Source organism: Hypanus sabinus, chromosome 5 (genome assembly GCF_030144855.1).
Source record: "Hypanus sabinus isolate sHypSab1 chromosome 5, sHypSab1.hap1, whole genome shotgun sequence".
NCBI classification, from domain to species: Eukaryota; Metazoa; Chordata; class Chondrichthyes; order Myliobatiformes; family Dasyatidae; genus Hypanus; species Hypanus sabinus.
Window position 1 is genome coordinate 160,754,149 of NC_082710.1, and position 252,535 is coordinate 161,006,683.

At 42.3% G+C, this 252,535-nt stretch overlaps 1 protein-coding gene across 3 annotated transcripts; it reads left to right on the plus strand.

Annotated features, from left to right (window-relative positions):
- The first annotated feature begins 26,019 nt into the window (after positions 1-26,019).
- On the plus strand, positions 26,020-197,900 carry LOC132394514 (uncharacterized). 3 transcript variants are annotated; one of them, XM_059970780.1, is made up of 18 exons: positions 26,020-26,242; positions 82,225-82,539; positions 88,736-89,026; positions 106,015-106,131; positions 108,954-109,055; positions 112,101-112,220; positions 121,481-121,582; positions 134,958-135,062; positions 137,575-137,616; positions 141,311-141,421; positions 146,766-146,840; positions 152,548-152,652; positions 164,808-164,900; positions 166,139-166,246; positions 171,426-171,509; positions 189,607-189,702; positions 196,609-196,655; positions 197,164-197,900. In XM_059970780.1, the coding sequence occupies exons 1-18, from the start codon at positions 26,194-26,196 to the stop codon at positions 197,215-197,217; spliced, it is 2,016 nt and encodes a 671-aa protein (XP_059826763.1). In that variant the 5' UTR covers positions 26,020-26,193; the 3' UTR covers positions 197,218-197,900. The 3 variants fall into 3 exon arrangements, with proteins under 3 accessions (XP_059826763.1, XP_059826764.1, XP_059826765.1); XM_059970781.1 differs by lacking the exon at positions 189,607-189,702; XM_059970782.1 differs by lacking the exons at positions 26,020-26,242; positions 82,225-82,539; positions 88,736-89,026 and adding an exon at positions 90,204-90,902.
- The last annotated feature ends 54,635 nt before the right edge of the window (positions 197,901-252,535 follow it).

Genomic DNA, 252,535 nt, shown 5'->3' on the forward strand with positions numbered 1-252,535 from the left:
CCATTATCATTTAACAAAGGAGAGACTATTTAAAATATTTCCTAGTATAGACAACAATTGTGATAGATGTAAAACTGAAGTAGCTACTTTGTCACTTATGTTCTGGTCATGTTCTTCATTAAAATCATTTTGGAAATCTTTATTTTCTACAGTTTCTAGAGCTTTGAAAATTAATTTACAACCTAATAGATTGACTGTTCGATTTGGAATAATTCCACATCATATTCAGGGTATCTCATCTTCAGATCAACGTGTAATTGCATTTGTTACACTACTGGCAAGAAGGGCTATCTGTTAAAATGGAACGATATTTCTTCTCCTACATTAATTGAATGGTTTTCTCAAGTGATGTTTTGTCTTAGTTTGGAAAAAATTAGAAGTAGAACTTTAGATCCTCGATTTGATTTTGAGAGAAGATGGGGTTCTTTGGCCAAATATCATTTAATTTGAATTAAGTTATATGGTTTCCTTCCAATTTTATCTTTTAATAAATATGAATTGGTGGTTGATGACTCTTTTTAATATATTTAAATGATGGTCAAATGTATTGCTCTGGGGGATTGATTCCTAATGGTTTTTTTGGTAGTTAGTGGTATTTTTTTTTCCTAGTTAGATGGGGTTCTTTTTCTTCCCTTTTTCCTTTATGATCAGTTTTTTCTTTAGCTTTATTAATTGTATACATATTAATCTGTTGGTTTTGTATCATTTTATAGCTGTTGAAGATTACATACCAATAAAAAGGTTCTAAAAATGAAATAATGGTTGTAGATTGATTTTAATTAATGCTACTTACAGGATGAAAATTTATTGACTATGTTGAATAGTAAAGTTACTATAAACTGTAGGCCAATGCAATATGAATAAAAATATAGCCTAAGACTCAATTGTATAGAAGACTTTGAAAATACATTTTCTTACTAAGTGACATGATCAGGCACAAATATAGGCCTAGCATGTGAAACCTGTGCTTGTTTTTTGCTGCACAAATACTCAGTTCTGGGTCAAACTTGAGATAAGCACACACAGATTTCACCTTCAACTGAAATGAAACGATCTCTATTCTTGATCATGTTGCTTTTTAAACAAGAAAAATCTCGCTGACACATGTAAGAAGTTGAAAACTGCAGCGAAATGTTCATTGCTTTCCTATGAACAGCAGGATACTCCTCTCTCATGGAAATCCAGAACTTGTCCAGAACTTGTCAGTAAATCCCATCTTGCGTGTACAATCAGACGGCATCTCACTAAGTTCCTCCTCTTCTCTCAAAGTCAAGTTCTCAGGCTGAGCAGAAGATTCAGAGAAAGGGTCCCTCACCCAGTCATACACTTGTGTTGAAAGGGAGAAAAAGCACTGTTCAGTTTTGTTCTGCAGTTATTCCGGGGGTTTTCAATAAGACTCAAAACTTTCTGATCCTTGCTCACTCTCAAGCCCAAGCAGCACTGGAAACATTTCAGGATTTCCTTTTGCAACATGATTTTTCCAAAATTCAGTTCCTTATAAATCCAGGAATTTTCTCACTTAAGGTGAAAACGTTTTCTCCAGCACCTTGTAGAGATTTACTAAACTGGTTCATATGATGATAAATGTCTGCTAAGTAGGCTAGCTTCTGCAGATATTCTTCATTGTCAAAGCACTCAGCAAACCCTGGCCTACTATTTTCTTGCAAGTACTCCTGTAATTTCCCTTCCAGCTCAGACACCCTGTTGAGAACTCTTCCTCTGCTCAGTCCCCGGATTTCTGTATGTGGAGGAGATCGGTGTGCTCCTTGTCCAGGTTTTCACACTTTTTTTAAGCACACTCAACTGCACTGGTCTTTGTTTAATAAAGTCAACCATTTTTGAAGCATCATCCAGAACTTTTTCATTTCATCTCCAAGAGTTTTTGACATCAGCACCTCTCTGTGAAGAAAGCAGTGTGTTGTGACATCAGGTTTTTCTTTCTTTCACAAGAGAAATTAAACCTCTCATGAAGCCAATATGATTCTAAATCTTTGTTCATTCCTCTTGACTAATCATTTTTTTAAATAAAGATTAGATTTATTTGTCACATGTACATCAAATGGATGATGAAATGAATCGTTTGTGTCAAATTAAATCAGCAAGGATTATGCTGGGCACCCACATGTGCCACCACCCCACTGGCCCACAACTCTCCCTAAACTGTATGTGCTTGGAGTGTAGGAGAAAACCAGAGCACCTGAAAGAAACCCCCACAGTCATGAGAACGGACAAACTCCTCACAGATAGCAATGGCAATTAACCTAACCTTACAACTCTCACAATGTTCTGCTGATTGCAATGCCATTGCACCACTCTTTTACCTTAACTCTTACATTTTGACCATGCAAGGATGGGATAGCTGTACTTGAGCATTCTTGGAATTCATTACAGAAATAAAAAGCAGGATAGACAAAGGAGTATCTGTAGATGTTGTGTATTTGGATTTTCAGAAGGCTATTGGCAAGGTGCCACACATGAAGCTGCTTTTAACATGAGCCCGTGGTACGACAGGAAATATTCTCGCACAGATAAAGCAGAGGCTGATTATCAGGAGGCAGAGAGTGGGAGTAAAGGGAACCTTTTCTGGCTGACTGCCTGATGTTCCACAGTGGTCTGTATTGGGCCAATTCTTTTACATAATATCTCAATGATTTGGACGATGGCATTGATGGCTTTATTGCAATATTTAGATAGGTGGAGGGGCAGGAAGTTTTGAGGAAGTAGAGAGGCTACAGAAGTATTTTGACAGATTAGGAGAATGGGCAAAGAAGTGCCTGATGGAATATGTCAGGAAGTGTATGGTCATGCACTTTGGTAGAAGAAATGAAAGGGTAGACTATTTTCCAAATGGAGAGAAGATAAAAACTGAGGTGCAAAGAGATTTGGGAGTCCTTGTGTAGTATTCCCTAAAGGCTAACTTGTAGGTTGAGTCTGTGGTAAGGAAGGCAAATACAATGTTAGCTTTCATTTCAAGAAGATTGGAAGATAAAAGCAGGGATGTAATATTGAGACTTTATAAAGCACTGGTGAGGCCTCACTTGGAGTACTTGGAAAGGTTTAGACCCCTTATCTTAGAAAGGGTGTGCTGAAACTGAAGAGGGTTCAAAGCATGTTCACGAAAATGAGTCCAGGATTAAACAGCTTCGCATGAAGAGCGCTTGATGGTTCTAGGCCTGTATCACTATAATTTGGAAGAATGAGTGGTGAACCTAGTGAACCTAGTGAACGGTGAAAAGGCCTCGAGAGAGTGTATGTGGAGAGGATGTTTCCTATGGTGGGAGAGTCTAAGACCAGAGAACACAGTGGTAAAATAGACGGGTATCCTTTCAGAATGGAGATGAGGAATTTATTTGCTAGAGGGTGGAATACTTTGCCATAGGCAGCTGTGGAGGCCAAGTCTTTATGTATATTTAAAGCTGAGGTTGATAGATTTTTGATTGATCAGGTCTTGAAAGGATAAGGGGGGGGGGGGGAAGGCAGGAGATTGGCGCTAATTTGATGGCCTAATTCTCCTACTCTATCTTGTGGTCTTGTAGTGGAACATGCTTTTCATACATCCGATTGGTGTCACATCTCTGATGACATTATAGGTACCCACAGCTTATTATCAGTCTACGTGTTTCTCAAGCCATCAGCTTTACGCTGTCAGTTCTGTTAGTTCATAATGCTATAGCAGGCTTAATTTAGTAGGTGGGTGGCTGGGCTCCTCCCCTCTGCTAGCCTGTAGGTCACCCTTGTGCAAGGTGTAGCACCTACTTGGCACCCTCACCCCAGATCAGGGTCATGTGAAGCCATGGGAGCAGGTGGTGGATGGTCATATGAGCAGCTGGTGCATGTCACAAGTCCTGGTTCTACGACCACTGACACCAAGCAGACAATCTCCAAAGAGTATTGATACTGGTTGGGGTCACCCATCTTGTAAAGACACTGCACAGAAGAAGAAGAGAATGACAAACCACTTATGTAGAAACTTACCAAGAATATTCATGGCCGTAGAAATACCATGATCACCCACATCATCCGACGCAGCTTATAAAGACCAACTGAATGCAGCAGGATGCCCTGAGTACCTTTCAGAAACTCTAACAAAAACAGTTGGTCACTGAGCTTTGTAAAAACCTTAGTGAGGGACCAAATGGTTGCTGAAATGTCCAAAAGAGAGAAAGATGAGGGAGAAAATTCCAGACTCCTGGGGAATAGTCAGGAATGGTAGAAGGTAGCATGTCAGGATTGTACTAAAGGGTGGAGTGGAGGAAGTCGGCGAGCTCTGGGTCTGGAGGATGTTCCATAGAAAGGTGGGGGGGGGGAACATCCTGGAAAATTTGGGATTAAGATGGAGAATTGAGAATGTCAAAGCCATTGTTATGCTAGGGCCGGAGGTAGTGTAGTGTGGTCAGAGAGTGCCAGGACTTTTGCTTGTTCATTTGTGACGTCCTAGTCAGGTTTTCTGATGAGGTTGAGGCCAGGCAAGAGCATTTTCACAGCAAAAAAAGTGGAAGGAAAGAGTTTGTCAGAAACGTATAAATGGGCTTCTGTGACTTTTAGAACATTGCACTCTGGGGTGGATATTGAGGCCTCCAATGTTGCAACCACCTTCAATAATAAGGTATCAACTAGGAACTCGATGGAGTCCTTGGTAATAAGGTCAAATACCCACACTTGGTGGATTAAAGCAGTCCAGACCTTAAAGAACTTGAGCACATTTCTCAACCATTACTTACCTTTGGAGAGTGAAGGTCCTGTCATATTTCGTAGAGAAGAGTGGGGACAGTCCCCTGTTTTCCTGTCCCTGTTCTTCTCTCTGCCTTGAAACCACATTAACAGTGATCCAACAATTCCTCTTGATACATGGCTGAGGGCAAATCCCTGCAGTTGCCACACACCCCCTCACAGGTCTGACCATGAGCTCACTGGTGTGAACTTGTTGTGATGTGCAGTCACTTCAATTTTTTAATTTATTCATTTGCAGGATGTGAGTGTCTTCAGCTAAGCCAGCATTTATTGTCCATCCCTAGTTGCCCATGAGAGGGTTATGATGAGCTGCTGCCTTGAACCACTGTAGTCCCTGAGGTGTAGGTGCATCCAAGGTGCAGTTAGGGAGGGAATTCCATGATGTTGACCCAGCAACAATGAAGGAATGGTGATATATTTACAAGTCAGGATGGTGAGTGACTTGGAATGGGATTTCCAAGTAGTGGTGTTCCCAGGAATCTGCTGTCCTCTTCCTCCTAGATAATGGTGGTTGTGGGTCTGGAAGGTGCTGCCTTGTTGTTGCAGAGTGTTGATCTTTCCTTTGTGTTTGGTGTGGTGCCGGGTGGTAAGTTTTCATTGGAATTGTTCACCATTCATTAACCACACTCTCCCCTTTAGGTCCTCTGTCAGAGGATCTGATCGTCATCAATACCATCTTCATCGGTTCCACCATCCTGCTCACCTGTAAGGTGGATGGGGATCCTCTTGAGTATCAGTGGTGGAAAAATGGAGTCCAAGTCTGCTGTAATGACCAGATGAGAGATGGCAACAGGACTCTCCTGATCCAGAATGATGCATGGCACGAGAGTTCTACATACGTGTGTGTGGCACACAATCTAGTCAGCTCCGTCAGGAAGGATTACATCCTGACAAAACCTGGTAAGCTAGGTTTTCTGAGGGTACCTTTTCATCACCATTTAGGGAATAGGAAGGGTGCAATCACTCTGATGGGATTGAACCACAGAGCCCCTAATAGCCACCGGGACATTGAGGAACAGTTATGTAATCATGTTAAGGAAATACTTCAAAATGATGGGGTTGTTTTCATGGGGAATTTCAACTTCCCTAATATACTGTAAACTAGGACCTTGGTGTAAGAGGTTTGCATTGCATTCGCCTTCTTTACCCCAGACTCAGATTCAGATTCCATTTATTGTCATTTAAAAACCACAAATGCAATGCAGTTAAAAAATGAGACAATGTTCCTCCAGAATGATATCAAAAAAGCACATGACAAAACAGACTACACTAGAAAATCTACATAACTTTTGGCAACCCCAATCCAGAGTCCGGAGAGGCTGCTGCGTATTAATATCGCGCTACCGTCTAGCGCGTTCCCAAGAAAGGAGCTCCAAACCCACCAGAGAAAAACAAGACCAAAAACTAAAGCTACAAGACCTGCACAAAACCACATAATTACAACATATAATTACAAAAGTGCAAACAATAGCATAATTGATAAAAAAACAGACTATAGGCACAGGAAAAATAGTCCAAAGATGTTAAAGGACTGTAAGTTCAAAAGAAATCACCACAGTTTCTATAAGTCCCCAGGGTCCCAACAGACTCGCCATCCCACGCCAGCGGCAGAAGGAAATACCCTCGCTATGGACTTCCACGGCGCTGCCTGACTCAGCCTCGCAGATGCAGCACACAATGGAAGCTCTGTCGAAACCAGCCTCGCAGACGCAGCAGACATCGAAAGCGACCTGAGTCCGTCGAAAGGAGTCCTAGTCCGTCGAACCTACGAGCTGACGAGCATTCCCTCCGGCACAGCTTTTCCGAGCACCATCCTCTGCCGAGCACATTAAGACGGCCCCGCCAACGGCTTTCGGCAACGCGACCCCAAGGACTGGGGGCCTGTTCTTCCCAGCAGCAGCAACGAAGAAGGTCTTGCTGGAATTTCCCGATGTTTCTCCCTGCTTCCACGTCTGTTTTCAATTGATTATGATTGCACAAATAACAGATAATCAGTTCCGGAGTGGCTGCTGCAAGCTGCGTTGCACTGCCATCTTGGACATGTAACTTAACTCAGCCTGTAAATTAACCTTTTGGGAGTTTTGCATGAGGACACCTAACTCCCTCTACACCAAAACTTTTCCCCATTTAGCTAATAGTCTGCACGATTGCTCCTTTTACCAAAATGCATGATCATACATTTCCCAACACTGTATTCCATTTGCCACTTTTTTGCCCATACTTTGAATCTGTCTAAGTCCTGCTGCAATCACATTGCTTCCTGAGCTCTACCTGCCTCTCTACCCATCTTCGTATCATCTACAAACTTTGCCACAGAGACATTAACTTTGCTATCTAAATCATGGACAAACAATATGAAAAGCATCCCCAATACAGACCCCCAAGGAATACCATGAGTCATCGACAGCCAACCAGAAAGGGCCTCTTTTCTTCCCAGTCACCGCCTCCGCCTGTCAGCCATTCCACTATCCATGCCTGTATCTTTCCTGTCATGCCATAGGATTTTATCTTGTTAAGTGGCCTCATGTGGCACCTTATCAAATGCTTTCTGAAAATCCAAGTAAGTGACATCCACTGCATCTCCTTTGTCCCATCCTGCTTGTTACTTCCTTGAAGAACTCTAACAGATTTTTCAAACAAGATTTCCCTTTACAGAAACCATGTTGACTTTGATTTACTTTATCATTGGTCTCCATGTACCTCAAAACCTCATCCTTAATAAAAAACTCCAACACTTTTCCAACCACTGAGATTAAGCTAATTGACCTATAATTTCCTTTCTTTTGCCGTCCTCTCTTCTTAGAGTGGAGTGACTCATGCAATCTTCCAGTCCCCTGGGACCATGCCAGAATCAAGTGATTCTGGAAAGATCATGACCAATTTAGAAACCTAGAAAACCTACCGCACAATACAGGCCCTTCAGCCCACAAAGCTGTGCAGAACATGTCCTTACCTTAGAACTACCTAGGCTTACCCATAGCCCTCCATTTTGTTGAGCTCCATGTACCCACCTAGGAGTCTCTTAAAAGACCCACCTCTACTGCCGCTGCTAGCAGCTCATTCCACACACTCACCACTCCGCGTTTTTTAAAATAAAAAACAACTCGCCCATGACATCTCCTCTGTACCTACTTACAAGAACTTAAAACTATACCCTCTCGTGCTAGCCTTTTCAGCCTGGGAAAAAGCCTCTGACTATCCACATGATCAATGCCTCTCATCATCTGAAACACAAGATGACTGCATCATCTTATGCAGACCTTAACTTCCTTTGTCAACCATGGTTGCCTACTGCTGCCATTTGAGAACCTCTTCCTCTGTGGAACATGTCTATCCTGCGCCTTGTGAACTATTGCCTCGGTGCTGTGAACTGCAATGTTTCCATATGACATCCCCCATCTAATCTGTGCCAGATCACAGGACAGCCCCACATCCCTGCTAATTTCCCCTCTAATCTATTCTTCCACCTTTTTCTATCCACCCTGGAAGTAATTTACAGTCATCAATTTGCATCCCAACCTTACCGCCTGTGGAATGTGGGAGGAAAATGTGTTAATGGGGAAATCCTCCTCATTCCCAGGAGGAGTATGCAAACTCCACATAACAGCCCGAGGCCAGGATTGAACCCAAGCTGTTGAACTACGAGGAAGCATCTCATTTAGCATAGCACACACTTAGGGGGTCTGTCGTACAATCCCGTCAGTGTGATTACACCCTTCCCATTCCTGAGTTCACTTTTATTCAATTTGGGGTGAATAAATTGACCTGGGATTTTCAATGTCTTGCAATGTCCTTGTTGCCTTTGTGGGTTATTGCTTCATCAGGACACTGAGTGGTCTGATTGGTCCTGAATTCTTGTGTGGTCCAGGGTGTATTTCAGGGAGGCATGCCAACCACTCTTCGTGGATCCTTGTCCAGTGAAAATCCGACCTCTAGCATGTTGGCCTTGAGCAGTGATGCAGCCTGTAAGAGATGGAACATTGTTGTACAAGACACTCGTGAGGCTGCATTTGCAGTGTATTACGAGGGCATTAGACAGGAATTAAAAGGCTCCAGCTCTACGCTGGGCACTAGCCTCCATAATATCTACAACATCTTCAGGGAGTGGTGCCTCAGAACGGTGATGTCCATTATTGATGACCCCTCCCCCCAACCAACCCAGGACATGCCCTCTTCTCATTGTTACCATCGGGAAGGAGGTACTGAAGCCTGAAGGCACACACTCAGCAATTCAGGAATAGCTTCTTCTCCTCTGCCATACAATTCCTAAATGGGTATTGAACCTATGAATACTACCTCACTTTCTTTTTCTTTTTAAAATTATTATTTAATATTATTTCTTCCTTTATTATCACGTATTGCACTGTGCTGCTGCTGCTAAGTTAACCAATTTCACAACCCTTGCCAGTAACAGTAAACGTGATTGTGATTCTAATTGTCCATATCAGACATGTGGAGAGTGTTTAAAGATCTATTGCTGAAAGTACAGGAAACGCGAGTTCCTGTTAAAAGGAAGGACGTGGTTGGAAAGATGAGAGAAACTCAGATATCCAGAGAGGTGATGAATGTATTCAAGAAGAAAAAGGAAAAGTATGTAAAGCTTCAGATATTAGTATCAAACAAAGCATGAGCATTATAAACAAGCCAAGAAAGAACTAAAGAAGGGAATTAGCAAAGCCAGGAGGGGCCAGGGAAAGTCCTTGGCAAGTAGGATTGAGGCAAATTCCAAGGCATTCTATACACACATCAGAGTAAAAATGGATAATGAGGGAGGGGATGGGATCACTCAAGCTTAAAGGGAGGAAACATTTGCTTGGATGCAGAGAATGTTAGGTACCTAATGAGTACTTTGCTTCAGTATTTATCAAGGAAAATGATGTGGAGGAGCAGGAGATCAAAACTGAGTGCATAGGTATGCCGGTGTTTAGAAATCAAGGGGGAAGAAGTGCTGGGTCTCGAAGTGAGCATTAAGGTGGATAAGTCCCCAGGGCCTGATGGGATTTACTCAGGTTATTGACGGAGGCAAAGGGCAAGATTCCTTGCCCTTTGACCAGTATCTTTGTGTCCTCTCTAGCCACAGTTGAGGTCCTGGAGGTCTGGCGAGTAGCTAGTGTTATATCTCTATTTAAGAAGGGAAAATCCTGGGAAAAATAAACCAATGTGTCTCATGTCAGTTATAAGGAAATTACTGGGGAAAATTCCTGGGAGTCAGATATATGAGCATTTGGCCTAATTAGGGAGTGCCAGCACAGCTTTGTGCAGGGCAAGTTGTGCCTTACCAATGATTGAGTTTTTTTGACAAGGGGTTTGAAGATTGGGCAGTAGATGTCTACATGGGTTTTAGTAAGGTGTTTTACAAAGTTCCTCATGGGAAGCTAATCCAGAAGATTAAGATGCATGGGTTCTGCAACAAATAGACTGTTTGAGTTCAGAACTAGCTAAGAAGACAGAAGGAAGTGATTGAAGGAATTTGTTAGAGCTGGAGGTCTGTAATTAGTGGAATTCCACAGGGTTCCGTGCTGTTTGTAATGTATGTAAATGACCTGGATGAAAATGTAGATGGGTCTTTTAGTTAATTTGTGGATGTTAAGTTCTGGACTGTGTAGAAGACTGGCAAAGAATACAGCGCAACTGAGATCAGTCACAGAGGTGGGCTGAGAAACGGCCAATGGAGTTTAACCCAGATAAATGTGTACTGTGTATGCTAAACAAAATGGCTTCTTTGTTTGCTAAAAGTGAAAATGCTTCTTTGTTAAGCTAACTGGTGAGAGATTGCTTTTTCTTGCAGAGCAGTCTCGAAGCTTGTTTGGGTTATAGTTACTGATAACAAGAATTGTATTCATTTGTTAACCAATCGGGATAGTTGTTATTCTCTCTTGTGGGTCTGTGAGCTGTTATTGCGTGGACTTTTGGGGAGTCAGCAAGGAGACCGCAAGGAAAGCGGGCGGGTGCTGGAGGCACTAATGGTTGATCACCGAGGATGGTCCCAGGTGCGTAGGTCGTGGAGGTCGGAGAAGATCTCAGAGTGGACGGAAGACTCGATGGTTGAGCTCCAACAATGTGCACTAATTGTCTGAACCCTGATAAGTTCTGGTGCCTTTTTCTTTACTTTCTTTTTCTGGTGAACTAAATATACCTGTCTGGACGTGCCCCCCCCCCCCTCCCGCTGACTGCTCCTGTGGCTCCTCCCACTGACTGTGGCTCCTCCCACAGACCCCGGTATAAAGGCGATTGAGGCCTGAACCCTGCCCGCAGTCTCCAGGATGTAGCATGGTGGTCAATTACTGCTTGTTCTTTCTTCCAGAAAATAAAAGCCTATATCTCGCCTCACGTCTCAGAGAGTTATTAATGGTGCATCAATTTTATTGACTGGAAGTTTTAAAACATGTAAAGTATTTTACGTCCGGAAAAATTAGACCTGGACCCTCAACACTCAGGAGCAGCTCTTGCCTTTGAACTCTGGCTTGCATGCTTCCAATCATACTTGGAGGAGATTCGTGCAACTGAGCCCGCTATTATGCACAGAATTCTCCTTTCGAGGGTTTACTCACTTATCAGGGACCTGCCGACCTACCAAGGGGCACTGGACACCCTCAAAAGACAGTACCTGCGGCCGGTGAACACCGTCTACGCAAGACATTGCTTAGCGACGCGGCGACAGTGACCTGACGAGACGAGCGCCGAGTTTCTTTGAGCCCTGCAGACACTCGAGCGAACTTGCAACTGCAAAGGTCTGACAGCAGAACAACATGCGGAGCTGCTAGTACGAGATGCCTTCGTTACAGTGATCAGGTCAGTGTACGTGCGCCAGCGGCTGCTGGAAAATGCCGATCTTACCTTATGCTCAGTGATCGAGACGGCCGACACGCTGGATGCTGCTCTGCACAACGCTGATGCTGTCCAGCCGCGCGATCCGCCGCTGGTCCCGTGGACACCTCAGACCCTGCCACTCGTGAGCAAATTCACCGCCGCTGCCAGTCACAAGTCCACGAACTCCCCGAAACCGACCACAGCTGCTGCCAGTCGCAAGTTTGCGCAGTGTTACTTCTGCGGACTCGAAAAGCACCCCCGAAAACGCTGCCCGGCCCGAGAAGCGACCTGCTCCAGCTGCAGGAAGAAGGGCCATTTCACCAAGGTCTGTAAGTCTGAACCACGAGCGGGGTCGGGCAGCGCTGCGTGTGAGGCATGGCAGCCGCCATCTTGGTCGCTGCCATCTTGCCTGCCTGCCTCGTGCGAGGCATGGGGGCCGCCATCTTGCCTGCCCGGATGGGGGCGGCCATCTTTGTCGGCGCCACCTCGCCCCGCGTCCGACCCACAGGTGCTTACTGGGCACCAGGACGGCGATTCAACTCTGGCCTCCGTAACCCTCGACCAAAGCGCCCCACACCAGTTTGCAAGGTCAATGATGGACATCCTGGTGGAGGGGCAAAGAACTAGCTGCCTGTTTGACATGGGCAGCACTGAGAGTTTTATTGACCCGGACACGGTGCAACACTGTGGACTCGTGACACGGCCGGTAAGCCAGAGAGTCACCATGGCTTCTGGGTCGCATTCCACAGACATCCGGGTGGGTTGTGTAGCGACATTGGTGGTGCAGGGCACAGAATATCGGAGCTTTGCGCTACTGGTTATGCCTCAACTATGCGCACCTGTGCTATTGGGGCTGGACTTCCACAGCCACCTCGAAAGTGTGACTATGGCATATGACGGGCCCCTCCCACCAATCACTGTCAGAAATCCTCAGTTTTGTGGGACTTCGTCATATACCGCGCTACTGACCACACACACACACACACACACACACACACACTGACCCACACATCCCTCCCAGCACCATGCCGACAGCTGCGCTACTGACAGCACTTGCAGCCTCTCCACCCTCAAGATCCCTCCCCCACCGCTGTTTGCCAACCTGACCCCCGACTGTAAACCTGTGGCAACTAAAAGCAGGAGGTACAGTGTGGGGGACAGGGCCTTCATTCAGTCAGAGGTGCAGTGGCTGCTCAGGGAGGGGATCATTGAGCCAAGCACAAGTCCTTGGAGGGCCCAGGTGGTTGTTGTTCAGACCGGGCAGAAAAATAGGATGGTCGTGGACTATAGCCAGACCATCAATAGGTTCACGCAGCTTGACACGTACCCCCTACCCCACATCACGGATATGGTCAACCAGATAGCTCAGTACAAGGTGTACTCGACAAAAGATCTGAAATCCGCTTACCACCAGTTCCCCATCCGCCCAGAGGACTGCCCCTACACAGCCTTCAAGGCAGACGGCAGGCTCTATCACTTCCTGCGCGTCCCCTTCAGTGTCACAAGTGGTGTCTCTGTCTTCCAGTGGGAAATGGACTGGATGGTGGACCAGTGCCAACTGAAGGCCACATTTCCCTATCTGGATAATATCACCATCTGTGGTCACGACTGGTCGGATCACAACGCCAACCTCCAACGATTTTTCCAAGTGGCCAAAGCCCTGAACCTTAACCTTACTTATAACAGGGACAAGTGTGTGTTCCGAACCACCCGACTCGCTATCCTTGGAAAACGGGCTCATTGGCCCTGATCCCGACCGTATGCGCCCCCTGTTAGAACTCCCTCTTCCCACCACCCTCAAAGCCGTCAGATGGTGCCTGGGCTTCTTTTTCTATTACGCCCAATGGGTCCCCCATTACGCAGACAAGGCCCACCCCCTGGTCAAGTCTACAACATTTACTCTCTTTGCCGAGGCCCGCGTGGCCTTCAGCTGCATTAAAGGGAACATGACCAAAGCAATGATGCATGCGGTGGACGAGACCATTCCCTTCCAAGTAGAGAGTGACACCTCCGATTTCGCGCTGGCTGCTACTCTCAATCAGGCAGGCAGGCCAGTATCGTTCTTTTCTCGTACCCTTCAAGGCCCTGAAATTCGGCACTCCGCGTTGGAGAAAGAATCCCAGGCTATAGAGGGTTCACCTTCTACATGCGAACACCAGTATGCCTACGTGGTCTTACCTGATGGGCAGGAGGACACGGTCTCCGTCTGTGACTGGAGCCTGCAGGAGCACCTGACCCCGACCCCGAACACTCCACGGTAACTATGAACCCTGTACCCGAGGTGACACCGCACACACTGAGCCCTGCACAAACTCCTCACGACACTCCTATACCGGGCGTCTCGCTCGCGCATGAGGGATCACTGACACCTACTGGGCTGACACCTCCAGTTAGGCCAGAACCAGCACAACCACCGTCTCTGGTGCAATCACCACCAGCACCTGTGCAATCACAGCTGGTGCTATGTAGATCACAGCGACAGATTCGACCACCTGATAGACTTAACCTGTAAATATAAGAAACTAAGTAACTTCGCCCCATGGGGACTCTCTTTTAAAACAAAGGGGGGGTTGAACGTGGTGAACTGCATATACCTGTCTGGACATACCCCCCCCTCCACCGCTGACTGCTCCTGTGGCTCCTCCCCCTGACCGTGGCTCCTCCCACAGACCCCGGTATAAAGGCGATTGAGGCCTGAGCCCTGCCCTTAGTCTCCAGGATGTAGCATGGTGGTCAATTGCTGCTAGTTCTTTCTCCCAGTCAATAAAAGCCTATATCTCACCTCACGTCTCAGAGCTTTATTGATAGTGCATCACTTTTCTTTCAGATATATTGTATCGTTATTAATCACTTAGTTCTAGTAAGATTTATAAAGGGTATTCTGAAAACGTACATGGTGTGCGCTTGACATTGTGTGTGCGAGTTTGTATTAGTGTGCATTTCACAGCATCCACGTATATGGGAGGCGTGGTTTGGCGTGTGGACAAATCTTCGCCTAGACATATGCCAGCGGTTGGTGTAAGTGTTACATTTGTGGGGTGCTCGTCTCAGGATTGAATTTTCGGTAAGCTGTGTAAATTGCGCACTTTCAGTAGTGTGGAGACAGATAGAGATAAGATTGTAAACTGGTGTGAGTTAGAGGACATACCAGTGAATCATGCGTGTGTGTTAAGTGAGGTGGGTTTCCGCATTTCGGAAGGTGCATTATTGTGGAGGTTGAGCTTGGTCAAAGGTATGAGGCTGACAGAACTTGTGGCACGTTGGTGCAGTAAGGTGATGGAGGCTAGCTGGGTGTTGGTTCATACGAGTGCTGACATCAGGACGTTGGGACTGCCAGTGATGGTCAGAGTCCAGGGGGAGGTGGGGCCTCCACACCCTCCCAGAGGACGAAGGTGAGGAGACACTGGAGGAGGAGCTAGATGTGACACCGGGGGAGGTGCCAGTAACCAGTAAAGGAGGGTTGGAGCGTGAAAGTTTAGCCAGGCCCCGGCCCCCAGATAGAGTGGGGACCTCCGAGCTGGCAGCCACCCTTAACTCCCTGGTGGGAGTGGCCGTGAGGCCATGGCCGAAGCTGCGAGTTTTCTCAGGAGCCACGCCTACTCCGGACGGGGAGTTTCTCTATGAGACCTGGATCGAATACACGTCCCTGTTGTTAGAGGAGTGGCCAGGCTCAGATGAGGAGAAGAGACAGCGATTAGTGGGAAGTATGAGGGGCACGGCAGCCAAAGTAGTCCGGGAGCTGAAAATCCCGTGGCTTCATTGGAGGAGTATTTAGAAGTTTTGGAGGGAGCTTTTGGGTTGTCAGGGAATCCCTGGCTGCTTTTAGCAGAGTTTCAACACATGGAGCAAGGGAGGCGGGAGAAGATCTCGGAATAGATACTTTGGCTGCAGGGGATGCTTACGGGTTTGTGGCGCCGGGGGTAGTGAAGGCGGACGAAGTGGCGAGGTTGAGGATGAGTAAAATATTCCCTAGTTCCCTGGAGGAGGACAAGGCGGCGTGGAGCCTCCAGCAGTCTTATGAAAAGGGACCCCTCTATCATTCGGGCAGCTGATTAGAGAGGTGCGGGAGGAAGAGAGAGCGTTGGGCTGGAAAAAGGGCTCAGGCCTCCGGGAGCGATCCTCATCGATACAAGAAGTGGTGTCCGGGTGGGAGGACTGAGAAACCCATGGGATCCCAGAGTAGGGACCCCCCCTGTTTGAGGGGAAGGACAGGGAGAGTACACCCTCCAGGGGACGACCCGCGCATTGGGCTGGGAGTGGCGGGCAACCCGGGACAGGAGGGGCGGCGGGTAGCATGTGCTTTATCTGTGGATAAGAGGGGCATTTCCAGCGGGACTGTGAGCGGCCAAGGGTGTGCTACAGCTGTGGGGGGGAGGGACACTTTCGGTGGGATTGTGAGAGACAAGATGTCCCCCGGCAACTAAGAAGAGAGAGGTGTCGAGAAACTTAGGAGAGACTCAGTGAGGGAATGGACTGGAGTCCCTGGAGGAACACGTTCCCAGAAGTCAGCCAGGGGATCACCGAAAGCCCAAGCCTTTATTCCGGATGGGCTGGTAGGACTCAGCTAAAAGCTGTCGACCTCTTTTCAAAGACTGGCCCCCAACACGATTCAAGCTGTGAGACCTTGAATTGAATTGACTTTATTATTTGCGTCCTTCACGTACATGAGGACTAAAAATCTTTGTTATGTCTCCATCTGAATGTGTAATGTGCAATCACAGTAATTTATAATAATTATAACAGTCAATGTAACTTGGAAATACACTCAAATCAGTGTGAGTTAGCCAGTCTGATGGCTTGGTGCAAGAAGCTGTCCCGGAGCCTGTTGGTCCTGGCTTTTATGCTGCGGTACTGTTTCCTGGATGGTAGTAAATGGAATAGATTGTGGTTGGGGTGATGGGTCCCCAATGATCTTTCAGGCCCTTTTTTCACACCTATCTTTGTAAATGTCCTGAATCACGAGAAATTCACAACTACAGATGTGCTGGGCTGTCCACACCATTCTCTGCAGAATCCTGTGATTGAAGGAAGTACAGTTCCCATACCAGGCAGTGATGCAGCCAGTCAGGATGTTCTCTGTTGTACTGCTATAGGAAGTTCTTAGAATTTAGTGGTCCATACCAAACTTCTTCAACCATCTGAGATGAAAGAGGCGCTGTTATGCCTTTTTCACCACACAGCTGGTGTGCACAGACCATGTGAGATCCTCGGTGATGTGGACGCTGAGGAACTCAAAGCTGTTCACCCTCTCAACCCCAGATCCATTGATGTCAATATGGGTTAGCCTGTCTCCATTCCTCCTGTAATGCTGCACGAGCTGTTTGATTTTTTTGTTCACAGAGATAACATTATTGACAACATTTGTAAATACACATAATAAAAAACATTAAAATCTCACCAATTCTAGTATTCGACACTTTATTGCATTTGCTATGACACCTGAGAACCAAAAAAAAACTGAGCCAAAAAGTGTTAAACTTTGTGATTGCATCAACCCTGCTCACTGGAAAACACTGAAAGAACTTTATTTCACTGTTTTATTGCTTACTCTAATCATATCTGCATTTTGAACTTTAAACATAGAACAGTACAGCACAGGAACAGGCCATTCAGCCCGCAATGGTGTGCAAATCCAGGTAAAAAGCAATCGAAAACATCCAAACACTATGTTGCAAACCACTTTTTTAAAATATTACTTTTTATAAGGTTTGAACTTTTTAACAATTTTATGTATTTTTCTCACTCACTGGCATAAAGCGGTATAGCAGCTAAACTAATGGTTTATTACCTTATTCACTTTTCATTGGCTAAGTATTATCCATGTGATGTACTTGTTTTAATTATATAGCCTATTAACTAATTTATCACTGTCTAAGGTATTTTCTTTATTTTGAGATAGATTTTTCAGAAACACCATCTTTATTCCCTTGTCTTACATCCTTAACATTAATTCCCCTCCTAGCATCATTTCTCAGCTCCTTATATAGTTTGTTTTGTATTTGTATGTTCGCTTGTACTCTAAAATAAACTGAAATCTTAAAATTCAGGCTGTTCGCCATTCTTGACTCCTGGAAGAACTCTTAAGATCAGAAATTAAACAGAGATCCAACAACTAATCCTTCTGACCAAAGATAGTTAGAGGGGTAGGTAGTGCTGAGGAAGTAATGTGATTGCAGCAGGACTTAGACAAACTGGAAGAATCGGCAAAAAAGTGGTAGATGGAATACAGTGTTGGGAAAGGTTGACAAGGTACCACATGGTCAACTTATTCAGAACGTTAGAAGGCATGGGATCCAGGGAAGTTTGGCCAGGTGGATTCGGAATTAGCTTGGCTGCAGAAAGCAGAGGGTCGTGGTGGAGGGAATACATTCAGATTGGAGGGTTCTGACTAGTGGTGTCCCACAGGGATCGGTTCCGGAACCTCTACTTTTTGTGATTTTTATAAACGACCTGGATGTGGGGGGTAGAAGGGTGCAGACGACACAAAGGTTGGTGGTGTTGTGGGTAGTATAGAGGATTGTCGATGATTGCAGAGAGACATTGATAGGATGCAGAAGAGGGCTGAGAAGTGGCAGATGGAGTTCAATCCGGAGAAGTGTGAGGTGGTACCCTTTGGAAGGATAAACTCCAAGGCAGAGTACAAAGTAAATGGCAGGATACTTGGGAGTGTGGTGGAGCAGAGGGATCTGGGGGTAAATGTACACAGATCCCTGAAAGTTGCCTCACAGGTAGATAGGGTAATTAAGAAAGCTTATGGAGTGTTAGCTTTCAAAAGTCAAGGGATAGAGTTTATGAGTCGCGGGGTAATGGTGCAGATCTATAAAACTCTGGTTAGGCCACACTTGGAGTACTGTGTCCAGTTCTGGTCGCCTCACTATAGGAAGGATGTGGAAGCATTGGAAAGGGTAGAGGAGATTTACCAGGATGCTGCCTGGTTTAGAGAGTATGCATTATGATCAGAGATTACGGGAGCTTACTCTCTGGAGAGAGGGAGGATGAGAGGAGACATGATAGAGGTATACAAGATATTAAGAGGAATATATAAGGGTGGACAGCCAGCACCTCTTCCCCAGGGCACCACTGCTCATTACAAGAGGACATGGCTTTAAGGTAAGGGGCGGAAAGTTCAAGGGGGATATTAAAGGAAGCTTTTTTACTCAGAGTGGTTGGAGCGTGGAATGCACTGCCTGAGTCAGTGGTGGAGGCAGATACATTAGTGAAATTTAAGAGACTACTAGACGGGTATATGGAGGAATTTAAGATATGGAGGGTTATATGGGGGGGCAGGGCTTAAGGGTTGGCACAACATTGTGGGCCGAAGGGCCTGTACTGTGCTGTATTGTTCTATGTTCTAAAATAGAGGAGGGTCTGTATAAACCCCAGAAGCAGTACCGTATAAAAACTGACACAACTGAACTGGCCTCTACTACTTCTACAGAAAGCTCATTCAACACAGCTATCACTCTCTGAGTAAAGAAATACCCCCTCGTGTTTCCCTTAAACTTCTGCCCCCTAACTCTCAAATCATGTCCTCTCGTTTGAATCTCCCCTACTCTCAATGGAAACTGCCTGTTCACGTCAACTTTATCTATCCCTCTCAAAATTTTAAATACCTCGATCAAATCCCCCCTCAACCTTCTACGCTCCAATGAATAGAGACCTATCTTGTTCAACCTTTCTCTGTAACTTAAGTGCTGAAACCCAGGTAACATCCTAGTAAATTGTCTCAGCACTCTCTCTAATTGATGATATCTTTCCTATAATTCGGTGACCAGAATTGTACACAAAGTTCCAAATTTGGCCTTACCAATGCCTTGTACAATTTTAACATTACATCCCAACTTCTGTACTCAATGCTTTGATTTATAAAGGCCAGCGTTCCAAAAGCCTTCTTCACCACCCTATCTACATGAGACTCCACCTTCAGGGAATTATTCTTAGATCTCTCTGTTCCTCTGCATTCCTCAATGCCCTACCATTTACACTGTAAGTTCTATTTGGATTATTCCTGCCAAAATGTAGGACCTCACACTTCTCAGCATTAAACTCCATCTGCCAACATTCAGCCCATTCTTCTAACCGGCATAAATCTCCCTGCAAGCTTCAAAACCTCACCTCATTATCCACAACACCTCCTACCTTAGTATCATTGGCATACTTACTAATCCAATTTACCACCCCATCATCCAGATCATTTATGTATATTACAAACAACATTGGGCCCAAAACAGATCCCTGAGGCACCCCGCTAGTCACCGGCCTCCATCCCGATAAACAATTATCCACCACTACTCTCTGGCATCTCCCATCTAGCCACTGTTGAATCCATTTTATTACTCCAGCATTAATACCTAACGACTGAACTTTCTTAACTAACCTTCCATGTGGAACTTTGTCAAAGGCTTTGCTGAAGTCCATATAGACTACATCCACTGCCTTACCCTCGTCAATATTCCTCGTAACTTCTTCAAAAAATTCAATAAGGTTTGTCAAACATGACCTTCCACGCACAAATCCATGCTGGCTACTCCTAATCAGATCCTGTCTATCCAGATAATTATTAATACTATCTTTAAGAATACTTTCCATTAATTTACCCACCACTGATGTCAAACTGACAGGTCTATAATTGCTAGGCTTACTTCTAGAACCCTTTTTAAACAATGGAACCACATGAGCAATACACCAATCCTCCGGCACAATCCCCGTTTCTAATGACATCTTAAAGATCTCCATCAGAGCTCCTGCTACTTCTACACAAACTTCTCTCAAGGTCCTGGGGAATATCCTGTCAGGACCTGGAGATTTATCCACTTTTAAATTTCTTAAAAGTGCCAGTACTTCCACCTCTTTAATTGTCATAGGTTCCAAAACTTCCTTACTTGTTTCCCACACCTTACACAATTCAATATCCTTCTCCTTAGTGAATACCGAAGAGAAGAAATCGTTCAAAATCTCTTCCATCTCCCTCGGCTCCACACATAGCTGACCACTCTGATTCTCTAAGGGGCCAATTTTATCCCTCACTATCCTCTTGCTTTTAATATAACTGTAGAAACCTTTCGGATTTACTTTCACCTTATTTGCCAAACCAACCTCGTATCTTCTTTTAGCTTTTCTAATCTCGTTCTTAAGATTCCTTTTACATTCTTTATATTCCTCGAGCAATTCCTTTACTCCATGCTGCCTATATCTATTGTAGACATCCCTCTTTTTCAGAACAAAATTTCTAATATCCCTTGAAAACCATGGTGCTTTCAAACCTTTAACCTTTCCTTTCAACCTAACAGGAACATAAAGAGTCTGTACCCTCATAATTTCACCCTTAAGTGACCTCCATTTCTCTATTACATCCTTCCCATAAAACAACTTGACCCAATCCACTCTCTCTAAATCCCTTCGCATCTCCTCAAAGTTAGCCTTTCTCCAATCAAAAATCTCAACTCTAGGTCCTGTCCTGTCCTTCTCCATAATTATATTGAAGCTAATGCTATTGTGATCACTGGACCCGAAGTGCTCCCCAACACATACATCTGTCAGCTGACCTATCGCATTCCCTAACAGGAGATCCAACACTGCCCCATCTCTAGTCGGTACTTCTATGTATTGTTGCAAAAAACTATCCTGCACACATTTCACAAACTCTAAACCATCCAGCCCTTTTACAGAATGAGCTTCCCAGTCTACGTGTGGAAAATTAAAATCTCCCACAGTCACCACCTTGTGTTTACTACAAATATCTGCTATCTCCTTACACATTTGCTCTTCCAACTCACGCTCCCCATTAGGTGGCCTATAATACACTCCTATCAGTGTTACTACACCCTTCCCATTCCTCAATTCCACCCAAATGGCCTCCCTAGAGGAGCTCTCTAATCTATCCTTCCAAAGCACCACCATAAGATTTTCTCGGACAAGCAATGCAACACCTCCTCCTCTGGCCCCTCCTACTCTATCACACCTGAAGCAACTTAATCCAGGAATATTTAGTTGCCAATCACACCCTTCCTGCAACCATGTTTCACTAATAGCTACAACTTTCTTTCTCTTTTATTTCCCATAATTCTCCACCTTCCCCCTAGCCCATTTCCCTCCAGCCTATCACTTCCTAGCTTGCTACTTTATCCCTCCCCCCACTTCTTATCCCCCCTCGACCATTCCATGTTACCTCACTCCTGATGAAGGGTTTCGGCCTGAAACGTCATTATTACCTCCTCCCATAGATGCTGTCTGGCCTGCTGAGTTCTGCCAGCATTTTGTGTTTTTTATAATACTAAATCATCCATTTTAATCGTTGTCTCTCTCACTCCCATCTGCAACAGGATGACTCCCCCCTCTTCATCTCTCTCTCCTTAGCATCATAGTGTACAGGGGGTCAACTGTGGACCCCATCTCCAACTGGTTTTCTCATGACACATAACAAAAGGAACAATAGTGCAGAGTACTATCTAAATGGGGAGAAGGTTCAAACATCAGAAGTGCAGACTGACTCTGGAATCCTAGTGCAAGACTCCCAGAAGGTGAATTTACAGGTTGAGTGTGGTAAAGAAGACAAATGCAATGTTGGTATTTATTTGAAGGGGTATAGAACATAAAAGCAAGTGTATATTTTAGGCAGAAGTTAACAGTTTCATGATTGGTCAGGGTACGTAGTACATGGTGAGAAGGCAGGTGCATGGGGTTGAGTGGGATCCGGGATCAGCCATGATGGAATGGTGAAGTAGACTTGATGGGCTGAATGGCCCAATTCTACTCCTATGTCTTTTGGTAAAATTTTCATTCTGAATGAAGGATATAGTTATAAGGGAACAGCACGATATCATAGAGGTTAGCACAACGGTTTGTGTACCAGCAACATGGGTTCAATTGTGATGAGGAGTTTGTATGTTCTCCTTGTGACTGCGTGGGTTTCCTCTGGGTGCTCTGGAGTCTCCCACAGTCCACTGAGGACTTTCAAGGAGCAAGTAGTTAATTTTTTTGAAAGATCTCAGAACTTATGGTGATGTAAAACTGTCAAGGAAGCGGGACCACATCAATCATACTGAATGGTGGGGCAGATTTGATGGGCCGAAGGACTGACTCCTGCTCATTTTTTCTTGTTACTCATCAACTTGAAAATTCGACAGAGCCACTCTCCCTGGAGATCACATGCTGGGTAACGCAATTACAGCTTGGAGCATGGGAGTTCTCAGGTCAGTTCTGTTATCATCTATAAAGGGTTAATACGTCCACATGGAATGAGTGGGTTTTCCCTGGGTGCTGCAATTACCTCCCACAGTCCAAAGACATACGGGTAGGGTAATTGGTCATTGTAAGTTGTCTCATGATCAGGTTACGGTTAAATTGGAGTTGTCAGGGGTTGCTGGAGTAGTGAGGCTTGAAGGGTCTATTCTGTGCTGCGTCACTGAATAAATAAATCTCTCGAATGTTTCTCAAATTTACGACACTCTGACTCAGAGATGAGTGTGCTGCTCAGTGAGCCACAGGTAACCGGAGCCCCATCTGGTCTGCATTACTGAGGGAAGAAAGGGTCTTGATTTGCTGTTGATATTGTTGCTGGTGTTAGACATAGAACACTACAGCACAGAAACAGGCCCTTCAGCCCATCTAGTCCATGCAAAATCATTAATCTGACTAGTCCCATCGATCTGCTCCCAGACCAGAGCTCTCCATACCCCTTCTATCAAGATACCTATCCAAGTTTCTCTTAACTGTTGAAATTGAACCTACATCCACCACTTGTGGTGGCAGCTCATTCCATACTCTCACTATCCTGAGAGCAGAAGATCCCCCTCCTGCTCCTCTTAAACATTTCATCTTTCACCCTTAACCTATGACCTCTAGCTGTAGTCTCATCAAGCCCAAGTTGCAAAACCCTGCTTGTATTCACCCTACCTAAAATCCTAACCTAATCAACCTCTCCCTATAACTCAGGTCCCAGGAATGTCTTTTTGTAAATTTTTTCTGTATTCTTTCAATCTTATTCACATCTTTCCTATAGGTAGGTATCTGAAACTGCACATAATACTTCAGATTAGGCCTCACCGATGTTTTAAACAATTTCATCATAACCAGAGTTCCTCCAGCATTGGATGTGTTACTTGGATTTCCGGCATCTGCAGATTTTCTCTTGTTTGTGATCCCAACTCTTGTACTCATTACATTGATTTATGAAGGTCATATGCCAAAAACTTTCTTTATGACCCTGTCTACATGTGCAACCACTTTCAAGGAATTATGGATCTGTATTCATAGAAGCTTGTTCGAGTGTACTCCTCAGAGCCCTACCATTCACCGTGCAGGTCCTGGATGGTCCTCACAAAGTGCAACACCTCCTCCTTGTCTACATTAAATTCCATTTGGCATTTTTTGGCCAATTTTCCAGCTGGTCCAGATCTAGCTGCACGTTCTGATAGTCTTCCATACAGTCCACTACACCCCCAATCTTTGTGTCATCCACAAAATTGCTGATCCAGTTAACCACATTATCATCCAGATCATTGATGTAGATGACAAACAACAACGGATTCAGCTCCAATCCCTGCGGCTCACTACCAGTCACTGTCAGAGAAGCAACCATCTCCTGGCACTCACTGGCTTCTCCCATGACGCAAATATCTAATCTGATTTCCTCCCTCATCTTGGATGCCAAGTGACAATCTTCTTGACCAACTTCCCATGGGGGTCCTTGTCAAATCCACAACCGAGAGGAGATGTGAGCCTGCACATCAACTCAGAATAAGGCAGAGATTGATTTATTTCTGGCCTGGATATTTTACTTTGGAATGCTATCACTGAAGTCAAGAAAGTGGTTGGAGGATGTCTCTTTACGGCACATATAAGGTACCTTGAAAGGTCCAATAGCTGGCTGTCCTTCAGAGACGTGGGAAGCCGGGACTCGGGACGGTTCATAGAAACATGGGAAACCGAGATTCAGGGATGATTCCTTAATCCAGTGCTCGGAACCGTTAGCATCGGCAAACCTGGCACAGTGCACATGCTCCAGACCGTGCCAGTCCCGGGTCTGGGGGACACAAAGTGCTGGGCATCTGAAGGAGAGTCTCAGCCATGAGGGACTGGCTGTGAATGGAGTGGGGATGTTGGAGAATAGACCCGGTTCAAGAAAAAGGGTTCAGTGAGGGCAGTTTGGTGGTAGGAGGTCAGAATGAAGTTGAATTTAGATCTGGAAAAGGGAAAAAAGAAACATAATATTGGAATGATTTCAAATGGTGGAGAGGAAAGGCGGGATATTTTGGAAAATAAAGACTTCAGGGTATTGTTTGATCCAGAACAGCCTTCTTATTTTACTTCCGGTGTGGATTGTATATACTGTATTTCCTCCGTCATGCCATATGAGTGACCAACCTGTAAGCCTCTGAATGGAAATACCAGTTTGTCGTTCCAGATAAAGTTGTTCCTTTGGGCATGGAGTTGTCAAGAGGTCCTTTTTCAAAGTAGAAGTTACCACAAAAGGGAACTGAACCATGGGTACATCAGACATGCTTGAACTGAATGACAGAGCAGGGTTGAGATCTTATTTTTCTCTATCACGAATATACTGCACGTTGTCCCAATAAGACTGAATTTAGCATTTCAGTTTCAAATTTCATGTGAACCATACCATGAGTTTAACATTCACCATTTCCTGTGTTACGGTTCAGCAACAATGAATATCAAATTGAAACAGGTTTTTATAAACAAATAAAACATTTATTAAACACTGCTCAAAAAAACCCAAAAGTAAACAAACAACTAAGTTAACTGGAAGTGGACAGCTATACGGCAGCTAAAACAGTTCTTAAAATAAGAAATGCGAACTTAGTTCTTTAAAGTAGTAGATGCAAAAGTCCAAATAATTTACATTTCCTTGAAGTAATAAATTCTCTTACATGACCTTACTGCTGATCCCAGCCAAAGTATGCCCCGCCCGAATGATTTACGATGAAGGAAATAAAACGGCTTAAAGGCACTGACATTTACCTTTTGGCAAATAACTCACTGCCCCAGTCCTTTCTGCTCTTACAGCAGGGACTAACATGGGTGCTGATTACTAATTCCTTCCGAACAAGGATCAAATAAGGTAGAACCTGTTTTACCACCGACAACACCAACTTTTCTCGATTTTTCAGGTTTTCCAAATTTCAATAATTCTTCACTCTCCGACTGGACTTTTAACCGGCAGTGATTTTCAGAACTGCCGGCACACCAATTCTTACACTAGAGACTAAAACTCCACTTTTAAAACAAAACTGCGTCATAAAATCAAATACACAGCAGAACAGAATCACTGACAAATTAAACCACAAACTGACCTGCCTCACAGGGAGGAGGTTCTCCTTTTATACTCTGTTGAAAAACCATCATATGACCTCTCACTGGCGGGAAAATTACATCACTGCACCATCAGAAGACCATTACATCATACCCAGTAGAGTCTCAATTACATCATGGTCATGTGACAGTTACGAGATACGCACGGGTACGTAACACCTGTTGTTGTTGATTCCTGTCAGCTCGATCTCTGTCAGTCGGTGTCCCGGTCCTGGAGGGTTGAGGATCCCGGCGTGTTCGAGGTACCGGTCGGAGGAACCTGAGACTCTGGAAACGTCCCTCAATCCACCGGGAGTTTCGGCTCCTGCTCGGCACTCGGACATGTTGTTACTCCTTCTCCAGTTCGTGCTCGTTGTGGTGAACGCGGAAGGTGAGGAGCCGGGACTCGGGACGGTTCATAGAAACATGGGAAACCGGGATTCAGGGACGGTTCATAGGAACATGGGAAACTGGAACTCGGGACGGTTCATGGGAAACCGGGATTCAGGGACGATTCATAGGAACATGGGAAACCGGGACTCGGGACGGTTCACAGAAACATGGGAAACCGGGATTCAGGGACGATTCCTTGATCCAGCGCTCGGAACCGTTAGCTTCAGCGAACCCGGCGCAGTGCGCATGCTCCAGACCGCGCCAGTTCCGGGTCTGCGGGACACAAACAAAGTCTCGGCCATGTGGGACTGTCTGTGAATGGAGTGGGGATGTTGGGGAAGAGAGTCGGTTCAGGTAGTGGGGATGTTGGGGAATAGAGTCGGTTCAGGTAGTGGGGATGTTGGGGAATAGAGTCGGTTCAGGTAGTGGGGATGTTGGGGAATAGAGTCGGTTCAGGTAGTGGGGATGTTGGGGAATAGAGTCGGTTCAGGTAGTGGGGATGTTGGGAATAGAGTCGGTTCAGGTAGTGGGGATGTTGGGGAATAGAGTCGGTTCAGGTAGTGGGGATGTTGGGAATAGAGTCGATTCAGGTAGTGGGGATGTTGGGGAATAGAGTCGGTTCAGGTAGTGGGGATGTTGGGGAATAGAGTCGGTTCAGGTAGTGGGGATGTTGGGGAATAGAGTCGGTTCAGGTAGTGGGGATGTTGGGGAATAGAGTCGGTTCAGGTAGTGGGGATGTTGGGGAATAGAGTCGGTTCAGGTAGTGGGGGTGTTGGGGAATAGAGTCGGTTCAGGTAGTGGGGATGTTGGGGAATAGAGTCGGTTCAGATCGTGGGGATGTTGGGGAAGAGAGTCGGTTCAGGTAGTGGGGATGTTGGGGAATAGAGTCGGTTCAGGTAGTGGGGATGTTGGGGAATAGAGTCGGTTCAGGTAGTGGGGATGTTGGGGAATAGAGTCGGTTCAGGTAGTGGGGATGTTGGGGAATAGAGTCGGTTCAGGTAGTGGGGATGTTGGGGAATAGAGTTGGTTCAGGTAGTGGGGAGGATAGGGAAAAGGAATCGGAAATGGAGAGTTTGGTGAGGGAGGGTTGGTGGCAGAAGGTCGGAATGAAATTGAATTTAGATCTGGAAAACGGAAAAAAGAAACATAATATTGGAATGATTTCAAATGGTGGAGAGGAAGGGCGGGATATTTTGGAAAATAAAGAAGACTTCAGGGCATTGTTTAAATTTCACCCGGAATAGCCTTCTATCAATCCCATTACATTTAACTAAAAAGTTAACACAAAATACTCTGCGGATGCTGGGATCAAAGCAACACGCTGGAGGTCGGGCAGCATCCGTGGAAACGAACAGTCAACGTTTCGGGCTGAGACCCTTCGTCAGGACTGAAGAGGGAGGGCAGCAGCCCTATAAAGAAGGTGGGGGAGGGTGGGATGGAGAAGGCTGGTAGGTTTCCCGGTGAAAAACCAATAAGGGGAAAGATAAAGGAATGGGGGAGGGGAAGCAGGGAGGAAAGGTGAAGAAGGAATGTAAGGAGAAAGTACTATGTGTAGTAGAAGGAGGTGGAACCATGGGGGAGATGATAGACAGCTGGAGGAAGAGGCAGAGTGAAACTGGGATGGTGGAAGAGAGGGGGAGTGAATTACCGTAAGTTGGAGAAATCAATGTTCCTGCCAAAGCACATGATGAGGCCAAACTCGCGATGGAGGAGCAACACCTCATATACTATCTGGGTGGTCTCCAGCCCCTTGGCATGAACATTGAATTCTCCAACTTCCGGTACTTCCCTCCCCATCCCTGTTCGGGTTATGCTTCCCCCTGGAACTTTAGAATATAGAATTTTGTAAAACACTTCAAAAGTTTCCTGAATTTCACTTAGCTTATTTTTTAAATCTCTTTTGTTCCTGAATCCCTAATTTTGTGAATTATATTTTTTGCTATTTTTTGTCAGTTTCCATGCCAGTATTTTCATAGATTCAGATCCACTTTCATAGTGTCTCTGTTTCAAAAACATTAGATTTTTCCTGAGTTGTGTAGCCAAAGTTTAATTTTGTTCCTAATTTTTAAAATTTCCTCTAATGTATCCAGCACCAAACTCAATTTCATGTTTTTTTTCTAGTTCCCTTCAGCTTGTTTTGTAATTCCTCTAATGTTTTATTCCTTATCTTTTTCTTATATGAAGATATTGCCATAATTTTCCCCCTCAGGACAGCCTTCAGAGTATCCCATAGAATGGGAGGTGAAACCTCTCCATTATCATTGAATTCTAAGTAAAGACCAATTTGTTTTTTAATTTGTTCCTTAAAATAGAGATCATTAAGTCAACTTGAATTTAGTTTCCATATAGTTTCCATTTAGTTGCAGGTCAAAATCAACAGATAAATATATAGGTGCATGGTTACTTAAATCTACTGTCCCAATTCCACAGGTGTTTATTTTGTCTTTATCTTTTCCAAACATTATGAAGTAGTCTATTTTTGTATGTAAAGAATGGGGGGCAGAATAATGAGTGTAATCCCTTCTGTTGGGGAAAAGGTCTCCATATATCAATTAGACCAACATCCTCAAAAAGTGTGTTAACTTTCTTATGTAAGGACTTTGTTTCATGGGTTTTTCTACTGGAAGAGTCTAACTTTGGTTGTAATTGTACATTTAAATCCCCCATATCAAGAGACCTTCTGTTTCTGTTACCATAATATTAGTGATCTTCTGGAAGAAACTCAGTACTTTCTGGGGCTGCTTATATATTCAATAGACTAACTGAATTCCAGTCTGTATTCCCCCTTACTAGAATATATCTGCCCTCCTTATCTCCCATTTAAAATACTTTTTCAAAATTTAGCTTGCTTGAGATGAGAATAGCAGCTCCTCTCCTATGTCATGATTAATATAAGGAGAAAAAACAAATTAGTGAAGTCCATTCTCTTTAGTTTTCCATGGTCATTATCATTTAAATGAATTTCCTGTAAATATACTACATAGGCTTGTTCTTTCTTCATTTTAGATAGAATTTTACTGAGTTTGATTGGATTCAACAGCCCATTGACATTAAAAGAAATGAATTTTACTTTGTCATTAGCCATGTGTATTTATCTGTCAGTGTATAATTGAAATTAGCAGAATAGAATTTAGGAGATCTACTCCCTAAACAAGTAAGAGCAAAGAAACACAAATGGGGAAAAAAAGGTGTGATTCCAAGTCTGAGGTCTGTAGTAGATGACCCTGGGCTGAGCTAGTGGAAACGTCTAGCTGTGAGCAATAGCCTCTCCTACCTGTGGGCTGAGGGCCCCCACTGCAGCACCCATAAAAGTAAGTGAAAAAGTCCTTGTCCATTACACAGAAAGGACTTCGCTGTGTATTCCTCCCATGTATATGTTCTTGGTTAGGTGGGGAGAAAGGAGTGAATGAATGAATAAAAAAATAGAGTAATAGAAAATCCACATTGTAATATGTATTTCTTGAACTAAATATAGCATAGTCTATTTTGGCTTCTGTTTAGCTTATCAACACTTTTGAGATCAGTCAGACATTATAGCTCTTCTGGAGGGGGTGAGAGCTGTCTTCTGAAAACTCGCAGTCTCTCCCTGATATTTTTCTTTCGCTCTTCTCCTTTCCCCTGCTTTCTCAGTCCTCCCACCATTTCCCAGGCGGAGCAGGATAGCTGTTCAGCCAGGCTTTCCCTTGGTGTGATCACATTGACGGATGGTCCTCTGTTCTCCATGTCTGCAGTTGCCTCTTCCACTGTCTGGTACAGCCACATCCAGTCCTCAAAGAACACTCATAGTTTAGCAGAGTACAGAGTCTGGAAGCTAATCTTTCTCTGCTTTAACACTCGCTTTGCTTCAGAATATTCCTTATGTTTCTGCAGGGCCGCATCTTGATAAGTGTATTAATCTCTCGTTCAAAAATGCCTTTTTTTCCCAGGCCTTGTGCAGAATCTCTGCTTTGGTTTTGTAGTGGAGGAATCTGATTATTATTGACCTTAGCTTGTCTTCCCTATCCCGGGAGGGCCTCGGGGCGAGCGCCCGGTGTGCTCTCTCGATGTCAAGCTCCATAGTTGGGGGAATCTCCAGCGTGTCCCATGGTAACTTTTCCACAAAATCCACCATAGACAACCCCTCCATTCCTTTGGGGACATTACATATCCTTATACAGTATTCTTAAGTCAAGACCTCCCTTCATTAGGACCTCCCTCAAGTATTTTTTCTTGTTGATTCATCACTTTTATCATCTTGCTTAGCACCTGTTCCATGTTTAGAATGCCAATCTTCCATCTTTTCATTTTGTGTCTCTGCCTCTGCTATTTTTTGATTAATGTTGGTGAGCTCAGACTTAATATCATTTAGTTGTTCTCTTATGTATGCAACAACTCTCAAGATAACATTAAAAATTAATGAATCACATTTGCAATTTAGGCCATCTTCCCTCCTCATGGAAAATGGCAGGAATACCGATTCTAAAACCTGGAAAACTCCTGCTAGATCCTTTAGTTATAGACCAATACCATTTACATCCAATTTGTATAAACTTATGGAACGTATAGTAATATATTTTGGAAAAAAGGTGGTACTGTGGCGATCCACTTCCTAGCGCACTCGAACCGGCTCACAAATAGCCAGTGCGCCGGCATAAAGGCCAGTCCCAATAGTGCGCCAAGTCTGTTTCACCAGCAAGGGGAAAAGCCCGCGCGTGGGACTGGACTGTGAATACGTGCCCCATACAGCATCCCCGCCTGGGGAGGGAGTGATCAGGAAGGCTTTAAAGCGAGGCCCCGAATTTCGAATAAAATCTCTTTTGTAACTGCAGTTCATCGACTACGTGTCGTTATTTCAGCGCTGCGTGTAGCACACCGCTACAGTACTGCATTTTGTCAGAGCAAATTTCGGAATGGTAGAATGACATTGGATTCAGTTTTATGTTTGGAAGATGATATTAGGAAAGCACAGGTGAATAAAGAAGTTGTGATAATATTTTTGGTGTAGAAAAAGCATATGATATGTTATGGAGGGGATGGCATTTTAATTAGATTATGGAAATCAGGAGAGAGAGGAAGGCTATAATTTTTTGAGTTTTTTATTTGGACAGTCTATGCAGGTAAGGGTAGGAAAATGTAATGTTGATTTAGTTTAGTGGGTCCAGCAAGTGAGACAGGAAATGCACTGATTTTGAATAGGTATATTAATCATTTATTTACAAACTGTAAAAATTCAACCAAACATTCATGTTCCCCAGGTTACAGACACTGCAAACCTGAGTACTCAACAAACATATTTAAGTGAATGTTCGCGTAGAGTATACCTTCTCAATCATCATGTGCAACTTTGCTGAAAACAAAGGAAGCAGAGGGAAAGTCCCTTTCACGTGCCCAGGATATTTGAAACTGGACACCAGGCATCCAATGGGAAAAGCAGCTTCTGAACTAACCAATCACAACGGAAGCAACTTTTGTCAATCAGACTGAGATGCACCACCACAGGACACTCCACCCCTCGAAAGTTGCAAACGTGATGATCCAATCCTCAGACTAGTAATACTCTCTCAATCTCACAACTAAGTTATACATAAAACACAAGAGTAAAATACTCAGTACTGTAAACCAAGTAATCACCTCCCAGTGTACCATCATCATCCACCAGCTCCCTGTGCTGCAAAAGGCCACCAGCCCCACCCTGGGGTGTAATAGCCAATGAGCTGCTCCCCCACTTAATTTAACACACTGACTCTGAGATACGACCACCCAGATGAGCGATGTTCAGCCAATCCGGAATGTAGGTGTCGCATTCTTCACCAGTAATGGTGCAAGTGGCACCCTCCTTTGTGAGCACGTAATCCAAGTCATCAGTTCCCTGGACAGTCTAGCTGTACTATGCTGAGAAATGCTCTCATTCAGAACATCCTTCCTTTGTAATAGCCCTCTTACAAACTAGCATGGGCAAGGCACATCCAGATCATACATACAGCACCACCCTGTGGGAACAATGGCTAGGCCTAGGAACTGTATATCCAGTGAGTGCCATTCAACATCCAACAAGTGTGCAGCTTCACAACACCAGTTGGCATGGACACAGCCATCCCAGGATGCTGCTCCTGCTCACACCTGCCATCCACCTTGCACATGGTAGCTGTACGCAACACACCACCTGCACCAACACTCCCTGTCTGCTGGGAAAATCCCTTTCAGAGTCAGGAAATTCCAATTATAGAAATAGTACTTGTATTTGTAGCCGATTGTTGTTTAATATTATGATTAATGATATTTTGTCTGAGATAGGCACTGGGGTGGGTAAATCACTTTCTGCAGATTATGGTGTTTTATGGATCAGAGGTATAAATTTCAATTTAACTGTATATAGGATGCAACTAATGATTAATAAGGTCAAACACTGGGCAGAAAGATGTGGTTTTAAGCTTTCTGTAGCTAAAACACAAGTTATGTTTTATGAAGAGGATCAATATACCTGCACTTAATTTGAAATCATATGGTCAGACTCTGGAAGAAGCGTCAGTGGTGAGGTTTCTTGGCATGTGGCTGGATAATAAGCTGACATGGAAGCACCATATCAGTAAAATAATTTACAAATGTAAAGGGGCAATAAATATCTTTGGGCATCTATGTGGGTATTCTTGGGATGCTACATGAAAATCTCTGTTGACTATTCATATCTGTTTAATTAGATCAGCACTTGATTATGGCTGTGTGGCTTCTGGATCAGATAAATGGATGACCATCAGGAGAGGGGAGGGAGAACATCAGATAGTGGAGAGAACCCCTGTGGACGTCCCCCTCAACAAGGTACTCTATTTTGAGTACATTGGGGGGGGGGAGATGACCTACCTGGGGGAAGCAACGGCAGACACTGGCACTGAGTCTGGCCTGAGGCTCAGCAGGGTAGGGAACTGAAGAGGATGGCAGCAGTAATAGGGGACTATAGTCAGCTGGACTGATAGGTGATTCTGCGGACACAAAAGAAAGCATGGATTATAGTTTGCCCCCTGGGTGCCAGGTCCAAGATGTTTCTGTACGTGTCCAAAATATCTGAAAAGGGAAGTTGACCAGCCAGATGTCATGGTACTTATTGATACCAATGACAGAGGAAGAAAAAGGAAGGGGGTTGTGAAAAAAGAATGTAGGGAGTTGGGAAGGAAGCTGAGAAGCAGGACCACAAGGATAATAATCTCGGGATTGCTGCCTGATCAACACAACAGTGAGGATAGGAGCAGAATGAGCTGACAGATAAAAGCATGGCTGAAGATTTGCACTAGGGGATTCAGATTTCTGGATAATTGACACTTCTTCTGAGGCAGGTGGGACCTGTATAAAAGTGACAGGTTGCACTTCAGTCTGAGGGGAACCAATACTTTTGCAGGCAGATTTACCAGAGCTGCTGGGAGTAGGTTAAACTAATAAGACAGGGTGATGGAAACCAGGATGATAGAGCTGAGGAGGAATCAGCAGATTTACAAGTAGATGACAGGGTGTAACATGAATGTAAGGAAAGACAAGCCAATGATTGGGTACAAATGCAAACAGCAAAGAGTTCAATTGTACCACAGGGGCAAAATTCAAAAGGGTTAAGAACGCAGGACTGAAGGTGTTGTATTTAAATGGACATAGCATTCGGAATAAGGTGGACAAACTCGTGGCACAATTGGAGATTGGTCGGTATGACATTGTGAACATCACTGGGTTGCGGTTGAAAGAAGGCCATAGTTGGGAGCTCAACATCAAAGAGCAGGCAAGATGGCATAGCTGGTGGTGTGGTTCTGTTGATAAGAGATGGAATTATATCTTCAGAAAGAGGTGAGATAGAGTCAGAGATTGTCAAATCTTTGTGGGTCGAGTTAAGAAACTGTAAGAGTAAAAACAATTATGGAAATCATATAGAGACCTCCAAATAGTAGACAAGATGTGGGGTTGAGGTTGCAAAGGGAGTTGGAAAACACATATAATGCCACAATTGTCATGGGCGACTTCAATAGCCAAGGGGATTGGGAAAATCAGGTTGGTGACAGATCGCAAGAGGGGGAGTTTGTTGAATGCCTACAAGATGGCTTCTCAGAGCAGCTAGTGCTTGAGCCTATTTGGGAAAAGGCCATCTTAGATTGGGTGTTGTGTAATAACCCAGAGGGAGCTTAATGTAAATGAAACTTTAGGAGGGAGTGCTCATAATAAGATTAATCATTAATAATCATTAGAAAGAGATGAGATAGGATTGGAAGGTGTAGGGTCTCTATGGGTTGAGTTAAGAAATGGCAAGGGAAAAAGGACCCTAATGGCAGTTGTATACAGATCTCCAAACAGCAGCCAGGATGTGGATTACAAATTACAGCAGGAGATAGAAAAGGGATGTCAGAAAGGCAATGTCATGATAATTGCTGTGGATTTAACAATAACAGATATTGCTGTTAGACACTCTAACTCTCCGGATTATGAATAGCTGGTGCAGCCCCTGTAGGATTCTGGACAGTCCAGCTAATTGGTATTCATGCTTTGGGCGCCAAGAACTGAGAATCTATAGAGCACCAGAACTGATTTTAGTGCTCAATTGTATGTCTGCAGGTGATATCACCTAGCATTTGTTTTGCCCTCAGTTCTCAATCCAATTTGATACCATGTCTCACTCCTTGCTTTGGATACTCCAGCATTTGGGTCCAAGCAATCCTTATCAAGGACTCTCATCACAGTACAACTGAATGAAAATGGATCCAGCAGGGTTTCAGAGTCTCCAGACAAAACCTGGAGATACATGACCGTCAGGCCGCGGTATACCAGCTATCGCAAGGAGGATGCCAGAGTTGCGTAGGTGAGGCCGTCGGTCATTCTATGGAGCCTTGGCCACTCTGTATCACCACCGGCTCTGCGATGAACTGCAGGATGCTTTCACTTTGGGAGAGCCAACAGGAGACTTAGAGGTCCTCATCGACCAGTGCATCAGCCTTGAAATCGTCTGGCAGAGTGTAAGAGGAACTATACCGCTATGACAGTTGAGCCAGTACACATCCACAACTGTCTTGGATGGCCACCTGTTGGTTCTGGACAGGTCCAACAACAGACTGTTGGTTTTGCAGATGAGGTCAGGGCATCATGTGGAAGACATTAGTTTCTACGTCATTGACTCAGCACTCATACACCTGATTCGTGGTTACTCTTGTCTTTCACAGCGTAACTCAACCAGGGACAGAAGGGAGAGGAAAATCAGTCTGGCTACTATAATAAGCTATGTTTGCAGCATGGTGTTCCAACCCCCAGACTCTCCCATCACAGAGTCTGTTCCGAGTGGTGCAAAAACTATCTGTAACTCCTTGTTGCCACCATCTGTGGATACAACAAAAGTCTAATGAACTAGGGAGGAGACTTGGAAATCAGTAAAGCCACCCCTGTCAACTAAGAAACCTCAGAAGTTGTCCTTGAAGAAGTGTTCAGAAAAACTTTCAGCACCCCAGCTGGTTGAAGTTCCTTCCGTACACAAGGATCTGGAAGAGGTCTTCAGCAAGGGAAAGGCCTCAACTCTTCCACCACACCGACCCTACCATTGTGCTCTAGACCTTCTGCCTGGTACTTGTCCTCAGCGTGATCAATTATATGTGCTCTCATGTCCAAAGAGAAGCACAATGGAAGAATACGTAAAGGAAGTTCTTGCTTTGGGATTCATTCAGCCCTCCTTATCACCAGTTTGTATGGGCTTCTTCGTACAAAAGAAGATGTGAGCCTGTGGCCATGTATTGATTATGGAGGATTAAACCGCATAACAGTCAAGAATCGTTACCCCCTTCCTCTTCTGAATATTGCCCTTGAGATTCCCAAGGGCAAGAGTATTTGCTGTGCTGGACCTACAGATTGCGTATAATCTGGTCTGTATAAGGGAAGGTGATGAGTAGAAGACTACATTCACTACACCAACAGGGCACTACAAGTACCTGGTTATGCCCTTCAGCCTTGCAAACACTCCGGCAGTTTTTCGGGTCTTTATAAATGATGTGCTCCAGGATACTCTCTGTAAGTATGCCTTTGTCTACTTGGATAATATCCTAATCCTCCTGAAGTCCAGGGAGGAGTATGCCAGTCACGACAAGGACATTTCAAAAGGGCTTCTGGACCATAAGCTTTATGTCAGGTTGTAGAAGTCCAAATTTCATATGACGATTATCTCATTGTTAGGATTCATAATCTCCACATGCAATATCAAGATGGACCTTATGAAGACCCAGGGAGTCAGAAATTGGCCACAACCACCCGGTGTCAAACAAGTACAACAAATCCAGGGGCTTACAAACTTCAGCTGGAAGTTCGTCAGGACTCGGTGGTAGCTCTGCTGCTGGAGCTGACTAAGAAATCCATGGGCCATTTTGTCTGGACTACCAAAGCAGAGACTGCTTTTGCAGGACTCAAACAGAGGCTCACATCAATTCCCATCTTGGTTTCTCCTAACCTTGATCTTCCCTTCATAGTGCAGGTGGGTGCTTCAGGCATCAGACTGGGTACTTTGTTGTCTCAACGATCACCTACAGATGGCGAACTGTATCTGTATGTATTCTTCTCCAGGTGGCCATCCCCAGCAGAGAGAAACTATGACATTGGGAGCTTCTTGCAGTTAAGTTAGCCTTGGAGGAATGGTGTCACTGGTAAGAGGAGGCCAATAACTCTTTTATCATTTGGAAAGACCAGAACAACCTGTCTTATATTCAGGAGGCCAACAGACTGAACTCCAGGAAGGCCAGCTGGTCTTTGTTCTCTCCCTGCTATAATTTCACCATGACCTATTAACCAGGGTCAAAGAACCAGAAGCCGGATTCCGTGTTCCATCAGTTTTTTGTTTACTTATTCATTTATGGGATGTGAGCATCACCAGCTGAGTCAGCATTTATTTCCTATCCATAGTTGCCCGTTAGAAGGTGGTGATAAGCTGCCTACTTGAATCGCTGCAGTCCCTGAGGTGTAGGTACACCCACAGTGCTGTTAGGGAGGGAATTCCATTTTTTTGACCCAGTGACAAAGAAGGAGCAGTGATATGTTTCCAAGTCAGGATGGTGTGACTTGGAGGGGGATTTCCAAGTGGTGGTGTTCCCAGGTATCTGCTGTTCTCATGGTAGTGGTCATGGGTCTGGAAGGTGCTGCCTTCAGAACTTTGGTGTGTTGTTGTAGTGAATCGTGCATTTAGTTCACACTGCTGCAACTTTTCATCGATGATGGAAAGTCTGGATGCTTGCGGAAGGGATACCACTGAAGTGGGCTGCCTTGTACTGTATGGTGTCAAGCTTCTTGAGTGTTGATGGAGTTGTATCACCCCATTGCACTCCTAACCTAAGCCTTTTAAATGATGGACAGGCATTGGGGAGTCAGGAAGTGAGTTACACACTGCAGGATTCCTAGACTTTGACCTGCTCTGATAGTCACTGTGTTTATATGGCTAGACCAGTTCAGTTTCCAGTCAATGGTAACCCAGAGGATGTTGACAGTAGGAGATTCAGTGATGGTGATAGCACTGAATGTCAAGGGATGATGGTTAGAGCCTCTCTTGTTGGAGATGGTCATTGTCATTGCCTGACACTTGCATGGCTCAAATGTTACTTGCCACTTGTCAGCCCAAGTCTGGATATTGTCCTGGTCCTGCTGCATTTGAGTATGAACTGCTTCACTATCTGAGGAGTCATGAATAGTGTAGAACATTGTGCAGTCATCTGCGAACATCTCCACTTCTGACCTTGTGATGGAAGGAAGATCATTGATGAAGCAGCTAAAGACGGTTGGTCCTAGGACACTTCCTTGTGGAACTCCTGCAGTGATGTCCCGAGGATGAGATGATTGACCTCCAGCCATTACAACCAGCTTTCTTTGTGTCAGGCATGATTTCAACCAGAGGAGGGTTTCCCTCCTTATTCCCACTGACTCCATTTTAGCTTGGGCACCTTGATGCCATACTCGGTCAAATGCTGCCTTGACATCAAGGGCTATAATTCTCAGTTCACCTCTGATATTTAGACCACATTTGGACCAAGGAGGTGATGAGGTCAGGAGCTGAGTGGCTTTGTCGGAACCCAAGTAGTTGCTGCATGACAGCACTGTTGATGACCACTTCCATTACCTTGCTGATGATTGACAGTAGGCTGACAAGGTGGTAATTGGCTGGGTCGCACTTGTCCTGTTTCTTGTGTACTGGACATACCTGGGCATTTTTCTACATTGCCAGGTAAATGCCAGTGTTGTAGCTGTATCTGAACACTTTGGCTAGTGACGCGCCAAGTTCTGGAGCTCAAGTCTTCAGGATAATTACTGAGATTTTTTTCTGGGCCCATAGCCTTTGCAGTATCCAGTGCTTTCATCCATTTCTTGATAACGTGGAGTGAGTCTGATTGGCTGCATACTGACATCAGGGATGATGGGGATTTATGGAGGAGGGTGAGCTGGAACATCTACTGGGCACTTCTGACTGAAGATTATTGCAAATGTCTGCCATCAGGCAAACATTGCAGGAGCATCAAAACAAAAACCACAAAGCTATCAAACAGCTTCCTCCTACAGGCAGTCAGACTGCTAAATAGCTGCTCTACCTGACTTTACTTTGGACACATAACTTAATTTTAACCAACATGTGGCTGTTGTGTTTTACTATTTATTGTTGTGTTTATTATTTAGTGTTGTGTTTGTTATGTTATGATTGCACTTGCCCCTGGGAAACACTGTCTCATTCTGCCCTGCAGAGCTGATGTACGGTTAGAATGACAATAAAGTTTTTGAACCTTGAATCTTGAAAATGCCTCAGCCTTATCCTTTGCACAGGTGTGCTGGGTTCCTCTATTATTGAGAATGGGAATATTTGTGGCTCCTCCTCCTCCAGTGAGTTGCTTGATTGTATACCACCATTCATGGCTGGATGTGCCAGGACTACAGAACTTAGATCTGATCCTTTGGTCGTAGGACCACTTAGCTCTGTCTATTACTCACTGCTTATGGTGTTTGGCAGGCAAGTAGTCCTGTATTGTGACCTCACAGGGTGATGACTCATATTGACGTATGCCTTGTGTTCTTCTCAGCATGCCTTCCTGCACTCTTCATTGAACCAGGGTTGATCCCCTGGCCTGGTGGTAATGTTAGGGTGGAGGATACGCTGGACTGTGAAGTTACAGATTGATGGCCCATAGTGCCTCATAGTTGCCCAGTCTTGGGCTGCTGGATCTGTTCAAAGTCTATCCCATTTAGCACGGTGGTAGTGCCACATAACATGGTGGAGGGATTCTTCAGTGGGGAATTAGTCTCCATAAATACTGTGCTGTAGTCACTTCTACCAATGCTGTCGTGGACAGTTGCTTCCACGGCAGGCATATTGCTGAGAATGAGATTGTGTGTTTTGCCCTCTTGTTGCTTCCATCAGCACCTGCTGTAATCCCAGTATAGTAGCTACGTCTAGTCTGTGGTGGTACTACCGAGCCACTTTTGGTGATGGACATTGAAGTCTCCCACCGAGTACATTCTGTGCCCTTGCCACCTTCAATGCCTCCTCCAAGTGCACCAAGTGATGAACCATAATGAGAGGAGCAGGAACCGCCATTTTGCCCTAAGCCAAGGTGGCAGCACCAATTCACTGAGGAATCAACGCTCTTATCTGCAAGGCCCAAGCGCAAAGGCAGATTCCTCAGAACAGTCCTCTGGGTCTGCTGTTCATCCCAAGTTCCATCGGTCCGAGGTGCTCATGTGGGGACATTCATTGATAATAACTGCTCACCCACAGATCGCCAGGACTCTCGCGTTTATCTAGAGGAAGTAATGGTTATCAGAATGATGAAAGAGATTTGGCAGTTCATGCAGGCATGTGAGTTGTGTGCCCAGAGCAAGGAGTCCTGTAGCTATCCTCAAGGGCTCCTGCAGCCCCTATCTTTTCTGGAAAGGTGCTTGGTGCATATCCCCCTGGACTTTGTCACATGTCTTCCACTGTCCAGGGGGAAGACTGTCACCTTGTTAATTGTTGATTTGGTTTCAAAAACCTGTAAGTTCATTGCCTTGGAGAAGCTACCGTCTGTGGCAGAGATGGCCAAAGTTGTCCTGGACCAGATCTTCAGGATCCACAGATTCCCTGTGGACATTGTCATGGATCGTGGTCCACAGTTTGTATCACATTTTTTGGAGGGCATTCTGTAAGCCGATTGGGGCAACAGCAAGTCTTTCCACTGACTTTCACCCACAGTCCAGTGCACCAACCAAGATATAGAACTTACCCTAAGATGCCTGGCGTCAGAAGACCGGATGCGTGGTGTGACCATTTGATATGGGCAGAGGTCGCACACAACCCCTCACAGCTTTCAGCGCATGGGATGTTACCAGTTGTGTGCCAGTTTGGTTATCCTCCTCTCTCTCAGGAACAGAAGACTGAGGTTCGGGTCCCTGCAGCCAAAGATTTCATCCAATGCTGCAAGCAAAAATGGAGTAGGGGAAGAGAGATTTTTCTGGGCTCTACCTGGAAGGCATAAATCAAGGAAAACCAGGGCCCCACTTTGCAGCCTGGACAACAGGTCTGGCTGTCCACTCAAGATTTGCCTCTCGGTGGAATCTATATACTAGTTGCTGTAATTTTCTTTATCAATTATTATATATCGTAATGTACTTCTGCCGTATAACATCAAATTTCATGACATATGCTAGTGATATTAAACCTGATTCAGATTCTGATAAATCACTCGGGCATGATCAACTGTTCCCTATAACATTGTGGGAAGCCAGGGAAGAAATTCCAGGGTCCCTGGCAGAAATGTTTGCATCAGTTTTTGCCGTGGGTAAGGTACGGGAAGACTAAGGATGGCAGATGTTGTGCCTTTATTTCCAAAAGGGTTCCAGATCAAACTTCGGAACAATAGGCCAGTGAGTCAAATATCAGTGGAAGTTATTGGAGGAGATTTTGAAGAGTGGAAACTACCAGCATTTAGAAAGACAAGGATGGATGTGGAATAGCTCTCATGGCTGTGTGTGAGGAAAATAGTATCTCACAAATTTGATTGTGTTTTTTGAAGAGGTAAAAACAATTGATGGTTGGGCAGTAAGCGTTGTCTGTGTAAATATTAATGAGACCTACATGTTTGGCTGGCCTGGATCAGGATTGTTTAACGAGGTAGTGGAAAATTTGGACCATATGAGATTCAGGATGAACTATTCACTAGAATATAAAATTTGCTTAGTGTAAAGGAGGCAGAAGGGGGTAGTGAAGAGTTGTTATTCAGTTTGGAGGCCTGTGACCTGTGGTATACTGCGAGGATCAGCCCTGAATTCACTGTACATGGTTTACTGCTTCATGGATTCCTGTCATTGGAGATGGGATATGCAGCATCTGGTCAAATGTAGAGGGTGTAGCCCAGAGGAGAGGTCTTGCGTGCTCTCCAGTTTCATATTGGTTCCGTCGTTCATGGATGATTCCACTGGACCTGTTGGATGTTCCTGGGCCATTGGGTGTCGGCTGTAGGGGAGGTATCCTGTCAGGACTGCACAGATGGGCAGCTCCCTGTTTCAATCTAGTTAATAGGAGTCACTGGCCACTCGTTTCCAACTCATCACCTGCAGCCCATTTAAACCCAGCTCTCATCCACAAGCATTGTTCACACATACAATCCATCCAGCCTCAACCAGTTACTCCTAGCCTCTGTTACCTTGTTATGTTGAGTTTCAGTTGTCTCTTGTTCTGTGGGCCCTTGTGTATTGTTATTTTGCAATTTATTATTAAAATGATCACTCCTTACTACGTCGTCTCAGCTGCTCTGTGTTTGGGTTAGTTTGCTGACAGTCTGGGGCTTTGTGGTAACATTCTTGGGAAGTTGCATAATTACAATTTGAGTGTGTCTCTGCAGAGAGGGAAAGTGAAGGTCAAGTGAAGGTGAAGGTGAAGATGGTTGGGGAAGACCTACCAGGGGGGCCACGGAGACTGGGTCTCTGGAACTGAGTCTAGTGCTGTGGCTCAGAAGAGCAGAGAGATGAAGAGGACTACAGTACTGACAAGGAGGTTCCTTAGTCAAAGGAACAGAAATGAGGTTCTGTGGGTACGATAGAGACACCTAGACGGTACGTTGCCTCCCTGGTGCAAGGATCAGGGATGTCTCAGATCATGTCCATAACATTCTCAAGGGCGAGAGTGGGCAGCCAGAAGTCTTGGTATATATTGGCACCAATGACATGAGCAGACAAGGTGAGGAACCCTTGAGTACAGATTTTAGAGAGCTAGCTGAGAAACAGGAACTCCACGGTACTAATCTCTGGATTGATGCCTGTGCCATGTGCCAGTGAGGGTAAGAATATGATGATTTGGCAGATGAATGTGTGGTTGATGGTGTAGGGGGCAGGGGGTCAGATTTATGGATCATTGGAATCTCTTCTGGGGAACATCAGACCTGAAACTGAACCTGAACCTGAACCTGAACCTGACAGGGTCTACTATCATAGCAGGCGGGTTGGCTGGAATTGTTCAGGTGGGTTTAAACCAATTTGGTAGGGGAATGGGAACTGGAGAGATAGTGCTGAAGAAGAGCTAGTTGGTTTACAAACAGAGGTAATGTGTAGTGAGATCCCAGCAAGGGAGGCTGAAGGTATGCCAAAATTGCAGTCAAAACAATGAGTTGCAACGTAAAAAGCAATCAAACTCAAAAAAGGTGAATACACGACTGAAGGAGTTATATCTGATTGTATGTAGTATATGAAATATGGTCATTGAGCTTGTCATAAAGTTCCAGATTGGCAAGTATGACATAGGCATCACTGAATCATTGATGAAAAAAGATTATAGCTGGGAGCTTAATATCCAAGGACAAACATTGTACAAAGGAATATGTACAACAATGGAATGAGGTATAAAGCGTTCCAGTTCCCCAGGAAGTTCAGTGCAAGCAGACTGTGAGGTGAAAGGGCATGATGAGGTCAATTGTGAGGTCAGGTTTCCACGTTATAGTACTAGGGAACCATTCGAGGATCTCGGAGGAAATCTAATAGCCATTAATATTGACACGTGTTGGGAATTTGCTGTAAACAGAAGCGTCCTAATGAAGGGTGTTGGCCCAAAATGTTGACTGTTTATTCATTTCCACAGAGACTGCCTGACCTGCTGAGTTCCTCCAGTGTTTTGTGTGTGTTGCTAGGAATTTGCTGTTGGTGTGCTGGTGTGATATGCAATTAAATATTTAATAACTATAAAGAATTATATAAAATAAATTTAGAAGTTAATGTTTGGAGACAGAAGAAAATATGTATAAATACACAAATACCAGCATCTATTCAGAATGTAAACAGCATTCAAAAACGCAGTTCAAATTCTTTACAATGCAGTATTGAGGTAATAGATGGAGTTGGGGCTAATTAAAATGATTCATCAGATTAACTACTGGGAGAAGGAACTTTTAAAATGGTGTGAAGTTTTTGTTTCAATCATCTCAAACCAGTGGGCAAATTGAAATGACTTTATTTCTTACATCCTTCATATACATGAGGAGTAAAAATCTTTATTTTACATCTCTGTCTAAGTGTGCAATTTGTAGTAATTTATAAGAAACAGTATGTACAACAGGACAGTCAGTTTAACATAGAAGTACAACTGTATCTGCATGAATTAATCAGACTGATAGCCTGGTGGCAGAAGCTGTCCTGGACCCTGTTGGTCCTGGCTTTAATGCTGTGATACCATTTCCCAGATGGTAGCAGCTAGGATAGTTTGTGGTTGGGGAGATTCAGGTCTCCAATGATCCCTCGGGCCCTTTTTACACACCTGTCTTTGTAAGTGTCCTGAATACTGGGATGTTCACTTCTACAGATGCGCTGGGCTGTCCACACCACTCTCTGCAGAGTCCTGCAATTGAGGGAAGTACAGTTTCCAACCCAGGCAGTGATGCAGCCAGTCAGGAAGCTGTCATTTGTGCCCCTTTAGAAATTTCCTAGTATTTGTGGGACCATACCGAACTTCCTCAACCGTCTGAGGTGAAAGAGGCACCGTTGTGCTTTTTTTTTTAACCATATAGCCTGTATGTATAAACCACATGAGATCATCGGTGATGTGGATGCCAAGAAACTTAAAGCTGTTCACCCTCTCAACCCCAGATCCATTGATGTCAATATGGGTTAGCCTGTCTCCATTCCTATTGTAGTCCACAGCCAGCACCTTTCTTTTTGTGACATGGAGGGAGAAGTTGTTTTCTTGACACCACTGTGTCGGTGATGTTTTTTTCTCTGCAGGCTGCCTTATTATTATTTGAGATTAGGCCAATCAGTGTGGTATTGTCAGCAAATTTAATTAGCAGAATGGAACTGTGCGGACACAGTCATGGGTATACAGAGAGTAAAGGAGGGGGTTTAGTACACAGCCCTGAGGGCTCCTATGTTGAGTGTCAGAGGGGCAAGGTGAGGGAGCCCACTCTTACCACCTGCTGGTGTTCTGACAGGAAATCCAGGATCCAGAGACATGAGGCAGGGTGAAGGCAGAGTTCTCTGAGCTTCTTGTTGAGCCTGGAGGGAATTATGGTGTTGAATGCTGAACTGTAGTCCAAGAACAGCATTCTCACATAAGCATTCCTCTTCTCCAGATGCGTAAGGACAGTGTGTTGGTCTGTGTCTATTGGGTTGTCTGTTGATCGGTTGTGTCGGTAGCTGAATTGTAGTGGGTGCATTGTGGGTGGTAGTATCCTGTAGGAGTAGTCCTTGACCAGCCTCTCAAAGCGTTTGCTTATTAATGAGGGTTGAAGTTTTTCTTGAGCCCGGTGGGATGTGCTTTCAGGCTTTTGTATCTACTGCCCAATGGGAGAGGGGAGAGGAGAGAATATCTGGGGTAGATGACTCATTGGTTTGGCTGGCTGCTTTCCAGAGGCAGTGAGGAGTGTAAACAAAATTCAGAAACTGTTGTTGAACATTGAGGTGTCGTTCTCTGGGCTCCTGTACCTCCTCCCTGATGAGGGCTTGGCTGGGACTGTCGGTGTCCTTGATGATGGAATTCCCAGAAGTTTCATTTTGACTTTTATATACCGTACTGTGCAGAAGCCTCAGGCATATTTATATCACTAGAATGCCTTTGAGTTTTGGACAGTCCGGGAGTGATATGAATTGCATTGTACTACTGATGAAAACAATAACAATTTTGTGGCATTTGTGAGTGATGATAAACCTGATTCTGATATGGGTCTCTTTAGCTGACTGAGAGTGGGATGAGGGCAGGGAGAGGGAAGGGAGTGGAAGCCCCTGAGAGATATTCTGTAACGATCAGTGAACCAATTGTTTGGAATGAAATGCCCTTGCCTGGTGTCTGAGGGCTGGGTGCGTATGTAACTGTGCCATCCCTGCCCCCAGCAGGCCTTCTCTGCCGCCTGTTCCATACCCTTCCTGTGGTGCTCTACCCTATTGTAAGCAAATCTCATGGAAAAAAAAACAGAATGTAGTCCTAATTCATATATTTATAGATCAATATATATTTAATCTAAGAAAAAGACTAAACCCCTATTGAATAGATCTGGGATTGAGGTGGTGAACAGCTTTAAGTTGCATGGCTTACACATCACTGAGGATCTCACGTAGTCTGTACATATCGGCTGTGTGGTTAAAAAAGCACAACACTGCCTCTTTCACCTGTTACGTATCCCGTAACTGGATAACTTACCAGCAAAGATAGAGAGGTCCGTTGGAGTCTGATGGCACTATTTTCAAACGTTTTTATTCATAAAGGGGGGCACAACAGTAAGGTTAATACAAACATTCAGAACATATACATCTGCAAAACTCAATCTAAAGCGCAGGTATAGCAATAATCATCATTAAGAAATAATCTCAACTGTTGGCTAGGGGATAATATATTGTCCGTTGGAAATATAAAAGTCACTCAGAAGCCTGCAGGCTTCAGTCTTTTTGGGGAATCGCTGGGTTTCACGTGTTTTAGAGAGATTGAGGAGAAACGGAAAAACTTGCCCGGGCCTTTGATGAAGCAACTCCATTGAATCAGGGGAGCATTGTTTCCCTGTTATTAGTTCGAAGTCCTCAGTATTATCATCCACCCACTCCCCAGGCAAAGCACGTGGCTTTCGAATGGCTTCCAGCTATTACGGGAGCGCTGAGCGATGGAGTTCTTCTGGTGCATCGCTGGGGTACCACCTTCTGCAGTCCCCTTTTATCTTGACTTGCAGAGTTGTAGATGTCCATCAGCGTAGGGTGATACAATCCCCACCTCCACATTGCCCAAGGGTGTCCATATCCGTGGTAGCTGTCACGTAGCAGGGTCATGCCCTTCGCTCAGGTGTCTCTAAGAGCAATGGCCAAAACCGTTACATTGTCTCTCATTTTCCTGGGTCCAAGACCCAAATTAATAGTGCTCTTGCGATTCTCCGGAAGGAGGGGGCTGCTCCCGCCCCTTTGGCCCCTCAGAGCTGTGGTACATTCATAACACACCTTAGAATGTAGAGGAAGTTTGGTATGGGCCCCCAAATCCTACGATCTTTTTGACAGGGGCACAATTGAGAGCATCCTGACTGGCTGCATCTCTGCCTGGTATGGGAACTGTACTTCCCTCAATCTCAGGTCTCTGCAGAGAGTGGTGCAGACAGCCCAGCACATCTGTAGATGTGAACTTACCACTATTCAGGACATTTCCAGAGACTGGTGTATAAAAAGTGCCGTAAGGATCACTGGGGCCCTGAGTCATCCCAACCACAAACTCTACCAGCTGCAACCATCCAGGAAACAGCACCACAGCATAAAAGCCAGCACTAACAGTCTCCAGGACAGCTTCTTCCAGCAGGCCATCAGACTGATTAATTCACATGCTGATACGATTGTATTTCTATGTTATATTGACTGTTCTGTTTACATACAATTTATTACAAATAACTATAAATTGCAAATTGCACATTTCAATGGAGATGTACCACATATAGATTTTTACTCCAGATGTATGTGAAGGATGTAAGTAATAAAGTCAATTCAATTCAATTCAATTCTATTCTATTCAATTCAATTTTGTACGAAAGATGTCCGGTAAAACTTTGACAATCAGGCACACCCAGGACATTGGTGCTGGACTGTCAGAATCAGAATCAGTTTTAATATAATTGGTATATGTCATGTAATTTGTTGTTCTGTGGCAGCAGTTCATTGCAGTACATAGTGATGGATCTGATGGTGGAGCTGAAGATTACCAGATCTTCAGGAGTATTGGGTGTGATTCACTGTTAATGCCCCAACAGACTTTTTATTTGAGATAAGACAAGTATTATAAATTTTCCCGGAAATCTGTTAAGTGTCAGGGAAGAGTGAAACCTGTATATCCCCTGAACTATGATGGAGGGATCCAGGAAGGGAAGAGATGGACCAAGGGAAGATGAAGGAATGGTAGAACTTGGCAACAAACGTGATGGAACTTCTGAGTTGACTAAGTGCAGGAAGCAGCCCCAACAGATTTGTCAATGTACCAGAGAAGGTGTTGTGGGAGTGAGATACTGATGTTCCAAACATCACATCAGAGGATGATGAATGTTTTGGCCCAAGTGAGTGTCTGTAATGAGGCCTTTTGTATGGGGAATGTAGATGAAGGAGAAAGTGTTCAATGTTTGGATGAATCTAATCATCAGACCCTCCAGCTCTGAGACATCAGTGCAGATGCATTGCACATCTATGGTGAAGATAAACTGACTGGGAACATGGAATTGTCAATATTCTGATAAAATTCAAATATCAAAGTACATTTTTACTTTGCTGATGCTCAGTTTATATTTACTTTCAAGTTGATTTGCTTATTCAGTGATACAGTGCAGGGTAGGCCCTTCCTGCGCTTTGAGGTACATCACCCCAGCAACCCCCAGAAACCAGATTAGTCCTAACTTAATCACTGAACAATTTACAATGACCAGTGAAACTACCCGGTAGGTCTTTGGACTGTGGGAGGAAACTGGAGAACGTCCAGTCCTGTAGCCATGTCATGTCTTTGCCTAGCTCTGGAGTCTAAGCCTGAATCAAGACCCAGGTTCTGGGTCCCTGCCCAGTCTCTGGCTCAGAGTCCATACCCAAGTCTTGTCTAGTCCTGCAGCCAAGCCTCGAAGAACCCAAGGCCCATCTAGTCCTGTAGCCAAGCCTCGAAGAACCCAAGCCATGTCTAGTCCTTTAGCCACGTCATGTCCTTGCCTAGTTCTGGGGTCCAAGCCCTAGTCAAGACTCAGGTTCTGGGTCCTTGTACAGTCTCTGGCTTGGAGTCCAAGCTCAGGCTCCTAGTTCCCAGTTCCTTGTCTTGGTCCCGCTTTCCCAGCCAAAGTCCTAGTCCATGTCTGTGTTCCTGTCCCAGTTCCTAGTCTGTGTCCTGTTCCATCCCTAACTCTAGTCCAGTCCAGTTTCCAGTGTTTCAGTGTCTGTGTCTTGCATTTGGGTCAATTCCCAGTGCCCGCCATTATGACAGTGAAAGAGAAACCCGGATGGTCTGCTGCCTCCCAGATCCCAGGGTTAGAGGTGTCTTGGATCGAGTCCATGGCATTCTAAAGGAGAGGGTGAACTGCTGTCAGCTATGGCTCGTATTGGTACCAACAACACTGGTAGGAAAAGGGAGGAGCTTCAGAAATGAGAATCTAGGGAGTTAGGCAGTAAGCTGAAAAGCTAGACCATCAGGGTAGTAATCACTGGATTATTACCTGTACCACGTGCCAGTGAGGGTAAGAATTGGATGATCTGGCAGATGAATGTGCAGCAGAGGAATTGGTGCGGGGGGCAGGTTTTCAGATTTCTGGATCATTGGGATCTCTTCTGGGGAAGGAACCACCTGTACAAAAGGACAGGTTACACCTGAACCTGAGGGGTCCAGTATTCTTGCAGGCATATTTGCTAGAGTTGCTGGGGAGGGTAAAGTAATTTGGCAGCAGGATGGGAACTGAAGTGATAGGGCTATGGTTGGGCAGTTGGTATACAACTAGTTGCAGTGTGCAGTGAGGCTGTGAGGACAGACAGGCAAACGATAGGGCAAAATTGCGGGCAGTGGGATGTGTTAAAGTGTAACGGGGCCAGAAACAAAAAGGGTGATGAAGATGTTATATTTCAATGTACACAGTAGATGGAATAAGGCAGTTAATCCTATTGTGCAGTTAGAGATTGGCAGGTATGATGTTGTGGGCATCTGAGTTGTGGCTGAAAGAAGATTAGAGTTGGGAGCTTAATATCCAAGTATACACATTGTATCAAAAAGATAGGCAGGTTGGCAGAGGGGTTGGGGTGGCTCTATTGGTAAAAATTAAATTAAATCCATGGAAAGAGATCTATATCAGAACATGTAGAAACCTTGTGGGTAGAGTTAAGAAACTGCATGGTGATGGGAATTATATTCAGGCCTCCAAACAGTAGCCAGAATGTGGTCTACAAATTACAAAGGGAGATAGAAAAAGGTAATGTTGTGATAATCATGGGGGATTTAAATATGCAGGGAGGTTGGGAAAATCTTATTGCAAGTTAGGTTTGAACAGAGTGGCCATTGTGTGAGTGGGCCAGTGTTAGAGTGGAATTTGAGACTTTGGCTCATCGAGGCTTAGGGAAGTATTAGTCAGTAGGTAGACTTTTCTTTGCTATTTATTCTTTCATTCTTTCTTTTAGAGCAGTGGAGCTGTCAGACAGGGCAGTGGAAAGCTCTTCTTGCAGGGTATAGGAAGGCAGGGAGGCCTTCAGTGTCCCTGATGACAAAACCTACAAGAAGTGCATCCAGCTGCAGCTTCTAATAGACTGTGTGAAGGAGTTGGAGCTGGAACTGGATGAACTCTGGATCATTCAGGAGGCTGAGATCATTTGATAGTCAGCACACACAGTCAGGTAGTTCCACAGACTGTGCAGGACACGGGTCAATGGGTGACTGTCAGGTAGAGAAGGTGAGAGGCAGTGTTATGTACCCCGTAAAGGGTTAAAAAGAACCAGCAGAAATGGACACACCTGGAGTCTGAGTCTCCCATTATAAACACTATTTTCTTAGTAACTATGTGATAAAGTAACATAAAACAAGATAAGGTAAACAAGTTAGCCAAGTATATGCATATATAAATGAGTAAATAATGTTCCAATCTTCTCCCAGCTCAGGAGATTAGATGATACAATCTTATGATGGTATGTTAAGTAGTCAGTTCAGTTCTGGAATTTGAATTGAGTAGAGTTGGAGAGAGAGAGAGGGAGAGAGAGAGAGAGTGAGAGAATTGTTTTGTCCTCCCAGTGCCGATGCCGAAGAACCTCCACATTGTTCTCCTGCTCTGGAAACTTATCAAAGTCAGCGACTTGTGACCACAAAAAGAAGAATGCCAGTTTTCCACAGTAAGCTATCAACCCCAGCGAAGGTTAAACACACCGATAGCTCCCAACCGGTCACTCCTTTGTCCACACTCTGAGTAAAGTCCCCACCCTTGTCGTGGGTGCACAAAGCTCAACCAGTGTCATCCTTGGTGTCTGGTGTGTCTTGTGTGTCTGATTACAAAATCAGTTGACCTTGTATATATATCACAAGTGCGGAACATGGGCTGTCCATCATATAGCTCCACCTTTCAGTTTCCCAGGCAACTCACAGATTTTCTGTTGCACTCTCTCTCCCTGAAACAGCACACATGCTGTTTGTTCCCACTCACTCTCTTTTTAAAGGAACAGTCCACGTTAGAATAATCCTTCAGATCTCATTACACCTCCCTCCTTTTAAGAAAAATTTTGAAAGAACAGTAAATTTTTTGTCTTAACTATCGATTATGCATCTTAAAACAATACTTTTGTAATTATCAGATAACTTAGCAAAGCAATACAAACTTTAAATTTAACATATAGACAAACAGTCTGCTATAATATTGTCAGTACCTTTCACGTGCTTTATTTCCATGTCAGACTCTTGCAAGATCAGACTCCCATTAAGTAACCTTCTATTTTTATCCTTCATTTTACTCAGAAACACTGATGGATTATGGTCCATGTAAACCACAGGTGGTTTCTGCACAGGACATATGTAGATATTGAAATGTTGCAATGCTAAAATGAGTGCTAGCAGCTGTTGTTCAACAGTGGAGTAATTCTTCTGATGCACATTAAATTTCTTTGAGAAATAAGCTATTGGATGTTCAATTTCATCATCATCCTTTTGTAACAATACTGCCCCAGCAGCTTCATCACTAGCGTCTACCACGATCGGAAATGGTTTATTGAAATCAGGTGCTTTGAGCACAGGTTGATAACACAGAATGGTTTTCAGGTGGTCAAATGCCTCTTGGCACAGGTCATTCCACAAAAAACTTTCACTCTTCCCTAGGAGTTTTGTTAAGGGGAGAGTGATGTCTGTGAAGTTCTTACAAAACTTACTGTAATACCCAACCATTCCTAAAACCCTTCTTAATGCTTTCTTGCCCATTGCAACAGGAACCTCAGCAATAGCCTGAAGCTTGGCCTGCACAGGAGCCAGTTGGCCCTGGCCTACTACATAGCCAAGATGTGTTACAGTGGTGTGGCCAAAATCACTTTTAGAAAGGTTTACAGTGAGATTTGCCTTGGACAACCTTTTAAACAGTTTCTCTGCTGCTGAGATATGCTCTTCTCAAGTGTCATTCCATACAACCAAGTCATCAATATAAGTCCCTCTATTTTCTAAACCTTGAATCACTGAATTCATCATCCTGTGGAATGTCCATGGAGCACTTTTCATCCCACAGGGTAAAACATTGTACTCATACAGTCCGGATGGTGTCACAAATGTAGCTATATCTTTAGCACTTTCTGTTAAAGGAACACACCAGTAACCTTTCAGTAGGTCAATCTTTGTAAGGTATTTAGCCTTCCCCACTCTGTCAATACAGTCATCCACTCTTGGGATGGGATAAGCATCTGTCTTAGTTACTGCATTAACTTTCCTGAAGTCAGTACAGAATCTCAGGCTCCCATCCGGCTTAGGGACAATCACACAAGGTGATGCCCAGTCTAAAGTGGATAGCCTAATTATGCTTGCTGGTATCATGTATTCAATTTCTTGTTCAACCATTTTATTTTTGTCTTGACTCATTCGGCAAGAGTGTTGATTAATGGGATCAACTTTATCTACAATTACATCATACCACAACTGTGCGTGGTCTTGGAATGCCAGGGAATAACTCTTTATACTTTTTAATTAAGCTCTTTAGTTGTTTTTGCTGCCTTGACTGCAAATGATGAATCTTTCTGTCAATATTTTTCAAGTCATCAGAATTTCTGAGTCTTGTGGAAACTACATTGAGCTCATTAAAATTATCTGATATCCCAGTACCAGATGCCACAATTTCCTCTGTTGTTATAACAGTACTAAAGGTCTGTTTCTGGGTCATGATCATATTTACATTTACGACCTGTGTTGCCTTCCTCCGGTCAGGAGTTCTAAGAAAATAATTCAAAGAAACAATTTTCATAATTATTTCATATGGTCCACTAAATCTCGCTTGAAGGGGGTTGGTAAGGAGGGGGAACAGCACCAAGACCCTTTGTCCAACATGATATCTCCACTCCCTTGCTTTCCTGTCATAGCACTGTTCCATGTTTATCTGAGAGTGCTATAAATACGGCTTTGCAAGGTCACAAGCCTTGTTGTCTGTCTCTGAGTTCCAAAACATAACTAAGCATGTTCATACTCACATTGCTCTCTGAGTAGGGTCAAAGGTCCCCTAGCTTTGTGACTACAAGCAAGTCCAAATGGGCTGAACCCCAAAGACTCTGGGTGATATGTAGATGACACAATGTGGTTAGCCCCCAACTCTTTAACTATCCCCTGGAATGTTTTTGAAGTAAAGTTACTACCCTGGTCAGATTGGATTTCTTTAGGTAGACCTATCAGTGTGAAAAACTTGATAAGTGCTTTTACCACAGTCTTGGCCCTGATATTTCTGAGAGGCACCCTTTCAGTGAACCTCGATGCAGCACACATGATGGTTAACAAATACTCAGAGCCATCTGCAGTCTTTGGCAATGGACCAACACAATCCACTATGACCCTGGAAAAAGGTTCACCAGAAGCAGGTATTGGTTTAAGTGGTACTACTGAAATCACCTGGTTGGGTTTTTCCCCAACCTGACAGGTATGGAACTCTTGCAAAAGTTCACAACATCCTTTCTTAAATTAGGCCAGTAGAATTCCTTAATAATCCTGTTCACTGTCTTTCTCACTCCAAAATGTCCACCTAAAGGCATACTATGAGCCATGTTTAAAATCTCAGCCCTGTAAATCTTTGGGACCACAACTTGATGTTCAATGGCCCAATCCTCACTTGCAGGCACAGTAGGTGGTCTCCACTTCCTCATTAACACCCCATCCTTAAAATAATATCCTACTGACTCTCCCTGAATCTCCTCTTCTATGAGAGCTGTCTCCTTTAACGCAGCAATTTCAGAATCTCGACTTTGTTCCGCTATAAATTCACCCCAGACAAGAACAAACCTTTTTCATCCTCTTTACTACCCAAATCCTTATGTGAAATGGAAGGTAGAAAAATCTCTGACAAATTCACATATTTTGAACCCCTGTTTTTGCTATCATGTGTCTAAGAATTCTCCTGCCCCGAACTAGCTGTATCAGCAGCCTTTTTAGACATGCTTCGGGTCACTGTGCATGTGGGGTACACATCATTATCTGTGTATGGGTCATCAGCCACAGGGTTGCTTGTTAGCTGTACTGCTGAAGAAATTTCACCCTGGATAGGTGCTAACCTATCCCCAATATTTAACAAACTCAGTACCATCACTAGACATGCGAAGACCATGTGTACATTATAAAAATTTCCAAACAATCCATTAATCCTATTCCTATGACCTTTAGCTCAAGTTGTCTCCATAGTAACCCAGACAGATGGCCTCTCAAAACTAAAACTATCCTTTTCCTCCACATCACAATTGTGAAAAACAGCTCCATAACCTTGAAGGTGTTTACATCCAAATGCTAAAACAAAATTCAACAGAGAGTCACATATTTCCTTAACAGGCCATTGCTCTGAAAGCAGGGTCAAAGATCGCGAAACCAGTCCAAACATCACAAGTTCTTTACTCAAAAATCCAGAAATAACATCCTTCTCAATATTTTCAGTAACATTTAACTCAACAGCTTTTAGAGCACCATCCAAAACAAGGGACCAAGAATCCTCAATTTCCACTGGTACCAAGGCTAGCCCTTTATTCACTGAACCCAGTACATCTGACACAAAAGGACGGCTTTCCTTTTCAACCAAGTCAAACAACTCAGACCTTAACTGAGTTTCTACACAAGGTTCAGCACCCTGGGATATCACAGGTGCTTCCACAACCTGAACACAGGCAGTTGGACAGATGCCTTTTCAAGGCTTTCAATACCAGTCCCAGTTTCAAGTTCCAGGTTACCCTGATCCTCCCAGCTATTCTCTGGGAAACTCTCCGCTGGAGTAAACTCGACCTTGTTCATTAAAGCAACCTCATCTGCTAACCTAGCAGACTCCCACAAGGTAGCAGTATCCTTTTCATCTCGCTATGCTCTTACATAATTGGGAACACATTTCTTAAAGTCTTCAGTCAAGACCTGCTCTTTCAAGCTGTCCAAACCCTCACTTACCCCTACTGAGGTATACCAGCAATTGAAGTATTTAAATTTCTTCCTCTCAAACTGTCTCTGTTTTTCAGCCTCCCTAGCTTCCTGTATCCTCCGCTTTTCTGCTTCATCAGCTTCGAGCTGTTTTAACTGCAATTCATGCTCTCTCTTCAGTTTTGCTAACTGAAGCTGAATCTCAGCCTCGGTAAACACTTTACCTTCAGTAAACATTTCCAACACATCCTCTTTATATTTCCCCTCTGCTACATAATGCTGTGCTATTAACAGCTTCTTCGTTTGAATAGTTGCCTTAACTTTTAACTTATGAGCAGTTCCCAACAGCACATCCCTCTTAGCATCATCCAGCGCCTCTGGGGTTGGTTCTGCCACAAACTTACTAGCCTCAAACTTCATTTCTGCTGATAATCCAGGCACAAAAATGAAAGGGAATTTCCCCAATCTAATCAACTAGTCAATCAAACCCCCAACAAGTTTTAGAATGGCTTCCACCAAATTTTTTTTGTTCACATCCCGGATGAGCCCCCAATTTTGTTATGTACCCTGCAATGGGTTAAAAAGAACCAGCAGAAATGGACACACCTGAAGTCTGAGTCTTCCATTATGAACTCTATTTTATTAGTAACTATGTGATAGAGTAATACAAAACAAGATAATTTAAACAGGTTAGCAAAGTATATGCATATATAAGTGAGTGAATAAATTTCCCAAGCTTCTCCCAGCTCAGGTGATTAGATGACAGTCTTACAATGGTACAGCAAGTAGTCCATTCAGTTCTGGAATTTAAATTGAGTAGAGTTGGAGAGAGAGAGAAAGAGAGAGTTGTTTTGTCCTCCCAGTGCCAATGCCGATGAACCTCCACATTGTTCTCCAGCTCCAGAAACTTATCAAAGTCACCAATTTGTGACCACAAAAAGAGGAATGCCAGTTTTCCACAGTAAGCTATCAACCCCAGCGAAGGTTAAACACACTGATAGCTCCCAAACGGTCACTCCTTTGTCCACACTGTGAGCAAAAACCCCACCCTTGTCGTGGGCACACAAAGCTCAACCAGTGCCTTCCTTGGTGTCTGCCATGTTTCATGTGTCTGATTACAAAGTCAGTTGACTTTGTGTATATATATCACAAGTGCGGAACACAAGCTGTCCATCATATAGCTCCGCCTTTCAGTTTTCAAGGCAACTCACAGACTTTCTGTTGCTCTCCCTGAAATAGCACACACATGGTTTGCTCCCTCTCTCTTTTTTTAAAGGAACAGTCCATGTTAGAATAATCCTTCAGCTCTCCTCACAGGCAGCCAGTGCAGATTACCCGTTTCCCATTCTGATATGTCTATCCATGGCCTCCTCTACTGTCAAGATAAAGCCACACTCAGGTTGGAGGAACAATACCTTATATAATGGCTGGGTAGCCTCCAACCTGATGGCATGACATTGACTTCTCTAACTTCCTTTAATGACCCTCCTCCCCTTCTTACCCCATCCATGATATATCTAGTTTTTTTCCCTCTCTTTGCCCATCACTCTGCCTGTTTTCCATCTCCCTCTAGTGCTCCCCTCTCCCTTTCTTTCTCCCTAGGTCTCCCGTCCCATGATCCTTTCCCTTCTCCAGCTCTGTATACCTTTTGCCAATCACCTTTCTGGCTCTCAGCTTCACCCCACCCCTTCCGGTCTTCTCCTATCATTTTGTATTTAACCCTCCCCCTCCTACTTTCAAATCTCTTACTATCTTTCCTTTCAGTTAGTCCCGACGAAGGGTCTCGGCCCAAAACTTCGACAGTTCTTCTCCCTATGGATGCTGCCTGACCTGCTGTGTTCCACCAGCATTTTGAGTGTGTTGCTTGAATTTCCAGCATCTGCAGATTTCCTCGTCTTTGTAGGGTACCCCGTGGCCTTTCTCCTCAAAAGAAGGTAGGATGTGTTCAATACAGTTGAAGTGGAATATCATCCAGCAGAGGAAAGCCAAAGAAGTCAGGTATCTGGTACTGAGGCTGGCTCTGTGCTTCAGAAGGGAAGAGGGAGAAAAGGCAAGCTGCAGTGATAGGGGATTCAAATTGATTAGGGTAACAGAATGGAGCTTCTGTGGCTGAGAGTGAGATTCCCAGATATTATGTTGCCTCCTGGGTCCCAGGATCAGGGACATCTCATATGAAGTCCACAGTACTTTTAAGTGGGTGGGTAAGCGTCCAGAGGCCATGGCCTACGTCAATACCAATGACATGGGTAGGAGGGTGATGAGATCCAGCAAAGTGAGTCCAGGGAATTAAGTGCTCAGTTAAAGGACAGGATTTCTGGGCTGTGATCTCAGGATTGGTACACATACCATGTGCTAGTGAGGCCAGAAATAGGAAGATCATACAGTTTAACATATGGCTGAGGAGATGGTGCAGGATGGAGGGTTTCAGATTTGTTGATCATTGTGCTTTCTTTCTGGAAAGTGACACTTGCACAGAAGGTATGGTTTGCACCCGAGCTGAGGGACTAATATCCTAGTGGGAAGGTTCATTACTGCTGCACAGGTGTGGAGGTGGTGGTTGAATGGTGGTGGAGTTTAAACTCGAGTTGCAGGGGGATGTGAACCAGAGTACCCAAAGAGATCATGGAGTCTTTGTAGAGAAAGGTGTTGGTAAGCACATGTACAAAGTCAGGTAATCAAAAGATTGAGCGTAGTGTGGCAAATGTCCTGAGCTGTGTATGTTTCAATGTAAGGAGTATTGTAGGAGAGGTGGATGAGCTTAGGGCATGGATCAGCCTGTGGAATATGACACTGTAGCCATTACTGAGATTTGTTTGCCAGAGGGAGGACTGGCAGCTCAATGTTCTGGGGTTCTGTTGTTTTAGACGTGATGGAGCAGGAGGGGTGTCATTACCAGTAAGGAAAAATGTCATGGCCGTGCTCAGTTAGGACAGATGGGAGAGCTCATCTTGTGAGGCTTTTTGGGCAGAACTGAGGAATGAGAAAGGTATGGCCATGTTAATGGGATAATATCATAGACCATCAGCAGTCCACGGGATTTAGAGAAGCAAATTTGCAGAGAGACTGCAGACAGTAACAAAATGTCAAGGTTGTGATAATAGTTGATTTTACCTTTCCACATATTGACAGGGACTCCCATACTGTAAAAGAGGTGGATGGGAAAAAGTTTGTCAAATGTGTTCAGTAAAGTTTCCATAATCTCAACTAGAGATTTTGATACTGCATCTCCTATTAGGAAATGAGACAGGGCAGGTGATAAATGTATGTGATCAAAATGCCATTAGTTTCATGGTAATTATGGAAAAGGGTAGATGTGGTCGGGTTAAGATGCTAACTTGCAGAAAGGATAAATTTGACGGAAAGGATATGGCAAATGTGGATTGGGACAGATTGTTTTCTTGGAAAGGTATACTTGGGAAGTGGGAGGCCTTCAAAAGCGAACTTTAGAGAATACAGAATGTGTATATTCTTGTCAGTATTTAATAAAAGTATAATAGCTTTTTGTAATCTTGATCTTCTAGAGATATTGTGCCCTGGTTTAAGTAGAAGGAGATGCATAACAGTATGGGCAGGTAGGAACAAATGAGATACTTGAGCAGTATAAGAAATGGAAGAGAACAACGAAGAAGAAAATCAGGAGGGCTAAAAGAAGACATGGCTTTGTGCATGGTAAGTCATATCTAACCATTGTTACTGTACTTTTGAAGGAAGTTACCAGTGAAATACCCTGGTTAAGATTTCTAGTGCTATGTTGTAGGTTTTTCATTTTAGCAAAAGCATCGTGTCCTGCTGGTAGAATGTTTTTGTTTTGGCTAAGACAAGAAGCCCTGCTGTTCAACTTAGGAATGTTGTATCAGCCAATCAGGATGGTGGGATCTGGAGAAAGTTCTCGAGAGAGTACAGGGGATGGAGTTTCGTGATGAACAGTAGTCTAGTTTGGTGTCTTTTTAGCAGGAGCTGTGGAGCGGGACAGAAGGGAAGATACCACAGAATGCTGTGGGAAGGAGAGTCCCCATTGCAAGAGCTGCTTTGTGCAGATGAATATCTCCAAGGATGAGTGTCAATACTCATGAGAGAAAGCCAGTTTGTTGAAGATTGTCTTCAAGGGAAGTTGGGACTGTGGTGGCTGCTTTCAGTCAAACTGTGGTTTCAGCAATGTGACTAACAGTTATATCCAGCTTTGGAAATGTTGAGCTCCAATATTCAGACAGGTTTAACTGTAATACACCCTTTTTCTTCTTTTTTTCTTTTAATTAGAGTTTGATAAAGCTGAAATTGGTAAATATACTTATTTTATAATTTTATGTGGTGTCCAATCTGATATTTCTTGCCAGTTGATAATTGGAATTGGGCAATAGTTCCAAAGCATTCACTCAAATTGAGATTTTTTAATCAGAACATCATGATATTCCCGTTTGGTTTGAACCCTAAGTCATACTGACCCTAGATGTATATTGTTTATGAAAGGTGGCCTTCTCACCGCTGAGTCACGTGGCTGTTGTTGCACTAGGAACGTTGAAGGCAAAGCGAGGATGTTGTTAACATAGACTTTAGCAAGGCCTTTGAAATGGTCCCAAATGGGAGGGTGCTCAAGAAGGTTCAGTTGCTTGACAGTCAAAATGAGGTAGTAATTTGGATTGGACATTGGCTTCACAGGAGAAGGGAGAAAACAAAGAGTGGTAATTGATAGTTACCTCTCTGACTGAAGAGCCATGATTAATGGTGTGCCACAGGGATCACTTCTGGGTCCTTCAGTTATTTGTCATCTAGATCAATGATCTGGATGATAATGTCATAGTCTTGATCAGCAAATTTGTGGATAAAACCAAGATTAGTGTCTGGTGGATAGTGAGGAACACCTTTAAAGCTTGCAGAAGCTGTAAAAATGGGCTCAAAAATGGCAGATGGAAATTAGTATAGACAAGTGTGAGGTGTTGCATTTGGCAGGATCATCCAGGCTAGGGCTTGTTTTACAGATGATTGTTTGTAGAACAGAGGGATCTGGGAATGCAGAATCATGAGTCCATGAATATGGCATGACATGTAGATATGGTCGTAAAGAAAGGTTTTGGCACATTTTGTGCACAGGAATTGAGTTGCTTTTTTGAAATTGTATAACCATCAGTGGTCATAATTTGGAGTATCGTGCCCAGTGTTTGTCATTCCCATAAGACTATTAGACCAGATGATATAGGAGCAGAATTTGGCCCATCAAGTCTCCTTCACCATTTCATCATGGCTGTTCTAATTTTCCTCTCAGCTCCAATCTCTGGCCTTCTCCCCATATCACTTCATACTCAGATCAATCAAGACTCTATCAACTTCTTCCTTAAGTATACTGTACATAAATACTTGGCCTAAAGGGCATCATACAAACAAAGAAACTTAGAAAACCTACAGCACCATACAGGCACTTTGGCCCACAATGCTGTGCCTAACATGTCGTTATTTTAGAAATCACCCAGAGTTACCCATAGCCCTCTAATCCCCATGCACCGATACAGTGGTCTCTTAAAATTCCCTTTTGTATCTGCCTCCACCACCATCTTTTCAAATCTTTTTATTATTATTATTCAAAAATGGCACAAGTACATTGAAGTAACAACACTTACAATGCCTCATAAAAGAGGAAATTATCTTTGGATTGAAAATTTTGTCGGGGTCTCAAGATGGCACTTATGGAGTGAAGTGGTTTTAGGCTTTGCTCCAAACCTTTCACTTTTTTTGAACCTACAAACACCCCCTAATTGATCTTTTTATACCTATTCTAAAGGGGTTTAAACTTATGAAATTTTTTTCAACTGTTTGAATCATTTTCAACTCGCTGAAATGTCTAAAGCAAAGGAATCGAAACAGACAAAAGAACCAGTAACTTTAGAAGCAATTGCGAATCTTATGGACGACAGACTTGGAAAACTGGAGAGTAAATTAACCGCAAAGCTTTCTACATTTGATGAAATTTTAAAGGCATTTGACACACAACTTCAAGCACTTACACTGGAGTCACAAAAACAACAAGCAAGTATTTTAGTTCTTGAAGAAGCCACTCATAAGAGAGATCATATAATTGAAACTTTGCAATAACAGCAAACTTTGACTTCTCAACAGATGGATCGTTATAAGTCTAAAATTACTGATCTTGAAAACCGCTCTCGAAGACAAAATCTTCGGTTAATCGGGATTCTGGAAAAATTTGAAAATGGCGATCTCACTGTTTTTTTTCTCCAAATTTTTAATGGATGTCTTTGGCTCAGAAGTACTGGATTCCCCTCTAATAATCAACCGTGCACATCGCATTTCTCGTTTTCATTCAGATTCAAGTTTGAAACCGCGACAAGTAATTCTCCGGATCCTTTATCCTCATACCAAAGAACGTCTGATTCGGGCTGCACCGACAAAGGGTATGATCAGCTTTCAAGATTTTGAATTCCGTATTCTGGAAGACTACAGTCCTGAAGTTTTAAGGGCAAGAATGGCTTTTAACTCGGTCATGTCGGAAATTCATCAGAAAGGCTACAAGCAAGCTCTGTTATTTCCAGCACATTTGAGAGTTTCTCTCAACGATGGAACTTATCGGCTGTTTAAATCTCCAGCGGATGCTCAAAGTTTTCTGGAAGAATAACATTTTATCGGGTTGACTACTTTAATAATTAGTTTTTAAGATTTGGATCTTTTATAAAATGATTTTTTTATGTATGGCTTACATATATTTTCTGTACATGGTAAAAGTTTGTTTTTGGTTTATTCTGAGTGTTATTTTTTCATATTATTAATCTGTTAGTTTTGAAAATAATTTATTAGGGTTTTCTTTTAAGTTGTATACACTTTTTTATATTTTTAACACTTAAATATTAAGATTTTTAAAAAAATAAAATGTTGTTTCTTCTTCCCAAAAGGCTTTAGTGCTTGGAACGTCATATTCATTTTGATGTGTTTGAATAAGTTTCAAACTTTCTTTTAAAATACTAATTCAGTATTATTCATTTATGGATTTTATAATTTTAATTTTTTTTTTAATCCTTTGTTTTATATATATAATACTAATTTTATATTTTAATTTTTGTTATACCAACCCTTTCTTATAATATGGGTGGTTTGTATCTTTTATTCAATTTTTTTTGTTTGAGTTGCCATCTTGAGACATGGGGGTAATTTTAGTGTTAGATTGTTTGCTTGCCTCTTTTTGGCTTTTTTCCTGGGGTTTTGAGGGTGGAGGGAGGGGAATTTTTCTTCTTTCTTTTCTTTTTGCTTGCTTTATGCTTAGTTTTATTTCATGGGCTCATATGAAACTACAAAAATGGTTGCAGTGCCGTGACTTCAGGTTTCTCCTTGAACTTACTTCCCTCTTCTGGATTCATGAGTTCATCCTTTTTTTAACCTTATGTGTTAATTGTAATAAATATTGTCAATATGGATAGGGTTATTTATTTTGTTTCTTGGAATACTAATGGTTTAAATCATCCGATTAAATGGAATAAAATATTCAAAGTATTCCATAGAATGAATGCTAATGTTATCTTTGTACAAGAGACTCATGTAAGAAAGCTGGATAGTCAATGCTTTTTTAGGTTTTGGTAGGGCCAACAATATCTCTCGAATTCTCAAGCCAAAGTAAGAGGCATTTCCATTTTTATAGATTCTTCATCCTCCTTTATACATCATGAAACAATTTCAGACCCACAAGGTAGATTTTTGCTTATTACTGGTCTACTTTCTATTCAAAAAGTTGTTTTAGTTAATGTTTATGCTCCAAACACTGATTGTCCTGAATTTTTTAAGTGTCTATTTACATCCTTTCCCAATTTGAATCAGTACAGACCCATAATGGGTGGGGACTTTAACTGTTGTTTAAACCCTTCGATGGATAGATCCAAGCCCACCCAAGTTCTTCCAAATAAATCGGCCTCTCTTATCAAGTCCTTTATGACCGATTCATCAATTTTCGAAATTTGGTGTTTTTTACACCCCAATGACAAAGGGTTTTCATACTTTTCTCATGTTTATCACAATTATTCAAGAATTGATTACTTTTTCATTGATCACTGTTTACTTACAGATGTTATTGATTGTAAATATGACTCTATTACCATTTCTGATAACTTTGAAGTTATCTATTAAGATAACAAATTCAACTATTAATGCTAAATTTTGGAGGTTCAACTCTATTTTATTGCAGGACTTAGACTTTGCCAATTTTATTAAACAACAAATTGATTTGTTTTTCTCAACAAATTCTACAGCAGAGATCTCCAGTGGAATTTTATGGGATACTTTTAAAGCATTTATTCGTGGACAGATTATTTCATACTCGGCTGAATTTAGGAAACAAACTAATTCTAAAATATTATCATTGGTTGATAAAATCAAAGCAATTGATAAGATTTATTCAGTGACCCCCAGCAAAGAACTCTATAAAGAAAGAGTGGAACTTCAAATGGAGCATAGTTTGTTATTATCCTCTTCGACTGAAAATCAGTTATTTAAATCTAAAACCCAGTTTTATGTATATGGAGATAAGTCTGGTAAATTATTGGCTAATCAATTGAAAACTGCTTTGGCTAAACAACAGATTACTAGGATTCATAAACAAGATGGCACTTTGACAATCGACCATAAAGAGATAAATAAAGCCTTTCAAGATTTTTTATAATTCTTTATATCAATCAGAGTTTTCTGAGGATTCTTCTATAATAAATGAATTTTTAAGGAAATTGAATATTCCAAAATTAACAGTAGTGGATAGTGTATTCTTAGATACACCTATCATGGAAACTGAAATAAAAAAGGCTATTTTTTCAATGAATTCCGCTAAAGCTTCTGGTCCAGATGGTTATTCTGCAGAATTTTTAAAATCTTTTTCTTCTATACTTTCTCCTTGGTTTTGTAAAATTGTTAAAGATGCGTTAGTTGTAGGCAAATTGCCACAATCTTTTTATGAAGCTTCTATTTCTTTAATTCTTAAAAAAAAATAAAGACCCTATTGAATGTGCATCCTATCGGCCTATACCCTTGCTGAATATGGATTTTAAGATTCTTAGTAAACTTTTGGCTACTAGATTAGAAAATATATTACCTTGAATCATTTCTGAAGATCAAACTGGATTTATTAAAAATCGCTAGTCATCTTTTAACATTAGAAAATTAATTAATATTACTTATACACCTTCACCCAAAATACCAGAATGTGTCATTTGTTTAGATGCTGAAAAAGCATTTGATAGAGTTGAATGGCCATATTTATTTAATATGTTGCAGCATTTTAATTTTAGTTCAAAATTTATATCATGGATTAAATTAATATACCATAAACCCTTGGCTTCGCTTTTTCCCAATAATCAAAGATCTCCTTTTTTTCAGTTATTCCGTGGTACAAGGCAAGGTTGTCCTTTAAGTCATTTACTATTTGACATCGCTTTAGAACCTTTGGCTATAGCCATTCGTGAATCACCTAATATTTTTGGTATTACTCGTGGGGAGGTGACGTATAAGTTATTATTATATGCTGATGATTTGTTACTGTACATATCTGACCCTGAAAGATCTATTCCTGCTATTTCATCCTTGCTTGCTCAGTTTAGTAACTTTTTTGGTTATAAATTGAATTTTAATAAGAGCGAATTATTTCCATTAAATATGCAAGTTCCAATTTATAATCATTTACCATTTAAGGTTGTTACAGATTATTTTACTTATTTAGGTATTAAAATTACTAAAATAAATTTATTTAAAGCTAACTTTTTACCCTTAATTGACCAGATTCAGCAACTTGCTATCAGGTGGTCTCCACTATCTTTGTCATTGGTTGGTAGAATTAATGCTATTAAGATGATGGTATTACCCAAATTCTTATATTTATTTCAAGCATTACCAATTTTTATTCCTAAATCTTTTTTTGATATTATTGACTCCAAAATATCTTATCTATGGCAGAATAAAAATCCTAGACTAGACAAAAATATTTACAGAAGCCTAAGAAGGAGGGTGGTTTGGCTTTGCCAAACTTGAGATTTTACTATTGGGCAGTTAATATATGATATTTAATATTTTGGACACAAGAATTGATTACAGCTGCTTGCCCACAATGGGTAAATTTGGAATGTAAATCTGTACGAGTCTTTTCATTGTTATCAATCTTAGGATTTTCACTTCCTTTTTCTTTATCTAAATTGAATAAACAAATAACTAATCCTATAGTCAAATACACATGGCGGATTTGGTTTCAATTTCATAAATTTTTTGGTTTGAATAAGTTTATGCCCTATAATATCTAAGTATTTCTTTTGGCTCTCTTTTATGGATCAAACTTTTCATTTATGGAAAACAAAAACAAAACATGTTTTCGTGATTTGTTTTTGCACGATAGTGTTATGTCCTTTGAACAGCTATCTAATAAATATAATTTACCTAAAACCCATTTTTTTAAATATTTGCAATTTAGAAATTGTTTGTATAATGAGTTACAGTCTTTTCTGAAACTATGTCCTTTGGACATTACGGAAAGAATTTTAGCTCTGAATCCTTGTCAAAAGGATTTAGTAGCTGTCATTTATAATATGATCATGAAAATACAGCCAGATGTATCAGAAAAAATTAAGAAGGAATGGGAAGAAGAACTTCGTTGTCTTATATCCACTGAGCAGTGGGAGAAAATATTACTATTAGTCAATTCGTCCTCTATTTGTGCTAAACATGCTCTAATACAATTTAAGGTTGTACATAGAGCTCATATGTCTAAGGATAAACTTGCTCGATTTTATTCTCATGTTAATCCAACCTGTGACAGATGTCATTCTGATGTTGCCTCATTGACCCATATGTTTTGGTCTTGCCCTTGTTCACAAAATTACTGGAAAAATATTTTCAGTATTATTTCAAGAGTTCTGAATATCAATTTCCAACCGCATCCTTTTACTGCAATTTTTGGTTTACCAATGGTGGATAATAGTCGTTTATCCTCTTGATCTCGATGAATGATTGCATTTGTTACATTAATGGCTAGAAGATCTATTTTATTAAGTTGGATAGAAATTAATCCTCCAACTATATTTCAGTGGTTTTTCAAACTATCTCTTGTTTGAGCTTAGAAAAAATTTAGAAGCATTGTTTTTGATCCTTCAGTTAAATTTGAAGAAACTTGGAGACCATTTATTCAACATTTTCATATGAGTTAAATTGTCTTTTCCTAAACCTTACTTTTATTATCCTTAATTATTTGGATGGAGGTTCAGAGTTATTGGCACTGTTGTATGTATTTAACATTATGCAATGACCCATGTTGGTTAGTGTTTATTTTTTCTTCTCTTTTTTTTTGTTTTTTTTCTTTTTGTTCCTTTTGTTCATAAATACTATGAGTTTGGGAGGCTATATATATTTATTATTATATATATGAATATTTACTTGAACTATCAATTATGTACTCTCAAACACTTTGTATTCATGTTTCATTTATGTTTGTTTAAAAATTAATAAAAAGTTTTAAAAAGAAAGAAAAGAAAATTTTGTGAATAAAAAAAGCCCTACTAAGCACGAAAAGTGAGGGAAAAAAATGAAACCCATTGGATGTACAACCCCAGAGCCATGTGTCATACAAAAAGCATCTAAATATAAATATCAAACAACCAACAAGAAAAAAAGATTTTAAAAAATTATGTTTAGATCATGGAGGAAATCTATCAGTTAACTGAAATGATAATAATGAGCAAATGAGTCCCATCTCTTCTCAAAATCAAATAAAGTTTCAAGGGTTCAACTTCTAATTTTCTCCAAACTAAGACACAGCATCACTTGAGAGAACCATTGTGACAAAATAGGAGCTGATATATCCTTCCATTTCAACAAGATGGCCCTCCTAGCTATCAATGTAACAAACACAATAACTTGTTGGTCAGATAAAGAAATACAATGGATGTTTTGAGGAATTATTCTAAAAAGCACAGTCAATTTATTAGGTTGTAAATTGATTCTGAGTGCTTTAGAAATTGTCGAAAAGACTAACTTCCAAAACTGTTTTAAGATAGAACATGACCAGAACATATGTGTCAGTGTAGCTATCTCAGTTTTACATCTATCACAATACTTGTCAACATTGGGAAATATTTTAGACAGTCTCTCCTTTGTCAAATGGTAATGATGTACAATTGTAAATTGAATCAGTGAATGACTAGCACAGATTGAAGAAGAGTTAACCAGCTTCAGAATCCGTGTCCAATCCTCCCATATAAAAGTCTGTTGAGTTCCTTCTCCCAGTCCTGTTTAATCTTAAGTAAAGGACACTTATCCTATTGTAATAATAAATTATAATTTCTTCCAATAGAACCTTTCAGTGAAGGGTTCATATTCATAATAGTATCTAACAAGTCAGCCTCCAAAATGTAAGGAAAATTACTTAAAATATTTTTGTAAAAATGTCTAACTTGAAGATATTGTTACATACCCTGTAACTGGGTGTCTTACCAGCAAAGATAGAAGTATCCGTTGGAGTCTGGTGATACTATTTTCAACAATATTTATTAACAAAATATACAAAATAATATCAATGCAAATATACAGAGAATATACGTTAGCAATACTAAACCTAAAAGTGCGGGTATAATAATAATCACTAATGAAACAAGCTCTATCATTGTCTAGGGGATAATGAATTGTCAGATGGAAGTATAATGTTCAGTTCAGTTCATGCAGGCTGCGGTAGTTGTTGGTCGCGGTGTTTCAATTGTTGGAGAGAGAGAGAGAGAGAGAAAATGTGTGAACAATAACAGCTATTATCTTGCCAACCTTCCTTTATGATTTTGATCCGTTGATGCGTTGTTGTTGTGGCCATTCACGTATGACCCCTCCGTCCATTAGCTAGACCGTTCTACCATGGTGGACTTCTCACCCAGGCAAGGGTGGACACACACACACAAGCCCCCACCGGTCTCACTACAAAACACTGTGATTTAAAATTTACTGACCCTTCGTTTGGTCTCCAATCTCCCACCCTGTCTCGTGGGGGTTCTGATGCTCACTAGCGTTTCTCCTGGTGTGTCTGAGGGGTGTTACCCCAGACCTCACTTTTATCCCCACTCATGGGGTCTCAGGTGTCAATCAGGTTGGGATGATGTAACCCATCAACCAGCCCACTCTGGTTGCCCCCTGAGGGGTTTCAATGAATAGAACAGTACCAAGTAAACAATCCTTCTGCAAAAGACAATAGCAGTAAATCAATGGCTTTTGTCAGTAGGAGACTTTCCACCTTGTGTGTCTCAGAGCTGTGTCTCTCTCTCTCATTAACTTTCATAAGCTGTTATCGATAACAACTGCCCTGGCAGCATTCACGTGTCTCTCTTATGTCCTTGATAACAGCATCAAAATAGTAGCGATTTGCGATTCTCCAAAAGGGGGAGGGGGTTATTGGCGACTCTGCACCCTTCTGCCCATCAGAGTTGTTCATCCTTCGTAACACCCCCATCCTTCTAAGAATTTTCACCAAAGGGGAAAATTACCTAATAGAGTCTTACAGAATTACAGAATCTAACACAATACAAAAGAGTTTTTTTAACTACAGAGTATTACAGATATACATTCAACTTAGCATCTAAACAGTTAGTGATTACATTGTCACTTCCTTTAATATCTTAATATCTTGCACCTTAATAAATTCCTGTAGCATCAGACTCCAATTTAATAACCATCTATGTTTATTCCTTTTCTTCAGCAAAACAAAACTAAAGAGTTGTGATCTTAGCTTAAGTGTATATTACAAAATGTGAACCAATACGTGTGATTATTCTGTAGTGCATTACAAAAGTTTATGCAAATACTAATCTTTATTTTACTTTTAAACTCAACAGTCTATCTTCCATGGTGTCTTTATTATTTACATGCTTTGTCGAAATCCCTCAAAACCAGATCCTGTTATTTAAAGTGATATTTTGTCAACCTTTGCCTCTTTTCCATTTAACTCTCATGTGGTTAGCTTGCTCACCAGTGTGGAATAGGCCTTCACATACTCCTTTCATAGGAGTTGTCTTATCAACAATGTTTTCCAAACTTAGCCCATCTTCTGAACTTCCACACAATTCTTTATTTTTAAGCAAGTCATTAGTTTTATCTTCTGGACCCTTCATTCTATTAGTTTTCAGTTTAACATCTGCAAGTTGTTTACCTTTAAATTCCAAAACAAACTGTAATTGATTCACAGGCACTTTGTTAACAAGCCATTGTTCCTTTAGCCTGGTTACTGCTTCTGAAACCAATCCAGACTTTAAATTTTCATTACTCAATTTAAGAACTACACTTTTCCCTTCTCCTTCAATAATAATATTCACATCACCAGCTCCCATCTTCTCACTAACTTTTAACACACCTTCTAACACAAACAACTGAGAATTCTCACTTCCCACTGGTACCAAGGTTAACCCTTTCTTCACTGAACCAAGTCCATCTGACCCAAAAGGACTGCATTCCTTTTCAACTAAATCAGATACCTCAGACTTTTCCTGAGTTTCATTACTAGGTTCAGTACCATGTGCATCCACATCTTGAACATACTCAAATGGGACATCTGCCTGTTCCAGGCTTTCAATACCCATCCCCTTTTCAAATTCTAAATTCCCCTGATCCTCCCAGTTACTCTCTGGGCAACTCCCATCCGGAGTAAACTCAACCCTGCGGGTTAAAACAATTTCATCTGCTAACCCAGCAGACTCCTTCAAGGTAACAGCATCCTTTTCATCTAGGACTGCCCTTATATCATTATCGGGAACACATTTAAATTTTTCAACTTCTTCAAACAGTTCGGTCAAGCCAGACAGATCATCCATGTCCATTCCTGGACCTTCTAACTGACTTATCTGTTTCTCATCTTTACTCCGTACCTCTATACATTTCCTCCTGGCTAAGGGTAGGTCTACCTCCTCTCCTTTACTCTCTTTCACCTCCATATTTCTCCGTCTTACCATCCCCTAACCCCTCTTGGTACAGGGTCGGTACAGACATGTCAGCCAAATCAGCACAGAACTAATTTAAACTGGTCTCTTTCTCAGGTGCCTTTCTCGACATGCTGCGAGTGGTTGTGCATGCGGGATAGATCTTGGAATCTAGGGGCAGGTCCTCAGCCTTCACAGGCTTGCTCGTCAGCTTCATGGCTGAACACACCTCACCCCCTTCTAAATCATTACCAAGAAGGACGTCCACGCCGTCTCTCGGTAATTCTGACCGTACCCCTATTTCAACTGGTCCAGATACCAGGCCACAATTTATAATAATCCCATGCAAAGGTACAGCTTCTGTCCCTTTTCCTATGCTCAAAACTATCTCTCCAGTCTCAGGACCAATATCTAGTACCATACTGAGGATCAATGACTGCTCAGCTCCAGTATCTCTCCAGATCCTCACTGGAACTGGGGTTTCTCCCTCTTTCACAGACACAGTCCCTTCTGAAATAAATTTCTCACGCCCCTCTCATATTTTATCTACCTGGGCCTTTCTCGTCGATTTGCTGATCATCACAATACACCCTGTAGGGACTGCTGCTTTCCCTTTTCCTGTCTCCTTCCTCGGAGCAAGGCACTTAGATGCCATATGACCATCCTTTCCACAATTAAAACAGGTCAAGTCAGGAACCCTCCTGCCAGCCTGCCTTTCTTCCTCCTTACATTTTCCACTAGCTTCCAGCTTAGTTTCTACCTCAGCTGACGGGCTTTCTCTACCATTCCTATGGTCTTTCTGATAACTCTTACTCAAGGAAAACTTTGTCTTGTGGGTTAGGGCATATTTATCTGCGAACCTGGCAAATTCTGATATAGACTTATTCGACTTCTCGTTCAAATACATCCAGATATCATCCGAAACACAACCTTTAAATTCCTCAATCAGAATTAATTCTCTGAAATGATGGAAATCCTCCTCCACCCTTTCTGCCGCACACCAGAAATCCAAGAGCACACCCTTCTCATAGGCAAACTCTGCTTACGTCTGATTCCACACTTGCTTTAAATCTTTGAACTTTTGTCTATAAGCTTCAGGAATTAACTCATAGGTCCAAAGAATGGCCTGTTTTATTTCCTCATAATCCTCAGACTGCTCCACAGACAACACCGCATATGCCCGTTGTGCCTTGCCTTTTAACACACTTTGTAACAATGCCACCCACTGATCTCTGGGCCACTTCTGATTCACTGCCACCTTTTCAAAATGCAAGAAATAACTATCAATATCTGTCTCCTGGAACGGAAGTACTAACCTAAACTCCCTACTAACATTAAACCTCTCCTCTCGGTCTGCCCCGGGACTCTTCCCTGTTGCTTTAACTTCTCCATGTCCAGCTCATGCCGCCTCTGTTTTTCAGCTCTTTCCTTCTCCCTTTTCACCTCTACCTCCTTTAACTGGAGCTCATACTCCCTTTTCTTCTGTTCCACGCCCAGCCTCAATTTTTCCAACTCTACCTGAGCCGTCCCAATAGCTGGTACCTTTTCAGGGATATGTTCCAATACCTCAGCCAAAAACACATCCTTCTTAATATAATACTGAGTTATGGCCCTCCACATCTCCCACTTTTTCATTGATGACTTCACCTCTGTGAGATTTAATCCTTTCGCAATATTTACCAAGTCCGTCTTTGTGGCATCCTCTAGCGCCTTCAAAGTCGGGTTTTGTGTAAATTCATCTACGTCCATCTTTGCTGATTTCCCATCTGTTTACCCACGCAACCGGATCCAAGCCTTGACTTATGGCCTGATTCACTGGCCCTCCAATTTAGTATCAAATCCCAGATGAGCCCCCGATTTGTTAGTACCCCTTAACTGGGTGTCTTCCCAGCAAAGATAGAAGTGTCCATTGGAGTCTGGTGATACTATTTTCAACAATATTTATTAGCAAAAATATACAAAATAATATCAATGCGAATATACAGAGAATATACGTTAGCAATACTAAACCTAAAAGTGCAGGTATAATAATAATCACCAATGAAACAAGCTCTATCGTTGTCTAGGGGATAATGAATTGTCAGATGGAAATATAAAGTTCAGTTCAGTTCATGCAGGCTGCGGTAGTTGTTGGTCCTGGTGTTTCAATTGTCGGAGAGAGAGAGAGAGAGAGAGAAAGAAAAAATGTGCGAACAATAACAGCTATTATCTTGCCAACCTTCCTTTACGATTTTGATCCGTCGATGCGTTGTTGTTGTGGCCATTCAAGTATGACCCCTCTGTCCTTTAGCTAGACAGTTCTTCCGTGGTTGACTCGTCACCCAGGCAAGGGTGGACACACACACAAGCCCCCACCAGTCTCACTACAAAACACTGTGAGTTAAAATATACCAACCCTTCGTTCGGTCTCCAATCTCCCACCCTGTCTAGTGGGGGTTCTGATGCTCACTAGTGTTTCTCCTGGTACGTCTGAGGGGTGTTACCCCAGACCTCACTTTTATCCCCACTCACGGGGTCTCAGGTGTCAATCAGGTTGGGATGATGTAACCCATCAAACCAGCCCACTCTGGTTGTCCCCTGAGGGGTTTCAATGAATAGAACAGTACCAAGTAAACAATCCTTCTCCAAAAGACAATAGCAGTAAATCAATGGCTTTTGTCAGTAGGAGACATTCCACCTTGTGTGTCTCAGAGCTGTGTCTCTCTCTCATTAACTTTCATGAGCTGTTATCAATAACAACTGCCCTGGCAGCATTCCTTTGTCTCTCTTACTTCCTTGATAACAGCATCGAAATAGTAGCAATTTGCGATTCTCCAAAAGGGGGTGGGGGGGGGGCGTTACTGGCGTCTCTGCACCCTTCTGCCCATCAGAGTTGTTCATCCTTCATAACAATATTGTAAAAAGTGTGAATATAAGAGAGAATACTTATCAACCAATTGTTCAAAAGACATCAATCTGCCTTCTTTAAATAAATCTAAAAAAGAATTAATACCTTTATTTTTCCAAAGTAAAAAAAAATGGATCACTCCAAGAAGGTTTAAAAAGGTAATTATGATAAATTATACTACAAAATTTAAATGTTTTAAGATTAAAAAAATACAGAACTGGATCCAAATTTGTAAAGAGTGCTTAACCACAGGATATAGGTTTAAATTAGCAACTTTAGCTAATTGTATAGGTAGAGCAACTCCTAATAATGAAGTTAAATAAAACTGTTTCACAGCTGTCAGTTCCAGGTCTACCCAAACTGGCCGATCATTCCTATCACCCCAGTATAACCAAAAGGACATATACCACAAATTAACAGCCCAATAATACATTCTTAGATTAGGCAAAGTGAGACCTTCATCCTTTTTCAACTTTTGCATATGATATTTACCAATTCTTGGTCTTTTATTATCCCGAATAAAAGATGGAATAATAGAATCAATCTGATCAAAAAAACTTCTTAGTCAAAAAAAAACAGGAATATTCTGAAATAAATATAAAAATTTTGGTAAAATCATCAGTTTAACTACATGAATATGACCAATAAGTGAAAATGTAAGTGGGCTCCATCTACTAAAGGAATACGTCATAGAGTCCACTAATGGAGGAAAATTGGCTTTATAAAGATCCTTATTTTTTTTTTAGTAATTATAGCACCTAAATATCTAAAAAAATCCATAACTTTAAAAGAAATATTATCATATATAAAGATAGATTCATTTAAAGGAAGTAATTCACTTTTACTAAAATTTATTTTATATCCAGAAAAGTCTCCAAATTTATCAAATAATTTTATCAAAGCAGGAATAGATTCTTCAGGCTTAGATATATGTACTAATAAATCATCAGCGGAAAGAGAGATCTTGTGCATGGTCTCCTTCACAAAAATCCCATGAATGTTTTCAGCTTCACAAAGAGCAATAGCAAGGGGTTCTAACATTAAGTTAAATAACAAAGGACTTAATGGACAACCTTGTATTGTCCCCCATGATAGCTGAAAAAAGGAGACCTACAGTTATTAGTGACAACAGTAGCAATAGGAGCTTTATATATAATTTTAATCCAATTATAAATAATAATACCAAAACCAAATTTTTCTAAAACATTAAATAAATATTTCCATTTGACTCAATCAAATGCTTTTTCAGTATCCAAAGATATAACACATTATGGAGTTTTAGAAGAAGGCTAATCATAATGTTAAATAATCTCAGAACATTTGAGAAAGAATAATGACCCTTTATAAAGCCTGTTTGAACTTTAAAAATTATTTCACCCAAAACACTCTCCAACCGATTGGCCATTATTTTTGAGAGAATCTTAGCATCAACATTCAATAATGAAATACGTCTGTATGAGGCACAATCAGTAAGATCTTTATCTTTTTTGAGAATTAAAGAAATAGTAGCTTCATAAAAAGTAGAGGGTAAATCACTTTTCACAAAATATTTTTTTAAACATCTCTGACATATATGGATAAAGCAATTTTCCAAATTTTTTATAAAATTCTGTAGAATAACATCAGGTCCTGGGGCCTTACCAGATTGCACTGAAAAAAATAGCTTTATGAATTTCAGTTTCAGTAATTTGAGCATCGAGTTTTTTGATCCTCAGCAGAAATTTTAGGTAAAACTATCTTTCATTAAGAAAAGCATTCATTTCAGAAGAGTCTACTGGACATTGAGATCAATAAAGTTCAGTATAAAAATCTTGAAAAATCTTATTAATTTCTTCATAATCCCGAGCCAGGGTACAATCTTTTCTACGAATTTTCAAATTTTGCCTCTTGGCTTCAGCTGATTTTAATTGAGATGCAAGTAGTTTATTATTTTTTTCTCCAAATATATAAAATTGGCTCTTTAACTTATGTAGATAACCTTCAATGGGATGTGTAAGTAATAGGTTATATTGTGATTGAAGTTCCACCCTTTTTTAAAATAAGTCAATATTAGGGGAAGTTGCATAGATATTATCTAAATCTTGAACTTGTTTTGAAATTTTATCTATTTCTGCTTTAGTCTGTTTTTTAGGTTTAGTTGAATAAGAAATAATCTGACCACGTAAAAATGCTTTGAATGTATCCCATATAATCAATTTAGACATACCTCCTATATCATTAAAAAGATAAAAATTATTTTATCTGGCTTTCGATAAAACTGATAAAGTCAGAGTTTTGCAACAAAGTCTGCGACATGCGCCATGGTGGACAGCCAAAAATGACATTGTCAAATTCAAAGGACAAACACAAAGGCGCATGATCAGATATAGCAATAGCATCATATTCACAGTTTTTAACATTAGGCAAAAGACAGGGATCAACTATAATATAATCAATCCTTGAATATTTTTTATAAGCATGTGAAAAAAAGAATAATCACTGTTATCAGGGTGTAAATACATTCATAATTTGATCAACCCAAAGTCAGTCAAAAAGGAGTTAATAACTGATGCAGAACAATTTGGAAGTCATTGATTAGTTGAGCTCTTATCAATCATAGGATTTAAACAACAGTTAAAATCCCCTCCCATTATCAACATATACTCATTTAAATCTGGCAGTAAAGCAAATATGTTTTTTAAAAAAGAGGGATCATCTAAATTAGGACCATACAAATTAACCAAAACAACCTTTCTATTACAAATCACTCCTTTAACAATTAAACATCTACCATTAGAATCTGATTCAATATCCTCTTGAGTAAATACATTAGATTTAATAAAGATAGACACACCCTTAGTTTTGCTCTGAGAAGTAGCCTGGAGTTGTATTCCATTCCACCAGTGAGAAAATCTATTTTGATCTCCTGCCTTGATATGCATCTCCTGAGCAAAAATTATATCAGGTTGAATCGATTAATAATTTTAAAAGTCTTTTTCATTTAATAGGATAAACCCAATCACGTACATTCCAATTTATTACATTAATCCATTTAACTGCCATACTATAATTTTATTCCAATTTACTTTATGCATGCGCAGAACACATACCAATATGGGATTATCAAAGATGGTGGTGATGAAGAAGACAGCCATATAGAAAGCACACATGCTCCGGAACCAGCCAATGGGAAAAAAACTCCTAACTCCAAACCCACCCACCCACCCTCCCAAAAGCCCAAAAAGAAGGCAAGCGAAATAAGATAGATGCGAAGCCATGGGCTGCTCTGTCTGTCTTGTCTCTCCTTCCCCCAAGCCAGTACATAAACAAAAATAAAATGACCTTGCAAGTAAGACAGTAACATCTTGACAAAGGAGAGTGTTTGCATTCCATCTTTTATTAAACAGAAAAAGAACCAAAATAATATAATCTTTTAGAGAGAAAAACCAGCACCATCTTAAGTTTAGCTTTAAATCCCTAAGAAAACTTTAAATTCGGTTATAGGGCACTATAATAAAACAGATAAAAAAGGTTATTAGTATATTTAACTGAACTAAATTTATGAAAATATTAATTAGTAACATCGTAGTAACTAAACCCTTCCAGATATAAATAAAAAGAAACCCTATTGGTAGAAAAAAAAACAACCAGTTAGTAATTTAAGAAACAACAAAAAAACAAACCAAATATTAGATAAAAGGAACAAATCCTTTAATCCTCTTTTCTCAGTCAAATATGTAATTAACCATTTAAACAGTCAAACTTGAACTGTAAATCTTATTTCCAAAAAAAAAAATCCAAAAGAATGTAATGATGAGCAGGTTTTCTTTCCTTTTATTAATCTGTCAATGAAATATACAAATAACCTTATCTTCTTTTTGAAATGTGAGTATTATACAGATAATCAAACTGCTTTTCAGATAGTTCATTCAGTATTAATGTCAGTGGCGGTGACAGGTATAGCCTGGACAAAATCCAGTGCAACTTTTGGGTCAAAGAAAGTACGTGGGGAAGAATTAGGAGGGAAAACTTTCATTGTTGTCGGGTAAATCAAAGAGGGAAATAGTTTCGTATCATATGCTTGTTTCATTGTCAAAGCAAATCTTGCTCTTTGTTCCATTACTTCTTTTGGATAATCTTCATAAAAACGGAGCTCAGACTCATTGAATCTGAAAACTCTCTGTTTTCTTACCTGTCGCATTATTTGGTCTTTAATTTTAAAGTGGTGAAAACAAACCAAAATAAATCTTGGTCTAGTTGAGTGTTTAAATTTCGAAGTGGACAGCCTGTATGCTCTTTCAATAGCAGGCGGCTGTGATAAAATAGTCGGAAATAGATCATGAAAGAGCTTACCAAAGTAAACCGTTAAGTCCCCATTTTCAGCTCCTTCTTGCAATTCAATGATTCGCATGTTGTATCGGCGAGACCTAGTTTCCAAATCAATAATCTTATTATGATATTTTTCCAAGTGGGTTGTAGTTTCAGACAGTTTTTTTTAGTTGACTTCAATTCCTCTTCCTGTTTAGTAACTTGAGTTTGCACATCTTTACATTTTCCCAGAAATAACTTCATTTCATTGTTATTCTTTTCCAGTTGGTCTTTAACTGCCTTACTCTGATCTTGAATTGATTTCAGTGTATGAACAATATCTTCAGCCCATGCTGGCATTTCATCAGATCTTTCCTTTGGCATCTTTCCTTTTCCATTTCCTTTGTCAGTAGGTTCATGCGGATTCTTCCCACTTCTCGTAGACATAGACATATTACTCCCCTTCAAGAATCAGCAATTAAAAAATTTAAATTCAAAATTTAAGCTGGGGGAGGGAGAGAAAACTAAGAGCAGCACAGAGTTAGTGCTACTCCGTCAACAGACAGAGGCAGTCTCTCTGCACCACCATCGCCGGCAGCCCATTCCATGCACTCAACACTCTCTGCCTAAAAAAAAAAATACCCCTGACATCTTCCCTGTACCTACTTCCAGAAAAATTAAATCTGTGCCCTCTCACGTTAGCCATTTCAGCCCTGGGAAAAAGCCTCTGACTATTCACATGATCAATGCCTCTCATCATCTTGTACACATCTATCAGGTCACCTCTCATCCTCTGTCACTCCAAGAAGGAAAGGTCAAGTTCACTGAACCTATTCTCATAAAGCATGCTCTAGATCCAGGCAACATCCTTGTAAATCTATTCTTCACCCTTTCTATAGTTTCCATATCCTTCCTGTAGTGAGCTGACCAGAAGTGAGCACAATACTCTAATTGGGATCTGACCAAGGTCCGATGTAGCTGTAACATTACCTCTTGGCTCTTGAACTCAGTTTCCCAGTTGATGAAGGCCAATGTACAATATGCTTTCTTAATGACACAGTCAACCTGTGCAGCAGCTTTGAGTGTCTTATGGACTCAGACCCGAATATCCTCTGATCCTCCATGCTACCAACAGTCTCATCATTAATACTATATTCTGCAATCATATTTGACTTACCAAAATGAACCACCTCACACTTATCTGGGTTGACACCATCTGCCACTTCTCAGCCCAGTTCTGCATCGTATCATTGTCCTGCTGTAATCTCTGACAGCCCTCCACACTATCCACAACACCCCCAAACTTTGTGTCATCAGCAGATTTACTAACCCACCCTCCGCTTCATCACCCAGGTCATTTATAAAAATCACAAAGAGAAGGGGTCCCAGAACAGATCCCAGAGGCACTCCACTGGTCACTGATTTCCATGCAAAATCTGATGCATCTACAGCCACTCTTTGCCTTCTGTATGCCAGCCAGTTCTGGATCCACAAAGTGATGCCCCTTTACATTCCATGCCTCCTTACTTTCTCAATAAGCCTTGCATGGGGTAACTTATCAAATACCTTGTTGAAATCAATATACACTACATCTACCACTCTACCTTCATCAACGTGTTTCGTCACATCCGCAAGAAATTCAATCAGGCTTGTAAGGCATGACTGCCTTTGACAAAGCAGTGCTGACTATTCCTAACATTATTATGCCTCTCCAAATGTTCATAAATCCTGCCTCTCAGGATCTTCTCCATCAACTTACCAACCACTGAAGTAAGACTCACTGGTCTATAATTTCCTGGGTTATCTCTACTCCCTTACTTGAATTAGAGAACAACATCTGCAACCCTCCAATCCTCTGGAACCTCTCCTGTCCCCACTGATGATGCAAAGATTAACACCAGAAGCTCAGCAATCTCCTCCCACCATACCCTGGGGTATATCTTGTCCAGTCCCTTTGACTTATCTAACTTGATGCTTTCCAAAAGCTCAACACATCCTCTTTCTTAATGTCTATATGCTCAAGTTTTTCAGTTCACTGTAAGTCATCCCTACAATTACCAATGTCCTTTTCCGCAGTGAATACTGAAGCAAAGTATACATTAAGAACCTCCGTTACTCCACCGGTTCCATACAAACTTTTTCACTGTTACGCTTAATTGGTCCTGTTCACTCACGTCTTATCCTCTTATTCTTCACATACTTGTAGAATGCCATGGTCTTTTACTTAATCCTGTTCACCAAGGCCTTCTCATGGCCCCTTCCAGCTCTCATAATGTCATTCTTAAGCTCCTTCCTGCTAGCCTTATAATCTTCTAGATCTCTATCATTACCTATTTTTTTGAACTTTTCATAAGCTTCTCTTCTTGACAAGATTTTAAACTGCCTTTGTTCCTGTACCCTACTATCCTTTCCCTGTCTCATTGGAACGTACCTATACAGTACGCCACGGAAATATCCCCTGAACATTTGCTGCATTATTGCCATATATTTCCCTGAAAACATCTGAGTCCAATTTATGCTTCCAAGATCCTGCCTGATAGCTTCATATTTTTCCCTTACTCCATTTAAACACTTTCCTAACTTGTCTGTGTCACGGTCCTGACTGCTGATTCCTCATATTCTCCTACCTCACTTTTCCCCATGTTTCTACCGGGCTCCTTGATTGTGGCACACCTGATTCTTATCTCAACCTACAGCATAAATACCCTGGCTTTGTATCGACTCATCACCAGGTTATTGTTTCAGCCAGCATGGTAATTAATGTACTCGGCCGCTTAGGATTGTGCATCCTAAGTTTTGTTTCAGCACTGTGGTTTGCCTGTGTTAACTCTGTCTCTCCATGTCAAGATAAGTATTGCCTGCCGCCTGCCTTTCCATTCATCCTGTTTGCCATTCAGCTTCAGCCACTCCATGTCAAGAGAAACATTGTCTGCTGCCTGCCTTTCCATTCATCCTTCAGTTTGCTGCTCATCTCCAGCCATGCTCTTGTCCTCGTTTGCATCCCAACACTATCTCTGTGCCAGTATCCTGTGTTTGGGTTCATCCGTTCTCCACAACAGTCTGTTCCTGTCCCTCTCCAATGCTATGGTAAAGGAGATAGATTTGTGATCACTATCTCCAAACTGCTCTCCCACTGAGAGACCTGACCCCTAACCAGGTTCATTTTCCAAAGCCAGATCAAGTAAACTGCACCTCTTTTCAGCTGAACACACCTAACAAACTCCACCTCATCTAAGCTCTTTGCTCTAGGAAGAAGCTATATCAATATTTGGTAAATTAAAATCTCCCATCATGACAACCCTGTTAGACCATAAGATATAGGAGAGAAGTAGGCCATTTGGTCCAATGAGTCTGCTCTGCCATTCATTCATGGGCTGATCCAATTCTTCTAGTCATCTCCACTTCCCCCGCATTTTCCTCATACCCCTTGATGCCCTGGCTAATCAAGAACCTTAAATGCATCCAGTGACTTGGCCTCCACAGCCACTCATGGCAACAAAATTCCACATATTTACCACCCTCCGACTAAAGTAATTTCTCCGCATCTGTGTTCTAAGTGGACGTTCTTCACCCTGAAGTCATGTCCTAGACTCCCCTACCATGGGAAATAAATTTGCCATATCTGATTTGTTCAGGACTTTTAACATTCGAAAAAGTTATTACTGGATCGTTCCAGAATCTGTCTTCCTATCAGCTCTCCGATGTCACTGTTACTATTGGGTGGTCGATAAATAACACCCAGGAGATTATTCACCCCTTCATATTTCTAAATTCCACCCATAACATCCTCCTTTTCTGCAGCTGTAACACTATCTCTGATCAGCAGTGCAACACCCCTACCTCTTTCGCCTCCGTCCCTGTTCTTTCTGAAACATCTAAAGCCTGCCACTCTAATTAGCCATTCCTGACCCTGAGCCATCTAAGTCTCTGTAATGGCCACAACATCGTAGCTTCAAGTACTAATCCACGATTGAAGTTCATCTACTTTATTTATAGAACTCCTTGCATTAAAGTTAACACATCTCAAATCATCATTCTGAGCGCATCACTTCTCTATCACCTGCCTATCCTCCCTCTCACACTACCTACAAGTTTTCCCTATTTCTGAGCCGCTGCTGCTTCCTCCGTCTCTTCAGTTCAGTTCCCACCCCCCAGCAATTCTAGCTTAAACTCTCCCCAATAGCCTTAGCAAACCTCCCAGCCAGGATATTGATCTCCTTCAGATTCAAGTGCAACCCATCCTTTTGTACAGGTCACACCTGCCCCAAAAGAGGTCCCAATGATCCAGAAATCTGAATCCCTGTAGCCTGCTCCAATCCCTCAGCCTCAATCTCCACCTCAATCTGTTACTATACTCACTGTTGCGTGGCACAGGCAGTAATCCTGAGATTACTACCCTTGTGGTCCTGCTTTTCAGCTTCTTTCTTAAATCCCTGTCGTCTGTATTCAGGACCTCCTCCCTTTTCCTACCTATGTCGTTGATACAAATCTGTACCACAACCTCTGACTGTTCACCTTCTCACTTCAGGATATCATGGATGCGATCAGAAACATCCGGACCCTGGCACCTGGGAGGCAAACTAACATTTTTTTTCCCTGCATCTTGTGGCAAATAATTCCATGGATTCACCACGCTCTGGGTAAAGAAATTCCTCCTCATCTTTCTTCAATCCATGGTTGAAGAAGTTTGGTATGGATCTCAAAAACCTAAGAACTTTCTACAGGGGCACAATTGAGAGCATCCTGACTGGCTACATCACTGCCTGGTATGGGAACTGTACTCCTCTCAATCGCCAGAGTGATTGGTGCGGACAGCCTGGCGCATCTGTAGATGTGGAGGGCAGGCAATTTTTTGAGGAAATGGGGAGGCTACAGAAGGACTTAGACAGGTTCAGGAAATGGGCAAAGAAATGGCAGATGGAATGTGGTGTCAGGAAGTGTTTGGTCATGCTCTTTGGTAAAGAAATAAAAGGATGGACAATTTTCTAAACAGAGATAAAATGCAAAAAAACTGAGGCACTACAGGGATTTGAGAGACCTTGTGCAGGATTCCATAAAGCTTAATTTGCAGGTTGAGTCTGTGGTGAGGAAGGCAAATGTGATGTTAGCATTCATTTTGAGAGGACTAGAATATAAAAGCAAGGTTGTAATGCTTCCAATCAGAACTGTGGGAATGATTGTATTAAACACTGAGCTGAGGCCAATAAACAACATCCTGACGTAAGTATTAGTATTGTCCAGGTGACCAAGGCTACAGATCAAGTCGCCCTACACAGCTTGGTCCTGAAACTGCAGTAAAATGTCCAATAACATCTGTTCATGTAATATCACTCCTGTGCTGTAGTTGTCTCACTCTCACCTGTTCTACAGTTTAAATAATTATATTTTCCTTTTATTCTAATCAGCTGAAAGGGAAGTTCAGCTTCCCTTAGTTGGTGTCCTTGGTTCATCAGTTTTACTGGATCCTGAAATCACCGTTGGTTCCAGCAAGAGTGAAATCCTTTGGACTTTCAAAGGCAGCAACAAAAGCCATGATGTTATTTTGGATCACATCCCAGGTGTCGCCACATCGGAACCAAGTGAACAGTTCAAGGACCGTTTACAATTCAACGCTTTGAGTGGTGCACTGACGATAAGCAGATTAAATGCCAGTGACCAAGGAGATTACACCTTCACTGTTGATGGGAAAGAGTTGAAAATAATGGAGTTGCTTGTCATTGGTAAGAAGTTTCAGATATTTGTGATGTACTGTGTGATTTATTAATGGCAGAATCTGCTATAGAAACTATAATCTGTGATTTTTATTTCCATCAAAGTCTAAGCAGGAGAACCTCTGCTGTGACTCATCAACTGAGTCATTGGAGAGACATTGAAGCTGGTGATATAAAAACAGCAGAATTTCTGCAGAATCTGATTCTCCTCTCATTACACACAGTCTTACATTTTTTAAACACAAATAAAGTGATAAACGAATAAACACAATTTCAGTCACTATAATTACCTACCAACCTCTAACATTTTGAATATTTGTATATTTACATATTTACAATAGTCATACATCCCAGCTAGTAGAATCCTTTTGAAAGCTTCAGAGCACAAACTCCAAACACCCAAAATACATCTCTTTTGTGAAAGTGCTGAAGGATGGCTCTCTGAATACAGAACTGGCCGGAATATTAACTATGTATTGCACTGAACTGCTGCTGCTAAGTTAACAAATTTCACATTGCATGTTGGTGATAAACCTGATTCGAATTCTGATGAAACAGACCTGTCCAATTGTGACAGGAATACACGTTGACATTGTGCTAATGTAGACAATGTCCACTTAACGACTTCCCTGATCACACCCTGAGGATTTAAATGACCACCAGTCAGCATGAACCTTGGTGTGTTTTCTTCCCCTGAGGCTGAATCAGAGTGACCCAAAAGCTTCAAAACTTGGGCCTCTGGATATTGAATTGTGTAAGGTGTGGGAAACAAGTAAGGAAGTTATGGAACCTATGACAATTAAAGAGGTGGAAGTACTGGCGCTTTTAAGAAATTTAAAAGTGGATAAATCTCCAGGTCCTGACAGGATATTCCCCAGGACCTTGAGTGGAGTTTGTGTAGAGATAGCAGGAGCTCTGACGGAGATCTTTAAGATGTCATTAGAAACGGGGATTGTGCCGGAGGATTGGCGTATTGCTCATGTTGTTGCATTGTTTAAAAAGGGTTCTAGAAGTAAGCCTAGCAATTATAGACCTGTCAGTTTGACATCAGTGGTGGGTAAATTAATGGAAAGTATTCTTAGAGATAGTATTAATAATTATTTGGATAGACAGGATCTGATTAGGAGTAGCCAGCATGGATTTGTGCGTGGAAGGTCATGTTTGACAATCCTTATTGAATTTTTTGAAGAAGTTACGAGGAATGTTGACGAGGGTAAGGCAGGGGATGTAGTCTATATGGACTTCAGCAAAGCCTTTGACAAAGTTCCACATGGAAGGTTAGTTAAGAAGGTTCAGTCATTAGGTATTAATACTGGAGTAATAAAATGGAATCAGCAGTGGCTAGATGGGAGATGCCAGAGAGTAGTGGTGGATAATTGTTTATCGGGATGGAGGCCGGTGACTAGCGGGGTGCCTCAGGGATCTGTTTTGGGCCCAATGTTGTTTGTAATATACATAAATGATCTGGATGATGGGGTGGTAAATTGGATTAGTAAGTATGCCGATGATACTAAGGTAGGAGGTGTTGTGGATAATGAGGTGGGTTTTCAAAGCTTGCAGGGAGATTTATGCTGGTTAGAAGAATGAGCTGAATGTTGGCAGATGGAGTTTAATGCTGAGAAGTGTGAGGTTCTACATTTTGGCAGGAATAATCCAAATAGAACATACAGGGTAAATGGTAGGGCGTTGAGGAATGCAGTGGAACAGAGAAATCTAGGAATAACAGTGCATAGTTCCCTGAAGGTGGAGTCTCATGTAGATAGGGTGGTGAAGAAGGCTTTTGGAACGCTGGCCTTTATAAATCAAAGCATTGAGTACAGAAGTTGGGATGTAATGTTAAAATTGGTAAGGCCAAATTTGGAATATTTTGTACAGTTCTGGTCACCGAATTATAGGAAAGATATCAATAAATTAGAGAGAGTGCAGAGACGATTTACTAGGATGTTACCTGGGTTTCAGCACTTAAGTTACAGAGAAAGGTTGAACAAGTTAGGTCTCTATTCATTGGAGCGTAGAAGGTTGAGGGGGGATTTGATCGAGGTATTTAAAATTTTGAGAGGGATAGATAAAGTTGACGTGAATAGGCTGTTTCCATTGAGAGTAGGGGAGATTCAAACAAGGGGACATGATTTGAAAGTTAGGGGGCAGAAGTTTAAGGGAAACACGAGGGGGTATTTCTTTATTCAGAGAGTGATAGCTGTGTGGAATGAGCTTCCTGTAGAAGTAGTAGAGGCCAGTTCAGTTGTGTCACTTAAGGTAAAATTGGATAGGTATATGGACAGGTATATGGAGTGGAGAGTTATGGGCTGAGTGCGGGTAGGTGGGACTAGGTGAGATTAAGAGGGCCGAGATGGCCTGTTTCCGTGCTGTGATTGTTATATGGTTATATGGACCTCCCTTCTTGACTTCCTCACTGGGAGACTAGTCAGAGCGGATCAGAAATAGCATCTCCACCTTGCTGACAGTCAACACTGGAACACATCTGGGATGAATGCTGAGCCCACTGTTGGTGATAAGGGGGCATATAAGAGTGAGGTAGATCAGCTGCCTGAATGATGTGACAACAACAACCTTACACTCAACATAAGTAAGGCTAAGGAATTGATTGTGGACTTCAGGAAGACAAACTCAATAGAGAATACTGACCAAACCTGTGCTGCACTGTACCTGGCTGGAAGATCTCCTCCACAATCTCCATCAGCACAGGAGCACCACAGGATTTGTGTGCTTCGTCCCCTGCTCTATTCGCTTTACACTGATGACTATGTGGCTACGCACAGCTCCAATGTCAGTTTCAAGTTTGCTGACAACATCACTGTCATAGGCTGAATAAATTGTGGTGATAAATCAACCTCAACTTCTTTAGGAGCCAGCAAAGATTTGGCATGACATCAAAAACTCTGACAAACCTCTATGGATGAGTGATGGAGAGTATATTGACTGTTTGTGTCACAGCCTGGTATGGAAACACCTATGCCATTGAATGGAAAATTCTGCAAAGTGTATCGGATATGGTCCAGTCCATCATCAAGGAAAGCCTTCCCAATCAATGAGCACATCTACACAGAGTGCTGTTACAGGAAATTAGCATTCATCATCAGGGATGCCCACCACCCAGGTTGTGCCCTCTGCTCACTGTTGTCATCCGGAACAATTACAGGAGCCTCAGGATTCACATCACCAGGTTTAGGAACAGTTATTACCTCTCAACCAATCAGGCTCTTGAACCGAAGGGGATAACTTCACTCAACTTCACTTGCCCCATCATTGAAATGTTCCCACAACCAACAGACTCGGTTTCAAAGACTGTTCATCTCATGTTCTCCTTATTTATTGCTTGTTTATTACTATTATTATTTCTTATTTTTTGTTTTGTATTTGCAGTTTGTTGTCATTTGCACACTGGATGGGGAAATCATTCTTTGATTCTGATGTGTTTCTTGTATTGCTAACAAAGAATCTTAGTGTTACATGTACTTTGTAGTTGCATACTTGTACTTTGATAATGAATTTACTTTGCACTTTGAAGAATTGTCTGGAGTGGAGTGAGAAGGTGAGAAGATGCTCTCAGGGCTACAGTACTTGGTGAAAGTGTTGCCCATCTCCTGCTCCTCCAGCTTAGGAATCACCTGAACTGCTTCCAGATTTACCTGGGGATCCAACATAGAGTGAGTCAGACAGATCACAGTGTACATATCCCTGGATAATGGAAATAAAAAAAAGTATCCATTGTCACACTTACCCTGATGACCACCTTCATGTGTGGCTGCATCAGGCTGTGTGTGGAACCCAAAAACGTGGGCACTAGGTACAACTATGTGCTGAGGTTCTGCTGTTGCTGTTGTTGCTAAGGATGGGTTTGGCCCCTTTGGCTGTGATGTACCAGTCAGCTGGTCAATGCTGCACTATCTATCCATCATGGAAAAGTTCTTCTGGGTCAACAATACCATCAGCCAGTGGACAGCCCAGAACATACTGCAGTCACAGCAGGAGAGGGACTTGATGGACACAGTGACATTGTTTCCAGAGCAGACTGTCCAGACCTTCTGGTAGAATGCCTTATTGCCAGACCTAACCTACAGCCACCCACACCTTGTTTGGTTGATGGTGAGAGAGGCCCTCGCAGTCAGATCCTTCCTGCTTACACAGAGCATCAGGCCCACAACCCTCTGACTGTGGAATGAGTGTTGTGGGGAACAGACTGTTGCTCACCTCTTTGTGGACTGTGAGTTTGTGAAGCGGATGTGGAGAAAGATGAAAGGGCCTGTGTTGTGCTTCATCCTGATTAGATGTGTGATGGATCTACAGGCTCATCCAAGTGACACACACGGAGACAAACATCACGTGCTGCTGGCAGATCATCAACTCAGTGAAAGGCACTCTTTGGTTTGCCCAAAAGTAGCTGTTTATCATCTCAACCCCAGATCCATTGACGTCGATAGGAGTTAGCCCGTCTCTATTCCTCCTGTAATCCACAACCAGCTCCTTTGTTTTTGCGTCATTGAGGGAGAGGTTGTTTTCTTGACATCATTGTGTCAGAGAGATGACTTCTTCCCTGTAGGCCACATTGTTATTGTTTGAAATAAGGCCAATTAATGTAGTGTCGTTGGCAAATTGAATTAGCAGATTAGAGCCGTGGGTGGTGACACAGTCATGGGTATACAGGGAGAAAAGGAGGGACTCAGTACACAGCCCTGAAGGGCTCCTGTATTGAGAGCCAGAGGGTTGGAGGTGAGGGGGCCCACTCTTACAACCTGTTGGCAATCTGACAGGAAGGGCAGGATCCAGCTGCACAAGGCAGAGTCAAGGCCAAGGTCTCTGAGCTTCTAGTTGAGCCTGAATGGAACTATGATGTTGAATGCTGAACTGTAATCCAAGAACAGCATTCTCACATGAGCATCCTTCTTCTCCAGATGTGTAAGGATGATATGTAGATCAGTGGCTATTGCATCACCTGTCGATAGGTTGTATCAGTAAGCGAATAGTAAGGGGTCCAGTTTGGGTGGCAGCAATCTGCAGATGTAATCCTTGACCAGCCTCTCAAAGCATTTGCTTATTATTGATGAGTGGACAGGACTCCAGTCATTCAGGCATGTTACCTTGGTCTTTTTTGGTACAGGGACTGTGCTGGATAATTTGAAGCAGGAGGGCCCTCTGCACTGGGAGAGGGAGAGATTAAAAATGTCAGTAAATGCACTTGTGCTGTGCACATCCTAAGTACTCACCCTGGGATGCCATCTGTTCCATCAGCCTTACGACTGTCCACTCATTGGAAAAAATCTGCACACCTCAGCCTCAGAGACAACCAGGTTGCAAGTTGTAGTGGTGGCTTTCCTCCGAGGCTCAGAGTTAGCGACATTGAACTGAGCATAAAATCGATGGAGCTCAACTGGGAGAGAGGCCATGATGTTGGCGGCACCGCAAAGTTTGTCTTTGAAGTCTGCGATGGTATGCAGCCCTCCCCACAAGTCACATGTGTTCTTCATTGTGAATCTTAACTCAATCTTGCCCCTATGTTGTTGTTTTACAGCCTTGATACCTTTGCACAGATTGTTGTTTCAGTTCTTGAGCTCTAGTTGATCGCCAGTATGGAAAGCATTGACAATAAATGTAGAGAATGAAAAGGCATTGTACATTTTTTTTCTTGTAAATATATATTTTAATGAATAAGGTTTAAATTGTTTATAGGAATATTACAGTGGAGTTCAGGGAGAGAATTCCAGAGCTTGACGGTGCAGGTTACAATGGCAGGAAATAGAAAAATGGGGTTGTTCTAGAGGTCAGAAGCTGAGGGTGTTGAATCTGAGGGATGTCCAGAAAAAGGGATGAATGAACCCCAGAGTAATGTGAAGATTCAGAAATTGAACTTTCTGGAAGATGTAAAATTGAGAACTTTGAAGTCAGTAAATTGCCAGTTTTGGAGCCAGTGTAGATCAGAAGCACTGGGATCTGGCTTGAACAGGTATAGTGTGAGAGTCTTGGATCAGCCAAAGTTGATGAGGGGTTTGAGGTGGAAGGCTGGGCCAGTAAGAATTTTCACAACAATCTAGTCCAAAAGACAAGTTCCTGTAACTCCAGTAAAGAGTGGCACAATATCTGTTATGTAGTATATTTTCATTTGCTGTGGTTCTCTGTTTAAGCACTTCACATACACCACATTTTAAATTATTTTAAATGTTGAATGTACGGTTATTTTTATTAACAGATAATGTTAAAGAAGAGGTTGGTCTCCTTAGCTCATCAGTTTTACTGGATCCTGAACTCAAAGTTGATCCCAGCAAGAGTGAAATAGTTCGGAACTTCAGCAGCAGGGACATTTTGCGTCATGTCCCAGGTCACAGCTTAGTGGAACTGAGAGACCAGTTCAAGTTTCGTCTGCACTTTAATACTTCTAATGGTGCTCTGACTGTGAATGGAGCAGAACATGGTGACCAAGAAGATGACACCTTCTTTGTGGATGGACAAATGCTGAGGAGAACAGAACAGCGCCACTTTGGTAGGTAGCTTTATGTTTCATAGAACAGTACAACACAGTTCAGGCCATTTGGCCCACAATGTTATGTTGACCTTTTAACCTATTCCAAGATAAATCTAACCCTACACCCAAGGGACTGCAGCAGTTCAAGAAGGCAGCTCATCACCAACTTCTCAAGGACAACTAGAGATGGGCAATAAATGTTGGCTTAGCCTGCAATGCCCACATCCCGTAAATGAATAAATTAAAAGAAAAACCTGAATAACTGGGTTCTGCAGGTGAGCAAATTCAGCTGCACAAGGAGGTCTTCAGGCCCAGGTCTTGGCTTATTGATTAGCTTTGAAGGGATGATGGTGTACAATACTGAGCTGTAGTCAATGAAGAGCATCCTGATGTATCTATCTTTAATGTCCAGATGTTCCAGGGTGGAGTAAGGAGCCAATGAAATGGAATCTGCAATTGACCTGCTGTGATGGCAGGCAAATTGGAGCGAATCCAAGTCACTCCTCAAACAGGATTTGATTGCAGCAAAATAAGATCCAAAGGCATAGGAGTAGACTTAGGCCACTCGGCCCATCGAATCTTCATTGTATCATGGCTGATTTATTATCTCTCTCAAGCCATACTACTTCTTTCTCCCTGTAACCATTAACACTTTGAGTAACCAAGATCCTGTCAAAGAAGAAGAAGGAGAATAGCCCTTAACTTGGCAGTGGAGTTATCGGGGTTTCCGTAGCAAGCTATTCTTGTTTTAACAAGGCCGAGTTGCTAGCTCAATGCTCAACCCAACTTTGGATTCGAACTTGGGAACCTTCACTCTGGAGTCCGGCGCTGATATTATTGCACCACCAAGCGGGACTAAGAACCTGTCAACCACTGCTTTAAATATACTCAGCAAGTTGGTCTACACAGCTGTCTTTGGCAATGAAGTCTACAGATTCACCACCCTCTGAGTAAAGAAATTCCTTTTTTTCTGTTCTAAATGGACATCTATATTCTGAGGCTGTGCCCTCTGGTCCTAGATCCACCCTATATAGGAAACATCCTCTGTACATCCACTCTATATAGTCCTTTCAATATACTAGAGGTTTCAGTGAGGACCCCCTCATTCTTCTAAGCTCCAGTGAGTACAGGCCCAGAACCATCAAATGCATCTCATATATTAACTTGTTCATTCCTGGAATCATTTTCGTGAACCTCCTCTAGTCCCTCTGGTCAACGCCAGCATATTGTTTATTAGATAAAGGCCCAAAACTGCTCACAATACTCAAGTGTATTCTGACCAATACCTTGCAAAGCCTCAGCATCACATCCTTGCTCTTGTATTCTAGTCCTCTTGAAATAAATGCTAACATTGCACTTGCCTTCCTTACCACCAACTCAACCTGCAAGATATCATTTAGGGAATCCTGCACAAGGACTTCCAAGTCCCTTTACACCTCTGATTTTTGAATTTTCTCAACATTTAGAAAATAGTTTACACCTTTATTCCTTCTATAAAAATGCATGACCACGCACTTCCCTGCATTAAATTCCATCTGCCCCTTTGCCCATTCTCCCAATCAGTCCAAGTCCTTAAGCAAACCCCTTGCTGATGCAACACCACCAGCCCCTCTACCTATCTTTGTGTTGTGAGCAAACTTGGCCACAAGGCCATCAATTTCATCATCCAAATTGTTGACATAAAACATGAAAAGAAGAGCTCCTGATATCAGCCTCTATGGAACACCATTTGTCCCTGGCAGCCATCCAGAATAGGCCTTTATCCAGCTTTTTCCATCATGCCAATCAGTCAATCTTCTATCCATCTTCTAGCATCTTTCTTGTAATACCATGGGCTCTTATTTTGTTCAGCAGCCTCCTGAATACCTTTGTCAAAGGCCTTCTGAAAATCCAGGTAAGCAACATTCACTGATTCTCCTTTGTCTATCTTGCCTGTTATTTTCTCAAAGAATTCCAACAGATTTGTGAGGCAAGTTTTCCCCTTAAGGGAACAATGCTGATTTTGGCCGACTTTATCATGTGCCTCCAAGTAAGCTGAAAAGTCATTCTTAGTAATGGACTACAACATCTTCCCAACCTCTGAGGTCAGGCTAACTGGCATATAATTTCCTTCTCTCTCCCTTTGTTCATAAAAAGTGGAGTGACATTTGCAATTTTCCACTCCACCAGAACTATTCCAGGATCCAGTGATTCTCTTTTTTAAAATATATTTTTATTGGAGGAATGACACAATATAGAATACATAATTGATCACATTTTCCTCCATTTTGCTTTTATATCTTACCTCTAAACAAACCTCCCCTCACCTGCCCTCCCCGAACATACCATGGCAGCTAATATATTTACAATATAACAATTCACAAGTACAAGTATGGGCATTTCACAGCCATATCCCCACATTCCTTCAAGACAGAGGCCCACATACATCCACAACATGTCAGATGATCCAAAATACACTCATATTGTAATTCATCAACCACCCTGTGAGGCAAACCATATGCATGTTAAAAGACAGGCAACTTCCCAAGTACAATCAAATGCCCTCAACTAATATGTAATTCCTTAAGACTCCCAAAATATGACAAGAAAGGTCCCCATTTCGAATAGAACTTTTTCACAGACCCCGTCAAAGTGAATTTAATCTTTTCTAATTTCAGAAAAAAACATTATGTCCTCTACCCAAGCAGCAGCAGATGGGGAAATGGCAGATTTCCAGACCAGCAAGATTCTCCTGCGAGCCAATAGCGATGTAAATGCAATGATATTTGACTGGTTTGCACTTAAACCCAAAACATCATCTGCCACACCAAATACAGCCATAAACCGGCAAGGTCTCAGTGTCACCCCCAAAACCTCACCGATAATTTTAAAAATCAGTGCCCAATAGCCATCAAGCTGAGGGCAAGTCCAAAATGCATGCACTAAACCAGCCGGAAAGAAGGAACACCCATCACAGCCAGCGTCTGTCCCGGGATAGATGTCAGCAAGCCTGGCTTTACTTAAATGTACTCTGTGTAAACCTTTAAATTGTATGAGCCCCAATCTAGCATATGATAATGAGGAATGAACCCTATTCAAAGCTTTTGCCCAATATTCCTCTGCCAGATCCATACCAAGGTCATCCTCCCACCTAGTCCTAGTTTTGTATAGATCTTGAACTCCCAAAGACATCAGCTGAGAGTATAGTACAGAGATCAGCCCTTTATTATTAAAGATAAGAGTGAGTTTTTCCCACAACGTAGCAGGTGGTAGATCAGGCAAAGAGGGAAATTTTTTCCTTGACAATGTGGCAAATCTGCAGGTATTTTAAAAAATGATTATGCAGAAGGCCATATTTACTGCACAGGTTATCAAAACTATCAAATATGTTATCAGTGTACAAATCCTTAATGCACATTAGACTGTTCAAACCCCATTGTCTAAAACCTGAATCGAGTGTGGAGGGAAGAAATAGATGGCTTCTATGAATGGGACCCAAAAGTGAAGCTGATGTGAACTTATAGTGGCAGGAAAATTGATTAAAAATTTTGAGGGTGAAGAGCACAACCAGGTTAGATGTGAATTGAGAGGATTTTAATGGCTTATCCAGGTCCAAAATAGATTGTAATAACACTTACATTTCCTTCCTACACTCTTCATTGGCATGTGAAGTAGAAGATATTATTTGACCCCTCAAGTAAGCTTTTAAAGTTTCCCAAAGTAAAGAGTACGATACTGACTCAGTTTTGTAAGTCTCGAAGAATATGTCAATGTTAGCTGATATATAACCGCAAAATTTCTCATTGAAAAGCAAAAGGGGATTAAGTCTCCACAGAGGCCATTCTCTAATGTTTAAAGGAAAATATAGGTCTAGTTTCTTGGGCGAGTGATCAGGTCTAACCATAGCTGTGTACTCAATTTGTCTAATCATTGGTATCAAGGAGCTATCTATAAAGAAATAGTCCAGCCTGGAATAGGAGTGGTGAACATGAGAAAAGAAAGATAATTGCCTAACTGATGGATTTGAAAATCTTTATTTTTTGATGAAATTATTATTTTGTTGTATAAACATCGAGAAGGCCTTTGCCATACCAGAAGATGTTCCCCTAGAGCTAGACGTATCAAGCAGTGGGTCAATAGCACAGTTCAAATCTCTTGAAAAGATTAGCTGGTATGTATTCAGGTTAGGTATTAATGACAAAACCTTATTTGCGAAGTGGACGTTGTCCCAATTAGGGGCATAAACATTTACCAAAATGACAGGTATCTGAAAGAGAGATCTGGAGACTATAATAAAGCCACCATTAGGGTCACTGATTACATCAGATGGTGTAAACTGCATTCTTTTGGCAATTAATATTTTCCACCCCTCCAGACCTACTATTAAATCTGGAATGAAAAACCTGACTAATCCATGCTTTACAGAGTCTATTATGGTCTTCCACTCTTAAATGTGTTTCTTGTAGAAATAGTATATCTGCTTTTAATTGTTTCAGATGAGAGAAAACTTTAGCTCTTTTAATAGGACCATTGAGCCCCTTTACATTCCAAGAAATAAACCTCACAGAGTGGCCTCCATCAACAGCACTCATGTCAAAAGACACACAGGGCCCACAGTCCAAAACGGTGCGAGGGCACAAGTTGCACACAGTAACGCACAATGAAAAGAAAGTCTGGCCAATCCATAACACACAAAAGAATAAGATGCCATGGTAATCCCCCCAAAACACTCCCCCCACCCCTTTACAAAAACAAAAAAAAAGACCCAATTAATCCCTGAAACCTAGATCTACCTCCCCAAATGAGGATGATTGCAGGCATTACCAAACAAAAAATTTCCACAGCGTTCTGCAGTCAACCAAACTTTCAATCTAATCTAGGGTGGCTCCCCTCCTTAAAATTTATACCATCACTTATTCTACCTTTAATATATATAGGCTAAAGATAACACAGATCAAGCAAAGCATTTTAAAACCAAAAAAAAACTAGGAAACTAAATGGTAGAGATACAAATCCCAAATATTTATATTTTGCTCGTTGAAAGTTTTTGTTAATCAGATTCCACTGCATAGCAGTTCAACCTGATCACGTTCCACAAACTAAACTGGAAAAAATGAACAAAGAAGTGAATTGTGAAAATTAACAGTTTGCCTCGGCAAGAGGTCCCTTCAATGCTGCATGTTTAACCTAAAAAAAAGTCATTGCTCTTCTCGTTCTTGTTCTCCCCAGCGTGAATAGTAAAACTCTGGCTGTCTCTGGTGTATCGAAATAATGCTTTTTACCTGCATACATGACATGGAGCCTGGCAGGATACAAGAGGCTGAAACTGACCCCTTTCCCGTAAAGCAGGGATTTCAGCTCCTTAAAAACTGCTCGTTTTTTCCCCAGCTCTGTGCTAAAATCTTAATGAAAAAATCCCGATGCCTGTGGAAATATAGCTCCTGCTTTCATCTATTGATGATACGTTGCTTACCTTGAAAGAAGTGAAAGAGAACAAGGATCATTCTTGGTCTCGTTTGCTTGGTTTCAGACACACCAGATGGTTTAGGCCCGACTCGGTGAGCACGCGAAAGTACGAGAGGCCTTGGGAAGAAATTTGTCCCCAGCACTTCATCAACAAAACTCATCTTAAGTTTTCAGGAACGCTGACCACTCTCATATTGGATCTCCACGGTCGATTTTCGAGGTCATTTAGCTTCCCTTTCAAAAATGTGTTTTCACTCTGCACCACTGCAATGGCAGCTTTGGCGCTCGCCAGTCGGTCACTATAATCATTCAGGCCATCTTTAACCTCACGAATGCGTTTGTCGTATGACTCATAATAAGACATAATTTGTTCCATGGTAGCATTCACTGGTGACAAAGCATCTTCAAGTTCTCTTCTTAGGGCAGAATGCACCGCCTGCGTTATGTCAGTAAGAAGTACTAAATGAAGCCTCTCCAAGTCCAGGAGCATGTAACGGTGCCATTACTGTAACATCAGCTTTCTTCCTCGAGGCTTCACTATCTTTTCCCCCAGTTTTGCTTCAAAGGTGCATTTTATTTGTCATTTCAGTGTCCAGAAACATCCCAGTTTGTTCACAAAGTTAAATATTGAGTTATCTCGAGCATACAGCAAAGATAAACAGGTAGATTATCAATAAAATTCAGGAGCCACACTCACATTCACATACTCACTCAATGCTCAACCTGGAAGTCCGAATCTAGTGATTCTTGAAGAAGCAATACCAATACCTCCATAATCTCTTCAATTACCTCTTTCAGAACTCAGGGGTAAAATCCATCTGGTCCAGGTGACTTATCAAACAAGACATTTCAGCTTCCCACATACCACACTCACTTCTGCTCCCTAACACTCCCTAAATTCTGGCATACTGCTAGTGTCTTCCACAGTGAATACTTATAAGTTCATCCGCCATTTTTGTCCCCTTTTATTCCCTCTCTAGCATCACTTTCCAGCAAACCAATAATGACTCTCACTTCTCATTTACTCTTTTATGCTTGACAAAAACTTTGGTTTCTTTTTTGATATTTTGGCTAGCTTACCTTCATCTTTCATCTGTTCTTTTTAGTTGTCTTCTGTTGTTGTTTTTAAAGCTTCCCAGGCCTCTAACTTTCCATTAATTTTTGCAATATTATTTCCCTCACTTTTGCTTTTATTCTGTGGTGGCCTTATCCTCCCTTTAGAATGCTTCTTCATCTTTGGGAAGTATCTATCCTGCACCATCCAAGTTACCCGCAGAAACACCAGCCATTGCTGTTTTGCCATCATCTGAGATAGTGTCCCCTTCCAATCAACTTTGTCCAGCTCCTCTTTCATGCCTCTGCAATTCTCTTTGCTCCACTGAAATATTGATTTGTTTTCCTTTTAGATAGCAGGTTGAATTTTGTCATATCATCTTCACTGTTTCCCTATGGTTCCTTGAACTTAGGCTCCCTAATAAAATCAGGTTCATACCTTTCCCCATCTAGGATCAAACACAAGCTGCTCTCAAGAGGCATTCTACAAATTCACTCTCTTGGGATCCAGCACCAAACTGATTTTCCAATCTACCTACATATTGGAACACAAATAGTCTGGGGTAACTGCATGTCTGTGTCTTTTTTGTTATTAATTTTTTATGAGTTTCTACAATGTGACAATACAAAAAAACAATTAAAAAGAAGTTTAGACAGAGCAAAACAAATATATCAAATGTACAGTTCATAACAATTAAGAAAATACACCCATAGTAGAATCGTATAAAGTTAGTTACCACCCCACCCTCCCACTACCCAACTCCAAACCAACCTTATGAAAAATAAAAGTTAATCAGAACTTTTATCACCATAGAGCTGTATTTATAAAAACAAGATATACTGCCTACTACCTGAACTATAATATGTTTACACATCAAAAAAATGTAAATTTTAACTGTAAGAAGCTGGAAATATGGGATTAAATGCAAAAGAAGAAAAGGGAGGGATGCACCCTTATTCTAAACAGGAATTATGAACATATTCAAGAAAAGGTCCCCACACCTTTTGGAAATTTATGTCCGAATTGAGAACTGAATAATGAATCTTTTCAAGGTCTGAACAGGACATAATGTCTCTGAGCCATTGAATATGAGTGGGTGGGGCAGCATCTCTCCACCTAAGAAGGACTGCACTTCTGACCAAAAGAGATACAAAAAACAATGTATTACATTTAGTCAGAGAAAGATGCACGTCAACTTCTCCCGAATACAGAAAAGAGCAATCAGAGGGTTAGGTTCCAAGTAGCAATTAAGTATTTGAGATAAAGTTAAAAATAATCTCTCCAGAATTTCTCCAAGCTAAGACAAGCCCTTTACACTTATTGCAACAGGGTCCAATATCAAGATAGAACCACTATAATTTAGTTTTAGACATATGAGTCGTGTGTACAACCTTGAACTGTAAAAGGCAGTGGCGAGCACATAGACAGGTTGTATTAACTGACTTGAGAATTCCCAAACCTCATCGGACAAAGGAAAACTTAAATCATGCTCCCAGGCAGTTTCAATTTTGTCAAAGGGGGCTTGCCTCAACATGGCTAACATATCTTAAATAGTAGAAATTAAACCTTTACCCAATGGGTTTATATGAAGAAATAAATCCACAATAGTTTTATTGGGTGTCTCAGGAAAGTTTCATATTAAAGGTTTGATAAAATGTCTAATTTGGAGATATTTAAAGAAATGTGTGTTAGGTAGGCCAAACTTTAGACAGTTGTTTAAAAGTTGCAAAGTGCTTATCTATGAAAAGATCTTCAAAGCATCTAATGCCCTTTCTGTGCCAACCTAGAAATGTTAAATCCTGCATAAAAGGCTGAAAAAGATGATTATGTTGAATAGGAGTAGAGAGAGAAAAACATGAAGCTCATTATATTTTCTGAACTGACCCCATATTCTCAGATTGTGTCTGATAACTGGATTAACAATTGATTTAGGCAAATGGCAAGAAGTGTGGATCCCAGAAGTGCGGAGATGGAGAGATTCTTATTAGAGTTTAACTCCATTGCCACCCATATTGGGCAGTCAGACTGACTATAAAATTTAAGAAGGATATACATTTTAACAACATTAATTTGACCTATCAGAGACATGGATAAGGGTGACCACTGAGCTAAACTCTGTTTTGTATGATTTAAAAGATTAGTGAAATTTTCTCCAAAAAATGCTTATAATTTCTTTTTACTGTAATGCCAAGGTAAGCAAATTGATTATTTACTACTTTAAAAGGGAGGTTATGAAATTCTAATAATTGTGCTTCTCCATTTATTGGAAAGAATCTGCTCATATGTAAATTATTTTGTATCTGGAAAGCTGGCTAAATTTGTTAAGGAGTGAAAACATTGGGGATAAGGAGGTAGTCAGGTTTGATATAAAAAGTAAAAGATCATCAGCATAAAGAGAGACTTTGTGCTCAACAAACCCCCTTCAAATCCCCATCAACTCAGCACAACTACGAAATGTAATCATCAATGGCTCTGTGGCCAGATTGAAAAGTAAGGGACTTAATGGGCACCCTTGCCAGGAGCCACATTTAAGATTGAAAGGTTGGGATTGCTGAGAATTAGTCAAGAAAGAAGCAGTGGGGTGTGAATATAACAGATTAATCCACATAATAAAACGTTGTCCAAAATCAAATTTTTCTAAAACCACAAAGAGATAATTCCACCCCACACAATGAAATGCTTTTTCCACATCTAGAGAAATGACACATTCAGGAATCCCAGCTGAAGGTGAGTATAAAATATTAAATAGACACTGTATATTAAAAAAAAAGGAAAACGATTTTTAATAAAATCAGTTTGGTCTTCAGAAATAATTCAGGGTTTAATTCTCCAATCTACAGACCAAAACTTTAGCGAAAATTTTAACATCAACATTTAGCAAAGAAATCGGCCTGTACGAGGAATACTCTATTGGATCTTTGCCTTTTTTTGCTAAAAGAATGGTACATGCCTCATTAAATGATGCTGGCAATTTACCATGTTCAAATGAGTCAGTTAAAACTAACATTAGTTGAGGCGAATGCAGTGAGGAAAATGATTTCTAAAATTCTGCAGAGAACCCATCAGGTCCAGGAGATTTCCCAGACTGCAGTACAGAAATAGCTGATGATATTTCCTCTACTGATAATGGTTCATTCAATTTTGCTTTAAGATCAGGGGAAAGCATAGGAATATGTAAACTATTTAAGAAATGGTCAACAGAAATATTATCATTTAGAGCTTCAGAAGTCTAGAGTCGAGAATAGTAATACTGGAATGTGTCATTAATTTCAGAATGATTTATGGTAATATTCTCATTTTCCATTTGAATTTTTGTAATATGTTGTTTAACTTTAGAGCGTCTTAGTTGATTGACTAAAAATTTACCGGATTTAGCATTGTAGATATAAATTGGCTCTTACTTTCCAAAAATTGGTGTTCAATTGGGTGAGTCAAAATAAGGTCAAATTTAGTTTGAAGTTCCACACGTTTCTTATACAGCTCCTGATTTTTAGTCTGGGCAAATAGTTGGACTGTTGCTTTAATTTGATTGACCAGACATAATCACTCTTTATGGGTCTTTCTATTCAAATTCAGAGTATATGAAATTATTTGACCCCTTAGGTATCCTTTCATAGTGACCCAAACAACCTGACTTGAGGTTTCAGATGATGTGCTAGCGTTTAGAAAAGAAGTTATCTGGTCCTCCTTAAATTTTACAAAATCATTATCCGACAACAAGGTCAGATTATAACACCCATGTTTATTCATTTGGGGGAAACCAGGAATAGTTGTAGACAGGGTGACTGGGTCATGATCAGAAATCAATATACTCCGATAATCATAAGATCAAAGAGATGAAATCAACTGATTATTAATTAAAAAATAATCAATTCTAGTGAATGTCTGATGGACATATGAAGAAAAGAATAATCTCTCACATTTGGATGGAGAAAATGCCATACATTGGAGATACCATAATTAGAAAGGAAAAACTGAATTGATAAAGCAGATTTACTTGGTAATCTAGGAATAGAGGACGGTTGATCCAAAACTGGATCTAATCAACAATTAAAGCACCACCCAATATAAGAGAATATGAACTCCTCTCAGGCAATAAAGAGAATAAACGATCAAAAAACTCTGCATCATCCGAATTGGGAGCATATAAATTAGTCAAGACTACCAGTGTGTTGTATAATTTTCCCGAGACAATAATAATAGACTATTTGTATCAGATGCTTTGTTATGAAGCTCAAAGGGAACATCTTGATTTATAGCAATTGAAACCCCCCAGCTTCCGCCTGAAAAGTAGGATGGAGGTGCTGTTCCACCCATCTTGACATAAGACGAGAGTTATCAGAACTACAAATGTGTGTTTCTTGCAAAAAAAAAACAATTGCTGTGTTAAGCTGTTTAAGATGTGAAAATACCTTCCTTCTTTTAACAGGATGGTTCAATCCCTTAACATTCCAGCTTACAAAGTTCAACAGACTAACCATTGTCCTTTTTTTTAAAAAAAGGTAGAGGATAGTGGGCATAAGTATTGTCAGAAATTCAAGTTAACAGCTTTGGGGCAAAAGTATGAAACAAGAGAAACAGGACAGAAATACGTCCTGAATAATACAAATATCTAAAGGTTCTATGAATAATATTTGCGTTAGAGTTCCATCCCTCCATATCCTACAAAAATAAAGCTACCAAAAAACAGCAGAAAGCTCTTCAAAAAAACAATCACCCCATAATCCCACTTCCTGTTTCTGAACATCATCATCATTAAAAAAAAGAAAACTTTTAGCACTACAGGCTAAAGTTACACATAATAAAAAGAAAAACCATTCCACCAAAATTTGTTAATTTTAACTCAAGGTAATAATCCCAAAAGAAAGAATTGATCTAGTGTTTAAGAAAAATATAAAAACAAGTAAACAAATTTTACCCAATAACCGACCCGTGAGAAACTTTAAAAAAATTTACTGACTTAAGAAAGAAAGGTCAGGAAGAAAACACAGAGAAAAAAAAGTACTTCACCAATATAAGTAATCAGATCGAACCAGACGGAGTTGAAGCCATAGGGAGGTCATCGATAAATTTCTAGGCTTCTGAAGCTGAGTTAAACCACTTTTCGCCTTCACTGGTAAGAATTACTCGGAGGTACATTGGAAATCAAAGGGACGGCCTGAATCCACAATTATGTAATTCTTTCATGACTTCATTAAGCTCGGCTCACAGACTCAGAACTTGGGGAGCATAGCCCTTGACAACACGAATTGGTTGACTCTTATATTCCAAATTCCCTCTCCGATGGGCTTCCCTAATGAGATCTTTAGTCTAGTAGTGATGGAAACAAACAATTATTGGATGTAACCTGTGTCCCAACTCCGGGATTGGCCCTAAAGTGTGATGAGAGGGGTTTGGAGGGATATGAGCCAGGTGCAGGTCAGTCGGACTAGGCAGAAAAATGGTTCAGCACAGCCAAGAAGGGCCAAAAGGCCTGTTTCTGTGCTGTAATGTTCTACGGTTCTATGGAGCTCTGTCTATCTCAGGGGAGGTTGAAAGTGTATCAGTCCCAAAAATCTCACATAGAGAAAAGTTTGACGGGAGATCCATGTTCGATAAGCTCTGGAAAGCCGAAAGTATGTAGATTTTGACGTCAGCCCCGACTTTCTAAATCAGTGACTTTGGATAATAGCTTGCTGTTATGATCTGTCAAATCGGAACAAACACTTTCCAGTTCTTTAAAATGGCAGTCAAATATATCCGTGGCAGACTCGAGACGTGATAAGCGTCTATGGACTTAATTTGATCCAATTTCAAATTTACCAAACTGATAGAAGACTATTATCTCCTGATGGAGCTGCTCCAAAATCAAAATAATATTTTCGCCCAAGGGGCCAGTGGCAGGAACATCTTTCTTCCCTGATTTGGTGGTCTTTGAAGCCATGGTCAATCAGGTGTATTCGCAGGCAGAAGGGGGAATAAATAGTTTAACAGATTGGAGTGAAAAGAAAGGGAAAGAAGGAGTGCAGAGATAAGAATTAAAACAGAGCAATTGCTTTTAGCAACTAAACCATCACCATCTTGACCAGAATCCTCTGTGTCTTTACTGTAGATTTGCTCATGCTTGAGTGTTTGGTGGTTGTGCTGATGCACTTTTTTTTTGCCAGTGGGGGAGGGGGATTGTTGTTGGCTGCCGCTTGCACGCGGGAGGGAGGGGACATGGGGGGCGGACTTTGGGGTTCTAACATTTAACTAGCATTCATTCTTCGGGACGCTAGTCTGTTTTTGTGGATGTTTGTGAAGAAAAAAACATTTCAGAATGTATATTGTATACATTTCTCTGACATTAAATTGGACAGTTGAACCTTTGAAACTTTGATATTGCAATTGCCCATGACAATCTTAAAATTGGTATGATTACATGATTATTTTAAGATGGTGCTGCGCATGATGGCCAGGTTGCAAGCTCCATTCCAACTTTACAGTATACTGCAAATTTCTGCAATTTCCTGCACATTTCTTGTTCAAGCAGCTGATAGTCGCATCAGATAAATACACTGACTCTTCTGAACATTGGAAAGATGGCATTTACCCACTACATGTTGCCTTTTCTACACTGGGAACCCCTGCTTGTGCGGTCCATGGGATCCACAGCCACTACCTCGTTAGAAGCACCGGAGGTGAGGGAGAAGGGCCGGCGTCTTGGTGAGGTTGACACAGCGTGCTAATCGGCCGCCACTCCCTAGCATACTCCTAGCTAACATTCATTCCCTGGAAAATAAGCTGGGTGAACTGAGAGCCAGAATTTGCTATCAGCAGGAAACAAAGGAATGTAATGTTTTGTGCCTCAAGGAGACCTGTCTGATGGAGGAGATGCCAGATCATGCCATCGAGCCCTTTGTGTTCTTGCTGATCTGGGCAGACAGGTGTAAAAACCTCTCTGGAAAGAGTAAGGGAGGAGGGCTACACTTCATGGTCAATAATGTTTGGTGCGAGCCCCCGGAACTTGCATGCTCTCAAATCCTTTTGTTCCCCAGATCTGGAGTACCTTGTGCTGCTGTGTAGACCTTTCTGGCTGCTTAGGGAATTACAGCTGGGATTATCACAGCTGTGTATATTCTGCTGCAGACTGATACTGATCTGACTCTCATTGAACTGTATGAAACCATCAGCACCCTGGAGACTGCACACCCAGAGGCTGCCTTCATTGTCGCCAGTGATTAGAGCATCGCTGTTTAAAGTCTATCCTAAGTTTTATCAGCACATTCAGGTGGGTACACGGGGAGATAGCATACTTGACCACTGCTACTCTCCCTTCCACAATGCTTACAAAGCACCCCTCTGCCTGCTATTTGAAAAGTCTTCCATCTTGCTTCTGTTGATGTACAGGCAGTAGCTGAATCAAGAGGTGGCCATTTTTTAAACCATCCAATATTGGTCTGACCAGTTGGTCTCATGCTACTGGACTGCTTTGATGACGCCATCTGGAATGTCATTCATGATGATAACGTCTCCGAGTTCACGGAAGGGGTCACAGCTTATCCAGAACTGCATCAGGACAGTGTCCTAAGCTCCCTACTTTACTCTCTGTATATGCATGTCTGTGTCACCACCCACAGCTCCAACCTGCTAATTAAATTTGCTGATGACACTACACTGGTTGAACTAATCTCAAATAATCATGAGGCAGCCTACAGAGAAGAAGTCATCACCCTGACACAGTGGTGTCAAGAAAACAACCTCTCCCTCAATGTTGCAAAAACAAAGGAGCTGGTTGTGGAATGCAGGAGGAATGGAGACGGACTAACCCCTATTGACATCAATGGATCTGGGGTTGAGAGGTGAACAGCTTCAAGTTCCTCAGCATCCTCATCACCGAGGATCTCACGTGGTCTGTACATACCGGCTATGTGGTGAAAAAAGATGTGAACTTCCCACTATTCAGGACATTTACAAAGACAGGTATGGAAAAAGGGCCTGAAGGATCGCTGGGGACCTGATTCACCCCAACCACAAACTGTTCCAGTTGCTACCATCTGGGAAACAATACCGCAGCATAAAAACCAAGACCAACGGGCTCCAGGACAGCTTCTTCCACCAGACCATCAAGCTGATTAATTCACACTGAATTAAATACAATTCACAATTGTATTTCTATGTTATATTTATTGTCCTGTTGTATGTACTATTTATTACAAATTACTATAAATTGCACATTGCACATTTAGGTGGAGACATAGCATAAAAATGTTTACTCCTTGTGGATGTGAAGGATGTAAGTAATCAATTCTATTCAATTTTTCTATTTCCCTTTGAAGATTAAATCTCGCAAGCTGTCTAGTGTATGGAAGCATGTGCAAGGCCCATCAGGGTCTTTTTACCCTTGCAGTTTTTACACTCTACTCATAAGGATTTGCACCTTCCAATCCACTGTCACCTCTTTCTAATGATTTGATTCCAATTTTTACCAACAGGGCCACCCCAGCCTCTCTGCCTGCCTGCCTGTCTCTGCAAAACAAAGCTAACCTCTTAACTATGATCTTCATTCATCCACATTTCAGTGATGCTCACATCATCATATCTAACCGCATGACAAGATCATTTGCTTCATTCCGTACATTGAGCGTATTCAAATCATCATCAGTCCTGTGTTCAACACCCTGATCGATTTTATCCTTCCCCCTCCCCCTTCCGGATGGTACACTTCACCTCATCCCACTGGCTACAATTTTGCCCCATCATCTGCCTCTCTTTCCTGACAGTTTCACTCACACTGCATCCAGTTGTATACCAACTGTCGACTGAGTCTAGACTCTCCCCAACAGTTTGAGCAAACCTGACCACAAGGATATTGGTCCCCCTCAGGTTCAGGTGTAATTGGTCCTTTTTGTGCTGATTTTACCATCCTCAGAAAAGATTCCAATGATCCAGAAATCTGAAACTCTGTCCCCTACACCAGCTCCTGAGCACTCATTCATCTGTACCATCATCCGATTCCTGCTCTGACTGGCACGACTATGAACTAACAAATGAACATCTAAAGCAGAGATGAAACAGTTTTGGGTCTTTGCTTCCACAGCTCTGAAGAAGATGGTTTGGAATCTTTGAATATTTTTGAGGCAGAGGTAGATGGATAGTGCATAAGCAGAGAGGTGAACTGTTATAATGGGTAGTTGGGAACAGTGACCAGTAGTTTAGCTGTGATCTTGTACAATTGCAGAGCAGGGTTGAAGGGTTAAATGGCTTTTATTTCCATTGTTGTGTATATATCTGGTGTGTTGAACTGACTGTACTATCATACCTTTGTTCATATCTGGTGCAATGTCACATGGTAAGATTGCATTCTACATCAAGATAGGAGTATATGGTTTAGTATTCTGTCCTTTAGATGAGCTATCAGAAGGTTCCATATTGATCAACATTGAAACACTGGGTTTCACTGTCATGCTCACCTGTAATGTCATTGGAGATTCTAATGTGTATCAGTGGCAAAAGGATGGAGGGGAAATCTCTCAGCATGACCAACTAACAGATAAAAACAAAATGGGTGAGGCCCGTCTAGCTCAAGAATTAGAGCACTGGTCTTGTCAAACCACGAGTTCGTGAGTTCAAGCCCGACTGGAGCCTCAATGTTTTTAGCGGTGCAGACTCGAGGGGCCGAATGGTCTACTTCTGCACCTATTGTCTATTGTCTACCTATTGTCTACTTGTTATCCCAAGACCTTCATCTGACGACTGTAGAGTGTACACCTGCATCACAACCAATCTTGTCAGCTCCATCCAGACAAACTACACCTTAATGTTATAAGCTGCGCTTCATTTATGAATGACATTTTGCAGTTAACATTTGTGACCACCTACTATTGGTGCGCTATTTAATGCAGCTAAAGCAAAACAGTACTGGAGCAGAGGAGCAAAAGCTGAATTAATTGGGTTCAAAAAAACCCAGAATAATTATAACAGGGAAGGAAGCCATTCAACTTTTTAAGAATGGATTAGTTCTATCACTGAGCAAACCACTGAGTCTTAATGTCTGTGTTCTCCTCACAGCTGTAAATTCTTTCTTTCGGATAATTATCCATGCCTCCTTTGAAATTATATTTGAATATCCCTTCTCTATTCCTGATGATTCCCATCTAGCTACTCTGCATAAAAGTTCCTCAGTCACCTTCATTCCCACTCAAGACTGGTTTTAGGAAGCTTCACCATGACTTGCTTTCTCTCTGTGCCTCTATTCAAGACAAAGATTCTGTCTGCTTTTAACTTCCTTAACCCCTTCTTGTATCCCTTTTAGAATTGTTTCCTTGAGTTTATATACTCTTCTCATTCTGCCAACTCTTAGGATGGATCAATAGGCAGAAAATGCACTTCACTGATCAATTCTCACATGTGCATCTGGTATAGCAGACGTGTTGTGGTTGGAATACTCCCTTTCTGGAAGGAAGTTATGGAACATTATGGTTGTTGCATCATTTCTCGTCCACTGCCTGTGAGATGTTTAATGATTTGAATTTATTTTTAATTTCAGGGCTTTCTTTCAAGGAAATTATAGTGAGTGCTGCATCAACTGCAGGACAGGTGATTTCTGTATCACCTCTTCATTCAGCCATGTTGCCAGACCAGTGGAGGTGGAAAACCCTCGGAGGTATCTGTCATTGATTAATTTGCTCTTACATGAACTTTCAGAAACCACCCAGTAAACCTGAATGAACTTTAACATAAACAAGGGAAAATGTGGGAAATCAATTCACCACCAACCCCCTCCCCCACTTCTCCTCTGACCCTGTGACCTCTGGGATACAATTGCCCATTTTTCCCAGTTTTGAGGTGCTTTGCAGTGACACGGAATACCTGAAACAGTCGTGGGGTCACTTCTGTCCAAACTGCAGAAGATAATTGGGAGAAGCGGCCACTTCATTCACTCATTTTTGCTGCATTGAATTGTCCCATCTCACTGTGTCATGAAATCTGTTTAGAGGTGGGACTGAGGGAAAGATGTCCTCTAATCCTGATGGTGGCTGTGAATTTGTACACAGAGGCCTTGTTCACATATATGTCAGAGGTGTGAAAGGAGTTCTACTCCCCATCTAATGTCAGGGGGTTTGAGCATTTGTCTTTCAGACCTGCTGGTGAGCGTACAGTACATATAGGTCTTTCTTTCAGACTTGATGGCAGTTTATCATGGGTGTTTGCAAAAGTTTATTTTTAAAGAACCTCTTTCCAATGCAGTTTTCCACAAAGGACACTCCTGTCTCCCAGAACCAAAGAAGATGCAACACCTGCTTTATTACCTCTTCCCTTTCCCCATTCCTGCCACACATATAACCCCTCCAGGGAAAGCAGTGAGTGATTTGTACTTCCAATTCTGTGTCCTCACAGCAGTTTCCTGCACATTGGAGAAACCATGACAGGTTCTGTGACCACTTTGCAGAACACCGAGGGTAACAGTGAGCTTCCAGTTGCCCATCACTTTAGTTTCTTCTCAGATTTTCCCATCTTTAACCTCTTCCCCAGTTCCAGCAAAGCCCATTGAGGAGCAGCATCCCTTATTCCACATTGAGTCCAGAGAGCTGCAATAATTAACTCATCAATTTCAGATAACCAGCCATTCCAGTTTATGTTAGAACTGACTGTTTTGTATCCAAGATCAGTATGCGTAACTATAACTCTGTTTTTCACTCTCCAAAGATATAGAAATGGAAATCTTGAATTCTTTTTTATTCCAGATTTCCAGCAACTGTTTTTCTTTCTCCCTTTTATTTCTCAGGATTTCTCACACTCTTCTATGTGACTAGAAACAGAAAATCTCCGCACAAATGCTGTTTGTACAGCTGAGTATCTCCAGCATTTTCTATGATACACTCAGTGACCAATTTATCATCTACCTGCTGTACCTAATAAAGTGGCCACTGAGTGTGTGTTCACAGTCTTCTTCTGCTGTAGCCCATCCACTTCAAGGTTCAATTTGTTGTCTGACAAAGATGTTCTGCTGCACACCACTGTTGTAACACATAGTTATTTCAGTTACTGTCATCTTCCTGTCAGCTTGATGTAGTCTGGCCAATCTCCTCTGACCTCTTCTCATTAACAAAACATTTTCTGCCACAGAACTGTTACTCACCGGATGTTTTCTTTTTGCTTTTAGTGAACTCTAGAGGTTTCAAAAGATCAGTAACTTTTTGAGATACTCATCCACTCTGTCACCAACAATCATTTCATGGTTAAAGTCACTTAGATCACATTTTTTTCCCATTCTAATGTTGAGTCTGAACAACATTTGAACCTCTTGACACTGTCCACATGCCTTTATGCATTGAGTTGCTGCCACATGATTGGCTAATTAGATAGTCACATCAATGCGCAGGTGTACAGGTGTACCTAATAAAGTGGCCACTGAGTGTATTTCAGATTCTCAACATGTGGGGTTTTCCAGTCACTGTATTGTTTTGGACACATTGTGTTCAGCTCCAGTCACCAGGCAACCGGATGGATTTGAATGACCAGACAGTGATGTTGCCATGGCTGAGCTGCAGGATTTTGCTTTTATTTAAATGCAGAGAGGTGACGATGGGAGATTTCAAAGTAGGAGGATCAATATCTGAAGAGAAGGAACCATTAACAATGTCAGTTAACATTTGCCCTGGAACAGAAGTTGCCAGTGAAGAGGATCAATTGAACAAGAAGGGGCAGGATTAGAATGGGGATGGTACATCAAAGTACAAAGTACATTTATTATCAAAGTATTACAGGAAGGCACAAAACAAAGACACACAATAGAACCCATTAAGAAAGAAGACTGTCACCACCTGATGGGTAGGAAAAAAATACAAACAATAAAATTAAACAGATAACATTCTGAACTGAAGTTGATGAAAGTGAGTCCACAGACACGAAGCCTGACACAGACACACGGTGGCTTTGTAGATGAACTGAAATTAGAACTGAGATGGGATAGAATCCAGTGAGAGAGAGATGCAATTTCAACACCAGGGCAACAGGAACATTTGGGAACACTGATCCAGTGGGCAAAGGGATAGGAGGGAACCACAGAGACAGGTGGTCAGTCTCAGTCACATCCATCAATGGGCATCTAACATATTGTTGGAGCGAAATTACACAGACAAGAGCAAATCAGGGATTATTCTTGCACTTCAGGTTAAACTTTAAACAAATACTTCAGTGATGGGGAGGAAAACTGATGATGCTGAATCAGGTGCAGCTGGATCTGATGGTTTATAACAGTTCTCACCAAGGACATTTACCATTATGTTGTTTTCATTTGGGGGAGATGAGATGGAGAATTTTCCATTGGTAACAACTGGGGTGAGAGAGTAACTGTTAAAGTGGGGTCAAGGGTGGGATTGAGATTGTGCCCTGGGGAGCTAGCATTGATTGATGCCTCCTTCAGTATCATAAACAGTCTGCATAGATTGTTATGGGTTTTCATATTCTTCTTTGTCTCCACAGGAACTCTGGGAAACACATTTTATATTTCAATCCTATGTATCTGTAATTCTTTATTGCTTATTACCATGTACATTATGCCACTTTATTGGACTATGGATGGAGGTACGTGCACCAACTCTTCTGATTTACGATTGATTAATTCAAGATCATTTAATTTCATTTCCTTGTATACATGTGTAAAGGAGAACAAAATAATTGATATTCTGTATACCGTTCAGCACAAAAGAACAGAAAAGCTGAAGAACACAACAATAATATAAAAAAAGAAATACAATAATATAAATACATAGAATATCTTCTATACATGGATTGATTTTATAAAGTGGCACTAGGCTATACACAAAGTGACTGGCAATTAAATAATAAGTAGGCTGGGATTGTTTTCCCTGGAGCACAGGGGTCTGAACCGTGACCTTAAAGAGGTTTATAAAATCTTGATGTGCAGAGTTAAAGTAGGTTATCAGGTTAAGGGAGTCTGAAACTAGAGGTACAGGTTCAAAGGGTTAAAGGAGAGAGAAAAGGGGTTCCGAGGGGTTAATCTCTCATACAGAAGATAATAGAAATGTGGAATGAGCTCAGAGGAAGTGGTAGAGGCAGTAACAATTACAACATTTAAAAGTTATTTAGACAGGTATGTGGATGAGGTTTATGGGCAAATGCAGGTAAATGGGACAGCTTAGGGAAGCACCTTGGTTAAGACGGACGAGTTGATCTTAATGAGAAGTTTTTCTTCTTGACTGTTGAAGGGTGTTCTGACATCACAAACTCCTTTTTCACTGGAGTCATTCACTGTGGCTGCCATTCATGGAATTTGTCTGAATTGTTCAATCTATGTGCATCAGTGAATAGATATGTAGAGTCAAAGTAGCTGTCAGAAACACTCCTGTTTCCTTCCTCTGTTCACCATCTGACTTTCCAACACAAACATCTGGAGTGATGGAGCTGGTGACAGTGACTGACGTGTCTGAGTGTTCGATGAATGCCATGTACAGCTTTTTCTCTCTGATGGACTGTTGACCACATCATGAAATGAGGGAAATGAGGCTGCAATCACATTGAATACAGCCAGTGAGGAATTTCCATCAGTGAAGAATTGGCATCGAGCCCCAGTTATGAACAGCAGACGCTGTGGAAACTGGTCAGAATTATAGATAGATAGAGAAATAAATAGATGCTTTATTTATCTCAAAGGAAAGTACAATGTCACAGTAGCAGTACAAGTGCACAACAATACAATTATTAGAGCAGAAGTAAGAAAGAATAAATATAAGTTACCTCAAACAGTCAAACAGGAGAGGGGCAGCACTTCCCCGGCTATAGGTTGACTCATTATAGAGTCTAATTGCCAATGGTAAGAATAATTCTATAGAGTGCTCTCTGGGGCAGCACAGTTGTCTTATTCTATTGCTGAAAGTGATCCCCTGTTCAGCCAGGGTGGCATGCAGAGGGTGAGAGACATTGTCCAAGATTGCCAGGATTTTCCCAAGAGTCCTTTGTTCTACCACAACTTACAGTATGTTCAGTATGGCCAGCATTTCCTGTCAGTTTATTGAGCCTGTTGGCATCACCCATGTTGATGCCATTGCTCCAGCACACCACTGCATAGGAGATTGTACTGGCGACAACAGACTGGTTGAACACGTGAAGGAGAGGTCTGCATACTTCAAAGGACCTCACTCTCCTCAGGAACTAGAGGTGACTCTGGCTTCTGTGTTGGTTCTCCATTAAATTCTGTCATCTAGGTGCACCCCCAGGTACTTGGAGGTCCTCACCACATCCACATCCTCACCGTCAACATCAACAGGGAAAGGATTAGGCTTAGTCTTCCTTAAGTCCATCACCATCTCCTTTGTCTCGCTGATGTTGAGCTGCAGATGATTCAACTTGTACCATTTGATAAATTTATCAACCAGGGTTCTGTATTCATCCTCCTGTCCTTCCTTTATACACCCAGCTATTGCTGAGTCATCAGAGAATTTCTGCAGATGACATGACTCAGTGTTATATCTAAAGTCCGAGGTACACAGGGTAAATAAGAAGGGAGTCGATACAGACCTCTGTGGAGCCCCAGTGCTGCTTATAGCCATGTCTAACACACAGCTCTTAAGCAACACAAACTGTTCTCTGCCATTCAGGTAGTCCATTATCCAGGATACAATGGAAGTGCTAATTTGCATTGAATGGAGCTTTCTCCCAGAAATGAGGACTGCATGGTATTGAAGGCACTTGAGAAATCAAAATACATGATCCTCACAGTGCTGCCCTGCTTATCCAAATGGGAGTAGTCTCTGTTCAGCAGGTAGATGACAGCATAATCGACTCCAGTCTACTCCTGCAGGGGATCAAGGGCTGATCTGTCCAGGGGTCGGACATGAGCCAGGATCAGCCTCTCTAGGGTATTTATAATGTGTGATGTCAAGGCCACTGGATGGTAGTCATTCAAGACTTTTAGTTGACCCTTCTTGGATACTGGAACCACACATGATGTTTTCCACATAATCAGACCTGTTCCAGGCTGAGACTCAGATTGAAAATGCACTGGAGAATTCCACACAGCTGCTCAGCATGCTCCTTCAGGGCCCTGGGGTTCACACCATCTGGTCCCAATGCTTTGCTGTGTCTGAGCTTCCTCAAAGCCCTTCTCACCTGCTCAGTCATGAAGGTGAGTCTATGATGGATGGGGGAGGTGAAGATTGGGATGATAGTAGTTGGTATGTGGAGGCATGAATAGTAGGTGCAGGTGCAATTTATAGAGTTCTCCATAATCAACTGTTGTGGATGTTGGGAGAAAGGAACTATAGACCTTAATGAACTCCTTAAGGTTTGGCCATTGGAACCAGAAGGAGCAGCCAGTGGAAAAATTGGCAGCAGGTGACATGTAAAGACTGAGCTGGAGACCCATGTGGAAAATGGAGTGGACACCGTGAATTATTCATTCTTGCCTAACATTGCAGTTCAGTGTCTTGTTAATCTACTACAGGTCTGCTGTTGCAGGTCTGGGTCACAGGTTGTCATATTGGGTGGGAATTAACATTTTCCCTTCACTGGGACATCAGCGTAAGAGTTTGGTTGTTGCAACCACTGGAAGTTTTCATTGACATTTCTCTGGAGCTTTGTTACATGTTTGCTTATTTGATTTATTTTTAGTTTCAGGCTTTTTAACAATGCACTTTGTGCTGATTGTTGTGATGATCGCAGGACAAGGGCTTTCTTCACTTTTTATCACAGTTCTTCTGGATGTGACCAGGAATTCGAAAATTCTTGAAGGTATCTGTCATTATTCAATACACACTTGGATATAAATTTGAAAGCAAGTGAATTGTGCCATATTTTCAAAAAGAACAAAATTAAATCATATCTGAATTATCAACATCTTCTCCCAATCCTTCCAGTCCTCTACATTTGGCTGAAGTTGTCCTGTTCATTCCAGTTATGAGCTGATGCTTTGAAGTGACACAAAATGCCTGGAGATATTTGTGAATTGTCTCTGAACTGACTCCGGATGGATCTTTAATAGAAAGGACCCTGAGAGGAGCTGACTCAATTCATTTGTGTTTCACATTGTGCTGATCTTCAGTATTACCCAAAATAAGTTTGGAGCTGAGGACGGAGGGAAAGATTCCCACCCAATCCTGATAGTGGCAAGGTTAGGAAGGAGTAGGACTGTCTCCCTTGTGTCACTCCCTGGCATTTGTGGTGGAGAGATGAAGATCAGGAGTTCACAAGAGAAGAGTGTTGGAGACATGCAGAAATTTTAATTGCATCTGGACTAAACCATTGCAGAACTAGGTCAGCGAAAATGAGGTAGAAAGATTTATCAGGTTCTGAGAGCACAGATGAGATTTTAATATTGAGCTGCTGCTTGAGTGGTATTCAGTGCAGGTCAGAAAATCTGGGAAATTGCATTCACAAGGCAAAAAGTACTGATCAAATTGTTGGAGCTGTGACCTGGCTTGCCCCAGGATCTGAGAACCTTAAAAATGGTGATGATGGTTGCAGTTCATGCATTGGTTTTAATTTCCCAAAAATCGCCACACTAAGAAAAGTTTCTATTAGATTGGAAAATGGTAAATGTTACTGCTTCATTTAAAGCAGGAAACTGCAGGCTGTTTCCTGAATGTCTGTTGTAGGGAAAATATTTGAAGCTATTATTTAAAGCATTTTGACTGGACACCTAAGACAAACATCCCTGAATCAGTGAAGGTGAACATGGTTTTGTGAGAAGGATATCATGTTTGACCTATCTAATGGCCCTTTTTCACCGTGATAATGTGCTGTGGGTAAAGGTGGATCGACTGTGTTTAGATTTCCAGTGAGCATTTATGATGGTGTCATATCAAAGCTTATTGTGGAAAATGTAAAGTTATGGTGAAGGGGGTTCACTGACAAACAGAAAGAAGACAGTCAGCATAAATGGATCTTTTCTGGTTGTCAGGATGTAAAATTGGATGTTGCTGTGTTTGGTTCTGGGAACGCAGCTTGTCATAATTTTCTGTCATGTTCTTGCTAAGGGAGATGAAGTTACCAATGATATGGTGGTTACATTTGACTCCAGCATAAAGAGGAAATTAAATTATGATAAGTACATGTGCAGGGTCTAGAGGAATAGATTTATGAGAATGGGCAAATCATCTGACAAATGGAGTATAAGGTGGCAGAATATGGATAAAAACGCAAAATGCTGGCAGAACTCAGCAGGCCAGACAGCATCTATGCGAGGAGGTAGTGACGACGTTTCGGGCTGAAACCCTTCATCAGGAATTTGGAATTGTTCGTTTTGTCAGGGAAAACAAAGGAGTGTATTATTGAAATGGGAAGAGGCTGCAGATGCAGAGGGAGCTGGGTTCACTGGGCATCATTAGCAACTGGCTCAACTTCAGCTTCAGCAAGTAATTAGAGAAGGTAACAGAATGTCACATTTATTGTTGAGTGAATTGACTATACAAGATTTAAAATTATCTTCAGATAAATAGGACACAAGTTAAAGTTTATTGCCATCTGACTACAAATACAACCAAATGAAACAGAATTCCTCCAGACCAGAGCACCCATGAAATGCAGATCACTCACAACACAGAGAACAAAATATTACCACAAAAGTGTTAATAAAATATCACTCAGAGCACATGTAGTGTGCAGCACAGGTAAACAGTAAACAGCTTGCTGAGGGGGAGCAGTTACAAGTTGCTGGGTGTCAATATCTCCAAGGATCTATCCTTGGCCCAATATCTTGATACAATTACAAAGAAGGCACAACAGCTGCTATATTTCCTGAGGAATTTGAGGACAGCTGGGATGTCACCAAAAACACTAACAGCTTTCTACGGATGTAGTGTGACTGGTTGCTTCAGTGTCTGATATGAGGGCCACTGTACAGGATCAGAATAAGCTGCAGAAAGTTGTAAACTCAGTCAGCTCCATCATGGGTACCAGCCTTCTCAGCATCCAGGACATATACAAAAGGCAATACTCAGAAAAGGGGCGTCCATCATTAAATTCCTTAATCACCCAGGGCATTCCCTCTTATTATTACTACCATCGAGGAAGAGGTAGAGGAGCCTGAAGACACACACTCAATGTTTCAGTAACAGCTTCTTGCCCTCTGCCCTGAGATATCTGAGTGGACAATGAACCCATGAACACTTCCTCAGTATATTTTTGCACTACTTAATGAATTTATTTTGTATATATACTTGTTGTAATTTATAGTTTTTAATACCATGTATTGCAATGTACTGCTGTCACAAAACAACAAATTTCATGCCAAAGAGTGTTCCAGTGATATTAAACCTGATTCTGATTCTGATTCTGATTCCTAGTGATGAGACCTCCGTGGAGGCAGGGTATTAGTTAGTTTCACAGCCTGAGGGAAGAAGCTGTTACACAGTCTAGCAGTCCTCATGCTGATGCTCCTGTACTTCATTCCTGATGGTAGTGGGTAAAGGAGACTGTGGGATGGATGGAAGGGAACCTCAACAACGTTTTTGGCCCTTCATATCCAATTGCCCCGTCAAGTGTCACAAATAGGGGGAGGGAGTCCTCAGTGATCCTCTTGGTGGTTTTTACTATCCTTTGTAGGTCTTGTGATCCAAAGCCTTGCAGCTTCTGTGCGACACAATGATGCCACAGTTTCAATGGTGCTCCTATAGAAAGATGCTAGAATGGGGGCGGGGAGCCTTGCACACCTCAGTCTCTTCAGAATGTGTAGATGCTGCTGTGCCTTCTTGACTAATGAGTAGGTGTTGGGGGTCCAGGTTAGTCTGTCTATTGTCCGCACACCAAGGATCTTTGTGTCTTCACTGTCCCCTTGGCAAGACATTGATGTACAATGGAGAGTGGTCGACCTGCAACTTCCTGAAGTCTACAATAACCTCTTTTGTTATGTTGATGTTGAGACTCGGGTGTTGTTTCCACTGAAGTTGGAAGGTGGAATTTCATACGTTCCATTACCTGCTGCTCAAAACATTTCATGATTGTTGAGGTTAATGCCAGTGGACAATAATCATTTAGGCCAATTGGACCATAACTTCATCAGGTATAGGAGCAGAATTAGGCTATTTGGCCGATCATTTCTACTCATTTTGTCATTTTGTCAACCGGATCCAATTTTCTTCTCAGCCCAATCCCTGCCTTCTCCCTGTATCCCTTCATGCCCTGAACAATCAAGAATCTATCAACCTCTGCCTTAAATATACATAAAGACTTGGCATCTGCCTGTGGCAAAGAATTCCACAGAGTCACCACACTCTGGCTAAAGATATTCCTCCTTATCTCCATTCTAAAAGGACACCCCTCTATTCTGAGGCCGTGTCCTCTGGTCTTAGACTCTCCCACCATAGGAAACATCCTCTCCATATCCACTGAAGGCCTTCCACCATTCAATAGGTTTCCATGAGGTCAGTCCTCATTCTTCTGAATTCTAGTAAACACAGGCCCAGAGCCATCAAACACTCTTCATATGATAAGCCATTCAATTGTGAATCCTGTTTGTGAAACTCCTTTGAACCTTCTCCAGTTTCAGTAATCCTTTCTAAGATAAGGGGCCCAGACCTGCTCAAAATACTCCAAGTGAGGCCTCACCAGTGCCTTATAAAGTCTCAATATTACATGCTTTTAAATTCTAGTCCTCTGGAAATGAATGCAAACAATGCATTTGCCTTCCTCACCACAGACTCAACATTTAAATTAACCTTTAAAGAATCTTGCACAAGGACTCCCAAGTCACTTTTCACCTCAGTTTTTTTGTATTTCTCCCCATTTAGAAAATAGTTAACTCTTTTATCTCCTCTTCCAAAGTGCATGACTGACACTGTATTCCATCTGCCATTTTTTTGCCCCTTCTACTAATCTGTCTGAGTCCTTCTTTAGTCTCTCTGCTTCCTCAAAACGACCTGCACCTCCATCTATCTTCATATTGCCTGCATCCTTTGCAATAAAGCCATCAATTCCATCATCCAAATCATTCACAGACAATTACCGTATCTCTTGGGCACCAAAATCATGGTGGCTGCCTTGAAGCCAGCAAGGACAGTGGACTGTTTCTGAGAGATAATAAAGATGTCCATTAAGACCTGTGTTAGCTGTGCCAGACTCTGCATTCCTGCACGATCTGTTGTCTGGTCCTGCAGCTTTGTCAGGGTCATGAGAAGCCACATCTACATTATTGCCATCTACAATGGTCTCCTCATTGTATTAATGTATTAGAAATGGTTCAGTCCATGACAAAAAGGGCACAGACAGCACAGCCTCCCAGAATTTCCTGTCCTCAGAGGTCTTAGATGACAGCAGGCAGGATGAGCTGACGTCCCTGGAGGAACTGACTGCCTCCACCTCTTCCTTTGCTGAAGTAAAGTTCCCAGAAGTGAGAGGTTACCGGCTCAGTTGAACTCGGCTCTGTGGGACTGGATGTGTACAACGTTTTGGTTCTGGCTTGCAACAGGTCAGAATGCATGAGGAAGAGCGTCGTTATCCTCATTAACAGGCAGAAAGGGGAGAGGGTGAAGATCAGGATTTGGAGACCACCTTCACTGTTGAATATAGATCCTTTTCAAAGCCTTCACTAACTGGGTAAAATTCACCCAGACCAAACCTGTTCTGTACCTGGCAGGAATGTCTTTGACAGTCTTGTGCTGCTCAGGGATACCATTGACAATGTGGGACAGATGGGTGGGTGTCTGCATGGTCAGCTTGGAGCAGAAGTATACCTTTAATAATATATCACACATGTGCATGATGGACATGCTCTCGAAAGAGGGTTTGGGGAAGGAATCAAAAATGTTATCCATCTGCTCTACATGGATATCACAATGCAGTCCAAGTCAGTGTTGAGAAATTGATTGTTCGCGCACTCTCCCTTGTCTGTGTGCTGCATAAAAAAGCTTTGTTAAATCTATCAGGAGGAAGGAAAGGGTATAAGACGGATGGTTTTGTCAGGTGTTGAAAGGATAAATGTACAAGGATTATCTTCTGCTCAGATTCATGATCAGATTGCAGATCGATCATCTGCAACTAATCTGAGTTGGCCTCGGGGACTAGTGTCAATCACAGTAAGATTAAGGCCATGCTGGCCCAACAATTCCAATATCCTCTTCATGTCAGGTCTTGCTACCTGAAGATTCTGGGTATCCAGTTTGGAGGGGCCAAAACATCTAACTAAAATTAGCTGGAAAATTAGGATAGGTCAAACAAAAATTGTTTGTGGAAATGTCATATTTTCTTGATAACTTTGAAGAACTTGGTCATCGGGTGTAATGTTCTTCTGGACATGCCGTACCTGGCACAGGTGTGGCCTGTTCCCCTAATCCTCCACTTTGGTAACTACCTTCCAGTTCATCTGGGCATCCAAAATAGAATGAGCCTGAGTCACAGTCAACATGTCCCGAGAGAATGGGAGTAAGATTGGACCCAACATTGCCCTCAATCTGAGGTCCATCTGCATCTGTCTGTGTGCAGAAGCAAAGTACATGGGTAGCATGTGTTACTTCATGCTGAGGTTCTACCTGATCAGAGGATGCGGCTGGCACTCATTACTTTGGAATATCTCAGTCAGCTAGACGTACCTGTCTACCTGCCCATCGTGGAAGAGCTGTTCACAACAAACACCTTTGACTACAAGGCAATGGTCAGCACTGAACATCATGCAGATACTGCATGACAGGGACTTAGGGGCAGTTCCCTGAGTGAATTATTCAAATCATCGGGTAGAATACCTCATCAACAGATGTTACTAGCAAACACCAAGAGGATGGATGGTGGAGATTGGTGCATTTCCAATCAGGAACTTCCTGCACAGGGAAAATATCATCCTTAGCACACTGCTGTTAGGGTGGCTGCAGTGGGAAGAGATGGTCACGCCCTCCTGAAGAGCATTAAGATGGTTAAGTCCCAGGGCCTGATAGAATCTATCCCAAGTTATTGAGAGAGGTAAAGGAGGAGACTTCTGGGGCCTTGACATAATTTCATGTAACCTCTTTAGCCAGAGGTAAGGTCCTGGGGAGGACAGGAATATAGACACTGTTGTTCCTTTGTTTAAGAAGGGAAATAGAGTTAATTCATGGAATTATACACTGGTATGTGCTAATTAGAGAAAGTCCTCATGGCTTTGTGTGGGCAGTTATTGCCTTATAAATGATTAATTTTTTTGAGAAGGTGATAAATGTGATTGATGAGGCTGATGTATAAATAGATGTTAGTGAGGCATTTGATTGATTCCCTCATGACTCATACAAAAGATTAAGATGCAACAAATCCACAGTAATTTAGTAGTTTGGATACAAAGAGTCTGGGTGGGGGTCTGTGACTAGTGGTGTTTTGTAGGTATCTGTGTTGAGACCTCTGTTGTTTGTAATGTAGAAATGGCTTGGATGGAAATGTAGATGGTAACTTTTCTGATGACAAAATATTGGCAGAGTTGCAAACGTTATACAGATATTGTGTGCAGTTTTATTTGCCCAGTTGTAGGAAGGACATGAAGGTTTTGGAGAGAGTTTAGTAAACCTTTACCAAGATGTTGCCTGGATTAGAGGGTATGAGTTATAAAGAGAGGTTGGGCAAACTTTCCTTGTTTTATCTGGAATGTCAGAGGCTGGGGGTGGGGGGGGGGGAAATACCTGACAGAAGTTTATAGAATTATGAGAGGAGTAGATAGTGTAGACAGTCAGTCTTTTTCCCAGGGTGGAAATGTCAAAAACTAGAGGCTGTAGCTTGAAGGTCAATGGGTAAAAGTTTAAAGGAGATGTCCAGGGCAAATTATTTTACAGAGTGCCAAGTGTCTGGAGTGGGCTGCCAGGGGTGGGGGTGGTATTTAAAAGGCATTCAGACAGGCAGAAGGGTCTGCAGGGAATGGAGGAATTTGGATCATGTTCAGGCAGAAGGGATGAGTTTGATTTGGTATCATGTTCAGTACAGACACTCTGAGCCTAAAGGCCTGTTTCTGTGTTGTACTGTTTTCTGTGAACATCACAATGGTCTCAACAGAGTAGATGTCAATTTGATGTCTCACTTTCTAAGAGAACATAGAACTGAAGGGTCACTGTGAGGCATCACCCACTCAAGTTGCATGAGGCAATAATTTCAATCTGAGATTTGTAAATCTTTGGCTCGTAGGGCAGTTTACCGGAGTTGAGGTTGCAATCTGACTGCCCTTGCTCCTTTTGAATGGTGAGTTAATAGAGAGATTTCATCAGCTACAGGGGTAATCTAGTTTCCTTACCTTTGGTAATGTAGCCAAGAGGCAATATACAAATAAGAAATGTGGGTCTGAGGGTAAAAGCTTCAAAGAATTAAGGAGTGGGAGGGAAAAAGATCACATGGGGATTCTCCATGTACAATTTGAAAAATAGGGCCAGAGTCAAGCAAGAGCAGCCTCATCCAGCAGGAGAACAAAGGTGACCCAAATCATTCAAACATTTCAAATGGAGATCAGGGCATTCATTCTTATCAAATCATGTTCACTCTGATGAATGTTTTCTTTCAATAAACAATTACTTCATGCAACTTTTTTCTTTCTTTCATTAACTTCTCTTCATTACATGTGAGGTCAGTTCTCAGCATTATCTGTGATACATAGAGACCTGAACATCACCTTGGAACCTTCCCAGCACCTTGTGGAATTTTCGGAGAAAAGAATTTGGATTTCAGAATTTTACTGATTTTGGAATTTCAGAGAAAGAGTACTCAACCTGTACTAACCACTAACTGGGTGAAAATATTGTCCCTCAGTTTCCTATTAAATTTCTCACTTTAATCTTATATCCTCTAAGTGCTTGATTCCTCAACCCTGGGAAATAGACTGTGGACATTCACCCTATCTATTTCCGTCATTATTTCAATCACTCTATAAGACATCACTCATTCTCCCATACTTCAATGAAAAGTGTCCCAGCTCATGAATCTCTTTCCATAACTCAGTGCCCCAGGACTTGGCAGAATCCTCATAAGTCTCCTGTGTACTATTTCCACCTAATGGCATCTTTCCTAGAGGAGAGCGACCAAAACTTCTTCAGTACTGTAACAGAACTGGGAAACCAGACATTCAAACTTCGAATTTCCCACTGATCTAGGAGATGCTCACAATGATTTTTGAATCACAAAGATCGGCTGGTGATGGGGGAACTAAATTACAACGACAGTGGAAATCTTAAAGCTGTGGGGCAGGTTGATCTATAAGTGGGGTAATGTAGGAGGTTTAATAGTCAGAAGATCAGTCCAGTCAAGTTTGTTCACATTCAGTGCTGGAAGGGAAATTGCAAATGAATGGAAGGTTTGCTTCATGGGTAAGTTTAACATGGGGAGGTAGTGGGATAAAATCCAGACTGAAATAAAATTCCATGGTGGGCAACAAGGACAAAGAGAAAGGAGAGAGGCTGATGAATAGTCTGAACTACAAGTCTCCATGGAGAGAGCAGACTGTTGATACTGGGATCAGGAACAGAAAACAATCCTGTATCCTTGAGCTGTTTAGTTTCAATGTTGGAATAAGCCACTGCCTGATGCTGTGAGCAGCTGTTCCAGTCCTCGGCATCAGAACAGGATTCACAGTCAAACAGTGTTACAGCTGGGGTTGGTTTTTGTTAACACTGGCAACTTGATGTCAGTCTCAGCCCTTGAGATCATGAGGGAATACATCAGAGAATATCAACAGTGGCTGTTGCCTTATCTGTTGGACATGTCCAGAGGGAAGCTGCAGTCTATCTGTTTCCGCATGCACAGTCAATGGCTGAGGGTTTATCTAAGTTATCAAATGTAAAACAAATCCTGGTAGCAGCCACAAACTGTGTTTTGTGTCTCTCTGAGCTCCCCATTTGCTGCAGTGGTGAGTGAACTCCTGAACCTCCTTCAATCCAAAGCTCTGACATCTGATCCATTTCAGAGTTGTTTGGGTTGCTTGATGTTTAGGACATGCAATATCATCACCAATCGAAACAACCTGAGTCAAGCTCTGTTACCTGGGACATTTATATGCATGTGTTAAATCATTTACATTCTTTGGTTTCAAATATTTTAAATTTCTTTTTATTTTTGAAAAGGTTCTCAATCAATCAGAATTTGGTTGAAGTTGAAAGCCGTCTGTGATATTGTCCTCAAGGATTGTTTCATCATTTTCTGTTTCATTTTCATTCCGATGTATGGTAAGTGATCAAATAAACTTGTATGAAAATGATGAACTCAGTTCTCTGCTGGGTGGTTGGAATGCATTGAGTATCTCAGTCAGTACATTGTAAGATGCTTTATCAGGACCACCAGCATCTGCAGTCCTCAGCCCCACAACTGGGTGCAGGGAAATCTGCTGGAGGTTCAGACAGTGATGGCCAAACATCAACAGTTCAGAACCACCAGAAACACAGCACAGGTCAGTTGAACACATACAGGTCAGATATATCACTGGAGGGCACACAGGTAAACCAGTCTAAGTGATGGAACTTCTGGAAAACATTTAATAAAATCCTGATATTTCATATCATATATCAATCCCTGATATCATAAAATCCCATGGAAGGGAAGGTATGGGGACAATTTGTGGATGCTGGAATTGGTTGGAGGTGACCAATGGCATCCACAAGGATCTGTGTTGAAGCTGCAGCTTTGCAACAAGTTCACGCAGTTAACAGGATTAAGAAACATACAATCAAGTTTCCCAGTGACACAGAGGGAGATGACAATACAAACAAAATAATAACAGCATCAAACCAGAGAGAAAAATAATAAATGCTGTGAATGAACAAATCTCTGGCAAATAGATTTATTTTCAGCCAAATAAATCATTTGTATTGGACCTAAAACAGACAGAGCAGTATAGTTGCTAAATGATTAATTGTTAGAAGCCGTGGAGGTCCAATAACCTTGTTGTCTGGTTATTAAAATGTCACAAATGGGCACAGACAATCATCAATACAATTAATGGAATGCTAGCCTTTGAATCCAAAGCACTGGAATACATGGGGTAGGAGTTAATCTCCAGCCAGGCAAAGCCCTGGTTAGACCACAGCAGGAGGGTGGAGAGCATTTTTATGCCCCGCACCACTGGAAGGATGCATTGGCTTTCAAAGTGAAAAATTACAGTAGTGTTAAATTACAAAGAGTTTATAGAAACTGGAGTTTGTTCCTTGGAAATTAGCAGCTAAGGAGAGATATGTTCTCTCAGGGAAACATACAGAAGAAATGTGGCAAAGGTTCAGAGGATATTTGCATGGGGTTGTGCGTAGGAACGTTCTAATGAGACGGAAAGGATGGTAGTGTACGAGAACCAAGGTGTACAAAGTCTGTTATAAATCTAGTCAAGAAGAAAAGAAGAGCTTATGAAAGGTTCAAAAAACTAGGTAATGATAGAGATCTAGAAGATTATAAGGCTAGCAGGAGGGAGTACAAGAATGAAATTAGGAAAGCCAGAAGGGCCATGAGAAAGCCTAGGCAGACAGGATTAAGGAAAACCCCAAGGCATTCTACAAGTATGTGAAGAGCAAGAGGATAAGACATGAGAGAATAGGACCAATCAAGTGTGACAATGGAAAAGTGTGGATGGAATCTGAGGAGATAGTAGAGGTACTTAATGAATACTTTGCTTCAGTATTCACAATGGAAAAGAATCTTGGCAATTCTAGGGATGACTTGCAGTGGACTGAAAAGCTTGAGCATGTAGATATTAGTAAAGAAGATGTGCTGGAGATTTTGGAAAGCATCAAGTTGGATATGTCACCAGGACCGGGTGGGACGTACCCCAGGCTACTGAGGAGAGTGAGGGACTAGATAGCTGAGCCTCTAGCAATGATCTTTGCATCATCAATGAGGATGGCAGAGGTTCCAGCGGCTTGAAGGGTTGTGGATGTTACTCCCTTGTTCAAGAAGGGAAGTAGAGATAGCCCATATAGACCAGTGAGTCTTACTTCAGTGGTTGGTAAATTGATGGAGAAGATCCTGAGAATAAGGATTTATGAACATTTGGATAGGTATAATATGATTAGGAATAGTCAACATGGATTTTTCAAAGGCAGGTCATGCCTTATGAGGATGGTACTTAACATATTGATGAAGGTAGAGCTGTAGATGTCGTGTATATAGATTTCAAAAAGGCATTTGCAAGGAACCCCATGCAAGGCCTATTGAGAAAGTAAGGAGGCATGGGATCTATGGAACATTGTTTTGTGTACCCAGAACTGGCTTGCTCAAAGAAAGCAAAGAGTGGTTGTAGACAGGTCATATTCTGCATGGAGGTCGGTGACCAGCGGTGTGCCTCAGGGATCTGTTCTGGGACCCCTACTCTTTGTGATTTTTATAAATGACCTGGATGAGGAAGTGGAGGGATGGGTTAGTAAATTTGCTGATGACACAAAGGTTGGGGGTGTTGTGGATAGTGTGGAGGGCTGTCAGAGTTTACAGCAAGACATTGATAGGATGCAAAAGTGTGCTGAGAAGTGGCAGATGGAGTTCAACCCAGATAACTGTGAGGTGGTTCATTTTGGTAGGTCAAATATGATGGCAGAATATAGCATTAATGGTAAGACTCTTTGCAGTGTGGAGGATCAGAGAGATCTTGGCGTCTGAGTCCATAGGACACTCAAAGCTGCTGTGCAGGTTGACTCTGTGGTTAAGAAGGTGTATGGTGTATTGGCCTTCATCAATTATGGAATTGAGTTTATGAGCCAAGAGGTAACGTTGTAGCTATATAGGACACTGGTCAGATCGCACTTGGAGTACTGTGCTCAATTCTGGTTGCCTCACTCCAGGAATGATGTGGAAGCCATGGAAAGGGTGCAGTGGATATTTACAAGGATGTTTCCTGGATTTGGAGCATACCTTATGAGACTAGCTTGAGTGAACTCCGCCTTTACTCTTTGGAGTGATGGAGGATAAGAGGTTGTCAGATAGAGGTGTACTAGATGATGAGAGGGATTGATTGTGTAGATAGTCAGAGGCTTTTTCTCAGGGCTGAAATGGCCAGCACAAGAGGGCATAGTTTTCAGGTGCTCGGAAATAGGTGCAGAGGAGATGTCAGGGTTAAGTTTTTCTCAGCCCTGTCGAAGGGTCTCAGCCCAAAACTTCGACTATACTTCTTCCTATAGATGCTGCCTGGCCTGCTGTGTTCCACCAGCATTTTATGTGTGTTGCTTGAATTTCCAGCATCTGCAGATTTCCTCATGTTTGCATTTTGGAAGTCACAGTACCTCTGTCTCTGCACTGAGTCCACCTCTTCTTCTGCCTTCTCTACTGAGAAGGCAGGAGAAGAGGCACAGTGTGGTGATAGGGGGTTTGTTAGGGGAATGCACAGGAGGTTCAGTGGGAGAGAATGAGATTCCCAGATGATATGTTGTCTCCCAGGTGCCAGGCTCTAGTATATCTCAGATCAAGTGCTCAGTATTCCTAAGTAGGAGGGTGAACAGCCCGAATTTGTGGTCCATATAGGTACCAATAACATGGATAGGACGAATGATGAAGTTCAGCATAAGGAATTCAGGGAGTTTGGTACTACTTTAAAGGGCTGGAGTTCCAGGGTTGTGTTCTCAAAATTGCTACTGAAATGCTTCAGTGTATAGAGATTAAGGAAGAGGATGTGCTGTAGTTAGGTAAGTCACTGAGACCAAATGAGATATAACCCAGGACACTGTGGGAAGGAGGAGATTGCTGAGCTGCTGGTGATGATCTTGTTATCATCAGTAGGGACGGGAGAAGTACCAGAGGACTAGAAGGTTGCAAACATTGTCCCCTTGTTCATGAAAGAGAGCAGAGATGACTCAGGAAATTATTGGCCAGTGAGTCTTACTTCACTGGTGGGTAAGTTGTTGGAGAAGATCCTGAGAGGCAGGATTTATGAGCATTTGGAGAGACGTAATCTGATAAGGGATAGTCAGCTTGGCTTTGTCAAGGTTAGGTCATGCCTCATAAACCTGATTGAATTCTTTAAGGATGTAACAAAAGACATTGATGAAAGTGGAACAGTGGATATAGTGTTTTTGGATTTCAGTGAGGCATTTGATAAAGTTTCCCATGTGAGGCTCATTCAGAAAATAATGAAGCATAGGATCCAAGGAGATCTTGCTTTGTGGGCCCAGAATTAGCTTGACCACAGAAGGAAAAGGGTGGTAGTGGATGGTTTGTATTCTGCATGGAGGACAGTGACCAGTGGTGTTCCACAGTGATCTGTTCTGGGATCCCACCTGTTCGTGATTTTTATAAATGACCTGGTTGAGGACGTTGAAAGGTAGGTTAGTAAGTTTACTGATGATACAGAAGTTGGGGGTCACGCAAAGCTGCTGTGTGGGTTGACAGTGTTGTTAACAAGGTGAATGGTCTGTTGATCTTTATCAACCATTGGATTGAATTCAAGAGCCACGAGGTAATGTTACAGCTATACAAGACCTTGGAGTACTGTGTTCAATTCTGGTCACCTCATTACAGGAAGGATATGGATTCTTTTGAGAGAGCACAGAGTGGATTTACAAGGATGTTGCCTGAATTGGGGAGTATGCCTTATGAGACTGATAGAAGTGTATACACTGATGAGAGCCATTGATTGGGTGGATAGCCAGAGGCTTTTTCATGGAGCTGAAATGGCTAACATGAGAGGGCATAGTTTTAAGGTGCTTCGAAGTAAGTATAAGGGGGATATCAGAGAGAAGTTTTCACTCTGAGGGTGGTGGGTGCATGGAATGCACTGCCAGAGAAGGTGCTGGAGGCGGATCCAGTGGCATCTTTTAAGAGATTCTAAGTTAGGTACATGGAGCTTAGAAAAATAGAGGGGTCTACAGTAGGGAAATTCTCAGCAGCTTCTAGAGAGAGTCGCATGGTTGGCAAAAAATTATGGGTCAAAGGGCATCTAATGTGCTGTGGATTAATGTGCTGTGGATTAATGTGGATTAAAGGGCATCTAATGTTTCTATGCTTCTACGTGCCATGTGCTAGTGAGGCAAGAACTCAGAGGAATATACAGTTTAATACTTGGCTAAGAAGTTTGTGTAGGAGGGAGGGCGTAAGCTTTCTGGATCATTGGGCTCTCTTCCAGGGAATCCTGGATGTTTACAGAAGGGACAGTTTGCATCTGAACTGCAGGGGGACTGATATCCTCGTGGGCGGGTTTGTTAATGCTGCATGTTGGGGTTTAAACTAGAGTTGCAAGGCGATGGGGACCAGAGTGGGGGAACAGTTAAAGGTTGTGAAGGAAGACCTTAGTAAGACCTCAGACAAAGTTCAGAATCAAAAGGTTGAGTACGTTGCGACTAGTGTCCTGAGCTGCCTATATTTCAATCTGAGACGCATCGTAGGAAAGGCAGATAATAGTGCTGAAGATCCAGTAACAGGTGTACAAACAGAGGCAATGTGTAGTGAGGAGAAGATGTTGACAGGGAAAAATTGCAGTCAACAGGATGAGCTGTAATGTAAAAGGTGGACAGAATCAAAAAGAGTGAATACAGGACTGAAGGTGTTGTATTTCGATGTGGACAATATACACAATAAGGTAGATGAACTTGCAGCACAGTTGCATATTGGTAAGTATGATGTAGACATCAGTGAATCATGGCTGAAAGATTATAGCTGGAAGCTTAATGTCCAAGCATACACATTGTGTCTAAAGGACAGGCAGGATGGTAGAGGGGGAGGCATTGCTCTTCTCGTAAAAAACAAAAGCAAGTTATTAGAAAGAGGTGGCAGAGTGTGGTGAGACACTGTGGATAGAGCTAAGAAACTGCAAGAGTGAAAAGACCCTGATGGGAGTTGTATACAGACCCCCAAACAGTAGTTAGGGTGTGGCTGACAAATTGCAACAGCAGATAGAAAACACATGCCAAAAGGGCCATGTTACAATAGTCATGGGGGACTTTGACATGCAAGTAGTTTGGGAAAATCAGGTTGGTGCTGCATTACAGGAGTGGGAATTTATAGAGTGCTATGAGATGGCTTTTTAGAGCATCTTGTGGTTAAGTCCACTAGAGGATCAGCTATTCTGGACTGGGTGTTGTGCAATTGATTACAGAGTTTCAGGTAAAAGATCCCTCGAGGGTGAGTGATCATAAAGAGAGCAAATTCAACTTGAAATATGAAGAGAAGCTAAAGTCGGATGTATTTCCGTAATAGGCCGTAAGACATAGGAGCAGAAATAGGTTGTCTGGCCTCTTGAGCCCGCTCCACCATTCACTCATGGCTGATCATTTTTTCTCCTCCTCAGTTCCACTCCCAGGACTTCTACCCTTGACCTTTGATTCTGTGTTCAATCAAGAACCTATCAATTTCTGCCTTAAATGCACCCAACAACCTGGCTCCCACAGCTGCCTGTGTTAAAAAATTCCACAAATTCACCGCCCTCTGGCTAAAGAAATTGCTCCACATCTCTGTTTTGAGCAGACACATCTCTATTCTGAGGCTGTGCCCTCTTGTCCTAGACTCTCCCACCTTGGGAAACATTTTTTACACATCTACTCTGTCTAGACATTTTAATATTAGAAAGATTTCAATGAGATCCCCCCTCATCTTTCTAAATTCCGTCGAATACAGACCCAGAGCCATCAAACATTCCTCGTATGATAACACTTTCATTCCTGGAATCATCCTTGTGAACCTAGTCTGAACCCTGTCCATTGCCAGCAAAGCCTCTTTTCTTAGATGAGGAGCCCAAAACTGTTCACGCTCAATGTGAGGCCTCACCAGTGCCTTATAAAGCCTCAGCATCACATTCCTGCTCTTGTATTCTAGACTTCTTGAAATGAATGCTAACATGGCCTTTGCCATCCGCATCACCAACTCAACCTGCAAGCTAACCTTTAGGGTGTTCTGCACAAGGACTCCCAAGTCCTTTTGCATCTCAGATTTTGGATTTTCTTCCCTTTTAGAAAGTAGTTTGCACATTTATTTATACTGCCAAAGTGCATGGCCATGCATTCTCCAACATTGTATTTCATTTGCCACTTTCCTCCCCATTCTCCTAATCTGCTGAATTCTTTCTTCTGTTTCCTGAACACTACCTGCAAAGCCAACTTTTCCATCATCTTAATCATTTATATACAGCATAAAAAGAAATGGTCCCAACACCGACCCCTGCGGAACACCACTAGTCACTGGCAGCCAACTAGAAAAGGATCCTTTTAATCCCACTCGCTGCCTTCTTCCAATCAGCCAATGCTCTAAACATGTTAGTAATTTTCCCATAATACCATGTGTGGCACCTTGTCAAAAGCCTTTTGAAAGTCCAACTATACAACATCTACTGCATCCCCTTTATCTATCCTCCTTGGAATCTCCTCAAAGAATTCCAATAGGTTCTTCAGGCAAGAATTTCCCTTAAGGAAATCACACTGACTTTTTCCTATCTTGTCCTGTGTTACCAAATACCCCATAACCTCATCCTTAACATCCTAACATCTTCCCAACCACTGAGGTCAAGCTAACTGGTCTATAGTTTTCTTTCTGCTGCTTTCCTCCTTTTTTAAATAGTGTAGTGACACTTGCAGTTTTCCAGTTCTCTGGCACCATGCCAGAGTCCAATGATTTTGAAAGATCATTGCTAATGCTTCCAAAATCTCTAACATGATCTCTTTCAGAACCTCAGGGTGCAGTTCATCTGGTCTTTATGATACTTATGTATCCTTAAGTCTTTCAGCTTTTTGAACACCTTCTCCCTTGTAACTGCAATCACTTCTCATCCTTCACACCCTTCAACATCTGCCACACTGCTAGTGTCTTTGACAGTGAAAGCTAATGCAAAATAAAATGGAGTAAAGGGAATTAAGAGGCATGAGAGAGAAGTTGGCCAGAAAGAACACTGGCAGAGATGACTGCAGAGCAACAATGGCTTGAATTTCTGGAAGAATGGTATATACATCCCAGAGAGAAAGACGTGTTCTAAAGGGAAAATTTCACAAGCATGGCTAATAAGAGAATTGAAAGCCAAAAAAAAATCCAAAGAGAGAGCATATAATAGAGCAAAAATTAGTGGGAAGTTTTTAAAAACCAACAGAAGGCAACTAAAAAAGTCATTAAGAAGGTAAAGATGGAATACAAAAGTAAGCTAGCCAATGTTATTAAAGATGATACCAAGATTTTCTTCAGATACATAAGGTACAAAAGAGAGGCAAAGTGGATATCGGACCACTGGAAATTGATGCTGGAGAGGTAGTAATGGGGGGCAAGGAAATGGCGGATGAACTGAATAATTATTTTGCATCAATCTTCACAATGGAAGACACTTGCAGTACGTCAGAAGTTCCAGGTGTCAGGAGCATGAATTGTGTTAAGTTACCATATCTGGAGAGAAGGTTCTTGGGAAACTGAAAGGTCTGAAATTAAATAAGTCACCTGGACCAGATCATGTACACCCCAGAGTTCTGAAAGACATGGCTGAAGAGATCATCTTCCAAGAATCACAAGATTCTGGAATAGCTCCAGGAGACTGGAAAATTGCGAATGTCACTCCACACTTCAAGAAGGGAGAGAGGCAGAAGAAAAGAAACTATAGGCCTGTTGGTCTGACCTCAGTAGTTGGGAAGACGTTGGAATTGATTGAGTATGAGTTATCAGGGTTCTTGGAGTCACACGATAAAACAGGCTATAATCCACATGGTTTCCTCAATGGAAAACCTTGCCTGACAAACCTGTTGGAATTCTTTGAAGAAATAACAGGTGGGATTAACAAAGGAGAATTGGTTGATGTTGTGTACTTGGATTTTCAGAAGGCTTTTGATAAGTTGCCACAAGCTGCTTAACAAGGTATGAGCCCATTGTATTACAGGAAAGATTCTAGCATGCATAAAGCAGTGGCTAATAGGCAGGGACAAAGAGTGAGAATAAAATGAGCCTTTTCTGCTTGGCTGCAGGTGACTAGTCATGTTCCACAGCTCTCAGTGTTGGGATTGATACATATTACATTATATGTCAGTGATTTGGGTTATGGAATTGATGGCTTTGTTGCAAAGTTGGCAGACGAGATGAAGACAGGTGGAAGAAGTAGAGAGGCTACAGAAGGACATATACAGAATGGACCGAGAAATGACAGATGGAAGACAGTGTAGGGAAGTGTCTGGTCATGAACGTTGTTATGTAAATGAAAGGGTAAAAAAATGTAAATGAAAGGGTTCACTGTTTTCTAAATGGAGAGAAAATACTAAAAACTGACTAAGAGACAAAGACAACAAGACTAAGGAGTCCTTGTGCAGGAGTCCTTGTGCAGGATTCCTTAAAAGCTATTTTGCAGATTGAGTAAGCGCTGAGGAAGGCAAATGCAATGTTTGCATCCATTTCAAAAAGACCAGAATATAAAAGCAAGGATGTAATATTGAAACTATAAGGAGCACTCATGAGTATTGTGATCCAGTTTTGGCCCCTTATCTTAGAGAGGGTGTGATGACACTGGGGAGGGTTCCAAGGAGTTTCACAAAAATGGTTCCTGGATTGAATGGCCGGTTAGATGAAGAGTGTTTGATGGCCTGTATTCACTAGAATTCTGAAAAAATGAGGTTTGATCTCATTGAAACCTATTGATAAAAGCCTTGATAAAGTGGATGTGGAGATGATGTCTCCTATGGCAAGACAGTCTAAGACCAGAGGGCATGACCTTAGAATAGAGGGGAGTTCTTTTAGAACAGAGATCAGGAGGAATTTATTTAGCTAGACTGTGGTGAACCTGTGGAACTCTTTACCATTTACAGCTGTGGAGTCCAACTTTTTATGTATACTTAAGGCAGAGGTTGATAGTTTCTTGATTGGTTAAGGTATGAAGGGATAATGGGAGAATTGGGGCTGAGAGGAAAATTGGATCAGCCACAAGAAAATGATGGTGCAGACACGATGGACCAAATGGCCTACTTCTGCTCCTGTATCTTATTGTCTTATTCTCTTATATCTCATCTGTCCCTGATGATTTTTTTCGACTTTGAAACTCTTCAAAGGATCCATCATCCCTCCTTCCAGATCTTAAAATGCCTTGTACATTGGCATGCCCAAACTGTTCTCACTATGTTCCCTATCCTTCTCACTGGTGATTATGATGCAACGTATTCATTCTGTTCTCACCCACATCCTCTGACTCCAAGCACAAATACACTAATCTTGAGTGGTTGCATGCACTCCCTCATTTCTGTATTTTAATGTAAGTATAAAAGGTCTCAGGTCTCTTTATTCCTACTTGCCAATGACATTTCATGGTCTCTTTTGGTCTTCCTGATCCCATGCTGAGTTCTCTCTTGCTACCTCTATTCTTAGAGTCCCAGTCTGGCTTTAGCTTCCTAAATTGGTCCTTTCCAGATGAGAAAGGTTTGTTACAGGTTGATTATTGGCCATGTTCCTGTGCCTGAGAGAGTATTAAAGCAGCAGGGCCCAGGTTCAAGAGAGAGGAACAACTTGCTGTTTTGGCTGATTTAAGCATGGGCTAGATTGAAAAGATCAAAGTACTGAGGCCAGAGGAAAGGGACAGCCCAGTGTTCAGCTCATTGCTCCGTGAGCTTCGAATGTTATTTGCTCACTTTTATTGTTTTTGTGATTTATTTTGTTTTCTGTACATTGGGTGTTTGATGGTCTTTTTTTAATGTGTTTTGTTGGGTTTCTTTGTTTTGTGACTGCCTGTAAGGAGACAATCTCAAAGTTGCATATTCCATACATATTTTGAAAATAAATGTACTTTGAACTTTAGAAATATTAACTAAGCTTATTTTCTTTTTGACTGAACTCATAATGCTCTGTCATCCAGGGTTCCATAACCCTGCCATCCTTGTCCTTTCTACTGACCTGAACGTGCCAGTCCTGAGCTCTGATCATCTGGTCTTTAAACAACTCCCACGTCAGATGTGGACTTGTCCAATAACAGCTGCTCGCAATTAACTTCCCCTAGCTCCTGTCCAATAATGTCAGAATTTGCCCGCATCTAAGTTTATACTTTCCCACAAGGTCCAGACTCATAACACTGGACAACAAATGTTTTCAAAAGTGTTGCTTCCTCAGAATTTTTTTTTGTTTAAGATAGACTGCTTGAAGATAAAGACAAATATAATTTCAGACTATTTGTATCGCTTAGGAATCTGGAGAAACAGCAAATTAACTTTTATTGAATATAATGTGTTTAATTGCATAATGGTGCTGATGCTTTAATAGTTCAACTAAGTTAAAAATATTTTGTTAATGACTTTCATTTGTACTCAGTGTCTGAGGCTTCTCAGTTAAGCATCCCACAATAGTCTGCCAGCATTGATGATCCCAGTTGCCATGATACCACTTGTCCTTGGTCGCAATGTCCTCGTGAAACCTTTCACCATATTCATCACTGACTGCACCAAGATCAGCAGGGAAGAAGTCCAAGTGTGAATGCAGAAAATGAATTTTCAATGACATGTTACACTTCATGTTTTTGTATGCTTTAAGCATGTTGTCAAGCAGCTCAGTGTAGTTTGGTACTTAGTGACAGCAAACCCCATCCTTCCAATCTTGAACCAAGTAGCTCTGCTTCAGATTTTGACAAATCTGAGTCCCCAACCAGGTCATTTAATTCTGGCTGTTTTTATCAGATGAGGATAACCAGGCATGAATAACACTCACTATGCTATTGCTTGAAGAACATGTGCATCAACATGTGTCCAAACAGCACCTGTAAATGTGAACAGCTTTGATAGCCTGTCCTCCAGCATCTAACCTGACTAAGCATGCCCAGGCATGCCGAAAACAACATTTGCATAGCACCTACACTGAGGTGTAGGTGTAGGCCAGGCATGCTTGGACTGAGCAAATCAGCTTGCTTTGTGGGCATTATACTAGAAGATTTAAAATATGATGGGAAATCATAAAAACTATGTTATATCTACAAAATGGATTGTGATAGGAAAATTCTACGGTGATTTTCATGATCAGCAGCCCAAAGTCCATAAAATACACCCAAAAGTGTTCAGGAAGCAAAATCTTTGTTGTCCAGTGCAATTATTTATAACTTAAAATGTAAATAGTTGTGATCGCAAATGCCAAAATAGTCTCCTATAAAATACCGGTCACCTGTCTGGACTCATGTCCCAAGACAGCGTTCAGTATGGTCCCTCCTCTACTGGGGTAAGTCACGAACTGTTTCAAGAAACCCTCCTGAATTCAGTGAAAAAACACAGTGATCTCTGTGAGTCTCAATGTCCATCATTTAATGACAGCATTATAATGGCTCAGATACATTGACATCACAATGGCGTCACAGTGTCAGCTCACATATGAGGCAGAAGTTTATTGTTACTGGATTCACATCCTCAAGCCTCAACCCAGCATCATCATGAGAATAGGAGGGGTTTCAGTGAGAGGCTCACCATCACCCTGTGAGGGCAGGCAGATGAGGAATAACAGTGCCTTTACCAGGACCTAGTGCTGAGCAACTCTGAAAGCTCACTCTCAGAGACCTCCACTTTTGGTTGAGACATTAAGCCAAGGTCCCTTTTATGCTTATCGGGAAGATAGAAGTGATCCCTTGGTGTTATTTCCATAAGAGAAAAGGAGTTCTTGTCAGTTTTGGAAGAATTAATTCTGTGAACCAGCATCACTAAAACAGCCTGTCTGGTTTCCATCCCATACTGTTTGTTCAGTCTTTCTCAGTTCAGACTGGATATCTCATTCCCTCTAGCACCGACTGCACTGAAAGTACTTCACTGTTTGAGACTTGCTCCTGGACCAGAGTGGGGTGAAAGGTTCAGGGATACTGGAAGTTCTAGTTGAAAAATAAATCACTGTGCCCCCCCCCAATGAATAAACTGAATTTTAGATATTTTTGTGCGGCATCATTGAACAGATATTAAGGACAAGAGACACAGTCTGAAATGCAGCAATTTGCAACTTAAGTCTCTGATATCAGACAAAAAGCAACTGGTGACATTGAGCATTATGTATGCATCAGATGACCACATGAGCATCAATGTTCCCTCCAAGAAAAAGCATTGTTTCCTCGAATGTACCCCATCACAACATTGATATCAGCTATAACTCCCTCTTGCGAAAGTAATGGGAAAAATTACTTGACAAAGTGTGGAATGGAGCTAGTAACCAATTGCACCCACCCAGCCCTGTGAGGGCTAACTTCTGGACCCAATTATCAGTGGTAGATGAGGCAGAGACAGAATAGACTGTAGTTGGGTGATTCAGTGAGTTTCCAGTGAAATTTTTGGACAGCTCCATAACCAGTTGTCATGGATATCGAGAATCAAACCATGGACCATGTGGGATGTCTGGCTGCAGTGTCGTGCACTCCTCAAGGTGTGGCCATTGGAACACCAGAAGATGCAGCCAGTGCAGAATATTGACAGCAAGTGTCCAGGATAGATTAGACTGCAGGGAATAATTCAGGTCTGGAATAACAGGTCAGCATGTTGTTATCTCACATCGGAGGCCATGCAGTGTCGGTTGGTTCAGTCACGTAGACAAGTTAGCAAGTCTGGGCAGAGGGTGGTACATTTCCTGCCCTCTGGAGATAAGTGGAATAGTTTGCTTGTTTGTAAAAACAGGTAGCTGTTATGGTCATTTATCTGATTAATTGTTGCATGTTTACACATTTAAATTTACTTTTAATTGCAGGCCTTTCCAAAACGGCAATTGTTAGTATCGCCTTGTCAATCGTGCTGCCATTTGTGATCATTTTAATTCTGATGTATTGGTTCCTAAAGAAGAGTTTGGATAAAGGTATCTGTCAAATGTATTTTTACACTTGTGTATCAACTTCAGTCACATCTCCAAGAAATTTTAGACTCACTTTAACAAAAACAAGATGTAAATGGAAAAAAATGGATGTTGCAATCGAGCTTACATGCACCATTTGCACTGGCAGCTCATTCCACACTCTTGTGACCCGCTGAGTGAAAAAGTTTCTCATCATGTTCCCCTTAAACATTTCACCTTTCACCCTTAACCCATGACCTCTGGTTGTAGTCCCACCCAACCTCTGTGGAAAAAGTCTGCTTCCATTTACCCTCTCTATACCCCTTATAATTTTGTAAACCTCTATCAAATCTCCTCTCAATCTTCCACATTCCAAGGAATAAAGTCCTAACCTATTCAATCTTTCCTTATATTTTAAGTCCTACAGACCTGGCAACATCCTTGTAAATTATCTCCGTACTCTTTCAACCTTATTTATATCTTTCCTGTAGGTAGGAGACCAAAACTGCCTACAATACTCCAAATTAGTCCTCACCAATGTCTTATACAACTTCAATATAACGTCCCTTCTCCTATACTCTGATTTATGAAGGCCGAAGTGTCAAATGGTTTATTTCCAACCTTATCTACATGTGACATCACTTTCAATGAATGTTTGACCTGTATTCCCAGATCCCTTTCCTCTAAAGCACTCTTCAGTGGCCTGCAATTCATTGTGTAACACCTACCCTGGTTGGTCCTTCCGAATTGCAACACCTCACACTTGACTACAATAAGTTCCATCTGCCATTTTTCAGCCCATTTTTCCAATTGGTCCAGGTCCTGCTGCAAGCTTTGGTCATCTTTCTTGCTGCCCACTCCACACACAATCTTGGGTATCTGCAAATTTGCTGGTCCGGTTAACTACACGATCATCCAGATCATTGATATTGATGGCAAGCAACAATGGATCCTGCAGCACTCCACCAGTTACAGGTCTTCAGTCTTAGAGGCAACCCTCTACTACCACTCTCTGCCTTTTCCCACAAAGCCATTGTCTAATCCAATTTACTACCTCATCTTGAATGCCAGGCAACTGAGTCATTATGACTAAACTCCCATATGAGACCTTGTCAAGTGCCCTGCCAAAGTCCATTATTGACAACATCCACTGCCTTGCCTTCATCAGCTTTCCTGGCAACTTCCTCAAAAACTCCATAAGATTCATTAGACATGACCTACCATGCACAAAGACATTCTGACTATCTCTAATCAGTCACTGTCTTTCCAAATACTTGTATATCCAATCCCTTAAAATACCTTCCAATAACTTTCCCACAACTGCCACAAGACTCAATGGCCTAAGATTTTGTGGTTTATTTTTAGATCTTTTCTTGAACAGCAGAAAAACATTGGCAATCCTCCAATCCTCTGATACCTCACCTGATGCTAAGGATGATTTAAATATCTCTGCTAGGCCGCCAGCAATTTTTGCACTTGCCTCCTACAGGGTCCGAAGAAAGACATTGTCAGGCCCTGGGGATTTATACATCCTGACTGTTTCAAGATAGCAGACACCTCCTCCTCTGTTATCAGTATAGGTCCTTGACTTCATCACTGTATTGCTTCATGTGTATAGATTCTGCGTCTGTCTCCTGAGTAAGTAGAATGTAAAGAAATTCATTTTAAAATCAACCCATCTCTTTTGGCTCGAAGCATAGATTACCATACTGGTCTTCCAGAGGACCAAATTTTGTCCCCAGTAATCCTTTTGCAAGAAAGCTTGTGGACTGCAGAACATGGGGAGGTGAAATATAAAGTCAGAGTGTTCTGAAAGAACAGATGGGCAATTTAATATTGAGCCATTGTGCGTGAGTTAATGTGGGTAACATTTTGGATGAGCAGGTGAGGGCATTAGATACAAGGCATGATAGGAGAGAATGTAAATGGTCAGATCAGAGATAACAAATGGAAGACTGTTTAACTTTCCGGTTGAGGAACTGCAGTGGTAATATGGCCATGTGGTTCTGGGAGTTCCTGATGTTGGGTCAGTCACAAAACCATTGGGTTTTACTGTCACAGCTCTGAACTTGCATAGTGCTGCTAACAATTACTGACCCTCATCTTTCAGGGATCTCAACTGCCCCAACAGCATCCACTGATTCTGCTGGTGCTGATTTTTCTTTCGTCCCCCTCCCCCCACACCCTCTGTTGAATCAACTGACCCTCTGTTTTAGTTTTGTCATTTAAGTGAGTGTGGCGTAGATTTCCCAGACTTGTATGTGGACCCTGGGATGATCTGGTGGCAATCTCCACCAGTACGATGGGGAATATGGAGCTATGCCATGGGTTAAACAGGACCCATTGAATGTCCTGAGGAGCTAAATGTCAACTCCCGTGCCAACGTTCTGCATTGCTGTAATAAAAACTGACTGAGCTGGGATGTTCTCCAGGTCAGGCAGCATCTATGGAGGGCAGTGTTTCTAATTGATAAGCTTTAGTAATTGATAAGTTTAAACTTGGAAATTTTAAAAATAAGAAAATGTTTTCATTGCAGGAGAAGGTGAGAGGAACCAACGGAATGAAAGGAAAGTGCGTGGTAAGTGGAGATCAAAAGAATATTTGTGTGTTGGTCAAATAACAGTTGGTAATTGTAGCCCCAGTAACAGAGTGTCATCTGTGACTCTCAGAGTTCATCATTTAATTACAATATTATAATGGTCCATACACAGAGATGCCACAGTGTCTGCTCATGGATATGCCAACAGTTTATTGTCACTGGGTTAGTATCTAGGAATCCTGTCCAGCATCACCATGAGAACAACAGAGGTTTCAGTGGGAGGCTTACTAACCATAAGACCGTAAGATATAGGAGCAGAAGTAGGCTATTCAGCCCATCGAGTCTGCTCCACCATTCAATCATGGGCTGATCCAATACTTCCAGTCATTCCACTCCCCTGCCTTCACCCCATGTCCTCTGATGCCCTGGCTAATCAAGAACCTATCTATCTCTGCCTTAAATGCACCCAATGACTTGACTTCCATAGCCACTTGTGGCAACAAATACCACAGATTTACCATCCTCTGACTAAAGTAATTTCTCTGCATCTCAGTTCTAAATGGATGTTCTTCAATCCTGAAGTTGCGCATAATTGTCCTAGAATCCCGTACCATGGGGAGTAACTTTCCCATATCTAATCTGTTCAGGCCTTTGAACATTTGAAATGTTTCTATGAGATCCCCCCCTCATTCTCCTGAACTCCAGGGAATACAGTTCAAGAGCTGCCAGATATCCCTCATACAGTTACATTCTCATTCCTGGAATCATTCTCGTGAATCTTCTCTGAACCGTCTCCAATGTCAATATATCCTTTCTAAAATAAGGAGTCCAAAACTGCACACAATACTCCAAGTGTGGTCTCACGAGTGTCTTATAGAGCCTCAACATCACATCTCTACTCTTATATTCTTTACCTCTAGAAATGAATGCCAACATTGCATTCACCTTCTTCACCACCGACTCAACCTGGGGTTAACCTTTAGGGTATCTTGCACAAGGACTCCCAAGTCCCTTTGCATCTCTGCATTTTGAACTCTCTTTCCATGTAAATAATAGTCTGCCCATTTATTTCTTCCACCAAAATGCATGACCATAAACTTTCCAACATTGTATTTCATTTGCCACTTCTTTGCCCATTCCCCAAAACTATCTAAATCTTTCTGCAACTTCTCTGTCTCCTCAACACTACCAGCTCCTGCACCTATCTTTCTATCATAGGCAAATCTAGCCACAGATCTATTAATACTGTAGTCCAAATCATTGACATACATCGTAAAGAGCAGCAGCCCGAACACCACCCTCTGTGGAGCTCTACTGATAACTGGTAACCAGCCAGAATAGGATCCTTTTATTCCCACTCTCTGTTTTCTGCTGACCAGCCAATTCTCCACACACGCTAGTAACTTCTCTGTGATTCCATGGGCTCTTAACTTGCTAAGCAGCCTTATGTGCAGCACCTTGTCAAAGGCCTTCTGAAAATCCAAGTATATTATGTCTACTGCATTTCATTTGTCTACTCTGCTTATAATTTCCTCAAAGAAATGTAGTAGGTTTGTCAGGCAGGATTTTCCTTTCAGGAAACCATGCTGGCTTTGGACTGTCTTGTCATGTGCTTCAAGGTACTCCATAATCTCATCCCTAACAATCGACTCCAACAACTTCCCAACTACTGATGTCAGGCTTAACAGGTCTATAGTTTCCTTTCTGCTGCCTCGCACCCTTCTTAAATAGCGGAGTAACATTTGCAATTTTCTAGTCATCCGGTAGAATGCCAGAATCTATTGATTCTTGAAAGATCATCGTTAATGCCTCTGCAATCTCTCCAGCTACTTCCTTCAGAACTCAAAGGTGCATTCCATCAGGTCCAGGAGATTTATCCACCCTCGGACCATTAAGCTTCCTGAGCACTTTCTCAGTCGTAATTTTCATGGCACAAACTTCAGTTCCCCGGCACCTTTGAAAGTCCAGTATACCACAGCCATCCTCCACTGTGAAGACTGATGAAAACTACACATTCATTTCCTCTGCCATCTGTGCATCTCTCGTTACAAATTCTTCAGCATCATTTTGTATTGGTCCTGTATCTTACTTCGACACTCATTTATACTTTATTTACTTAAAAAATCTTTTAGTATCTTCCAGCTGGTAGCGTAGTGACATCAGCACTGGACTGCGGAGTGGAAGTTTCAAAGTTCAAAACCAGCCGTCTCCCCCCACTCTTTCCATCCATTCAGGGTTAAGAACTGGTGATCTCTTTGGAAAAAAACAATCACCCAGCAGAAAGCAATGGCAAACCACTGCTGTAACTTTCCTCGTAGGCGAATTCCAACTACTTCAGTAAAGCGGCATGGGAGAAAGTTTTTCCACTAACCGGAAAAATTCTGGATGCGACCTACATTATGATTATTATCTTTTTTCATATTAGTCACCAGCTTCCTCTCATGGTTCATCTTTTCCTTCTGAATGACTTTCTTAATTTCCTTCTGCAAGTACTTAAATGCTCTTCAATCCTTTATCTTCCTACTAACTCTGTCTTCCTTGTATGCCCTCTCTTTTGCACTTACTTTGGCTCTGACTTCACTTGTCAGCCACCGTAATGTCCTTCTTCCCTTTGAAATTTACTCTTATTTGGAATATATCTGTCTTGCAATTCCCTCATTTTTCACTGAAACTCCAGCCATTGCTGCTCTCCTGTCCTTCCTGCAAATGTCCCTTTCTAGTCAACTTCGGCCAGTTCCCCTCTCACGCCATTGTAATTTCCTTTATTCCACTGAAATCACTCACATTCTCAAAACCAGTGTGGAGGAAGTGTAGCACATTGAGAGATCTCCACTTTTGGATGAGACATTAAACCAGTGACGTAGGTTCTGTTTCTCACATGGAGATCTTCACTGAGCCCCCTGCTGAATGGAGTTGGCTGAATTTTTCAGTTCCTGTGTGACATCACTGAAAGGATATGAATAATGTAAAGAGCTGTCAGACACACTCCTGTTCCTGGTACGATGCAACATCAGACCCTGATATCTGAAATAAAGTAACTGGTGACAATAAGTCTGATGTGCAGGTGTCAGTCAGCTGTCTGGGCATCAACCTGCCCTTCACAAGGAGAATTTCTCTCCTCGAATGTGTCCCTGACCAGATTGTGGATATCAACCAGAGCTCCTCTAGCTAAGTGCATGGGAGAACTTTTGTAACAAAGTGCGGAATGGTTCTAATAAGCATTTACCCCCATTGAGGGGTTAATGTCTAACCCCATTTGGTAACTGTGCAGAGGCTGATGTGATTGAGATTGAGAGCTTCAGTGAATTTCCTGTGAAATTGTGAGGACAACTCCATAACCAATTGTGGATGTTGGGAGAGTCAAATCCCGGATCATGTGGGTGCAGGTCACAGTGTAGTGACTCCTAAAGGAGTGGCCATTGAAACACCAGAATGAGCAGCTGGTGCAGAATATTGGCAGGACGACACCTGGAAAGATTGGACTGGAGATTTCTGAAGACAACTGATCAGGCCTCGTGAAATGTCTATTGCAGGTTGGAATAACAGTTAAACATCTTGTTTACTCACTTAGAGGACATGCAGTCAATCGATTTAAAGTCAGTAAGACAGGGCAGAGGTTGGCACATGCCCGTCCCTGCAGGATGAAAGTGGAAAAGTTTGGGTGTTTGCAACATTGTGCAGCTGTTATTGTCATTTCTCTGGTGAATTGTTACATCTTTTTTTTTCCTTGCAGGATGTTCCTTCAAGGCCATTTTAATTGCTGCCTTGTGGTTTGTTTTCCTGATGTTGCCACTTACAAATGTTATACGTGTGCTGTACGTAATCTGCAGGAATCCTAATGAAGGTATGTGATTTTGTGTGATTTACGTTAGTGTAAAAGCTCCAGTCATCTCTCTTTTTATAACAATTTTTAACAAATACATTAATGAACTAAAAAACTTAAAAATCAACCCCCTTCCCCCACAGACCCCACCCACCCCTCTGACACACTGTGACCTGCGGGATGAAACTGCATCATTTTTCACCCAGTTGTGAAGTGTTGGTCACAGTGCTACCGTCTCTTACCTGACCCCAGAGGGATCTTTAGAAGAAGATGGCTTGAGATGAAGCGGTCTCAGCTGACTGGTGTTTGACACATGGTGTTGTTCAACTTCAAAATCCTGCCTGATGAACCTATTGGAATTCTTTGAGGAGATTACAAGTAGGATGGATAAAAGAGATGCAGTGGATGTTGTATGTTTGGACTTTCAGAAGGTCTTTGACAAGGTGCAACACATGAGGTTGTTTCTGAAGTTAAGAGCCCATGGTATTACAGGGAAGTTAATAACATGGTCAGTGTATTGTCTGATTGGTAGGAGACAGAGAGTGGGAATAAAAGGATCCTTTTATGGTTGGCTGCCAGTGACTAGTGGTGTTCTGCAGGGACTGGTGTTGGGACCACTTCTTTATATGCTGTATATAAATGATTTAGATGAAGGAAAAGTTGGCTTTGTTGCCAAGGTTGCAGAAGATACGAAGATTGGTGGAGGGGCAGGTAGTGTTGAGGAAACAGGTAGGATGCAGAAGGACTTGGACTGATTAGGAGAATGGGCAAGAAAGTGGCAAATGAAACACAATGTTGGAAAATGCATGGTCATGTACTTTGGTGGTAGAAATAAATGTGTGGACTATTTTATAAAAAAGGAGAAAATGCAAAAACCTGAGATACAAAGGGACTCGGGAGTTCTTGTGCAGAACACCCTAATGGTTAACTTGCAGGTTGAGTCAGTGGTGAGGAAGGTGAGGAATGTTAGCAGTCACTTCAAGAGGTCCAGAATACAAGAGCAGAGATGTGATACTGAGGCTTTATAAGGCACTAGTGAGACCTTGAGTGTTGTGAACAGTTTTCGGCTCTTCATCTTAGAAAAGGTGTGCTGGCATTTGAGAGGTTCCAGAGGAGGTTCACAAGGATGATTCCAGGAATGAAAGGGTTATCATACGAGGAATGTTTGATGGCTCTGGGTCTATACTCGCTGGAATTCAGAATGATGGGGAGATCTCATTGAAACCTTTTGAATATTGAAAGGCCTAGACAGAGTAGAGGTGGAAAGGATGTTCCCCATGGTGGGAGGGTCTGGAACAAGAGGGCACAGCCTCAGAATAGAGGGGTGCCCTTTCTAAACAGAAATGTGGAGAAATTTCTTCAGCCAGAGGGTGGTGAATTTGTGGAATTTGTTGCAGCTGTGGAGGTCAAGTCATTGAGTGTATTTACAGCAGAGATTGATAGGTTCTTGATTGGATATGGCATCAAAGGTTACAGGGAGAAGGCCGGGAACTGGGGTTGAGGAGGAGAAAAAAAAGATCAGCCATGACTCAATGGGCCATATGGCCTAATTCTGCTCCTATGTGTTATGGTTCATGGTTTTATGGTCTAAAATAAAATCAGCTGAGGAATGAGGGAAAGAATCCCCTTTGTCTCAGTAATGGTGACGTATTTGCATGGTAGGTATCCCTCTAATCATTAATAGAAATCAGTATCAGGACAACTATCGGTGAGATTGCCTAGAGATTTGCAATATTTTTGTTTTCAATGGAACTTTCCAGTTAGTCAGCACAAGGGAACATATTCTCCTTCTTCCTCTCCAAGTTGTAAACTATCCAGGGTTCAAACTATTGACATAAAATTGCTGAAAGCACAAAGATAAAACTTGTTGAGGAAGAGAGGTTTACAGCATAAATATAAAGGTTTATAGACTACAGAGAGGAAGGGGGAAGTGAGTAGTAAAGTCAAAGAAGTTTCTGAAAGTATTGATGAGCTTTGAGCTGTAATCAGAGTGAGAACCAGTATTGGGCAACAAATCTGAGAAAATTACGATCGGGGAAGAAATACTCAGTCAATTTCTGGAGCTGCCATCTCACAAGTTGCATATCCAGATGGACTTCATCCTGGGGTCTAAAAGAGACAGCCAATGACATACTTCATGCAGCAATTTAAATGTTCTCCCATTCTGAAAAGTTGCCATTAAATTGGACAACAGCAAATGAGATTGCTGTATACAAAGGAAACAAAAAAAGACAGGAGAGTATGGGCAAGGGTGATGTGTGGGAGCATCTGTGGATGTCAGACTTGGCAAGGAGATGAGGTAGAATATAGAGACAGATGAATCGAGAGACAGATACACTTTTCAGTACCGGAGTGATGGGTAACATTTCGAAGGGTTGATCCAGTGGGTAGTCTGAAGGAGGGAAGCTGTAGAGACAGATGTATAATATCGATCACAACCTTCATGGCATCCTGATAAGTTGCTGCAAAAGTTAAAGGCTGGAGCTGAGGCATCATTTTTATATTCACGATAATCTTTCAACAGGCAATTTGGTTGAGATTAGAACCTAGAGTGATGTTAAGTTGAAAACAGGCAGATCTGTTGATTGTTGGTACAGCCAATTTTTCAAGCAGGACCAGAGCTCTCAGGCTTGAGTGAGTGGAGCTGGAAGATGTGAAAATGGGGAAAGACTTGGGTGAGAGATATTTGAACAGGGTGGGAATATGGGACGGGTGCAAAACAAGAGGTCAACTCAGCACCACTTTCTCAAGAGCAACTGAACATGAACAATAAATACTGGACCCAGCAGCAACACCTGAATGAATCACAATTAGGTTTACTATCACTGACATATCGAGTGAAATTTGTCGATTTGTGGCAGCAGTACAGGACAAGACATAAAAATTGCTCTGAGTTACAAAATTAATAAACAATGGCAAATGAATTAAAGGAGATGCTGGATGAAGGAAAGGAATCCCAAGGATCCAAACCAATAGACAGTAGGTGCAGGAGTAGGCCATTCGGCCTTTCTTGCCAGCACCGCCATTCACTATGATCATGGCTGACCATGCACAATCAGTACCCCGTTCCTGCCCTCTCCCCATATCCCTTGACCCCATTATCTGTAAGAGCTCTATCTAACTCTCTCTTGAAAGCATCCTGAGATTTGGCCTCCGCTGCCTTCTGGGGCAGAGCATTCTCATTAATACACCACTCTATGGGTGAAAAAGGTTTTCTGCATCTCTGTTCTAAATGGCCTACCCCTTATTCTTAAGCTGTGGCCTCTACTTCTGGACTCGCCCATCAGCGGGAACATGCTTCCTGCCTCTAGCGTGTCCAATCCCTTAATAATCTTATATGTTTCAATCAGATCCACTCTCATCCTTCTAAATTCCATTGTATACAAGCCCAGTCGCTCCAATCTTTCAACATATGACAGTTCTGCCATTCCGGGAATTAACCTTGTGAACCTACGCTGCACTCCCTCAATAGCAAGAATGTCCTTCCTCAAATTTGGAGACCAAAACTGCACACAATACTCCAGGTGGGGTCTCACCAGGGCTCTGTACAGCTGCAGAAAGACCTCTTTACTCCTATACTCAATTCCTCTTGTTATAAAGGCCAGCATGCATTAGCTTTCTTCACTGCCTGCTGTACCTGCATGCTTGCTTTCATTGACTGATGTACAAGAACACCCAGATCTCGATGTACTTCCCCTTTTCCTAACTTGACTCCATTTAGATAGTAATCTGCCTTCCTGTTCCTGCCACCAAAGTGGATAACTTCACATTTATCCACATTAAACTGCATCTGCCATACATTTGCCCACTCACCTGGCCTGTCCAAGTCACCCTGCATTCTCATAACATCCTCCTGATATTTCACACTGACACCCAGCTTTGTGTCATCGGCAAATTTGCTAATGTTACTTTTAATCCCTTCATCTAAATCATTAATGTGTATTGTAAACAGCTGCGGTCCCAGCACCAAACCTTGCAATACCCCACTGGTCACAGCCTGCCATTCCGAAAGGGACCCATTAATTGCTACTCTTTTTTTCCTGTCAGCCAGCCAATTTTGAATCCATGTCAGAACTCTGCCCCCAATACCACGTGCCTGAATTTTGCCCACTAATCTCCTATGTGGGACTTTATCAAAGGCTCTCTGAAAGTCCAGGTACACTACATCCACTGGCTTTCCCTTGTCTATCTTCATAGTTACATCCTCAAAAAACTCCAGAAGATTAGTCAATCATGAATTTCCCTTCGTAAATCCATGCTGACTTGGACTGATCCTTCTACTGCTATCCAAATCTGTCGTAATTTCCTCTTTTATAATTGACTCCAGCATCTTTCCCACCATTGACGTCAGGCTAACCGGTCCATAATTCCCTGTTTTCTCTCTCCCTCCTTTCCTGAAAAGTGGGATAACACTAGCCACCCTCCAATTCGCAGGAACTGATCACCAATTAACAGTGAAACTCCCCGGCATCCTCTGCCCACGCCTACATAAAATGTTCCAGCATGTGGACTGTTCAGCCTGCACGCTCATGGAGTTCAGTTTTCAATTTGAACCAGAACGCAGTTCGATGCCATTGAACAGCTGGAAACAGTGATGTTGTGATTCTCTGCATCAGAACAGGCTGTACTGTCAGACATGGAACTCAGTCACTGGCAAAATGTTTAATTGCAGTCCTCCTGGTCACTGGGATAATTCAGCAGAACTGATTTACAGTGGCCTGATATCCCATCCACTGGATGTACACACGGACAAACTACAGAGTACCTGTCATTTCCACATGTGATGCCTGTGGGTCAGTAAGTTATCAAATGTAGTGTTTCCAGAGGGAACCAGAAGATGCTTTTGGTCCCTCCCTGGTCTCTCCACTTGTTGCCAGTGTGTGAGAGCTCTCTGAACCTCCTTCAGTCCAATGCTTGAATGTCTGGTCCAGTTCTGAGCTGGTTGATTGCCTCATGTTAGGACACTGAATATCACAATGAACCTGACCAAGCCCGGGTTCATCTCTGTTCACTGCAGCACTTCATTGATGCAAGTTTTGAATAAGTTGTGTAGATTGTAACTCAGGGGGATTACTACCATCAGGGAGGAGGCACAGGAGCCTGAAGACACACATTCAATGATATAAGAACAGCTTCTTCCCCTCTGTCATCAGATTTCTGAATGCTCCATGAATCCATGAAGATGTCCTCGCTATTGTTACTCTCTTTTTACATGACTGTATCTCTCATTGTAGTTCATAGTATATTTTATTTATTGCACTATGCAGTTGCCACAAAAAAACAAATTTTACAACAATGTCAGTGACAATAAACCTGATTCTGAATTCTGATTCTGACGATTTCAAATGTTTTTGATTTTTTTTAGAATTGGTGTTCTTCGAAACTGGTATCTTTAACCTGATATCCTTAATGACCATTACTGTCCTTACTTTGATTCCAGGTAAGTGTTTGAACATAATTCTGTATTTACATGAAATGGTCTACTTGGTACTGAGCAGAGGGATAGAATAAAGTGTCTCTGTCAGAACATTGTGAGCTGCTTCATCTGGACCACAAACACATACAGCCCTTAGCTCCACAGCTGAGGACTCAGAAAACTGTGGTGAATATGTGGAATTTGTTCCCACATGTAGCTGTGGAGGCTAGGTCATTGGGTATGTTTAAGGCAGAGATTGATAGGTTCTAGACTGAACATAGCATGGAAGGTTATGGGGAGAAGACTGGGAACTGGGGTTTAGGAGGAGAAAAGAAAGGACCAGCCATGATTGAATGGCACAGCAGAGTCGATGGGCCAAATGGCCTAATTCTGCTCCTAGGTCTTATGATGTTATGGTTTAAGATATCTAAATATCCATTTTAGTTTCAATGTGTGTTCAATTTAGCTGGCCACATAGAATTTTGAGAAATTATAGACAAGTTATGGAAAGCCAGATTGTTTTTCTGGACTTCCAGAAGGGATTTAGTAAAACAGGTTGAATCTCATGGAATGGAATGTATGTTACAGTACAGTGTAGGGATGATTTGCGGTGTCTCAAGTTCACAAGATTGGATGAAAAGAAGAATTGCATTGTAGCATCACAATTTCCACAACTTGAAAAAGATTCCACCACCAGGTTCAACATTTTGAAGGGATTGCTGTCTTCACATTTTCCTGACCTGCTCTTCAGTCCCTCCCATTCCCACTCTTTTTCAGACATGTTCCTATGCAACCAGAGGAAGTACAAACTTTGCCCTTTCACCTCTTCCCTTCCCACCAATCAGGGACCCAGACAGTCCTTCCAAGTGAAGTAGTGATTTATTTGCACTTCTAATTAACAGGACTGAATTTAGTGTTCACACTGTGATCTCCTCTATATCAGAGAATCCAAATGCAAATTTGATAATCTGTTTGCAATGCACATGTGTTCAGGCCGAAGGAACAACCCTGAGCTCCCTCTTGTCTGTGATTTTAATTCTTCATCACTTTCTCACTCTTACCCTTCTGTCTGTGGCCTCCTGCAATGTTACAATCCCAATGTAAGGTTTGAGGAATTTAATTTCAGGGCACGTCACAGCTTTCTGGACTCGATATTGAATTCACTACTTTCAGGTAACTGGCTTTCTCTGTTTATCTTTGTCAGAGCTAGTTATTTCTACCAGTCAACTATCCGACATTACCTCATGTTTTTTTTTTCCTCTCTCTATTAACAGGACATGTCCTACAGCCCTGTTATTTGTGATGTGTGACACTGACAAAGAAGCTTGTGCTTCCAATTACAACAATAACAGCCAATCAGAGATTTTCTCCTTGACCCACCCACCCCTGCACCACATTCTCTGTTATAAGGTTATGTTGAGGTACAGCACACACAGCATTTAAACTGCCTACTTGCATTGACCTGCACTGTGACCATATCCCTCCAAACCCCTACCATTCATGTACCTATCCAAACTTTGGTTTAAAGGCTAAAATAGAGCTTACACTGGCAGCACATTTCACATTCTCATGATCCTTTGAGTGAAGAACTTTCCCTTCATGTTACCCTTAATCTTTTCATCTTTCATAATTAACCCATGATCTCCATTTGAAATTCCACCCAACTTCAGTTGATAAAGCTTGTTTACGTTTACCCCATCTATACCCCTCAAAATTTTGCAAATCTGTATCAATTCTCCTCTCAATCTTCTATGTTCCAAGGATAGAGACTGAATGTATTAAATCTTCCAATATAACTCAGGCCCTCCAGACCCAGCAACATGCTTGTAAATCTTCTCTGTATTCCTTCAAACTTGTTTATATCTTTCCTGTAGGTAGGTGACCAAAACTGCACAAACTAACCTAAATTAGGTCTCACTAATGTCTGCTACAACTTCAACATAACATTTTGTCTCCTGTATTCAATAACTTGATTTATGAAGGCCAATGTGCCAGAAACTTTCTTTATGACATATCAACCTTCGACACCATGTTCAGTGATTTATGGACCTGTATTCCCAAATCCCTTCATTCTACTGCACTCTTTAGTACTGTACCATTCACTGTGTAAGGCCTACCCTGGTTGAACCTATTGAAGTGGAATACCTCATACTTGTCTGCATTAAATTCCATCTGCCATTTTTCAGTCCATTTATACACCTGGTCCAGATCCTCCTATAAGCTATGATGGTCCTCCTCGATGTCCACTACACCCCCAATTCTCAGTATCATGCTCAAATTTGCTGGTCCAGTTAACAATATTATCATTCAGATCGTTGATATACATGGCAAACACCAACAGACCCAGCACCAATCCCTGCAGCACTCCACTCATCACAAGCCTCCAGTCAGAGAGGCAACTCTCTGGCTTCTCCTACAAAGCCAGAGTCTAATCCCATTTATGACCTCATCTTGAATGCTAAGTAACTAAACCTTCTTAACCACCATTCCATGCGGGGCTTTCCAAAGGCCTAACTGAAATCCATGTAGACAAGATCTACTGGTAACTTCCTCATAAACTCCATAAGAAATCCTGAATTGGTCCAATCCATCCTCCTGCAACTCTAGTTTAAATCCCTCCCCAAATCCCTACCCCCACCCCATGCAGCACTAGCAAACCTTGCTGCAAGGATAGAACTCACTTTGCAGACCCTCATCATTCCTGGGACTTACATGGACCATGACTTCTGGCTGTTCACCCTCCCACTTAAGATTGCTGAGGACTTTATCTGTGATATCCTGGACCCTGGCACTCTGGAGGCAACATACCAACTGGTGCTTCCATTCTCATCCACAGAACCTCCTTTCTGTTCCCTAACTAATGAATCCCCTTACAGCACAGCTCACCTCTTTTCCCACTGTCCCTTCTGAATCACAGAGACAGAGACCTGATTGCTGTGACTTTCCTCTGCTAGTTCATTCGCCCAACAGTATCCGAAGTGGTATACCTGTTGTTGAGGAGCATTGCCACAGCCATACTCTGCACTGGCTCTTTAACCTTGTTTCCCTCTTGTCTGTCACCCGGTGTAACTAATTCTTGATATGTCCTGTCTGTCACACTCTCAGCCTCCCGAATGACAGAGAGCTAATCCAGTTCTAGCTCCAGCTACTGTTCCTAAATATGCAACTATACAGAAGGAAAAACAATAAACATTGCAGGAAAAAGTCTATCTGCAGCTTTTTTTTGCCTTCTCTGATGAAAAGCTATCCTTGCTGAAGCCTCGAAGATCTAAGGCCTCAAAATCTCCACTCTAACTCTGACCACTCCAACAGTGTCCGTGTGGACAATGGCCACTCTGCTTACCTCATCTTACTTTAATTTGTTCTTGTCAATCAATCCAAACACTGATTGGGTGCTGCTCAAAGCTCCAAGTTGTAGTAAGTCACTGCCTATTCTACTCAATCATCCAATGGGAGTGAACTATGTTTTCTCAGGCTTCCGATCTCTCTGTCTGTGTGCTGCTCAGTGACAATCAAAAAGTCTGATAGTGTCTGGAATATGTAACATCAACTCTGTTTCACCTTCCACAGATGCATTCAACTGCTGTATGCTTCCAACATTTTCATTTTCTATTAAAGCCAGAGCTGACAGATTCTAAATAGTGAAAATCCAAGAGCACCAGTGATCCGATCCCCGTGGGAAAGCAGAGTTACTAATTATTGATTAAGATAATGTCATAAACGAGAATTGAAATTCATCAAAACTGGAGGAAAAGCAAGTTCCAATGAGGAAATTCAGACTGTACAATAGAATTTCGATTGAGTCAATGAGTGGGTGATAACTCAGCACTTGGAGTTTAAAACAGGAGAGTGTGAGGTGAAGCCCTTGAGGAAGAGGAATCAGACTGTTATGTTAATAGGAGGAATTGTAAATGAGTGAATTGCAGAGGGATCAAGATAAAAGATTCACAAACGATCTGATGCAGCAAGTAATTAGGAACTGGAGTGACATATTAGCCTTAACTGCAAGGGATTTGGAGTTTAGAAATGAGGATGTACTGTTACAGTTGAGCAGAGTGTTGGAGACCCACTTGGTACTATGCACAGTCCTTGTTTAAGAACAATTAAGGACTGCAGGCAGTCCGGAAGTGATCCATAAGGGTACCTCTTGGGATCACTGGCTTTTCCCACTACAAGCAGTTCGGAGGTATTTAAAGAAGTGTTGGATAATTTTTTAAAAAGATTTGCAAATTCAGGATTGTGTGGAAGTGAAACAAAAGAAGAGATGGGGCCTGGGGCAGATTAGCTCCAATTGTATTGAATGGTGGGTCAGGTTTAAGGAGCTGAGTGACCGACTCCCCTCTTATTTTCTTGTGTTTATTAATTTATTGCAAAAGAACAATGGATTGTGGTCCTTGCAGCGTAGATTCACTAGGTTGATTCCTGGGATGGCAGGGCTGTCTTACGCAGAGAGATTGGAGAGATTGGGCTTGTACGCACTGGAATTGAGGAGATTGAGAGGGGATCTGATTGAAACGTTTAAGATAATTAAAGGATTTGATAGGATTGAGGCAGGAAATATGTTCCAGATGTTGGGAGAGTCCAGTACCAGAGGGCATGGATTGAGAATAAGAGGTCAGTTATTTAAAACAGAGTTGAGGAAGAGCTTCTTCTCCCAGAGAGTTGTGGAGGTGTGGAATGCACTGCCTCGGAAGACGGTGGAGGCCAATTCTCTGGATGCTTTCAAGAAGGAGCTAGATAGATAGCTGATGTATAGGGGAATCAAGGGATATGGGGACAAGGCAGGGACTGGGTATTGATAGTGAATGATCAGCCATGATCTCAGAATGGCGGTGCAGACTCGAGGGGCCGAATGGTCTACTTCTGCACCTATTGTCTATTGTCTATTAACACAAGAGATTCTGCAGATACTGGAAATCCAGAGAAACACACACAAAATGCTTGAGGAACTTAGCATCTATGGAAATGAATAAAGAGTTGATGTTTCGGCTAACCCTTCATCAGGGCCAGAAAGAAAATGGAAACAGCCAGAATAAGAAAGTGGGGGGAGGGAGGGTGTACCAGTTAGAAGGTGATAGGTGAAGCCACGTAAGGGGGAAAGTAGCTGGGTGGGGGAAGGGTTGAAGTGAGAAGCTGGGAAACTGGGTGTCGGTGGAAAAGGCAAATGGCTAACAAAGGAGTTGAATTGGAGGGGAGAGTGGTCCATAAGAGGAAAGGAAGGAGGAGGAGCACCAGAGGAAAGTGATAGACATCTAAGGAGAAGAGCTGAGAGGGAAGCCAGAATAGAGAATCAAAGAAGAAGAAAGAAGGGGGGGGGATGGAGAAATTACCAGAAGCTAGAGAAATCGATGTTCATACCATCAGGTTGGAGACAGTATGAATATTAATTTCTCCAGCTTCTGACAGTGTGCTCATCAAGATTTGGCCGTCTCAACACCAGAAGGAGAACCCAGTGCAGAATATTGGCAGCAAGTAACAGGGAAATACTGACTGAGGAAGAGTGAGTGAGTGAATCTACTTTCGGCCGGTGTGACAATTCAGAGGCTTAATCACCCAGCACAGCAGGTAGAGTCAGTTGGTGCAGACCAGGAGCCACAGACAAGACTGGGCAGTGTTTAGTACATCCCTTCCCTGCTGGAGTTAAGGGGAACAAACTGGTTTTGGCAACAGCTGATAGTTCTCTTGGTCACTTTTCTGATGCACTGTCTCACACTTTCTCGTTTGAATTTAGTTATATTTGCAGGTTTTTACTACCCTGTAATGCTTGCTGCATCAATCATAGTGGACGTGTTGTTCCTGATGCTTTTTATTGCATTGGTGATCTTTTGGTACAGAGGTAAGTGTTATTGTCTACAGTTGTGTTTAAACCAAGGAAATTGAATTAATTTGAAAAAACACCCAATACTCTGGGTCCCTGAGACATGAGGGATGAAATTACCCTGTATTTTTGCCCAGTTGTGGAGTGGTGTTTCACAGTGACACCACTGCTGGAACGATTCCGGACTCACCTCTGACCTGGCGTCAGAGATGGTACTTGAGGGTAAAATGTCTCAACTGAATTGTGTTACACACATCATGTTGTCAAAGGTGCTGTGACTCGTGATGTAGAGGTGAGGAGTGAGGGACCACTCCTCACTGCACACATGTGGCTCCTCCATGGGGTCAGTCAAGAGCACCAAGTTTCTGAGAGTGTAAGTAACAGATGCTATTACCTGGTCCCTCAACACCACCTCTTTTGTCAAGAAAAGACAGCTGTATCTCTACTTCCTGGAGAGATTGAGGTGAGTGAGGCTACCCCTCCCCATCCCCCATGATAACCAATTTTTACAGGAGCATAGTCAAGAGTGTCCTGATCAGCTCCATCTATAAGACCATAAGACAATAAGAAATAGGAGCAGAGGTAGGCCATTTAGCCCATTGAGGCTGCTCCGCCATTCAATCATGGGCTTATATTAATTCTTCCAGTCATCCCCACTCCCCTGCTTTCACCCCATACCCTTTGATGCCCTGCCTAATCAAGAACCTATCTATCTCTGCCTTAATTACACCCAATGACTTCACCTCCATACCGGTTGTGGCAGCAAATTCCACAGATTTACAACCCTCTGATTAAAGTAATTTCTCCACATCTCAGTTCTAAAAGGATGTCCTTCAAACCTGCCCTCTTGTCCTTGAATCACCTACCCCTACCTACCATCTCTGTCTGGTACGGGAATTGCAAAGCATCTGATTGCAAGTCCCTATCAAGGATTACTGAGTGGATCATCAGGGTATCTCTTTCACCCATTAGAGATATTTATCAGGTGTGTTGTGTGCACAGGGTTCTTAACATTGCCAGTGATCTCTTCCATCTGTCCATTAATCTCTTTGATCCCCTTCATTAGACAGGAAGTATCGTAGCATTAGGACAAAAACTGTTAGGATGGGAAACAGCTTCTTTCCCCCCCCCCCCATGCCATTGAACTATTGAACTTCCTGCCACCACCCAGGTCTGATCATGTACGAAACACCAGTAGTGTTATCCTGTTTACTTTTCACTTGTATGTGCACCTTGTTATTTGTTAATTTATTTCTTGTAATATTACGGATATGAGTTATATGTACTGTGTTGCGCACCTTAGTCCAGTGGAAAGATGTTTCATTTGCCATTATACATGTATCTGGCTGAATGACAATATATTTAATCGTGAACTTGAACTTGAAAGTTGCTCCTTAATCCTGATCAAGGTAAGGTGAGAGAGTGGTAGAGCTCCACATCATGACATGGATTTTAGCAAATTTTTGTTAAAGTCCCTTATGCATCTTCTTATTTGTAATTTCTTTGTACTAATATTACTTTGTGTTATGCATGTGATTTACTGTACTGAGGTGTACTGTATTGTGCACCTTACTCCAGGGGACAATTGTCTTGTTTTGCAGTATACATGTATCTGGTTGAATAACAATGAACTTGAACTTGAAAGTTGCCTCTTAACAGGTGAGATGAGAGTGTGTTAAAGCCTCTTCTCCTGACATGAGTCTTAGCAAGGTTTTGTTAACGTTCCTCATGGCATACCCAAGAAACTAAATGTCTATGGGATCCAAGAAAAGATGGTGTTGGAATAAAAATTTGTTCAAGAGGGAAAAAGTAAACAGTGAGGATCAATGGGAGTTTCAGTGTCTGGAGGGCCATGTGTGGTGAGTTAAGCAGGGCTCAGAAATAGGTCCCTTGTTCATGTCAATGATTTGAACTTGAATTGAGGAACAGGATCAGGAAGTTTCTGATGGACTTTGTATCGTGGCTACGGGCCCGGCCGTCAACCTCTGCTGCCCCAGCAACCCAGGGCATATTCAAAACCCAGACTCCAGCACCATCAATGCATGCTCCAATGACAATGGACAGCTTCAAAGCGATTGCACAACCACTGACTGCGACTCCAGCCTTGCACTCTAGGCTGGGTTTTCACATGCTGTGATTGTGACTCCCATCTCCCCTTCCCCCACCACCACTCTGCAATCCCCTCTCCCTCAGATCCCATCGTCAGCTCCTGGGCCCTCAGAGGCACCATCTTCCTCTCACCCCAACCCTCCGTGCTCCACTGACACCACCAGGCTCCCACCCCCCTTTGATCCCATCTCTCATCCATGCCGGGTCTTTACCATTCCCTCCGACTTTCAACTCTGAGGCAAAGCGCTCTGTCCTCAGTAAGGGCCTCACCTTTGTCCCCCCTCACCCATACCTCAGCGAGTTCTGCGTACGTGATGATGCTGAACACTTCTTCCGTCTGCTCCGTCTTCGAGCTTACTTCTTTGGCAAGGACTCTCCTACACCCACCGATGACCCCTTCTCCCATCTTCAACCCTCCTCCTCTTCATGGACACCCCAATCTGGTCTTCTGCCTGCTCTGGATCTCTTTATTGCTAATTGCCAACAGGACATCAACCATCTCGACTTCACCACACCTTGTTCCAATTCCAACCTCATCTCCTTCCGAACGCTCTACTCCCCACTCCCTCCGCACCAATCCCAACCTCACTATAAAACCCACTGATAAGGGGGGAGCTGTTGTTGTCTGGCGTACTGACTTCTACCTGGCCGAGGCACAGTGACAACTCTCTGATACCTCCTCTTATTTACCCCTTGATCATGATCCCACTAAGGAACACCAGTCCATTGTCTCCTATACCATCACCAACCTTATCAGCTCTGTCGATCTCCCATTCACTGCCACCAACCTCATAGTTCCCACACCCCACACTTCCTGTTTCTACCTCCTACCCAAGATCCACAAACCTGCCTGTCCAGGTAGACCCATTGTTTCAGCTTGCTCCTGCCCCACTGAAATCATTTCTGCATACCTTGACACTGTTTTATCCCCCCTTGTTCAATCCCTTCCCATCTATGTTTGTGACACTTCTCACGCTTTGAATTTTTTCAATGCTTTTAAGTTCCCTGGCCCCCACCACCTTATTTTCACCATGGATGTCCAGTCCCTATATACCTCCATTCCCCACCAGGAAGGTCTCAAAGCTCTCCGCTTCTTTTTGGATTCCAGACCTAACCAATTCCTCTCTAACACCACTCTCCTCAATCTAGCAGAATTAGTTCTTACTCTCAGTATGAAAAGTCCCAACGAAGGGTCTCGGCCCGAAACTTTGACAGCGCTTCTTCCTATAGATTCTGTCTGACCTGCTGCATTCCACCAGCATTTTGTGTGTGTTGCAGGAAGTTTCCAGTTGATCACAATATCAGCAGTTTGGTTGACAGTGAAGAAGAAAGGTCTGGGTCACAGGAAGATATCACCGGTCTCCTTGGATACACAAAATAGGAAATGGAATTCAGTCTGGAAATGCTTACAGCAGTGCTTTTGGAGAGGGCAAACTAGGCAAAGGAACAAACAGTAAACAGAAGACTAAGGCATGGGGAGGACCTGACAACTCTCAATGTTCATGAGCACAGATCCCAGAAGGGAGCAAGTTGGGTGGAAAAAGTAAAGAAGCCTCACTGTTTACTCTCGTTGGCCAGTGTAGAATGCAAAAGTATGTCCATGTAGCAGAACCATATGAAGTTTGTTAATTAGGCCACATCTGGAGCAATGCATTCATTTCTGTTCACCACTCTACAGAAACAAGGTACAGAGGAGAGTTATGACAATGTTACCAGGGCTGGAGAACTCTAGGTATGAGGAGAGACTGTCTAGGGAAGCAAATGAGACTGAAATGAATGAACGTGTAACAGCTTTTGACAGATTTGGAGTACTATGTGCAATAATGGTCTTCCTGATATTGGAAGGATGTCATGAAACTGGAGGGTGCGCAATAATGTTTCTGATGATATTATGGGGACTGGAGGTTTGGGTTGTAAGGAGAGGCTGGACAGGCTAGGTGTCATAGGGCTGGACCCAAATGCAGGCCACAGACACTGAAGTACTAGGAACAGGGAAGACAAAACTAAAGGATGGGACAGGTCACAGCCTGTGGTGTTCATGGAGATCTTGGAGGTCAGGGAGGCCTGGGGTTCTTAGAGGTTAGGGTTGGGGCCAGGCTCTTGGGTTCATGAAGCTAACCTCCTGGGCAGGACACAGGACACAACCTGACAGAGGCAAGGAACCAGAAGGGACAAAACCAACCACAGGGCAACAGCAACAGGCCTGCTTACCCGATGGAGGCAAGAGTCAGGAAGGGACAGTAGCAGATAGTGTCTTGGGTTCTTGGATCCAGCCTCCTTTTTGGGCCGCAGAACTCCTGGGCAGAACGTGGGAGTCCTGGGCAGGACCCAACAGAGGTGAGGAATGGGAATGGACAGAACCAACTGCAGGGCAACACCAACCAGCCTGACTTACCCAACAGAGGCTAGGGACAGGAAGGGGCTCGTCTGGGGTTACCTCAAGACTCGAGGTGGCCGGTTACCTCGGCAGGCTACGGAACAGCCAAATCCATAACCCACTTGAAGGAACTCACCTTCCTCCTGTGGGTTCCTCCAAACAAAGACTGATGGGAAAACCCCCCAACTGCCCTCAATTCCAGAGCCACTTATATTCCCAGCCAACAAGATGAGCACCAGGCGCAAATGCTTGTGTCCAAGCCAGAAGAAGGGAGAGTCGGAGGACCCAGAGTCCGGGGCGGGAGCATGGTGCCGAGGCAGGTCACTTGTGCTGGCGGCAGATAAACCGAGCACACCATTCTGGATTAGCCCGTTAGCTGGGAGTTGGACCATAATGGCTGAGTTGGCTGGAGGCTGGTGCGTGTGTGAATGTGGTTTGGAACTTGTTGAGGGAAAGAGAGTGGGGAAGGAGTGGGAATTGCTGGGAGCGGGTCGTCCGGGTCTGGTAATGGCAGTCAAGGTGAGTGGGGGGGGGGGGGGGGGTTTGAGGGAAAGAGAGTGGAGAAGGAGCGGGTTAGGGAGTTGGGATCAGAGGTAGGCAGCTGGGGAGAAATGGATTATTGTGAAGGGAGAAATAAAGGGAATGAGGAGATAGTGAGGGAATGGATGAATGAAAACTGAGACAAAGGGAATAAAAAAATAAGAAATGACAGTGGAGAGAGCTCTGAAAGTGAGGAAGATGAACAAGTTCAGAGAGAAGGTGTTGTCATAATAATGAGAAGGCTCAAGGACACATGAAGAAAATTAACCTGTTTGTGCTAACAACAACTCTGGCAAATAAGATAGGGGAAATAGTATTTGCAAAAGTCCTTAATGATGGCAACCTACTGGTAAGATGTGCGAATAAGGAACAACTTGAGAAAGTGCTCAAGCTAAAAGAGATAGGAAAATGCAAGGTGGAGTATACAGGGAGCGTGGGAGCACAAAATGGTGGTTTTAAAGGAGTGATCATGGGTGTACCAATGAGTATAAACATGGAGGAGTTAAAGAGGAATATCAAAGGGGGAAAATTAATTAATGTTCTAAGACTGAAAACAACAAAGGAGGGAATGAAAAAGGAAAGTGAAACAGTATTGATTGAATTTGAGGAAGAAAGAGTGCCAAGGAAAGTGTTCCTGGGTTTCATGAGTTACCCAGTAAGGGTGTATGTGCCAAAACCATTGAGGTGCTGTAATTGTCAAAGGTTTGGCATAGCTAAAAACTGTAAAAGACAGAGTAGATGTGGGGGTGATCATGAATGTGGAAAGTACGGAACAGGAGTGCAACCAAAATGCTGCAATTATGGAGGAGCTCATAATGCGGCATATATTGGGTGTAAGGTTATGAGTCGGGAGAATAAAATTCAAGAAATAAGAGTGAAAAGAAAAATCACTTATGCAGAAGCTGTAAGAATGTCAAGAGGACAGAATAGTGCTCCCAATGAACAGGGAGCAATAGGGATGCAAGAGATGCAGCAAAGAACAAATGACAGGATTTATGTAGAAAAAAAACCTCTAGTAACATTCATTGCAGAAGTGATTAATAGTACGGCTGAGGTAAAGTGAAAAAGTGACAAAATTCAGCTGGTGGTCAAAGCAGCAGTAAACCATTTAGGGTTAGTAGGACTGACATGGGAAGAAGTGAGGGAGAACCTCACTAATCAGTCAAGCCAGGAAGTGTCATGGGTTGGTTAATACTCATTATGGTGATTCTTTTGCAATGGAATGCAAGGAGCTTGCTGGCCAATGGCCAGGGATTCAAGCACTTTATTAAGGACATGGTTGTAAAACCAGATGTAGTGTGTATCCAGGAAACTTGGTTGAAACCGGCTTTAGACTTCATGGTATATGGGTATACAATGATAAGGAAAGATAGAAATCTGGGAGGGGGGGGGAGTTGTGCTATGTTAATCAAGCAAGGTATACCTTATAGGGTACTGGAAAAAAGGGATGATCAGGAATACATAGTGGTGGAAATGTGGGAGAGAGAGGAGGGTGTGGTTATAATTAACTACTACAATCCATGTAAAAAGTTGGATTTGGACAGCCTATTAAGGATACAAGGACAAAACAGACATAAAGTAGTGTGGTGTGCAGATTTCAATGCTCACAGCATAATATGGGGGAATCTGATGACAGATTCAAATGTAAAGGTAATTGAAGATTTGATGGAAGAAAGGGGTTTGGTATGTATGAATGATGGTAGAGGAACAAGGATAAACATAACAACAGGAACTGAGTTGGTATTAGATATTACGTTGGTGTCTAATGTCTTGGCTGGCATTAGTAACTGGGGAGTTTGGACTGCTTCAACAGTAGGCAGTGATCACTACCCAGTTTTATGTTCAGTGGGTGAAAGAATTGAAGTAAGATCAGGTGGTGGAATCCCAAAGTAGGTGTTTGGAAAAGTAAATTGGGGTAAGTTCCAGAAGTTAATTGAAGAAGCATTGACAAAGATTGACATTTCTGGAAATATAGATGAATTAAACAGTCAGGTGACTTCAGCAATTATTATGGCAGCAAAAGGATCTATACCCAGGAGTAAAAATAGGATGAAAAGAAAACTGGTACCATGGTGGACAGAGGAATGTTGTCAGGCTGTAAAAAACAGAAATAGAGCATTCAGGCTAGTTAAAAGAACCCATAATATGCAGCATTTAATTCAATATAAGAAAACACAGGCAGTGGTGAGAAGAACTATACGTCAAGCTAAAAGGGCAAGTTGGAGGAGTTTTTGCAACAAAATAGGAAGAACAATGCCTTTGGGAGAGGTATGGGGAATTATTAAGAGGATGGGGAGAGATAGAAGGAAATGGGAATATCCAGTAATGATATCTGAGGAGGAAACAGCAGTCTCCAGCAGGGATAAGGCTGAGATCATGGCCAAGTCATTTGTAAAGATACAGAGTTCAGAAAATTTGTCTGAAGAAGGGAGAAGGAGAAGGGAAAGAACAACGAGTCAATACCCAGGTGTGTTAAACAGGAGGGAAGAAACAGATGATATAATTGATGATCCATTTTCTTCGGCAGAACTGGTGAGAGCAATAAAGAGATCGAGACCAACCACCCCAGGGAAAGATTTAATATGCTATGTTATAATATGTATCTAATATGCTAAAAAATCTAGGAGAAGGAGTGCTCTTGAAATTACTGTATCTTTATAACAGAGTGTGGGAGGAGGGAAGATTACCAAGTGTATGGAAAGAAGCAGTAGTAATTCCAATAAGGAAACCTGGCAAGGATCCGTCAAAACCCACTAGCTATGGGCCAATAGCACTAACATCAAGTATATGTAAGATAATGGAAAGGATGGTAACAGACAGGTTATCGTCTGATCTTGAGAAGAGAGGAATGCTGGCAAGTTATCAGTGTGGTTTTAGGAAGGGAAGGAATTCCATGGACTCAGTGATAAGGTTAGAGACTGAAATAAGAAAGGCCCAGGAAAATAAAGAATCAGTAGCTGCAGTGTTTTTTGACATTGAAAAAGCCTATGATATGATGTGGAAGGAAGGATTATTAATTAAACTGCACAAAATGGGGGTTGGGGGGAGAGTTTTTAATTGGATTAAAGATTTTTTGGTAGAAAAATTCAAGTTTGGATTGGATCAGAATTATCAAGTCAGTACATAGTGGAAATGGCACACCTCAGGGTAGTGTGATTAGCCCATTACTTTTCATCATTATGATCAATGGTGTCTTCACAAAGGTACCAGTGGATATAGGTAGGTCATTGTTTGCAGATGATGGGGCCTTGTGGAAAAGAGGCAGGAACATGGAGCATATTATCAGGAAACTACAAGGAGCAATTGATGAAGTGGTGGAGTGGGGTTATGACTGGGGATGTAGATTTTTAGTAGAAAAAGCTCAAACTGTATTTTTCACCAGGAAAAGAATTGAGTTAGTGAAGAAGTTAAGGATGTATGGGATTGAATTAGAAAGAGTTGGATCATTTAAATTTCTGAGAGTTATATTTGATTCACGATTAACTTGAGCAGACCATATCAGGAAAGTTGAGGGGAAATGTAAAAAAATAACAAATGTGATGAGATGTTTGACTGGTAGGGAATGGGGAGCAAGTTGTTCAGCATTAAAGAGAATGTATGTGGCTTTAGTAAGATCTGTGTTGGATTATGGAAGTGTAGCATATGGATCACCAGCTAGGTCTCTTATAAGGAAACTGGATGTGATTCAGGCTCAGGTTTTGAGAGTGTGCAGTGGGGCTTTTAAAACATCACCAGTGTTAGCCCTGCAGGTAGAAATGGGAGTAATGCCTTTGGAATTAAAAAGGACACAATTGATGGCAAACTACTGGGTTAATTTGCAGGGGCACAATGATTCTCACCCTGATAAAGGAGTGTAGCAGGAGTCCTGGGAAAATGGGAGGTTTCAGAGGGAAAACTTTAGTCGTTAGGGAATGATATTGCTAGATCATGTGGAGTGTTTGATCTAAGGATAAGTCCTTCAGTAGTTTATCCGGTTGTAGCTCCATGGAAGCTTGTATGGCCTGATGTAGACTGGCATTTGTTAGAGGTAAAAAAGAAAGGAAAATATAAAACTGATTTGGTAAGTGCATTAAATTGTCATGTGATGGAAAAGTATTGTGATTATACTCGGTTCTATACAGATGGTGCTAAGGAACCTGAGACAGGAGTGACAGGGTTTGGGGTGGCTATACCAGCAAAAGCAATTGCAGTCAGCAGAAGAACATCTGATAAATTAACGGTATATACAGTGGAGATGATGGCAGTGTTAATTGTGTTGCAGTGGATGGAGAAAGCTAGACTAGTCAAGGTGTTGATATGCTCAGATTCATCTTCAGTTCTAGCAAGTTTAAGGTCTTCTCACTCAAACAGCTGGCAAGATGGACTTCATGAAGTCCTTCAGTCAGTCACAAGAGTTGCAAATCAGGGAGGTCAGGTAAAATTTCTATGGGTTCCAGCTCATGTAGGGGTGAAGGGGAATGAGAGGCATTTATATCAAATACAAAAAAGTGTTGCAGGTACTAGGGTAGTTAGTAGATACAGAAGAGAGGAAATTGTGTGGACTAGGTTAAGGCTGGAGCACTAAACCAAACACTGAAATTGATAGGGAAACACCAGACAGGACTGTGTGAGGAATGTCAGGAAGAGGAGTCAGTAGAACATGTAGTTCTGAGTTGCAGGAAGTATGGGATACTGAGAGAGATGATGAGAATTGGCCCACAATGGGTAAATTTGGAATGTAAATCTGTACAAGACTCTTCATTGTTTTCAATTCTAGGGTTTTCACTTCCTTTTTCTTTATCTAAATTGAATAAACAAATAGCTAATCTTATAATCAAATATACATTGCAAATTTGGTTTCAATTTCTTAAATTTTTTGGTTTGAGTAAATTCATTTTATCAAGCCCTATAATATCTAACTTTTTTTTCGGTCCTCTTTTATAGATCAAACTTTTCTTTTATGGAAAACAAAAAGTATAACGTGTTTTCATGATTTGTTTTTGGATGATAGCTTTATGTCCTTTGAACAGATATCTAATAAATATAATTTACCTAAAACTCATTTTTTTGATATTTGCAAGTTAGAAATTTTTTGTATAATGAGTTACAGTGTTTTCCGAAACTATGTCCATTGGACATTACGGAAAGAATTTTAGCTCTGAATCCTTGTCAAAAGAGTTTAGTAGCTGTCATTTATAATATGATCATGAAAATACAGCCAGACGTATCAGAACAAATTAAGAAGGAATGGGAAAAAGAACTTCATTGTCTTATATCCACTGAGCAGTGGGAGAAAATTTTACTATTAGTCAATTCGTCTTCTATTTGTGCTAAACATGCCCTAACACAATTTAAGGTTGTACATAGAGCTCATTTGTCTAAGGATAAACTTGCTCGATTTTACTCTTGTGTTAATCCAACCTGTGACAGATGTAATTCTGATGTTGCTTCATTGACCCATATGTTTTGGTCTTGCCCTTGTTTGCAAAATTATTGGAAAGATATTTTCAGTATTATTTCAATAGTTCTGAATATCAATTTCCAACCGCATCCTATTACTGCAATTTTTGGTTTACCAGTGGTGGATAATAGTCACTTATCCTCCTCATCTTGACGAATGATTGCATTTGTTATATTAATGGCTAGGAGATCTATTTTATTGAATTGGAAAGAAATTAATCCTCCAACTATATTTCAGTGGTTTTCTCAAACTATCTCGTTTGAGCTTAGAAAAAATTAGAAGGAATTGATCCTTCAGTTAAATTTGAAGGAACTTGGAGATCATTTATTCAACATTTTCATATGAGTCTTTTCCTAAACCTCACCTTTATTATCCTTAATTATTTGGATGGAGGTTCGGAGTTATTGGCTCTACTGTATATATATCTGATATTGTGCAATGGCCCATGTTGGTTAGTATTTTTTTTCTTTTTTTTTGGGTTTTTTCTTTTTGTTTCTTTTGTTCATAAATATTATGAGTTTGGGAGGTTATATATATTGATTATTATATATTTGAATGTCTACTTAAACTATTAACTATGTACTCTCAAACTCTTTGTATTCATGTTTCATTTATGTTTGCTTAAAAATTAATAAAAAGATTTAAAAAGAAAGAAAGAAAGAGAATTAAGAGGACCTGGAGTCTGGAGTCCACGGACCAGACTGTGACTCTAGGATATTTATCCCTGCAATGTAGAGGCTGAGGGATGAGAGAGGCTAGAGGTTTATAAATTCACAAGGGGTGCAGTTAATTGCCAAAACCATTTCCTCAGGATAAAAGAGCCCAGTACTAGAGGGCATAGGTTTAAAGAGAGAGGAGAAAGATTTAAAAGTGCCCTGATGGACAACTTGTTTTACACAGACATGACAATGAACTGCCAGAGATAAGTGGTTCAGGGAGATATGGAAGTTACAATGCTTAAAAGGCATTTGAACAATTACATGGACAGGAAAGGTTTAGAGAGATGTGGACCAAACATGGGTGAGTTCACTTAGAGAACTCATTGGGATGAAGGACCATTTTCCATAGCTGAGTAGCTCTCTGACTCTGTTTTAATTGGCAGAAGGACCAGAGAAGAATTGAAATGTTTTTGACACATTGCTATGAGACCTGGAGGTGGAAGCATAAGCCACAAGGAAAGGTCAGGAGCACAATTATCGAGCCAGTGTCTCACAGCTCCAGTGACCTGGGTTCATTCCTGTCCTTCAGTGCTCAACAACAGAACAGGCTTCATAGTGTAAGTTCAGTGCTGGGGCTGGGTATTGTCACCACAGGCAAGACCACATCAACTGAAACCTTCACCATCTCTAGAAAAGCTGATTTGCAGTAGATTGTTACCTCATCTGCTGGATATGTACCCAGAGTGACTGCAGTGTATCTGCCAATTCCGCATGTGCAGACACTCAATAAGGGAGTACAGAAGTTATCAAATATGTGTTTGTGTGTATTTTTCTGTTGCTTATTGGATCCGCTGCTTTCTGCCAGTGTGAGAGATCCCCGGACTTTCTTCAGTCTGATTTCTGCTCCATTTCTGAACAGTTTGGGTTTCCCTGTGTTTATGAAGCCTGAATAACTCAGGGTCCATCTTCATTACCAAAAACACATTGTAAATTGATGCTTATGTGAAATAATTGGCTTTCAAACAGATTAATTTTCATTTATCCAAAGGCTTTCACAGACTGAGAAGATGGACGTCTGTCTATAATGTTCATTTTCTCACTGTCATCAACATTGCTACAATTTTCTGGATGGTGTTTGATGGTATGTGCTGAAATATTATTCTGTATTTTCATGTAAAAGATGAACTCTGTTCTCTGGAGTTTGGTTGGAATGAAGTGAGTATCTCAGTCAGGATGTTGTGAACTGCTTTACCAGGACCACCAGCACCTGAAGTCCTCAGTCCCACAGCTGAAGTCCTTTCCCACAGGGGGATCTGCTGGAGGTTTAGACTTTAATGGCATTTCACTGATGCTCATGGAACTGAAGGCAAAATGTTGACCTGAGCAGACAGTTGCCTCAATGGGACAAGGCAGAGTGTGGGGATAACTTGCAGGAGATTACGTGTCTCATGTTGAGAGATTGTGACTAATGGTGTCCTGCAAGGATTTGTGTTTGGGTTACAAATTGTCTCAGATTGACGGAGGGGTGACAGGTTAAAAGGTTGCATGACCACATTTCCCAATGAAGCAAGGAGAAGTGGGAGCTTTGTGGTTAGCAACAGAAAATCATCAACAGGGATTAATAGATGGGAATGAGCCTGAACACCCCAACATCATCCATTTATTCTACTGGTGCTGATTTTCTTTCCCCCTCCCTCCATTCCTTCCCGTGACAGCCTATTCTCTCAGTTTTAGTTTTGCCATTTGAGTGAGTGCGGTGTAGGTTTCCCAGATCTCTACCTGGATCCCGGGGGTTCTGGTCTCAGACCCCATCCCCATGAAGCCTCCATAACACTGGCCGTGCGGAGCTGGGTCATTTGTCAGTGATGAACAGTTCAAGGGACTAAATCACCTGCTCCTGGAATTAAAAACTGAATCTGCTGGGAATCCTCAGCAAGTAGCAGGTGAAGCATGGACAAGAAATAGGTTGCAGGGAAATAAGGGGGTGGTTGGGACTGGGGATGATGAGATTTGCTCTGAGAACTGACAAAGTGTCAGTGACGTCCCTCTGTATCATGAGGAAATATGAAACCAGCATCACTCATCAGCTTGTCGGTTTCTGTCACACTGCTTTTTGTTCAGCCTTGCTCAGTATAAACCACGTTCCACATCCCCTCCCACACTGACTGCACGAGATCATTGGCAGAGATCTGCTCTTGAACAGAGTGTGATGAAAGGTGTGTGAAATTGGAGAAGGTCACTGCTGTCCCTCTTCACAGGAAATTAGCTGAGTTTTTCAGTTCATGTGGGCATCAGCCTTCTGTTCAAGGGGCAGCATTCTCTCCTCTTATCACCTTGATTTGGTTACAGATACAGTTATTCAACTGTTTTTAATTGCAGGCCTCAGACCAGAGGATGTCGGAGTTGCCATTGCATCGATGGTGGGACTGGCTTTTTCTACAGCATATGCTATTATATTCATGTGCTGGTCATGGAAAGGATTTCCAGGTACCTGTAAATGTCAAATTTCTATTTAAGCAGAAACACCAAGTGACTCATGTTGGCAAAATAAACTCCTTTCACACCCCCCACCCCCATCCCCACAGAGTCTCTAGATTCCTGTTGTACCCAGAATGCAATTGTCCTACATGACTGACATGTTGAGATATGAAGTGGTGACACAGAATGTCTGGAGTTGTTCTGGAGTCAACTCTGACCCGACTGCAGAGGAGGTTTTGGGAGAAGTGACCCTGAGGAGGGATTGTCAATTCATTCATGATTGACATGTCATGCTGTCAAATATTGACATAACAGCAAGTTAGCTTCGAGGGAGGATCAAATCAAATCAGATTTGTTTCTTCAGTAGATAATTCTGACAAGCGCTTTCAACACAGAGTTAATATCTGAGAACTCCAACACTTCCCAGTCCTGAACAGGTTATAAACTGTCCGTTTCCAGATATTGTTGTTCTTTCTTTGTTACTTCATACAGGGACTTTCTGGCTGTTCATTCTCAGAATAACTTTACCGTACAATCTAATAGCTACAATTACCATCACCTGTGTAATAAGAAGTCGCATGGTACTGACAGACAAGTTATCAAATAAACTTTGTCAGCAAGTCACAGTAAACAACAAGAGCCCAGGTGGCGCTAGTCTCGGACAAAGAGCTTGGATTCAGGGAGCAGCATAAAGCAGGAGAGGGGGTGGAGAGGTTTAAAGGGGAAATTCAGAATTTCAGATAGAAGCTGCTCAAGATTCACCAACATTTGCTGGAGCGATTATATCAGGAGTTTCCTGGAGGAGGACACAAGTCAGTTGCAGCAATTTAGAAGCCCTTTAGACTAGGAAATTGCAGAGCTGGGTCTGGGGAAATGAGGTGTGCGCTCAGAGAAATGCAGGGATGAGCATTTTAATATTGATCTGCTGTGCGTGAGAGACAACAAACCTTGGGGGTAATGAGTGAGCAAGATCAACACAGGCAATAGGTGAGGGCACAAGAGATTTTACAGAAACTGAGCAACACACATGAAATGAAGGAATGCAGCAGGTCATGCAAGTTCCATAGAGGGGAATAAATAAGACAATGTTTCAATAGACAATAGATGATAGACAATACATAGTAGGTGCAGGATTAGGCCGTTTGGCCCTGCTAAGCAGCACCGCCATTCACTGCGATCATGGCTGATCATGCAAAATCAGTACCCATTCCTGCCCTCTCCCCATATCCCTTGACCCCGCTATCTATAAGAGCTCTATCTCTCTCTTGAATGCATCCAGAGACTTGGCCTCCACTGCCTTCTGCAGCAGAGCATTCCACATATCCACCACTCTCTGGGTGAAAAAGTTTTTCCGCATCTCTGTTCTAAATGGCCTACCCCTTAATCTTAAACTGTGGCCTCTAGTTTTGGACTCATCCATCAGTGGGAATATGCTTCCTGCCTCCAGTGTGTCCAATCCCTTAATAATCTTATATGTATCAATCAGATCCCCTCTCATCCTTCTAAATTCCAGTGTATACAAGCCCAGTCACTCCAATCTTTCAACGTATGAAAGTCCCACCATTTCGGGAATTAACCTTGTGAACCTACGCTGCACTCCCTCAATAGCAAGAATGTCCTTCCTCAAATTTGGAGACTAAAACTGCACACAGTACTCCAGGTGGGGTCTCACCAGGCCCCTGTACAGCTGCAAAAGGACCTCTACTCCTATTCTCAATTCCTCTTGTTATAAATGTCAGCATGCCATTAGCTTTATTCACTGCCTGCTGTACCTCCATGCTTGCTTTCATTGACTGATGTACAAGAACACCTAGATCTCATTGTACTTCCCCTTTTCCGAACTTGAATCCATTTAGATAGTAATCTGCCTTCCTGTTCTTGCCACCAAAGTGGATAACCTCACATTTATCCACATTAAACTGCATCTGCCATACATTTGCCCACTCACACAACCTGTTCAAGTTGCTCTGTATTCTAATAACATCCTCCTGACATTTCACACTGCCACCCAGCTTTGTGTATTGGCAAATTTGCTAATGTTACTTTTGGTTTCAAACCAAGACATTTCATCAGGACTGGAAAAGAAAAGACAAAAGCCAGAATAAGAAGGTGGAGGGAGGACAAGGAGTACAATCTTTCAGGTAATAGATGAGATCAGGTGAGGAGGGACGTGTGGATAGGGGAAGGAGATGCCCCCACCCTGTGTATTTATATTGAGGAGACCTTGATGGAGTGGATAGTGGTCACCTGTATCACAGTGTCTCTGATGAGTTTAGGAGGAGCAGGTTATTTACAGACATAGTCACATAATTATTTGTAACCTGATGTGCTCTGCTTTAGTTCTCCAGTGGGGCTGAATATAACAAACTAAAGCCTCAGATTGAGGGGAAGTTGGCCAAGGAATTTGGAGAGATCAAAGTGTTCAGTGACTTGGAGGTGGAAGAGTTGTTGGTGCTGGGGTCATAATGTCATTGAATGATGGTTTTCTTTGTCCAAAGAAGACTAATTAGTGGTGGAAAATTGAGAGAGATAAAGTTTCAATGCCAGGACAGCAAGGAGCATTCAGTAAGGTTGGCGTCATGGACAAAGTGAAGGGAGGGAAGCTACAGAGTCAGATGAACAGGTTCAATAACAACCATCAATGGGTTCCGTGCATATTGTTGGAAAACCTCAAGAGGGTGGAATACAGAGATGATGGTGAATTTGGGATAAATGCACCAGGATATTGGTTGAATAATCAATCTATATGATGGACAGCCAGACTGTGGTGGAGCTGGATTTGATAATGTTGGGTTAAATGTTTGTTTCATCAGGGACCTGGAGTCTTGCTCCTGAAGGAGTTGAGCTGGTGGGTGAACCATGCAGAGTGACTGAGGAAGCAGTTAGATTGAGTCAGGAAATTTAGAGATGTTGCAGAAGATGTGATTCAGCAGCTGAGTAACCACTGAATTATTTTACAGTGGGAAGAAATGTGAGATGGAGTCTGTTCTGGGGTGGGTTTTCAGAGAGTGGGAATAGGTTTGGGGAGCAAAGCCATGGGCTATATCACAACCATCTTGAGAGAAACTGTAAATGAACACTAAGTGGTGTTCCCAAGAGTAACATTGAATGAAGAAAGACAACTGGATGAATTGAAGAAAGACAACTGGTGAAGGAAAGGTATCCCTTGGATCTGGTGATGAACTTCCTGATCAGCCTCTACCTTCATGTACCATTAAACACCTAATCATTCATGCAGATGTGCCTTTCCCCATATTGTCACATTTTCACCTTGGATTAGAACATCACCTGTCACCACCGACACCTTTGAGCATTGAGGTGCCGTAATGTTCCAATATTCACCATGGGGACAGGGTTCCCAGTCAAACAGTGTAACTCCATTGCTGAAGCTGGGACTGGTTATTATCACCACTGGCAAGACCATGTCAATTGCAGCACTTGATCACTGGGGTAATACGACTGAGCTTATTTACAGTGGGGTCTTGTCTCATTTGCTCAGTGTGTATACAGAGAGACTGCAGTCTTCCTGCCATTTCCATCTTCACAACCGGTGGATAATGGATTATCAGAATCAGTTTTATTATCATCGGCATCTACTGTGAAATTTGTTATCTTAGGAGCAGCAGTCAAATGCAGTAAATGATAGCATAGAAAGAAAATATAGAACAACAAATATGTAAATAAATGACAGTAAGTATATAAATGTATATTGAATACATTCAAAATAGTGCAAAAACAGAAATACTATCTATTGAAAAATGTTCATGGCACAGTGGTGTCAAGAAAACAACCTCTCCCTCAGTTGCAAAAACAAAAGAGCTGGTTGTGGACAACAGGAGGAATGGAGACAGGCTAGCCCCTATTGACATCAATGGCTCTGTGGTTGAGAGGGTGAACAGCTTTAAGTTCCTCAGCATAAACATCACCAAGGATCTCACGTGGTCTGTACACACCAGCTGTGTGGTGAAAAAGGCGCTACAGCACCTCTTTCACCTCAGATGGTTGATGAAGTTGGGTATGGGTCCCCAAGTCCTAAGAACTTTCTACAGGGGCACAATTGAGAGCATCCTGACTGGCTGCATCACTGCCTGGTACGGAAACTGTACTTCCCTCAATTGCAAGACTCTGCAGAGAGTGGTGCGGACAGCCAAGCACATTTGTAGATGTGTTCTTCCCGCTATTCAGGACATTTACAAAGATAGGTGTGCAAAAAGGGCCCAAAGGATCATTGGGGTCCCAAGTCACACCAACCACAAACTGTTTCAGCTGCCATCATCTGGGAAACTGTACCACAGCATAAAATCCAGGACAGCTTCTTCCACTGGACCATCAGACGACTTAATTCATGCTGATATAACTGTAGTATTGACTGTACTGTTATATTGACTACTGTTATATATACCATTTATTATAAACTCCTGTAAGTTGCACATTGCACATTTAGATGGAGACGTGATGTAAAGATCTTTACTCCTCATGTATATGAAGGATATAAGTAATAAAGTCAATTGAATTTAATGGCCATATAGGAAATGTAGAGCAGAGGGGAACAAGTTGTTCCTGAATAACTGACTGTGTGCTTTCAGTCTTCTGTACCTCATTGTTGACAGCAACAATGAGAAAAGCACATTCCCTGGGTGATGAGGGTCCTCAATAATGGACGATATCTTTCTGAGGCACTGCTCCTTGAAGATGTCTTTGATACTACAGAGATCCAAGATGGAGCTGAATAATTTTACAACTTACTGTAACATCTTTCAGTCCTGTGCAGTATCCCCACCGCCCCCATGCCAGACAGTAATGCAACCTGTCAGAATGCTCTCTATGGTACATCTGTAGAAGTTTTGAGTGTTTTTTTTTGACAAAGTTGGTTACCCAGGTTTCCAGTATATTTCCAGAACCAACCACAATGTCTTTAGTCTCTCCAGGGATCTCCACACACTGACAGTGGAGTGAACTCTCTGACCCTCCCTCACTGCATTGCTCTGACACCTGGTCCTTTTCCAACCTGGTGGGATTGTCTCATGTTTAGGACGTTCATTATCACAGCCAACCTGACCAATCCCAGTCTGTGTCTGTTATCTGGAACACTTGTCCACTGAAACATATGTAGAACTGTTTGTGTTGATCAGTTTTGAAACAGTTTGAAACAGTTCTAATGTTGTTCATTTCTCCCTTTGGACTCTAGAAGACAAGCAGTGGTGGTGGTGCCTGAATATTAGTAACATTGTGTCTCTTGTCTCCATCCTCATTGCCCTCATTTGCTGGACTGGTAAGTGCACAAATATTTTTAAATTACATTAAAATGGTCGCTATGTTACTCAGTGCACGAATGGAATGAGTATCTCAGTCAGTACATTGTGAACTGCTTTATATGAACACCAGCACCTGCAGTCCTCAGTCCCACAGTCTACAGCTGGGGACTGGGAGACCTGCTGGAGGTCTGACCCAATATAGACACTGTGTATCTGGGTGTATCTGGACTTCCAGAAGCTGCTTGATAAACTCCCAAAGTTGAACCTGATGGAACTGAGAGCATACGACTGACCAGAGTGGAGAATTGATGGTGGCAAATCTGTTGTGAGTCCAGTGATGGGATTTTAAACAGTCACAAACAAGTTTCCATTGATATTGTAACAGGCCAACAATAAATCACATAAATCTGGTGCAAATGGGGAAGAATTATGTCAATAGGTTTTAACACAGGTGAATACAACGTCTTTCTTTTTGGATTTAAAAAGAACAGATCAGTTTCGAAATGGTGATCCATTAACCCTATGTGGTCTGTGTTCATCAGACAATAACATGTCATGGATCTGTACACAGTGTCAGCAATGCAGCCAGTGGAATGTGGGTCTTTTGACCCAGAGTACCGGAGTAGAGGGAAATAGGAGTTGTCCTACAGACATCAAAGCTCTGGTGAAACCACGTCTGCAGATCTGGGCCACACGTCACAGGAAGGACGTATTGGTCTTTACGGAGGGCTTTCCTTACTGCTGATCCAACCTGGTGGTTAACTTTTAGGGTATCCTGAACTAGGACCCTCAAGTCTCTTTGCTCTTCTGATTTTTGAATTTTCTCCCCATCTAAATAATAATCTGCCTGATTGTTTCTTCTTCCAAAATGTACAACAGTACATTTCTCAACATTGTATCTCATCCGCCATTTCTTTGCCCACTCTCCTAAACTGACCGAGTCCCTCTACAACCTTTCCATTTCCTCAACACTCCCTGCTCCTCCACCTACCTTTGTGTCATCCACAAACTTAGCCACAAAATCATTTAATCCATAATCTAAATCATCGATATACAGTATAAAAAGTAGAGGCTCCAACACCGTCCCCTGCGGAACACCACTAGTAACTGAAAACCAACTAGAATAGGATCCCTGTATTCCCACTCTTTGCTTTCTGCCTATCAGCCAATGCTCCACCCATTCCAATATCCTTCCTGTAATTCCATGGGCAGCCTCTTATGTGGCACCTTTTCAAAGGCCTTTTGTAAATCCAAATACACAACATTCACAGCCTCTCCCTTGTCAATCTTATTTGAGATTACCTCAAAAAATTCCAATAGGTTGGTGAGGCAGGATCTTCCCTTCATGAAACCATGTTGGCTTGGGCCTATTTTGTCATGCACCTCAAGGTAATTCATAATCTCATCCTTGAGGATCGACCTCAATAACTTTCCAACTACCAATGTCATACTAATAGGTCTGTAATTTTCTTTTTGCTGCCTCCCCCCTTTCTTAAACAACGGAACTACATTTGCGACTTTCCAGTCCTCTGGAGCCGTGCCAGAATCTACTGATTCCTGGGAGATTATTTCCAATGCTTCCACAATCTCCAAAGCCTCCTCCTTCAGAACCCATGGATGCACTTCATCCGGTCTGGGAGATTTATCTATCCTTAGTCCATTTAGCTTCTCAAGCACTTTCTCTCTAGTAATCTTGACTCTACCTAATTCTACTCCGAGACCTCTGGCTATCAGGTATGTTGCTAATGTCTTCCACTGTGAAGACTGATGCAAAATACTCATTTAGTTCCTCTGCCATCTCTTTGTTACCCATTATAATTTCTCCAGCATCCTTTTCAATAGGTCCTATATCTACCTGTGTCACTCTTTTACTCATCATGTATTTAAAAAATATTCATAATTCACACCGCCTGTCCTGCTTGTTGCTGTTACTGAGTGAATCATTCTTCACAAATTAGACCAACTGTACATCGCTGCCATCCCAGTTAGATTCAGCAGTACTACTGCAACACTGTCAATCCCAGAATGGGACTGTGAAGTCTCAACTCGCTTCTTCCATGTATTCAGTGTGGAGCAGCACTGAGACATCATCTGAGCGAGGGTAATCAGGTCTCCCTGTCGGTATCTGACCTGATCTGAGAATATCTTGGTCTGGAGTCAATAACGAGGAACCAGGGCAGTGGACACCACTGAGTTACCAATCAATTCAAAGAGAGAAAAAAGCTTCACACACATCGGGTACAAGAGTTAAAAAAGGAGTGTTTTGCAGGGATCAGTGTATTAGCGGTGGACCAATCGATTTGCAATTCATTAGCAGGAGCAAATAAAAGGAAAGCAGGGTCAAATCAGATTGACCACTGTGTGAGGGGAACAGTGTAGGGACTTGTTGGCATGTGGCCAAGTGGCTAAGGCATTGGTCTACTGATCTGAAGGTTGCTAGTTCGAGCCTCAGCTGAGGGAGCGTGTTGTCTCCCTGAGCAAAGAACTTATCCACCCGTTGCTCTGCGACGGCACTGGTGCCAAGCTGTATCGGCTTAGGCCCTTCCCTTTGGCAACATCGGTAGCATGGAGATGTGAGACGTACAGCATGGGCAACCGCCGGTCTTCCATACAACCTTGCCCAGGCCTCAGTCTACATCAAAATAGATGGACAGCCAAAGAAGAAGAAATAGGAACTAGAGGCTTTGGCGAGGAGGCACAGGTAAGTAGCTAGTAAGGCTTTTGTGTTGTTTGAATAAAAAGTTGTTATATTACAGCTAATTAAATAAAGGAATAAATAAAGGTGATGTGGTGTAGCAGCATGATGTGGGAGCTGGTGATCCTATTGTCGTTCCTGCTGACCACATCTGCAGCAAGTATTGGCTGCTCGAGGAACTCAGGCTCAATGTTGATGACCTGGAATCTGAGCTCAAACATTGTGGCACATCAGGGAGGGGAGAGTTACCTGGATTCAGGAGGTAGTCACACCTATTTGAGTGTGAGTGTGTGTGTGTGTCTGTGTGCGCACATGCACGCGCACCCTTAACTCCTGATGGAGTCGCCAGGGCTCCGTCATGACAAGCTTTTTGCACCAATTATTTTGGTGATTTCTCATCATGCGATGTGTCTCAGGCATCTGAAACCTGGCAGAGCCCATCCCTCTCCAGGTTTAATTGACCTATTTGAGTAGCTGCCACAAATTTGGTTTGTGGTCAGGGACAAGAGGGTTTGACTGTGAATGAGGCAGGTATTGGGATCCAAGAGACAGTGCTGGAGGAGCCTCAGCCTTTGAGCTTGTCCAACTGGTCTGAGATTCTTGCTCCCTGAGTGTGGGGCTGTAGGAAGGGTGAGCAACCTAACTGTGGCAGCATAGTAGTTCAGGGAGCCATTCAGGAGGGGGGAGAGAAGAGAAATATAGTGGTAATTGGGGATAGTATATTCAGGGGAATAGACAGAGTTCTCTTTCATGAGAATAGAGCACCCCGAAGGCTGCATTACCTGCCTGGTGGCCAGGTACGGGACATCTTATCTGACCTGCAGAGGAATTTGCAGTGGGAGGGGAAAGATCCAGTTGTCATTGTCCATGTTGGTACCAATGACATAGGTAGAAAGAGGAAAGAGTTTCTGCTGAAGGAATTTGAGCAGCTAGGGACTAAATTAAAAAGCAGAACCAAAAAGGTGGTAATCTCTGGATTACTGCCTGAGCCAAGTGCAAATTGCACAGGGTCAAGAAGATTAAGGAGTTCAGTGCGTGGCTCCAGGATTGGTTTGGGGCAATTGGGTTTGAATTCGTCGGAAATGGAACAAGGCTCCACCTGGACTGTGTTGGGACCTGGATCCTAGTGAATTGCAATACCAGGGCAGTTAATGGAACTTTAAACTAAATAGTAGGGGGTGGGTTCAAAGAATTGGAAAAGTATGGATAAAGTAAAAAAGAAAAAATGTTAATAAAAGTAAAGACAAAACAAAAGAAAAAAAAGAAAAAAGAGTGAAGAAAAGTCAAGTTCAAAAGAGTAAAAGATTACAAGATTTTGAAAGCACAATGTGTGTAAGGACACTTTATTTGAATGCCCATAGTATTCGAAACAAGGTCAGTAAGCATGTGGCACAAATCAGTATAGAGGGTATGACTTATTGGCCATTAAAGAGATTTGGTTGCAGGGTGGAGAGGATTAGGAATTAAATATTCAATGATATCAGGTAATATGGAAGGATAGATAGGAGGGTAAGGGGTGGGGTAGCACTCTTAATTAAGGATGAGATCAGAGTGATCGTGAGAGACGATATGAGATCTAAGGAGCAGAATGCTGAATCTATTGGAGCAGAGATTAGGAATAGTAAAGGGAAAAAAAACACAGGTGGCAGTTGTCCATCGGCCACCCAATAATAACATGACAGTGGCACAGGCAATAAACAGAGAAATATCTGAGGCATGTAAGAATGGAACTGCAGCTATCATGGGGCCCTTTAACTTGCACATTGATTGGATGAATCAAGTTGGCTGAGGCAGTCCTGAGGACAACTTGGAAAGAGTGATCATGGAATAATTGAGTTTCTCATCCAAATGGAAGGTGCAATAGTTTGATGTAAAACCAGTGTATTATGCTGAAACAATGGAGACTACAAGGGGACCAGGAGAATCTGGCTAGTGTAGACTGGGATCATAGGCTAAATGGTGGGACAGTTGAGGAACAGTGGAAAACTTTCAAAGAGATTTTTCACAGTGCTCAACAAAAGTATATTCCAGTTAAAAGCAAGGACAGTAAGGATGGGGAGAGCCAGCCTTGGATAACTAGGGAAATAAAAGAAGACATCAAACTAAAAGCTGCCAGGTGTATTGGAGAAATGGAATATTGAGAAATCTTTAAAAAGCAACAAAATACCACAAAGTGAAAAATAAAGAAAGGGAAGCTAGTTTATGAAAACAAACTGGCACAAAATTTAAAAACGTATAGTAAATGTTGTTACAATTATATAAAGCGGTGGGTAAAGTGAATGTTGGTCACTTGGAGGATGAGAAGGGGGAAGCGATATTGGGTATTGAGGAAATGGCAGAGGCTTTGAATGAGTACTTTGTCTTCACTGTGGAGGACACATCTAACATGCCAAAGAGAGAAGATGTTGTGGATGTGAAAGGAGGTGAGAACCTTGATACAATAGCTATCACTGAAGAGTAAACCTGTGGGCCTGAAGGTAGTTAAGTTCCCTGGTCCTGATGGAATGCATCTCAGTGTAGAGAAAGAAATGGCAGAAATTATAGTAGAGCCTTTGGTGATGATTAAAAAATATATATTTATTAAGTGCGATCCTGAACAATAGCCAGATCAGAAATGCTGATCAAGTTAACTAGTTCCCAAAGAGAACTCTGATAAGCCAATCAGATGGTTCACTGCTGCTCAGCGACAGAACACACAAAAAAAATCACATGTACAATTAAGAAACAGTAACAAATAGCAGAAATACTGGAGTCATGATGAAGTCTGCTGGAGAGAGACATTTATACACATGCTGCCCTCAATAATTCAGAGAGATTGAAGGATCAGGTTGCAGGGTGACAAAATATGGCAGGAGCACTTGGAACTAAAAACCACTCCCTACCGGGAGAAAACAACACCTGTTCTTTCCGCACTGTTCTCCAGCAGTTTAAGGACTAAGTCCAGCCAGAACATAACTCACAAGTGCTCTTTAAAGTCAGGTATTAACCCTACCTGCCAACAACCAAGCATTGCCATCCTGGTCCCCTTCACAATAGCTTATGAAGAAGTATGTGACTTCCCTCCCAGAGATGATAGGTGTTTGTGCACTCGACTCTTGAAGACTTGGACTCCATCATCACGGATGTTTCCAACCACAGCATCTGGAACAAATTCTGATGGCACAGTGGAGGAAGCTTCTATCCAATGTGTAGGTTCTTGCATCAGGCATAGAAACAGCATGAGCAGTTAAACTTGATTGTGTGGTACGCCGTCTCTCATAAGATGAAGGAAGCATGGTGCGAAGGTCTGCAGGGCTGTGACTGGTGTGCATTTTGTATAGCACAGTAGCTGCTGCAACCTGTCGTCTGTGGTATAAGCCACTGATGGCTGGCTTCTCATGATCCATGGCTTCATCTGCACCTATAATCCTGAGAGCCTTTCTTTGAATGGAATCAAGCTGGCTGAGGACACTCTGTGAGGCATTCATCCATGATAAGCAGGCCTACTCCATGATACTTCATACCTGGGCTTTGTAAACCGTGGCTCTGCCCTCTTTGTCTAGTTTGGTTGCTACTTTCCACAGAGCTCCAAGCCTTTGTCCAGCCTTGTTTGAAACAGTGGAAAGGTGTTTATCCCACACCAAGTTGCTGTCAATATTAACACCAAGGATTACTAGCTCCTCCTTTAAATCCAGTTTGCAGTTCCCAAAATACAGGTTGGGTGTAGATGGATTCCTCTTTCTAGACATCACCATCACCTTGCACTTCGTAGGCTCAGGGGTGTCATTCCAGTAGCCTGCCTGGGCTTTCATCCTGCCAAGATCCCTACTCAGGCCTGCTGCCACTGTATTACTCTCTACTGCTCTAATTGGTGTAAATAGTGTGGAGTCATCAGCGTACAGGTATAGCTCGTTACCGCATGCGTCAACCAAGTCGTCCATAAAGATGGAAAACAGAAGTGGCCCAAGTATTGAGCCCTGTGGTACAGATGCATTGATGGTTGAAGAATCAGAAGCCTAACCAGAGATAACATCTTTGATGGTCCATCCATGAAGGTAGCTCTGTAGCCATCTAAGCAGCATTCCAGATATTCATTTGGATCTCACCTTAACACAGAGTCCATTATGCTAGACCTTGTCAAATGCTCCTTTGATATCCAGGGCTATGACACACACTTCTCCTCCATTGTCTAAGAAGGTGTTCCACGTTTGCAATAAGGTGGTGAGGAAATCGGCTGTAGCGTGATCAGGTCTAAATCCATACTGCCTACTTGAAATTAATTTGTTACGGAGTAGGTAGTTCTGAACTTCTGGACTGTTGCTTCCGTTACCTTGCTTATGACACTGAATAAGGATATGGGGCGGTAATTTGTAGGATCAGCTCTGGAATCCCACTTCTGTACTGGTGTTATTGATGCTATTTTCTATTGTTTTAGGAATACACCACTCGAGCAACATAGAAACATAGAAGCATAGAAAATAGATGCAGGAGTAGCCCATTCGGCCCTTTGAGCCCACACCGCCATTCAGTATGATCATGGCTGATCATCCAACTCAGAACCCTGTACCTGCTTTCTCTCCATACCCCCGATCCCTTTAGCCACAAGGGCCATATCGAACTCCCTCTTAAACATAGCCAATGAACTGTCCTCAACTGTTTCCTGTGGCAGAGAATTCCACGGATTCATCACTCTCTGTGTGTAGAAGTTTTTCCTCATTAGGTCCTAAAAGGCTTCCCCTTTATCCTTAAACTGTGACCCCTCGTTCTGGACTTCCCCAACATCGGAAACAATCTTCCTGCATCTAGCCTGTCCAATCCCTTTAGAACTTTATACATTTCAATAAGATCCCCCCCTCAATCTTCTAAATTTCAGTGAGTATAAGCTTAGTCGATCCAGTCTTTCTTCATATGAAAGTCCTGCCATCCCAGGAATCAATCTGGTGAACCTTCTTTGTACTCCCTCTATGGCAAGGATATCTTTCCTCAGATTAGCGGACCAAAACTGCACACAATACTCTAGGTGTGGTCTCACCAAGGCCTTGTACAACTGCAGTAGAACCTCCCTGCTCCTGTACTCAAATCCTTTTGCTATGAATGCCAACATACCATTTGCTTTTTTCACTGCCTGCTGTACCTGCATGCCCACCTTCAATGACTGGTGTACAATGACACCCAGGTCTCGTTGCATCTTCCCTTTTCCTAATCAGCCGCCATTCAGATAATAATCTATTTTCCTGTTCTTGCAACCAAAGTGGACAACCTCACATTTATCCACATTAAATTGCATCTGCCATGAATTTGCCCACTCACTTAACCTATCCAAGACACCCTGCATCCTCTTAGCATCCTCCTCACAACTAACACCGCCACCCAGCTTCGTGTCATCCACAAACTTGGAGATGCTGCATTTAATTCCCCCATCCAAATTAATATGTATTGTAAACAACTGGGGTCCCAGTACTGAGCCTTGCGGTATCCCACTAGTCTCTGCCTGCCATTCTGAAAAGGTCCTGTTTATTCCCACTCTTTACTTCCTGTCTGCCAAGCAATTCTCTATCCACATCAATACCATACCCCCAATACTATGTTCTTTAAGTTTGCACACTAATCTGTGTGGGACCTTGTCAAAAGCCTTTTGAAAATCCAAATATACCATATCCACTGGTTCTCCCCTATCCACTCTACTAGTTACATCTTCAAAAAATTCTATAAGATTCATCAGACATGATTTTCCTTTCACAGATCCATGCTGACTTTGTCCAATGATTTCACCTCTTTCCAAATGTGCTGTTATCACATCTTTGATAACCGACTCTAGCATTTTCCCCACCACCGATGTCAGGCTAACCGGTCTATAATTCCCCAGTTTCTCTCTCCCTCCTTTTTTAAAAAGTGGGGTTATGTTAGCCATCCTCCAATCCTTGGGAACTAATCCAGGATCTAAGGAGTTTGGAAAATTTATCACTAATGCATCCACTGTTTCTTGGGCTACTTCCTTAAGCATTCTGGGATGCAGACCAACTGGCCCTGGGGATCTATCTGCCTTTAATTACTTCAATTTACCTAACACCACTTCCCTACTAACATGTATTTTCCTCAGTTCCTCCATCTCACTAGACCCTCGGTCCCCTACTATTTCCAGAAGATAATTTATGTCCTTCTTAGTGAAGACAGGACCAAAGTAGTTATTCAATTGGTCTGCCATGTCCTTGTTCCCCATGATCAATTCACCTGTTTCTAACTGTAAGTGACCTGCATTTATCTTAACCAATCTTTTTCTTTTCACTTATCTATAAAAGCTTTTACAATCAGTTTTTATGTTCCCTGCCAGCTTTCTCTCATAATCTTTTTTCCTTTTCCTAATTAAGCCCTTTGTCCTCCTCTGCTGGACTCTGAATTTCTCCCAGTCCTCAGGTATGCCGCTTTTTCTGGCTAATTTGTATGTTTCTTCTTTGGACTTGATACTATCCCTAATTTTCCTTGTCAGCCATGGGTGCACTACCCTCCCTGGTTTATTCTTTTGCCAAACTGGGATGAACAATTGTTGTAGTTCATCCATGCGATCTTTAAATGCTTGCCATTGCATATCCACTGTCAACCCTTTAAGCATCATTTGCCAGTCTATCTTAGCTAATTCACGTCTCATACCTTCAAAGTTACCCTTCTTTAAGTTCAGAACCTTTGCTTCTGAATTAACTATGTCACTCTCCATCTTAATGAAGAATTCCACCATATTATGGTCACTCTTACCCAAGGGGCCTCACACGACAAGATTGCTAACTAACCCTTCCTCATTGCTCAATACCCAGTCTAGCTCTCTAATTAGAATGGCCTGCTCTCTAGTTGGTTCCTCGACATGTTGGTTCAGAAGACCATCCCACATACATTCCAAGAAATCCTCTACCTCAGCACCCTTACCAATTTGGTTCATCCAATCTATATGTAGATTGAAGTCACCCATTATAACTACTGTTCCTTTATTGCATGCATTTCTAATTTCCTGTTTAATGCCATCCCCAACTTCACTACTACTGTTTGGTGGCCTGTACACAACTCCCACCAGCGTTTTCTGCCCCTTGGTGTTATGCAGCTCTACCCATATTGATTCCACATCCTCCAGGCTAATGTCCTTCCGTTTTATTGCATTAGTCTCCTCTCTAACCAGCAACGGTACCCCACCTGCTTTTCTTTCCTGTCTATCCCTCCTGAATATTGAACATCCCTAGATGTTGAGCTCCTATCCTTGGTCACCCTGGAGCCATGTCTCTGTGATCCCAACTAGATCATATTCATTAATAACTATCTGCACATTCAATTCATCCACCTTGTTACGAATGCTCCTCGCATTGACACACAAAGCCTTCAGGCTTGCTTTTACAACACTCTTAGCACTTATACAATTATGTTGAAAAGTGGTCCTTTTTGATTTTTGCCCTGGATTTGCCTGCCTGCCGCTTTTACTTTTCACCTTACTACTTTTTGCTTCTACCCTCATTTTACACCCCTCTGTCTCTCTGCACTTGTTCCCATCCCCCTGCCACATTAGTTTAAATCCTCCTGAACAGCAGTAAGAAACGCTCCCCCTAGGACATTGGTTCCAGTCCAGAGAAGCATAGCTGGAAGAGGCAGTAGAGGGGACTTGCAAGTATTTACCAAAATTCTCTGGGCTTTGGGCAGGTCTCAGCAGATTGGAAGATGGTGAATGTCACACCACATTTCAAAAAAGGTTGTAGGCAAAGGTCAAGTAACTATAGGCCAGTTAGTTTAACATCTGTAGTTGGGAAAATTCTTGAAGCTATCATTAAAGAAGAAATAGCGAGGCATCTGGAAAGAAATGGATCCATCAGACAGATGCAGCATGGATTCAGCAAAGGCAGGTCTTGCTTGACAAACTTACTGGAGATCTTTGAGGATATAATGAATACAGTGAATAGAGGGGAACAGATGGACATTATTTACTTGGATTTCCAGAAGGCATTCAATAAGGTGCCACATAACAGACATCCATATGATAAGGATTCATAGAGTTGGGTGTGATGTATTAGCATGGATCGAGAATTGGTTAGCTAATAGAAAGCGGAGAGTTGGGATACACGAGTGTTACTCCGGTTGGCAATGAGTGGTGAATGATGTGTCACAGTGGTCGGGGCTGGGCCCGGAACTGTTCATGATATATCTTAAAGATCTGGAAGAGTGGACTGAGTGTAATGTATCTAAGTTTGCTGATGATACTACATTGAGTGCAAAAGCAAATTGTGCAGAAGATATAGAGTCTGGAGGGAGATATAGATAAGTTAAATGAGTGGGGATGGGTCTTGCAGTTGGATACAATGTTGGTAAATTCAAGGTCAACCACTTTAGAAGGAAAAATGGAAGGACAGAGTATTATTTAAACCATAAAAATATTGCAATATGCTGCTGTACAGAGGGACTTGGGAGTACTTCTGCATGAATCACAAAAGGTTGGTAGGTAGGTGCAGCAGGCTATCAAGAAGGTAAATGGAATGTTGGTTTTCATTGCTAGAGGGATTGAATTTAAGAGCAGGGAGGTTATGCTGCAACTGTACAGGGTACTGGTGAGGCCGCACCTGGAGTACTGCGTGCAGTCCTGGTCTCCTTACTCTAAGAATGATATACTGGCATTGGAGGCAGTGCAGAGGAGGTTCACCAGGTTGATTCCAGAGATGAGGAGGTTAGACTATGCAGAGAGATTGAGTCGCCTGAATTCAGAAGAATGAGAGGAGATCTTATGGAAACTTATAAGGATAAGTTAGAGGCAGGAAAGTTGTTTCCACTGGTAGGTGAGACAAGAACTATTGGACATAGCCTTAAGAATTGAGGGAGTAGATTTACATAGAACATAGAAACCTAGAGCACATCACCGGCCCGTCGGCCCACAAAGTTGTGTCGACCATGTAACCTACTCTAGAAACTGCCTGGAATTTCCCTAGCGCATAGCCCTCTATGTTTCTAAGCTCTATGTGTCTATCTAAGAGGCTCTTAAAAGACCCTGTTGTATCCACCTCCACCAACACCGCTGGCAGTGCATTCCACACACCCACCACCCTCTGTGGGGAAAACTTGCTCCTGACATCCCCTCGGTACCTGCTTCCAATCACCTTGAAACTATGCCCCCTCGTGTTAGCCATTTCAGTCCTGGCAAAAAGCCTCTGATCATCCACACGATTAATGTCCTTCATCATCTTATACACCTTTATCAGGTCATGTCTCGCTCCAAGGGGAAAAGGGCAAGTGCACTCAACCTATTCTCATACGGTACACCCTCCAATCCAGGTACCATCCTTGTAAATCTCCTCTGCACTCTCTCTACAGTATCCACATCCTTCTTGTGGTGAGGTGACCAGAAATGTACACAGTACTCCAAGTGGGGTCTGACAAAGGTCTTGTATAGCCGTAACATTACTTGACGGCTTTTAAATTCAATCCCACGGTGATGACTTCCAACACACCATTCGCCTTCTTAACAACACTGTCGACCTGCGCAGAAGCTTTCAGTGTCCTATGGACACGGACCTCAAGATTTGTCAGATCCTCCACACTGCCAAGAGTCTTACCATTAATATAATATTCTGTCTTCAAATTTGACAACACTCCAGACTATCCACAACACCCCCAACTTCTGTATCATCAGCAAACTTACTAACCCATCCTCCTACTTCTTCATCCAGGTCCTTTATAGAAATCACAAAGAGAACAGAACAGATCCCTGCAGAACGCCACTGGTCACCAAACCCAATGCAGAATACGAACCATCTACAATGACCATTTGCCTTCTGAGGCAAGCCAGTTCTGGTCTCCACAAAGCAAGGTCCCCTTGGATCCCATGCCTCCTTTCTTTCTGAAGGATCCTTGCATGTGGAACATTATTAAATACTGAACTGAAATCCATATACACTACATCCACTGCTCTATCTTCATCAATGTGTTTGTTAAATGCTCAAAGCATTCAATCAGGCTCGTAAGACACAACCTGCCCTTGATAAAGCCATGCTGACTGTCCTTTATCAGATTATGTCTCTTCAAAGACTCACAAATCCTGCCTCTCAGGATCTTCTCCAACAACTTGCCCACCACTGAATTGAGACTCACTGGTCTATAATTTCTTGGGTTACCTCTACTCACTTTCTTGAACAAGGGAAAAACATTTGTAAACATCCAGTCCTCTGATACATCTTACATCCCTATTAATGATACAATGATCATCGCAACAGGCTCAGCAATCTCCTCCCTCACTACCCACAGTAGCCTGGGGTATACCTGATCTGGTCCTGGTGACTTATCTAACTTAATGCTTTACAAAAGCTCCGGCACATCCTCTTTCTTAAAGAAAATATGCTCAAACGTTTCAGTCCACTGTAAATCATCCCCATAATTGCCAGGGTATTTTTACCCTTGAAAACTGAAGCGAAGATGGAGATGAGGAGGAAGACTTTTCCCAGAGAGTGGTAAATCTGTGGAATTCCTTGCCAACGAAGCAGTGGAGGCTACCTCAGTAAATTTATTTAAGTCAACATTAGATAGACTTTTACATATTAGGGGAATTAAGGGTTAAGGGGAAAAGTCAGGCAGGTGGAGATGAATCCACGGCCAGATCAGTGGTGATCTTATCAAGTGACGGAGAAAGCTCGACAGGCCAGATGGCCTACGCCTCCTCCTATTTCATATGTTCTTATGTTCTCATTCTCTTTGGTGGGGCTATATGACACAGAAGGGTGAGGTCTCACCCAACACATACAAGATGCTGGAGAAACTCAGAGGTTCTCAGAGCATCTTGCAGGGAATGGACAATTGCTATTTTAAGTCGATACTTCTCAAATGGTCTGAAGTATAGAATATAGCCAGTACCAGAGGGATGGAGATAGTGTGTGTGTGATGGACAGATAGAGGAGTGGGAGAGGGGAACCAGTCGGGGTGGTAAGTATGTGTGATGGACAGTTGGAGGAGTGGGAGAGGGGAACCAGTCGTGGTGTGTGTGTGTGTGTGATGGACAGATGGAGGAGTGGGAGAGGGGAACAAGTCGGGGTGGTGTGTGCGTGTGATGACAGATGGAGGAGTGGGAGAGGGGAACCAGTCGGGGTGGTGTGTGTGTTTGTGTGTGATGGACAGATGGAGGAGTGCGAGAGGGGGACCAGTCGGGTAGTGTGTGTGTGTGTGTGTGTGTGTGTGTGTGTGTGTGATGGACAGATGGAGGAGTGGGAGAGGGGAACCAGTCGGGGTGGTGTGTGTGTGTGTGTGTGTGATGGACAGATGGAGGAGTGGGAGAGGTGAACCAGTCGGGGTGGTGTGTGTGTGTGATGGACAGATGGATGATTGGGAGAGGGGAACCAGTCGGGGTGGTGTGTGTGTGTGATGGACAGATGGATGATTGGGAGAGGGGAACCAGTCGGGGTGGTGTGTGTGTGTGTGTGTGTGTGATGGACAGATGGAGGAGTGGGAGAGGTGTACCAGTTGGGGTGGTGTGTGTGTGTGTGTGTGATGGACAGATGGAGGAGTGGGAGAGGGGAACCAGTCGGGGTGGTGTGTGTGTGTGATGGACAGATGGAGGAGTGGGAGCGGGGAACCAGTCGGGGTGGTGTGTGTGTGTGTGTGTGTGTGTGTGTGTGATGGACAGATGGAGGAGTGGGAGAGGTGTACCAGTTGGGGTGGTGTGTGTGTGTGTGTGTGTGTGTGTGTGTGTGATGGACAGATAGAGGGGTTTTCATTGGAGAAGGTCCAGAGGAGGTTCACAAGGACGATTGCAGGAATGAATATGTTTTCATACGAGGAACGTTTGATTGCTCTTGGTCTGTTCTCACTGGAATTCAATAGGATGAGGCAGGATCTTATTGAAGCCTTTCGAATGTTGAAATGGCTAGACTGTGCAGATAAGGAATGAATGTGTCCCATGGTTTGAGAGTCTAGGACAAGAGAGCACAGCCTCAAGATAGAGAGGAGCGCTTTCAAAACAAAGATGCAGAGAAACTTCTTCCATCTGTGGAAGAAATTTGTGGAATATGTTGCCACATGCAGCTAAGGAGGCCAGTTCATTGGGTGTCTTTAAGGCAGGGCTGGATCGGTTCTTGGTTGGACATGGATCAAAGGTCACGCTGTGAAGGACTGAAATTGGGGCTGAGGAAGTGAAAAAGGATCATCCATGATCGGAATGGCAGAGCAGTCTTGATGGGCCAAATGGCCAAATTCTGTCTGAATTTAATAAATTATAAACATTCAAATCTTTTTCTCAGCCAGTTGACAAATAAGCACCTTATTTGTGGGAGAGAATGAAAATCAAAAATAAAATTTGCAGATGCTGGCATCTGAAAATGCTGGAAACATTCATCAGGTCAGGCGGTGTTTGTGGACAGAGTTCTGAGGAAGGGTCTTTGACCTGAAATGTTGCTCTTTCCTCAGATGTTACTGACCTGCTTATTCGTGGCCCATGCATGGTTGGTTGGGTAGTGAGCAGGAACTGTGGACATGACAATCACTACTGCAGGGAGTTTCTCCTGTATTTGGAGTTGCTGTATGTATAAATACTGGAGGCTTTTGTCAATGGAATAATCAGAATGGAGTCTAGTTTCATTGAGTCCAAAACTCAATGGTTACGATGTTTTTGTCCATGGGACTTAAAGTGAAACTATAAAATAATGTACTGTAATTGTCTTTTAGATAACAGGTCAGTGACAGCTGGTGAATATTGTAGTGTCTTTCCCATTGAAGCTAAGAAACTATAAACTACTGTTTTAAATTTTTTGTTTAACTTGTTTAACAGCGTCTTTACATAATTAACTCAGAGTGCAAGCTAAGATATGGCACTATGGTTGTAACCCGACTGCCGTGTGTGGGAGTCCTGTACAGTACGGCAGTTCTGAGCAGGAGGTGTCTCCACTCAGACAACTCCGGCTGATAGTGAGCTGTGTGGTAGATATTTGTAACGGGTCAAGGAGAAAATCTGTACTGACTGCTCTCTTTCAGCAAGTAAAGTGCATTGAATACCTGAGAGGATAAGGAAAAAAGGCTACAGAATGGAAGCCATGATCTGTAGCCAAATAGAACTTGTCATAGTTTCTGGGTGCTCTTCAGTTCATGGTAGATGTGTCCTTAACAGAAAATCAGAAACCCGAAGGGTGTGTTGTCTATCCTGTGCAAAGGGCAGGCAAATCTCATGGTAACTGGAGAAGGATGGGAAGGGAGGGAGTAAATCTGGCTGTTGTGGTTCATGTTGCAGCAAGTGATCAGAACAGGGAGTTAGCCACCAAGTGGAAAGCACGAATTTGAGCTTTTAACCCATGCCGTTTGTAAATTGGCAGAGAAGCAGACAGGCCAGAAGAATTGGGAAAAAGGACACCGGCACCAATACTTGGTCGGCAAGAACTGTGTCAATAAGTTACAGTTCACCTGGGATCAGGCCTCCGTTGAAATGGAAAGGGTGGGGTTGGTCAACTGGGAGTTGGCAAAGGCTATAAGTAGTAAGAAGAGGGGAGGGATCTACAAGAAACTAAGTATTCTGAAGAGAAACAAAGCAGATGTGAAAGGATGATTAACAATAAAATGAGAGGAAATCCTGTTGAAACTGAGTCAAACATTCTGTCCAGCAATGCAGTGCCTGGGGAAATTTTACACTGGGAGAAACCAGAGATGGTAGTAAAGGGAAGGGGACTGGGAATTGAACTTTGCATAGTATAGCAAGGGTAGAGAAGGTGAAGAGGTAGAGTGGTGTTGTTTATCAAGAACAGAATGAAGGAAAGATGTAAAGTGATGTTGGTGTTGGTGATGAGTCCAATTCCTCCCTCTTCAGCATACAGTCCCCTCAACAGTAGATGGGACTGGAGCTGGAAGGGACGTCTCCATCTCCTGCAGTGGTGGATATTGGAAGATGTCTGGGTCCAGTTGGTGCTTTCTCTGGTTCTGTCCATTGAATTCTGTAGGGCGGTGTGAAGGATTGGGGAGGGGGAGCGGTCTGATGGCATGGAGAGTATTTCCATACTTCGTCACGTAGTAACAAATTGCAAGTGGACAATGTTATTGGGGACCTAGGTTATATAACAATTGTCTCTGCAATTAATAGCACAATCTTATTGGTGATAAATTGAGAGCCTGAAGTGTATTCTCACATTTGAAGTGGGAATTTCAGATCAAACTTAAATCACTGAAGGAAGCTTGACAAGTAGAAAATCTGCAGACGTTGGGAATCCAAAGCAATATGCACAAAATGCTGGAGGAGCTCAGCAGGTCAGGCAGCAGCTATGGAAAAGAGTAAACAGTTGACATTTCAAGCCCTAACTCTTCATCAGGACCCATCAACTGTTTGCCCTTTGCCATAGATGCTGCATGGCCAGGATGCTTGAGAGCTGTGACAGATCTTAGAGGCCATCATCTCCTACAAAGCAAAACCAAGCAACATAAATGACCGTAAGGCGACTCTGCTCACTTTGACCAACAGTCACCTTCACAAGATCCCACAGCCTCTGACAACCCTGTGAGTTTAGTCTCTGTTGCCATCGTGAGAGCACCTTCACAAGGGTGAACCCACGGAAAACATCTGGCCCAGTCTGTACCTGTCCGAGTGCAGAAGACCTGTTCTGATCAACAGGCAGGAGTGTTTACTGACATCTTCAACCTCTTGCTTCAGCAGTCTGAAGTACCCACGTTTTTCAAACATGCTTCAATCACACCAGTGCCCAAAAAGAATGTAGTGACCTGCATCAATGACTATCATCCAGTAGCACTTATATCCACTGTGATGGCGTGCTTTGAGAGGCTGGTTGTGAAACATACCAACTGAGAAGTCTGGAAAAAAGTCATGGGCACAGCCTGGTCCGTCACAGACAAAGCCCTCTATACCATTGTGCATAGCTAGGAGCGCTGCCACAAGAAAGCAGCATCAATCACCTAGAGCCCCCACCATCCATCACCTAGAACCCCACCATCCATCACCTATAACCCCCACCATCCATCACCTAGAACCCTCACCATCAAGGCCATACTCTTTTCTCACTGCTGCCATTGAGTAGGAAGTACAGGAACCTTAGATCCCACATGACCAGCTTCAGGAAAGGTTATTACCACTCAACCATCAGGCTCCTGAACCAGCATGGATAACTTCACTCACCTCGGTTCCAAACTGATGCCACAAACTATGGACTCTGCAACTGGTGCTTATTTTGAATTGGCTGCTTGTCTGTCTTTGTGTAGTTATTCACTGATCCTATTGTATTTCTCTGTTCTGCTGTGAATGCCTGCAAGTAAGTGAATCTTAGGTTAGTAAATGGTGACATATACAAACTTTGATAATAAATTTACTTAGTTTTGATAAACTTGTTGCTTTGTCTCATAAATACCATTGGACATATGACGGTGTTAAATGTACTTTTAAACAGGGAGTGGGTGTGGAGAATCAGTGTGAATTTACTCAGTGGGCTCACTTCTGTACATTTCAGAAAAAAACTTCAAGACCAGCATTTCAATGTGGATCATATTCACTCTATCAGCAGTCACAGTTGTGACAACATTATCCAGATACTTTCCAGTTTGCAGTAAGTATCAAAATCAAAGCATTTTCTAAAGAACTCAATCACTGTGAAAATTTTCCCCTGGTCACACCATCACTTCAGCTTCTAAAAGGAACAGTTGTGGGGAATCTCCAGAACGTTATCAACTCTGTCCCAACTGGCTACTGTCAATTGGAACAGATCTGGCCCAGGTTTTGCTGCATTCTGTTGGAAGCTCACAGAGATGTTGGACTATCAAAAAAGGTGAGCTGAAGGGGTTTGAGACTCCTGCTGGAGTGTGCAAGTCCAGAGTCTCTGCGTGAGTTCAGATGATTTCTTTCTGTGCCTGCAGGGAAATCATTGGAGAGAATTTTCAGTCATGGGAGTTGAGTATAATTGGAAATGTGGGAATCTGATTGTGGATTGTCTGTAAGGCCTGGAGTCAGGGAAACCCAATCTCTCTAATCTGGGGAGACAGCAAAAAAGATTGATGAAGGCAATATGAAAGATGTTCTCCATGTGGACTTTAGTAAGTCATTGGACATGGTCCCACATGAGAGGCTGATCCAGAAGCCTAACACACCTGGGATCCAAGGTGATCCAGCTAAATGGATCCAAACTCAGCTTGGTGACAGAAGGCAGAGGTCGTGTTGGAAGAATGTTTTTTTTTTCTGATTTGAAGTCTGCATCTATTTCTGTACAGTAGTGAGTGGTTCTAGGACTTCTGCACTTTGTGATATGTATTAATGACTTAGTTGTGAGTGTAGGAGATATGACTGATAAGTTTACAGATGACATGAGAATTAGTGGTGTTGTGGTATGTTATCCAGGTCTGTATTTGAATATGGATCAGATGGAAAGTTGGATAGAGCATTAGCAAATGGAACTTAATTCTGACAAGTACAAGGTCGTGCATTTTGTAGAGTTGAAATTGGGGTTGGGCATCTGCAGTCATCATCATCATCATCATCATCATCAGGTGCCGTTCCCAGATTGAGCTTTGACGGCCATGGCCCACATACTCCTGTTTCTGGTCAAGTGGATCAATTCTTTGGTATTCATTTCCATTTCTCTGACTGCTGTCTCCATCATCTTTTGTCTTTGCCTTCCTCTTGCTTTCTTCCCTTCAATCTTTCCCATAATTACTGTGCATTCTAACTCCTCTTTCCTAATCACATGTCCAATGAACTTGCGTTGCTTTTTCATGATCTTATACATTAATTCTCTTTTTGTATGCTCTGTTCATGACATTCTCATTAGATATTCATTTTCGCATTGATATTCTTTGTATCCTCCTCAAAATCCGCATCTCTGCTGCTTCAATTCATTTCCTCATGTTACTAGACGTTGATCGTGTGGATAGTCAGAGACTTTTTCCCAGGGCTGAAATGGCTAGCATGAGAGGGCATAGTTTTAAAGTGCTTGTAAGTAGGTACAGAGGAGATGTCAGGGGTATGTTTTTTACACAGAGAGTGGTGAATGTGTGGAATGGATTTTGGCGGCAGTGGTGGAAATGGAAATGATAGGGTCTTTTAAGAGACTGCTGGATAGATTCATGAAGCTTAGAAAAATAGAGGGATGTGGGTAAGCCTGGATGATTTCTGAGGTAAGGACATGTTCGGCACAGCTTTGTGGGCTGAAGTGTATGTATTGTGCTGTAGGTTACCTGTGTTTTGTTTTCTATGAAAACATTACATAAATTGTCGATGACAATAGGACAGTTGATCCTGTCTCCTTGACCTTTGCAAAGCCTTCAAAGTCCCACATTGTAGGCACATCAGGAAGGTGAGTGCCATGGAATCCAGAGAGAACTATCTGGGTGAATTCAAAATCTGTTCAGAGGTAGGAATCAGAGAGTCATCTCCTCTTACTTACCCCTGGAACAGGATCCCACAACGGAACACCAGGCCATTGTCTCCCACACCATCACCAACCTTATTGATGCTGGGGATCTACCCACTGACACCAATGTCATAGTTCCCACACCCCGCAGCTCCCGTTTCAAACTCCTACCTAAAATCCACAAACCTGCTTGTCCATGTAGACCCATTGTTTCAACCAACACACACAAAATGCTGGTGGAACACAGCAGGCCAGGCAGCATCTATAGGAGGAGGAACTGTCGACGCTTCGGGCTGAGACCTTTTGTCAGGTCTAACTGAAAGGAAAGATAGTAAGAGATTTGAAAGTAGGAGGGGGAGGGGGAAATGCAAAATGATAGGAGAAGACCGGAGGGGGTGGAATGAAGCTAAGAGCTGGAAAGGAGATTGGCGAAAGTGATACAGAGCTGGAGAAGGGAAAGGATCATGGAATGGGAGGCCTAGAGAGAAAGGGGGAAGGGAGCACCAAAGGGAGATGTAGAACAGGCAGAGTGATGGGCAGAGAGAGAGAAAAAAACAAACAACTAGATATATCAGGGATGGGGTAAGAAGGGGAGGAGGGGCATTTGTTATTTGGTATTTACAGAATGATTTAGATGTGAGTACATGAGACTTGATCAGCAAGTATCAAGGTGACACAGAATGAGGAGATGTTGATGGTAGTGAAGAAGGTTATCGTTGATTACACAGTGATCCTAATCCTAAGTGGGCTGAGATGTGGCAAATAGACTTCCATAGAGACAATAAGACCATGAGATATAGGAGCCAAAGTAGGCCATTTGGCCCATCGAGTCTGCTCCACCACTTAATCATGGGCTGATCCAATTCATCCAGTCATCCCCACTCCCTTGCTCTCAATCCATACTCTTTGATGCCCTGGCTAATCAAGAACCTATCTATCTCAGCTTTAAATAACACAATGACACACAGCTGCTCATGGCAACAAATTCCACAGGTTTACCACCCTCTGACTAAAGTAACTTTTCTGCTCTCATTTCTAAAAGGACGTCGTTCAATCCTGAAGTCATGCCCTCTTGTCCTAGAATCTGCTACCATGGGAAACACCTTCACCATATCTAATCTGTTCAGGCCTTTAGACATTCAGAATGTTTCTATGAGACCCCCCTCCTTCTTCTGAACTCCAGGGAAGACAGCCCAAGAGCTGCCAAATTTTGCTCATACGGTTATCCTTTCATTCCTGAAATCATTCTCGTGAATCTTCTCTGAACCCTCTCCAATGTCAGTATATCTCTGTAAAATAGGGAGTAAAATAAGCTGTTCTAAAAACACCACATCCACTGCATCTCCTTTGTCTACCCTGCTTGTTATTTCCTCAAAGAATTGCAGTAGGTTTGTCAGGCGGGATTTTCCTTTCAGGAAACCATGCTGGCTTTGGCCTATGTTGTCATGTGCCTCAAGGTACTCCATTATCTCATCCCTAACAATCGATTCCAACAACTTCCCAACCATTGATGTCAGGCTAACAGGTCTATGGTTTCCTCTTCGCTGCCTCCCACCCTTCTTAAATAGCGGAGTAACATCTGCAATTTTCCAGACATCCAGTACAATGCCAGAATCTATCAATTCTTGAAAGATCATCATTAGTGCCTCCACAATCTCTCCAGCAACTTCCCTCAGAGCCCAAGGGTGCATTCCATCAGGTCCAGGAGATTTATCTACCTCCAGATCATTAAGCTTCCTGAGCACCTTCTCAGTCATAATTTCCACTGCACAAACTTCACTTCCCTGATGGTCTTGAATGTGTGGTATACAGCAGACATTTTTCACTGTGAAGACTGATGCAAAATACACATTTAGTTCCTCTGCCATCTCTGCATCTCTCATTACAATATCTCCAGCATCATTTTGTATTAATCCTATATCTACCCTTGACTCTTTTACTCTTTATATACTTAAAAAAACTTTTAGTATCTTCTTTGATATTAGTCACCAGCTTCCTCTCATAATTTATCCTTCTGAACAACCCTCTTAGTTTCCTTCTGCAAGTTTTTAAAAGCTCCCCAATCCTTTAACTTCCCACTAGCTCTGACTTCACTTGTCAGCCAAGGTAGTGTCCTTCTTCCCTTTGAAACTTTCCTCTTATTTGGAATACATCTGCCTTGCACTTCCCTCATTTTTTGCAGAATCTCCAGCCATTGCTGCTCTGATGTCCTTCCTGCAAATGTCCCATTCCAGTCAACCTCAGACAGTTCCCCTCTCATGCCATTCTAATTTCTTTATTCCACTGAAATATTGGATTTTATTTTCCACTGTCAAATTTCATTGGGGACTCAATCATATTTTGATCACTGTCCCCTAAGGGTTTCTTAACCCTAAGCTTTCCTATCACCTCTGGGTCATTGCACAGCACCCAATCCAGCACAGCTGTTTCCCCAGTGGGCTCACAACAAGCTGTTCTAAAAAGCCTTCCCTCAGACCTTCTGCAAATTCTCTCTCTTGAATAAGGTATTGGATGCATTTTGGAAAGTCAAACCAGTGTGGGACTTGTACTCTGAATGGTCGGGTACCAGGGAGTGTAATGGAACAGAGAGACCTCGGAGTACAAGTACATTGTTCACTGAAAGTGATGTCACAGGTAGACAGGGTGGTGAAAGGGGCATTTAGCATGCTGACCATCTTCAGTCAGGGCATTGAGTAGAGGATTTGGACATTATGCTGCAGTTGTATAAGTCATTGGTAAGGCCACACTTGGAGTACTGTGTACAGTTCTGTTCAGCCTGTTATAGGAAAGATGTAATTAAACTAAAATGTGCAGTAAAGATTTACGAGGATATTACCAAAACTAGAGTTATAGGGAAAGGTTGGCCAGGCTAAGACTTAATGGATTGGAACATGGGGGAATGAGGCCTTGTAGAAATGTTTAAAATAATGAGAAACAAAGATAAGGTGGATGGAATCAGCTTTCCCCATGGAGGGCAGAGATTTCGGGTGAGAGGGGAAAGATTTAACAGGGATCTGAGGAGAAACATTTTCACACAGAGGTTGGTGAGTAGATGGAATGAACTGCCAGAGGAAGTGGTTCTGGGAAGTACAATCTTTTCATCTGGGAAATACTTGGATCAGTACATTCAGGGACAGTGCTTGGAGGGATATGGGACAAATACAGTAAATTGTTACGAGCTGGGAGAACAATGTGGTCAGCATGGACTGGTTGGGCTGAAGGGCCTGTACCCGTGCTGTATTTTCTATGATTCTACATTGCAACTTTACAAAACACTGGATAGGCCACACTGGGAGTACTAAACCATAGAACATAGAACCATAGAACACTACAGCACAGTACAGGCCCTTCAGCCCTCCATGTCGTGCTGACCCATATACTCCTTAAAATGTACAAAACCCACACTACCCCATAACCCTCCATTTTTCTTTCATCCATATGCATGTCCAAGAGGTTCTTAAATACCCCTGATGTTTTAGCTTCCACCACCATTCCTGGCAAGTCATTCCAGGCACTCACAGCCCTTTGTATAAAAAACTTACCCCTGATGTCTCCCCTAAACTTCCCTCCCGTAATTTTGTACATATGCCCTCTGGTGTTTGTTATTGGTGCCCTGGAAAACAGGTACTGACTATCCACCCTGTCTATGCCTCTCATAATCTTGTAGACCTCTATTAAGTCCCCACTCATTCTTCTACGCTCCAAAGAGAAAAGTCCCAGCTCTGCTAACTTGCTTCATATGACTTGTTCTCCAAACCAGGCAACATCCTGCTAAATCTCCTCTGCAACATCTCCATAGCTTCCACATGCTTCCTATAATGAGGTGACCAGAATTGAACACAATACAATTAAACACAAGGGCAGTCTCACAAGAGATTTGTCGACTTGCAACATGACCTCTCTACTCTTGAACTCAATCCCCCATTAACGAAGCCTAGCATCCCATAGGCCTTCTTAACTACCCTATCGACTATACTAGTCACCGACCTCCAGGCAGAATACTTCCCTTCCACAACTACCCTCTGCGTTCTTCCTTTAAGCCAATTTTTTATCCAAACAGCCAAGCTTCCAATTATCCCATGCCTCATGAGTTTCTGGATGAGCCTCTCATGAGGGACCCTGTCAAATGCTTTGCTAAAGTCCATGTAGACCATATCCACTGCCCTACCCTCATCAATTTCATTGTTACCTCTTCAAAACACTCAATCAGGGTCATGAGGCATGATCTTCCCTTCATAAAGCCATGTTGACTATCCATGAGTAGACTCTACTTCTCCAAATGCTAGTAGATCCTATCCTTAAGAATCCTTTCCAATAGTTTGCAGACCACTGATGTAAGACTCACCGGTCTATAGTTCTCAGGTTTCTCCCTATTACATTTTTTTAAACAAGGGAACTACATTTGCCATTCTCCAGTCCTCCAGCATTTCCCCTGTAGCCAAAGAGGATTCGAAGATCATAGCTAATGCTCTTGCGATCTCTTCTCAGAACTGTGTGTAGTTCTGGTCACAACACTACGGGAAAGATGTGGTTGCACTGGAGAGAGTGCAGAGGAGATTCGCCAGGATGTTGCTGGATTGGAGGAGTTTGGTTCTGGGGAGAGATTGCATCGGCTGGGCTTGGTTTCCCTGGAGTGAAGGCAGCTGAGGAGTGACCTTTATAAGTATACAATGTTGTGAAAGGCATAGATGGGGTAGAGAGTGAAAATCATTTCCCATGGTATGGCAGGGGTATCAAAAACAACTTTTGGGTTTAAACTGAGAGGAAGGAGTTTTGAAGGAGATGTGTGGGATTTTTAAACAAAGAATGATTGACATCTGTAACATATTGACAGAGGAGGACATGTTATGTTTAATATCACAAGAACGATTTAAAAAGGCATTTAAATAGACATAGTTTAGAACGGTATGGACCTCATGTGGACAAATGGGATTAGTGTCAATGGGCAAAATACACAGCAAGATGAGATGGGCCAAAGGGCCTGTTTCTGTGCTGTACAAATCTGTGACTCAGCCGTGAATAAATGGTAGGTCAAAATAGCAACAAATAAGCTTCAACAATGTATATCATTCATCTAGAATTTATAAGCAATTATTTCATTCATTACAGGCAGAAACAAAGGAACTAATGGAAACAACCGTGCTGAAATGGAACAGGTATTTTGTTAATATAAATTCCTGCAGTTTTCTTGTGTTTAAATAATTTGTAAATTCACTGTTATTTCTCCCTCTCTCAATTCACACATGTATAAACTCACTGGAATCTTCCTGCTGTATTTATAATGCCACTCTCTCTCAATTATTGACACATGGGTCAGTGGGAATCATGACCTCTGTTACTGTCGATAATATCTGGTTAAATTTAATTTAATGGGCAGTATCCCTTAGCGTTTCATGACATTCTTGTTTGGACACGATTATGGATATTTACCATTTCCCCCAGTCTGTGTCTGGTTCTGCAGAAAGTGGTTGTCTCTGTCTGACCCCTTTGTAACATCAGTTATGTCCAATTAGTCACCTCTGCCTCTCCCTCGACCCACTCCCCTCCCCTGCCTTGTCTGACACCCCTCCCCCCACCCTGCCTGTCACTCTGTCCCATCTTTATCTCAGTGAACAAAGTGAAGATTTGTCATCATCTATAATAAACACATTCTGTCCATTTTAGGATCATGGAGAAATGCAAGAATTACAAACTCTCAGCCCAGGTCATGAAGCTTAACCAGAAAATCATCCGGTCAGTTAGAAGGGACACGGCAGCCTTCAGTTCCAGAGGTGACTGTGTCCCTGCTGTAGACTGGAGCCTGGAAAATCCTTCCCTCTGACAGTGGGAACATGGTGCTCTTCAGCTGTAACTTTTTGTAGTAGTTGGTTCATTCCCACTCATTGGCAGATTGTGACATGTCATCTAAACTAGCGATTTATCACCTTTTTCTGTTCTCTTTGACTAAGTATTAGCACATTAAATATGTAGCCTATTAATCAGTTTAACCCTTTGTAAAGGATTTATTAGCTTATCAATGAAGGTGATGGATTTTTCAGAGGCACAATTTTTGATAGCTGTATTCTTGGCCAATCAGAAATTAAACAGAGATCCATCTCCATTTTCTGCAAGTATTAAAACTGCTCTGGCTGCTACACTAATGCTGTCATCAGAAATCCCGTAAAGATTGTGATTTTCCCCAGTACCAATACCAGGTAGAGCATTTCCTCACAAAATCCCTCCCATTTCTGTACAGTGAGCAGTGAAACTGCAATAAAACTCTGTAGGAGTTTGAGTGTTGTATTGGAGGGTGATTTGGGGATATTTTAATCCTATACTCTATATACAAGTATACATTTGTATTTTAAACATGTTAACTGATGCCTCTTTATATGCCATTGTTGATTAAATAATCATTGCTGATTAAATTCTGTTTTGCTGTTGGTGATAATTCTTTATTGGGATCAGCTGCTCATCCAGACTGGTGATGTCACAGCGAGTGGATCTGGGATCTTGCTGAGCCATCGTCTGATAGCAATGGCCGTGGCCCGAGAGCAGCTCACTTGTATCTGAGTCAGGAGTTTGTGGGTTCAGGTCCCCCACACACAGAGAACCAGAAAGAAAGTGGGGCTGAGCCACCGAGTGAGAACCTTCCCTCTGTCTCCACGAGGCAGGAGACAAATGCAGCAGCGGTGAAGGAGGGATAAAATAAACTAGCTCAGGAAGATCTGTTTCACCCTCCTCCTGAGATCCCAGAATCAGAACCGAGTCTTTAGCCAGTTCCTCTCCCTGCCTGTGACGTCAGGATGCGTTGGATACAGTGAATGCCCTGAGATCTGAGCACATCGAGTGACAGTAATGAAGACTTGAACCACACAACTGTCAGTGTCTGTAGCCAAGCTGTTCCACTGCAGTTACAGCACTGAAATCCAGCCAGCAGTATGACTGGGATTCCCCAGTTCACTGAAAGTAGGACCGATCCATTCTGATCGATGAACACCCATTGGTCCACTCGCACTCCGGAGTAAAGAGTCAATGTCAGTGTGATCATTTATTTATTGAAAATTGACCTTTCCAGCCATTCGAACCACGCTACCTAGCAACCCCCAGTTTAGCCTAACTATGGGACAATTTACAGTGGCCAATTAACCTGCCAACTGTTGCTGAGTGTTAGACTGAGGTCAGGGACAGAGTTATATTTCAGGTTGAGACCTTTCATCTGATGAGTATGTACAACATTTCTGTTTTAGATTTCCAGTGCCTGTGGTTTTGTTTTTAACACAAGAGAAGATGCTAGAAATCCAGAGCAACACACACAAAATGCTGGAGGAACTCAGCAGATCGGGCAGCATCTATGAAAATGAACAAAACACCCTGAGGAGCAGTCTTGGCCCAAAACATGGACAGTTTGTGCATTTCCATAGATTCTGCTAAGTTCCTCCAGCAGTTTTTATTTTAATTATATTTATATTTCAATTTATTGAGATATGGTGTGGAACAATCTGTTCTGGCCCTTGGAGCATTGACAAACGTCAACTCCCCAGTTTAACCCTTGCCTTATCACAGGACAATTTACAATGGCTAATTAACCTACCAACCAGTAAGTCTTTGGACAGTGGGAGGATTCTGGAGCATCCAGAGGAAACCCACGCGGTCACGGGTGAAGGTACAAATGCCTTACACATAGCAGTGGGTGTGTGTTGCTATGGCTTTATTAATTGATTTCCTCAAACAAAACTTGTTCACTGCCTCTGATCAATGGTTTGAGAGTCAGAGGTTGGAGTGGAGGAGGGTCTGTCAGAAAAGAGCATAAGAACATATATTGGAGGAGAATTAGGCCATTTGGCCAATCGGGACTGCTCTACCATTTTATCCTGGCTGATCTATTTTTCCTCAGCCCCAATCTCCTGCCTTCTCCCCGTATCCCTTCTTGACCTGACCTATCGGGAATCTATTAACCTCTGTCTTAAATATACATAAAGTGTTGGCCTCCACAGCTGTCTTTGGCGCCAAATTCCACAGATGTACCACTCTTTGGCTCAAGAAATTCCTCCTCACCTCCATTCCAAAAGGATACCCCTCTATTCTGAGGCTATGTCCTCTGATCTTAGACTCCCCCAACGAAGAAAACAACTTCACATCATCCACTTTATCAAGGCCTTTCACCATTTGGTAGGTTTCAATAAGGTCACCCCTCATTCTTCTGAATTCTCATGAATAGTGGCCCGGCTCCATCAAATGCTCTTCATGTGAAAAGCCATTCAATCCCGGAATCATTTCCGTGGACCTCCTTTGAACCCTCTCCAGTTTCAGCACATCCTTTCTAAGATAAGGGGGTGAAAACTGCTCACAAAACTCCAAGTGAGTCCTCATCAATGCTCTATAAAGTTTCAACATTTCATCATTTCTTTTGTGTTCTAGTCCTCTTGAAATGAATGTTAACATCGCATTAGCCTTCTTCACCACAGACTCAACCTGCAAAGTAACCTTTAGGGACTCCTGCACAAGGACTTCCAAGTCCATTTCTGCCTCAGTTTTTCTTATTTTTTTTTCTCCAGTTAGAAAATACAGAACCCTTTCATTTCTTCTACCAAAGTGCATGACCATACACTTCCTGACACTGCATTCCACTGCACTTCTTTGCTCATTCTCCTAGTGTGTCTCAGTCCTCTGTAGCCTCTCTACTTCCTCAAGTGCCCATACTGCCCCAACTTCCCCTACTGCCCCTGTCATCGTGGTTCGGATGAGGCCCAGGTGCAGAGTTAGAGACATTGAACAGGTTAATAGAACAGAGTTAAAGGGAAATGAAAATAATGAATGCTTGGTCAAATGGGGCCGTTAACTAAAACTCTCAAGTGGAAAACAAAGCCTGCACTGCAGCTGAAAAGAACAACTAAGAATGAAATGAATACCACTCGTCTTCAGAGACAGCTCACTCGACAGTCCAATTTCTCAGGCAAGGTGGAATACAGGCAGTGAAGCGTTGCTTTGTCCAAGTCTCAACAAATACTGTGACGGAATGAATGTAGTTAAATACTATCACAATAAAATGATAATTAGCTGACATATGCAATTGACGAATTTGCTGCGCTGCCAAATCTGTGGTTGTTACAGCCCCTCCAGCGAGCTTCATATCATCTCCAAACTTTGCAACAAAGCCATAATTCCATTATCCAGATCACTGTCATATAATGTAAATAGAATCTATCCCAACACAGCCCGTATGGAAAGCTACTAGTCGCTGGCAGCCAAACAGAAAAGGTTCCCTTTATTCCTAAACTTTGCCTCCAGTAAATCACCCACTGCTTTATCCATGTTGAAATCTTTTCTGTGATACCATAGGCTCATAGCTTGTTAAACAGCCTCATGTGTGACACCTTATCAAAGGCTTTCTGAAAATCCAAATACACAACACTAACCAATTCTCCTTTGTCTAGCCTGATTTTTATTTCTTCAAAGAATTCCAACAGATTTGTCAGGCAAGTGATTCCTGAAAGGTCATTACTAATACCTCCACAATCTCTTCAGCCACCACTTTCAGAACACTGGGGTGTATGCCAACCGGCCCAGGTGAACTTATTTACCTTCAGACCATTCAGCTTCCCAAGAATCTTCTCTATAGTAACGGTAACTTCACACAATTCATGACCCATCACACCTGGAACTTCCACCATGCTGCTCGTGCCTTCCCCAGTGACGGAGAATACTTATTCAGGTTGTCCATTTCGTAGACCCAATTACTACCAACACAGCAACGTTTTCCAGTGGTCTGATATCCACTCTTGACTCTCTTTTACACTTCCTTTATCTGAAAAAACTTTTGGTATCCCCTTTATTGTTATTGGCCAGCTTACTTTGGTGTTCTATCTTTACATTCTTCTCCTTCTTCTTGTTTTACAGCGGTTGGCACCCAGCTTAATGGTACATTACCGCCAGCTTCTGCTCCAGGGTGTAGATCAGACGATACACTTACATTCTAAAATCCCTTCACCCATTCACACGCAAACACACACATGCACTTTATCCTTCCTTCTTTGGCCATCCTAGTACACTATTCCTGCTTATGCATCATATCCTGTAAAAAAAAACCCTGTGTCCCTTAAGAAATCTAGAAGTACTCTGACCTGTGCTCTCTCACCCATGCCCAGGAACCCATTTAATGTGTTCCTGCACCCCCAATTCCCTTAGATTAATTCTCATCATCTCTCAGGTACTAGGGTAGGCAGTAGATACAGAAGAGAGTAACCTGTGTGGACTAGGTTAAGGCTGGGGCACTCTGCATTAAACAAAACATTGAAAATGATAGGGAAATTCCAGGCAGGATCGTGTGAGGAATGTCAGGATGAGGAGTCAGTAGAACATGTAGTTCTGAGTTGCAGGAAGTATGGGATACAGAGAGAGATGATGAGAATTAATCTTTACATTCTTAATGACTTTTTTAGTTGCATTCTGTTGTTTTGTAAAATTTAGAGGACTAATTTTTGCTCTATTATATGCCCTCCCTTCTGCTTTTATTTTGACTTTTTGACTTTGACTTCTCTTATTAGCTAAGATGTGTCACCTTGCCTTTAGAATACTTCTTCCTTTTTGCAATGTTTATATCCTGTGCCTTGCTAATTGCTTCCAGGAATTCCAGTCATTGCTGCTTTTCTGTTATCCTTGCCAGGGTTCTTCTCCAATCAAATTTGGCCATCTCCTCTCTCATACCTCTGCAATTCCCTTTACTCCACTGTTACACTGATACATCTGACTTTAGCTTCTCCTTCTCAAATTTCAGAGTGAATTCGATCATATTACGATCACTTTCCCTGAGGGTTCTTTTACCTTAAAGTGTCTAATTAATTCTGGTTCATTGCACAACACCCCATCCAGAATAACCGATCAAACCCCCAGTGGGCTCAAACACATGCAGCTCTAAAAAGCCATCTCATAGGTATTCTAGAAACTCCTGTAGGAATACAGCACAAACCTAATTTTCCCAGTCTAGCTGCATATTGAAATCCCCCATGACATTGCCTTTTTGGCATGCATTTTCAATCTCCCACTGTAATTTTTAGATCACATCCTTACTACAGTTTGAGGGTCTGTATACACTTCCCATCAGTGACTTTTTACCTTTGCAGTTTCTTAGCTCTATCTACAAAGATTCAACTTGTTCTGAGCCTATGTAACCGCTTTCTAATGATTTGCTTTCATTTTTTACCAGCTGAGCAACAGCACCCCCTTTGCCTTCCTTCCTGTCCTTTCAATACAATGTGTGACCTTGGACATTAAGCTTCAAGCTATAACCTTTTTCAGCCATGATTTAGTGATGTCTATATCACACATGCCAATCTGTAAAGGTAAGACATGTGTGTTCCAGCAGTTACCAGGAGAGGGAGCCCTGGGGCAATATGGACTCGTTACTCATAATGGAGACATGCAATGGCAGATGCTGGAATCTGAACTTTAAATCAGATTCAGGTTCTGATTCAGTTTATTGTCATTTAGAAACCACAAATGCAATGCAGTTAAAAAATGAGACAACGTTCCTCCAGAATGATATCACAAAAGCAAATGACAAAACAGACTACACCAGAAAATCCATATATCGTTTGGCAATCCCTAAGCCAGAGTCCGGAGAGGCTGCTGCATTTTAATATCGTGCTACTGTCTTAGCACGTTCCCCGGAAAGGAGCTCCAAATCCACCAGACAAACAAGACCAAAAACTAAAGCTACAAGACCTGCACAAAACCACATAGTTACAACAGTGCAAACAAAAGCATAATTGATAAAAACAGATCATGGACACAGTAAAAATAGTCCAAAGATGTTAAAGGACTATAAGTTCAAAAGAAATGACCACACAGTTTCCACAAGTCCCCAGACAGACTCTCCATCTCACACTGGCGGCAGAAGGGAATACTCCCGCTATGGACTTCCACGGTGCCGCCCGACTCAGCCTCGCAGACGCAGCACACACCGAAAGCAAACTGACCGCAGCGGAGTCCAAGTCCATCGAACTTCCGGGCCTACGACCATCACCTCCGGCACAGCTTCTCCGAGCACCATCCTCTGCCGAGTGTAGTAAGACGGCCCCGCCAATGGCCATCGGCAACGCGACCCCGAGGACTGAGGGCCTGTTCTTCCCAGCAGAGTCCCGGACCTCACAGCAGCAGCAGGAATGAAGAAGGTCTTCCTGGACCCTTCTTCTCTTCCTACATCTGGTTCCCTCTGCCCATTGGCCCCACCTCTTCTGGTCCATCTCCTATCTGCCAGCCCATGTCTCTTCACTCCCTTTCAACATTTTGCTCAATCTTCCCTCCACGCTCTCTGTCCTGATGCAAGGTCATGGTCAGGAACTTCAAACATTCCTTTGCCTCCACAAATTCTGCTTCCTCTGGAAGTCTTTTTTAATATTGACACCCCCCACACACCCCACCCACAATGTTTCTAAGGGTTGTTTGCTCATCTCATTCACCAGAATCCACCTGAATTCAATTCAAAGTTCAAGGTAAAATTCTGTGTTGTAGAATGCTGGGACGTTGGAGTTCGGGTATGTGGATCCCTAAAAGTGGAATCACAGATAGACAAGATGGTAAAGAAGGCAAAGTGCTGTGAGGTGACACATTGCAGAGAGAGCCTGGCCACTAACAGGGAGAATCCCGGACAGTGCTGAACCAACCCTGCCCAATGGGTTGTATGAGATGCAGGAGAGGCTGCATTTGGAGTTTTCTGTTCTATTTTGGCTGCTGTAATGATTTTGAAAAATCATTATTAAACTGGATGGATCAGAGAAAATATCTACAAGGATATTTTGAGGGATTGAGTTAGAAGATAGGACTTTATTCCTTGGAGTGTATGAGACTTGAGCGATGATCATATAGATGCAGAGAAAGCAAAGACAGGCATAGAAAGGGTAAATGTCCTTAGTCCTTTTCCCAGGGTTTAGTTATCAAGGTGAGAGAGAAAGATTTAATAGGAACTTGAGGGAGAATGTTTTATATAATGGGTGGTCTGTCAGTGGAATGAGCTGCCTGAGGAAGTGGTTGAGGCAGGTATAATAACAGCTTTTAAAAGACAATTGGACCATTACACGGATTGGAAGGTGTGGAAGGTTATGGGTCAGAAGCTGGCAAAGGGGAAGAGCTTGCAGGGGGCACGGGAGTCAGCGTGGACCATTGGGGGGTTGGGGAGGGAATGAGGTGAACAGAAAACACACACTGTCAAGTAAAGCTGCAGGTCACAATGCTCGTTCACTCATACAACCAGCCAGTCTCTGGATGAACTCAGCAGGTCGGGCAGCATCCGTTGACTGCTCATTTCAATGGATGCTGCCCAACCTGCTGAGTTCATCTGGCTTTTGTACGTGTTGATTTGACCACAGCATCTGCAGTATACATTGCGTTTACCAGCCAGTCTCTACTAGTTACTCCTCTCCTTCAGTTCCCTCATTGCCTTGTGGTCAATGGTCCCTCTGACTAGTAATGACCCGAGCACAAAGATCCTGAGGTGTGTGATTTTTTGACCAGTGACAACAACGTGTACGTAATGAAATTTTATGTGGAAGTAAACTGGAAGCTATTCGAAAGATAATAAAATACCAAGTCCAGTTTGTTGTTCAATATTTACAAGAAATTAAAAATAAAATAACTGTCAACACACACAAAATTCTGGAGGGACTCAGCAAGCCAGGCAGCATCTATGAAAAAGAGTACAGTCGACGTTTCGGGCCAAAACCCTTCGGCGAGGCCTGCTCAGATTTCCAGCCTCTGTAGCTTTTCTCTTGTTTGTGGTTTAAATAACAGTCAAGAGCTTTGATATCCTCTGGGTTTTCTCCTTCATCCATCTTTACTCTCACAAAACATATAGTATCTATCAAGCCTGGAGCGGGTTTTGAAGGATTTTATCACCAGACATTTGCACACAGTCCTATGTGACTTGCTTGCTAAATGGTGCTTTAAAAAGTCAAGTTTCCAAATATCACTCCACTTTTTCCCACTTGGGAATTCTCCAGCATCTTTACATCACAACAATACACGTAGCTGCCCGTGGATCGGCCTCCCCATCTTAAACAAAGTCACACACAGGCGTTCTCCATGATGGGAGTTAACCCTAATATCCCGGAGACGACCCCTCAGGAGAACATCATGTTCAAAGTTCAAAGTAGATGATTTATCAAAGTACACATCTGTCATCATAAACAATCCTCAGATTCATTTCATTGCAGACACTGACAGTGAATAGAACGAAACACAATAGAATCGATGAAAATTCACGCACAGCAAAGACAGACAAACAACCAGTGTGCAAAAGACAACTAATAGTGCAAATACAAAACATAGAAAAAACTAAATAATAATAATAATAATAATAATACTAAATAATAAATACCAATACCATGGGTTAAAAAGTTCTTGAAAGTGAGTCCATAGGTTATGGGAATAGTGTTGGGGGAGTGAAGTTGCATGAAATTATCCCATCTGTTTCACAAGCCTGATTGTTGAGTGGTAATAACTGTTCCTCATCCTGGTAATATGGGACCTGGGGCTGCTTTACCTCCCTCCTGATGGCAGCAGAGAGAAGAGTATGTGGCCTTTCCCTTCAACCTGATGGCATGAATATTGATTTCTACTTCCGGTAAACTAATCCCCCCATTCCTATATTCCCCTATCTGACCTTTAACCTCTTATCACCCTCCTATTACTTGCCCCCGGGTTCCCTCCTCCTTCTCTTTCGCCTATGGTCCACTCTCCTCTGCTATCAGATTCCTACATATCCGGCCCTTGACCTTTCCTGCCCACCTGGTTTCACCTATCACCTTCCAGCCAGACTCCTTCCCCTCCTCCCAACTTTTACTTCCGGCATCTTCTCCCTTCCTTCTCAGTCCTGAAGAACAATCTTGGCCCAAAACATGGACAGTTTAATAATTTCCATAGATACTGTTTGACCTGTTGAGTTCCTGCAGCATCTTGTGTGCGTTGCTGGTTAATGGAAGCTGCTTTCCTGCGACAGGCGGAATTGCGAAGCCCCGTACATTTTACTCTTGGGGAAAGCTATAGCCTGAGTTGTAACAAATGGTTTTAGTTTCAACAAACCTGAGCACGTCTGTCCCACACTGACCCCGTCAGCTGTTCTCTCGGCACCTATTCAGTGAATGACGGGAACAAGGGACACTGCAGAGTCTCAGCCTTTTCCAACGATGCCGGATCATAGTAGACGGGGCCAAGGGGAAACACAAGAGATTGTGCAGATGCTGGAAATCCAGAGTAACGCAGACAAAATGCTGGAGGAACTTGGCAGGTCAGGCAGCATTCATGGAGAGGAATAAGGAGTCGACATTTCGGGCAGACTTTTTAGTTGGAAGGCTCTGAGCCTGTACTCACTGGAGTTTAGAAGAACGAGGGGAGATCTCATTGAAACGTGGGGAATGTAAAAAGGGCTGGATAGTGTGAATATCGAGAGAATGTTTCCTGTAGACTCCCCCATCATAGAACACATCCTTTCCAGAATCACTCCATCTATGCCTTATTTACCATAAGTGGAATAATTTCTATTTTTGGCTTTAACAAAAGTATCTATAAAAGCTGCAGCAAAGCAAGGGTTAAGATAAGGTGCTGACAGAACAATGTGCAGACATGGTACAGTTATGGAGCTGAACATGATTCCCCAAGCAAAACTCAATCCTTGAGAGCCCAGCTTCTCTTTGCCACGCTGGGACCCAAGGCCACCGGGCATACCAAGACAAGATAAGAATGTAAACGAAGGCACACTAGCAATTGGACAGTAATTTTACTAATTCTAATGCATTATTGGGCATTAACAGATATTTTACTGGCTATTCACACCTGAAAAATGTATTATGATTGGAACTTTTGTGCAAATAATGGGATTCAGAAGTGCATAAGGTTTCTACTGGATCAATATCTGGATAAATTTGACAATTTTGAGCTGAAACTTCATAACAGTTTAATGACCCTGACTGAGCTCTTCTCCTTGTGCACAAGTAAATAAAGTGTGATTGACAAATGAGTGCAAGTTGTAAAATAACTGTCCAATAGTCCATGTGCAGATGTCTGAATGAGTTTGACAGGATGTGTAATCAGACAATCATTCATTATTGTCTGTTCCTCACTGTGAATATTACATGCTATTTGTAAATCAATGTGATGTTTTGTCATTCTGTTTATTTCCTGTTTCACTGTCAGATATGAACATTTCATTGGAATTAATTTTTGTTTTTGACAAAATACATGGAATACTTCACACAGATCCAATCAATCCATTGCACTGTTGTAGCTAGTCCACCCTACTTTTGTACTCCTTCCTTCATATGTTAAAGGTCCTAATCATTTTGCTTTTCTAATTGTTGTATTTGAAAATTCACCTTGTGTTTTATTTCTGAGGGTGCCTGATATCCCTAATTCTGAATATTCATTAGCCTGACTCCATTTTAAATTCCAGTGTGATTATTCAATGATCCAATAGTTGAAAGGTTCCATTTAATACCAGAGATTTCAAAACAATATATGTACATTTATAACAATATCTTACTCAGGAGTGAGTGCAGGGATTGGCTGAGAAGGTAAACCCTTGGGGGTCTTTTTTCTGTTGCTTTCTGGAGCGGGCGATTTAAAAAACGGTCGGGACCAACCTGCAACACATACCTTCAAGGTCGGCAGAGGTGCGGCGTGAAACAAATTAGTCAATTTATCAGCCAATATAAGCAAGGTTTTCTCTAGGGGAGCAGACTTGTCAAGGGAAGTGCCTTGTGTGAAAAGTGCGAGTCGTTGGCTGAGGGAGGAGACTATGCCACAGTTGGAGAGGGTGAGAGGTGATGAAGAAATGACAGGTAAACTGATTCAGTGTGATGCCTGCCTGATGTGGGAGGTCAGGGACACTGAGGGTGCCTCTGCTTGTTACAACTGTGGAAAGTGTGACCAGGTTCAGCTCCTGAAGGACCGTGTTGGGGCACTGGAGAAGCAATTGGATAACCTCAGGTTCATCTGGGAAAACGAGAGTTTTCTGGACAGGACCTACAGTGAGATTGTTACACCGAAGATACCGGAGGAGAGAACGGGGGCGACAATGAGGAAAGGATGGATGCTTAGAGTACAGGAGACCCTGGGGAATGTACCACTTGAAAACAGGTTCACCCTCTCGGAAGCTATCGGGACAAAAGACACTGCAGGTCTGAGAGGCGGACAGGTCTGCGAGTCAAAAATTGGCGCTGAAGCAAAGCCGAGGAGACAGACGTCAGGCAGAGCTGTGCTCGTAGGGGTACAGAAAGGGGATTCTGCAGCAACAAGCAGGATTTAACAATGGTGTGTTGCCTCCCTGGTGCCAGGGTCCAGGATGTCACAGACTGATTGCAGGGGATCCTGAAGGGTGAAGGTGAACAGCTGGAAGGTGAACACATGTCGGCACAAATGACAGGGGGAAGAAGAGGAAAGAAATTCTGCAGCGTGATTTCAGGGAACTCGGAAGAAGGCAGAAAAGCAGGACCTCCAGGGTGGTTATCTCCGGTTTGCTTCCAGTTCCTCGTGCTGTTAAGGGCATGAACAGGGAGATAGGGGATCTGAATGTGTGGCTGAGGAGCTGGTGCGGGAAGCAGTGGGTTAGATCCTTAGTCCACTGGGATCTGTTTTGGGGTAAGGATGAATTGTACAAAAGGGACTGGTTGCACCATAATGGGTGGGGGACCAGCATTCTGGCAGGCAGGTTTGCCACTGCTACACAGGAGTGTTTAAACTAATAAGTGGGGGGGGGGGGGAAGAGACGAACTGGAAATATAAGGATGGAGTTAAAGGGAAAGAGAGAACAAGAAAAGTTAAGAAAGACAACAGAATTAAAGGGGCAGAAAGCTCAGGAAAGAATCGGAGAGTGTGGCCAAGTGCAATAGAAGTTGTTGTGAAAAGTGAGGGGAGTAATAGATTAATAGTATTATATATGAATGCACGAAGTATAAAAAATAAAGCGGATGAGCTTGAAGCTCAGTTGGAAATTGGCAAGTATGATGTTGTAGGAATAGCAGAGACATGGCTGCAAGAGGACCAGGGCTGGGAAATGAATATTCAAGGATATACAACCTATCAAAAAGACAGACAGGTGGGTAGAGAGGTGGTGTGGCTCTGCTGGTGAGGAATGAATTCAGTTCCTTGTGAGGGGTGACTTAGAATCAGGAGATGTAGAGTCAGTATGGATAGAACCCAGAAATTGTAAGGGCAAAAAGACCCTAATGGGAGTTATCTACAGGCCCCCAAATAGTAGCCTGGATATAGGGTGCAAGTTGAGTCAAGAGATAAAATTAGCATGTCACAAAGGTAATGCTACGGTTGTAATGGGGGATTTCAACATGCAGGTAGACTAGGAAAATCAGCTTGGTACTGGACCCCAAGAAAGGGAGTTTGTGGAGTCCCTCTGAAATGGATTCTTAGAGCAGCTTGTACTGGAGCCTACCAGGGAGAAGGCAATTCTGGATTCAGATTTGATAAGGGAACTTGAGGTAAAGGAACAATTAGGAGGTAGTGACCATAATATGATGTTTTAATCTCCAATTTGAGAGGGAGAAGGGAAAATCGGAAGTGTCAGTATTACAGTTGAACAAAGGGGATTATGGAGCCATGAGGGAGGAACTAGACAAAGTTGACAGGAAGGATACCCTAGCAGGGATGACAGTGGAACAACAATGGCAGGTATTTCTGGGAATAATACAGAAGGTGCAGGATCAGTTCATTCCAAAGAGGAAGAAAGATTGAAAGGGAAGTAGGGGGTGACCATGGCTGACAAGGGAAGTCAAGGACAGTATAAAAATAAAAGAGAAGAAGAATAACATAGCAAAGATGAGCAGGAAGCCAGAGGATTGGGAAACTTTTAAAGAGCAACAGAAGACAACTAAAAAGGCAATATGGGGAGAAAAGATGAGGTACGAAGGTAAGCTAGCCAAGAATATAAAGGAGGATAGTAAACACTTCTTCAAGTATGTGAAGAGGAAAAAATTAGTTAAGACCAAAGTTGGGCCCTTGAAGGCAGAAACGGACGTGTGAATTTATTATGGGCAAGAAGGAAATGACAGACGAGTTGAACAGGTACTGTGGATCTGTCTTCACTAGGGAAGACACAAACAATCTCCCAGGTGTAATAGTGGCCAGAGGACCTAGGGTAACAGAGGAACTGAAGGAAATTCACATTAGGCAGAAAATGGTGTTGGGTAGACTGATGGGACTGAAGGATGATACATCCCCAGGGCCTGATGGTCTGCATCCCAGGGTACTTAAGGAATTGGCTCTAGAAATTATGGACGCATTGGTAATCATTATCCAATGTTCTAAAGATTCAGGATCAGTTCCTGTGGATTGGAAGGTAGCTAATGTTATCCCACTGTTTAAGAAAGGAGGGGGAGTGAGAACAGGGAATTATAGACCAGTTTGCCTGACATTACTGGTGGGGAAGATGCTGGAGTCAATTATAAACGATGAAATAGTGGCACATTTGGATAGCAGTAACAGAATTGGTCCGAGTCAGCATGGATTTACGAAGTGCAAATCATGCTTGACCAATCGTCTGGAATTTTTTGATGATGTAACTATGAAAATGGACAAAGGAAAGTCAGTGGATGTAGTGTACCTGGACTTTAAGAAAGCGTTTGATAAGGTCCCACGTAGAAGATTAGTGGGCAAAATTAGAGCACATGGTATTGGGGCACATAATTGAGCACATAATTGACATGGATAGAAAATTGGTTTGCAGACAGGAAACAAAGAGTAGGGATTAACAGGTCCCTTTCAGAATGGCAGCCAGTGACTAGTGGGGTACTGCAAGGCTCGGTGGTGGGACTGCAGCTATTTACAATATACATTAATGATTTAGATGAAGGGATTAAAAGTAACATTAGCAAATTTGCAGATGACACAAAGCTGAGTGGCAGTGTGAAATGTGAGGAGGATGTTATGAGAATGCAGGCTGACTTGGACAGGTTGGGTGAGCTGGCAGATGCAGTTTAACGTGGATAAATCCACATTTTGGTGGCAAGAACAGGAAGGCAGATTACTATCTGAATGGTGTTAAGTTAGGAAAAGGGGAAGTACAATGAGATCTAGCAGTCCATGTTCATCAGTCACTGAAAGTAAGCATGCAGGTACAGCAGACAATGAAGAAATCTAATGGCATGTTGGCTTCATAATAAGGGGAGTTGAGTATAGGAGCAAAGAGGTCCTTCTGCAGTTGTACAGAGCCCTGGTGAGACCACACCTGGAATATTGTGTGTAGTTTTGGTCTCCAAATTTGAGGATGAACATTCTTGCTATAGAGGCAGTACAGCATAGGTTCACGAGGTTAATACCCGGGATGGCGGGACTGTCATGTGTTGAAAGATTGGAACGTCTGTGCTTGTATACACTGGAATTTAGAAGAATGAGAGGGGATCTGATTGAAACATATAAGATTATTAAGGGAATGGGCATGCTAGAGGCAGGAAACATATACCCGATGTACGGGGCCACAGTTTAAGAATAAGGGGTAGGTGATTTAGAATGGAGTTGAGGAAAAAGTTTTTAATCCAGAGAGTTGTGGATCTGTGGAATGCTCTGCCTCAGAAGGCAATGGAGGCCAATTTTCTGGATGCTTTCAAGAAAGAGTTAGATAGAGCTCTTAAAGATAGCAGAGTCAAGGGATATGGGGAGAAGGCAGGAACGAGATACTGATTGTGGATGATCAGCCATGATCACAGTGAATGGCGGCCCTGGCTCAAAGGGCCGAATGGCCTACTCCTGCACCTATTGTTTATTGTCTACTGTATGCTGCCTTCTTCCACCTGACTAGATTTTCCACCTCACTTGTCACCCATGGTTCCTTCAGCCTACCATTCTTTATCTTCCTCACGGAGCCAAATTTATCCCTAACATCCTGCAAGAGATCCCTAAACATCGACCACGTGTCCATAGTATGTTTCCCTGCAAAAACATCATCCCAATTCACACCTGCAAGTTCTAGCCTTATAACCTCATAATTTGCCCTTGCCAATTAAAAATTTTCCTGTCCTCTCTGATTCTATCCTTTTCCATGATAGTACTGGGAGCACTGGTCACTGTCCCCCAGATGCTCACCCACTGAGAGATCTGTGACCTGACCCGGTTCGTTACCTAATACTAGATCCAGTATGGCATTCCCTCTAGTCGGCCTGTCAACATACTGTGACAGGATCCATCCTGGACACACTTAAGATACTCTACCACATCTAAACCATTGGAACTAATCAGGTCCCAATCAATATTAGGGAAGCTAAAGTCACCCATGATAACAACCCTGTTATTTGTGCATCTTTCCAAAATCTTCCTCCCAATCTACTCCTCGGTATCTCTGCTGCTACCAGGGGGCATATAGAATACTCCCAACAGAGTAACTGCTCTCTTCCTGTTCCTGACTTCCACCCATACTGACTCAAAAGAGGATCCTGCTATATTACCCACACTTTCTGTAGCTGTAATAGTATCCCTAACCAGTAATGCCACCCCTCCCCTTCCCCCCCCCCCCCCACTCTCTATCTCTTTTAAAGCACTGAAATCCAGGAATATTGAGAATCCATTCCTGTCCTGGTGCCAGCCAAGTCTCTGTAATGGCCACTACATCATAATTCCATATATGTATCCAAGCTCTCAGTTCATCACCTTTGTTCCTGATACATCTTGCATTGAACTAAAATCAAAGGTTTGAAAGAGCTGGATAACTGAGACAGTGGATCCTCTGGGGATCAACTTAAGTAAATATATTCTAATATGTCTTCTGTAGATGGATGCAGGCAAACATGGCTCAAAGGAACAAGATAGAAAATATGGAAGTTTTAAATCTGTTAACCTGAAATCAGTATTTGGGGGAAATCCTGGAAGATTATACAATATTAGATTGTTTAGAAAACAATCAGAATTGACATAAGATTTCTGACGGGGAAATCATGTTGTGGTGTAAGAAGTCCCAGAATAGGTAATTAAACAAGATCGTCTGACTTGGAATAGTGGAGTGGTCTATACCAGTGAAGGTTCACAGGTTAATGTTGTTACTTTTCTGTTCATCAAACCCCTCTCATTCCAGTAAAAATGAGCACACTGTTTCATATAAGAATGGAAATTTTCTTCACTCAGAGGACTGTAAACATTTGGAATTCTCTGTCCTGGATATTTATTACATTAGAAATTGTGAATACTGAAACAAAATATATTTCCCAATTTATAACAAGATGGAATTTTGAGCTCATAGTGTACCTTTCACCATATTCACTGCATTGCACTTTCTCCGGAACACTTTACTCTGACACTGTTATTGTAACACCTCAGTGCACAGTGTAATGAATTGATCTATATGAACAATATATGCAACAAGTTCTTAACTTTATTTGTGACAATAATAAACTAATTTACCAGTTTCATGTGAGGATGATCAGAACATCAGCTATGACCTTGTGGGCTGACACAGCAGATACAAATGGCATAACCTACCCTTGTTTCTCAATACATTGTTCACTTCCATGATCAGACCGAGTCTCCTGTATATCGATGAGACCTGATGTAGATTGGGAGATAGCTTCACTGAGCAGCTATGCTCCATCTGCCAGCAGAAGTGGGATCTCCCAGTGGCCATCCATTTCAATTCCCCATTCCAATTAAGATATGTCAATCCATGGCCTCCTCTACTGTCGCAATGAGGTCACACTCAGGTTGGAGGAACAACACCTTATATTCCGTTTGGATAGCCTGCAACCTGATGGCATGAACATCGATTTCTCAAACTTCTCATTTCATTTTCAATCTTTTTTTATTGATTTCCAAATAAAGTATATACAAATCAGAAGAGGAGTTTAACAAGTAGATAATATAAAAGATATATAAACTGCAATTGTAAAAACAAAAAGTATATAATACCAAAATCAAATAAGTAAAATATTATGCTGTTATAGATACAATGATAAAAAAATTACAACTCCTCATAGCAATCATTAAAAAACAGATTGGAAATGTTAGTGATAAGGAAAAAAGAACACTAACTAAACTGAAACAAAAAAACAAAAAAAAGAAAGAAAGAGAAAAAAGGAAAGAAAAAGAGAGATTGGGCAGTCCAATTGAGGATAAAATTAGAAAAAAACAGAGAGAGCGAGAAAAAAAAACACATCCATCCAGTCATCTCCGAACCTTCATGGATAAGGATTTTCCTCAAAGAGAATTTTTAAAAAATTAAATAAAAATAACTTAAATCATGTGAAAATATTGAATAAAAGGTCGCCAGTCTTGTTCAAAATTAAAGGATGTATCAAATGTCTGGCTTCTAATTTTCTCCAAGCTTAGACATGACATAATGGAGGAGAGCCAATAGAAAACAGTAGGTGGGTTAGATTCTTTCCAGTTTAGCAAAATAGCTCTCCTAGCCAGTAAACTTGAAAAAGCTATCACATGTTGGGCCGAAGCAGACACTTTGCTTGCTTCCACTGGAATAATCCCAAAAATTGCTGTGTGTGGATTGGGTTGAACATCCATATCTATAACTTTAGATAATATTCCAAACACATCCCTCCAAAAATTATTTAAACTTACACATGACCAAAACATATGAGTTAGAGTAGCCATTTCTGCATTACATCTGTCACAAATAGGGCTCATATTTGGAAAAATATGCGCCAATTTATCTTTGAACATATGGGCCCTGTGTACTATCTTAAAGTGCATTAAGATATGGTGTGCGCAGATAGATGAATTATTGACTAAATAATAAATTTTACTCCATTGATTATCTGAAAGTGAATGTTGAAGTTCTACTTCCCAGGTACGTTGAACCCTATCATTAGGCGACATGTGAGCATTCATTAACTGTTTATAAATGATAGCTATTAATCATTTTTGAAAAGGTTTAAACTGAAAAATAACATAAGCCAAATTTGAAGAGCATGCCAAGGGGCAATTCGGTAAAAAGTCACGTTAGAAATTCCTAACCAAGAAATACCTGAAAAAATGTGTATTAGAGATATCATATTTATCCATTAACTGTGAAAAAGACATTAAACAGTCTTGTAAAAACAAATCTAAAAAATTTTTATTCCCTTAATTTTCCATGTTAAGAAAGCCTTATCCAAAGTTGATGGTTTAAAAAGAAATTAGAATAAATATTACTAGAAAGTAAAAAATCATTTAATTCAAAAAATCTACGAAATTCAATCCAAATTTTTAAAGTCTGTTTAACAATAGGGTTAAGAGCTTATCTACCTATTCTGGAGAGCGAAAATGGAAGAGGAGTTCCTGATAAAGAAGCTAATGAAAACCCCATTACTGAATTTTCCTCCAACTGTAACCATGAAAGGCAAACTTGGTCATCTATATCATAAATCCAAAAAGTAATATAATGAATATTAATTGCCCAATAATAAAATCTAAATTTGGTAAACCCAGTCCTCCATCTTGTTTTTGATTTTTGCAATAAAAGTTTATTCACTCTAGAGCTTTTATTATTCTAAACATAAGATAAAATCAAAGAATCTATTTTATCAAAAAATGTTTTTGGAACAAAAGAGGGAACTGCTTGAAATATATATATATATATAAAACTTTGGTAGAGTAACCATTTTTATAGCATTTATTCAACCTATCAATGACATCAACATAGGTGACCATTTAGAAAGCACTTGTTGAGTATATTCAACAAAAGGGAAGAAATTATAGGTCTTTAAGTTTTTTTGTAATTTTGATACCAAGATAAGTAAAATGTTTTTGGGGAATATTAAAAGGTATTTGATCATAATAATCAGAATAATTATTAATAAGAAATAATTCACTTTTATGTAAATTAAGATTAAATCCAGAAAAAGTACCAAATTCCATAAATATATATAACATAGAAGGAATAGATTTCTTAGGGTTTGAAATGTAAACTAAAAAATCATCCGCGTATATCAAAACCTTATGTAATTTATCCCCTCTCCTAATACCCTGCACAGAATTAGAATCCCTAAGAGCAATAGCAAGTGGTTCTAAAGCCAAATTAAATAATAAAGGACTAAGGGGACAAACCTGATGGGTACCTCTATATAATCTAAAGTAAGGAGACTTTTGATTATTAGTTAAAACCGCAGCTACCAGGGCATGATAAATCAATTTAATCCAGGAAATAAATCCTGGACCAAAACTGAACCTCTTCAAAACCTGAAATAGATAAAGCCACTCCACCCTATCAAAGGCTCTCTCTGCATCCAGAGATACAATACATTCCGATTCTTTGGCTGAGGGGGAATAAATGATACTTAATAATCTTTGAATATTAAAATGTGAGTACCTATTTTTAATAAATCCTGTTTGATCATTTGAGATAACATTAGGCAAGATAGTCTCAAGCCAATTTGCTAGAATCTTAGAGAGAATTTTAAAATCTGCATTCAGTAAAGAAATAGGTCTATAGGATACACATTCCAGTGGGTCTTTTCCTTTTTTTCGAATCAATGAAACGTTTTAGGATGTTCCCAGAGGATGTAGAGTCAGTAAACGCTTGATGAAGATGTGGTATAAGCATTTCATGAAAGGCCTTGTATAATTCTACCATATAACCATCAGGTCCCGGAACTTTACCTAATTGCATAGAGGATATAGACTTGGCAATCTCCTCTTGTTTAATAGGGGCATCAAACATATCGGCATCTTGAATTGAAATTTAGGGTATGTTTAACCTTTGCAAAAATTTATTCATAGTCATAGTACTATCAGAGAATTCAGATTTATGAAGATTAGAATAAAAGTCCATAAATATCTTATTAATTTCATAAGGATCTAAAGTTTCTGTTCTATCTGGTCGGCGAATTTTTAAAATCTGTCTTCTGACCATCCCAGCCTTTAACTGACACGCTAAAAGTTTAGCAGATTTTACCTCATGTATATAAAATAAACTCCTAGATTTAAAAATTAGCTGTTCAATGGGAAAGGTCAGAAGTAAATCATACTATGATTGAAGGTCGACCCTTTCTTTATATAGGTCTTCAGTAGGTTTAACCGAATACGCTTTATCTATCTGTTTAATTTTATTAATAAGCACTGACAATTCCACTTTAGTTTTCTTTCTCAAGGCTGCTGAATATGAGATTATCTGTCCCGTAAGTAAAGATTTCAAGGTGTCCCATATAACCAGATTTGACATACCCTCAGTTGTATTAAATTCAAAAAATATAGAAATTTGCTCCTTAATAATATTAACAAAAGCTGATCCTGTAACAATACGGGATTCAATCTCCACTGTGGGATTTTCAAAAATCTATCCAAAAGCTTAAGGGTGAACTTTAAAGGTGCGTGATCTGAAAGCGCAATGATGTCATATGCACATTCAACAATGGAGTTTAACAGACGTGTATCTAAAAAAAAGTAATCAATTTGAGAATAATTATGATGGACGTGTGACAAAAAAGAGAAATGTTTATATCTCCAAATATTGACAAGGCCATATTCTAATAAAAAAGAGTTAATTCAAGCTGCCGCTTTATTTTTGTTATGAGTGCTGAACAGACCTGATGGAAATGGGGTGAAGAGTTAACCATTCCCCCCTCTAGAGAACTATGAACTATTGCTATAACTATGCTGCTACTGAGACAGAGAGATGAAGCACCGAGGCAGGGATATCGGCTACAGATAAAAGAGAGAGAGACATTTGATTTATGTATTATGGCGTTTACATGGATTGTTTACCTTTCACTGCAAGGACGTTACTTTGTTTGTTAACATTCCTAAGGAGACAGCAGGAATGGCCTGATTTAATGGACATGGTCATTTTGAGTTGATAAATGGCTGATAACCTGTCAATGAGGATAAAAGACAGGTGTGAGGAGACACCCCTCAGACACAGTAGTGCACACTGACTGAGTGTTGTGCACCCACAGGAAGGTGGGGGCTTTGAGGACCAAATCAGGAGATCAGTCAATAAAGCTCACAGTGTGACGGCAGGGCCAGTGTGGACTTGTGTGTGTGTGTCCACTCATGCCAGAGTGATGAGTCCACCACAGAAGAACGGTCTAGCGGAGAATGGAGGGTCATACCCACGTGACCACAACGGTACAACAGAATCAGAATACAGCAGAAGGTTTGCTGGCTGCAGCTGCTCAATCTCTTGCTCTCTCTCTCTCTCTCTCTCTCTCTCTCTCTCTCTCTCTCTCCAATGATTGCAACACAACAACCACAACTACCTCAGCACACATGAACTAAACTGAACTCTATATTCTTCTATGACAATTCATTTACCTCTAGACATTGATCGAGCTTGTTTATTATTGCTTATTATTATTCCTACACTTTTATGTTTATTATTGCTAACCAGTTTTATATGTATATTTGCATTTTCTTGATACTGTATTGTGTAGTTTACTAATAAACACCTTTAGTTTTTGGTACCACCAGACTCCAATGGATTGTGCTATTTCTGCTGGTCTGTAAACCCAGTTATGGGGTACGTACAAATTGGGGGCTCATCCGGGATTTGATTATAAATGGGGTGGGGGCTGGTGAATCGGGATAGAAGTCCCTTATCTGTTCTGGATGTTTGAATAACCAGACAGGAAACCAGAAGAGATGGATATAGCCAAATATTTAAAGGAACCAACTACGGGGGCATTAGAGGATGCCAGAAAGGTGAAATTGTTGTGTGTTTCAAAACAATTGATTCTCTCAGCAGTGAAACCGGCAATGAGAAAGTTGGAAATACAGAGAGCAATAGCTGTGTATTATGTATCCCAAGGTGTGTTCCCGTCGGGGGCATTGGAACTGTTCCCTGAGTAGAAACCAACTGAGAGTGAGCTTTAGTTACAGATGGAAAAATTAAGGTTGGCTGAGGAGGAAAAGAAGAGGGAGCACGAGCTTTGAGTAAGGATGCTGGAGCTGGAGGCCGAAAAGGAATGGGAAGAGAGGCAATTTGAGCTGGAAACGCTTAAGGCATTGCAGGGAGGGGGCCAGGCAGAAGACCCAAACAAGGGGTTCAAGGTTGGTCAGGAGATTAAGTTGGTACCCCCATTCGAGGAGATGGATGTCGATAGGTACTTCCTCCATTTTGAAAAAGTGGCTTTGAATCAGAACAGGCCTAAGGGGAAATGGGCTGTTCTGTTACAGAGAGTACTTGGGGAAAGGCTCAGCAAGTGTATTCGGCATCATCTATGGATGAGTCTAAAGATTATGATGAATTAAAAAGGGCTATACTAAGGAGTTACAAATTGGTTCCAGAGGCATACCAGCAGAAGTTCCAGAATTTGAGGAAGCTATGGGACTGCACATATTTAGAGTTTGCCCATGAGGTGCAAATGTATCGTGAGCATTGGTGTGCCTCAAAAGTGGTCATTGGAGATTATGACATACAGCTACAGTTAATGCTGATTAAGCAGTTCAAAGGTTGTATCCCTGAAGACTTGCTTGGACGAGAAGGAGACAGAGACACTGTCTGCAACTGCCAAGTTAGCAGACGAGTATGCCTCAACCCACAAGACAAAGTTTCCCCCAAATAAGAGCTACCAGAAGAGTAGTAGGAAAGGTAGAAAAAGCCCACCAGCTAAATCTGAGAAGCCGGGGACTACTGGAAGAGGCAAGGAGGAGGAAAAACAGGTTGGCAAGAAGGTTCCCAGCTTTACGTATTATAATTGTAGGAAATCTGGTCATATTGCAGCTAAGTGCTTTGCTCCGAAGAAGGAGACAGGAAAGGGAAAGATGACAACTCCAACTGGCTGCATGGAGCCGGTCAGAAGAACGATGAGGAAGGCGAGGTTAGATAGAGGCCAAGCAGGGTGTGACAGGTTTATTATGGAAGGGATGGTATCTGTGAAGAAAGGAGAAACCCCAGTTCCCATGTGGATCTGGAGAGATACTGGGGATGTGTATCCTGCAGTGAAGTTAACAAGCAAGCCTGTGAATGCTGAAGACCCGCCCATAGATTCCAAGATTTATCCTGCATGTGCAATAACTCGCAGCATGTCTAGAAAGGTGGCTGAGACAGGAACTAGTTTAAATGAGTCCAGGGTATATTTAGCAGAGATGTTTTTACCGACCTTGTTTCAGAAGCGGCTACCGGATGAGGAGAAAAAGGATGGTGGGGCTAAGGAAAGTAAGGGAGACAAAGCAGATTTAGTGTTGTCAAGGAACAGAATTTTGTACCTTGCCCATAAGATAACCCTAGGTGAACATTTTGGAGTGAGGAAGGAGGTTATGGAGGCACAGAGCCAAGATGAGAAACAGATGGGGCCGCGAGAAGGTCCAGCGTTGGACACTGGTGATTTACGTAGCTTGAAAAAGCTGGTTGTAGTTGAAGAATTTAAGTGTGTTCCGATTATATAAGGGCAGTCCTAGATGAAAAGGATGCCACTACCTTGAGAGAGTCTGCTGGGTTAGCAGACGAGGTTGTTTTAACCCGCAAGGTTGAGTTTATTCCGTATGGGAGTTGCCCAGAGAGTAACTGGGAGGATCAGGGGAACTTAGGATTTGAAAAGGGGACTGGTATTGAAAGCCTAGGAGAGGCAGATGTCCCATTTGCCTGTGTTCAGGATGTGAAGGATGTGGAGTCACAGGGTACTGAACCTTGTGTGGAGACTCAGGAAAGGTCTGAGGTGTCTGATTTGGTTAAAAAGGAATGCAGTCCTTTTGGGTCCGATGGACTTGGTTCAGTGAAGAAAGGGTTAACCTTGGCTCCAGTGGAAAGTGAGAAGTCTCAGTCACTCGTATTAAAGATTCATGATGAGATGAAAGCTGGTGATGTGAATAATACTGAAGGAAAAGGGAAAAGTATTGTTCCTAAATTATTGAATAAGGAAAAATTAAACTCGGGTTTGGTTTCAGAACTGTTGATCAAAGTGAAGGGACCATTACCTAAACAATGGTTTGTTAACAAGGTGCCTGCTAGTCTGTTACAGTTTGTTTTGAAATTTAAGGATAAACAACTTGATGTTATTCATGTATGTGATTTGGAAAGGCAGAACTTGAAGTGTTGTTTTGACCAAGAGGGATCACCTGCAAGTGTTAAACTGGAAACTAATAGAAGTAAAGATCTTGAAGATAAAATTAAAGACCTGCTTAAAATAAATGAGTGGTGTGGAAGTTCAGCAAATGGGCTTAGTTTGGAAAACATTAGTGATAAGATAGCTCCTGTGAAAGGAGTCTGGGAAGGCCTATTCCACACTGGTGCGCAAGCTAACCACGTGAGAGTTAAGTGGAAAAGATGCAAAGGTTGACCAAATGCCTCTTTGAATAACAGGGTCTGGTTTTACGGGAATTTGACTTTTTGTTAGACAAAGCATGTGAATAATAAAGACAATAACATAGTAGATTGACAGAATGTTAAGTTTAAAAGTGAAACATAGATTAGTATTTGCACAAACTTCTATAATGTACTACATTATAATCACACATGCATTGGTTCACATTTTGTAATATACACCTAAACTGAGAACACAACCCCTTGTTATTTTTGGCTAACATGAAGAATAAAAATAAACTGTTATTAAGGTGGAGTCTGTTGTTACAAGAATTCAATATTAAAATACAACATGTAAAGGGGAGTGACAATGTAATTGCTGATTGTTTATCCAGGTGTTGATTTGAAAGTATATCTGTATTATTCTTTTAGTTAATGACCACTTCTGTATTATATTAGACTCTGTAGTGTGCTTTACTGGTTAATTTTCACCCTGGTGAAAATTCCTTGATAGATGGGGGTGTTATGAGTGCTGAACAGACCTGATGGAAATGGGGTGGAGTTAACCATTCCCCCCCCCTTGAGAACTATGAACTATTGCTATAACTATGCAGTATGCAGCTACTGAGACAGAGAGATGAAGCACCGAGGCAGGGACATCTGCTACAGATAAAAGAGAGAGAGAGAGAGAGAGAGAGAGAGATTTGATTTATGTATTATGGCTTTTGCCTGGATTGTTTACTTTTCACTGCAAGGACGTTACTTTGTTTGTTAACATTCCTAAGGAGACAGCAGGAATGGCCTGATTTAATGGACATGGTAATTTTGATTTGATGGATGGCTGATACCCCGTCAATGGGGATAAAAGACAGGTGTGAGGAGACACCCTTCGGACACACCAGTGGACACTGACAGAGTGTTGGGCACCCACAGGAAGGTGGGACTTCGAGGACCGAATCAGGAGATCGGTCAATAAAGCTCACAGTGTGACAGCAGGGCCAGTGGGGATTTGTGTGTGTGTGTCCACTCATGACAGAGTGATGAGTCCACCACAGAAGAACGGTCTAGCGGAGAATGGAGGGTCATACCCACGTGACCACAATGGTACAACAGAATCAGAATACAGCAGAAGGTTTGCTGGCTGCAGCTGCTCAATCTCTTGCTCTCTCTCTCTCTCTCTCTCTCTCTCTCTCTCTCTCTCTCTCCAATGATTGCAACACAATAACCACAACTACCTCAGCACACATGAACTGAACTAAACTCTATATTCTTCTATGACAATTCATTTACCTCTAGACATTGATCGAGCTTGTTTATTATTGCCTATTATTATTCCTACACTTTTATGTTTATTATTGCTAACCTGTTTTATATGTATATTTGCATTTTCTTGATACTGTATTGTGTAGTTTACTAATAAACACCTTTAGTTTTCGGTACCACCAGACTCCAACGGATTCTTCTATTTCTGCTGGTCTGTAAACCCAGTTACTGGGTACATAACATTTGGAAGCGATGGATTGGTTGATGATCTGTCAATCACTGGATTTAAACAACAATTAAAGTCTCCGCCCATGATCAGCTTATATTCATTGAGATTTGGTAAGTCTGAAAAAAGTTCCTTAAAAAAATCAGAATTATCTACATTAGGTGCATATACACACACCAGAGCTACCTTTTGCTCACATAATAAACTAGTAACAATTAAATATCTTCCAATCGAATCATTAGTAGTATTAAGGTGTACAAAAGGGATTTTGGGACTAAGAAATATAGAAACGCCTCTTGTTTTACTATCCGACAGCGAGTGAAATAAAAGTCCTTTCCAAAAGCAGAAAAACCTCTCCTCATCTTGTTTTCATATATGATTTCCTTGTGCAAAAATAATATCAGCATTAAGTGTTTTTAATTTCTTAAAAATCTTTTTATGCTTAATGGGATGATTGACACCATTCCAATTCCAAGATATTATATTGATTTTATTAACATCCATGTTTAAAATTGAGCTTAATATTATATAATAGAAATGTTACGCAAGTACAGATTAAACCAATAGGCATGGGTACAACCAGAAGGAGTGACACATTTACGAAAGAGAAATCCATCAAGAGAACTGCCCAATCAAGAGAAGAACCTACTCTAATAGACCCCCCCCTCCCCCCACCCAATAGATAGAAATGAAGGAACTGATAGGCTGGTCTCCATCTTGCAGCTCTGTATAATTTTAATAAAAGCAAAAATCCCATGGTAAATAGCCATAATAAAAGGCACAAACAGAATTCAACTACTATAATGTTATGTCTAACATTAATAAAAACATAATCAACAATGGCCATCTTAGAATCATTTAAAGTGGCTTAAATATATATTCAAAAGAAGGAATAAATCTGGGCAAATAATGTTATAAACAGTATTCTTACTCTCGAAAAAGAAAAGTAAATGAGTATATATACACACACACACACACACACACACACACACACATATATATATATATAAATGAGTATATTAGGTCTGTTTATATATATATAAACAGACCTAAAACTGTAAGTATTGAAGCAAATAAAAGAAATAAAAAGGTTAATACACAACAGGTCCTACACGGACCACTAAAGTACAATACTATAAAGGATCCCTACAAGACAGTTATATATGTAGTAATTATTAATAAGATTAAAAAAATTAAATTGACCAAGTCCCATACCAGAGAATGAAAAAGTATAACATGTACTTAACTCAAAAGCTCCATAAACAAGTTATACAGCAGATACTTCAAAATTGCCTATTGAGTAATTGGAGTAACTTTAATATTTTATTCAGTCGGCTTCGCTTTAAGGTTTTTAATATACTCCCATCCCTCCTGAGCAGAGTAGATTCTCAATGATTGAGATTTTTCAGGAAAAATTATCAGCTTTGCTGGAAAGTGAAGGGAGGGAATTAAATTTAATTTATACATTTCACTCATAACTTCTCGATATTTCTTCCTTTCGGCAAAGATTTCGGGTGGATAATCTTCGACTTTACGAATTTGTTTTGAATTGAGAATAATTTCTGTTTCTTTCTGGCTTCTCGAAGAATAGCTTCTTTAGTCGTATAATAATGCAAAGAAAGTACAACTGCTTGAGGACGTAATTCGGCAGAACGCCAAAAAATTGCAATTCTGTGAGCTCTGTCAATTAAGGGTCTAGTTTCATTGAAAAGTGAGTACAGCATATCTGAAAAGAATTTTAACAGATCGCCAGCTTCAGTATTTTCAGGCAGTCCCAGAATACGCAAATTCCTCCGACGCCCTCTACTATCTAAATCAACCATTTTTTTCTTTGTTTTAGATAGTTCCGAGGTAATTTCATTGATTTTCTTTTCCATTGAATATATCTTCATTCCTTGATTTGTAATAGTTTGCTTGAATAGATCATGCTCAGTCTCGATTTGGGTTGTAGTCTGCTGAAGTGTTTGAAGTTGAGAGTCCAAGTTTTCCAGAGAGTCTTGAATTGTAGAAATAGCTTTTTCCAGCTTCGCGTTTGAACCGGCCAGTTTATCAATTTTAATATTAAGCGATCCGAATTCCGATTTCATGTCTTGTATTGAAGAAAATATTCCCGCTAGTGTAACAGGTTCCTCCATTTTCTTGGTTTGTTCCGTTTGCTCCATTTCAGGGAAAGTCTTGCCGCTACGCAGTTCAATACCAGAATGACTTTTCTCGGCCATTGTAATTAAGTCGTGAATCCGTCAGTAAAAATAATAAATCCTTCAGTAGAAGTAGTAAATCATCAAAACTAAAAGGGATCTGTTAGTGGGATGTAAAATATATTAAGAGAGAGAGAGCCGCTAGGAATGCGACCTACTCCATGTGCTACAAGGTGGAGAATCTGTGAGGTTTTCTGTTAACTGAATTCTGTACTTGTTACCAGTGTGAGAGTGATCCAGGGACTTTCTTCAGTCCAGTTTTCTGATTTCTGCTCCATTTCTGAAATGGTTGGGTTTCCCAGTGTTTAAGAAGCCTGACTGACTCAGGGTTCATCTTCATTACCAAGAGCACATTGTAAATTGATGCTTATGTTAAATAATCTGTGTAGATCAGTTACTATGGCCTTCAACCAGAATAAGTTTCATTTATCCAAAGACTTTGAAAGATTTCGAAGATGGATATCTGTCTATAATGTTGGTTTTCTCATTGTCATCGTCATTGCAACAATTTCCTGGATGCCATTCAAAGATAAGTGCTGAAATATTATTCTGTATTTTCATGGAAATGATGAACTCGGTTCTCTGGAGTTTGGTTGGAATGAAGTGAGTATCTCAGTCAGGATGTTGTGAACTGCTTTACCAGGACCACCAGCACCTGAAGTCCTCAGTCCCACAGCTGAACTCCTTTCCCACAGGGGGATCTGCTGGAGGTTTAGACTTTAATGGCATTTCACTGATGCTCATGGAACTGAAGGCAAAATGTTGACCTGAGCAGACAGTTGCCTCAATGGGACAAGGCAGAGTGTGGGGATAACTTGCAGAAGATTACGTGGCTCATGTTGGGAGAATGTGACTAATGGTGTCCTGCAAGGATCTGTGTTTGGATTACAACTTGTCTCAGATTGACGGAGGGGTGACCAGTATAAAAGTCTGCATGACCACATTTCCAAATGAAGCAAGGAGAAGTGGGAGCAGCTTTGTGGTTAGCAACATAAAATCATCAACAGGGATTAATAGATGAGAATAGTCAAAACTGTGGCAGTTATTTTTTTAACAACCAAATGCATACCTTTTTAAAAAAAAAGGGGCTTAAAATTTATAAATCAGTGTTTTTTCTAAATGGAGTTAGGTCAAATGACTGGAGTTCCAATACCCCTAGGGGACTGTGCCATTGACTAATGAAATGTCACTGAAGCGTGTAAAAGGTTATCAAAGGATTGGTAACCTTTGGGCCAAGATCACTGGAGCACTGGGAATAGAAGCCACTCTACAGCCAGACAGGTTCATGTGGCATCAGGTTTCTGATAAATTCTTGCTAGGACTTGGAGACAGAGAGCAATTTGTGTCCCAAATCACAGGAAGGAGAATTTGGTCTTTGAGGAGGCCTGTGCACATTTACTGATCAGTAGTTGCAGAACCTAAGGTTATGCTCAATGGATCTTAGACAGATCAAGGGTAAAATAGTTAAATTTTACAAAAAATTAATAAAAGGTCACAGGGGAGATAGAGAATCCTGCTGCTGCTTGAGGGCATCTGGGACTGAGAGACTTGGGGCAGGAAATTTAATTGCAGAACGTTGGTTGGTTCCAGTGTTTTACAACTGGGAATCAATTTTCCTGGAGTGCAAATGGAGTAACACACACTGTAGAAATGTAACTGGGCACTGTGGTTCACCCTCAAGTCCCATCATTTCTATGTCAGGGGCATGTGATGTCATCCCTGAGCAACACTCCCCTCTAGTGGAACTGCAGGGTAACTGCATCATGTGTTCCTGGCCGCCCCTGTAACAATTGGTTTCACTATAGCAGCTCTGAACTGGGACACCTGCAGCTATTAATTACTGACCTTCATCCCTCAGGGCTCCGGAACACCCTGACAACAACCATTTTTTCTGCTGGTGCTGATTTTCTTTCCCCCTGCCTCCATTCTTTCCCGTGACTGCTGATTCTCTCTGTTTTAGTTTTGCCATTTGAGTGAGTTGTGGTGTAGATTTCCTAGATCTGTATCTGGATCCCAAGGGTTCTGGTCTCAATCCCCATTTGTCAGCCATGGACAGTTCAAGAGACTAAATCATCTGCTTCTGGAATTCAGCCTTCTGTTCAAGAGGCAGAATTCTCTCCTCTTATGACCTTGATTTGGTTACAGATACAGTTATTCAACTATTTTTAATTGCAGATCTCAGACCAGAGGATGTAGGAATCACCATTACATCGATGGTGGGACTGGTGTTTTCTACAGCATATGCTATTATATTCATGTGCTGGTCAAGGAAAGGATCTCCAGATAGCTGTTATTGTGTAATTTGCATTTCAGCAGAAATACCAAGTGACTCATGTTGACAAAATGAACTCCTCCCACACCCCCCCCCCCCCCCATCCCCACAGAGTCTCCGGATTCCTGTGGTACCCAGAATGCAATTGTCCTACATGACTGACAGGTTGAGATATGAAGTGGTGACACAGAATGTCTGGAGTCATTCTGGAGTCAACTCTGACCCGACTGCAGAGGGGGTTTTGGGAGAAGTGATCCTGAGGAGGGAGGGTCAATTCATTCATGATTGGCATGTCATGCTGTTGAATGTTAATGTAACAGCAAGTTAGCTTCGAGGTGAGGATGAGGAAAAAATTACCTTTATCCTGAGGACTATGGGATAGAGCACAACAGCTTACTCTAAAGCTGCAAAGAATTGTATATGTGGGGTACGCTCTCTCACACCTGACTGCAGGTTGGTGAGTTCCTCCCTAAATGACCAGGATTTGGGGTGGGGCTATTCCCTCCCACTGCCCTGGCAGCAATTTCAAATATCTGTAGATTTTTGTTACTTCAGAAACATCTTTCTGACCAGTGTTTTCAACACATGAGAACACCACCACGTCCCAGTCCAGAACAGGTTATAAACTGTCAGTTTCCAGACATTGTTCCTCTTTCCTTGCTACTTAATTCCAGAACTTTCTGGCTGTTCATTCTGAGAATATATTCACCGTACAATCTATCATCATACAAAAAATAGTAGCAATAACTGCAACTACCATCATTTGTCCATGGTACTGACAGACAAATTATCAAATAAAATGTGTCAGCACGTCATAGAAAACAACAACTGCCCGGGTGACTCCAGTCTTGGACAAAGCTTGGATTCAGGGAACAGCATAAAGGAGAGGGAGGTGAAAAGTTGGAGAAGTTTTTGGGGAACATTATAGCTTCAGACAGAAGCAGCTCAAAATACACCCAGCATTGATAGAGTGATTAAAACAGGAGTTTCCTGCGGGAGGACATAAGTCAGATACAGTAATTTAGAAGGCCTTTGGATGAAGAAATTGCAGAACTGGGTCTGGGGAAATGAGGTGTAAGGTCAGAGAAATGCAGGGATGAGCATTTTAATATTGATCTGCTGTGTGAGAGAGCCAACAAACCCTGGGGGTGATAAGAGAGCAAGATCAACACAGCCAACAGATGGGGGCATTAGCAGCACAACAGATTGTGCAGAAACTGAGCAACACACATGAAATAAAGGAGGAACTCAGCAGGTCAGGCAGAGTCCATGGCGGGGAAGAAATAGTGAATGTTTTAACACAAGGTCCTTCATCAGGACTGGAAAGGAAAGGGTAGAAGCCAAAAAAGAAGGTAGGGCGAGGGCAAGGAATAGAGGCTGGCAGGTAATATGTAAGATCAGGTGAGAAGGGAGGTGTGGGTAGGGGAGGGGGATGCCCTCCTCCTGTGTATTTATATTGACGAGACCTTGATGGAGTGGTTCGTAGTCACCTGTATCACAGTCTGTTGATGAGTTTAGCAGGAGCAGGTTATTTGCAGGCATGGTCACACAATAATTTGTAACCCTGATGTGGTCTGTTTCAGTTCTGTTGTGGAAGCATAAAACTGAGGAAAAGTTGGCCAAGGATTTTGGAAACATCAAAGTGTTCAGGGATTTGGAGCTGAAGGAGCTGTTGGTAATGGGGCTGTAATGTCCTGGAACTATGGTTTTCTTTGTGGAGAGTGGAATAGTGGTGGGAGATTGAAATCCAGGGAAAAATCCTGAGATGAAACTATTGACAATGTCACTAACACTAGGCATTGGAAGTTGGAAATAATCAGGAACGGATTTTGAGAATAAGTTGAGAAGGGAGAGAGAAAGTTTTGGAGTCTAGAGGAGGGGCTCTGAAGCTTTTTTATGTCATGGACTTGAGGGGTCCATGGAACAAGGTTGGAACCCCTGGTCGATGGAGGAATAAAGTTTCAATGTCCGGACAGCAGGGAGTATTCAGAAAGGTTGGTGCAGTTGGCAAAGGGAAGGGAGGGAAGCTATAGAGTCAGTGGAGTTCTCTGCTTATTGTTGGAAGACTATAAGAAAGTGAAATACAGAGACTGTCATTAATTAGACCCTAATTGCATTAGGATAACCTTTGAATAAGCAGTTTGCATGATGGAGAGTCGGACCTGTGGTCGAGCTGGACTTCACAGTGGTGGGTTAAATGTTTTTTTTACCAAAAACATCTGTGCCTAGAGTCTTAGACCTGAAGGAGTTGAGATGGTGGGTGAAACATGCAGAGTGACTGATGAAGCAGTTAGATTGGATCAGGAGATTCAGTGATATGGCAGAAGGTGTGAATCAGGAGCTGAGTGACCCCTGAAACATAGAAACAGAGAAAACCTACAGCACAGTACAGGCCCGTCAGCCCACAAAGTTGTGCCGAAATTAATAGGATTACCCATAGCCCTCTATTTTTCTAAGCTCCATGTACCTATCCAAAAGTCTCTTAAAAGACCCTATTGTATCCGCCTCCACCACCATTGCCAGTAGCCCATTCCATGCACTCACCACTCTATGAGTAAAAAACATACCCCTAACATCTCCTCTGTACCTACTCCCAGCACTGTGTCCTCTTGTGACAACCATTGCAGCCCTGGGAAAATGCCTCTGATTATTCACACGATCAATGCCTCTCATCGTGTTATACACCCCTGTCAGGTCACCTCTCATCCTCCATTGCTCCAAGGAGAAAAGGCTGAGTTTACTCAGCCTATTCTTATAAGGCATTCTCCCCAATCCAGGCAGTGCCCTTGTAAATCTCCTCTGCACCCTTTCTATGGTTTCCACATCCTTCCTGTAGTGAGGAAACCAGAACTGAACACAGTACTCCAAGTGAGGTCTGACCAGGGTCCTATATAGCGGCAACATTACCTCTTGGCTCCTAAATTCAATTCTACGATTGATGAGGGCTAATACACCGTATGCTTTCTTAACCACAGAGTCAACCTGCGCAGCTGCTTTGAGTGTCCTGTGGATTCATACACCAAGGTTCCTCTGATCCTCCACAGTGCCAAGTCTTACCATTAGTACTATATTCTGCCATCATATTGGACCTACCAAAATGAACCACTTCACACATATCTGGGTAGAACATCCATCTGCCACTTCTCTGCCCAGTTTTGCAGCCTATCAATGTCCTGCTGTAACCTCCGTCAGCCCTCCACACTATCCACAACACTTCCAACCTTTGTGTCATCAGCAGACTTACTAATCCATCCCTCCACTTCCTTATCCAGGTAATTTATAAAAATCACAAAGAGTAGGGATCCCAGAACAGAACCCAAGCACACCACTGGTCACCAACCTCCATGCAGAATATGACCCATCTATAACCACTCTTTGCATTCTGTGGGCAAGTCAGTACTGGATCCACAAAGAAATGTCCCCTTGGATCCCATGCTTCCTTACTTTCTCAATCAGCCTTGCATGGGGTACCTTATCAAATGCCTTGCTGAAATCCATATACACTACATCTACTGCTCGTCCTTTATCAATGTGTTTAGTCACATCCTCAAAAAATTCAATAAGGCTGGTAAGACAGGACCTGCCCTTGACAAAGCCATGCTAACTATTCCTAATCATATTATACTTCTCCACATGTACATAAATACTGCCTCTCAGGATTTTCTCCATCAACTTACCAACCACTGAGCTAAGTTTTCCTCACTGGTCTATAATTTCCTGAGCTATGTCTACTTCGATTCTTCAATAAAGGAACAACATCTTCAACTCTCAAATCCCCCAGAACCACTCCCACCCCCTTCGATAATGCAAAGATTGCCAGAGGCTCAGCAATCTCCTCCCTCACCTCCCACAGCAGCCTGGGAGGCTCACCTCATCTGGTCCCCGGTGACTTATCCAACTTGATGCTTTCCAAAAGCTTCAGCACATCCTTTCTCTTCATACCTACATGCTGAAGCTTTTCAGTCTGCTGAAAGTCATCATTACAATCACCAAGATCCTTTTCCACAATGAATACTGAAGTAAAGTATTCATTAAGTACCTCTGCTATTTCTTCCAGTTACATACACACTTTCCCACTGTCACACTTGAGAGGTCCTATTTTTTCATGTCTTATCCTCCTTCTCTTCACATACTTGTAGCATGCCTTGGGACTTTCCTTAATCCTGCCCACCAAGGCCTTCTCATAGCCCCTTCTGGCTCTCCTAATTTCCTTCTTAAACTCCTTTCTGTTAGCCTTATAATCTTCTAGATCTCTAATATTACCTATCTCTCTAAACCTTCTGTAAGCTGTTCTTTTCTTATTGACGAGATTTATTACAGCCTTTGTACACCACGGTTCCTATACTCTACCATAACTTCCCTGTCTCATTGGAACATACCTATGCAGAACTCCACGCAAATACCCCCTGAATATTTGCCACATTCCTTCCGAACTTTTCCCTGAGAACATCTCTTTCCAATTCAAGCTTCCAATTTTCTGTCTGATAGCCTCATATTTCCCCTTACTCCAATTAAACACTTTTCTAACTTGTCTGTTCCTATCTCTCTTCAATGCTATTGTAAAAGAGATAGAATTATGATCACTATCTCCAAAATACTCTCCCACTGAGAAATCTGGCAGCTGAACAGGTTCATTTCCCAGTACCAAATCAAGTACAGCCTCTCCTCTTGTAGACTTATCTACATATTGTGTCAAGAAACCTTCCTGAACACATCTAATAAACTCCACCCCATCTAAGTCCCTTGCTCTAGGGAGATGCCAATTGATATTTGGGAAATCAAAATCTCCCATCACCACAATTCTTTTATTATTATACCTTTCCAGGATCGGTTTCCCTATCTGCTCCTCGATATCCCTGTTAATATTGGGCGGTCTATAAAAGTTATTAACCCCTTCCTGTTCCTAACCTACACTTACAGAGAAATAGTTTACATGCAACACACACAAAATGCTGGTGGAACACAGCAGGCCAGGCAGCATCTATAGGAAGAAGTACAGTCGATGTCACAGCCCGAAACATCTACAGTGCATCTTCCTATAGCTGCTGCATTCCACCAACATTTTGTGTGTGTTGCATGAATTTCCAGCATCTGCAGATTTCCTCATGTTTGCTAAGTAGTTTTCATGCTTGGGAATTGAAAATACAGTGGGAAGGAACGTGAGAATGGATCTGTTCCAGGAGTGGGTTTTAAGAGAGTTGGAATAGGTTTGGGGAGCAACACAATGGACAAGAGCACAACTTACTTGAGAGGAATTGAAGCTGGACACTAAGAAGTGTTCCCAAGAGCTACAGCCTGGATGAATTGAAGAAAGACATCTGGTGAAGGAGAGGTATCCCTTGGGTGTGGTGATGAACTTACTGGGCAGCATCTACCTTCATGTACCATTAAATGCCCAATCTTTCATGCAGACCTGCCTGTCCCCATATTGTCATGTTCTCACCTTGGATTAGAGCATCAGCAGTCACCACTTGACACCTTTGAGCTCCTCAATGTCTCTGTTACTACTGGAGGGTTTATAAAAATCTCCCAGTAGAGTTATTGCTCCCTTCTTGTTTCTGATTTCCACCCACAATGACATGGTATTCAATCCCTTGATAGTATCACCACTCCTTTTCTGTAGGGGTGATACTATCCCTGATTAGCAATGCCACATTCCCACCTCTTTTACCTCTCTCTCCATCCTTTCTGAAACATCTAAAGCCCAACACACTCAGCAGCCATTCTTGCTGTGAGACATCCAAATCTTTGTAATGGCCACGACATCATAGTTCTACGTATTGATCCAGGCTCTAAGATCATGTGCCTTGTTTACGATGCTCCTTGCATCTCAAACCAACTGCTGAGTTCATCTTTGCTCTATCATCTGCTTATCCTTCCTCATAAACTCCCTACAAGCTGACTCTAAATGTGCACCAACTGCCCCATTATCTGCCTCTTCACTTCAGTTCCCAAACCCCTGCAAATCGAGTTTAAACCCTCACCAATAGCTTTAGCAAATCTGCCTCCCAGGATATTGAATTCCCTCCAGTTTAAATGTAACCCATCCCACTCGTACAGGTCACAACTTCCCCAGAAAAGATTCCAATGATCTAAGAACTTGAAACCCTGCCCCCTGCACCATCTCCTCAGCCACTCATTCACCTGCACCATCTCCCTGTTCTGACCTTCTCTAGCTCGTGACACTGGGAGTAATCCGGAGATTACCAATTTGGACGTCCTGCTCTTCAGCTACTTCCTAACTCCCAAAACTTACTGTGCAGACCTCTACCCCTCTCCTGCCTATTTACTGGTACCAACATGTACCACAGCCTCTGGCTGCTCATACTCCCCTTCAAGAATATTCTGCAACTACTCAGAGACTTCCTGGACCTTAGCACCCAGGAGGCAACACACAATCCTGGTGTCTCTTTTGCTGCTGTGGAATCTCCTATCTATTCCCTTATCGAGTCCCATTTGACTATTTCTCCGCCTGACATCACTGTACCATACTGAGGCTCAGAGCCAACCACAGTGCTTTTGGTTTTGCTGCTCCTGCCTTGCCCTGATAAGTCAGCACCCTCAGAAGTATCCAAAGTATCCTGTTGCTGAGGGGACTGGCCACAGGGGAACCCTGCCCTGTCTTCTTTCTCCCTTTACCTCTCTTAGTATTCACCCATCTACTCCATGAATTTTGCACTCTGGGTGTAACACCTGCTCAGACTCTTACCTATCAATTAATTTGTTTCACGGATGATCCTTAGTTCATCCATTTCTAGCTCCAGCTCCTTAATGTAGTTCTTCAGGAGTTGGAGTTGGCTGCACTTTCAACAGGTGTAGTCATTAGGGAGACTATGAGCTTCCATGAATCCCCACATCCTACAGGAGGAGCATTCCAGTGCCATATCTACCATCCTACCTGCACTGTACAATGGGCAACCAAGACCAAATCAGCAAAAATGAAAGGAAAAACCTACCCTTCTTACTTGTTTCTTTGGCCTCAGCCTCTTTTCCTCAAAGCCTCTAAGTTCCCACTCTGATTCTAGCCCCTGCTCCAATGATGGCCACTCCGCTAGACCCTATCTCTCTTTTATGATTTAAAAAATAAGAAAAAAACCTATGCAAGGAGGAAGAAGGCACCACATTTGGTGGTGCTCTGCCTGCCTTTCTGTGCTGCCTTTCTTTCCAGAACTAACGACAAGGTCTTTAGTCTCTCTGGGGATCTCCACACACTGACAGTGGAGTGAACTCTCTGACCCTCCCTCACTGCATTGCTCTGACACCTGGTCCTTTTCCAACCTGGTGGGATTGTCTCATGTTTAGGACATTCATTATCACAGCCAACCTGACCAATCCCAGTCCATGTCTGTTATCTGGAACACTTGTCCACTGAAACATATGTAGAACTGTTTGTGTTGATCAGTTTTGAAACAGTTTGAAACAGTTATAATGTTGTTGTTCATTTCTCCCTGTGGACTCTAGACGACAAGCAGTGGTGGTGGCGCCTGAATATTTGTAACATTGTGGCTCTTGTCTTCATCCTCATTGCCCTCATTTGCTGGATTGTGTCTGAAGGTATGTGCACAAATATTCTTAAATTACATTAAAATGGTCGCTATGTTACTCGGTGCAGGAATGGAATGAGTATCTCAGTCAGTACATTGTGAACTGCTTTATATGAACACCAGCACCTGCCGTCCTCAGTCCCACAGTCTACAGCTGGGGACTGGGAGACCTGCTGGAGCTTTGACCCAATATCGACACTAGGTTATACAGGGAGTCTCCGGACTTCCAGAAGCTGCTTGATAAACTCCCAGAAGTGAACCTGATGGAACTGAAAACATACGACTGACCAGAGTGGAGAATGATGGTGGCAAGTCTGTTGTGACTGCAATTTTTCATCAGACTGAGTCCAGTGATGGGATCTTAAACAGTCACAAACAAGTTTACAATGCTATTGTAACAGGGCAGCAATAAATCACAGAAAGTTGGTGCAAATGGGGAGGAATTATGTCAATAGATTTTAATACAAATTAATCTAAACTCTTTTTAAAAAAACATAGAATATGGAACATAGAAATCTACAGTACATTACAAGCTCTTCAGCCCACAGTGTTGACCGGACCATGTAACCTACTCTAGAAACAAGCTAAAATTACCTTTCCATATAGCCCTCTATTTTTCTAAGCTTCATGTCCCTATCTAAGAGTCTCTTAAAAGACCCTTTTGAATCCACCTCTACCACCCTTGCTGGCAGAGCATTACACACACCTACCACTGTCTGTGTGAAAAGCTTATCGTGACATCTCCTACGTACCTACTTCCCAGCACTGTAAAACTATGCCCCATCATGTTAGCCATTTCAGCCCTGGGAAAAATGCCTTTGGCTATCCACGTGATTAATGCCCCTCATCATCTTGTACACTTCTATCATGTCACCTCTCATCCTTGTCACTCCAAGGAGAAAAGGCCAAGTTCACTCAACTTATTCTCATAAGGCACGCTCTCCAATCCAGGCAATATCCTTGTGTATCTTCTCTGCACTCTTTCTATAGTATTCACATCCTTCCTATAATGAGGTGACCAAAACTGAAGACAGTACTCCTAGTGATATCAAACTAATGTCTTCTACAGCTGTAACATTGCCTTACGGCTCTTGAACTCAGTCCAACGGTTGCTGATGGCCAACACGCCATACGCATTCTTAACAACACTGTCAACATGCACAGCAGCTTTGAGCATTCTGTGGATGCAGACCCAAAGATCTCGCTGATCCTCCACAATGCCAAATGTCTTACCATTAATATTATATACTGTCTGCAAACTTGATATTATATACTGTCTTCCAAAATGAACCACTTCAACTTATCTGGGTTGAACTCCATTTGTCACTTCTCAGCTCAGTTCTGCATTTGATCAATGACACATTATCACCTTTGACAACACTCCAGACTATCCACAACATTCCCAAGTTTTCTGTCACCAGCCAACTTACTAACCCTTCTACTTCCTCATCCAGGTAATTTATAAAATCACTAAGAGGAGGGTTCCCAGAACATATCCCTGCAGAACACCACTGGTCACCACCTCCATGCAGAATATGAACCATCTACAACCACCCTTTGCCTTCTGTGGGCAAGCCAATTCTGGATCCACAAAGTAATTCTTGAATCCCATGCCTCCTTCCTTTCTGAATGGGCCTTGCATGGGGAACATTAGCAAATGCCTTACTGAAATCCATATACACCGCACCCACTGCTCTACCTTCATCAATGTGCTTTGATACATCCTCAAAGAATTCAATCAAGCTGGTAAGGCTTGAGCTGCCCTTGGCAAAGCCATGCTGACTATGCCTAATTAGATTATGTCTCTCCAAATGCTCATAAATCCTGCTTCTCAGGACCTTCTGCAACAACTTACCCAGCACTGAAGTAAGACTCACTGGTCTATAATTTCCTGAGTTATCGCTACTCCTTTTCCTGAACAAGGGAACAATATTTGCAAAACTCCAATCCTCTAGTACTTCTCCTGTTCTTATTGATGATGCAAAGATCATCAATAGAGGCTCAGCAATCCTCTCCCTTGCTTTTCACAGCAGCCTGGGGTATATCTTGTCCAGTCCCGATGACATATCTAACAATAGCTTTCAAAAGCTCCAGTACAACCTCTTTCTTAAAGTCTATACACTCAAGCATTTCAGTCCACTGTAAGTCACCACCACAGTTGCCAAGGTCCTTTTCACTAGTGAATACTGAAGCAAAGTATTCATTAAATACATCCGCTACCTCCTCTGGTTCCATGCACATGTTTCTACTATTGCACTTGACTGGTCCTGTTTTCATAAATATCATCCTCTTGCGCTTCACAGACTTGTAGAATGCCTTGGGGTTTTCCTTATTCCTACTCACCAAGGACTCCTCCAGGCCCCTTCTAGCTCTCCTAATTTCATTCCTGAGCTCCTTCCTGGCACCCTTGTAATTTTCTAGAGCTCTTGAACCTTTCCTAAGCTTTCCATTGCTTCTTAGCTCAATTTTCTACATCCTTTGTACACCATGGATGTACCTACCATCCTTTCCCTGCCTCAGTGGAACATACCTATGCAGAATGCCATGCAAATGAACATTTTCCATATTTCTGCCATGCACTTCCCTGAGAACATCTGCTCCCAATTTATGTTCCTAAGTTCTTGCCTAATAGCATCATATTTCCCCCTGGCCTACACCAATTAAATGTTTTCCAAAATTATCTGCTCCCATTCCTCTCCAGCGCTATGGTAAAGGAGATAGAATTGTGATAACTACCTCCAAAATCCTCTCCCACCAAGACAGCTGACAACTGACCAGGTTCACTTCCGAATACCAGATCCTGAACACACCTCACAAACTCCACCCCATCTAAACACTTTGCTCTAAGGAGATGCCAGTCAATATTAGAAGAGTTAAAATCAACCATCACAACAACCCTATTATTATTGCATTGTTCCAGAATCTACCTTCCTATCTGCTCCTCGATGTCTCTGTTAATATTGGGGGGCCTATAAGAAACATCCAGTAGAGTTATTACCCCTTTCCTGTTTCTGACTTCCACGCACAATGACTCAGTAGACAAACCCTCCATGACTCATGACTTCCTCCTTTTCTGCAGCCGTGACAGTACCCCTGATTATCAGAGGGCTGTGGGTAAGCCTAGTAATTTCTAAGGTAGGAACATGTTTGGCACAGAGCTGCAGGGCTGCAGGGCCTGTATTGTGCTGTAGGTTTTCTATGTTTCTATGTGCCACTCCCCCACCTCTTTTGCCACCTGCCCTGTCCTTTTTGAAACATCTAAAGCCTGGTACATTCAGTACCCTTTCCTGCCCCTGAGACTCCCAAATGTCTGTAATAGCCACAACATCATTGTTCTACATATTGATTCATGCTCTAAGTTTATCCACCTTGCTAATGATACTCCTTGCATTAAAATAGACCCATCTCAAACCATCTGGCCAAGTGTTTCTTTGCTCTATCATCTGCCTAACCTTCCTCAAACTCCCTACAGGCTGTCTCTACTTGTGTGCAAACTGTCCTGTCCTCTGTCTTTTTCATTTTGTTTCCCACCTCCCTTCAAACCTGGTTTAAACACTCCCCAATACCATTAGCAAACCTCCCTCCCAGGATATTGGTTCCTGTCCAGTTTAGCTGAAACCCGTCCCACTTGTACAGGTCACCCCTAGCTCAGAAAAGGTTCCCATGATCCAAGAAATTGAAACCCTGTCCCCTGCACCATCTCCTCAGCCACTCATTTGTCTGCACCATTTTCCTGTTCTGACCTTCCCGAGCTCGTGACACTGGGAGTAATCTGGAGAGTGCCACCTTGGAGGTACTACTCTTCAACCTCTATCCTAACTCCCTAAACTTACTCTGCAGGAGCTCTACCCCTCTCCTGCCTGTGTCATTTGTACCAGCATGTACCATGACATCTGGCTACTCACCCTCCCATTCAAGAATATTCTGCAACTGCTCAGAAACATCCTGGACCCTAGCACACAGGAGGCTACACACTATCCTGGTGTCTCTTTTGATGCAGTGGAATCTCCTATTTATTACCCTAACTATTGAGTCCCATTTGACTATTGCTCTGCCTAACCCCACTGTACCCTTCTGAGGCTCAGAGCTGACCACAGTGCTATTGATCTGGCTCCTGCTGCCTTGCCCTGATAGGTCATCCCCTTCGGTAACACCTGTTGCTGAGGGGAATGGCCACAGGGGGACCATGAACTGACACCCTTCTCCTTTTGCCTCTCTTGCTATTCACCCATGTACTCACTGAATTCTCCACTCTGGGTGTAACTAACTGCTCAAAAGTCATATTTTGGAAATGCTCTGTCTCCCAGTTCATCCAACTCCAGCTACAACTCCTTAATGTGGCTTTTCATAAACTTTCATAAGCTGCACTTCCTGCAGGTGTAGTCATCAGGGAGACTATCAGTTTCCATGAATTCCCACATCCTAGAGGAGGAGCATTCCCCTGCCATATCTGCCATCCTGCCTGCACTGTACAATGGGCAACCAAGAACAAATTTTCTAATCTGTCCATTTGGTTCAGCCTCTTCACATTGAAGTCTCTTGAGTCAAAGCTTAACATTCCTAATCTCACTGCTTCCGACATTGATTGGACCCCTGGAACGTCCAAATTCTCACGAAGCTCTCCTTTTATACTAGCTTCACCAACCTACGAGTAACCTCTTTGAAGTGCTCTGCGCCAATGCTGATTGGACATCTGGAATTATGGGAATGCCTGTGAAGCTCTCCTTTTATACTATCATTTTTGGATCAGGATAAATTAACATAAGAACATAAGAAATAGGAGCAGGAATCGGCCATCTGGCCATTCAGTAGAATCATGGCTGATCTGGCCATGGATTCATCTACACCTAGCTATCTTTTCCTCATAACCCTTAATTCCCCTAATATGCAAAAGTCGATCCATATATTTGCTGAGGTAGCCTCCACTACTTCATTGGCCAGAGAATTCCACAGATTCACCACTTTCTGGGAAAAGCAGTACCTCATCTCCATCCTAAAGCTACTGCCCCAAATCCTGAGGCTATGTCCCCTAGTTCTAGTCTCATCTACCAGCCGCAACAACTTTCCTGTCTCCACCTTATCTATCCCTTTCATAATTTTATATGTTTCTATAAGATCTCCTCTCATTCTTCTGAATTCCTGTGAGTACATTACCAGGTGACTTAATCTTTCCCCAAGGTCTAAACCCTCATCTCTGGAATCAACCTGGTGAAACTCCTCTGCATCGCCTCCAGAGCCAGTATATCCTTCTTCAGGTAGGAGACTTGAACCGCACGCAGTTCTCCAGATGCGGCCTCACCAGTACCCTGTACAGTTGCAACATAACCTCCCTGCTCTTAAATTCAATCTCTCTAGCAATGAAGGCGAGCATCCCATCTGCCTTCTTGATAGCAATCTTAGATTCACCACAATTGGTTCCCTATTCCAGATCGTTAATGTATATCATGAACAGTTGCAGGCCCAGCACTGATCCCTAAGGCAAACTGCACACCACTGATTGCCAACCAGAGTAACACCCATGTATCCCAACTCTCTGCTTTCTATTGACTAACCAATTCTCTATTCATGCTAATACATCATCCCCAACTCTATGCATTCTTACCTTATAGTTAAGCCTTTTATGTGGCACCTAATCAAATGCCTTCTGGAAATCCAAGTAAATAACACCCATCTGTTCCCCTTTATCCACTGCACTCATTATATCTTCAGAGAACTCCAGTAAGTTTGTCAAACAGGACCTGCGTTTGCTGCATCCATGCTGCATCTGCCCGATGGATCCATTCCTTTCCAGATACCTTGCTATTTCTTCTTTAATGATAGCTTCAAGCATTTTCTCAACTACAGATGTTAAACTAACCAGCCTATAGTTATCTTCTTTTTACCTACATCTTTTTTGAACAGTGGTGTGACATACGCCAATCTTCCAAATTATCACCAAAGCCTCCACTATAACTTCCATTTCTTTCAGTATCCTGAGATGCATTCTATCTGAACCAGGGGACTTATTTATCTTCAGGCCCATAACGTGCACAGCACTACCTCTTTAGAATCTGTATTGTGTCAAGGTTTGTATCTCTCACTGGTCCAGATATCTCTAGTAAATGGAGTGCCATCACACCAATCACAATATCCATGACTTTTAAATGCCTGTCACTGGGTTACAGCTTAATAATGACAAGATAGTAATTACGTATTGATTCATGCTTTAAGTTCATCCTTGTATATGATACTGCTTGCATTAAAATAGATGCATCTCAAACCAGCAGGCTGAATGCATCTTTGTTTTATCATCTGCCTATCGTTCCCACAAACTCCCTACAAGCTGTCTCTACTTGTGCGCAAACCGCCCCATCCTCTACCTCTTCCCACCTCTTGCAAATTTAGTTAAATATTCACCAACAGCTCACCAGCCTTCATCAGGACTGAAGAGGGAGGAGGCAGGGGCCCTACAAAAAAGGTGGGGGGAGGGTGGGAAGGAGAAGGCTGGTAGGTGTCAGGTGAAAAACCAATCAGAGGAAAGATCTTCTCCGCTCCGTCCACCACAACAGACAGGATCTCCTGGTTGCCACCCACTTCAACTCTGCTTCACATTCCCATCTAGATATGTCCATACATGGCCTCCTCTACTGCCATGATGAGACCAAACTCAGGTTGGAGGAGCACCACCTCATATACTGTTTGGGTAGCCTCCAGCCCCTTGACATAAAAATGGAGTTCTCTAACTTCCGGTAATTCCCTCCCCCTCACTTCCCCCATCCCAGTTTCACTCTGCCTCCTCCATGAGCTGCCTATCACCTCCTTCATGGTTCTGCCTTCTACTACCCATACTGCTTTCCCCTTACATTCCTTCTTCACCTTTCGTGCCTATCCCCTCCTTGCTTCCCCTCCCCCACCCCTTGATCTTTCCTCTGATTGGTTTTTCTCCTGGCACCTACCAGCCTTCTCCTTCCCACCCTCCTCCCACCTTCTTGATAGGGCCCCTGTCCCCTCCCTCTTCAGTCCTGATGAAGAGACTCGGCCTGAAATGTTGACTGCTCGTTTCCATGGATGTTGCCGACCTGCTGAGTTCCTCCAGCTTGTTTGTATGTGTTGCTTTGACCCCAGCATCTGCAGTGTACTTTGTGTTTGCCCCAATAGTTCATGGTAGATGTGTCCTTGACATAAAAGTGGAAACCTAAATGGTTCGCTGTTTACCCTGTGCAAAGGGCAGGCAAATCTCATGGTAACTGGAGAAGGATGGGAAAGGAGGGAGTAAATCTGGTTGTTGTGGTTCATGTAGCAGCCAGTGATCAGGACAGGGAGTTAACCACCAAATTGAAAGCAAGAATTTGAGCTTTTCAATGTCTGGATTATAACCCAAACCATGTGTAAATTGGCGGAGAAGCAGACAGGCCAGGGGAATTGGGAAAAGGGGTACCTTTTCATGGACACTGGCACCAATGCTGAGATGGCAAGAATTGTGCCAACTGGATTGGGTCCACCTGAGGTCGGACCCTTGTTATAATGGGGGGGGGGGGTGAAGGTAAACAGGGAATTGGCAAAGGCTATAAGTAGTAAGAAGGGGGAAGGGATCTACATGAAACTATGTATTCTAAATATAGACAAAGCAGAAGTGAAAGGATTACTGGAGTTTTAAAATGGCTAACGATAAAATGAGAGGAAATCCTGTTCAAACTGTGTCAAACATTCTGTTCAGCAATGCAGTACTTGGGGAAATTCTGCCCTGGGTGCAACCAGATGTGGTAGTAAAGGAAAGGGGACAGGGAATTGAATTTTGCAGAGTACAGCTAGGGTAGAGAAGCTGAAGATGCAGAGTGGTGCTGTTTCTCAGGAACAGTATGAAGGGGAGATGAAAAAGTGATGTTAGTGTTGGTGATGAGGCCAATTCCTCCCTCCTCACTATAGCCTCCCCTCAACAGTAGGTGGGACTGGAGCAGGAAGGGACTTCTCCTTCTCCTGCAGTGGTGGATATTTGAAGAAATCTGGGCTCAGTTAGTGCTTTCTCTGCTTCTGCCCATTGATCACTGTGGGCGGTGTCAAGGATAAGGGGGAGAGGTCTGATAGCAGGGGGAGTGTTTCCATACATCGGCCCATTGTACCAGCTTGCAAGTGGACAAACAAAGTTATTGGGAACCTTAGTTATATGGTAAATGGGTCTACAATTAATAATATGGTTTTATTGGTGATAAATTGAGAGCCTGTAGTGTATTCTGACATGACAAGTGGGAATTCCGGACCAAACTTGAATTACTGAAGGATGCTTGACAAACATGGGAAAATCTGCAGATGCTGGAAATCTAAAGCAATGCACACAGAATACTGGAACATCTCAGTAGGTCAGGCAGCGTCTATGGAAAAGAGTAAATAGTCAATGTTTTGGGCCCGGACCCTTCATCAGGTCTCATCGAATGTTTACTCTTTTCCATAGATGCTGCTTGGTCAGGATGCTTGACAGTTGTGACTGGGCTTGAATGCCATCACCTCTCACAATCAAAAACCAAGCAACATCAATGCCCACAAGGTTGTTGATGAGCTCAGTGTTTTCTCTGCTCACTTTGTCCAACAGAACATGTAGACACCTTCATGAGCTCTCATAGCATCTGATGACTCTGTGATTTTAGTCCCTGTGGCCATCGTGAGAGCACCTTCAAGAAGGTGAACCCACAAAAAACACTGGCCCAGACAGTGTACCTGGCCGAGCTCAGAAGATCTCTGTTGATCAAATGTCTGGACTGTTTGCTGACACCTTCAACATCGCACTTCAGCAGTCTGAGTTACTCATGTGTTTCAAACACACCGGCGTGCAGCAAGAACAAAGTCACCTGCCTCAGCAATAATTGTCCACTTGCACTTATATCCACTGTGATGACATGCATTGAGAGGTTGGTTATGAAGCATATCAACTCCTGACTGAGAAGTGACTTGGATTCACTTCAATTCACCAACAGACACAACAGGTCAACAACAGATGCCATTTCACTGGCTCTGCACTCATCCCTGGAACACCTGGACAATGAAGATGCAAACATCAGGATGCTCTTCATTGACTACAACTCAGCATTCAATACTATCATCCTCTCCAAGATAATCACTGAGTTCCAAGACCTAGGCCTTGATACTTCCTTGTACAACTGAATCCTTGATTTTCTCTCTTGCAGATCCCAGTCAGTACAGATTTGGAGAAACATCTCCTCCACAATCACCATCAGTACAGGTTCACCACGGGTTGTATGCTTAGACCCCTACTCTACTCACTTTACACTTATGACTGTGAGGTTAGGCACAACTCCGATGACATTTATAGGTTTGCTGCTGACACCACAGCTGTTGGCCAAATCACAGGTGGTAATGACTCAGCATATAGGAGGGAGATTGAAAACCTGGTTTAATGGTGCCACAACAACAGCCTCTCGCTCAGTGTCAGAAAAACGAAAGAGCTGATTGTTGACTGCAGAAGCAAGAATCTGGAGGTCCATGAGCCAGTCCTTCTTGAGGGATTGGAGGTGCAGAGGGTTAATAACATTTAATTCCTTTGTTTTGTCACATTGGGGCCAGCATGTAAGTGCCATCACAAAGAAGTCATGACTGCTCCTTTACTTTCTTAGATGTTTGTGCAGATTCAGTATGTCACCTAAAACTTTGACAAACTTTTATAGATGCAAATTGGAGAGTATCCTGACTGGTTGCATCATGGCCTGGTATGGAAACACCAATGCATAAAAACAGAAAAGTCTATAAAAAGAGTTGGATTCAGCCCAGTCCATCAGAGATGGTGCTCGGTGCTCGGTGTCGGAGGGCTGGTCAGAGGCTCGAAGTTTTTGGACAGACTCGGAGTTGGCTGTGGTCGGAGCTCCCAAAGTGCTGTATCGGCAAGCTGCGGCGCTGGAGGTTGATGGCAGGAAGAGTTTTTCTTCCTTCTACCGTCTGCGTGAGATGATGGGCTGTCGGGACTTTGAGACTTTGTTTCAAACCATGCCATGGACTGCTCTTTATCAGATTACGGTATTGCTTTGCACTGTTGAAACTATGTGTTATAATTATGTGGTGTTTGTCAGTTAGTCTTTTATTAACTATGGTATTGTCTGCACTGTTGAAGATATATGTTAACTATAACTATATGTAACTATGTGGTTTTGTGTAGGGCTTGTAGATTTAGGTTTGTCTGATGGGTTTGTAGTTCCTTTCCGGGGAACGCACTAAGATGGTAGTGTGATATCGATACGCAGCAGCCTCTCCGGACTCTGGATTGGGGATTAACAAACATTATGTGGTTTTTCTCGTGTGGTCTGTTTTGTGCTTTTTCGTGATATCATTCCGGAGAACGTTGTCTCATTTTTTAACTGCATTGTATTTGTGGTTTATAAATGACAATAAACTGAATCTGAATCTGAAACTGATCCCACAAACTCACTTTCAAGGACTCTAGAACTCATGGTATTTTAGATGCACAATTCATCTTCTTTTGAATAGGCTGTTTGTCTTTGCTTGTGTGTAGTTATTCACTGATTCTATTGCATTTCCCTTTTCTACTGTGAATGCCTGCAAGAAAGTGAATCTTAATTTAGTAAATGGTGACATATACATACTTTGAAAATAAATTTACTTTGAACAATGATTAACTTGTTGCTTTGTCTCATCAATACCGTTGGACATATGACAGTGTTAAATGTACTTTACCTGGTACTGGATATGGAGAAGCAATGTGAATTTACTCAGTGCATTCATTTCTGTACATTTCAGATCAAAGCTGCAAGACCAACATTCCAGTCTGGATCCTGTTCGCTCTATTCGGGGTCACATTTGTGATAACGTTATCCAGATCCTTTCCAGTTAACTGTAAGTATCAAAATCAAAACATTTTCTGAAGGACTCAATCAGTTTGAAAACTTTCCCCTGGTCTCACATTCACTTTAGCTTCAAAAGGGTGCAGTTGTAGAGAATTCTCCAGCATGTTATCAATTCTGTTCCAACTGGCTGCTGTCAATCGGGAACAGATCGGCCCAGATTTTGATGGATTCTGTTGGAAATTACAATAACAAGCCATGGGTAACGAAGGACATTAAGGACATCCCGAATGCTAAAAAGAGGGTGTTTAGAGATGGAAATAGGGAGGAGCTGAGGACAATACAGAGGGACCTGAAAGTCAAGATCAGGGAGGCTAAAGACAGGTATAGGAGGAAGCTTGAGTGGAAACTCCAGCAGAACAACATGAGAGAGGTCTGGAGTGGGATGAGGACCATCACTGGGTTCCGGTAAACTAGCAACAGAGGAGCTGAAGGCAGTATGGACAGGGCCAACAAACTTAACCTGTTCTTCAACAGATTTGACCCTGTGGCCCCTGCCCATCCCCAATGTAATTCATCTGTTGTCGGCTCCGACCAACACATACTCCACTCTCCCCTCCTACCCCTCCTCACAGCCCCCCACCCAGCTCTCATGACTACACCCCTCCCCTACCTGGAACAACCATGGTGGGCTTCACAGCTAACAGGTGAGAAGACAGCTGAAACGTCTCCACCCAAGCAAGGCTGCCGGCCTGGATGGTGTCAGCCGCAGGGTGCTCAAAGCCTGTGCCCCCCAGCTACGTGGGGTACTTCACCATGTCTTCAACCTGAGCCTGAGTCTCCACAGGGTTCCTGTGCTGTGGAAGATGTCCTTCTTCATTCCTGTATTGAAGACACCGTGCCCCAGTGGCTCTAATGACTACATACCGATGGCACTGACCTCCCACATCATAAAGACGCTAGAGAGACTTGTTCTAGAGCAGCTCCGGGCTATTGTTAGGCCACACTTAGACCCCCTCCAGTTCTCTTGTTAGCCCCGACTAGGAGTTGAGGATGCCATCGTCTACCTGTTGAACCGTGTCTACGCCCACCTGGACAAGCCGGCGAGCCCTGTGAGGGTCATGTTTTTTGACTTCTTCAGTGCGTTCAACACCATCCGCCCTGCTCTGCTGGGTGAGAAGCTGACAGTGATGCAGGTGGATGCTTCCCTGGTGTCATGGATTATTGATTACCTGACTGGCAGACCACAGTACGTGCGCTTGCAACACTGTGTGTCAGACAGAGTGGTCAGCAGCACTGGGGCTCCACAGGGGACTGTCCTGTCTCCCTTTCTCTACACCATCTACACCTCAGACTTCAACTACAACACAGAGTCTTGCCATCTTCAGAAGTTTTCTGATGACTCTGCCATAGTTGGATACAGCAAGGGAGATGAGGCTGAGTACAGGGCTACGGTGGGAAACTTTGTCACATGGTGTGAGCAGAATCATCTGCAGCTTAATGTGAAAAAGACTAAGGAGCTGGTGGTGGACCTGAGGAGGTCTAAGGCACCAGTGACTCCTGTTTCCATCCAAGGGGTCAGTGTGGACAAGGTGGAGGATTACAAATACCTGGGGATACGAATTGATAATAAACTGGACTGGTCAAAGAACACTGAGGCTGTCTACAAGAAGGGTCAGAGCCGTCAGTATTTCCTGAGGAGACTGAGGTCCTTTAACATCTGCCGGATGATGCTAAGGATGTTCTACGAGTCTGTGATGGTCAGTGCTATCATGTTTGCTGTTGTGTGCTGGGGCAGCAGGCTGAGGGTAGCAGACACCAACAGAATCAACATAACTCATTCGTAAGGCCAGTGATGTTGTGGAGGTGGAACTGGACTCTCTGACGGTGGTTTCTGAAAAGAGGATGCTGTCCAAGTTGCATGCCATCTTGGACAATGACTCCCATCCACTCCATAATGTACTGGTTAGGCACAGGAGTACATTCAGACAGAGACTCATTCCACAAAGATGTAACATTGAGCATCACAGGAAGTCATTCCTGCCTGTGGCCATCAAACTTTACAACTCCTCCCTCAGAGTGTCAGACACCCTGAGCCAATAGGCTGGTCCTGGGCTAATTTCCACTTGGCATAATTTACTTATTATTATTTAATTCTTTATGGTTTTATATTGCTATATTTCCTATTCTTGGTTGGTGCGACTGTAACAAAATCCAATTTCCCTTAGGATCAATAAAATATGTCTGTCTGTCTGTAATGTATGGTGAAAAGGCGTTGCTTCTATGATGTTTCTTAGTGCGTATAAATGGAACTTTTCTGCTGTTGTTCCTGCATACACAAGCCCCCACCTTCCCATTTCTCCAAACTGGTATTTACCCATGAGACGTGGCAAAACCGGGTGTGACGTCATCGCATGTCGCAATACATCACAGACAATGAATTTACCTTCAACAACTGCAACATTTTTATCAACCTTAACTTTAACTATAAAATAATTACAAACAAAGTACTAAAGCAAAAATGTAATAAAGCTAAACAAATGCCTTAAGTGTAACACATACACAGTGATCTTGATCATTCAGGGAAGAGGACCGAGAAGTGGCAAATAGATTTCAATACAGATAAGTATAAGGTATTGGATGCATGTTGGAAAGACAAACTAGCATTGGACTGGTACTCTGAATGTTCGGGTACCAGGGAGTGTAATGGAACAGAGATGCCTTGGAGTAGAGAGATGAGCTGAGAGTCTTCCCCAGGAAGGGGAGCTCAAAACTATGGGGCCTAGATTTAGGGTGAGAGGGGATAAAATTAATAGAGTCCTGAGGATAACTTTTTTTCCCACAGAAGTTGGTGAATATATGGATCCAATAGGTAGAAGTGGTTGAGAGAAGTACAATCTTTCCATGTGGGAAATACTTGGATCGGTACATTCAGGGACAGTGCTTGGAGGGATATGGGACAAATATAGTAAATTGTTACGAGCTGGGAGAACAATGTGGTCAGCATGGACTGGTTGGGCTGAAGGGCCTGTAGCCATGCTGTATTCTCTATGATTCTACATTGCAACTTTACAAAGCACTGGATAGGCCACACTGGGAGTACTGTGTGTAGTTCTGGTCACAACACTACAGGAAGGTTGTGGTTGCACTGGAGAGAGGTTGTGGTTGCACTGGAGAGAGATTCGCCAGGATGTTGCTGGATTGGAGGAGTTTGGTTCTGGGGAGAGATTGCATTGGCTGGGCTTGGTTTCGATGGAGTGAAGGCAGCTGAGGAGTGACCTTTATAAGTATACAAGGTTGTGAAAGGCAGAGATGGGGCAGAGAATGAAAATAATTTCCCGTGGTATGGCAGGGGTATCAAAAACAACTTTTGGGTTTAAGGTGAGAGGAAGGAGTTTTGAAGGAGATCTGTGGATGAGTTTTTAAAACAGAGAGAGATTGACATCTAGATCACACAAACAGAAGAGGACATGTTATGTTTAATATTACAAGGAGATAGAAAGTCATTTAAATAGACATGGTTTCGAAGGGTACGAACCTCATATAGACAAATGGGATTGGTGACAATGGGCAAAATACACAGCATGATGAGATGGGCCAAAGGGTCTGTTTCTGTGCTGTACAAATCTGTGACTCAGCTGTGAATAAATGGTCGGTTAAAGTAGCAACAATTATCTTCAAAAAAGAGTATAATTCATGAAAATTTACAAAGGATTATTTTGTTCATTACAGGCAGAAACAAAGGAACTAATGAGAACAACAGTGATAAAAAAAACAGGTATTTTGTTCCTGCAAATAATTCTGCAATATAAATTTCTGAAGTTTTCTTGTGTTATTGTTTTATTGTTCCTGCAATATAAATTCCTGCAGTTTTCTTGTGTTTAAATAGTTTGTAAATTCACTGTTATTTCTCCCTCTTTCAATTCACACATGTATAAACTCACTGGAATCTTCCTGCTGTATTTATAACGCCATTCTCTCTCATTTATTGACACATGGGTTAATGGGAGTCATGACCTCTGTTACTGTCGATAATATCTGGTTAAATTTAACTTAATGGACAGTATCCCTTAGTGTTTCATTACATTCTTGTTTGGACACAATTATGGATATTTACCATTTCTCTCAGTCTGTATCTGGTTCTGCAGAAAGTGGTTGTCTCTGTCTGACCCCTTTGTAACATCAGTTATGTCCAATTAGTCACCTTTGCCTCTCCCTCGTCCCACTCCCCTCCCCTGCCCTGTCCCACACCCCTCCCCCCACTCTGCCCGTCACTCTGTCCCATCTTTATCTCAGTGAACAAAGTGAAGATTTGTCACCATGTATAACAAACACATTCTGTCCATTTTAGGATCGTGGAGAAGTGCAGGAATTACAAACTCTCAGCCCAGGTCATGAAGCTGAACCTGAAAACCATCCGGTCAGTTAGAAGGGACACGGCAGCCTTCAGTTCCAGAGGTGACTGTGAGGGCAGGTTCTGTGTCCCTGCTTTAGACTGGAGCCTGGAAAATCCTTCCCTCCAACAGTGGGAACATGGTTCTCTGCAGCTGTAACTTGTCTCACCCTGAGTGAGAACACTGCACTCATTTCAGCTCTCTGCTTCCGGTGACCCTTAATCCCGGATTGTTAACCCTGAGTATAATAATGAGGCCGGCATCATCCAACTCGGAGTGACACATCAGTGATGAGCATTTTCTTCATCAATCTACAATCATCCAACTATTACTCCTGGGCCATCCTGAGAAGGGTCACAGAGTCACACAGCACAGAACCAGGCCCTTCGGCCCACCAAGTCCATGCTGACCTTGTTGCCCATCTCCACTGATCCCATTTGCAATCATTGTGGGATCTACATCAAATTTGACATTTTCCTGCCCAGATTGTCTGCTGTTAGTCAAACTGAGGACAGTGTGTAGACTCCATCCCACCGTTGTGTTGTTGTATCAGACTAAACAAGTGAATAGAACCCCAGAAATCCTTTCCATTTTGTACAAGTATTAAAACTGCTCTGGCTGTTACACTAATGCTGTCCTTAGAAATCCCATAAAGATTGTGATTTTCCCCAGTACCAATACCAGGTACAGCATTTCCTCACAAAATCCCTCCCATTTCTGTACAGTCAGCAGTGAAACTGAAATAAAACTCGATGAGTTTGAATGTTGTATTGGAGGGTGATTTTGGGATATTTTAATCCTATACTATGTACATGTGTATATTTGTATTTTAAACATGTTGCCTAATCTCTCTTTATGATCATTGCTGATTAACTAAACCACTTCTCTTTTGCTGTGGGTGATAATTCTTTAATGGAATCAGCCTAATTATGGGATAGTTTACAATGTCCGATAACTTCCCACCTTTGGACTGTGGGAGGGCAGTGGAGCATCCAAGGAAACCCACACAGTCACAGGGAGTGTGTACAAACTCCTTACAGACAGTGGTGGGAATTGAACCCGGGTTGCTGGTACTATAAAGCGTTGTGCTAACCAATACGCTACCATGCTACAGAAAATGCTAGAAACACTCAGAGATTCAGGAAGCATCTGTGGAAAGAGAAACAGAATGAATGTTTCAGGTTGAGGACGTCTGAACTGGGAAAGATTGAAAACAGGTTGGTTTTAAAGTACAAGGAGGATGGAGGGGTCAGTAAAACAAAGGGTCAGAGTTCACATGGGGTACGTTGTAGATGAGGTCGCTGGGTTTGTAATGAATGAAGTTATTAGGGAGGTGGAACATGAACAAAGGAACATAAAACTCTGCAGAGAGGGAGAGGAGCACACACAAAGGGATGTAAAAGTTGTGAAATGCAGAGCTGTAGGAAATACCCAGCAGGTCTGTTAATGCAGAGAGAAAAACTGAGTCAATGTTACAAATGGATGAGGGGCAGCAAAATTGACGGTTCTGGGAGAATTAGAGACAACAGGCTGTCTGATGTTGAATATTGAATCTGGGAGGCTGCAGTGTGGTTGGAGGAAGATGTACATTTACAGTTGAGTCAAAGTGAATTGAATCCACTGGCTGGAACTGCATTTTACACAAAAGAAGATGAGTGTGGTTGTTGGAGTTTAATCAACCCAGTCCACAGTCAGTCCACAACCAGGGTCTGTTGGATCTATCCTGACCAGATTGTACTGACAGGGCATTGGAGGAGGGATCCAATCACAGACCCAGTATTGTACACACAGTGATATTAATTGAGTAACAAATCCCGAGGTGCAAACAAAGTCGGTGTCAAAGTTCAGGCAGAGATCACAATATCCAGAAAAATCCAAAATGCAGAATCGGGAAACAGCCAGAGTACAGAGACAAATGCTGGAAAGGCTCAGGAAAATTCACTGGCACTATCTGGCAACAAACAGGTGAAAACGCAGGACTGAAATGCACTGAGCAATAAACAGGGAGGTAGATGATAGATGGAGCACAATGAGACACAGGTGACAGCAACACAGGTAATAATGAGAAGCAGATGAGAGACGGAGTACTCAGTGAGACGGGGGCCAGATTTGAGCAGGAGCAAGGACAGGAGCACATGGCAATACAAAACCACAGACTGGCAGCTAGGGGGAAACAAACAAAAAAGCAAACTTCAACTGGAGGTACTGACACGTGAAAA

What these genes read in the sequence shown, in the direction of transcription:
- LOC132394514 (XM_059970780.1), top strand. Translation starts at nt 26,194, where the DNA reads ATGTTGTTACTCCTTCTCCAGTTCGTGCTCGTTGTGGTGAACGCGGAA. An exon ending in GAATTCGAAAATTCTTGAAG is followed by an intron (nt 112,221 to 121,480) that starts GTATCTGTCATT and finishes ATTTTTGAAAAG; the next exon opens with GTTCTCAATCAATCAGAATT. An exon ending in TGTCCTTACTTTGATTCCAG is followed by an intron (nt 146,841 to 152,547) that starts GTAAGTGTTTGA and finishes GTTTGAATTTAG; the next exon opens with TTATATTTGCAGGTTTTTAC.